Source organism: Chionomys nivalis, chromosome 18 (genome assembly GCF_950005125.1).
Source record: "Chionomys nivalis chromosome 18, mChiNiv1.1, whole genome shotgun sequence".
Lineage (NCBI taxonomy): Eukaryota > Metazoa > Chordata > Mammalia > Rodentia > Cricetidae > Chionomys > Chionomys nivalis.
Window position 1 is genome coordinate 42,381,905 of NC_080103.1, and position 288,358 is coordinate 42,670,262.

General features: G+C 40.5%; 4 protein-coding genes and 1 non-coding gene across 12 annotated transcripts in view; 3 read left to right on the forward strand and 2 right to left on the reverse strand.

The window, feature by feature from the left end:
* Gimd1 (GIMAP family P-loop NTPase domain containing 1) overlaps positions 1-2,014 on the forward strand; it is a 10,485-nt gene extending 8,471 nt beyond the window's left edge. Inside the window, exon 2 of the mRNA XM_057792862.1 lies at positions 1,754-2,014. Within this exon, the coding sequence (XP_057648845.1) occupies positions 1,754-2,014 (261 nt within the window). The remainder of the gene's footprint in view (positions 1-1,753) is intronic.
* Positions 2,015-14,178: 12,164 nt separating this feature from the next.
* On the reverse strand, positions 14,179-34,607 carry Aimp1 (aminoacyl tRNA synthetase complex interacting multifunctional protein 1). Of its 3 annotated transcripts, XM_057794146.1 has the most exons (8): positions 34,465-34,543; positions 28,570-28,689; positions 27,860-27,993; positions 24,109-24,222; positions 21,983-22,150; positions 19,865-20,076; positions 18,364-18,532; positions 14,179-14,439 (listed from the first exon to the last, which is right to left on the reverse strand). In XM_057794146.1, exons 3-8 carry the CDS (start codon positions 27,966-27,968, stop codon positions 14,273-14,275), a joined length of 939 nt encoding a protein of 312 aa, XP_057650129.1. In that variant the 5' UTR covers positions 27,969-27,993; positions 28,570-28,689; positions 34,465-34,543; the 3' UTR covers positions 14,179-14,272. The 3 variants fall into 3 exon arrangements, with proteins under 3 accessions (XP_057650129.1, XP_057650130.1, XP_057650128.1); XM_057794147.1 differs by lacking the exons at positions 28,570-28,689; positions 34,465-34,543 and adding an exon at positions 28,098-28,144; XM_057794145.1 differs by lacking the exon at positions 28,570-28,689 and having other exon boundaries at positions 14,180-14,439; positions 34,465-34,607.
* Positions 34,608-34,839: 232 nt separating this feature from the next.
* On the forward strand, positions 34,840-171,079 carry Tbck (TBC1 domain containing kinase). 3 transcript variants are annotated; one of them, XM_057793406.1, is made up of 26 exons: positions 34,840-35,068; positions 36,842-37,063; positions 43,388-43,460; positions 58,311-58,425; positions 58,660-58,733; positions 65,005-65,146; positions 70,399-70,459; positions 72,228-72,289; positions 73,480-73,541; positions 74,373-74,521; positions 79,290-79,431; positions 80,407-80,506; positions 81,300-81,349; positions 81,501-81,630; positions 84,766-84,864; positions 86,835-86,897; positions 87,192-87,318; positions 88,366-88,416; positions 89,812-89,895; positions 95,890-95,975; positions 107,285-107,321; positions 108,487-108,648; positions 124,044-124,219; positions 147,982-148,157; positions 155,298-155,457; positions 170,544-171,079. In XM_057793406.1, the coding sequence occupies exons 2-26, from the start codon at positions 36,871-36,873 to the stop codon at positions 170,652-170,654; spliced, it is 2,685 nt and encodes an 894-aa protein (XP_057649389.1). In that variant the 5' UTR covers positions 34,840-35,068; positions 36,842-36,870; the 3' UTR covers positions 170,655-171,079. The 3 variants fall into 3 exon arrangements, with proteins under 3 accessions (XP_057649389.1, XP_057649388.1, XP_057649390.1); XM_057793405.1 differs by having other exon boundaries at positions 34,840-35,064; XM_057793407.1 differs by lacking the exons at positions 147,982-148,157; positions 155,298-155,457; positions 170,544-171,079 and adding an exon at positions 125,126-125,195 and having other exon boundaries at positions 34,840-35,064.
* A 45,689-nt stretch (positions 171,080-216,768) lies between these two features.
* Npnt (nephronectin) lies at positions 216,769-283,429 on the reverse strand. 4 transcript variants are annotated; one of them, XM_057793755.1, is made up of 14 exons: positions 283,140-283,429; positions 281,130-281,230; positions 265,443-265,493; positions 251,454-251,546; positions 248,509-248,601; positions 244,362-244,481; positions 242,819-242,938; positions 242,034-242,168; positions 241,638-241,760; positions 240,067-240,465; positions 227,056-227,142; positions 226,484-226,582; positions 220,978-221,234; positions 216,769-219,432 (listed from the first exon to the last, which is right to left on the reverse strand). In XM_057793755.1, exons 1-14 carry the CDS (start codon positions 283,208-283,210, stop codon positions 219,349-219,351), a joined length of 1,833 nt encoding a protein of 610 aa, XP_057649738.1. In that variant the 5' UTR covers positions 283,211-283,429; the 3' UTR covers positions 216,769-219,348. The 4 variants fall into 4 exon arrangements, with proteins under 4 accessions (XP_057649738.1, XP_057649739.1, XP_057649740.1 ...); XM_057793756.1 differs by lacking the exon at positions 265,443-265,493; XM_057793757.1 differs by lacking the exon at positions 248,509-248,601.
* Positions 281,968-282,074, forward strand: LOC130890288 (U6 spliceosomal RNA). Its single transcript, XR_009058725.1, has one exon. It is a non-coding gene; the product is annotated as a U6 spliceosomal RNA (small nuclear RNA).
* Positions 283,430-288,358: the final 4,929 nt, after the last annotated feature.

The following is a 288,358-nucleotide window of genomic DNA, read 5'->3' on the forward strand; positions in this document are numbered from 1 at the left end:
AATTAAGAACTGAGCCCTCAAAACTAAACAACTAAGCCTGCTGTTTGACTCAACCAAGAGGATCCAAATTCCAAAATATTAAGCAGATATTGCTAAGAGTTCACAGTGTGCCGGACCCTGGGATGACAACGCAGACACAGAATGAGCCTTCATAGAGGCCACTACTAAGTTCCTGTAACATATGTATAAATAAATGGCTCTGATAACAGCCAGACTGTTTCCAGGAGTTGGAATTAATATCCATAGTCATAAATATCTCTAAAATCCTTGCCTCAGAATTTTCATACATATTTTCCAATTAGACTTACTTGTTCCAATTCCTTCCTTCACTGTCTCTTTTCTTTACTCCTTCCCTTCATTTTACCACACCATAAACACAACCACATATTTGTTATATACATTGCGACCTAGCTTTCCAGACTGTTTCAATGAAAACATTACTGATGTGTATGTAGCTCAGTGTGTCAATTTTCGATGCCACGACATGAATAGTAATAGTATTAGGGCAAAGATTTGTGTGGAATACCAAAAAGTTAGGCGTGTCCAAGCATGGTGGTTCCTGCCTCCAACCCAGCACAAGGGAGGCAAACACCAGGTTAGTATATTTGAGGTCAGCCTTGGGGACCGAGTAAGAGTCTGTCTCACAAAACACAAAATGAGAGAGAAAGGGAGGGGAGGGAGAGAGGCGGCAGGAGACTAAAAGAGATTGCCCAGTTTAAAAGCATAGCATAATCTGCCACAAATTTTTCATTTATTTCTGTTTGCTTTCGTTTAAATAGAAGTCCTTGCTACCTCTTATCCTATTTTTCATAGACATTTTACATTTTTTAAAAAGGTGTTATAAACTGGAAATATTTCAGACATAGGAGCATACAGAAGGAAGAGAATGTTACTTTACTGTCACTTGGCTATGATTTCATATAAGTTTGGAAACATTCAAAAGCTAAATGGTTACTCTTAGATGCCTTGAGCATTGGATGAGCAATACGCCACATGCCATGGTTTCTGCTTCATATCAGCTAATTTTCACTAATCAAGGAAGAATTTATTGCACAACCCACTTGTACATATCACTAAACAAAGGGACAACACACTTCAGTGCTTCTCAGGCACATTAGAAGCGGCCATTTGATCAATTGCCTTTGATTCCAGGCATGTGGCAAGAGGAACATGAGGGTTGCAGTAATCTTGTGTAGCTGTTCCAACTCACCAAATGGATTTTAATCTTAGCTTTTCCGTTACTTGTCATCTAGTTAATCAATTGAGCATAACCAGATTATGTCATTTTAATCCCTTAGTAGATACTTTCGTGGTGATAACATGACATAAAAAAAAAAAAAGAAAAAATAGATGTTGTAACAATTGCCTTGCTCAAAGTACCACAAATTAAAGGAACTGAGTGCTTCTCACAGGATCTGGTTGTGGAGTAAGTATAAGCGACCACTGAGTGCTGGCCATACTACATGCAGTGTGGCCAGATTCTCTGCAGCATTAAGTCTTTGCATATCAATTATAACAGCAAGCAAGACAGTCAAATAAAGCCGTTTGTTGTTGTTCAGAAACCCCATCCATCTTCCTCAATGTGCTAACAACACTTGAGCTCACAGCCACTTCCCATTACATAGATCAGATTTCACAAATATCATGACACAGGGCTCTGTTGGCTAATGACACTGGACTTTAATATCAGCTTTGTTCACTTTTGAGGAATAGAGTCCAAGGCAAACAGTCATTTAACTTCTCTCTCTTTCAGGAACTTCTGGGAGATTCTTGGAAGAATTACACTGCTGTTCTTTTCAGCCATGCAGAAAAAATAGAAGAGGCAGGGATCAGTGAAGACGAGTATTTGAGTGAGGCTCCTGACGCGCTGTTGACTCTACTACGCTCTGTTCAGCAGAGGTATACTTTCCTGTATGAAAGAGAAAACTCATGCAATGAACAGAGAATTAAAATCTTAGAAACAATCTTGGAATTTATCAAAGAAAATCATTATCAAGTTCTCAGTTTTACATAAAACTTAAGCAAAAAAGAAAAGTGTGCTAGGTATCTATTAGGGTCAGGAATTTGATTTTAAAATCTGCCTTTGTTCACATGAATAGTGGAGATGAGAATTCCCTGCACGGCTGTATAGCTATTTTGGAAAATTCTAAATAAAAAGTTATGATAAGGATTCAAGATTTCTATTGCAAATCTCACGATGTCAGAATTATATTCATAAGTATTTATCCGACAGAAAGTGAACTTTTGTGCATTAAGATGCATCTATAAGAATGTTCATGCTGGCACCATTCATAATAGTTAAAAGCTGAAAACTATCCACATGTTCCTGAATAGAATGATGTGTAAACTGTAGTATATGCACACAGTGAGGTGCTACAGTAATGAAAGTGAGCAAAATTAATCATCTTTAACAGTAGAGTCAACTACAGTGTCAATAGAAAGAAGCCAGACATGAAGTGTGCTTTATGACTTCATTTATACAAAGGTCAGAAACAGTATAAATGAATGCTACCTAACTACTCTGGAGGTATAAGTTCTGTAGATCAGAAGAGCAAAAGGATGCTGTGGGGTAGCCTTCAGAGATTTTAATAATGCTATTTCATGGTTTGGATGCTGTTTCATAGGGCATGTACCTCGTGAAAATGAAGCAAAATTTCTTGTAGTTTATAAGCTCCTCACTATATTTGAATACAAGCTAAAATGAATAAATTTTCCTCATTTTTAAGAAATTAATCTCACTACTTACTTGATACAAGAGATGGAAAATTGTACTACCTTGCCAGGGTATGTTTCTTTTCTTGGAACACATACTCCATAGTTACTGCAATGAATACATGAATTGGCATGTGACAGAGACTCAGTGCTGGGTTTCCTTTCTGCTTTAGGGAGACCTCCTGGCTCTGTTTAGGGTTAGAAATATTAAGGAAAACTCAGAGCATGCTCTTTAGCAAATCCCTATACTAGCTACCATAGCTGACTATAAGTGCCTCTCTAGTCATTTGTTTGCTTTGCTATCAGGTATCAAGGTGGTTTGACCATGTAAGAGTGATCTTCAGGGTGGTTTGAATACACCAGTGATAAGGAAAGGAAAGCGATTCTAGTTATCAAGAGACAAGTCTGTCACCAAGGCAGAATCATATCACCTCCACATGTGATCAGATAAGAATCTTCCCAGAATGCCACTAATTTATAAACTTTTTTCATAAAGTTAAATTACATTTTTATTTTTCTCACTGTGGTAGCCTGTAGTAATTTTCATCAGAGACAGGATTATAACTGATGGGTTTTCTCCAAAAGCGGTTCTCAAAGGCTACTTTTATAAAGGCTACTTTTATAAAGGCTACTTTTATAAAGGCTACTTTTATAAAGGCTACTTTTATAAAGGCTACTTTTATAAAGGCTACTTTTATAAAGGCTACTTTTATAAAGGCTACTTTTATAAAGGCTACTTTTATGCTATCATTTGAACTCCAGCACAGATGGTGATTATTAAATAAGCCATCAACTGCCTACTTGTTAGGTAGACAGCTAAAGAGTGTCAGAGATTGAGCCTTAATTCTCTCCCATTATTTTATTATATCTTTGCCTTTATTACAAGGCACTGGAATAGTTCAATGATAATGGGTGCTTAATTGATACATAACATTTGTACATCTTTATAGTGTATTATGGGAATTCAATGCATGCTATATACTATGTAATAAAATCAGGATAATAGCATTTGATCTTTTAAATTATCAGTCATTTTTAATGGTTGGGAATTTTGTACTTCTCTAGTCAATTTTAAATATACCATAGACAAACTAGGCATGTAACCTAGTAGTGTGGTGCTTGCCCAGCTTGTGAAGCCCCTTGGTCTAATCCTGTCAAGGCAAACTCAGAACAACAAAATGAATGATATTTGTGGGAAGAGGTGGGGTGATAGTGATGGGCATGCATTTCATGTCTGTGTGACATGTAACAGCTTTAATAAAGAACAAAAAGGAAAAGTCTAGTAACTTACAATATTGTTATCTTGCGCTACATGAAAAACACAAGGGATTTCCTGAACTCTGAAATTTGTTACATTTCTTCATATCCAGAAGTTCAAGTTTTTTTGGATTATTTTTCGTTTTTTACAAGATTTCCTGATATTATCAGATTGATTTTTCTAACACTTCCCTCAAATTATTTTGTAGTCTGGGTACACAAGTGTTTTGTCAAATAAAATTGTTACTATATCATCTTTCTTAAAGCACACAGGATGATTCCCCTCATTTGCCCTTGTTATTTGTTTTATGGTCCTGTTATTTCTTAGATTTTCTCACTCTTTCCTATCATTTTGCTAATTTGATAATGTTACTATATCTGTGATGCTTTGGAAGTTCTACTGGAATTCATATGCATAACAGGAATCAGGTACATATTTCCTACCATTGTTTGATAACAGAGTCACAACTATTTGTTCAACCAAATACCCCACTAGTCATCCCTTCAACTAAGGGCGACTCCATCCCCATGGAACTAGCACCTGCAGGATACCGTCATCCCCCACATAAGACAGCTTAGGAATCTTTTTTCCCCATATAACTGAATTCTGTGGAGGCAACTAAGACTTTCTCTTGTGCACAAGGGTCAGCTTATACCACTTAACCTGCACATCCCTGGTAGTTTATCATTATCTTTTTAAAAAAATTATTTAGCAGTATATACAATACTAGATTTTGTTATGCATTTTCAAATATAACTTGATTTTGTTGATTTGACTCTTCCCCTTTTCCCTCTACATGACGCCTCAATACTAGAAACTCAAATCTTTACCTTGTCTTCATATTCCTCAATGTCTCTATTAAGTGTTTTCTCCAACATACCCTGCATGCCTGCATATTCAATGCTAAATATCAAGCATATCTTTGCATGAGCAGTGTGTTTCAGCAGTCCTGGGTCTTCATAATAATCAGCATAAGGAATGTAGGAAAAGAATGTGTCCATGGGAATAGGGTAGCTGACTCTTACAAGTCACTGAAGTGAACCCTTCCCGCTGTACTCTCCCTGAGGCTGAGCTGTGAAGCTCTTTCTGGGTGATAGTTCATATATTTATCCATGAACTTAATCATTTCTGGAAATAACTGCAACTCACAAGAGACTCATGTGAAAAGAATTAGCTCTAGGCAAAAGAAATGACACTGTTATGGCTGTCCTTGGGTGTCCTGGCACCTTTTTGATTATTGCCTTTTATTTGCAATTTTTGTGTTCTTCAAAAAAAAAAAATTGTGTTCTTCAGATGTCCAATCTGCATGGTAGCCTCCTCTGCACAACAACAAATTTTTGCTGAATTTTAGATTGGAAAGGTTTTGAACATTTTGAAGCTCATAGGATAGTGTACTTGAATTTCTGAGTTCATAGAATGGTGCTTTTAAGAAGCTGGGGCCAGAGCGTGATCAGTGCATGCCCTTTTGGGGACCTCAGTGATCACCTCCCAAAACCAACCAGCTCTAAAACTTACTGGGTTAGTTTTTCTAGATATAAAACCTCAATGAACGATTTCTGATGTGATTCCTGTTTTGACCTTCTTTCCTTTTTAAGTTATTGTAGATGCAAAAGAATCACAACTTCTACCTCAAAGTAAATCCCTTAGAGATATTCAATTATGGAGCCAATTAGAAGGGACTATGGCCCAGGACAGATTTCATACCTCAAATGCTATGTTTAAAGGTGATAATGGTTTTATGTTGTATTTATGGTAATAGAAAATGACTCCAACAGATAAGAGAGTGGAAGCAACAAGGAGGTGGTTACAGAAAGGCATGGAGATCTCTTCTGTGGGCCTCAGATCTATCCGACAACAACCTTAGCCCACTGGTGGGTTACAAAGGAGGAACCTGCTCGCTTATTGGTTAATGAATAAAGCTGTTTTGACCAATGACTTAGCAGAGTAAAGTCAGGTGGAAATCTGAACGGAGATATAGAGAGGGTGTAAGCAGAGCCAAAGAGATACCATGTAGCTGTTGAAGGACAAAGACGCCAGAAAACTTTACCAGTAGGTCACAGCCTCGTGGTGATACACTGATTAATAGAAAGGAGTTAATTTAAGAGATAAGAGTTAGCTAGGAATACACTTGAACCATTCGCCAAGCAGTGTTGCAATTAATAGTTTTTGTGTGATTATTCGGGTCTGGACAGCGGGGAAACAAACAAGCAATCTCCTATTACAGTTTTGTTTTGAGATGTTATTTCTATTTTATGTGTGCGGATGATCTGTTTGAATGTATGTTTGTACATGACATGTATGTAGTGCCCTCAGAGGTCAGAAGCCTGGAGTTACAGAAGGTTGTGAGCTGCCATGTAGGTGGTAGGAATTGAAGAGCAGACCTCTGGAAGAGCAGCCAAGTGTCTTAAGTGCTGAGCCATCTGTGCAGCTCGTTTGTGGCTACCCCGCCTTTTGACTTAAAGAACACCTCCTTTTACTAGTCCACTAGCTTTTAGGTAGATGATATTCTGCTTTCACATAAGGCTAAGCTTTTCAAGCATTCCTATAAGAGAACAAACTAAAAATGAGAGGGAAAAATAAAAATAAATTAATAAAGGAGAAGGGCCTTATTAGGAAACAATAGTTGTCCTTAGCTGAGATAGATACCGGAAGTAAACAAAGCCCTAGAAGTCACATCAGTCGCCATTACTCACTTACACACTAACCCTCCACACTAGACCTTCTCACTTAACTAGATCAGCCTTCCTGTACCTTTTAGTATGTTAACGGCCATGAGGGGTGTGCATCCTGGGACACTGGCAGAAGGATCAGACCATCTCTGCCTTTCAAGGGACTTTCACTGGAGAACAGAGACCATTAAGCAGGAATTTCCCATCCATGGCAACATAAAGACTCCCTGGCCACCTCCCCGTTTAAAAATGGGGATTCCTTTTCTACGAAGCATATGGTCTCCATTCCATTTTCTCAAGGCTGAGCTTGAGTGACAGTATCTCTTCTAGCAATTGTTGTTTCCTCCCTGGTTTGTTTCAATAGATGCAGCTGGTAGTAGGACTGCCAAGCACTGATAAAAGGATCACTACTTCCAAATTTATTTTAAAAATAAGGTTCCTCCCACAAGCTTTTTTTTTTTTTTTTTTTTTTGGTTTTTAATATGTGCTTCTTCGGAGAGAAAATGTTATCTTTTAATATAACAAATGAAGGTTATGGAAGGAAGCTATTTCAACTACAATTATTCTTTTGTTAACTTATTAAAAGTGGCTTTTAGTTTGCATTTTCATCAGTCTTTGAAAAGAGAAATTTAGTTGTAATGTTGATTTTGGATGACTCTTCTCTGCTATTTCCAAATTTCCCAGGTGTGAAAATCTGAGAGGGTTTTAATGAACTAGTATCAGCCAAATATGTAATCTCAGGGCTAAAGGATGTATATATCAAAAGCATTCTCTATGGGGATGTATAATATTCTAATGAGGCAATTTACAAAAACAAATGCAATACTTCGTCCAGAGTGGCCTTGCCAGAAAGACCCTAGAGGCAGATGAGCACACATTAACTGATATTTTCACAGCTCTGTGGGCACTGTACACCAAGGGAGAGCAAGAAGAATAGCCGCCCTCATCAAAGAGGATTATTCATTTTCCTTGCGATTCCTGAGCCTCCGGCTTGTTTTGCTCTTGTTGCTAACGACAACGGCTCACCAGATAGGAAATGATGACGGTGAAGGCGGAAAAGAACACTTCACATGAGAGCTAGAGGACTGGGAAGAGAGTGTGTCAGGAGCAGGGGGAGTAGAAACTGGGGATGAAAGGAGAAAATGCAAGCAAGGGAATACATTAGGGTGAAAAATACAATATTCCTAATTAGCTCACACTCTGAAAATCCAGATGGCTTCCTTTCAAATCAGTAATTATTTCACTGTTCCAGGTTTTTCTTCCAAATACTTTTGGAGTTAACTCCTATGAATCATGCCTGCCAAGACTTACTCAGAAGAAAATCCACAACCCTACAGTACAAGAAACAAGTGTGAGCAAGCTGTTCCATCCCGTTCCAAATAAAATGGTACCTGATAATGCAGCTCTACATAGAGACTTTTCTGTCTCACTGTTGAAAAACTTAAGGTTGCCACCTAAGTATTAGTTATGATTGGGCACACCCCAAAGGAGCTATTCCTATTTTAAAGACATCTCTCCATCCATTCATCCATCCATCCATCCATCCATCCATCCATCCATCCATCCATCCATCCATCTATCTTAAATCTAGTGACTCTGTCACTTTGGGCCATAACCCACTCTCTTGCTTTTCAAAAGAAACTGGAAAACAATATTCCAAAACAAACTAGTAAACAGAAATTTTAAGTTTGATCAAACTAGGGAGAGATGTCCTACATCAATCATTAATAGATAAACACCCTACAGATTTGCCTATAGGCAATAAGATGGACACATTTTTTCGAGGTCCCCTTTCCCTAGAGCGTGTGAAAAATTGACATACAAATGAACAAGCTAATTGACCATTTGTCAACTTGACACACCAATACATTACCATTAAACTATAACCCTTTGTCTTGGTTATTGTTCTGTTGCTGTGAAGAGATACCATAACCAAGGCAACTTATAAAGGAAGGCATTTAATTGCACACTTCCTTATAGTTTCAGAGAGTCAGTCTATGACCATTGTGGCAGGAAGCAGGCAGGCATGGTGCAGGAGCTTTATATCCTCATCAGAACAGAGAGGGGAGAGACAGAGAGAGAGAGAGAGACAGAGAGAGAGAGACAGAGAGAGAGAGAGAGAGAGAGAGAGAGAGAGAGAGAGAGAGAGAGAGAGAGTAGGCATGGCATGATTTTGAATCCTCGAAACCCACCCCCAACAATACAATGCCACACCTCATCCAATAAGGCCATACCTCCTAACCCTTCTCAAGTAGTTCCACTGAGGGCCAAGCATTAAATAATGAACCTATGGGGATCGTTCTCATTCAAGCTACCACAGTCCATTCCCTAGTCCCCACTGGCTTGTAGTTATATGATAATGCAAAATGCACTCAGTCCAACTTCAAACGTCCCAGAATCTATCACATCTTAAGATAGTTTAAAAGCCAGAGTCTCCTCTGAGAGTAATGCCATCTCTTAACTGTAACCCCATATAAAAGCAAAAGCAAAGAGCAGACAAATACTTCCAACATACAATGGCACAGAATATACATTACCATTCCAAAATGGAGGAAAGGGAGAAAATTAAGACAATAGGGACCAAAACAAGACTCTAACCCAGCAGGGAAAACTCCAAAGTCTACTTTGCTGACTGCAATGCACCTCTTTCTCTTGGACTGCTCCACACCCATTAGTAGCTCTCCTTGGCAGGTATCCCATGGCACTGCCATATTCAACATCTTGGGGTGTCCTAAGCAAACCAGGCTTTATCTTCACAGTTTGATACAATGGCCATCTATTCCCCTGCCATATGTCTGGACTCGGCAGCTTTCTGTAACCTCGGAAGAAGATTCTATAACCTCTTTCCTAGAGCCCTCTTAACTGTACAGCCAGAACTACATGGCCAGCCAAAGCTGACAATTTCTTCTACTTTCAGAAGATGGAACCTGGCCAATTTCTTGAAATATATTTGCATATACTTTCTGTTGTTGATTTCCTTTGCTGCTTAAGTTTTCCTTTAATACCTTTTCATAAATTGGAAGCTTAACTGGTGGGGTCTTGCCCTGAGGGCACTACTCCTTTTATTCCATTTTGAATCAGGTCTCTTTTAAAACCCTTTATTTCCTTGAGCACAGGACTTGGCTCCAATATTACATTTCCTAGTGTTCCTTTTCTTTTCAAACTGTAGGTGTACTATTTCTCTTTGCCCTGCTTGCTTCTTTGCATCTCTTTAAGATCTAATAGCCATACTATAATCAATACTAGGCTGTCTTGGAATCTTCTTTACTATTAACCTTAACCCAAAGCATTTCAATTTAGGTCAAGGCACATTTTTATGACAGGGGCAACATGCAGTCACATTCTTCGTCCAAATATCACAAGAATGGTCTGTAGCCCAGCTGCTAATATTAATATTGCTCCCCTTTGAAGCTTTTTGAGCTGGACTTGTTTACCCAAAGGATGATCCATTAAGTCCCACTTAAAGCTTTCAGTGGTTTTTCTAGTTCAAAGTCCTAAAGTCCTCCAAACAGCAGCATGGTCATGCCTGTCACAGTGAAGTGCAACTCCAGGTGCCAACTTCTGTCTTAATCACTGTTCTAGCAATATGAAGAGATCCCATGACCAAGGAAACTTAGAAAGGAAGGCATTTAACGTAGGGTTAGTCCATGACCATTATTAGGAAGATGACCGGTATAATTCTGGAGCAGTAGCTAAGAGCTTTACCAACTGGTCTGCTGGTAATAGGAGGAGAGAGAGAGACACTGGGCCTGGCATGGGCTTTTGAAACATCAAAACCTACCTGCATGGGGCTGGAGAGATGGCTCAGTGGTTAAGAGCATTGCCTGCTCTTCCAAAGGTCCTGAGTTCAATTCCCAGCAACCACATGGTGGCTCACAACCATCTGTAAAGAGGTCTGGAGCCCTCTTCTGGCCTGCAGACATGCATGCACACAGAATATTGTATATATAATAAATAAATATTAAAAAAAAAACCTACCTGCAGCATGAATTCTAATTGGTCTTAATAATAAAAACCAGGAGTCAGATATTAGGGGATGAGAGCTGAGAGGTCAGAGAAACGGTGCAGCCAGCCACCAGAGAAACCTTTTACCTCTACCGAATCCTCAGACTAAAGGATCCTGTTTCTACTAATCCTCAGACTGCATGCTCAGACTTCATCCTCAGATTGACTGCATCCTAAGACTGACTTATAGTGGTTATTATTCGGGCTCTAATAAAGCAAGCATGTCTGAAGAACAGAACACAAAACAGCCACACAGGGCAGCCATACAGGCCAAGGAGTGGTGGCACAGACCTTTAATCCCGGGACTCGGGACAAAGAGGCAGACGTCTAAAATTTAAAAAGACTCTAACTAATTTAAGAAAAACTATAAACAATGTCTATATATAATATACACAGGCAAAAAATACATCAACACTGTTTAATCCATTTGCATTTGACAAATCCAGAGAAAATACTCCACTCTCCATCCTATCTTGGTGAGTTCAAAGTCTTGTAGATAACTTACTTTCTATCAGCATTACCATGCAAAACTATCTTTTGATGTCTCTCAACCTTGTACACTTTACACTTCTTTAATGAGTTTATTTTCTGCATCTGGTAGACAAGGAAAATTATAACTATCTAGTCTTATTCCCTCAAAGACCCAAGAAGGACATAATATTAACTAAATAATCAGGAAGTGTGAAGCACAATTAATAAAAGCTCAGGGTCAGAACCTGAAGAACTGAAAAGCAAAACAGCCAGCCACTGGCTTTTACTTCAAACTCCATCTGAAATAGCGATCCTGTGTCCTGAAATCTCAGAATGAGACTGTGTCTGAGAGCTGTCTCCCCCCATTTTATAATCCTTTCTAGGACTGGGATTAAAGGCGTGCACCACTACCACCCGATTTCTATGGCAACTAGTGTGGCTACTGGGATTAAAGGTGCATGTCATTGTGGATACCGGGATTAAAGGTGTGTGTTACCATAACCTGGTCTATAAGGCTAACCAGTGGGACTGTTTTAGTGTCAGATCTTCAGGCAGTCTTTATTTATTAAAATACAATTTAAATGTCATTACAGCAGTGTCAGCAGGAACTTCCAAAAAAAAAAATATGAGTAAACGACTCAACCTTATTTCCCACTTCTTCAGTTCTGTTCCAAGCATTCAAAGCTGCTTCATGGCATTAAGCCAGGATGTGGCTATCATATATGGATTGTCTTCCTAAATTAGCATAATTTTCTTCTCCAAGAAGTTGATCTTGGGAGATTTGCATACCTCTAGCTCTACTCTGTTGTTCAATGGTCTTAGCCTCTTCCTTCCTCCAGGCCCTCCATTTCAAATGAGAATCAGGCTCTTTCAAAAAGCATGAAAATAACAGAAACTGCACACATGAGCCAACTTCCAATTGCAGTGACAAAAATTCTTAAGCCATGAGCGTTGCTCACAAAGCTAAGGCTTAATGACACAAAAATTGCAACTTTGAGTGGCCTCAGGAGTGGCCTCTGCACTGATACTGTCAGCAATGGGACTACAGAGATTGGTCACTGTGTGACTCTGGCTCCCTCCACCTTTTAGACGGCTGCTAAGTTCACACATGCCCACGTGTCAGTGCCATCCTCCCATCCTGAAACAGCAGACACCAACCTCACCAGTGAAGGTTCCCAATGGAAGCCTGCAATATTACCTGTCCATCCCTGTAGTGCCTGCGCTATGGGACAGTTCATGAGTGGGGCAAGGATCTGGAGATTAAAGAACACAAGGGACATTCATGAAGAGAGAATGCAGAATGTTGTTTATTCAAGCTTAGAGAAAGCCTTATATACCTAACTGCTGCACAGTGGAAATCTGCCCCACCCCCCACCACCCCCAAGGCAGAAGAGAATTACCAGGCTCAAGATGGAGCAAACAACTCCCCTGTAGCTAACCATCAGGGTGGACAGAGCGAGCACAGGAACAAACGTCTTGCCAGAAAATGCAAGCTATCCTCAATATAAACCCTGGGAGGAGGGGTAGACCTGTGGGCCCTACACATCCCCAGTTGGTGCCATGTCTGTTTACAGGAGACTACTGTAATCTTTGTAACAGTGCAATATTATAAGGCGTGTTTGTGTGACTAAACCTGGCATATTTGAAAGGCAAATCTCATATGGACTTCATAACTGAGGGAGGCAGAGCTCACCAGGTCTGTCCCTCCAGGGTGCATAGGATAGGTGTAAACACCATTGTGCTTGTACAGCTTCTCCAGCTGCAGCCAACAGGGTTGCTCTCGAGCTGCCTCCATGATTCCTCAATGAACATTCCACAATTCTGTCACCTCTAACATCCTGGGTCTCCACCATATATTTCACTTCACTGACCTCTTTGGGATGCGCACTGTGAGAACATGGCCCTGCTACATAGTACCTCTTCTCACAAGCCTTTTACAATCACCACTCTAAGGCTTCTGTGGTCTTACCATCCTTGAATTCTGCATGTGTGCAAAATTAGCATCAAAGGGACAATGGGACCTCTTGTATGGCTGCAATGGCCTCAAAGTACTTTGATAGCTCAACAGGATAAAAGAAATTGTGAGGATAACAACTGCTTAGGTCAGTAGTTTTCAACCTTCCTAATGCTGCGACCCTTTAATAAAGTCCCTCATGTGGTGACGCCCAACCATAAAATTATTTCAAGGCTACTTCATAGCTGTAATTTTGCTATCGTTAAGAATCATAACATAAAAATCTGATATGCAAGATATCTGATATTTGACTCAAAGGGGTCGAGATCCACAGGTTGAGAAGTACTGGCCTAGGTGGTTCTGCAGAGGAAAGCTCCTAGAGGCTCTATTCTCAAAAGGGTTTAATGTTTGACATCCTCCCACCTGCAATGAATGGGTGGCCTCCAAGTAGCTTCAGAGATGTCCTCAAGGGACCTTTCCTACTTCTCAGCATCTTTCAATAGCCTGAATCTCTTCAGTAACCACATCTTCCATGGCACCAACTTTCTTTTCTGTTCAACCTGAAAATATTAAAATCCTTCTACTTTTAGCAGCTGAACTCTATTTATGATTTTTGCTGTAAACCTAGGCAAACCCAGCCAACTATCCCCAGGCCTCATCCAGAATGCTATGTTGACCTGAACATTTCTTCACATTAGTCTCTCACTGTTAAACTCAGCTTCACACAAAATCTCAGGGCCTGAACAGAATGGAAACAAATTCTTTGTCTGATATAACAGGAATAGCCTCTAGTCCTCCAAAGTTCCTGCTCCTGTCTGAAACCAGGCTAGCAATCTTTACTGTTTGCATTCTGATTATGGTCTTCTAAGGTTCCAACAGGAGAACCTTTCTTTTTTTCCTTTTTCATTTTAGGCTTTCTCTAAGTGGCATAACCACATCTTTCAAACTCTCAGACAAACCAGTTCCAAAGGCTTCAAACCACATGGTCAGACACAATCATAGCAATGACCCTAGTTCTGGGTACCAAGTTTCTGCTAATCAGTTTTCTGTTGTTGTGACAAAATATTGAGAAAACAAACTTAAAGCAAGATTTGAAAAAAAAAAAGTCCACAAAAAGAGCAACTCATATTCTATGTGTAAGTGACAAATATACTCCTCTTTATTGTCATCAAGGTTTCTCAATGTCTTTCAGTAACAGAACACTTATTTAATTCCACTATTGGCCATGGTTTGGGCTCTGCAAACGCCCTTTCCCTTCACCTCGAAGGGAGCCCCTTTGTATGTGGCCACACACTCAGCATTGGTGTGCAGGTCAGGCTGGATCTGCTCCCAGATCTTCTTCTTAGGGTTCAGCTCCTTGTCAGGCTCTCCTGTTCAGAGAAAAACCAGCAAGTTACATAAGCAACACCCAGAAAAGTCAGATACCCTGGGGATTCAAGGTTTTAAGACTGTTAGGCAAGCATGATTCCATTTAGGCTAAATCCCCAGTCCCAAATCAAAGAAAATTGTAAGCTATTCATTTAATCACGCAAAGAAGGTCTGGGAAGAAAGGAGCCCATTCAGATGGCTTAGACTTTTACAGCTGGCAGGGGCAGTTTCTGAGGAGCAGTAAGAATACGGGGGGAGTACTTTCTAAATGCTAGGAACACAGGTTATTGCCTGAAATACATACAACAATCTTGATTCCAATATACAACACAGGCAGAAACTGAAGGAGAGAGAAGGTGCAGTCACACCAGCAGTAGGCATAGGCAGGATATGACATCAGAGCCTACTACCCCTGGGACAGCACCAGGCCTCCTGATACGTCATGTTGTGGCTTACAAAGGAAACAAACTGCCCTGGAGTAAGTGGCCATCACTCCTAATGCCTCCTAATCCCTCTATTTGCAATAAGTGACAATGTGTGCATCATAACCAACAGAGACAAATAAGGACTGAAGTACCTCTGGTCAGTGACAAGTAGCAGATCAAATAACTTCTTACCGACAGGGAAGCAGGCTATCTTACTACTGTTAACAGTTTCTGCTCCTTCTCTCCTTCCCTCCCTCCCCACATATTTCATATGTATGCAAATAACAAAATGGAGGACATTTTTTGACTATTTAGCAAAGCTTCTGTGCTGGCTGAGATTCACCCCTTCACCAAGATATTGCCAACATGACAATGTGTTCATCAAGCAGTGACCCAGATTTACACACCAGTGTCCACTTTAAGATGAAACTACAAAAACTGATGCATAAGTCACAGCAAGCAATCTAGGAGGTCTAGTTAATGTTGTACTTAGGAGCAGATTTTCAGTGTAGGTCAAATATCACATCAGAATAAGTCATTTACTGCTTTCATAGCTACATCAACACTGACTTCAAAGCTTCTAAAGACAGGCTGACTCTCTTTGTGGGGGCTAATGTAGCTAGTGATTTTAAGCTACAGGCAATGTTCATCTACCACTCCAAAACTAGAGCAATAGTTGACAGAATTCACTGAATATTTTCCATCTCTACTCTACAAATGGAATGATGCCTAGACAATAGCATGTTTGTCTGAGGTACTCTGTGAGAATTCAGAGTAGAACAGCTAGCAATGGATAGAAGAACCGCCAGTAGAGGAAAAGGACTAAGAGAGTATGCTGTCTGGAGCCGAGTGAGTTAAGAAGGAGCCTGCAAAACAACCATGGTGTTCCACGGAGTAGTGGGGGATCTCCTTAACCCTAGCAATACTGGAAGATTAAAGGTGAAGGAAACTGGAGTCAAATGAATTTTAGAGAAGAGGAACTGAGCACAGATAACTGATTTTTAAAAATAAATAATTCTGAAAGTTAAATGTATGCTTTGTATTATTTTTACTGCAAAGGCTCATTATTAATGTTCATAAGCACGACCTTGGAGTAAATTTTTATTTGTTATTAGACCATGAATAGTGCAGTCTCAGAAAAGTAAAAATCCAAGCCAATCTAAAACCAAAACAAACCTATCATGACCTTTGTCTCCTGGTTACAAAACTGACTTAAAATTATTTCTACATGGGGCCTCAGGGACCAATTAGTATATCTAAATACTAAAATTTATAGCTGTCCTCAATTAGATTTTAATGAGTGTTGGGTGGAAGGGAAGTGTTTTAGTTGTTACTACACATATTATTTGGCATCCTCTAACTTCTATGGGAGTTTCTAGCTTTGTATTAGGGGATGGGGTGCTTTCTAAGAATGGATATTGACAGTGTGTGCAGAAAATATCCACAGAGGCTTTCTCCTCCAGGATGTTTATGGCATGAAGGCTGCTCCCCTAGGACCATTCCTACTGAGATGAGAAGTCATCTCAATAGTCTCCCCTTTTTATAAAGTTTTTTACATTTGGCAGGCATTCTTGTCCTTAGCCTAGGCTGGCCTCAAATTCATGGTCTGCCTTCCAAGACCTGGGATCACACAGTATGTCATATCCCATCCAGCTTAATTCCTAAGTGTTCAAATAATAAATAATCCTGATTGACCTTGAATGTATTGGAAAAGTTACCAACTTCTGCTTCCAAAGTGGTTAGGAAAGCAGTAATTGGTATGGAAGCATATGTAAGGTGAGTTCTCAGACCAAGCCTGCTCAGCTATTTGATAGTGCTCAGTTTGATTAAGCATATTCTAAGTGATAAAACCATTAAACTTTAGTTTTCTCTTCATAAATATGAACCTTTCCAGAACATTCAAGTGCCTCATGAACAAAGAGAGAATTGGGGAAAAAATACCAGGCTGAGTAACATGAAGCATGCAGCTAAATCAAAACAGAGATCCAGAGAACATGGTGAAAGCAAGAAATCCAGCTGGGCTGTTAGCACTCCAAATGCTAGGTCAGTGAGAATCTCAGTAACAGACAGATGACAAAAACGGATTTGAAAGCTGAAATGATTCACCTGGTAACTCCGAGATAAGGATATGAAAAAAAGTTACCATGGTAACAAGAGAGTCGTAAGCATTCATAAATTAGCCACTACATTTTACTGGTCCCCAGTTTTCAAATTTGTAAAAAGGAGGGTTAAAGTACATTTCTTCTGCTTTTAATTATTTGACTGCATAATGTGAAGAAGTAAAATAAGCCTTAATAATTTCCTTTCTTTCTTTCTTTCTTTCTTTCTTTCTTTCTTTCTTTCTTTCTTTCTTTCTTTCTTTCTTTCTTTTCCTCTTCTAGTCCTTAGCCTAGGTTGGCTTCAAATTCACAGTGTGACTTCCAAGTCCTGGGATTACACCACATACCATATCCCATCCAGTTTAATTCTTAAATGTCAAATAATAAATAAGGATACTGTTAATATGAAAGGTCAATAAGGATTATTTATGTTTTTCTTAATGAATTCTAAATCTTAAAAGAAAAAATTATTTTGATGTTTTATTCAAATTTATTTAACTCCTAAACATATATATAATATGACAGCTTACTCCAAAGTAGGTGATTTTTAGGAGTGCTCCAATATTGTGGGACTGAAGGGGGTGACAATTATGCTCTCAGAATTTAAAACAATGTTTCCTCAATTAAACATTTAGAATGGAATTTTCTCAAAAAAAATTCATAAAGCATAGATCATCACAGTTTCTCATTTACTAAGCTCAAGACAAATCCTTGAGTAAAGGATTTGTAGATGAGTAGAGGAAGCTTTGAGTAAACAAGGTCCATGCTAATAAAGGTACCACCATATGGCAGAGCATAAATAAAGGAATAACTTTAAACTGTAAGTGCTAGTTAGTAATAAGTCGGAGCTATTGGCTGACCATTTATGATTAATATAAGACTTTATGTGGTAATTTGGGATGTGGTTGCTGGGTATTGGGAATTGGTGGGCCAGAGAGAAACATTCAATTACAAAGGGGGCCCCATAAGATACTATCTCAAAATGTACTAAAACAAGACAAGAAATCCTTTCTACTTTTCCAGTATTATTACACTACAGCTGTCTCAGGAACATTTATACTAAAGAAAACAAACAAATTTAAATGAAACTTCACTTTCTATCACTAGTCTTTGTGTTATCTGTAATTTAAGTGATTTTAGAGCACATTAACTTGATTCACATCCATGTCATATTATTCTGTAGGTATGACTATGAGCAATTACACAGGACAGAATCTTTGTAGCATGTCATGTAATGTGTGATTTTATGGACAGCAAGATAGTTATGCTCACCGTGCTATCGTAAGCAAATTTCCTGAAAAACCTTCTGATACACACATAGGACTGGTTTTAACCTCTAAGCTTTATAAACATCATTTTACAAACTTATTCCCAATCTATTTAAATAATTATTAATACTTACCAGGGAAAGCATCAAAAGTAATTCTGTCTCCAGGAACAGACCCATTGGGAGGTGCCAGAATTTCCACTTTCTCCGGTGAACTAGCACACATTACCATTGCTTGAGACAGTACTCCCCGCATTTTTGCAGGCTTCAGATTACAAAGTAAAACCACCATCCGATTTTGCATCTGTACAGAACAAAAGAGATGACTAAAGATATGTAGAGATTTAGAATAATCATGTTTAGGATACTCCAGACACACTGACACTCTACTTACTAAATGTGTTATCTTCGTGAATATAACTTTGTCTTTGTGTAGTTAAAATATTTTTTAACTATGAAATCGTGTATAAAAAAATGAAGACTGATATCTTGCATAAACATGAAAAGAAAATCCCTCAAATTGTTGAAATTTCAAAATATGACCTCCTCCTCATAACTAAATTTCTTTCAATGAAGTAATCAGTATTCAGTCTTTACTGTCTCAGATAATTAGGCATTAAAATTCTAAAGGAATTGAAGTGAAGATTAAGTCCTTCTGTTGTACATGAGCGGTTAGAATTATACCATGTTTTGGTAGTGCTATAAAAAGTAGTTCACAACAATCCAGATTAGAGATAAAACCTCACAGTACCAGCAGAATAGATAAAAGAAATAATATGCTAGGCAGAAATAGCATCTTTCTTGTTTTACTAGGACATAATCCACTGTCATCTGAACCATCCAACACTACAAGCACTGCAATGATAAATCCCAGCTACAGCTGACCGCCTACTCAGCTCTGACCCCCACCTCAGTTACACCAAGGTTGACAGTACACAGCGAGTAACTGCTTTGTAGAGTAGATACTAACAATCACTGATTCTGCCTCAAGAAAGCAAGGAATGATGGAAAACTCTTCCACATAATCACTGTAAACACCGTGAAAGATAACTAAACTGTGCTGGCACCGTCCTTCCATGTGTATGCAGTGGCAAACGAGAATCTATCTCAAAAATGGTGGAAGGCAAGGGCTCACAGCCACAACTGTCCTCTGACCTCCACGCTCATTCTAAGGCACACACAAGACTGCCCTGACATACATTAACACAGAACACACAAGAGGGAAATGATGTGTATTTTCTGTCCTACTGAATTATCTTTCAGGCCTCTAAGTCTGGGGTAATTTCATATACCTTTTTTTGAAATTCACCTTAAAAATCCATCTTTTTCATATTTATTTTTGTGAGTGTTTTGTTGCATGCATGTATGTTCATAATGAATGTACTTGGTCAGAATGAATGTCTAGAGAGGGTACAGAAGAGCCTGGAAATGGAGTTACAGATTGTGAGCTGCTATGTGGGTCCTGGAAAGCCAACTCTGGTCCTCTCTAAGGGCAGTTAAGTGCTCCCAACCAGAGCTCTCACTCCCAACTATAAACATCCTGAAATTCACGTATTAATCATTTACAGCAACACATATGAATAAATCACTTAAGATGACGTATGTAAGCAGTAGTCACTTTAACAGGACAGATCACCTGCTCCAGAGGAACGTGATTCACCAGTCCACTGACGACAGTCCTTGGGGCTGCTTCCCCCACATCTACTTCTTCTACATACAGCGAGTCTGCATCTGGATGCTTTTTGGCAGTAACAATACAACCAATGCGAAGATCCAGACGAGAAACATCTATTGGCTTTGAGTCAGTACTTGCTGCTGCTGACTGCTGCTTCTTCTCCTTTTTCTCTCCTAAGGATTGAGACTATGTAAGCATCAGACATAAGACAAACAAGTAACACCAGGAGAAGCCTCTGGTACCAGTGCTGATGAGTTCAGAAAAAAAAAAAAAATCACTTCTATCACAAAGGATACTCAAGTTATAAAACCTACATAACTTTAGCTATTTCTCTAAATACAGTATTTCTAAAAAAAAAAAAAAAAGAGAGAGAGAGAGAGAGATAAATTAGCATATTATTTGACCTATTTGACCTATTTTACCATCATCATTATCATCACTGTTGACCTCTTACGGTGCCAATCTGTGCATAAAGGGTACTACTGTATAACAACTCTCTCTGTACAGCTGGGTTAATTGGTTGTTTGTGACCCATCTTCCCATTCACTTTGCCTGGTGTGCCTCTCCTGTTTCAGTTGAATGTTGGCCATTAACAAGTTGGTGATCTGATCCTAAGTCAGCACTAGGAAACGATCAGCTGTTTTAGACGCTAGGTAAGAGTTTCCTGCTGCACAGAAAGTAGTCAATTTGGCTGTATGTGCGTTTGTCAGGAATCGGGCTGCTTGAATCTTGTGTTGGGAAGGCACAGATCATCCGCACAGCAGTCACGCAGTTGTCCCCCACTGTCCCTTTGTCTACTGCACACGTTCCCAGGGCACTGTGGTCCATTCTTTCTCCAGATCCACTTTTGCACTGAAGTCACCCTAACAATTAACATGTCATTCGTATGCGCCCTGCTGACCTCGTTCTGCAGATCTGTGTACAAACTATTGATGACATACTCTTCTGCTTCTGCTGTTGGCACGTATACCTGAATGATAGTCACTGGACATGTCAGGTCTGTCCCCAAGTATGCATTTTTGGGCCAAATTGGATAGCACTAAAGCTACACCTGCTGCGTGCTTTCCCTCTCCACCTGAGTTGCATCCATTTACCACACATTCTTGTGTTCCTGTCCAATGAGTTTCTGCCAATCCAATGACATCCAGCCTGAAGCAACTGAGCTCACACACGAGCAAGTCCATTCCCCGGACTGTGTTTAGAGTTCTCACGTTCCAGGTCCCCTTGTGGTGACTCTTTTCGTTGTTATGTCTCTGTGCTTTCATGGGCCCAACACACTTCTAATAAAGTCTGGTATTTACACAAGGATCTGAAAAGTATTGGATGCTAAAATGCTTTATGTCAATTCATAAAGCCCTTAGCATTTTGTATTTTCCAAAAAACTGCCAAATGAGTGCAAGAATAATGGGAGGCAAATATAAGAATAAACTATAAAAGCAGATTTACAGACAAATCTAATGAATGAATAAACGTTTACTAGAAAAGTTGCTTCAATAACAGGGTAAGGGTGAAAGAAGGAACCTTAAGAACTTGAACAAATGTGGCATCTTACAAGTCAAGAGTACAGTTGAAGCTTAGATATACTTGGGGACAGGAATTACAGAATTTGCTGGTTAAGTAGATCTGAAGACAAAAGGGGACCAGTGTGGCTGCCTAGGAGACTGTGAGACTTCTTTGCCATGCTATTTTATCAGTTAACATCCACACCCCAGTTCAGATGTTCTGCCGACTAGATGTCACTGTCTGCTTCTCCCAAATGGCTATAAGCCAACTTTAACAGCTGACTTCTTTGGAACAAAGCTCCAAATATACATCCAAGTTTAGTCTTACATCTTATCTTTGATGCTTTTATTTATGCTGATCCCTCTACAAAACATAACTTATTTTATGCTGTCAAAGTTGTCAACATTCACATATTCCTCAGAATTCAATTTCTATATTCTAACAACAGACTGTTCTTAATTTTATTTTAGCTCCTAAAAGTTTGGACTTTCTTTTCAATACCTTTATTATCACCATAAATATTAATATTGCCTGATAGAACAGTCAAAGGTCAACAAGATTAATAATGAAAAGTACCTTTCTTTTCAGCTTTCTCTTTTACCTTCTTTTCTTCTCCTCCCCCTCCTTTAGTCTGTTCTTTTACACTAGAAGAGGTGGTTGATACCGAGGTAGACTGTACCATAGTAGCAGAAACTGCAGGTTTAGCTTGCTGCAGAGTGTCAGATGGGACTGGAATTTGCTTCACTGACAGAGAAAATGAACACGGTCACTCATGCTATGCTCATAAACAAGGTAGAACAATAGGTTTGCAAATCACAAATGCAAACCCTTTTTAAGAGAAAAATCTAATACATACGGACATCAAGTACCCATTATCTGAAGCTATAGAAATGGCATCAAAAATTAAGTATATTTTAACAATTACTAAGGCCACCATTTTTTTTTTATTTCCGTTTACTCATTAGTAACTAAAGAAGAGTGCAGGTAACATTAGTATCTAACATTTACCATGGACATACTATGGGTTAAAAACTATTCAAAGCTCCAGCGATTCTCCTAAACTTCCTAAATAGATTCTGCTTTATTCCATGTCACTGTACTATATTATGAATGATAAATCTGAGCCATCAAGAAGTTAACAATCTGGCCCGCTGACAGGGAAAAGAGATGCAGCATTGCCTGTCTAAACACTTCTATGTTAAAAAACACAACTGTTTATGAAGAGGGTTAGAGAGATTGCTTCACAGTTAAGAGCACTAGTTGCTTTCAGAAGATTGGAGTTCTGTACCTGGCTCCCATGCCAGACAGCTCACTACTACCCATAACTTCAGCACTATGCATCACACATCTTCTGGCCTCTGCAATACCGTGTATCAAGATATGGCCCAGCATGGTACACAGTCACTTCTGCTGCTTGTGGATCAAGATGTAGACTCTCAGCTCCTTCTATCCTGTCATGATGATAATGAACTAAACCTCTGCACTATAAGCTAGCCAAGTAAGTGTTTTCCTTTATAAGAGTTGCCATGGTAATGGTGTCTCTTTACAGCAACAGACACCCTAACACAGTTCGTACATGTCACTCATTTTCCCCTTATTTTATTTCATTAAGGGAAGAATTTATACAGCATTCAAAATATCATGCTGATAGCTTATCAAAAAAAGCCAGAAACAGAGAAAGGCATCACTGGGCTGGTGAGAGGGCTTAGTCATTAACATGTCTTCCACACAAGTATGAGGACTGGAGTTCAGATTCTCAGAACCCACATAAATGCCAAATGCTGGTGCATGGTGGACAGCCTGTAACTCCAGACTGGGGAGGCAGAGACAGGAGCTCACTAGAGCAAGCTACTTAGTGAGACTAGCCACATCAGCAAGTTCTTTGATGAGAGATCCTGCTCAAAGAACAAATTAGAAAGCCATCATAGGTAATTCCCAATATAACCTCAGGCCTCCACATGCATGTGAAAACCTGTGCCCCATACATGCAAATATGTATACATAGAGCACCCACTGTCCGTGCCCCCCAACTCTAACACACACACAAGAAAATGGAATGAGCTTTTCAAATGGGCCAATAAAATTTTAACTTTATTTGCAATTTTTAGTCAAACTGATAATTATTTGATAGTTTGAATAAGAAATGTTCTTTGATTTTTTTTTTTAGGCAAGTGACTCTCATCTCTAAGTTTTATTGTCTTAGTTTATAAAATAAAGTTATTTTGAGAACAATTTTTTCTTTTACTTTTTGAGATAGTGTTTATCTGAAGCCCAGGCTGGGCTGAAAATCATCATGTAGCTCAGGATGGCTTCAAATTTATAGTACACATCCTTCCCTAGCCTCCTTAGTCCTTGGGTTACAGATCTGAGCACACCTGCTAACAAAAGGATCTGAATATATAAAAAGTTTGTCACTTGACACAAACGCTCCTGAAAAAGTTTAGTAACTGTAAATTAATTACTATGGCTATTTTTCAGTAGGTATCAAACAGCAGCAACAATGCTGGTCAAGTTCAAGTACACAGCACAAAACTGAGATGCGCAAGCTTTGAATACCAGCTTTACCACCTTCTATGACCTCAGAGGAGATCAACTGCCTTTCTGCAGTCTACATCATTTCTTCCTATAGGGAGTGACAGAGGGTAGGAAGATGAAATCACACGATCATCGTAGACTGAGCACCCTAGCGTTGTCATCCTCACCCCCATTCTGAATCTCCGCCTGAATCAGCTCCTGCTTTAGCTCTTCTATTTCTTTCTTCAGTTTAGCATTTTCAACTCGAAGTTTCTTTTCTTCTCTCAAAGTTGCCTGCAAAACTAGAATCAAGAAAATTCACTTAAAAACTATTTTCAAATGTTTTATTTGAACATTATTGGGAAAGAGTATAGTAAATACAATTGTAGCTGTTATAACAACAGGAACTAGTATCTGGGCAGTTGCTTTATGACAGTTTACTATTTATTAATATCAACAATATCTCACTAGTCATTGGGACACTGGGTGTAAGACTCCCACCAAAACAAATCTGAGGACATAAATGCTGTAAATAGTGATTTGTAGATTAAAAAACAAGGAAATAGATCTATACATTTGGTGTATACTTTCTCCCCCATGCATACATCTGTTCCACAGTCAATTTGAGAGAAAATAAATCTATAAAATAGTGGGACAGAAAAAGTTACCCGTGTGTGTGTGTGTGTGTGCATCTGAGTGTGTATGTGTGTATGTGTGTGTATGATGTAGAGTCCAGAGGTCCAAAGGAGTGTCTTCCTCACTGAGTGTAAACCATGTAAATAGTTATTTTAGCCTGGACATTAGAGCTATTACACATACAAACGTAATGTATTTTAAAGCATTTTTATTATATTTGAAATTTAAGACTCAAGTACCACAAAATGTAGCTTGCGCTGTCTTTCATTGAGGGCCTCATTCATTCATCGTTTTCTTCTTCTGTGCTGGGATCAAACCAAAGGCCCCAAACATGTATTATACAGGCTCCCACCAAGTCACGCCCTAGCCCATATTTATTCTTACAGTAAATCAAATACAAAAGCAAAACCTACATTTGGCACGAGAGGCTTCGGTGAATACAGACTAAATATACATCTGGAATTAGTCAACATCATGCTGGAAATAACATGCATGAGTCATTTAGCATATGATTTGTCACTTCTGCTAGTACTTGATGTAATGCTGTAGTACTGTTCATTGAAATATACATTATTACTATTACTTAGAAATTATTTTTTATATATAAGGGTTGCTATGACTTACATTTTTAAGTTAGGGGTAATTTAAACCATGGAGACCTGGCTCGTGACGTTTCAGAAGCATTTTAGTATGTGGCCTAGAAACTGGTCCTTTTGATATTCTGGGGGGAAAAGAAGTGGCTGCTTTTGTCCTTGTCCTCAATGTCTGCCTGAGACTGAAGTGAAGATTTTTGGATTAATCGCATTGTCAAAGAAAAATCTCAAAATAGCCTCACATAGACTGTCTTGCAGTTAGGTTACTAGTGTTCACTCTCATGAAGATTTATAATGAAAAGGAGCAGCTGAGCAAGTAAAAATACAAAATAGGTACAGACTGAGGAGAAAAGGGGAACCAAGAAAATGGAGTTGTCTTATATTCAAGGAGATAAACATTAAAAAGTCAGGTGTTAAATGGAATAAAAGGAGTGGTAACTTCAGGGTAATACCTCACTTGTGAAAAGGAATTAAAAATATTTAGAGCAAGGTGTGGTGGTGGACACCTTTAATCCAAGCACTCAGGAGGCTGGAGAATCTCTAACTTCAAGGCCAGCCTGGTCTACAGAGCAAGTTGCAGAATTGCTAAATTTAGGCAATGAAGGAAAGCACGGAAAATAGAAGTTACTGAAGATGTAGTTGAATGAGGGCACCACTTTCCATTCCTAGAAAGCAGCAGAACTTGGCTGTTAAAGCCAAGAGGTTCTGGCTTTAGAGTCAAGGGAAGGAAGGGGTTATGGACTCATCTTCCATGACTAAGAAAAGCTGCTGAGTCCAGGCATGTGCCAGGGGTATCCCTGTGTGGAGGGCCAGAGAGATCATGTATAAAGTTGTGAAGGTGAAACCTGGCTTGCCCTGGAGACCACAAAAGGTTGGAGATGCCAGAGCCGTGGGATGCCTGCCCAGGAAAGCAGCTAACAGGGAGTGGAACTAGCACAAGAGAAGTATGCTGCAGTCAACAAAACTGATAGGAGTTGGAGACCTGAAGAGCATTCTGACATTAGACATGGAGATGCAGAGTTTGGAGTTGCTTAGCTGGTTTTCAGTCTTACTTTGGTCCAGTACTTTCTCACTATGCTCCTTTATGGAAAGGCAATTTTCTGTGCCATTGTATGCTGGAAGTAGGTGATTTGCGTTTTTGTTTTTACAGGGGATTACAGTTAAGAGATTGCATGGATCTCAGAAGAGACTTTGGATTTAGGACTTGTAAGCACGTCTGAGATCACTGTAGAATATGGGGACTTTTAAAGTTGGGCTGAATGCTTTTCTGCATAGTGCTATGGACACAATCCTATGGGACCAGGGATTGGAATGCGGTGGTTTGAAAAGGAAAGGTCCCCGTAATGCTTGGTTTACAGGGAGTGGCACTATTAGGAGATAAGGCTTTACAGGAGGAAGTACGTCACTGTGGGGGCGGGCTTTGCGGTCTCTTAAGCTCAAGTTAAACACAGAGTGACAGTCTCTTTCTGCTGTCTTTGTGATCAGGATATAGAACTCTCAACTCCTTCTCCAGCACCACATTTGCCTGCATGCCACCATGTTCCTCACCATGATGAAAAGGAAATAAACCTTTGAGCTGTAAGCTAGCACCAATTAAATGTTTTCCTTTATAAGAGTTGCCATCATCATGATATCTTCTCACAGCAAGAGAGCAGCACTAAGATGGCCATGAAGAAAATGCTATTTACAGTATTTACTATTTCACAGATAATCTTCCGTTTCTTTACCTTACTAATGGAAAGATCATTAAGGACCACAAGGGAAATACCAGGAAACATAAGGAAGAAAGGATTAAACAAGGTTTTACAATCCTTACAATGTTTTTGTAAGACATTTTTTAAAGGAGAAAAAGCATTTATTTAAATTACTGACATTTTGGGATTTCAATTATAGTACCAACAATAATGGTTATTGAGAAATACATACTGAAATCAATCAAATCAAATCCTTAAGAAAGAAATTTGGTAGAAGTTTTGTATACACTACAGCAATTTCTCAAAAACGTCAAAGAACAAAGAATATGAAAAACACATCTTGACCCATAAAATTTCAAAGTAACTATTAATATTTGATTTCATTATATTTCCCCCAATTATAATCATTAACCACTAATAACATAGCAACTAATTTTAAACAACAGACTCTTCTTTTCTCTGTCCCAAAATACCATATTATTTTCTCTAATTATTTATTTACTGCCATGGTTAGTTCATTTTTAAAAAATAAACTTCAACTGAGAAAAGTCTTCTCAGACTGGACTGTGGGCACATTGTAGGGCATTTTGTTAACTGATGATTAACATGGGAGAGCCTGACCTGGGGTGGTGCCTTCCCTGGGGAGGTGGTCCTGTTTGTGTAAGAAAGCAATTTAAGCAAGTCATAGAAAGCAAGTTAGTAAACAGTGTTCCTCCATGGCCTCTTCTTTGGTTCCTGCCTTGACTTCCCTTCATGACAGACTCTAAGCTGCCAGTTGAAATAAACTCTTTCCTCTTCAACACACTTTTGGTGCTTTATCATAACAGAAAACAAATTAGGTCTTTTAGTATATACCAATTCTAATTTATCATAATCCTAGAACATTTTTAATATTTTTATACTCAAAGGAATCTAAAAGCCATAATTAAAATTATCAAGTTATAATTTACATAGTAAACATTTAACTGTCATTATTAGAATTTAGATAATTCCTTAGACTATTAAAATGGTCTTACCTGCCTTCTCCTTGAGAAGGGCAACCTGCTGCTTGAGATATTCAATGATCTGGTCTGCCTCTGCACCTTTCTGCTCTAGCCTCTTTAGAACAGCATCACTGGTTGCCATCTTTGTCCAGAATCGGCAGAAAATCCTAAATGAAAAATGAAAGTCATAAATATACTGTAGAAGTAAAGAATATACTTATTTTATAGGAATTGCCATATGACTGAGGAAACTCAAAAGATCTGAACTTACTGAGCAAACTACTGGAGAAAGGAAACTAGGTAAAATCAAACAGAATAGATTGTGGTCTGAACCTGTGAAGAAGCAAGTGGTGCTCTCCCTGGGCAGGTGGTCTGAGTTATGTAATAAAGCCAGCTCAGTGAAGAGCAGGAGAGCTAGCCTGAAACATTATCCCTCCACGCATCTGCTTCAGGTTCCTGCCTGGAGTTTCTGCTGACTTCACTGTGACCTAAAAGGGTAAGCAGAAATAAAACTGTTCCTTGCCCAAGTTGCTTTTGGTATGTGTTTTTTCATAGCAACAGCTATTTAAGTTTTTGTTAGTGTTTTCTAGCAATATGCAGCATTGAAAAGAAAGAATACAATGCTTACAAAAGGTAGTTCCAGTCAACCAACCTTAAGTGAAAAACACACTTAACAGGCCATGTGACTATGTGACCAACTTCTCCATGTTTCACTTTGTTAGTTTATATTAGGATCCTCTCACCTGCTTTCTTGCTCTCCACGGGGCCTTTTCTTCACCTGTTGCCTGAACACTGTTGTTCAGGGTTTGGAATAGATATCTTCTGGGAATCACAAATCATCACCAGGCAGTTTATGGTTACCACTGTCACCCAGGGTTAATATGAGAGAACAGGATGGACAAAATGGGGGAAGGACAGAGACGAAGAACAAGAAAAGAGATATTTTGATTGAGGGAGTCATTATAGGGCTAGCAAGAAATCTGGCACTAGAGAAGTTCCTAGGAATCCACGAGGATGACCCCAGCTAAGAACTTAATAGCAGACACGGTGCCTGCACTGGCTCTGCCCTGTAGTTAGATTGATGGCTACTTTAAATGCCACCACAGAACCTTTATCCAGCAACTGATGGAAACAGAGACAGAGATACACAGCAGCAAAGCACTGGGTTGAGCTCTCAAAGTCCAGTAGACGAGTGGGAGGAGTGAGAATATGAGCAAAGAGGTCAAGACCATGATGGGGCTTCTCACTGAAATAGCTTCCTGAACTAATGGGAGCTCACTAACTCTGTCCTGACAGTGAGGGAACCAGCAAAGGAAAAAACTAGGCCCTCCGAATGTGGGTGAGTGTTGTATGGCTGGGGCAGACTGCGGAGCCACTGGCAGTGAGACCAGGATTTATCCCTACTGCGTGCACTGGCTTTTTGGAACCCATTCTCTTTGGAGGGACACCTTGCTCAGCCTAGATATAGTGGGGACAGCCTTGGTTCTGCCTTAAAGCAATATGGTAGACTTTTTTGACTCCCCATGGGAAGTCTTGCCCTCTCTGAGGAGTGGATGGGGGAGGAAGGTGGAGGTAACAGGAGGAGGGGAGGAAGTAGGAACTGGGATTGGTATGTAAAATGAGAAAAATAAATAAATAATAAAAGGACTGAAGGCCAAAATCTTTAAGCAAGGAATATGCAAACTTTCACACAGTTATTTACCATTTGCTGGCTGCCAGGTCCCTAAAAGTAATCTGCATCCATGTTCATTGTCTCAACCTTACTTACAATCCCCCATTTTGTCTCATGCTAGGTTTACAGTAGAGAGAAAATGAGCACTCGCCGAGCTTTCAAACAAAAGAGGAAAACACAGTAGACAGAAGAGAGCAAGATAAATGTAATTACACGTAGGGAGATGTGCCAGTTTAACAACACTGGAAGCTTAAACTTTCTACTGTTCAATGCAGTGCTCATTGTACTATTTTATGTTAATTATTCTATAATGATTTTTACCATAGTACAAAGTACAAAATATCAAGTCTCCTTGGGGCAGTGTAAGATCGCCTCTATTTTATTATTATTATTATTATTATTATTATTTTATTATTATTATTATTATTATTTGTGGATAGAAACCACATTTAATTCCCAGCTACTTGGAAACTCACCACCTGTAACCCTAGTTCCAGAGCTTCTGAACCCCTCTTCTGGCCTCTGCAGGCTTCAGGAATGAACATAATGGTGCATATACACACATGTAGGTACATACCCATGCACGCATGTGCGCGCACACACACACAATTAAGTCTTTTTTTAAAAAGTCTCCTTACTGTGTTTATAGCTTTTAATATGTTCGTATGCACAACGTCTCTCACAGATGATAACAGGAATAACGTGACACTGTGGAATAGTTAGCACTTGCTGGCTAAGTACATGGATCATTTATGAACACACAGAAGACAACTGGAATTAAATTCATTTGCCCAGGTAGTACAGTCATTTAGCAAACAAGGACTGACATTCAAGTCTGCTTGATGCTGGAGCTACCTCTTTTAATAAGCATGCTGTGATTTCTTCAAACATAATTATTAAACATTTTTCACTCTAATGATGGAACCTGAAGCAAGCAGCATCCATTAGTATTTATTGGTACTTGTATTGTCTAGATGGTTTGAGAGATGTTTCCCTGCTCTCCATGGTAATTTGTTAAAAATATAAGATTAAAATAGATTTAACACTTAATTTTATGTACAATACATGCACGCATAGAAATTTATGGAGAGACAAACAGGGCAGAGAAGGCAATACATCAGCTATATTCTTGCACTTTACAGATGAAAATAAAGACCTTTTTTTCTTTACTAAGTAATACTCAAAAAATGGAAAGGCACTATCTAAATTGTTTCATGACATTAATTTTGTCTCAACTTGTGATAATTCATGAAACACAGAGAACAATTAAATATGACGCTCCTTTCACACAATACCAAATGCATGAATTCAGAGTACACGTAAAAGTGAAATACAACATAAGACTTTTAGAGACTCCTATCTTTATTGTATTTTTCATCACCTCAGCAATCTTAGCTGAAATTCCTACTGCATCTAAGTTGCCTGTGATTTCTTTTAACTACCAACCAACGACTCTGGCACCAGGTTCTAAAAGTTAGAAAACCAATATTTCCGTTAACTAAAAGTTAACGGAAATCAAAGTTTTATGTTTAGACTGCTAATTTTACTTTATAGCACAAGAACTCTAGAAAAATGTGTAAATACCCTCATTCTCTGAATCCCAAATTTCATTACTCCAGAATCACAATTATGTGATATATTTCTTAGATATAGTATTTCTCAGAGCTCAACTTCATCAAATCTACAACACCATCAAGTATAAGACAGCTTCATAAGATGCTCTAATGTTCTAATTTATATATACAGAAACAGCATATATAATTGAAATTCCTTTACACATGGATTATAAATTCAACTGTTCCTATGCTCTTTATCCCTTAGACATATTTTGATGGCTCTTTTTGGTTGTCAACCTGACTACATCTGGAATTAACAAAAACTTAAGCGTCTGGGTACACCTGTAAAGGATTTTTTAAATTAAATCATCTGAAGTGCAAAGATCCTCCTTTAATCTGGGCCACAGCCTTACTTTTCAGTATTACTTAGTAAAGAAAAAAAGGTTTTTATTTTCATCTGTAAAGTGCAAGAATATAGCTGATGTATTGCCTTCTCTGCCCTGTTTGTCTCTCCATAAATTTCTATGCGTGCATGTATTGTACATGAAGGACACGGGAGAAGGAAGCTTGCTCTCTTTGCCTGATCACTTTCACTCCATTCCTTGGCAAATCCACTCTGTCACTGGCATCAGAGCCTATTTCTCTGGAATTCTGTTGCATATTTAATACCAGCTGAGCCATGCACCCTCACGAACTAAACGACGACTAGATTCTTGGACCTTACACTGGTAGGTAGCCACGGATGGACCACAGTCTGTAAGCCATTCTGATAAGTCTTATATGTATTGATATATTATATTTACTGAAAAACTTTGAATTTAGCCCTAGACTCTTGTTTTAGATTACTACTTTGTCTTCCTATATTACTGAATACACAGTAACTTCATTTTAACTCTAAATCATAATCACTAAAAGTATACATAAAATAGAAATTATACTTAATAGCTATATACCAACATGACACACAACAGAACTAATATCAACATTAACATTTATGGTGAATTATTTGCAAATAACACAATGAAAACTTTGTCAACAGCTGGCACTCTACTGTGATCTTAAGATGACAATAATTTTAAAACACACTTCAATTAAAGATATGTAAACGCGTTTCAAAATTAATAGTAATCACAGAACCACAGCAGTATGTTTTTTCTCTTCTTCTCTTCAGCCCTAATCTTACCTGCCGAACATCCCCCCATTGCTTAAGTGTAATTGTCAAGTTATTGTGCTCTGACAAGAACATGGTACCACTTTAAAATCCCCACTGGTACTTAACACAATGTACCAAAAGTCAGAATTTAGGTATATATTACAATTAAATAAAATGTGAAAATTCAAACTATAGCGCAGCAACCAGCACAAGTCCTAAAGGTAATTTTTTAAACCAAGCTTTGCTAAAGCCCACCAAAGTCCTAAAGCTGTTTTTTATGAAAGTTTCTATTTATTTTTGTCCCCTTACAAGAGAGCCTGTTTCCTCTTTACTGATGAGGAAGCCATAGAGATATTAAATGATGACAATGAGGTGAGAAGGTGGCTATAAGATTGACTACTATAAAAGGATAATCCAAATATTTTATAATGTTTTGGCTAATTAATTCAAACCCCTTTTTCCCAGTAAAACGTACATTAAAAAGAAACAAAACAAAAAACGTGGCCAGGCTTCCAGTGATTTTCTCTTACTGCACAACTGATAATGTTCAGAGGGTTCTTTTTGTAACTACTTTTGTGTTTTGTTTTTTAAGAATTGGCTTTTCTGTATAACAACTCTGGCTGCCCAGGACCTCACTTTGTAGACGAGGGTGGCCTCAAACTCACAGAGATCTGCCTGCCTCTCCCTTTTGAGTGCAAGGATCATAAGGGGTGCACAAACATACCCAGATTCAACTCGGCTTTAAAATAACTAATCTTCTCAACCACGCTATCTCCACCTCTAATTCAAGAACACTGGTAAGAAAAGATATTACTTTAATGGAAGACATCATCTCCTTTGACATTCAATCTTTCCCTTGTAAGATACCATCTTCATTTTACGGACTTGGATAAATCACCTGGCATGTCTCGAGTCATTCAAGTATTAAAAAGCAAAACCACAATATTACTTATGTTCATCATTCTGAAACTTACACAATTTACTTAAAGTTTTTCCCAAAGTCTACCTAATGAAAATAAACTGCAATTCATAGTTTCCTTGTGCATGTTCATTGAGTACCCCAAGAATATGACTGGACACATCTTAGTACCTGTATTAAAGTGTCTATTACGTTTCCTTTGGGGAAAAACAAAAGGCTCCTGATTTCCTTTCTCACTTCTGTCCTCAGCCTACCGAGTGACCCTCTTCAAAAAAAGTTGGATAACATTACATGGCTACTGAAATCCTTACAGTGGCATTCACTCCCACCCACCCCCATGATCAGCCTGCTCACTAGCATACTGTCTCCATCTTTAATTCCTTCTCTCAATTCTGAGCCACAGGCTGCCCTGATATTTTGCTAAGTTTTTGTTTCATGGTCTTTGATATGACTGGGCCTTCTGACTGACAGCACCTGCTGACAGTTACCTGTGCAGTTAAGTACATTTATGTCACATCCTTCCTAGAAAGCCATCTTTTCCTTGAGAACCTTCTCCTTTGGCCACATTACAGTGCCAAATAATATATACCTTTCTTTATTGTTAATACTCTTAGTGATCGGAATTTATAATCTAAAATATGGTATGGGGGCTGGAATGAGCGCTCAGCAGTTAAAAGCGCTTACTGCTGTTGCATGGAACCCAGGTTTGGTTCCTAGCACTCACATCGGGGGCTCACAAGCACTGGTTGGTCCCAGGGGATCTGATGTTTTTTATCCTTCATGGTCACTTGCATACAAGATTTGCACAGAAACTCAATCGGGCGTGTATGCATACCCATAAATAAATCAATATTAACATCGTACTTTTTGGGCTGTACTTCAACAATAAAACGTACGCTGAGAAAAAATTACTGGGAATTTTGTCCGTTTTGTTGGTTTTTCCTTCTACTTTGCTTACGGATCTTTACCTAGTAACTAAAACGGTGCCCCGAGTATAGTGATAGCTGGCGTTTCTAAATTCTGCTGATTCAATACCTTTCTCTCTTGAATCCCTCCCCATGTACAAACACTGGAAATCCTTTACACACTCACTTAAAGTAAACAAGCTTTACTTTATGAATCCATCCCCTGCATGCTTTCCCTCGGCCAAGTATTCATTTCCAAAACTTAGGTGAATCAAAGGGCCAAGCTTTTCCTGTTTTCTCGTGGCACAGGGGTGGGGGTGTGACCACGCTTCCTACAAGGACTTGGATGGCCAGGTTCTCTTTTCCTGGTGAGAAAGGGTAGAAGAACTTTGGATCGCTTCCAATCGACCCTAGACCCTCTCGTGACACTCACATGAAGCGGCGAACCGCAGCTCTCGAGCAGCCTCAGCCGGGAGCAGGAAAGGCCAGCCTCCCGCAGCCCGTGGCAGGGGGAAGAGGACCCAAGGGCTGTCCCTGATACATGCCTGAGAGTTTCCCAGATTCACCCCTTAGCAGTCGTCCGCTTCCTGCACTCGCTCTCTCCTCGTGCCACACCACGGTCTCATTTCCCCTTTCCTCCTCCCTCCCTTCCTCCAATCCTTCCTCTCCTCTTTCTCTCTCGCTGCACTTTGCTGTCTGTTTGGGCGAGGGACAGGCGGCCGGAAGTTAGGGGGTCTTCCCTCGGATTTGCGTCGCCAGGCCGTGACGTCACGAGCAGTGACCGACCTGAGGCGGCCGAGGCGGAGGGGATGCTGGGAGCTGTCAGTGGAGCGAGGCGCGAGCTTCCAGCCAAGTTCTGAGCTGGGAACCCGGGCAGCCCTCGCGGGCGAAGGCTGGTCGCCCCGCTGTCACCTTCCCTAAGCCGCCTCTCGTAGACGCGCCTGCAATGCAGAACACCGCCCACTAAGTAGCAGCACCAGGCACAGCGTTTAGGAGCTCATCCCCTCCCTAATCTCTGCGCCCCCAGATTCAGGCAGGTATTCTGGTGTCCGAGCGTTCGTTCTGTGTGGCAGTGGGTGGGGCTTGTGGGACACAGGACAATCAGGTGCAGAGAGTGACCCCGCCAGTCTGCAGCCAGCAGTAGAACCAACCTGCGGAGCTACTTGCTGCTGCCTCTTCCCCTCGAAGCTGGAGCTCATCGAGCTTCGAAATGCAAATACGGTTTTACTCTAGATAAATCAACGTGTTCCCCCTCCCCGCCCCAATTTTTGACATTTTCCCTCCATTTGAGTCATTCATCTCCAAGGCCTTTCTGAGTTTATATTGTGTCTTGTTCATTGAAAAAGTGTGTCTTGTCTGAGGTCCTTAGTAGTCAAGCAGCTACAAAAAAAAAAAAAAAAAAAAAAAAAAAAAAATCGGGCATAGAAGTTTCAAAGGATTCCCTGCGTAAATTTTACAAGCCAGCTACTTCCACGGCTTTTGTCTTGTAATCTTCCACCCCATCATTTTAGTTTTTTGATTTTCTTCTAGTCACCTAGTGTGAGCACACACATGTATGTCTGCTTTCTGTTTGTGAGTTTTGTGTGCACCTGAGAAGTAGAGGAATAATTAAATGTCTTCATGCTTGCTAGTGCTTTATCTTTATTCAGTTGTATGTGCTTAAAATCTATAACTGAAACCCCAGTATTTTGTTGTAAAATTGAATATTAAAGTGCCGCAGCTAATCTCATCTTTCCTATAACATCAAGCCTGATATTTAGATATAATTTGGGATCTATTTATTGAATAAGAAATTAAAATTCCGGGCAGTGGTGGTTCACAACTTTAATCCCAGCACTCCAGAGTCAGAGTCAGGCAATCTCTTTGAGTTCAAGGCCAGCCTGGTCTACAGAGCGAGTTCTACAACATCCAAGGCTGCACAGCGAAACCCTGTCCAAAAATAAAACCTGAAAAAAAAAGAAGAAATTAAAATTCTAGTCATTGCCCTTTGAAGGAGAAGTCTAGGGAAAACAAGAGGAAGAGCAAGAAAAGGACAAAGAGAGGAGGAGAACTCCCAGGGCCAGCCACCCAGCCACACAACTAACTGTCCATGGAGTAAGAAGGGAAGAAAAACATGTAGAATTAAAATAGGTAAAAAAGCCCAAAAGCAAAATAGAGAAGGAGGAAAACAGGTTAAGTTAGAAAAGCTGGCTAAAAACAAGCCAAACTAAGACTGGGCATTCATAAGTAAGAATAAGTCGCTGTGTATTTATTTGGGAGCTGGGTGATGGGACCCACAAAGAATTATAAAAATCCAACTACACATGGGTCTCAAGTCATTGGAAGGTCACTGCCACAAGATCTGTGCCTCTTTTACCCTAGCACATCTTGTAGGCAGGACAAAATTGTAGATTGAAGGTTTTGTGACAGGATTGGTGTCCCAGTCCCTCCACTGAAAGCTGTGCCTGGTTACAGGAGATGGCTGGTTCCGGCTCCAGGTCCCCCATTACTAGCAGTCTTCACTACAGTCACCTTCGTGAATTCCGGGAGTTTCCATTGCACTAAGTTTCTACCTTGCCACCAAAATACTCCCCATATCCAGTTACTTCTCCCAGTGTTGAAAATCTTTGAAGTTCATTTTGAACTGCAGTATAGACTTAAGCTCGGGTGATTTCTTTGCTTTAATATATTGTCTTGAAATTTTTAAACTTTGGCTTTTTTATAGTTTAGTTTCATGATATTTTTTCCAAGTTGTATATTAGTTTTCAAGTGAGAAAATACTGGATTAATATTGGGTCAGTCTATCATTAAAAAATTGTCTCCTTTTCTAGATCATCTTAGCGGACCCAGAGCTCCAGAAATGTTTCCTTTGAAGGATGCAGACATGGGTGCCTTTACGTTCTTTGCCTCAGCTCTTCCCCATGATGTTTGTGGAAGCAACGGACTTCCTCTCACACCAAATTCCATCAAAATTTTGGGTCGCTTTCAAATTCTTAAGACCATCACCCATCCCAGACTATGCCAATATGTGGATATTTCTAGGGGAAAGCATGGTAAGCTTTATGTTTTGCTTTGTTTGTTTGTTGGTTTTTTTTGGATTTTCTTTTGTATTTTATGTTCACTGACTCAAATCATGATGCAATTTTAAATACAGAATATGTATTGACATGCAGTCATGAACTTATTTTTATGGTTCGAAGTAAATTTGGCTACCTTTTAAAATGAAAATGGAGTTTTTATTTTCTTGTTGTTGCAGTTGATTTTTATAATAGGACAAAAGTACTTGGTTGAGATCCATGTTCTGTGACAGCAGTGTGTGCCGCTGCTGTGATCATGTAGTGAGTTTCCTCCATAGCTCAAGTTGCTGAGGAAGACAATGCTTATTGTACTGGAATTCTTTAGGAATCTTAATGGCAGGCTGAAGTTCTATGTCTTAAGATTACTTAATGAGCCTGATTTTCTGACATAAAATAATTTGGAGATACAAAATACATCAAAGTCAAACCATTATACCTTCTGACATTCAGCCATTTTTCCCCTAGGAAATATCTATTTCATTTGTTTCTATCTAATGGTGAAGAACTTCATAAACACCTTTTTTGTCTTTCTGATGAGCATGCAAAACTGTATTTGAAATTGGCTAGTTCATTTCTTTTAAAATTATTTTCTCTGAGAACATTTGTTTTTGTTGGCTATGAGCAGAGTATTCTTTTTGCAATGATAGCTCTCATTATGAGTTCTTATTATATACTAGGCGATAATCTAGGTGTTTACTCATAGCAATTAATAAACTTCATCATACTACTATGCAAAAAGAACAATTACAGCAAAAGGAAATCCAAGCAGAGAACATGATTGCGTAGAAGAAAATAAGAAAAGATTGTTGGGCGATAGTGGCACATGCCTTTTGTGAGGATCACTCTTTAACCTCGCCTGTGACCCTCATTTGAATATCAGTGTCAGACAGAAGAGGATCCCCTTAAGTACCACCCTGGTGTTTGAAGCCAGACAACAGTCAGCTTAGTCTCCTGCCCTCACCACCATGATCAGTATTGCTCTGCTCTTCCTGAATTCCCAGCTCTAGTATCTCAGGAGTTCATTCAATGAGGAGATGAATATGCTAAAGACTCCTCTATCATAAGCCTGTCTGCCAGGTCTACAATATCAATGACTGTCAAATTAGGGAGTTTGATTTCTTGTTTATATTGGCAGTGTTCAGTGCTCGAAAAATTTGTGTGCGTAAGTAGTAAATAACTGAATTGCAGTAAAAGCTTATTTAAAAATCCACTTATTCTAAAGAACTTCAGTTGTTTTGGTTGCATCTAACCGGAGAATTGAAGTTTGTTTTATAGACGCCTTAGTGAGCACCACATACTTCTCAATGATGTAATGTCATATGACTTTGGTTTAACAGCATTTCATTGTCTCTTGAAGAATTTTGATTTTGGATCTATGCTTTTCTTTTTTCCATTATTGCTAGGCACACATTTTATTTGTGGCTTTTTCATGACCACTCCCTTTCTTTGTACATGGAGTTGTGACATGTACATGGAGTTGTGACATGTGGTTTGTTTTTTTACGTTGTGCTTTCACCCAATGTTAGGTTCGTGTAGAAGTCAGACCTTCCGTGTTTTCTGGAATTCATTCCAAGTTGTTTGGAGATGCTAATTCTTGATAAATCAGCAAGATGATATATTTATTCTCAAGAATATAGGCATCTTTTTTGAACTTGAAAGCATGATTTATTTTATAAAACCCAATGAAATATATTTAAATGAAGCCAATAAAGCTTGAATATACAGATTTTATCAAGTTTAACCTCTTTTGAGTTGAAATATCAGCAGAAATTAGAAGTACAGTGAAAATTTTAAGTGGTAGTGTGGCCATTTGTCATTAGTATTGATTATTTAGAAATGTTTCTTTGGTTGCTAGTGAGATGAAATGAAGGAAAATTATTTTACTACATAGGTTTGAAACTTAAGTTGAAGTAAATAACATTATTAAGGCCATACTATAGTTTATTCTGTACCTATAGCCTATAAATTTCAACCTAAATGTGTGAATTGGTCAGGATTATATCACAGAAAAGAACTTGTAGGGCTTGTATGTATGAAAAGATTCTGTGCTAGGAACTAGAATGCAAGATTCTTGTTAGTCCAGCCCAAAACACAGGGCATGTCAACAAGGAGACACTGAAGTTTGGCAGGAGCTAAGGCTGCAGCTTTTTCAGGGACTCTTCAGTATGTCTCAAGGTCATTCAACTTGTGAAATAGTTTGATTATTTAGGATATTTAGATAAGCTTTCATAAAGATCCTGGTTAAAAAATTGTATAATTTCTTCATAGGTTTATCTAGACTAGAATTTGCTTGAATACCTGAAGATGATAGTTGACTTTTAAAGCTGTTTGTTGCAGCATCCTAGTACCAACAGTGTTTGTGAATCAGTTCTTCTTTGTTGGCATTACTGTTAAACATTTACTTAAATATCACATTTTTTACTTTGAATAACAGAAATGATGCAAGAACTATATGTTGATAACACCATATTACAAGGCATTCTAAGTCATCTTTATCAAAAATTTAATGCTTTCTGTTTTGAATTGTTTATTTTTCTGTGACTTTACATATGTGTGTATGATTTACATGTATGAGTAGAGATGCACACTTGTCAGGGCACATGTATTGAGACATGCATGTGGAACGGTGGGCGGTCAGATGACAATGTTGTGGAGTTGTTTATCTGTTTCCACAGTTACATGGGTTCCAGAGATCAAACTCAATTCATTAAGCTTGCATAATGAACATCTCTATTCTCAGAGCCATCACTCTGGACTCCATGTCTCTCTTTTACTGCCTTTTTCTTATTTAACCTCTCTGTTATCTTTCCTGACTAATCTTCAGTTTCTCTTCCTTGATTGAAAACAAGTTCTAGATAGACATGCCATGTGAATTTTCACATTTTGTTAGGGGAAAAGATTATTTCATACTTTACAGACATTCCTTATTGTCACATTTATTTTTATTTTTAATATTTTATTATTTTTAATTATATGTGTGGGGGTATGTGCACGATAGTGCAGGTGCCTTCAGACCTTCTGTAGCTGGAGTAATGGGCAGCTGCGCAATGTTGGATGTGGGTGGCTGGGACCTGACTCAAATCCTCTCGAAGGGTGGTGTGCACTCTTAACTGCTGAGCCATGTCTCCAAACTTGCATATTTGTATTTATAAATAATGCCACTGTACTGTTGATTCTTATCTGGCACATTATGGTTCCCAAACCAACAGTTTATTCTGTTCAGCCAGACTGTTTTTATAACAAACAGAAACTATTTTCAAACAAATCTAGAAATTTTTGGAATGAGTACTTCGATTGAGTTCTTGTTTAAAAAAAAAAAGAGGTTCATAATGGAAATACTCCTTCAGTGTATACACCATTACCTTTGGGAGAAATGCTGATTTTCTGCCAAGAGTCATGGCTCTGTATTACTAAAACTGTGTTTAAAATTTTATAGAATCTTAAAGCCATGACAGACACTGAATGCGTTCCCAGGAAACCTGAAAAATTTCAGCCTAATGCCCCATGGTATACAAGTTTCTTACAGATAGAAAAACATATGCATATCTACTTGTACATGGCTGATTAATTAAATATGTGTATTTTAATGAATTCCAATGTTTGGGATATTAATTTCAGTATTACTAAAGTATTATATCTAGTAAGTGTGTACTATTCAACACAGAACAGATCTCTTTAGATGACTGCCATCATTTCTGACATCCCCATTATGCCTTTGTTCTAATTGATTTGTTTTCTTTTTTTTGTTGTTGTTTTTTTGTTTTTCGAGACAGGGTTTCTCTGTAGCTTTGGTGCCCGTCCCAGAACTAGCTCTTGTAGACCAGATTGGCCTCCAACTCCCAGAGATCCGCCTGCCTCTGCTTCCCGAGTGCTGGGATTAAAGGCGTGCGCCACCACCGCCCAGCTTGATTTGTTTTCTTATGGGAATCCCACAACAGATGACTACTAAGACACAGTTTATAGTCATTCAAAGTCTCTATTACAGCCTCCTGGAACTATACCCAGGTATTCAGGGACCCAGTTGTAGCCTTGAGAAAACCATGCCCATCCTGACATTTATTTGGCAGCTTCGGAGTGGAGGAGAGGGTACAGGTGGTGGGGGTTCATATAAGCAAGCAATTTGACAGAAGCTAAAATAAGCTGACTGAAGGAGGAGGTTTGCACAAGCAGTTTAATGGAAACAAAGCTAAGTTAGCTGGGACATCTTGACCTTGCATTCCTACAATAGAGTTGGTTAATTTCCAAGGCATTCTCCATCAGAAAGATCGAATTGTAGTTAAACCTGAAATGGCCTCAGCAGGAATGCAGGATGGAGGAAACTTTGTGCTGTCTTTCTCTGTCATAGTTTAACATATATAGTTTTAGTTCATGTCCATATGTTTCAGGTGAATTGTATACAATAGTATTGCAGTTCCAAACAAGACTAATATGGTTCCCACTACCACTAAACGTTTTATATAAGTAGAGAAGAATGGCATTAAGTAAAACTGAATGCAAAGTTTTAGAGTTAAATAAGCAGTATAAAAGAAAAGTACTGTCTAGATTACATTATAAGACTAGCAAATCAATTCTAGGGAATCAAAGCCTTGAGGAAGTCATATTTACTGAGGCCTTGTTTACTTGAATAATAGTGAAAGCTATCAGTGCTGGCTCTGTTCCAGGAACTATTCTCTGTCCTGTTTATATAAATAAATTTCACCCTCATCACAATTTGTGATATAGGCATGACTGTTTTCACCTTCTTCTCAGTCCTAATTATATGTGAATTCATTCCACCATTATCACTGTGCTATAATGTGGACATTATTGTTTTCTTCCTCTTTAGAAGAAACTGGCATAGAGAGATTAGTAAATTTCCGAAGGTCATGTGCTAATAAATAGTAAAATTAGCATTCGAGTCTCAGAACAATAGTCTGTTTTTCGGCATCATGTAACACGACAGGAGATAAAGGTGTAAAATGAAGGAGGGTGGGAAAATGGCTGAGTGGAAAGGGGTGACAACCTGAGTTTGGTCCCTGGAATGCACATAATGGAAGGGAGAGAACCGCTTTCCACAGGTTGTTCTGTGACCTCCAGAACATGTGACCTCTGGCATGCCCACTGAGCCACACTTGTACATGAACTGCTTATACACAGAATACATAAAACATATTCCTTTTTAAAAAGGGGGGTTATCAAGATGACTCAACAGATAAAGCATTTGCCACCAAACTTGACATCCTAAATTTGATCCTTAGAAGCTATGTGATGAAAGGAAAAACTGATCCCCGCGAGTTCCTCTGACCTCTCTGTGTACACAGTGGAATGAGCATGTACACGCACATCACTAAATAAATGTAATACAGACATTATTTTAAAGGTGAAGATCATTTCAGACATGGGAACCCAAGTGTAATTCACCAAAGGATGAGAATGCTCAAAAGCTGATGAGATAAGTATTTAGTGGACACTAGAGAAGGAATTCTGTATTCAGATTTGTTGTCCTACCACTTGGGCTTTAGTGTGAAAGCATGCAGGAGGAGGATCTTAATTCAGCTGAAAAGAACTGGTAAGTGATTGCCATGGAGACCTAAAGAGGTAGTGCTGGCTTAGACCCCGATTTCAGCAGGGGGAATAAACTGCAAGCTCTGGAAGCAACTGGGAGATGCAGGACTCTGTGTGTGGGTTTGGGAAAGGGAAATATTATAACTTGTTTTGTTCCTCTTGAGCTGCTAGTGACACCTTCAGGTTGTTTTCTTGGACAAGGGTCCTGTATATCCCAGGCTGGCCTCTAACTAGCTGTAGCACTAAGGATGGCCTCGGAGTCCTGGTTTCCCTTCAACCTTTCAGTGCTGGAATTCCAGACATGTGTCACTACCCTGTTTTATAAAGTGCTGGTGGATTCAATGCAGGGCTCTGTGCATTCCAGGAAAGCTCTCTAGCAACGGAGCTGCAAATCCAGCTAAACAGTGAGTTTTACACTGAAGCCCAAGGTGGGCTCTAAGTGTCTGCAGTTCAAGAGAGTTCCAAGGTTGGAATAAAATGTAGTCATTTTTCAGTAAGTCGTAGATGAGGAGAAGCACAGTGAAAAGACTAGTGGGTAGAAGATAGGTAGACTTCAGTTTGGATCGATGGAGTGCTGATAGAGGAGGTTGAGAGGAGCAAGCCAGGTAGAAGTAAGGAAGACTGACCACACACCTACACAGTGAAAAATACATAATAATTTTAAATACTGTTATTTGTGTTATATGTTAACTTTAGAAGGCTATATGATCTTTTGTTAAAATGTATTAATTATAAACTGGATTTGCTTTTTCTCAGAACGACTGGTGGTTGTGGCTGAGCACTGTGAGAGGAGTTTGGAAGACCTGCTCCGGGAAAGGAAGCCTGTGAGGTACTGTAGAATATGGAACAAATGAGTGAAGGGTGGAAACTGGCAAACAAAGGAGGATTCTACCTAGAAACTGAAGGGCATTGACTTCTTTCATTCTTGTGTAATGATAAAATTCAATGTAGGTTTTTACTTTAAGAACTTTAATTCACTTGCTGCATAGAAATTCATTGTTTACATTCTAGAAAGTACTTGAAAAACTTCCTCAGTGGAGTGTACATATGTGAAAAATTTGACATCTTAGTTCTAAGAATTTGTTCCACTAGCCAAGATTATTTTCCTGAAAGGAGCCATGGTAGCTTCTTGCTGTACACCAACAGTCCCTGGTGAACAGTGAACTTTCTTAGTGAAGGCCAGGTTGAGAAAGAAGCGGAAGTAGTAATCATGACTTTGGTAGAACTTAATGATAGAATTTAGTTCAATCATTTCAGTGACTCAAGAAATTTATGTTTTCTTAGTCAGAATAGTGTGTTATCTAACTTTCTTATTACAAGTGCACTATTAAACAATTTTTCACTAATTTACTCAAAATTATTTTTTTAATCATAAAAGATTTAATTGTATAAATAAAGTTATATTAAATTAACAAAACTTGCTTACCACAAATCCTTATGACGTTACAATTATCTACTTTATCCCCTGAACCTGTGGCTGGAGTTTCCATACATGACAGCAAGGGACGCAAGGAAAAGCTCCAAACTATCCTGAGGTCAACGCCACTTAGAATTTCAAAGAAAGAAGCACCAAATACCAAGGTGGTCAACCTAGAACATCTTTTGGGAACCCATTTTCAGAGTGTTGCAGCAAGATACAGAGAGGTTGTAGGTACTCAGTATCTGACTGCTGGCAGCCTGTCACTCACCAAGGCTCTAAACAGCAGCAACAGGAACCACCTGCTCTCCTTGGAGTGCTGGCTGGCCTCATATATTAGACTCTGAAGTTCTTCTCATGGATAGTGTTAAAACTCTTGGGCCTAGGGTATAAGGATTCTTGGTATCTGACAGAGGCTAGTTGCAGATCTCCAGTGGCTAGTGAGGCTTGGCTACAATCTGGGGGTAGTTCTACCAGCTGTGGAGTAGCTCTTGTTCGTGGCCCTTCACAGCCTTCTCCATATTCCGTATCTGTCACCTTTGTTCCCTGCTGTCTCTGCCCTCAGCGACCCTCTAGATCTCTTCAGTCTTCCCAGCTCACCTGGCTTGCAACAATTGAAAGTAGGCAAATTAATAAACAAAAGCAATCAAAATTGAGATAAGCCTTTTATTGGATTTAATGTTACAGTTACAGGGGCAAGTGGGAAGTATCTGCTGACTGACTACAGAGGTGAGGCAGGCAGACTGTGACCAGAATGGGATGTGATTTGGCAATGGTGTTTGTACAGTCCTTTTCACAAAGACTGTGCTTCCAGCAATTGTCGGCCTTTCATGGGGCCAGGAAAACTGCTCTCCTTGGACTGGGTGAAAGCAGCTGTAGTTCACTGAAACTTGTCTTCTCTAGGCTTCCACTTTCCGTGGCTCATGACTGCCTGAAGTGGTCCTGTGTGGAGCTTGAATTCAGCCATGGTTGTAGGGATCCTTTGTAGCATCCTGCTGAGATGTCCTGAGAATAATTGCAAAATGTTCAAAATAGGGTTGCCATGAGAGCTGTCCAGCCTTTGCGTGAATATGGGCTGCTTGGCTGATATTACCCCAAAGCTTCCACCAAAAGACAAGAGTGTCACACAGGCTTGTATCTGTATTTGACTGGTCTAAACATTCACAGAAAGCATTAATACTTAAGGAAAACAACATGAAAGTAATAATTCTAATAGCATATAGCAGTATATGATAGTATTTAACAATACCTAGTAGTGCTTATCTCCTGCCTTAGTCCTCCAGGGAGAGGTGTGTTCCTCTAATTATTGGTTACTCTTGTGTTAGCCATTAACTCTATCTCTTCTGGGATGGCTCTACTAAGATGGGCGACCGTAGACGTCACAGAGAATGGACAAAAACTCAAAATGACAGCAAACAGTGACAGTGTGGTAATACATGCATGCCTGCAAGCTTAAAACTCAGAAGGCTGATGCAGGATTAATGCCATGAGGTCAAGGCCAGCCTGCACTACATAATAACACAAAACAAGGTGTACTAAGATAGTGCTAACACCAACTAAGAATATCTGAAGTTCTGGGGGATCCTATGTCTTCTTTTCTCCTTAGAAACCAACAAGTACGCACATGGTGCACATACATACAGGCAAAATACTCAAATACATAAAATAAATAAATCTTAAAAATATTTAAGAAAAACTGAGATAAAAGAAGTTTGTGACTAAAAATTTCCAAATGTATCCTTCCACAAGGATCCTCCCCTTTTTTCTTTTCAGTATTTTATAAACATTGAATTGTGCGATATGAGGATGCACTCTGTGATGCTTTGCTATGAGATCATATCTACTATCTCATGAAAAGTTTTAGCTTTCCATCCATGTTTTAGACATGATGAATCTCACAACAGGAACATCAGCAGGTCTGAGTGAAGAAGTCACATTTCTTCAATAAGTCACATTTTTGTCTATATTTGATCAAAGTGTTAGTGACAGAAACACAGAGTAAGATTACAAACAAAATTTTCCTTGATTTTTACGTCCTTTACATTTTGTAGTGTTTTTTTAAATTTTATTTTATAAAGAAGACACTGACTTTTATGGGTTTTTGCAATTTCTTCCTGAGAAATGTGTTTAAATGTCAGTGTAAATAAAGTCTTGTTTTTATTCATTCTGGTAACAAGCTTGTGGTGGTTTCAATGTGCATGCCCCCCAGAGACTCATATGTCTGAATACTTGGTCCCAGTTGGTGGAACTTTTGGGAAGGATTAGAATATGTGGCCTTGTTGGAGGAGATGTGTTGCTAGTGCTGCTGGACTTGGAGGCTTTAAAAGTCCACACTTCCCAGTTAACTCACTCTGCCTCATGGCTGTTGTCTCAGGATGTAAACTCTCAGCTATTGCTCCAGTGCCATGCCTACCTGCTGCGATACTGCCTTCCATGATGGTCATAGACACACCCTCTGAAACGTGAGCCCAACAGACTCTTTCTTCTGCAAGTTACCTTGTTCATGATGCTTAGAATAATAACTAAAGCAAGGCTAGAATTTAATATTTTCCATGGAAATTTGAATATAGCATTACTTCTACCTTCCAGTAAAAGTCATCTAGCCAGCCTCAATTCCAAGTTGTTGCTGATTGTTGTAAATTTATTTTGTTAAGAACTGCTTGTCTTTTCCTTATTGGGCTTGCAATGATCAGAGGGCGCTTCGTGTGCTGCAGAGTTAATCACTCTGTAGCTTGTTTATGAAACAAGCAAGTGCCATCATTTTTTTAAGGCTTATAAACTAGTTCTTACCACCAGAAGTCAGTGATCTGGACCTGTAAGAAAGAGAGCTCTTCAGAGGTTTCATATGTGAGTTATCTTCACTTATCTGTTGTATATAACCTGCCTCCATAAGCTGCTGCTTCTCTGGCTGTCATTTATAGTTCACTTTCTACAGATAATCACATCATTCAAAACATAACTAATTTGATAGAGATGTTGAGGAAAATTTAAATTCAGTTAAAATTTATCTGACAGAGAGTAAGGGAATTAAAACTAGAAACTGAGAGATGAGTCTTGCACATTACCAATAAAAATGTTAAAGCATTAGATCTTATTGGATCTGTGGTGTGTCTTCATTTGTATTTGTATATGCTGCTCAGGGCAGTTTTTATCATATAGATAGTTGTTTCAACTATATTTAAAAGACTTTGTTTGTGTTGCTTTGTTGCTTTTATTGAAAAGCAAATGGCCATTTAAATGTGTAGGTCTACTTTGGGGATTTATATTTTGCTTCATTTACCTATTTTTCCATGTATATGATGAGGGTATGCTATATAGATTACTATAGCTTCACAGTACATTTTAAAAGCTGCCAATGCAAGTTTCCATCATCAGCATCTTTCAAGATTACTTTTGCTATAATTGGTTCCTTGAATTCTATTCACATAAATTTTGTAATAAGCTTCATACTTTTCAAAAGTGTCTGATGTTGTATTGAGGTGTGATTATACTGATAGACCAGTTTGGGAGGCGATGACATCTTTACCGTCTCTAGTTATCCAGTAGACTAACACACTGTCTCTCTCTAGATTTATAAAGCTTTATTCCTCCCTGTTTTGTAGGGTTTTTTTGTTTTGTTTTGTTTTGTTTTGTTTTGGATTTTTGACACAGGGTTTCTTCGTAGTTTTTTGGTTCCGTCCTGGAACTAGCTCTTGTAGACCAGGCTGGCCTCGATCGGTTTTGTAGTTTTTAATATATGGTTTTTCCTGTTGCTAAATGCAATACTAAATATTTTGTTTTGATGAGTATGTAAGAAATTATATTTTATTTCCATTTTTGTTGTTAATATATAACAATATAAGTGATTTTTTCAAATTCAGTTTTCTTTCCTATGACTCTATTGAACTAAATTTTGTGTTAGTTCAAATAGTTCTTTTGCAGATTTCTTAAGAGTTTCTGTGTAAGCAGCCATACTATCAATGCTAAAATATGTTTACACTCCTTTCTAAAAAATCATATGGCTTCTTATTATCTTGATCTATTTCACAAAATTGAACTTTTGCTGGATAATTTAATGAACATACTGATGGTCATATTTCCTTGGTTTCAAATATTAGAGAAGAATATTCAACATTTTACAATTATGTATGATATTTGCAATAAAATTTTCATAGGTGCCTTTTTATAAGATTAAAAATTTTAAAGCAGAATAAAAGATTGAGTGTGTCTGTGTTGTGATAATAAAGTTATTTTAAAGATAAAACCTTTATTACAAAAATACTCAAACTTATTGAATGGTGACTTTATTCTCACAGATATATTAGGATTCTATTTTGCTGGTTATTTTGCAGCAGGAAAATTGGGGAATACAGGCATAGTTGTTAATTTATAAAATGCTCCCACTTAATGGAAAGCATAGTGTCACGTTGTTTTTAAAGACGCTGTGGTGTTTAGAGGAGGAAAGGGTCGTGTGGATCATGTGTTTTGCTTTATCCTTAAAATAATGAGTTTTACAATCTGCGAGTAGATCACTGATCTTGGCTGCTATTTAGTGCATATTCCTCACCTTGTAAACTTACAGAGTGAAGCTAGATTTGAAACAGTCTCAAGTGTAGCGAATCAATTCCGGAGTTTCCTGTTATCAAATCAGACCATGTTTTCCTTGTGTATTTTGATCTTAGCAAATTGTTTGTTGAGAAGAAAACATACCCAGAGTTCGGATTGAAAGTTGATTTTCCATTGTTTGTATCTTATTGTCAATAGATAGCATTCCAGACGTGCAACATCCAACAACTTCACTTGTGTTAAAATAAATGCTGAGCTGTAAAATGTTGGGAGCAGTGAGACCCCAGATCCTGAATTTCTTGTAAACAACTTGTTTTCCCCTGCTCTGAGTGCCTACAGCTGCTCTGAGCAGGAGATCTTCAGGAGTTCCTGATGGCAGGAGAGTGGTTTCTGGTGGGTTTGGCTGGGGCGTGGCCATCTCTATATAATCTGCCCCAGAACACAATAAAGGGGGCATTCTTGGGGAATTCAAGGATGACCTGTGTCGCTGTCTCTCTGTCTGTGTGTGTCTGTGTATTTTAACCTCCAGCCCCCTTGCCCGAAGCTCGTGAACTGGATAATAGCGCACGGAGCGCAGACACGGGGGCGCGGCAGTGAAATATGCCCAACCTAACAACTTAAGACATACTGCAAGTATTTTTATACCTTCTTTGAATATTCTTTGGTAATTAATTTGTGAAAGTCCCATTGCAAAGCATGTGAATCTGAGGGAAAATGAGTTATTTAATTTAGCATAAAATACATAAACTCAATAGTAAAAGGTTTTCTCTTTCAATTTTTAAACTATTTCCCCTGGGGCTGGAGAGGTGGCTGAATGATTAAAAACAGATACTGTTCTTGCAGAGGACACAAGATCAGTTCCTAGTACTTCATTGGTGGCTCACAACTACCTGTAACTCCAGTTCCAGATCACCCTCCTCTGGATACCATGGGTACCTGTGTTCATCTGTGTACATACCCCAAACAAATACACATATATTCCATAATTTAAAGGAATTAAATATTAAAATAATTTCTTTTCTAAAATGCTGCTGAATAAGTGATATGTTTCAATTAAAATTTCCAAATGTATTAGCATATCATTGAAAAACACCATGTCCTCTGATTTTGAACTTATAAGATAATAAATATTGAAAAATTATATATTTAAGATTTTTTTAATCATGAGAGTATAGGAGAGATTCTTTAGAATAAATAGAATTATATGCTTGCAATATCATTTGAGTATTAATCAACAGTGGTTTTTTTTTCTCTTATTTTTTATATCATACAGTAGCTAACTATACTTCATCTGTTTTCTCTTCCTTAACTTTTTACCTCAGGCTGATAAGAAAATTTAACCAAAGGAAAATGTATATGGAAAGGATTAGGATTTTTATAAGGTGGAAAAACATGTTGAACTTATATAGTCTAGAATTGTTCCCTTTTTGGTTTGCTGACAGTATGTGTGTTTTGGCTTATGCAGTGGCCTTTAGAAATATCACGGATCATTGATTTGAGGAAATAGCATGTGTGGTTTTAGTTAACACTTCTATATGAATGATTTCCAAGTCTATCTCAGCAGCCCTATATGAATGATTTCCAAGTCTATCTCCGCAGCCCTGACCTCTGGTTTGCTTCCCTGGTTTCCATTTCTTGCAATCTGATAGAATCTCTTCTTGGAAACATTGCAGATACCCGAGGGAATTGGTGGTTTATTTGTCAAGTTAACAGAATCTAAAATCACCTGGGACAAGAGCCTCTGAGAGTGTCTGTGTGGGATAATCTTAATTATGATCATTGATGTAGAAGAACACACTCACTGTGGGTAACACCATTCCCTGGGTTTGGAGTCCTGGACTGCTTAAGAGAGGTGAAAGCAAGCTAAGTTCTAGCATGCATGCATTAGTTCACTGCTCTCTGCTTTTGATTTTGGATGTAACACAGCCAGTTCTCTCAGGCTCTGTCACTGTGACTTTCCTTCCATGATGGACTGGGAGTGGGAGTCAGATAAACTTCCTCCTTGGAGTTGACTTTTGTCATGATTTATCACAGCATCTGGAAAGGAAACTAAGGTTCTCTTTGAAAACAAATTTACAATTTACCCAAGTATTATAGAATTTTATACTAGTCCTTATACCACTAACTATTCCTACAGCCTCCAAAAAATAGTTATACCAGCTAATTACCAAATGTTTAAACCAATGGGTGTCTTCTAATGTAGAATGCATTTATTCCAACCTCAAAAATACCAAAGTTTTATTGTTCAAACAAAGTGTCTGAGACTCCAGAGTGTGAACCCTATCCAAAAGATATTTTTAAGTTAATTGCTTCCATAGAATGGCACAGAGTAAACCCATTCCAAAGAGAAGGGGTAAGAAAATAATAAGAAAACCATAGCCTAAATCAGGACTGAAGCACAGCAGGACAAATGGTATACCCTGTAGCACCATCTGGCACTGAGGGCTCCCTGTAATAGTAATCAGAGGCCAATAGATGTGGTTGCTGAGCTCCATGGTCCTCCCACTAGCAGCAGCATGCATTCACTTTCTCTTGGATTGGCTTTAGTTGATACCTGAACTTTCCTTTGACTATGTACCAGATTACTGTCATCTTTACCCTCTTGCTGAGGTCTACATAGCAACACAAGCCTGGCCTTCATAGCTTCGCATAGTAGCCTTTCAGAGCCTACTCAGAAATATGGCCCAGCCACACATTACCTTGTATCACCAGCTTTTTTTCTGGAACCTTAGAACAAGCCCTCATAACTCCCTTTCTCAAGTTGCATCATAGGATGATGGTAAATTCTGCTGCTGCTGCTGCTGCTGCTGCTGCTGTTGCTTAAGATGCAGTCTGGCTGCTTTAGACCATTGCTGCAGTGTCACCTCTGTGCCTTCGTGGCTGGATCTCAGGAAATATTCCCAAGGCAATTGTTTTCCACTCGTACACCATGGAAGTCCTACGTTTTTGGACACTGTCCTTTCAAATAAGTGTTCTATAAGTAGGTGCTCTGTTTTATGTCTGTACATGAGTGAGGAATTATTTACAATTTTCCCCATGCAAAGTGTAAAGAAAGTACATGAATTCTCATTTATGGGGCTTTAACAATTACAGCTGCTTTGTCCATGTTCACCTTGTCTGTGACTTTAACTTGGTTCATGTTTTCTTCTTTACCAAACTTTACATGTTTGGCATCTTTTGGTTCCTCTTTCTACTCTTCTTTCTAAACTTGCTGTGACTGTAAATCTGGCTAAATAGGCACACTACAGCCTGAATGATACCTAGTCTAGAAATTTCCTCTTCCAAGCAAGAAGTCCACTGCTTTTTAATTCAGCCACACTCAGTCCTCAGCACAGACAAGCTTGTGTCCAGATGACTTGCCAGATTGTAACATGGATGGCCTCTAGGCTGATTCCCATAGAATGCTTGTTCCCTTTGAGACTTGATGAGAGACCGTTTATGGTCTCTTTTCTATTAGCATCCTGGTCTTTCACACTCCCGTCAGAATCATTTACTAAGCTTTCCATAAAGCATTTTCAGACATCACTAACCTGTGACTCCAAAGTTCTAAATTCTTCCTATAAACAAATTCCAGAGGCCTAGGAACATATGGTCAGGCTTATCATGGGTACTCCTTGGTCCTGATGTTCAATTTCAGTTATTTTTTTGTTACCATAACAGAATGTCTGGCAGATAACTTAAGTAAAGAAGGGTATATTCTGACTGATGGTCAGTAGATACAATCCACTATAGGGAAGATTTGTTATTGGGAGCTTTTGTGTGCTTGCCTGCATCTGGGCAAAATGGGAAATAATCGAGTCCCTATCTTAATCCCCTCGAATGGCCTTGTGTGTCCCATTGACACACAATATCCAAAAGGTCCTTGAACAGTGTTACCAACTGAGTGAATCAATGACTCAAGCATGAGTCCAGATGAGACACACTACTTCAAACTATACCATAGAAACTAAAATTTACTGACTTAAACTGATGCTCAGTGCTAATTATTTATGTTTCAACTTTGGAGTTGTCTGATTTAGATAAAGCCTTAGACTGTGTTGCGGGGAGGGGATTCACGTGCAACTGCACATAAGTGAACTGTTACATGTTAACTATTAGGTATTTTTATGTTGTTATTATATTATAATTACATTGCTTAAAAAAGATTTAATTCTCAAACTTGTTGACCAATTAAGAAAAACAGGTTTAAAATAAATAAATAAGTCTGAGATATGTTTTTAGTCCCAGCACTTAGAAGGCAGAGGAAGGTAGGTCTGAGTTCAGTACCAGCAAGTTCTAAGACATCAAGGGCCTTGTAGTGAGACCCTGTCCCAGAAATAAACACTGTCTCCCCACAAAATCCCTCAAAACCAAACAAGTGTACCAAATTCCAAAGGTGCCATTCACCATTGTCTTCGGTATTTAAAACAATAATATTTTCCTTCTCCTTTTATTTTGTGTTTCAAAATAAATTTTAAAAATTAAACCCTAAGTATATAAAAAGACAGAAAAGTAAGTCTGATTTACTGTTTGATTCAAACTGAAAATGCTGAGCCTTTAACTGTGATTCCTATATCGTCTCAAACAGTAGCAAAGAATGTAGCTAATTAATTTCATAAACTTTACTTTTTAAAATTTTATGAATAAAATTTATTTTGATACACACACCCCTTCATTTTAACATAAATGTAATTTTGACATACACATCTAATATTAATTGATAAAAACACTCTTAGGAAGTAGAATGAGTTTTCTGTATTCAGTGTTTAAAAATTGGTTTAATGAAAACAATCACTGTAAAGATTTGATTCCAATTCCATAAGAAATCTGTGTTGAAATACAATGCAGCTGAGGACCTCTAGTGTCACTGCTGAATATGGCATTAATTTATAAGCTATTGTGAAGTGTGTGTGTGTGTGTGTGTGTGTGTGTGTGTGTGTTGTGAGAGAAGGAGAGGAAGGAGTGGGTGTAGGGACAGAGAGGGAAAGAACAGGAGTAATAAGAGAAGCTAAAGTTAACAGATAGAGGCAAATGAGATGCTTAAACTATGTTTTCATCATTTAAAACATTTTCTTTTTCTTTTTCTTTTTTTTTTGTTTTTCTAGACAGGGTTTCTCTGTGGCTTTGGAGCCTGTCCTGGAACTAGCTTAGGCTGGTCTCGAACTCACAGAGATCCGCCTGCCTCTGCCTCCTGAGTGCTGGGATTAAAGGCGTGCACCACCATCGCCCGGCTTAAAACATTTTCTTAACATTTTAATTAAAATATATTTACATAACTTCCCCTTTTCTTCCTTCCCTTCAGCTCCTCTTATATCCCCCATTTTCAAATAATAGCCTCTTTGTTAATTATTACTGTTACATATAAATATATGCACAAGTATGTAAATACAGCCTGTTGAGTACATTTTTTGTTATTTGTGTGTATATGACTTCAGGGCTAACTAAGTTATATTAGATAACTAATAAGGGTAGTCATCTCCAAGGAAGGCTAAATCTCCCCTCAGCAGTCACCTGTAGTTCTCGGTCGAGGGAGATTTTACCCCTTCCTCATTGGCATATCTATTGATACTGTCATTTTTCAGGACTTGTTTATGAGGCCCCTTCTAAGTCAGTCTCACTGACATTGTCACTAAAAACCTTCCCATCCCCATCTTTAGTGGCCGTCCCTGAGCCATCTACGTGCAGCAGCTGTGCTGCAGGTATGTCCGCTGGGGCTGCCTCCCCCATCTGTTGATCTCTGCATCGTCTCCACTTTCTCTGCAGTTCTTCTGATGAGGAATGAGAGCTATACTTTTCTCTTGGAAGGAGGATAACTTTTAGCAAGTAGTTAAGGAATTGTGCTGGTCTACTAAAGTGTAGAGGTAGATTCTCTCCTAAGATCCGTGACCTCTCAGTCTGCATATTTGGCTAAGTTTTCTGTACTAGACGCTATTCTCCTCCTGCTAAGTGCTCCTTATGTCCACTTAGACAGCTGTTGATTACCATCAAGATTTGCACTTTTATGTATATCTTGCAATGCTGGTCATTGTGGTTCATGGGTATCACAGCTGGGTAGAGCTAATGTTGCGTTCCTCCCTTGGCAGCATACACAGTACTTTCTGGTAGCTGAACACAAGACCACAGGAAGGAGACTTCCATGTTAGATCTGGCTTGAATGAACCGAGTCCTATGTTCTAAGTGTGCTGTTTCTTCAGCAATAAGCACTGACCTTCAACTGCTGAGAAGTATTCAAGGGAAACAATAGCTTTTGTTGTTTTGGGAGTTGGACTGCCCTCACCAACAGCTTAGAAGGCTTCTCATGGCTATGTAGGTTTTGTTAGTCAGCTGAAATGACCTAAGAGAAGAGACTATCTCAACTTTTTTTTTTTTTTTTTTTTTTTTTGGTTTTTTTTGAGACAGGGTTTCTCTGTAGCTTTGGTGTCCGTCCCGGAACTAGCTCTTGTAGACCAGGCTGGCCTCGAACTCACAGAGATCCACCTGCCTCTGCCTCCCGAGTGCTGGGATTAAAGGCGTGCGCCACCACCGCCCGGCACTATCTCAACTTTTAAACCCTCATTCCTTCTTGTTCTTTTAATTTAAGAAAGGGGGTCAAGTTTTAGTAATTATTTTTAAAGAAAATTTATTCATCTTACTATTTTTAAGTATGTTTCATTGAGGCCTAACTCTCATAGTTTAGGATTTAACCTGTTAATGTACAGTTAAACAATTTGATAAAGAATGTCTTATCAACTATAAGTTGAACAATTCCAATAGCCTCAACCTTTCCTATGGTCCTTTTTAGTCCCCAAAGCCCATGGGAACCACTGATGTATTATCACTCTTTTTCCTATAACCTATGTATTTTTTTACTGTTTTCTCCAGCCAAGTATACTTGAATCTCAGTTCTTATCAGATGTAACATTTTATTGTTTAGTTGGCTAAGTAGCACCATTAGCATTTAACATAATAATGATATGTGTACATCATCATCAGGTACTTGCTATTTGCATTTTAAAAGTTTCTTATGTTTCCTACTTAAAAATTCTTAATGATTTTGAAGGCCTTTATTTTTTTTTAAATTAAATTTAAAACTTTAATTTAAAAAAGGGATACATCCAGTAACTGAGGACATACCTCAATAACAGGAGAGTATAGAAAGAAAATAAATGATGCTAAATCCAATGGAAGACAAAATAGGAAAAAATAATACAAAGTACAAAAAAAGACAGCAATGAACACACTTTTCCAGCAGTAGCTTTAAATATAAATGACCTTGACTCCCCAATCAAAAGACACAGGCTGTTTGAATAAGAAAGAAAATCCATCTTTGAGTTGTTTACAAGAAACTCCATTCATCTTCACAAATGGGCACCAGCTTAGAGGGAAAGGAGAGAAAAAGTATCACAAGAAAATAGGAACAGGCATTAAGCAAGTGTTGCTGTCCCAACATCTAACAAAACAGATTTCAAACTAATATTCAGAAGATAAAAAGAAGGTGATACCATTCTGATCAAGAGAACAATTAACCAAGAAGACTTTACAGTCCTACACATATACACACCAAATTCCTAGGCACTCAATTGTATTGAAAACAAAACAAAAATGAAAGTACTACTGAATTTCAAAACACAGTAATGATAATATGTGACTGATTTCAGTAGCTCACCTCCAATAGAAAGGTAATTTGGACAAAAATCACAGAGAAACATTGGAATTATATGACGTCAGACATCAAATGGACCCAGCAGGCATCTATCAATTATCCTACCCAAACACTGAAGAGTATATATTCTACTCAGTAGCCCATGGAACTCTCTCTAAAACAGGTCACATGCCAGTATACAAAACAAGTCTCAACAAATACTAAAATGATTGAAATAATTCTGGACATTCTATGTGGCCACAATGCAATAAAGCTTAAAATCAACAACAAAAGAAACTCAAAAAAAAATAATAATAAAAATTAGATAGCACAATACTAGGTCAAAGTAGACATTAATAAAGAAGGTTTTTTTGTTCTCCTGAAACTAAACAAAAATAACAAAACTCTGAGGAATATTAAAAGTAGTACTAAGGGAGACATTTATTCTTGTAGGCACACACGTGTACACATAATAAATAAATAAACAAATACACAAATAAATTGAGTCAAAGAGTGGCTCCTGCCTTTGACCAAGGACCTATTGCACAGCATTTTTCAATTTATGGCTTTTCATGGTGAGAAGGTATTTCAGAATGCATAGTTTAGGACCTCATATGTTACATCACATAAGGAGGACCTTGTGGGGAGACTCACAGAAACTTAGATGTGGGCAAGGGTCTGAGTAGATAGTAGCAGAGAGGCACAAAGAAGGGGAATATGAAGAGAAATTTAAAAGGCATAACCAAGAATCAACTAACTGGATTTGGGGTCCACAGCAAAGAGTCAAGGACAATATCACATTTTAATATCCAAGTGAGTGAATACTGGTGCCATAAATGGAGGCAAAGAAAAGTTCCTTAGCAGATGTCTTTAAAGAGGGCCCTATTGACAGATTTGGCAGATATCACTTAGTGAATACTCAAAAACATCTACAGAGTAAATGAAAGAACAAATTAGAATTTAAAGAAACAGAATTCTGAGCACAACAAGAACAGAGTGAAAAATTAAGAACTGAACATCAAGAATCAGGCCTTCTTAATTCCAACACTCAGGAGGCGGAGACAGTCAGTCTCTGTGAGTTCAAGGCCAGCCTGGTCTACAGAGCTTCAGGGCAACCAAGGCCATAACACACAGAAACCCTGTTTGAAAAAAGAAATTATTTCCCTTCATCTTTACTACTGCCTCAGTAGCTATAGCTCTTTCAAAGTTTACCTTTCGTTGTTGCATTCAGATATTAATTTTTAAAAGTAAAGCCTTCTATTAAAAATATTAGTAGTTGGAATTGAATTGAATAATTTCTCTGTGCCTTTCTTTACATATTAAAGAAACTTAGGGAAGAACAATGGAAGAAAGACAGGAAAAACAATAAAGAAAATGGGTATCTCTATGAGATTGGATTAGAGAAGATAGGTCAAGAATTAAAGCCAGTGTTTGATATTGATAAATCCTAAATTACTGGAAGTAGTTTTATGAGTTCATATGGAAATATGTAGTGTCTATATAGTATATAAAATATATTTTATTTTCATGGACTTAGATTCAATGGTTTTCATTGATTTGGTCCAGATATTTTAAATATTACTGATAATTTGGTAAGATACCAGGCTGGTGAGTGACAAAAGCACCCTATTCTGCTATAAGTACTGTGTACCACTCAAATTAAAACCTTCCCTTGGAAAAAGAAAGATGGTTTTTATTGTAGCCCAAACTGTAAGATTCTATAGCACAACAAAACGTTATGATTAGGAAGTCTAAAATATGTAGAATTAGATATGTGTGTATACATATGTCACATATACTTACATAAATGTATGTAACACATGTTTGGTTTTTTTGAGATGGGATTTCTCTGTGCCTGTCCTAAAACTCAGTCTGTAGACCAGGCTGGCCTTGAACCCACAGAGATCCCCCTGCCTCTGACTACCAAGTGCTGGGATAAAGGTGTGTGCCACCACCACCCAGGGAAGTAGCTATTTTGAAGATATATGTGCTCCACTTTCTCTGCATGGAAGAGGGACAACAAAGCATCACTGAATGCTTTTAGTACATCTCATTTCCCTTGAAACGGACTTTATTTACCTTGTAATTCATCTCTGATTTTTTTGTTTTCTTTGTAGCTATACGAAGGTTTTGTGCATAGCATTTGAGGTACTTCAGGGCTTACAATACTTGAACAAGCATGGCATAGTACACCGGGCGCTGTCTCCTCATAACATTCTGTTGGATCGAAAGGTAATTTTCAGCTAATAATAGATAGTTTTATGTTGCTTGAGAATGAAAGCTACTGAAATCCTGCATTAATCAGAGAAATAAGACTAATAATATGTTTCAGAATATTTGTAATAACTGTATGAAAGTGATGTATTTGTGACAAACAAAAAACTTTTAAAATTTATTTTTTGCCAAATTAAAATTTGTCATTTGTATTAAGATATTTCATAGTGATTTTCTCTTTTTTCATTATAGGGTCATATTAAACTGGCTAAATTTGGACTTTATCACATGACAGCTCATGGTGATGATGTCGATTTCCCAATAGGGTAAGGATTGTTTTCCTCTATTTTGAATTCTATCTTAACCTTGATGAACTTTGATAGTATATATTTGGTTAGTGGTTCTTGACATGAAAACAGTTTTCTTTATTTACTACATTTTATTTTTCTATATACTTCATTAACAAGTAGACAATGAGTATTTCCCCAGTATCTCAAAGATTCCTGAGTTGATCTTTTGCAGAACAGAAACAGAGTCACAAATCATTGGCTGTGTTTACCTTATGATATTCCTTAATTAATTACACTTCATTAAGAATTAAGTGGTGTAAGGTAAGAAAACAGACCAGATTCTTAATGATAGTAGTGTGTTCATTTATAGGCTGGAAAATGTCAGTTGTTTTACTTTCAGTTTAATGTTTTATGTTTATTTAGTTCCTGGTTCCCAAAGATAGAAGTGTAATTTTAAATTCAAGTTGATTCATTGTGGGTATTGGAAGTAATGAGATAAATTACAAGTGTAGTAAAGAAGTCTATTTAATTGTTTCTGGTGTGAAATTCCAGATCTATGCTGCCTTCCGAGAAATGAGTGGAAATTTATTTCATGGTGTATTTAGATATATGTTTCTGATAGAGACGGCTGTATTGTTGCATGATTCCTCTGAAACATTTTCATGATATAATCCTTTCCCTTAAATCTCCATTATTTTTAACAAAAATAAGAAAAGGATTTCTGATGTCCTTCAGCTTCTCCACTTTAACATTTCACTGTATTGATTGTCTCTCATCTCCTGTGCTTGAGTTTGTGTATGTCTGATATTTTTGTGGCAGCCTGAGTAGACACTGGCTTTTTATCCCTAAAACTTACACTTATATTCCACAATAGGGACTTCTACATAGCTTCAGAATAATGATGAAAACGACCAAACCAACTTATCTAACCTAGAAATCGTAATCATATTTATTCCCATGCAGTGTGGCAGTTTTTAACAGTATTTTTTTTTGTGTTTGCTCCATTGGCTCTCAAGATTCCGTCCTCCACACAGTACCAGGAGTCTCATGGAGAAAATTTCCAAAGTAGAATGTTGCTTAAATTTTTAGAATTTTTGGAAAATTTTCCCTTTATTCTAAAAACTTAGACTGTAGGTTTATTTTTTCCTTTTTTCTCTACATATCCCCGACTGTCCTAGAACTTATTGTGTAGACCACACTAGCCTCAAACTCACAGAGATCCACCTGCTTCTGCCTCCAGAGTGCTGGATGAAGGTGTGTTCCACCATGCCTGGCCTGGAGGATTTTTTTTTTTTTTAGACACTAGTGTATTTATTTGAATATAATAGTTTGAATTCTGGGCTATATGATAACATTACAAAATGTTTACCAATTTAATTATATTTGAAAATTGTGATAATGACAATATGTAATTTTAAAGAAATAAATCCTTGATGAGTGTGATGAGACAGTTGTGCAATTTTTTTCTCTCGAATATGTGCAGATCATGATGGGATATCTATCCCTTAAAAATAAATTAACACCAGTTGTATAAAAAATTCTTCCAACCTTACACAACAAAAAAATCCCTTTATTTATAATATTGTGAAGGATTTTTTAAAAAGTTAATAATCTTCATTTAATTCTAGATTCAAGTTTTTTTCTGCTTAACTCTACAAGATCTATTTTGTTTTTATTTAAAAAGATAGACAGCATAAATTTGAAACAAAAGAATACTTAGTAAGTTAAGCTATATAGAATTTAATTGGTCATGTATGGATTATGTACACAGACAGATGACACCTAATATTTTATCTCTGCTTTGTTTTCTCTCTAAGCTTAAAAAAAAATTAAATTCCAAAAATAAGAATGTGGTGATGAAACACATGGAAGAGAAATAAAACCTGCATGATATTTAAACTGAAACATTATCTACTCTAAACACAACACTGACATTTGTAAATAATTTCTCAGAGAACATTTGGTATATGCTAAGTGCATCAATAGTTATTATATAAATCTGAAACAGATAACATTAATGATGGAGAAAAGGTTAGTTAAGAGATAAAAGATGCGCAAGCTATAATGAAGTAACTTAATTACTTAAATTTTTTATTTATTTTTATTATTTTTTAATTAAAATTTCCACCTGCTCCCCGTTTCCCATTTCCCTCCCCCTCCTCCCACATATTGCCCCCTCCCCCCGCTCCCCTCCCCCATCCCCACTCCTCTTCTCCTCCCCCCACTCCATTCCCCCTCCCTCTCGATACTGAAGAGCAGTCCAAATTCCCTGCCCTGTGGGAAGACCAAGGTCCTCCCACTTCTATCTAGGTCTAGGAGGATTTTGGTTTTTGTTTAGTTTGTTGGTTTGTATCATTATCTCATGCTGGTCTGGAACTCACTGTATAATCCAGGCTTTTGAGACTTCAGTCAGTAAGGAAACATTTATTGAGCACTTTCTGTTCTTTATTTATTTTATGCATAAAGCTAATATTAGTTCTTGACCTCAAATAACTTACTCTTCAATTGGCAAATTTTCTGTACTGAGGGCTTATTTATTAAGATACAAATTCATAAACTTAATATTTCACATACATTCAATGGTAGAGAATAATTTTATTCAGAAACATAAAAATGATATAGTAATAATTAACAACTGCCAGGCAGTGATGGTCAATGCCTTTGATCCCAGGAGTCAGAGACAGGCGGATCTCTGTGAGTTCAAGGCCAGCCTGGTCTATAAAGCAAGTTCCAGGATTTCCTCTAAAGCTATACAGAGAAACCCTGTCTTGAAAAATAAACAGGAAAAAAAATAGTTAACAAGTTCTTATGGAAGAAAACATCTTTTTTATTATAAGTTCATAGTTAAGTTCAAGCTTCTTCATTGAGTTATCATTACCATTTGCCATAAAGATCTATAGTAAACATGGCTACTATTACATCTGCATTTTGTCTAAATCAATTTCTATCAAAGAAAACTAAAAAATAACACAAAAGTTACTTTAAGTTTCTGACTTACATTTAAGATTACATTAGGTTTTGGTGATAAATAGAAGTGAATTTTTATAGTGTATCAATCATTTGGTTTTATATGCTTTTGTAGACCTGGTCTTGTGTTAGCATTCAGCACAACTTGCTTTGAAGTCTGAGTTTCAAAGAATCTTACTGGAAGCTATAAAGCACAAAGTGTGAAACCTTAGCCAGGAAAAATAAAATGAGTGATCAAACAGCGAGGCCAGAAAGAGCCTTTACATCAGAGAAGGCTCACAGTCGATGCCAGTGACAGATATTAAGGCACGTAAGTGTTACCATCTGCTTAGAAATATTGGAAGGAGTTAGAAATTGGGCACTAATTTTGATTGGACAGTAGCTTAATACCCTGTTAAAACTGCAAATGATAAAAGCCACTTTTTTTACCTTACCAGCCATGTTCAAAGTGAAGTTCTGGTAATTTTCGTTGAGTGTTAGAATACGACACTTAGAAGAAAGTTGCTGAAAGACAATGCCCTCCATTAAAGAGCCATTTTTAGGGTCTTTATGAATTTCTGTCTGGTTAAAGGGGACCCAGAATTTTTAGAACAAGGGTTACTTCTATGCTTATGTCCAAAGTTTTTGGTGTACCAGTTTAATTATAGCTTTGCTTGGCTTTTCATTAACTGTACTATGATTTTCAATTCATATATTGGAAGTCAGGAATAAAAGTGAATAATTTACCTTTTACAACATCGGGTTTGTGCCACATGTTCTATTTCTGTAGAGCTTTTTTGTCTATCAATATTTACAACAATTTTATGAGGTGGGCATTATCATTCCTTTCTACAGAAGAAAGACAAGACAAATTTTACTGAAATTAAAGCACAGGTTTTGTTGGGGAAGAAATTCAGGGATAGAGCAATTGCAGAGCATGTATAAGGCTGTCTCTGGGGCTTCAAGACAAAAAAGCACTGTTCAAAGAGTGGAACACATGCTAGACCATTACACCTGGTGCTTTTTCATTAGACTTTTGATGTGGGATTTCCCTCTGTATGCTGTGAATATGGTTTTCCCCCCATCAGTTAATAAAGAAGCTGCTTTGGCCAATGGCTTAGAGAATAAAGCCATGTAGGAAATCCTAACAGAGATATGTAGAGACAGTAGGCAGAGTCAGGGAGACACCATGTAGCTGCTGAAGGAGAATGATGCTGCAACGCTGGAATCTTATTAGTAGGCCACACTCTCGTGGCGATACACAGATTAATAAAAATATGTAAATATAAGATAAAAGAGTTAGCCAGGAATATGCCTAAGCTATTAGCCAAGCAGTGTTGTAATTAATACAGTTTCTGTGTGATTATTTTGGGTCTGGGTGCCTGGGAAACAGACAAGCAGCCTCCACCTACAGACTTTAGTACTTTTACAGACACCACACGTTCACTTAGAAAAGCAGTATTATCATTGAAGGCAAAATGGCATCGACATATTTCTATATAAGAGGAATACATGAGTACATTAAAAGAATATTAAGGTAATTCTGATAATGGTTTAACAATTTAATAAACTAGTTTTATTCAAGTTACCTATCCAGAATTAAATGAGTTATATTTTATATATAAATAAGAAATCTGGATGATATTATGAGAAAGGGACATCACATATATTTGCATGTATTTTTCATAGAGTTATTGTTATAAAATAATGTAAATTAAGTGAAAAATCCAAATTATGGTACTCATGACTAAATTTGAGAAAGACACACCCACACGATACTAAAATAGAAAATATCTACATTCTGTGCCTAATAACTCAATTCTAGGTTCATAGTAGTCTTGGATATTGAGATATTTATTATGTTAAATATTGGTTTTGTTTGGATCTTATTATCACTATATGTTGGTTCTTCCCCCTTGGAATAAGACTATAACTTAATTATTATTTTGTAGAAACCCATGGTTGAGAGACTTTGAACTTTAAGTTGATGTTGGATTTTTAAGAGACTGAACTTTTAAAGTGTTTGAATTTTTTTCCAATTATATGATTTTATCATTTTCCCCTTTTCTTTTCTCCCTCCAAACCCAACATGAACCACCCACCCATGTTTTCAAAGTCATGGCCTCTTGTTCTTTAATTTTTGCTGCATATTTTTGTGTATGTGTTTATGTATGTGTGCCTTCCTAAATATATAAATATAGCTTGTACAGTCTGTATACTGTACCCATGAAGTCTCACCAACAGGGCTGTCTAAACATGACTTGAACAAGGATAACACCAATAGACATGTTGACATGGAAGGAGGAAAACTCATGAGGTTTCTACCCTAGACACAGAACTAGAAACAGTAAGATATTCTGGAATCAGAAGAAGTAGTCTTCCTGAGGGAAGAGAACACCAATTGGTTATCCAACACTAAGTGCACATCCCTGGAAAATATGTACATACAAGTATTTGAATGTTTTAAAGTCTGTGGAACTTTTATTAAAGTTATACTGTTTTATATTACATTATTAACATCAGATTTGGGGGGATAAACAAGAAAGGAAATTATTATATTATCATAATTTAATAATGATGTTTTTGCGTATCAAGTTGATAAGATATCACTTGTGCTGGTTATATTTTTATCAACTGACACAAGCTAAAGACATCTGAGAAAAGAGAATCTTAACTGAAGATTGCCTCCATCAGATTGCCTTTAGGCAAGTTTGTAAGTCACTTTCTTGATTAACAGGTAATGTGAGAAGGCCAAGCTCACAATGGGTGGCAGCACTCCTGAGGCGGTGGTCTTGTATAAAAAAAAGCAAGTAGAGCAAATCAGTAGGCCGCATTATTCCATGAACTCTGTTTTAGTTCATGCTTGAACTTCTTACCCCTCAAGGATGGAGTATAATTGTAAAATGGCACAAGCCTTTTCCTGTCGAAGTTGCTTTTGCCAGTGTTTTATCACAGCAACAGTAAAGCAGACTAGGACCTGTTGAAAATAATTACTTTCCTATTTCAAAGGTTAAATGATGAAACAATTCACCATTAACAGAAGATCAAGTGGTCAGAGGAATGAAAAGAACTAGAGGCCTGCTGTAATGCCGATATGATACAATCATAGAGAAGAGCAAGAAACTAAACACGTGCCACAGAGAGATACGATGTTTTTTAAATGATTTAGAACTCCTGTCTGTTTCAATTCCTAGGCACAAAGGCCCATATTTCTATGATTAGTTCAAGATTCTTTCTAGTAATCTCTGTGGATTTATTTGTGTAGTATTTTTACATCTCATGCACTAATTATAAGAATGTGCTACTGTTTCTATCACCATTGTAGCTCATTATAATTATTTGTTATTCACTTGTGTTATAGGTATCCTTCATATTTGGCACCAGAGGTAATTGCACAAGGAATTTTCAAAAGTACTGATCATGTGCCAAGTGAAAAACCATTGCCCTCTGGCCCCAAATCAGATGTGTGGTCTCTTGGGATAATTTTATTTGAGCTTTGTGTGGTACGTATAAAGAAGTATTAAATTAATAAAAAGATTGTGTGTTCATTAGAATTTACTTTTTAGAGAAAAAGTTTATATAATAATGAAATAGTTTTCTGTGCAAATTGACTCTAAATAAATAGAAAAGGCTTGTCTCAATTTGGCATCATTTCTATTTTATCAGATAGAGAGAGGGAGACAGAGACAGGGCTAGAAAGACAGAGTGTATGAGTATACATATATGACATACTATGTGTGCCTGGTGCCTAGAGAGGCCAGAATGGTGCATTGAATCCTCTGGAAGAAGAGTTACAGAGGGTGATGAGCTTTTATGTGAGTGCTAGAACCAAACCTGGGTCCTCTGCAGGAGCATCAGTGCTTTCACTGTTGAGCCATGTCTCCAGTCCCCCTTCCCAGTTCCTTTCTTCATTTTTATCTTGATATTTCTCAATATGTTCAGGTTTTTACTACTTGTAGAAACTAGTTACTGGTTGCAGGCCTTTCAAGGGAATCTTACCCCTGTTTCTCCTCCCACCCCACACCCCCGTTTCTTCCTGACTGCCATGAGGTGAGCATACTCCTCTATTGCATGTTCCTACGGCCGTGATATTCTGCCTTACCTCGGGCCCAAAGTCTTGAAACAGGCCAAGCATGAACTGAGATCTCAGAAATTATGAGCAAAATTAAATCTTTTCTACTTCTGTGTTGCTATCAAACATAATTTTGACATAACCCTGAGAAACTCACAAAACACCAATCTGTTGTTTCTGTTATCTACAGAATTTTCCAAATATTTTGAGAGAGAGTAATCCTCTCCATTTATCCTTATCATTGCTAAGAATGACTTTTTTTCATTTTGTGCTTTTGAGATCTAATTTGATAACAATAAGCAAATGTGAAAATCTGAGTTAAGTTTCATGTTACAAGACATAGCTATTTTTTAGAAAGGGTTTCATTGTAGCCCAGGTTAGCCAAAAACATTTTTCATTTTTCATGACTGAAGCTAGTCTTGAATTCCAGGCCCTTTTCTTTCTCTCCCAGGTGCCAGAACTGGAGTTATACACCACTATTCACAATTAAAACCCAGGGCTTCATTCATGCTAGGTAGGCCTCAATCTACCTGAGCTAAATTTCCAGCCCTATTATCTTTCTGTTCCTACAAGCAAACAAACTTTACAAGACTTAATTTGGATTCATAATTACAGATATTTGAGTCCATAATTACTTGCTTGTTGCTGCTCCTGAGTTGAGGCAGCATATGACAGTAGAGATGTCTACTAAAAAGGGTGAAAGAGAGTGCTACAAAGATGTCTTAGTAGTTAAGAGCATTTACTGCTCCTGAAGAAGACCCAGATTTGGTTTCCAGAACCCATGTCTGACAGCTCACAACCATCTGTAGTTACAGCCACATGGGCTCCAATACCTCTGACCTCTGTGGGCACCAGCATTCATATGCACACACCCACACATAGCCAGAGAGAGAGCAAGAGTGAAAGCAAAAGAGAACAAGAGAGAGACAGAGAGAGGGGAATATTTAAGAGTGTGTACATACAAAAATAATGGTTCCACTGTCCCATTTAGGAGCATACCCTCAATGATGAAGCAATTTCCCAATAAGTCCTGCCTCTTAACTTTTTATCACATCTCAATAGCAGTGGACTTGGGACTAAGTCTTCAACATACAGGATTTTGAGATACATTCCAGATTCAAACTCTAGTACATACTTAAACTTTAGTACATGTTAAACTCAAGGACCTCTGAAGTAATAGAAAATTCCTATTGAAGAATTAAATCTCAAGACATGGATTCCATTTCTCCAAATAATATTATCTGTTTTTATAAAGTTATTGGGAAATATATGAAATAGTGCAAATATATTATGCTGTACTATAATTTGTTGTATGACAGACTATAAATATTAGATTTTACTATTAATAATATTAAAATGCAACATGATAGTTTATATATTGCTATTTCATTCTCTAAAGAAAATCTCATATATCCTGATTCTCTGTTACCCTTTGTCTAATCATTCCAATGTTTTAATATTAAAAAAAGACAGTGAATATAATTTTGCTGAAAATCACAGATGAAATGGAAATTTTGTTGGAATCGGAAGTGTGCAGTGTTTCTTTTCTGCCACTGCCACAGATAGCCAAACTCTTATGATATAGGTGTTTCTTCTTTCTCCTCCCCTGACACAGGTATTTCTTATCTAAATAATTCGACTCAACAAATATTGCTGAATATTTACTGTGTGCAAAGTTTGTTTCTATGGATTGCATTGACAGAATTTTGTACATTGAACCATCCCTACACCTCTGAGATGGATCATGCTCAGTGTTCTTTTTGATGTGCTCTTGGATATGCGTTGCCAGTATTTTATTGAGTATTTTTGCATCAGTGTTCATGAGGGAAATTGGTTTGCAATTCTCTCTTTTGAGTCTTTATGTAGTTTGGGTATCAGGGTAACTGTGGCCTCATAAAAAGATTTGGCAATGTTCCTTCTGTTTCTATTTTGTGGAATAATTTGGTATTATCTCTTCTTTGAAAGTCAGGTAGAATTCTGGCCCCGGGTTTTTGTTTGTTTTTGGTTGGGAGACTTTTAATGATTGTTTCTATTTTCTTAGGGGTTATAGGTCTATTTAAATTGTTTATCTGTTCTTGATTTAAATTTGGTACAAGGTATCTACAAGAAATTTATTAACCTCTGTAGCACAATTAATAAAAACTCAGAGACAGCTATTTGGGTTCAACCTGAAGGTCAGAAAAGTAAAACAGCCGGCCACTGGCTCTTACCTCTACCTCGGTCTGAAATGGCGATCCTGCCTGCATAAAACTCAGAATGAGACTGTGTCTGAGAGCTGTCTTCTATTCCTCTCTAGGGCTGGGGTTAAAGCATGCACTTCCCAGTTTCTATGGCAAACTAGTGTGGCTACTGGAATTAAAGGTGTGTGTCACCACTGCATGGTCTGTAAGGCTGACCAGTGGGGATATTTTACTCTCTGATCTTCAGGCAGGCTTTCTTTATTAAAATACAAATGAAATACCACTACAGGGTAGTTTAGAAGAGACTATAGAATAAAGAACAAAAATGAATATTCCTATTATTCTTAGGTTCAATCTTTTCATTGTGTCTTAGATTTCATGGATGTAATGTGTTAGGAATTTTTTAGCCTTGACATTTTCATTGACCTATGGATCTTTTTTCTCTATTGTATCTTCAGTGCCTGAGATTCTCTTTTCTCTTATATTCTGTTGGTGATGCTTGGATCTGTAGTTCCTATTCCCTTACCCAGATTTGTCATTTCCAGAATTCCCTCCGTTTGTGTTTTTTCCCTCAGTTTTCTTTATTGCTTCTATTTCCACTTTCAGGTCTTAAACAATTCTTTCACCTGTTTGGTTTTTTTTCTAGTTTTTTCTTGACATTCTTTGAGGGATTTATTGATTTCCTCCTATTTTCCTTTGTGTTTTTCTCAATTTCTTTAACGGATTTTTTTTTTGGACCTCTATCATCTTCATAAAGTTATTTTTAAGGTCATTTTAAGGTCATGGCTGGGATCTGGGGTGAGATATTGCCCTTTCTGTTATTGTTTTAAAAGATTTATTTATTATGTGTAGTGTTCTGCCTGCATGTATGCCTGCAGGCTAGAAGAGGGCACCAGATCTCATTACAGATGATCATGAATCACTAGGTGATTGCTAGGACCTCTCAAAGAGCAGCCAGTGTTCTTCACCACTGAGCTATCTCTCCAACCCGCCCTTTTTGTTATTGTATTCTTACACTGGCCTTTAGGCATCTGAATTTGGGGTGAATATAGGTCTAGGTGTTGATTCTTGTGTTTGTCTTATTTGGATGGGTGTTTTGTTCCTTGGTTTCTGTTTCCTCTCTGTTCTCCTGGCTTAAGTGGCCAAGGGTTCTGGTGACTGGTGAGTCTTCAAGTCCTGTAGGGTATCTCCTCTGAGATTTTGGGGGCCTTCGGCTCCATGATCTGGTTTGACCTCTGGTAAAGCTGAAGTCTACTTTATTCTGTATATCTGGCCTGGCCTCTGGTAAAGCCTGAGTCGTCTTCTGGAATACATAGAATGATCCTGGCGTTTGGTAGAACTTCTGTGACTGTGGTTCCATCTGGTGTGGATTGTACCTGGGCCTGTGGTGTCTGTTCTTCCAACTGGTGTGGACTATGTCTGGGTCTGTGGAGTCTGCTGGAGTTCTGGGGAAGGGCTGGACATGGGGAGGATGAAGAGGTAGAAGGGGTTGGCAGCACTGTGGGTCTTTGAGGAGCCGAATCCAGAGCATGGTGGCAGTCTATCTGGCAGGCTTGTCACTCACAGCCTGGTCAGCTGCTGCACCAGGGCAGGGGATGCCTCTGGAGTTGGGGCAGGGCCCAGCAGTGGTACTGGTGCTGAGATGGGAGTGGCAGGCTACAGAACAGAAGGGTCACTAACTGGTTGTGGGTGACTCTTTCTCGGTGCCCAGAAGTGGGGTGGGGAATAACTGGGAAGGCAAGAGCCTGGGGAAGGGTTGTGAGGGAAGCCTGGAATCCTGGGTGGGGTGCAGTTCCACTGGCAGGCGGGTCACTCGCCTGTTCTGGCTGGTATGGTCTGCTGTAATGTGTATCTTCAAACAGCCTGTAATACCAGCTATTCTGGAGGCTGAGCTAAGAAGAACCAAGCTTGAGGCCAGACTGGAAAGACTGTCTTAAAGTAAGAGTATAAAAGGGCTAGGGACGGAACTTAGTGATACCGTGCTGTTCTAGCAACTGTGCCGGTCTAGCATACATGAGTCCTGGGCTGGCCCCAGCTCCAAAAGCAACAAAGACGGCATAAAAACTCAGGCACTATTGGAACACACAGAATGCCAGTCTGAAGTAGCTTGAGAGAAAGAGGAACTGCTGTGGGTTGTTATCAGTGTGAACAATAGAGTACTTCAACATGATACATAACTAAGGATTCCAGGGGTAGACTTCAGGTGATCTGGAAAAACTAACCATCAAGAAAGAATGTGTGGTTCTCAGAAGTGATCAGTGCCTGGGATACCATTTAGATCTAATGATTGTTAGGTATAGGTGGCTTAAATAATAAATATTATACAACTCTTAAAAATGTTATTTAACTATAGCTCTTTGTGGTCAAGCTTAATTTATATAATCAACAAAACTCTGGTGATAAATGGAAGTGACAATAAAATCACCTTCAGTTATGATACAGAAAGATTCCTAGGGAAAGAAAATTCTAAATATTAATACTATTGTATTTTCCCATTATTTAGGGAAGAAAATTGTTTCAGAGCTTGGATATTTCTGAAAGACTAAAATTTTTGCTTACTTTAGGTAAGTTTCATGTATTTGATTGTGTTTCAACCATAAACATAATCTATAGAAACAGTTGTTGTCTGCATTGGAGTGTTCTCCTAACACAGTGAAATGTGTGTCTTCAGGCTGATGGTGAGGTCAGCATCACAAGGCATCATGAAAAGTGTCCTTTAAAATGTGTGCTTTTCTTTATTCATGAAGGAACTTGAACCTGCATGGAAAGAAATCTTAGTTTCGTGATTTAGTCAAGTAAACTATCTTATATAATCAAACTAATAGAATTTAAAACTACTTCCATCCACCATGTCTAAATTTTGAGCTACCTTTCTATGTGACTAGTTGTATGTATGAAGAACTGTCTATGAATAGTGTCCACTTTTCTTTATAATTGGCTTATATATATTATGTTTGAAATTTATAGTAACAAATGTGATCTAATTTAGAGTGGAATAAGGTAAATATGTGGTCATAAGAAAGAAAACCTGATAGACTATTTTATATAAAGCTTTGACACATCGACATTCCAGCAACAGAGTTTACAAATAATAAAACTTGTGGGAATAGTTAAGTATTTGGAAGTAATGAATTTTAACTAAATTGCTTAAAACTTCATCTGATTCATAAATTTTTTACCAAAAATAGATACTACATTTGTCAAGTAATTTGGTGTAGCCTGGTTAATAAAAAACCCAGAGACAGATTGGGGTTCAACCTGAAGGTCAGAAAAGCAAAACAGCCCGCCACTTGCTGTTACCTCAAATTTAATCTGAATTGGCAATCCTGCCTCCAAGAATCTCAGAATGAGACTGTGCCTGAGAGCTGTCTCCTCTCACTTTATATTTCTCTCTAGTGCTGCGATTAAAGGCCTTCACTAATACCACCTGGTTTCTATGGCAAACTAGTGTGGCTACTGGGATTAAAGGTGTGTGTCACCACTGCCTGGTCTGTAAGGCTGACCAGGGTGGCTGTTTTATTTTGTGATCTTCAGGCAAGTTTTATTTATTAAAATACAAATGAAATATCACTACAGTTTGGAGCATTATTAAGTTAAATGTTTACTTTATATCCCCAGAGATACACGAGTGCAGTCTTCAAACCTCATATGATAAAAATAAACTATTCTTGTAATCAGGAAAAAACAACTATAACAAGCTTTCTTATCGGACTATCTTTGGATCACCAGCCTACAAATAATGACCCAGAGAACTACTATTAATTATGAAAGCTTGGCCTTAGCTTAGTCTTGCACCCAGCTACCTCATATCACTCAAATTAACTTGTTTCTATTAATCCACTTTCTGCCACATGGCTCGATTACCTCTTTTTAGTAGGGCACACCTGACTTGCTCTGTGTCTGCTGGAGAAATAGCACACCTCAATTCCTGCGCTCAGTTCCCTTCTCTCTGTCTGAAAGTCACGCCTTTCCTCTCCTGCCTAGCTATTGACCATTCAGCTTTTTATTACGCCAATCACAGCAACATATCTTCATATAGTGTGCAGCTATTCCACAACAAACAATAGTGCCTTTAAAAATTTCTTGAAATTTCTTCCATATCTCTATTTAAGTTCCTATATTTTAGTACCTGTGCTTAACTAAATTGAGTGGGTAAGCCTCTGTTTTTAGCAAAATATGTAAGGAAAGTTAATTTAAAAATGTTTTAGTAGTTTAAGCACCAAAACTACATTATGATATTTGGAAATGTTGTATCATAGTATAATAACATACCTGGTTATTGTGATAGATTCAAAAAGCAGTGCACACTCATCTGGCTTTCTTGTTTCTTAGGCTGTGTAGATGACACTATAGTAGTTCTGGCTGAAGAACATGGTTGTCTGGACATTATCAAGGTTCGTTGTGCATCTGTTTGGGCTGTTCTAACAGACTATCTGAGAGTGGGTCATAAATGATAGATAGATAGATAGATAGATAGATAGATAGATAGATAGATAGATAGATAGATAGATAGATAGATAGATAAGAGATGAATAAAACATACCATCTCACAGTATTTTAGACTGGAAATGTCAGGTAAATGTTCCCCCAGGTTTAGTTTTCTGATGAGGATGGACACTGTCCTCACAGAGCAGAAAAGCAAGCTGGTAGAGGATGTTGTGGATGTGTGAATGTGTTTGATAAAATCCTATTCCCAAGATGAGAGCCATTGTGCCCTAATCATCTTTTACAGGCCCACCTCTTTTATTGCTATGTTTGTTTTTATTTTTATAATTTCTTGAGCATTTCTTATAAGGTTTTTATCATATTCACCCCCAATTTCTTTCCTAACTCCTCTCAGATCAACTCTTATCTCCCTACACCTACAAATTCATGCCCCCCTTTTCATACCCATCAACTCCATTTGTGGAGCCCATATACTCCTGGGTATGAGGCTGTCCACTAGAGTATGGTCTATCTACCAGGAGCCAAACCCTTACAAGTAACTGGCTCTCTCCTCACTAGGAGCCATTAATAGTCATTAGCTCCTTAACCTCTGGTTTTGAAAGTCTTTCCACCTGCTCTTCCACAATAGTCATTGAGCCTTGCAGAGGGGTTATGACATAGGGCTTATTCTGCACTTTAACAGTCAATTTCTGCCCAAACCACCATTTGCTACGCAAAGAAACTTCTCCGATATCATCTGAGAACTGAACTAATCTATGAGTAGAGCGGTAAGAATTTAGAAGGCACTATGAAACTATGTCTATTTAGCAGAATGAAAATAACAGGTTCATTCACTCTGCAACTCATCTCTTAATGTCATCTATGTGATATCAAGTTTCAAGACCTGATTTTAGGAAGGGACACAGTTATACCAGAACAGTCTGTTTTCACATCAGGATACAATAACTAGCTATTAAAGCTATACTTATTTCTCTGCAGATGCTGGTTTTTTTTTTTAATCAGAATGACAAATGGCTATAAATTTAAATAAAGTCCAAATAAAGACTTTTTTTTTAAATCAAAGCTTAGGAGATTTAAATATTTCAGTAAAATATATTTCTAGAATTGATCATTTATCTATTTTTTCTTTATTTGCTAGGACCTTCCTGAAAATGTGACAAATATTTTGAAGAAGTGTCTCACCTTCCATCCTTCTAAAAGGTGATTCCTTAAGACTTTAGGCTTATCCTGAGAACCTTTTCGTGTGGAGTTGATTTGATTAGGAGAGTGATGGACTAGGGGATGACCGCAGATGCATGTGTTGTATTTGGTAGGAGTCTGATGGACCAGGGGATGATAACTGTATATACAGTAGTACATAAATGATACTAGTATTATAAATGTGAGTCAAAGATTATTTTTTTGCTATAAAAGAAGTCAAATCATGGTCATAAAACTGACATATATGAAAAAAGTTTCTAATTCATCTCCTTGCCTCAAGAAGAAAATCAACTAAACAGGAGTGTCGGTACTCATAGCTCTAATGACATTTGAATAATAACAAAAGCTTGATGTCATTATGAATTATATACTGAGTTTGACACAATGTTAAGTTTATAGTTACTGATCAAAATTGAGAAAGATTTCCTTGACATTTTGTTTTCATTTCATGGTGTCACTTTTAATTACCTAGCTATTGCTAAGCCTCCTAAATATAATGCTAGAAAAGAATATATTCTAATTGTCATTAGAAAAGGCACTTTATCAAGCCATGCATGGTGGGGAAAGCGATAGTATTACAACAGAATTTAGGGTGTTTATAAAATGATTTTTGTTAAAAGATAAGGCACAAACTGTTAACACACATAAGTAATTCAGCACTGAGTTATTTAGTCGCAACAGCCGGACTCTACTGAAGGGAGCACCTTTGCTCTTTTCTGTGCCAAGGATTTATCTAAGACTTTACCACCCACTTTCAATGTCTATTACATTTTGTATGAAAGTTTTTATGACTTTTATCCATGCTAAGTATTTTAAATCGTTTATTTCAAGGCCAACCCCAGATGAATTAATGAGGGACCAGGTCTTCAGTGAAGTGTCACCTTTATACACTCCGTTTCTCAAACCTGCCAGTCTGTTTTCATCTTCTCTGCGATGCGCCAACTTAACTCTGCCTGAGAATATTGATGACTTGTGTAAAGGTAAAGAGGAATAAAACATGTGATAATATGAGTCTTGTTTCCAAAAGAAGCCCCTTAACATGTTTACTTTTGAGTTCATTAGAAACAGGTATTACATTACTGGGGTTCTGTGGTTAATAGTCAGAGCACTGAGAGGTGATGCTTGTAGTTAGTTGGCTTTTTATTTCTACTCTTTGTTCTTTGGGAGCGTACCACCCAGCTCTCAAATAAATACATGGAGACTTATTCCTATTTATGAATGCTTGGTCTTGGCTTGGCTTGTTTCTAGCCAGCTTTTCTAATTTAAATTATCACAACTACCTTTTGCCTCTGGGCTTTTGCCTTTCTTTATTCTATATTTCTTTCTTTCCTTTCTACTCCATGGCTGACTGTGTTGCTGGGTAGCTGGTCCCTGGCACCTTCCTCTCCTTCTTTTTCTCCTTCCTCTTCTCTTTTTCTCTTCATATTTATTCTGTCTGCCTGGCAGTCCCACCTATCTTTTCTCCTGCCTTGCTCTTGGCTGTCAAGCTCTTTTTTTAGACCAATCAGATGTTTCAGACAGGCAAAGTAACATAACTTTAAAGAGTTAAACAAACGCAACATAAAAGAATGCAACATATCCTTGCATCATTCAACAAATACTTGACAGCAAAAACAAATGTAACATATCTTAAACTAATATTCCATAACATTTCCCCCTTTGTCTAAATAAAAATGAAATGATTTAATTTTAAGATAATAAAACAATATACAACAAAAACAGTTTTCAAGTAAGAATTACATTTACAATATTCATTCTATTTGTATTTAGCAAATTCAGAGAAAACACTCCATTATCTAACTTATCTTAGTGATTCCAAAGTTTCATACCTAATTTGCTTTCCATAATAACTAAGGAGAACTATAACATTAAATATTTAGTCTTTTACACCATCAAAGACACCAAAAGGATGTAATATTACCTAATAGCAGAAACATCTGACTGCCTGGACAGTCACCCCACGTTCCTCTGCAACACTTCAGCCAAAAAGCCTAGAATATCTGGCATATTTTTCAGTGAAACAGGAAATTTGAAGGACTGTTCAACTCTGTATTAGCAAAGTTTAACAGTCTTTTTTTGTGTGTGTCCTTTTCAAATTGAAAGTAAATTCCATATAGTTTCTTTGCTAACCATCATCTTTTTATGAAGTAAATTGGTGCTTTCAGGCACGTGTATCATGAAAAGTTTAGGTTAGTATACATCTTAAATGCCATATTCTATAGGTCTTTAACGTGTTTGAAAATCATTTATCTGTCTAAAATATACTTATTTAACCTTGAAAACATACCTAATGTAACTACAAGCTTGATTATTATAGATTAAGTACCTACCTCATTTATTAATTATGCATTGCATTTTTAAGTGAGCTGCATAAGCACAAAACCCCAAATAAGAGTAGAAACACATATACAGTATAGGAAAAATAACTCTAAATTTGTAGCAATATACCAAAATCCATGCCAATACAAAATATCTGAGATTAATAGTTGTCTTTTTATCCTATATTCTCCTAAATGGTAACAAGCATCCATAAACCACCAAAAAACCAACAACCACTCACATCCCGACTCTTGGGAATATGGCCACCATTTTCTCTAGACTGCTTCCTTTTGTCTCTGGACAAAGTCATCTTTAGGGGTCCCTGAGAAAATTGAGATAAGAGCTAAGTCCTGGGAAGACCAGCTGTAACTTTGTTGATATATGTCACCTGTTCAGATTCAGAAGGTCTTCCCCGACCAAACCTGATCCATATAAACCCTGAAGAACTCTTAACCTCTCATTTTCTATGGAAATAAATGGAAAACCTCTTCTCCAAAGCAATTCATGTTTTGATTTCCATTTTGAAGTGAAGGCATTCTTATATAGACTAATTTATTTTAGCAGTCCACTTAACAATCCCATGTCTGTCAGCAGCTGTCCTTTCCTTATCAGCAATCAAAAACTTCACAGTCAACACAGCAACATACAGGATCCAGACTCACATGGTATTCCCCATCTCTACATGGCTCATTCTTTTTTCATATTACTTTGCTTCTCTCTCTTTAAAGACTTTATTATTTTTAAACTCTTCTTTATTTCTTATGACTGTCATTACCCCTTTTTCTTTTCTTAAGCCTGTGCACATTGTTAAGTACTCTAGAACCTGTTTATAGTTTTTTCTGTCTAGATCTGTGTTTACTGCATATCTTTAATCTTTTTGTCTGCATGAGCAAAACAAAAACCAAAACAACCCCGCTAAAGAGCGCCGCTTACAGCTTTAGCAACTGTCTCCATCTGCTGCTCAGATCCTGAAAGCCAAGCCTACAGCTCACAGCCTGGTCGGAGCTGCATGGCTGGGAACTATGTTCAACCTCCCAGCTATGGCAAGCTGGTGGCCTGCACTGTGGCAGGTGCTTTTTTACTTAGTTTATTTTTTCTACTTAGCATGAAAAAGACTTAAACAGTGCTGTGCTGTATGGCAGAACTTGTTGAAGGAGCCATGTCCTTTTGTTTGTTTGTGTTTTGTTTTTTGGCCTTTCTCAGGCTCTAGGTGGATATTTGAACCTCACATTTGGTACACCAAAATGTTGTTGGTTGATTTTTACTCTTAATTCTTTGGGGACCCGCCAAACATAGAGACTTATTCTTACTTATGAATGCTGGGCCTTGCTTGGCTTGTTTCTAGCCAGCTTTTCTTAAATTATCTCATCTCCCTTTTGCCTCTGGGCTTTTACCTTTCGTTATTCTATATATCTTTTTTTCCTCCTTACTGTGCTGCTGGGTGACTGGTCCCTGCGTTGTGCCCAGATTACGACCCCCCAGAGAGGCCCAGACTGTAATAAGCAAGGTTTATTCAGCATAATACAAACATGTTTAGAACCCCTGTCTACAGACCCCGTTATAGCGAGGTAGAGAGAGGAGTTGTATCTCCTTTGTGGGGTTGGCTTTTAAAGGCATTACTACAAAGAGGCTTTTTGAAGCTGCTTTTGCACATGTGCAAGGACTTTTGCTCACTCCCATTCTGCTAAGTCAGCTTTTTCCTTGTTCTTAGAGCAAGGCCACTGTTCTTGAGTTAGGCCATCTTTATCAGCCTGTACCAGGTGGCTGGCTGGGCTGAACTAAGTGACCTTGTGCTTAGACCCCCCGGGTAGGAGAGGCGAAGGCCACTATCTTCCTGGGGAACATTCTGCTAGGGAATTTCTTCTCGCCCCTTTGAGAATAAGGGGTGAGGGTCCCACACCTGGAGTCCTCCTCCTCTTGTCCTTTTTCTCCCTCCTCTTTTCTTTTTTTTCCTGTTTATTTTCTCTGCCTGGCTACACTGCCTATTTTTCTTTTCTTTCCTGCCTACCTATTGGCTAGTCAGCTCTTTATTAGACCAATCAGGTGTTTTAGACAGGCAAAATAACACAGCTTTACAGAGTTAAACAAAAAGAATGCAACATATGTTTGCATCATTAAACAAATATTCTACAGCATAAATAAATGTAAAACATCTTAAACTAATAATCCACAAAAGATTCTTGAATATTTAAAATATAAGTCAATTGTAAATTACTAATATTCCATATAATTTATTTTAAGTAATCTTAAAACTATATTATCAGTAGGAAGTCCATGTTATCATATTTTAACTTGAAACATGAAAAGGAACACTTCATTGATATGTAGGTTTTTCTGCCCATACTTCTTTCTTGCTATAAAATATAAAAATTCCTGTTCTGTACCTCTAACATGGGAAATAAACTTTCCAAATTTTTCCTTTTCTAGCTTCTCTTGATATAAGAAGCAGGCTTGTAACTAAACTTGACTAATAGGATCACAGTGGATGTCTGTTTGGCATGTGAGTTTCTCCTAGTGGAAAATGCTTTCTCGACAAGAAAAGGACCACAGTAGCATTTCTCCTTCCATTCTGACTATAGGAAGTTATCTAGATTTTTGTCAAGCTCAGGCCTCTTGACTGTCTTCATGCATAAGTCACTTTTAGGAGGCAACCTATTACAAAGAAGAATCAAAACCTGACAGTCATGACGCACCTGCTGAGAATTAAAGCACCCAGCTCCAGCTTACCCTCGCCTTTCAGTTTCACTATGGGGGATGATTGTGTGGCCAGCACTGTCCAGACGCACAGCTCATTAAATTACTTGACCTGCTTGTAGGACTGCAGGATGCTTTCCTTCCTCCTTGCCACACCATGTCATAGCAGGTATTCCCTCGCTGAGATCAGTTAGGTGCTAACTTCTGAGGACAAGCCGTGTAAGGAAGAAAGGTGTCCTCTTGTCGTATTTAAAATCGGTTCTGTTGCCATAGCAGAGGCCAGTCTTCTCCAATAATACTGTGAGGAACTTGTCAGGCTTCTAGTGATAAAACCCACAGAAGTGCCAGTGTCCCCTATGGCTGCATCCCCTGGAATGTTAACTCTCAGACTTGTCCACATTCAACCTGCAGCAACTTATCAATTGTAGTCCAGCTTGCTGTTCCAGTTCTGGTCCCTGAGACTTTTCTGTTGTGTGGCTCCCTGCATATCCCGTCTGCTTCTCCAATCTTGAGGGTAGTAATTTACTTTCATACCATTACTTTCTCATGGGTCTTACAGGAACTCCTGATTTTCAGCCTCTTCTGTTATATTACTAGGTGGAGTAGCAACTTGGAGAGTCCTTACAGAAGTGATAGCCTTTTCAGTTACTTTTATTGGAATTCCAGCTCTTATTGCTATCAACTCTTACTACAGATGGAAACTGTAATGTTAATTTTGAATGTTTTTACCATTAGTTGATACAGACAGTGATCACCTGGCAGAGAGATCTATAGAAGAGGTTTACTACCTGTGGTGTTTGGCTGGAGGTGACCTGGAGAAGGAGCTTACAAACAAGGAAATTATTCGATCCAAACCACCTATCTGCACACTCCCAAAGTAAGTAAAAACTGTTTCTGGTAATATGAATTAATATTTTTGCTGCTTTTTAAATTTTATTTAATTTTATTTTTTTAATAAATTTTTGGTAGCTGTTCTAATTAAGTGAAATTGGAAACGAAACTCTACAACTTGTTGGATAGTCTAGAATTGTTAATTGCAGAGTTTCTATCAATATTTATTCTTATGAATATTGTTTTTAAGAAATAATTTGCTTTGTTATCTATTTGAAAATCATGTAATATTAATAAAAAGTATATATATATATATAAGTTATTTTTCAAACACCACAGTTCATGTAGAAATATGAATAAATGTGTATTTCTTGATCTCTAAAATTTTAGTTTCACAGTCTAGGACAGATTTGACTGTAGGTGTATTAGTTACTTTGGGGCTTACAGGTCCAGAGGGAGAGTCACTAATGACTGCAAGTCATGGTTCCAGGAAACAGAGAGGCCACATTCTCATTTGCACATAGGAAGCAGACAGAGTAAGAGAGGGAAAGAGAGGGGGAGGAGAAAGGAGAGACAGAGACAGAGAAAGAGAAAGAGAAAAAAAAAAGCCAGGATAGCAAATACCAGACTTACAGCTAATCACAGACGTATATATTTAAAAGTCTGCTTTGTTTGAAGAAACTTCAGCTGGCAATTACAGTTTTGAAACATTTGCTTTTTTTTTTTTTTTTTAAAGTCAAGGTCTCATGATGCCCATTCTAGAATTGAACTCACTGTGTACCTCTCTGACCCCAATTCTTGATGCCTCAGCCTTCACCTTTCAAGCACAGGGGTCCAGGCATATGCACCATGTTGGGCTTTGTTTCCAAAATTAACTGTCTAGTCTGAATTTTACTTCTTAATGATGGGATTGTGATAGAAAAATTTTATTTCTAGAAGAAATAAAATAGACTTTCTGTGATCATTATAACAACTTTTGTCTTCCTTCCTTCCTTCCTTCTTTTCTTTCTTCCAATCTTAGTTTTCTCTTTGAAGATGGAGAAAGTTTTGGGCAAGGTCGAGACAGAAGCTCACTCTTAGACGATACCACCGTGACACTGTCCTTATGCCAGCTAAGAAACGTGAGTATAAAATTACCAAATGTGCTTTTATAATTGATAAAACATTGAAACCTTAAAGATAACACAAGACACTTTGCATTCATGCCTGGTTTTCTGATACCCAAGAAGCTTCTGTAGTGAGTAGCGCTCTGAGAAAATGGCATCTGTGTGACTCCAGCCTTCACACGCGGTTTGGTTGCTCACAACAGTGTTGATCTTAAATGTTAGATAATTCTAGGTGCTCAGATTCTGATGTTTTAGAATGCATATGTTAATCGCAGTTGCCTGATTTTAGTGCAGCCCTGAGTTTCAGCTATTTCCTCACCTGTTCTGTGCATTACAGCTTTGTCCATTTCTGAACGAGTTCGTGTAAGAGCTTTAAAAAATGTATTCAAGATACTATGATACACTGCCTATAATTCATCCAAATATCTTTAAAGAATATATGGAAAAGTACCTCTTTTAAAATAATATTTAATAAATGAATATATAATAATCTTTTAAATAATCATTCTTATTTTAAAATATCTTATACATTTACATTTTATATTATGTTAGTAATCTGGTGTTGCATGTGAGGAAATGTTGGGAATGATGCCTGTAAAGGGGAAAAGGAAGATCTTGCTTGTGTTTAACCCTTGCCAGAAGTGTGATGTGTTTGCATATCCATGGAAAAAAATAATTTTTGGATTCTATTTTTTGCTTCTTTGGACTGTTGTGAATTCATAATTTTTGCATTACGATTCTTTTAAGCAATTATTACTCTTGGCACCTAATATAATGATTTATGGATATTTTATTTTTAAATTGACAGAGATTAAAAGATGTTGGAGGAGAAGCTTTTTATCCATTACTTGAAGATGAGTGAGTATATGTTGCTTTACTTGACTTGTTCCCTGTTTCTATTAGATTAATAAGAAGTTTGTAGATTTTAAATTGAACATATAGGAAGTAGTGCTTTAATTTATTAGAATATTGTCTTTGTCAGTATTTTTCCTTTTTTGTTCCTTTACAGCCAGTCGAACTTACCTCATTCAAACAGTAATAATGAGTTATCTGCAGCCGCTACCCTGCCTTTAATCATCAGAGAGAGGGATACGGAATATCAACTAAACAGAATTATTCTCTTTGACAGGCTGCTGAAGGTAGGAATTATAGCATAGCAAGTGTTAATGATAGTCCATGAGTTGTCCTTTAATGCTGTTAATCCTTACAGCTTGAAATTATGAGAAAAAATTCTTATGATCTCTTTTCTAATTAAGTTTTCTAATTTATAGATTGATACAAGTTCCAAAGGTGACAATATGTGAAAGATCATCCTAAATAAAGAATTAACATAATTTTTAAATAAGGCACAAAAGTCTATAGGAAAAAGTATCAATTTTTGATAGAGAGAAATAGAGTACAAAATATAAATACAATTAGGCAACAAAATACTAAACTCACCTTTACAAGAAATGATAATGCAGTTACAATGGGATATTCTTCCACATCATTAACAAGGCCAGCATGGGCTTGGAAAACTAGGCTTCTTTTTTTAAAGGAGATTGGAAACATTTAACAAAGCAGTTTTAAGGTGTTTGTTGAGTACTCTGTGTGCTCTAATAATTACCTTCTTGAAATCCCTTCAAAATACAGATTTATAGGAGGACAAATGTGCCAAATATACAAGAAGTCACAGTAGCTTATGCTCAGTGCATACCTTTTATACCACAAGGAATGTACAAGGTTCTTGTGCCCATTATCTTCTTAACACTAGAACTCTCATTTTCAGTCACTTACAATCTGCCCAGAGCACAAAACAGATAGGGATGATTACAAACAGGTAGAATTAGCTCCTGCTTTTAATTTTGTTACTCAGCTTTTGGAGATGGTTAGGGGTCAATTTATATATTGATCTGTATAGATAAAGCCAGACCTAGTGGTTATTAATCTTAGAAATGTATTAAAGGACACTTCAAATCTATCACCAGTGTATATTACAAAGTGTCCAGACTAGAAGGTGGCACCTGGAAATTTGAAACATTTTCTATTTTTTGTATTGATGCTATTTTCCTTTTAATTACTATTTTAAAATTATTTATTTATTGTTGCATGTATATGATGTATGTTATCTATTTATTATTGTGTGAGTATGTTATATATTTGGGCACCTGTGCCAGAGTATGCATGTAGAAACCAACTTTGTGAAGCCCATTCTCTCTTTTTGTTTTTTGATTTTCGAGACAGAGTTTCTCCATAGCTTTTGGTTCCTGTCCTGAAACTAGCTCTTGTAGACCAGGCTGGCCTCGAACTTGCAGAGATCCACCTGCCTCTGCCTCCCGAGTGCTGGGATTAAAGGCGTGCGCCACCACCGCCCGGCCCATTCTCTCCTTTTGCCTTTACATGGATCCCATGCATTAAACGCCGATCATTAGGCCAGTGCCTTTACCCCCTGGGCATTTCTCCATTTAGTCATTTGTGTCCGTTAAATAGCTGACCCATATAGCTTACATATTTACAAGGAGCCAGTGTGCAAATACAACTCTCAAGTCAAAATAAGCTCATCTGTTTCTTCAAACATTGACCATTTATTTATTATTTATTGCATACAAATCCAAGTTTCCCCTTCCTCCTCTCCTCCTGCTCCTCCCCCTTACCCCCACCTGATCCTCAGAAAGGTTAAGGCCTTTTCTGGGAAGTCAACTACAGTTATCATTCCTTTGTGGCAAAATAGTTATCAATTTTGTGGCTTTATTATAAGATATATTGTACTATTATTATTTATAGTAGTCCCTCCTCTGTGCAATAGAACACTAGTATTTATTTCATTGCCCTAACTGCACACACTGAGCCTCTTCCTTCCTTCACCACTCTCCTCTGCAGCTTCTACTACCTACACTGAACATCTCAACTTTGAACTTTAAGGGACCACTCTTCCTTTTTCTCTTCTTCTAATTTACATATGAGTGAGACCATATGTATTTGTCTTCTGTGTTTGGATTATTTCATTTAATGTAATGTCTTCCTGTTTTATTGATGCTCTCGCAAATTATAGTATTTCATGTTTGGGAGCTGAATAATATTCCATTTTTAATGCCATTTTATTTATCTTTGTACTATTTTCATGAACTCAGTCTTATTCTTTTTCTAATGTTTGTTATTTAATTTTTCTTCTAACTTTGATTTTGTGTGTTGTCTTCTAGTTCCTTTATATAGATTGTTGATGTGAAATGTTTCTGCTTGTGTGATATGGTTACTGATTTCTATGAACTTTATCATAGAGCTGATTTTACTGTATACCATAGGTTTTTTGGTATGTTGTTTCTATTACTATTTGTTTCAAGAAATGTTTTAATTTCTTTCATAATGTTGCCATTAGATCCATTGATAACTCAGAAGTATACTGTTTAATTCCTATGTGTCTGTGTTTTTTCAAACTTTTTCCTGGTGATTTATTTCTAATTTTATTTTATTGTGGTTGGTTAAATATATATGATATGATTTTACTTTTGACTATTTTTTAAATTTAACTTCCCTATTGATTCTTTGGGGGTTTCACATCATACACCCCAATTCCCCTCACCTCCTGGTCCCACCATATCCTTCCTCAACCCTGCAGCCCCCCCCCAAAGAAAACAAAGTAAGCAAACAAGCAAAAACAAGAACAGAATAAAACAAAGCAAACAACAACAACAAAACCTCTTTGCTTCTCCTTCTTACCTGTCTCTCCAAACCTCGTCATTCCTCCAGTGGCATTGGGGGCCTAAGTGTGTCATAATGTATACCTTTTTGTCCGATTAGCTTTACTAGCAAATGTTCATTGCAATGAGTGACTGGTCTAGTTCAAGGCCTCAGGTTTCGGGTACACTATCATCACTGGATCTTCACTGGAACTCCTCTGAATGTCCTGTGGCCACCCCAAGTCTCAGAGGTCCTTTGAACAATACCCACAGTCCTTTCACAAGCTCCAGGGGGTCCTATGAAATAGATGTTAGGGTGGGCCAACCCAAGGCCCATGTCACCTCAGGGAGCCTTGGGTATCATAGAGGTGAAATCACAGGGTCATGCTAGTTGGCCCTGCCCTTCACTGGCCCTGGGAAAGCTGACCTTGCCTCTAGCTGAACACTACAGCAAGGGAGCTAACCCCCCCCCCCGCCCTCACAGGGAGATGGCCCCTGAATTCAGGAGCGATGGCCCTACCCCTAACCACAGGAGAGAGTGAACTGACTCTGAGGGCATGGACTGACCAGCTCAGCTACCACCCAGGCCCTTTTGTGACTATTTTTATCTTTTCATAGGCTTATCCCTATAAAAAGAATCAAATCTGGAAAGAAGCAAGGATTGACATCCCTCCACTTATGAGGGGTTTAACGTGGGCTGCTCTTCTGGGAGTAGAGGTAAGAAAGCAAAAGGTTATAAACTGATGAGTAGTATATAAAAAGAATAAGAAGGTAAAAGAATGCTGCTGGTGTAGGGACTCATATTTCCCTTCCAAGTGCTTGGGGTGCCATGACAGCATATTGCAAGTTCAAGACCAGCATGGAATCCATGTAGAAACCCTGTCTCCGAAAACTGTACTTCCCATTGAATTTTACAGTATTAATAGGAAAGTATGTATTGAAATATGGACATCAGAATATTTGACAATTTTAAATAGAAAATACATGAAGAAAATAGAATATAAAATACAACTATTAATGTGCCCTAATATTTTATTAATCCATGATAAATATCATTATTATTTTGAGCAGATTATCTAATGAATATGTGTCAGTTAGAAGTTTGCCAAAGTTTGCCATCCTGCTTATGAAGTATGCCTTTTTTTCAATATAACTGCAACTTACAAGGTGTTCCAAGTTGATAATTCTTTTATGCCAATTGTTATTAATGATAATAACAAAACAAGGGTTCAAAAAAACATAGAGTCCATTGTGTTTGTCTACTGCTCCTGGGTGTGGGAACTCAACTATTTTTAATCTTTATAGACTTCTATTGGCAGAATTTCTTTTTCTTTATTCTTGCTTTTCCTTACCTCATATTAATGATTGGTACTGTAGTCCAGAAAGACTTATGATGTCATGTTTTCCAAAACTGTTATTAATAGATATCCCAAAGAAATTGATCCAACAACTAATTTTACTAAATTCTTGGCATTCCCTACCACTATAGTAAGTCATAAAAATAAAAACTTTTTCATGTGTGATCCTATAGAACATGAATAAAATTTATTGTATTTAGATAATTTTTGTGTAATGCTGTAATTAAGAAATGTTAATGAGGCTAATATTTCCATAATTACAGGGTGTCCACCCTACCCCAAATGTTCCTAGTACTATCATTCTTCTGAAAAAATATATTATTTGCCTTTCCAATGTTAACAGGAAGATTCTGTTAAGATTAACCTCTCTCTAAAATAATTTTTGTGAAAATATTGATTTATGAGTTAGTAATGCATAGAAAACAACATTTTGGTATGCTCTCTAGCTATGTGACTTGTGTCATTTACCTTTTGATGTATATAATTCAAAGGGGCTCTTCTGCTTCTTCTTATTTCTTTTTGAAGTAAAGTTTCACTCTGTTGCCATGGTGTCTACCTGCTTCTACCTCTTGAGTGTTGGGATTAAACGTGTGCAGTAGCACACCAGGTAAAGGTCTACCTCACCAAAATGGCGAATGTCACTTACAATAGACCTCCATCATACATGGTCAAAGATGTGAAGAATTTTTTTGTTGTTGCTTTTTTAGTTGTTGTTTTGTTTTTTGAGATGGGGTTTCTCTGTACCTTTGTAGCCTGTCCTGGAACTCATTCTGTAGACCAGGCTGACCTCAAACTTACAAGATCCACCTGTCTCTCCATCCTGAGTGCTGGGATTAAAGACGTGGATCCCCACTGCCCAGCTAACACTTACTATAATTGGGTAGGTTTTAAAAAATAGGTATTTAGCCAGGCGGTGGTGGCGCACGCCTATAATCCCAGCACTCGGGAGGCAGAGGCAGGCAGATCTCTGTGAGTTCGAGACCAGCCTGGTCTACAAGAGCTAGTTCCAGGACAGGCTCCAAAAACCACAGAGAAACCCTGTCTCGAAAAACCAAAATTTAAAAAAAAAAATAGGTATTTATATGAAACAGGTTTCTCCTACTAAGCATCACTAATCCAAAAGTTTGAAATTTAAAAGCTTTGAATATGACGTCTTGCTGAATAACAGATTTTTCAACTTTTATATTAGAGATACTGTACCAGTAAGTTTTATGCAAATATTCCAAAAGTAGAAAAAATTATAAAGTTGAAATACTTAAGATCTCAGCATATTAATGTGCAATGTCATTTTATTACGGATATAATAAATTAATGTCTTATTTTTTGCAGGGAGCTATTCATGCCAAGTATGAAGCAATTGACAAAGACACTCCAATTCCCACAGATAGACAAGTAAGGCAATTCTGGTAATTCTTTCAATGTGAAAAGGAGTGAGAAAGATCCTCTTCCTTTCATTATTACTGCTCTGTCACTGCCCGATGTATATGGTGTTAGAAAAGGAGTTAATATGTTCAGAAACTAATGTGTGATATTTCCGAAGATTTGTTGAAAAACTCGAAAACTTTTATCAACAGATTATAAAGGTGAAATAGTCTGTAAAATATCTCTTCTCTCATTTATTGAAGAAGCAAGGGCTTCTGTAGGATCATCCATTACAGTTGTATCTCAATGCTTTGCTGGTTACAGATTGAAGTGGATATACCTCGCTGTCATCAGTATGATGAACTGTTATCATCCCCAGAAGGTCATGCAAAGTTCCGGCGTGTACTGAAAGCTTGGGTAGTTTCTCATCCTGATCTTGTGTACTGGCAAGGTTAGTTACTAGCACTTTTCTTCAAGTCTTTTTCATTTTGAGGGGGAATAAAACACTAAAATTCCAGTGCATTTTGAAGATGTTAACTCTACATAAATTATCAAACAAACTTGTTCTAAATGCTTTAAAGAAAATATTTTACATGATATTTAAGAATAGGCAGCTTGAGGTGGCATTGGGAAAGCAGAGTCTAATCTTGTGGAAACAATTTTAATCTTATCAAAGTAGTGAAATAACTTTTACCATAAAAGACATCAGGCTATTTGAGAATGTTACTATTTAAGCATTCCTAATATATAATTACTGTAATTATTAGGAAAAAACTATCACCTTAAAATTGCTCATTTTAGTTGTTTCCTTTTTCTCCCTAGTATCTTTATGTCTCTAATCCTGAATTTTTAGCATTTACCATTATTATCTTTATGATCACTAGTTTATGAATGAGGAACCTGTTAAATCCAACCCTATTTTTGAGTGTTTTGTTGTAAGCAGTGGTTTTTGATTTTGAGTTTCATATTGATTACTTACTACTCCTAAAGGTTTGATTATTTGTTGCCCAGCACATTTCAGAGATGTTCTATATCCTCTGAACCCATTGCAGATGTATTTTGTGTGTTCGTTTAGAATGATAATAAGTGAATAGCATTATTATCAATAAAACAAATCTGTATTTGTATATTTTTTCAATAATTGTAAAGATTTTTCATAAAATAGAAAAAAAGCGCTTGTGGCAAAGATCCATCTCTTAAATGAGAAAGCATACCTGGAGGGGCCAAATAATTATCAAGTTCACATACAGTTTGAGTCAGAATTGTGACGTAAAGTCCTCTAACATATTCATGTGTCACTATTGCTTTGTTGCTCTTTTCCTCATAATCATATGTATGATTAATAATAACTGACTTATTTTGGATACTGATGATATGGAAGATGCAGAACAGGCATCTGTGTAGATGTACTTACAATGCTTAACATTTGGAAGGGATGCAAGACTAGAGTAAATGGAATGTATTCATTTTACTGTTTGCCTCAATTCATCTACATCAGGTCTTGACTCACTGTGTGCTCCATTCCTGTATCTAAATTTCAACAACGAAGGTAAGCTTTTTTATCATTGAGAGATCATTATGCATATTATTCTTAAATATAGGGCTCAAAAATAGAAGTTCTTGTCTTAAAATTTTTATATTTTACCTTATATGTATCATAAAATACAGTGAAATAAAATTAATTTCTCTGAGAGAGAGTAAAAGTAATTAGTATTGAAGGGTATTCCTTGTCACCAGTTTATGTCTAAAAGTTTGGCGGAAATTAGGCTAATTCTTCTAAATTAATTTACCCACTTTGATAACTTATAATTTGATAATTTTTATAGATTTTGGGAGAAGATTCTGACTTCTCTAGAAATTGCTGTTAAGTATGTTTTCCAAATAATCTATAAACCAATCAATATCATCAAGGTCTCTCCCTTATCAGGTATCCTGTCCATGTTATATCAATTGTACTTCTTTGATAAAGACCTCTTAGTTCTTTTTCTGCACTACGTCAACACTTTATGGATCAGGTGATTGATGCTCTGTCTGCTTTGTTCTCACAGACTGGTACCCAAACTAGTGCTGCCAATCTTTGTTCTCAAAACTCATACCCACGTGCTAGTGGTACCAGCTTTGTTCTCATAGACTAGTACCCATGTGTTAGTTCTGCCAAACTTTGTTTGACAGTCTATTAATTAATGGCAGGATTTTTTCTGTCCCTCCATTTTAGGACCTTTTATAATGGATTTTTAAAACAGTATTTGGTAGATTCAATAGAATCAAATTTTGAATTCTGAATTACATCACACTTGGAGTATTCTATCCTATATTACTTTAATATATAAGTATCTCACCTTAGACTACCCATTTTTCATATGTTATCATAAGAAACAAAAGCTTCCAGAATTGAGTAGAGATGGCATAATCTCCAAAAACTTCTATTTCTCTCTCTGAATGATTTTATAGTGCACTATTCTGATATCCTCACTCATTAGTCTGCACTTGAGCTTTTGCTGTGTGTACTTTGGTATATCCAATTATGGAACACCGATCCAAGAATAATAAAATATCTGTATTTGAAAGTACAGGTTATGACTAGTATTCCTAACTCTGGAAATCGTGCCTGGATCAGTAGTAATTAAGGATTGTGAGGCTTAATTGTGAGTACCTCATTAGTAATTTGTGTTTAGAAATTAAAATAAAGTTCAGGCAATAAAGATTTTACTATTGTGGCACAATGATTGCCACAGTAGTTTGAAATTGAAGTTACTGGAATGTTTATCTTTTATTGTCTCAATTTTTTTTAAATAGCAGAAGCTTTTCTTCCTATACTTTTCTGTTTCTAGCACTTATTACCATATTTATTGTTTAATAGTAGACTCAAAAATATTGTGCAGAGTGAATGACAACTGGTCATTACCCTATTAACTGATTTTGTATTTGCTTTATTCTTTCTTAGCCTTAGCTTATGCATGTATGTCTGCTTTTATTCCCAAATACCTGTATAACTTCTTCTTGAAAGACAACTCACATGTAATTCAAGGTAAGCAAATGACTTTTTCTGTCTTTATATAGGACAAATTTCTATCAAAAATAACCAATCTTATCTTCATCTGGTACTGTTTTTTCTTAGCAAAAATAACTTATCTTCAGGATAATAGTCTTGACCCAGTAGCATGTTGATGGTTCATCACCAAGACCCAGGAAGAAGTATAAAGAATTTATTCCTACAAATTCACAAGGAATTATAGTCCTTTTCTGTGACAGTCTTAATGACTAATATCTGCTCTCAACTCAGTTCAGATGCAGACGTATTAGTTTAATAATGTGAAGTTTATTCTTTGTCTTTACCAACTAAAATGAAAACGAACTATTTTGGAGGAGTGTTTGATAGCTTACAGTATAGGCATATGGTAGCCAATGAATGTTGGCACAGCATTTAGCATGTTTGAATTGTTTTATAAGATTGTGGTGTATTCACACCTTAAAGATACATCTGCTAAAGATCAGAATGGAAAAGATACATACCATCTAAGTTTAGGGTATAAAATTTCTCCAACTTTCTGTTTAGATGTATATTTTTCTAAGTCCTTTAAGGGAAGGGACAGCATCTTTTTCATAGTGATGTTCTGTCATTTATAGCATTACCATGTTGTTTAGGTTAGAATATGGGTAAAAATATGAGTAAATCCAGGTATTTTTGAAAACTAAATGTGGCAGTAACTACGCCAAATGCTGTGTGCCAAACCATGCAAACTAGGATGTATGATCCCACCACACAGACTTCAGCAAGGCGTTGGCGTAGAGAAAGAGAAGGAGAAAAACTGTAGCTGCCAAACGTGATGTGTGCAAGTAAGTCTCCTTTCTCCACACACACACTAGGTGTGCGGGGGAGGGCCAAAGTCACTTTCACTGTTGTGATTTATAGAAGGCAGTTTAATGACCATTCATGATATTTTGCTTTAATGGTAGGCTATATAGAGAAAGCAAGGAATAAGTATTGAGTCTGGCAAGAATTTCTTGTTATCATATGACTAATCTTTTCTTTTCCAGTATAGAAATTGTTCTAAATGGAAAGGTTACTAGATAATCCTGCTTGCTATTTTTAAAAAGATTGTTTGCAGCCGGGTGGTGGTGGCACACGCCTTTAATCCCAGCACTCGGGAGGCAGAGGCAGGTGGATCTCTGTGAGTTCGAGGCCAGCCTGGTCTACAAGAGCTAGTTCCAGGACAGGAACCAAAAACTACGGAGAAACCTTTCTCGAAAAATCAAAAAAAAAAAAAAAAAAAAAAAAAAAAAAAGATTGTTTGCATATATAACCCTAAATAAAGATTACTTTTCTTGGACTGAGGAGATAATTTAATGGTAGAATGCTTGCTTAGCATGTGTGAGGCCCTGGTTCTATCCCCAACACCACCACATTTTTAAAACAAATCATTTTTCTCTTTCTATTTTTTTGAGCCCTCTCTTCCCATGTAGTTATAAAAATTTGTGCTGCTTTTTTGGCTTCTAATAAGTAGTTCAAGCCTTTATTGCCACATTGTTAGTGGAAATAACTTCATTGCTTCCTGAATGCTGGGATCTGTATACCTTGTATGTATTTTGTTTGGTTGATTTGTGTTTTGTCTCTGTAGACTGGCTAGTCTGAAACTTGGTATGTAGCTCAAGCAGGCTTTGTTCCTGCTGCCTCTGGTAGATGGAATTGGAAGCATACATGACCACTGGCAGCATGTTTCTGCCTGCTTATGCAGCCATCATCTTTAGGATGAACTAACAGCATTATGATAATGGATGGCAAATTAAGAGTTCATTCTGAATGGTGAGCAGACACAATCACTTGCCTTGAATCCATGTCCTTCATCTCTGCTTTCCCCAGCTAAGAGAGTCAATGCTGAGAAGCTGGTCAGAGAGGAAACCAATATGGATACTTTAGTGGAGATTTGGAAAGTTCCTCTCTCATATACACCATTCAATGTTTTAAGTAAACAGAATGGCTTATTTATAAACAGCCAAAAAATATGATATTATTAGGTGAAATTCGAACATCAGTTTCATTTGGGGTTGTAATTGAATAGTGTATAGTAAGTAAAAGAGAACAATAAATTTTAGTAAACAGAAATTAGAAGGCACAATTCATTATCATTGTATACCTCATTTCAAAAACTGAAACTACAAGATTTCTTTAAAACATAGGAAGTTTATATGTCGTTTTATGGTGTAGTTTAGAAACTACCCTTGAGATTTTAGGGATGATTGTAAAATATGTTCATTTTAAAAACTGGGTAATATTCACCTTTAGAAAATACTACCTTTGATACTGTTTTAAGAATCATGATTCATATTTTTATCATTTTTGCAACTCATAATTATATTATTTTATCATTTTAATATTCCTTTAAAATGATTAGTCAGGGCTGAAGGATGGCTCAATAGTTAAGAGCATTGTTCTTCTAGAAGACCTGGGTTCAACTCGCAGCACCCACATGACAGCTCACATGTTTAACTCCAGCTCCAGATGAATCAGTGCCCTCTTCTTGCCTCCTTGAACACAAGGTGTGAGCGTGTTATACAGACATGCATGTAGACAAAATACCCATACACATTAATATATATATATATATATATATAAACTATCAGTAGTGTTAAATGTGTAGAATATTCTGTTTTAATCTAACCACTGTTATGTTTTGTTGTAACTACCTTTAGTTTCCTTCTCAAATCAAATCTAAGGATATGTACAATTGGGTTTTTTGTTACTTTATGGAACTTTAAATTCTATTACGGGAGAACTTGTAATATGGGTTTATGTATATTTTTATACATAATAATATATAATATGTATATACATATATTCTCTCATATTCTCCCTGAAATAAAGAGCTCACACTGAGCTTCATTTGAAAGCTTGTTCTCCACAGCCCAAACTTTGCCAGCTTTATAGATTATATTGATCAATGTGAAGTTATATTCAATACAATAAGACATAAATTGTGTACTTGTATATATCTGTGTATTTGAGTGTGTGAATGCTAGTATAAATCCAATCATTGGTGTTTGGCAGAACATAAGGAAAATATGGGTGAGGTTTCTTCAGTAAATCCTTAATTAGCTGTATAAATCCCATAGTAATTAAGTTTATCAGACTTGAGTAGGAATGATGTTTAATAAACCCAAGCATAGCTGTGGAGAATTGCCTGAGGCATGAATTTCTGCTTTAAATTGGAACATGCTTTTTGGAAGTTGAAAGTTAATAACTATAGTTTATCAATATACAATTGAGTACTTATGGTGGCTGATGTTGCATACATCTGATTTCTTGTAGATTGAAATCATAAATATATCATAAGGGAGGATGGGAAAGCAGTTATAAAAAACTTAAATATCAACATTTCCTAGCCCATTCAAATATGTCCTAGATCTTCAGTTTGATTTGTTTCTCTCAAAGCTAATTGAAATTATACCATATTGTTCTGGGACAGGAAAAAAGTGGGGTAGTGGATAAATTGGAATCTGTTGTATAAGAATGAAGAGTAACTCAAGAAATGTGTTAATTAAGCATCCAATTCTTTATCTAGAATGTGTAGACAACATTTACATTAGGTCAGTGATAGGATTCAGTTATATCATTGAATAGAGTACAACACTGACATTTATTTCCATTGTATGACTTGATGATGCCTATTAAAAGCATGCACGGTATTTATAAGCAAGAATTTGGAAGTTTTAGTTGAGAAAAAATAAGTTACTTTTACTTATTACTGTTTCTTGAAATATCACAAGTGCTTGTATAAACTGATAAAGTGGAGTAACATTATTTTTATAGATTATTTCATCAAATAATTCAGTTTTAAAAATCAATTATGTTATTGAAGAAAATTGAGATTTTTTTCATTTTTATTAAGTTATTTTGATTTCAATTTCAAAAACGAAATTGAGCTCATTTGTCATGCTGTGTTTTCTTTCTTTGCCTTGCAATGCAGGATGTCTTAGATTTCACAGTCTTCTCCCTCTATTCCCAAGGTTTTGCGATTACAGGCTTTAATTTTTTAATAAGCAAAAGGAAGTTACTGATTTGGAGCACATGCTACTACAATCTTATTTAGGTCCATCAGAATGTCATTAACAAATTGGTAAAATTAGTAACCTGTTAAATCAATGGGGAAAGTATGAATGTATTCTTACATGTCTGAACCAGATAATTTGTGTGAATAAAATTAAAATAAATAAAGTGTGGGGGGGGGTGTGCACATGGAACTGACTTAACTATTATCATAAAACTTTTTTGCTGTGCTTCAACTTGGCAAAGGTTAAGACATGTTTACACTGGAACTCATTCCAAAGTACATATGGCTTCTTCCATAAAGATGGTTTCTATGGACTCAGAAACAGTGTTCAGGACAGGGTCTAGAGAGAATGAGTGAGGTAAACAAAATGCCTGTGGGAGTCGGAATTGGCCTGGTCTGTGATGACACAGAAGTCACTTAGGCTGTTGTAAAGTACATGTGACATCTCTCATAAGGATGGTTTTATGGATGCAGAAGAATGCTCAAGATTTAGGGTGCAAAGTCTTGGATAAACAAACATAATATTCTGGGGGATTTAGGCAAAGCCTGACCTACCAATAGCAAAGAATCACCAAGTTGTAAACTACCTTTCCCAGTGTTCAGAGAAGACAGATAAATATCTCCTTCCTTTTAAGAGATAAGCCAGCGTTTTAACTTTTCCTGGCTTCTCCAGTACTTACCTGTATGCACAAAGACATTTTACCGGGGCTGGAGAGATGGCTCAGCGGTTGGGAGCATTGCCTGCTCTTCCAAAGGTACTGAGTTCAGTTCCCGGCAGCCACATGGTGGCTCACAACCATCTGTGGTGAGGTCTGGTGCCCTCTTCTGGCCTTCAGGGATACATGCAGACAGACTATTGTATACATAATAAATATTAAAAAAAAGACATTTTACCATCTACAGCGTATGTGTGTATGTGTACATGCGTGCGTACGTGCATGTGTGTGTGTGTGGTGTGTGCACATATACATGTACACATGTCCATGCATGTGAATACTGGAAGGTGAAGTCTCCAATTATCTTTTGAGACAATATATCTCACTGAACCTCCTTTTTTTTCCCACCAAGACTCTGCCTGACACAACAAAAAAAATATTTTCAATTGCCTACTGTTGGGAGCAGTGAGACCCCAAATCCTGAATTTCTTGTAAACAACTTGTTTTCCCCTGATCAGAGTGCCTACAGCTGCACTGAGCACGAGACCTTCAGGAGTTCCTGATGGCAGGAGAGTGGTTTCTGGTGGGTTTGGCTGGGGCGTGGCTATCTCTATATAATCTGCCCCTGAACACAATAAAGAGAGCATTCTTGGGGCTTTGGTATCAGTGTTAAAAGGTCTGTCTTGGCCTCTGCGTCTGTCTGTATTCTCAACCTCCAGCCCCTTGCCCGAAGCTTGCCAACTGGGTTTTAGTGCACAGAGCGCAGACATGGGGGTGCGGTGAGTGGCAGCCTACTGTTTACCTACTTTCCATTAGTTATAGTTAATGAAGTTGATATTTCTATATATGCTAAACATAGACTTATAGGTAGGAAAAACCTTACAAGTAGAAAAGATGCTGAAATTTGATATGGAAATTAATCTGGGGGCACAGTCACTCTCCTGTGCCTGCTTGTCTTTCACTGTTCCTTAGTTGTGGGTCTTTCCCACCTTTAGGACTTTCAGTCAAAGAGAAACTGATTTGCTGTCGCCAGAGGAAATGTATTTGTATTGTTTGGAAAGCGTCAATCATCCTGTGTTTAATTTGTGAGTCGAGAAATAACAGATAGCTCTGAAAGTAAACTGTGGCATAGTTTATTTGTGTTTGTTTAATATTTAGCATTGCAATTGAAGTAACAGAATGGAAACTATTTGTTAAAGTACCCTTGCTTTGTAGAGCAGTTAGCTTCTCAGTCAGCACGAGCTATGCTTCACTCACTTTAGTTTTTGAGGTAGTTGATGAAGATGGCGATGGTCTTCAGCATTGTTGTCTTTTCAGAGTACCTGACCGTGTTCTCTCAGATGATTGCGTTCCACGATCCAGAGCTAAGTAATCATCTCAACGAGATTGGCTTCATTCCTGATGTAAGTACACCTGGTGCGTTAGGAAAGCAGGGCGTGAAAAGTGAAAGGACAAAATACAAGATGGCATTCTTAAATTGTTGGTGGTCATAAATTGTTGTAAATGTCGTCTGCACAAATTACTGAAGCTGACTACAGCTTTGTGTTTGTGCAGTTACTTTCCATGTCCTCATGTGAAAGAAGATAGAGTTTCATTTTCCTTGGCATACTTATTAACAATTTGTTGTTTAAAGCCCATTGAAGGGGCTGGAGAGATGGCTCAGCGGTGAAGAGTACTGCTTACTCTTCTAAAGGTCCTGAGTTCAATTCCTGGCAGCCACATGATGGCTCCCAACCATCTATAATGAGAACTGCTACCCTCTTCTGGCCTGCAGGCAGAATACTGTACACAGAATAAATAAAAATATTTTTTAAAAAAAACCATTGATGAGTGGATTAAAAATAGTATTTCTATGAATTTATTACAAATTTCATGCAATGTATTTTAGCCATATTAACCCTCTCTCCCATCTCCTATCAAATACCTCTCTCTCTTTCTCACCCTCCCTCCTTTCCCTCCCCACCTATCCAACTTTGTGTGTGCACTGCTAGTCACTTCCTCTCCCTCCTCTCTAAATTCCTCAAGTTCAGTTTGTGATTTCCAAATAACTTCAGTGTGAGCCATGGTCAACTTAGAGAAAAGTGTTTTAATAAATTGTGCCATGAAGGGATTTCACCTTGACTCATGGCACAGAAAATTGAGAATCCTTAATGTGTATGTGTGTCTGTGTGTGTGTGTGTCTGTCTGTCTGTATCTGTGTGTCTGTGTAGCTGAAACAAATTTACCAAGCAGTATTTCATACTTCCTGCACATTTTCTTCTATTTTTAAATGTTTATAACCAGTTGAAGTTTTAACTTCAACCTCAAAATGCTTGTATGAAGAATTTATGAAAAATAAACTGATTATAATACATATACAACAACCTGTGGGATAGAGATTTCTTTGTATATCTTAACAGATATATGATCAGTCTTTTCTCTGAAAACCTTATACCCTGAAACTGACTTTTTGAAAAGTTTGGTGAAAATATTTATCTTAATACTCCACACATTTCAAAGTGCTAACAATAGCAGTGATTAAGTAAATGTGTAGAAAGTGTTTGAAAGTGTAAAAATAACTAATTAGTTCTTAAACTTTAATTCTAACTCTTTTCCTTGGTCCTACCCCTTGGCATCCAGTCCGGTAACAATCTACCTTCTTCAGTTCTATTGCTCTTTGTATTGGCTTCAGGAAACCTACCATATCATCCCCATTGTCAGTGTCACGTGCCACTAGATTTGGAGAGAAACAGCTTTTGAGTGTGAATCCTTTTTTGTTGTTGTTGTTGTTTTGTTTTTTCTAGACAGGGATTCTCTGTAGCTTTTGGCCTGTCCTGGAACTAGTTCTTGTAGACCAGGCTGGCCTTGAACTCACAGAGATCCACCTACCTCTGCCTCCTGAATGCTGGGATTAAAGGTATGCACCACCACGGGCCAGCTTGAGTGTGAATCTTAGTAAGGACTAAGAAAAATACACTGGATCCAAAGAGTACAAAGCTATAATCACTGAGCTAAAAAACAAAAACAAAACAACAGCAACAACAAAAAACTCTGTGAAGCAAACTGTATCCATTTTATTAAATTTCACTTAATATAAATTTTATATGAATGTCTTACCTTACAGTATAAATTTGAGAGATGATACTAGATTGAGTTTTATGGTTGGAACTGTAGCATTATAAAGGAAACGACTGCTACATTAAGTGGTGGTCTTCTGCTTCAGAGAGGACAGAGGATAATAGTGACTAAAAGTTCAGATTGAAACGAGGACTAATTATTTTCAGAAAACTTAAATTAGCTAGAATATACTCACAATTCAAAGTAAAATTACATTATTTCAAAGTCAGACTGATATAAAATATGTAGACTAATATGAATGAAACTATACATGTAGTTTGATCAAAATCCTTAATCATATTCATGAATATAGGTGTTACTAGGAAAATATCGAAGGAAAAATATTTAGCTTTTAGTAAAATAAAAAATTGAATTCTAAATGATTTAAGTGGAAAACAAAACTAATAAACAAAATACTGTTAAAACAAAATGTGAGTAGAGCATGCATTTCCTGTGTACTAGTACTGCTCTCCCCTCTTTAAATATGACTTATCAAATACTCCAAGTTTATAAGCAATAACTGTTAAGTATTTATTCATTATGCCAATTTGGGAAGGATAAGAAACCTGGAAATAAAACTTGAGGTAGTAACAGGAAGATTTTATGAAAAATTAAGTGGAAAATCCACTTTTAAACATTTTAGTAGTGTTTTATATAATTTTAAGGGGAAGCTAAAATATGCATTGATTGAGTCAGGAATCCTTTCATATTTGAAACTTGGTTTGATCCTACTTCAAGTTTATAAATTAGCCTATTACTGTTTCCTGGACACTACCGGAAAACTCAGGACTCAGATGAAGGGTTTTCCCACTCCTAGCAGCTTGGACCTCAAACTATGTGTTTATTTTCCCTTGCTGACAAAGCAGATCCTAAAGGGAACTCCACTGAGGGCCCCGGGACACTACATGATCAATGGACGGTAGTGCAAGACAGGCACCATGGTTTTAGTGAGTACCCATGTTTCCTGGGCAGTGGGCCTGTCTTCCTGTAGTTCCTGGAGGGGGCTTCTGCAGGTTTTATCTATTTTGTAAGGGGGGGGGGGGGTTGAAATGCAAAAGCAAGGTTTATCATCATGCACAAGTACAAACTGATAGGGATCTTGTTAGCTCAGCAGTGAGAGGAGGTACCCCACCCTTCTAGAGAGCATTATTTAAAGTCCAAAACCAGGAAAGTTCCCTTAGCAGGGCTTGGGGTAATCCTGATTGCCTTGTGCCTAGGGACTTTTCACGATTTTTTTTAAATCTCACCTTCACCTGTTGCTTGTCAAGTTTTCCTATCAGCTGACACGGGTGGGGACATTCTACAGTTATCTGTACTTTCCAGGTGGCTACCCTGTTACTATTGCCCCTATTAAACTAGGTTTTAAACCAACCCTGGCTGGCCTCGCCTTCTCTTTTCCGCTTTGCCAGTTCTCTAACTTTAGCCATGTTGTCTTTGATTATTCCCGAGTGATCTGTGAAGAAACAACATTCTTCCCCTAGCACTGCACAGAGCCCACCCTGCTGTAAGAAGAGAAGATCTAGTCCCGTCCTGTTCGGCAAGACTACCTCCACCAGGGAAGATAAGGGCTCCTTTAGGGGAGATGGATTTTTCTATGTGCTCTGTATCCACATCTTTTTTTTTTCTTTTTCTGTTTTTTGTTTGTTTTGTTTTTGCCCTCACCCTTAGCCTACTTTTAGGCGCTAGCTTAGGGGGATTGGGTATGAGAATCTCAGCACTAGTAACCCAGAATCAATAATTCATATGTGTGTATTTAGCAATAATAATTGAAAAAAGTCATGAATTTGAGAGAGGGTGGGTAGATGTATAAGAGTAGGGACGGAAAAAATACTGTAAATAGACTGTAGATGAAAGTTAAAATTTTAAAAATAAGTTAGCTTTTTTAAGGAACAAAATTTAACCTTGTAACCATATTTGAAGTTTTAAATGTAGGGCTCTTGGACACTGAGTAGTTGTGGGTGGTGTGTGATGAGGTGGGGAATTTTTCTAACATTTCTAATCATATCTAACTTGCATTTCAGGAGCATGTATATATATGCAGCATTCTTTTTTCTCTTCAATTATTCTACTTAGTATTTTTCCTTTAAAATTACTTTTGAGAAAATTGGGACTATGCCTCTAGGAATATTGTGAGCTAGGATTCATCCACATGAAGAGTGGGTTCAGTAATAATGAGATCCAAAACTGAGTTCCCACTCAAGAACTAATCCTATCAAAGCAAGCCTTCATTAATCCCGCACCGCTGAAATGCAGCTCCTCTTGCAGGAGAGATTGTGATTTCTGGCTCCCTTCCATTTGCTGTGAGTCACAGAACTGTAAGCACAGAGCAGTGCTGAAGCTTAAGTAGCTTGGGATATTGTGCACCGATGTGATGCTTAGATTATCCAAGCCATGGCAGTTATGTGATTTACATATAAATAGAGTAGGTAATATGTATTTTGAGAAGTTGAGGCCAGAGTGATTTTTATCATTCTTTCTTGATGCATTTCTGCTTCTATAAATATACTGGGTCCTTAAAAATGAAAATAGGAAAGCGTGCTTCCTCATTCTTAAGGGAACAGTTTTTTTTCCCTACAATGTTCAGAATAGCATTCAGCTTACCGCTTATGAACAACTGTAAGGTGGCCATTAAGAGAAGTGACACTGGCTATTTCTCGGTAGCTTGTGTCCTTTGATCATCCTGTCTCCGTTGAAGATAACACTAACAAATTCGTTGATACAGTGGTTAAGCATCTTCACTTAACTGCAGGTAATAAAAAGATGCTCATACTACTACTAATTTTCTCCCTCTTTAAAAGCTGTCCCATTTATATATGTCAACAGAAAGCACAGAATATTTTTAGTTTCTTCATTTTTTCCTCCCTGGCATTTAATAAGTTTTAGCTTTTAGTCCAAAGAGACTACTGACAATGAGCTTTTGTTTGTTTATTTTTATCAAAACACATGGCAGGAAATATAATACTTTGTTTATAATTATATATGATTATATATTATATATTATATATTAAACAAATTATAATTATAGTTAAATAAATATAATTAATAGGAAAATAATGCTTTGTTTAGAATATCACAAGGTAAGATTTCCATTGTAGAATATCTGCAGCCTTAAAGGATGTTTTTTTGTATAGCTGCTGTGATGAGACTGTTTATGGCATTTGAATGCAAATAACTTACTAGGCTATATTTCATAGTAAAGCTTGATTGCTACCTTGTAGAAAAGGCCCAAACCTTAGATGCCAAAGGCTTATATTCCTACCAGGGAAAACAAAATATTAGTTTAGTAACTTTTTGTTTCAAGAATTACTTGTAATTTAAATATCTAACAAGTGCTGTTCAGTGAATCCTCAATTGAATACCAGATCTGCAGTGTTTCTGATCCAGTGTATGCTCATACTGTTGAAGGACAAGTAAAGGAAAACAGAATACGATTTTTCACAGCTATTCACAACTCAGGGTCACTGTGTGTTCTCAAAATTCATGATAAGTTCCAGGAGTTTAGTATATGTATTTTATTGATCAGATACTTTGGAGCCACGTAGACTGATAACAACTAGCTAGGCGTCGTGGTATAAGCTCCTTGGGGTCTCAGGAGTTCAGGTCAAGATCTGGGCTCTATCAAGACAATGTCACAAAAAATCAACAAAACATTAATAATAACTTGTTAATTAATGTTGTATATTTAAAAATTTGTTTCTCACAAAATAGAAACATTTCATTATTCAAAATCCATAATAATCATATTTGTTTAATGGCATCACTGATCATATAACAAGTCATTAAATGCTTAGGGAGGTAGCTCAGAGGGCACAGTGTTTGGTGTGCAACCAAGAAGTTCAGAATTTGGATATCAAACACTTAACTGACAGTTGGGCATGGCGACCCATCTGTAATTTCAGTGTATAGAAAGCAGAGACAAGGCATTCTACACTAACCAAACCAGCAAGCTCTGGATTCAAGTGGAAAAGCCTGCATCAGGATACTAGTATCAGCCAGGCAGTGATGGATTTTGCCTCTAATCCTAGAACTTGAGAGGCAGAGGCAGGTGGAGCTCTCTAAGTTTAGGTCAGCTTGGTCTACAGAGTGAGTTCCAGGACAGCCAGGGCTACTTGGTGAAACCCTGCCACAAAAACAAAAAGGTACCAGTGTCAGCCTCTAACTTCCACTTGCATATGCATCACAAACATAAACACACACACACACACATTCATATAAGTACTAGAAAGCAGTCTTGTAATATTCATTTAAATTTTATTTTTGAGTATGTTTCTCTGTGGAGAGATATGTGCATGTGTGTATGGGGGTTATTTTTGGTTTCTTGAGATAGGGTTTCGTTGTATGTCCTTGACTGTTCTAAAATTAGCTCAGTAGATTAGACTGGCCTCAGACTCATAGAGATCCACCCATCTCTGCCTCCTGAGTGCTGAGATTTTAATCTGTAGGCTTGGACCACCACCAACTAGTATGTGCAGGTTCTTATGGAGGCCAGAGGTGTTGGTTCCTCTGGAACTTCTGTTACAAGTGGTTTTGAGCTGCCTAACATGATGCTGGGAACCAAATTCACATGCCCCCTGAAAGACAACATACTCTTAATTGTTAACCCATCTTTCCAGCCCATTTTTTAGTATTATTATCCTTCTCAGTTCAAATGTTTCTTGAGGTAAAGGGCTTATTTTACTCATTTTTTTGAGAAATATTGACCAAATAGCCAAGCATTAAAGCATTATTTCTTTGTCATTATTTCAAGTAAAAACAATGTCTCTTGAATAAAACACCCTATGGTCCTTTATGTCAGGTGATTGCCCAGCTCCTCCTCACACTTCAGTGCAGAGCATCTCATGAGACATTAGTGAAGAACTTTAAAGAGTCATAACTTTACCCCTTTACAAACATAACTATTACACTTTGGGGCCATTGTCTTGATTTCTGCTGTTTTATCCACTTGAACCCTTGCACTGTTAGCATAAATGTCAACCCAGTATAAACAGTGACCAGAACAAGGATGCTACCCTCATTTTTTGAGAATTATATATCACAAAGGTGAGGCAGACCTCACGGACTATTTTACTGTTATAAATCAATCCTGACACTCTTCTTTCTCTCCCACACTTACTGCTCGCCACTCTCACCAGTGTTTCTACCAGGTGTCCTGGCACAAGAAAAGTTCCTAGCCAGATGCACCCGATTCTCACCCTTGCTGGTCCTAAGATGTGAGTCAGACAAAACTCTCACCACTTACCTAGTCTGGGGAATTATATCATGGGAATGCAAAATGGACCAAGATAATTTTAGAGTAACAAAGACATTCCATTGTTTTTCTGTTTTCTTGTCACTCTTGTATTTTTAAACACAATTACACATAACTTATTGGTGATAATAAAATAATTCCTATGTGACTAAAATAAAATTTCACAACATAATTTAAATGAGATCATAGATACTTTAAGAAAACATTTATAGATTTGTAGAAGGTGACATATCTATAATTGCAAGAACTATATTCTATTTTTCAAATAATATATAACACAGAAAAGTATTTATGAGCCCACTGGCTTCTGGTTTTGCCAATGTTACACAGTACAGAGAACACTGACTAAATGTTGTCAGTTCCTGCTGACTGTTGCTAGGGGGCAGCATTTACTTAGCTACAGACAAGTCCTTTGCCAAGTCAGGCTTGCATCTGATCCGGAGAATACTCTGAACATAGACAACATTTTATTGATTTTTTTTTTGCTTCTAACTTGAATAATCATGTATTTTTGTATTTATAATGAAATATTTCAATACTTAGAGCCATTAAAAATAAAATCTGTTATTCAAAAGTATATTATTCCAATATCTTTATGCATATCAGACTCTAAACTATACTAATAGTTTGAAAAAATGCTTAAGACAAAGGATATGAATTAAGCTGGGGCCTCATAGAAACAATTCTATCATCCCAGCTACTTGGGAGGTTGAGGCAAAAGATTCAAAAGCTAAATGACTTACCTTTGTTACAGAGAGTCTTGGGTTTAGAAGCAGCCTAGACAACTTAGATGAGTCTGAAAATAGAATGTTAAAAGAAGGCTAAGGATATATTTATGTCACAATGCTTTACTGACTTTGAACTCAATATCCAAGTCCAAAACACCCCCTCAAAAAATGAATTAAAAAATATTTTAAAATGAAAAATAATGGAAAAACAATAGAATTATGTTTCACATGGTATCATTATTTTTCCCTGGTCTTAATTTTATTGGTAAGAAATATCTGGTGCAGCCGGGCAGTGGTGGCGCACGCCTTTAATCCCAGCACTCAGGAGGCAGAGGCAGGCGGATCTCTGGGAGTTCGAGGCCAGCCTGGTCTACAAGAGCTAGTTTCAGGACAGGAACCAAAAGGTACAGAAAAACCCTGTCTCGAAAAACCAAAAAAAAAAAAAAAAAAAAAAAAAAGTATCTGGTGCTAGTAACCTTACCTCAGGGTCACTGAGTTATCTTAAATATGTTAATTGAATCTTTGAATCTGGATTATCACTGTTCTAATAACACTGGAATAAGTTTCACTCTCCTAATTGTAAACACTTCAAAAGTAAGTGTTATTGAAGTGTGTGTCTTATAAAGTTGATTTGATGATGCTTCCAATGAGGGCTCAAGTTCTTTGTTCAGCACCATATGGTGGCTCACAATCCTCTGTAACTCCAGTTCAGGGGATCTGACTCTCTCCTCTGGCCTCCAGGTACTTGGACAATATACATACTGAGAAAATTCTTAAACATAAAAAATTTTAATATATACCAGAGATGGTGAAGGAATATCCACTGTAAATGGAGCCCGATGAGCAAATATGAGGTCACATGGCAGAAAATGGAGGGAAGAGGACTTCTAGTGTTATGGATACATCATCACCACTGGCTTTATTTTAGCACCAAAAAAAAAAAGGATTTTCAATAGAATAGTAACTGCCATTGTTACATCGCAACAAGATCATTCTGACATCTTACTGGATGAAATCCAAGAACAGGGAAGGACAGAATATCGTAGGTTTGTTATAGCTATGGAACAAGAAGGGCATAAGATATGCTGGCTTTGATCTGGATATTAGCAATAGTGGTAATGAGGACTGCCGGGCGGTGGTGGCGCGCGCCTTTAATCCCAGCACTCGGGAGGCAGAGGCAGGCGGATCTCTGGGAGTTCGAGGCCAGCCTGGTCTACAAGAGCTAGTTCCAGGACAGGCACCAAAGCTACAGAGAAACCCTGTCTCAAAAAACCAAAAAAAAACAAAACAAAAACAACAACAACAAAAAAAGTGGTAATGAGGAATTTTCACTAGTCACAGATAAGTATTTTGAAAGTAGGACAGCAAGACTGCTGGTAGCAGATACACAGTGTTTAAGAAGAGAGGAGTTATGAACAATTGCAAAATTGTTTTTGTCTTAGCAAGCAGAAGGAAAAGGTGTTCTTAATCGGATGTAGAAATATATGTTTGGAGTACAGAGTTTGGAGGAAGTCTCAAGAGTTCAAGTGAAGATAGATAGATGACAGATAAATGGCAGATAGATAGATAGATGGATAGATAATGGATGGATAGATAGATAGATAGATAGATAGATAGATAGATGGATAGATAGATAGATGGATAGATAGATAGATGGATAGATAGATAGATGATGGATAGATAGATAGATGATGGATAGATAGATGATAGATAGACGATAGATGGATAGATAGATGATAAATGTTTGACATATACGCTGAGATATAAATAGGCATTTTGAAATGTATGTTTAGAATTTATGGGAGAGAGCTTGGGCTAGAGTTGAAAATATGCCAGCGTTCATACTACAATTAGTATTTGAAGAAAAATAGAAAAAATAAAGTTTCTAGAACCCAAACTGTAACAGTCCTGCATTTCAAAACCAGAAGAATGAAAAAAATTAAGGGGAGGGGGCAAGCAAACAAACAAAATGGATAAGAAGCAGAAAAATAAAAAGTTAGAAGAAAAGAAGATGCATATGTTGTCTTGAAGCCAAATAAGAAGAAAATGTGTTCTCATAAAGTGGGAGGGGTCAACAATGTCTGACCTTACTGAATGGTTTTAAAAAAAGATTAACAGAAAGATTTAATAGCATGAAAGCCATCAATGTCTAGGACACAGTTTCTTTGGTGGGTACCGTCAAAAGCCCAGTTGGAATGAAATGAAAAACTATGAAATAAGTAAATGTTGCTCTTTACTCTTCGCTCCATAGGTCTTAGAACTATGACTAACCTAGTCACTACCCTATCCTGTATGTCTGCCAACAGTCTTGGCATGTGTTAAGTGTTCAGTCCATGTTTGTTGAATGAATGAATGAATGAATGAATGAATGAAGAGTGAAGTAACCTTTACCCACAAGTTACCATCAGCTTTTGAAGCTTTGCCATTAATGCCCTAGCCACTACCTTGCTGTTATACCACATAACTACAAAGTATTTCAGTCTCTTTAACACATCTGGTTCCTTTGCATGCAGAACAAACATTTTGTGTTGGATGATGAACAGAAGTGCTCAGAATGAATTATGCAAAGTGTAGTAGTAGCACTAATAAAATTTATCCAATGATTCTTAGTGACAAACAATTGACTCTCATCAAAATGGTCAGTGGTAATATAATTGATGCTTTGTCCTTAAAATAAAGGTCAAATAATGTGATTAAATCACCCCACGTCTTTAAATAAAGATACAGAATTTATACTTTCCTAGATCATATTTTGTATACTATACACTAATTGCTTTGAAGCCACATATCATTCTGAACTCCCTTTGTTACATTTGTAACATCTCTGGAAAGAATTCTCAGCCTGTCAGCTCAAGCCCGTGATGATGTGGAAATCAGTGTTCATTGTTTTGTTATAGTATTTATATTATAATGAACTGGCCTTTTGATAGCATACGCACTCTTGTGTATACAATGCCCAGATGGCAGGCTACTCCCTCATAAATGTCTAATTGATAGGTGCAGGTAGGGTGTTGACCTAAGTAGGTAGTCTAAGGCTTTGTTTAATTGTAGCCTGCATTCACTCACAAATTATTTTTAAGACTTGCTATCAACAGCCCAGTCCAAGAACAGGTACAGATGAAATGAAATGTCCAATTCAAGCAGAGAGGCAGAACAAAGAGGGCAGGTTTATTCTTCCTCCACTCCTTCTCTACAGGGTCCTCAGTGGACTGGGTGATACCTACTCATACTGAGAGAACAGTCCGCTTAGCACTTTTCAAAAGTTAGTTCCACCTGAAAACATACTCAGAGGCATCCCAAAATAATGTGTATTCATTTATCTGAGTATCCTAATATTCTGTCAGCTTAGCAGCAAAAATTAACTATCGTAAGGAACTTTAAAATCTGAGAAATATTTTTTCTGTAGCTAAAAATTATGCACTATGTACTATTATTGCATTTGATTTGGCCATGGTCATAAGCATACTCATTGAAAAATGTAATAATGTATTTGTGATAATAACTTTAGTTACCTGTATTCTTTCATGTTTTTTAGTGGAATATAACAAAACTTTTAAGCCATTAAGCTTGGTGATGATCATTCTAATTATGCCTTTTCTGTTCTCTTTGTCCATGTCCTGTGCTCCTGGTCTGCTCCCAGCTCTATGCCATCCCTTGGTTTCTTACCATGTTCACTCGTAAGTACCATTTCTTACCATTTCCCTTTTAGTGTTACCTAAAGCGCCTCATTCTTCCTCAGAATTTAATAGTTACGAGAATATTAAGTAAATGTAATGTGCATCTTTATAAAATTCTAACATGATGTAATTTATAGACAATGATTTCAAGTGTTCTGGCTTTAAAAAGAACATTGGGAAGGAATAAACTCTTCGCATGTCATACACAGCTTTATTTCTTCTTAAGAGAATTTAGCATCAACTCTAGTATTTACAGCAAGCCTTTGAGGCCAGTTTTCAACTGAATTGGCTTGCTTTCTAGATGTTCTTTATTAACTCATGGTTTTACTTCCTATCTGGGAATCCTCTAGAGATTAATCATATGACTATGTAGTGCTTTAATCACTTACAGTGTGGCTATAATGGAAGGGGGGACATCCATGCTTAAACGCAGTGCACATACGTGAACTAACATTTTGAAACAGTTTCCTGCATGGGCATAGAAAGATATTCACAGTACTATTAAGTGAAAAAGAAGTTACTTTTTTATTAGAATTTTGGTAGGAATTTAATAAAGCAGTTGTTATATGATGCACAATGGAAATGTTATAGGTTCTTTTACAGATATAAACTTGTGTGGATAATGTTATTGAAAGTTCTGGGAGAAATTCTGAAATATATATAAATTGTTAATGGGAGTCAGAAAATATAATGTCTGACCAATCTGCTAACAGTTTACTATAGGGCCTTAGGAAGCTGTAAAATTAATAGAGTCAGGGGCTAGAGAATTGGCTGAGTCATTAAGAGAACTTGCTGCTCTTGCCGAGCACCAGTTTGGTTCCCAGTACCATTACTGGGTGCCTCACAGCTCCCTGTAATTCAAGCTTGAGGAGGTCTCATGTTCTCCATAGACTGACCCATAGACACTTGCATGTATGTGCATGTGCATATGCACCCAAACACACACACACACACACACACACATACACACACAAACACGCATGCACAAATAAAAATATTTGAAAAATTTATAGTCATGCATTTTATCAACACAGTTTAACACATTTGCTCTTAAACAACAGCCTTGACCTTGAAGTAATAATAGTCATATATCTAACAGTGCAGCTATTTTATTTTTGAGAAATTTGGTTTTTGTTTAGATACATTTTTAAAACTCTTTCTACAGATGTATTTCCACTGCACAAAATTTTCCACCTCTGGGATACATTGCTACTTGGAAATTCCTCTTTCCCGTTCTGTATTGGAGTAGCCATCCTCCAGCAGCTGCGGGACCGGCTCTTGGCTAATGGCTTCAATGAATGCATCCTTCTCTTTTCTGACTTACCAGGTATGTGACTGAATGAAGCAATCACTAAATGCAATTTTGACTGTAAAATAATGTGTTATCTTAGCCATTTGAGAAAATCATTCAGCCTTCAGAATCTCTTCTGCCTGGACCCTATTTTCAGTGGCAGGACAATCAGTGCTGTTTGCTAGCCCAGGAATGCAGAAACTAATGTGGGTCATACTAAGCCACTGTGGATTATTTCCATCACAGTATTGCCACTAAAAGGGTAAAAGGTCATGGCTGTGGGGGAGTAACATATTTACCCTTTGCTTTGGACTCAGCCATTTATCTTCAGCTGATGGAGAGTAAATAAAGGGCACTCAGGAAGGTGTTTGAGAATGTGTTTATATAAGGATGGTATTCACATGGAACTTTGCTCCCGCCTAGACACAGCTGCTTGGTAACAACTTGACAGTTTAAGAACAGGAAGCACTGTCCTTTTAGGAAAACAAGTCAAACACTATAGAAATACATTATGTAATAGAAGATAGTGACTAAGCTGTGTGAGGTATTCACAAGGGGAAGTTCCAAACCCTTGTGCAGAATGTTTCGATGCCAAACTACAGAAGACAGCTATGATTTGATTCTTGATGCTGAAAAGATAAAGTTTATATGACTACATATCTATAAAGTTGGGGAAACTTCTTTATGAATAAACTAAATGTTTTTAAGATACAAAATTTGAGCTAAAGACTCAGCAGTTAAGACAACTTGTTGATCTTGCAGAGGACCCAGATTTGGTTTCCAGCACTCACAGGGGGACTAACAACCATCTGTAATTCCAGCTCTAAAGGATCCCATGCCCTCCTCCTGCCTCTGTGGGCACCAGCACACATGTGGTGCACATGCAGGCATGCAAACAAACACTCATAAAAAATAGAATACAAATAAATACAAAATTTTTACTTTTTCACAGAAAATTTCAGGTACCATGATTTTTTGCTGGTTCTACTGCTGCCCTCTATATTTTCAGTCAGGCACAAGAGTGTAATAACAAGAACAGTTAAAATTGTCCAAGATAAAGTACCTGAACACCAAACAAAAGACTAATGATCACAGGCTTTGAGGTTATATATTTATCAGGCACTTTTAAGAGAAATAAGGGCCAGGTAGTGGTGGTGCATGCCTTTAATCCCAGCACTTGGGAGGCAGAGGCAGGTGGATCTCCGTGAGTTTGAGGCCAGCCTGGTCTACAAGAGTTGGTTCCAGGAAAGACTCCAAAGCCACAGAGAAACCCTGTCTCAAAAAACAAAAACAAAACAAGAGAAATAAGGAGTCTACCTTTGCTTTTATTTAGTGGATACTTCCTACTTATCACCTTTCTGTTAAAATAGTCTTTATCCTTTAAGAGCAAAAATAATCAAATGCCTTGGAATAATTTAAAATTTTCCCCCTTCTTTTTCCAAATTAAAATGTTTTCTAATTCATCAAATTTAATTAAAATAAGCTATTTCTTATATTAACAAATAATAGTTTTATATTAATAAATAATAGGGTTTTATTTTTCAATTGTTTTCTTGGAGATGGTGAAAAATCAAGGTCCTGTGGCTTGGGAGTTGGTCTAAATAGGAACAAAGAAACAAATTTCACAAACTTAGAAGCTATGCCCCACAGATGTTTTCTTGTCATCCCCAGCTTGCCAAAGTAAACAGGGGATGATTAATTAGGATTAAAAGAATTTCTTGGTCAGTTATAAAAATAAGTATTGGAGGGCTGGAGAGATGGCTCAGAGTTTAAGAGCATTGCCTGCTCTTCCAAAGGTCCTGAGTTCAATTCCCAGCAACCACATGGTGGCTCACAACCACCTGTAATGGGGTCTGGTACCCTCTTCTGGCCTGCAGGCATACACACAGACAGAATATTGTATACATAATAAATAAATAAATATTTTTTAAAAAAGTATTGGAAATGCTGATTGTGCATTTTCAAATCAAGTAGACTGAGTTGCTTTCCTTCCAAGCATAAGTGTTCCCATAAATGCTGGTGAAAGTATCTGTGATAGTGTCTTGTGTGTAAATTAGTGACCACTGCTAACACAACTCCTACAGTTTTTAAAAACCTCTGAATTGGAAGGTTAGAATTCACACTTGTTAGAACCAAATAGTTGAGAAGGTAAACTTCCCTTGATCTTGAAAACAGGATGCTTCCTAATGACCTGAACTGCCCTGGTCCACTGCTGTTTTTCTTGCTCATCACTATTTATTGTCACTGTATATGATTCTTGTTCCAGAGAAAGCTAGTAAGAAATACATGACCTTCCTAAAGTAGCATAAAAGGTTTTGATATAAACTTTACCCTTAAGTAATCCATGTATTTTATCATATTGTACTAGAGTGTAATGTTTTTCTCACATAGATTTAAAGAGATTTCATTTTTCAGCATATTTTGTTCCCCAACTATGATTGAAGGACTTTGGAAGTAGCCATGGGCAGCCCTAAATTTGAATGCAGATACACACACACACACACAAACTAACACATTCAAAGTGTTAGATGACATAAATGTTGAGCACTTTTTGAAACAAATTGTTTTTCTCATCTACCTACAAAGGATAGATGGGCTAACTATATTGTACTTCTAATTTAGGGCTGGATCTACATTGAATTTAGCTCACTGAGTATGTTATGTTGCAGGGAAATCTCAAAGAATTTTTAAAAGTAATCAGAATGAATTAACTACAGACTGGGATGAATCAAATTCACTATTCTAGATCTTATTCATAATAGTAGAGAACTCTTCAGTGGTAAGTTGTAAACAGAAAAGTCATCAGTTTTAGCTCCTTCTACAAAGAATGTCCCAATAGCCAAGTGGTTAAAAGTGTGGAACATGCAGCCAGGTCACCTGGTTTGTTCATGTCACAACATATTAGTTATGTGTACTGGCAAGTTTTATGTAACTTGGCACACACAAGCATAATCAGAGAGATTGGAGCTTCAATGGAGAAGATGCCTCCATAAGACCATGTCATAGGCAAACCTGTAGGGCATTTTAATAAATGATTTAAGTGGGAAGGCCCAGCCCATGTGGTTGAGAACACTCTGTTCAACTTAATTTCTCTTGAAATAGGCTCATTACCCACTCTCTTGTTAGGGTTTCTGTTGCTGTGAAGAGACACCATGACCACGGCAACTCTTGTAAAAAAAAAAATTTAAATGAGTGGCATACAGTTTCAGAGGTTTAGTCTATTATCTTGGCAGGACATGGCAGCATGCAGGCAGACATAGTGCTGGGGAAGGAGGTGAGAGTTCTACATATTGATCTGGAAGCAAAAGGAAGTGGACTGAGACACTGGGCGTAGCTTCAGCATATGTGAGAACTTAAAGACCAGGCCCACAGTGACACACTTCCTCCAAGAAGGCTACACCTACTCCAACAAAACCACACCTCCTAATAGTGCCTCTCCCTGTGAGGTTATTGGGGCCAATTACATTCCCACCACCACATTCCACTCTTGTCACCATGAGCTTGTAACAGTGTCATGATGCAAAATGCATTTAGTCCAACTTTAAAAGTCCCCATAGTTTATCAGGGTCTCAATAATGTTTAAAAGTTCAAAGTCCTTTTTGAGATTCATGTAATCTCTTGCCTATAATCCTCTATAACATCAAAAAACAGATCACATATTCTAACATATAACGGCACAGGATATACATTACCATTCCAAAACATAGGAACAGAGCACAGTGAGGACATACTGAACCAAAGCAAGACCAAAAACCAGCTGGGCAAACTCCAAATTCTGTATCTTCGTACCTGGTGTCAAAATGTTCTTCAGATTTCCAATTCCTTTCAGCTTTGTTAACTGCAATACATTTTTTCCTCTTGGGCTGGTTCCACTCCCTGTTAGCAGCTTTCCTTGGCAGGAATCCCATGGCTTTGGCATCTTCATCACTGGTGTCTCCAAGGCAAACCAGGCTTCAATTTCAGATTCACACAGCGGCCTCTCTAGGCTTCCATTTAGGTATACCGCTGACACATGCCTGTCCTCAATGGCTTTCCTTAGTCATGAAGACAAATTCCATAGCCCTTTTCTTGTACCCTTAACTCTAGAACCCCTTGACCAGAGCTGCCAAATTCTCTGCTTACTGAGGCTGGAACATGACCCCCACATTGAATTATATCTTTTCCAGTTTTTGATTTTCAGTGGTTTCCTTCACTGCCTATGTTTGGCTGTCCTGAAACTAGAGCTGTAGACCAGGTTGGCCTCAAACTCAGAGATTCACCAGCCTCTGCCATCCAAGTGCTGGGATTAAAGGTGTTGCCACCACACTACACCCAGCTCTAAGCTTTTCTTTAGTTCCTTTTCACAGAAACTTAGAAACTTAGCTAGGTGAGATCTTGTCCTGAGGTCACCATTACCTCATTCTATTTCTTTATCTGTTTGCCTCCCTGAATACAGGACTTAGATCCATTCCCGTTCCTGGTGCCCCTTTTCTCCTCAGATTATACATTTTTTATTTTCCATGCTCAACCTACTCCTTTTCATCATAAATCTATATAAGAATGACCAGTTTAATAACCACACAACAGTGTCAATACTAGGCTGTTTTGAGATTTCCCCTGCCAACATAATTAGTCTGAATCTCTTCACTTTAGCCTTAGGCATACTCTTCGGACAAGGGCAAAAGGCAGCTACTTCCTTCACCAAAATAACTACAAGAACAATCTCTGGGGAACATACTAAAATTCTTTTCATCTGAAACCTCTTGAGGCAGCCCCTCGTATTTCAAATGTTCCACGCTCCTACTAGTATTTCCCATTTAGCAGTCCTTAAAGCATTCCACTGCTTATCTAGTCCAAAGTATCAAAGTCCAAATTCCTCCTATCATAAACATGGTTAGGCCTATCACAGTGATACCCCAGTTGTTACCCTGGAACCAACTTGTCTTTGTTAAGGTTTCTATTGCTGTGAAGAGACACCATGACCACGGTAACTCTTATGAAGGAAGACATCTAATTGTTGACTTACAGTTTCAGAGGGTTAGTCATTATCATCATTGTGAGACATGGCAGCATGCAGGTAGACATGATGCTGGAGAAAGAGCTTAGAATGAAGAAGGAGCTACATCTTGATCTGCAGGCAACAGGAAGTGGTCTGAGATACATTGTGAGGCTTGAGCATAGATGAAATCTCAAAGCCCACCTCACAGTCATACGCTTCTTCCAAAAGGCCATACCATCAATAAAGCCACACCTTCTAATAGTGCCACTCTCTATGAACTTATTAGGGCCAGTTACATTCAAACCACCACACCCACTCAGATAAATTTTTTTATTATTTAAAAGGTTAGGTTATCTGTAAAAAATAAAATAATTCTGTCTTCTAAGTCAAAAGTCCAAGCACAGTACTCTGTTCCTACATGACAGTGTGTGGACAGTAGGCACCATTAGACTTGAATAGCTAGCAGAAACCATATTTCTACATACTTTAGAGTGCTCTACCTTTTCTGTGTTCTCTTTATCCCTCTTAATGTTGCCACCTCTCTCCTGAACTGATATTATACAAACTTCAAATCAATAAGCTCATATTTCAGAGTAGGTACAAATTTAACATTTTATCTGAGTGATATTTTAGCTATTAAATGTGTTTTTGAAGTACTGGGTATGTCACTCAGAGATAGAACTTTTGCCTGGTATACACAGGCTCAGGATCCATTCTATGCCATTGTGGGGTCAAGTATGTATGTATACTACTACAGTCTCCATTTTGTTCATTTTAGAAGAAGAAATACAGTAGATTGGGAATAGAAAGCAATAATATGCATGTTAATAGTAATTTGTTCATTTAGCCGGATTCTTTTCTGTGTGTTTTTAGATATGTAAGATATCTGAATTTTCAGTTTTACATTTCATCACTCTATCTGATGCAGAATTTGAGGGAATTTATGAGAGCATAAGGCTTTGTATTAGAAGACAAACATGCATTTGGTCAAAAGCATAGATCAATTTAATGTTTTACCAAAAATATATTTTCATTTATTAATTCAAAATATCAGAAATATAAAATATTTAACCCATGAGAAGAAGACATGGTATTTGTGCTGTGACTTAGGACAGTTATCAGTGAATGGACAGTCAAAATATTATCTGATAATTTATATCAATGTTAACATACTTTATTCATCACACCACTAATAAAATTAGTTTTATTGGTCTTATTTTTGATTATTTATATGCATCTTGATTTTCAAGTCACTCAAAATTTATAAAATATATATTAAAACTACTCATAAATTAAAAATGAGAAACTAGGGCTAGAGAGATGACTTAGCTATTGAGAGCACAGTGCTGGTTCCTAGCACCTATGTGGTACATAACCCCTTTTAACTCCAATTCCAAGGGGTCCAGCACCCTTCTCTGACCTCTGAAGGCACCAGACATGCAGATGGTACACAGATGTACATGCAGGAAAAATACTCATATACATAAAGTAAAATGAATCTTTTTTAAAAATCAAACTATTTTTTAAATTTCTTGCATTCACTGGTGATACCACAAGGAAGAATTTAAAGACCAAACTGTTTTTACATTTTTAAACTGGTGTTTATCATGTATTTTCTGAATGTGATTTGTAGCTTTAGTAAAATAATATCACTTGTGGGTCTTGTTCCATCTCTCCTGTCCATCTACTCTGAAAGGACTCTGATATGCTGCCTGTTTAAACTGTGGCCTTCATCAGAATGGAAAATAACTTCTTGACCACCATGTGGCCCTCAGAATACCGTGAATCTGTTGAGTCAATGCTAAGTAAATGCAATTTTAAAAGCAAGCAGCCAGACCAGACTGGGTGAAGAGGGCTAGAATGCCAGTGTCTGTAGCAGTTTACTTCTAAAAATGGAAGCGAGAAGGGGGTGACTAAAACATTCTTCATATAAAACATGTTTAATATAAGAAACTATATGTAGTGGCGCACGCCTTTAATCCTAGCACTTGGGAGGCAGAGGCAGGCGGATCTCTGTGAGTTGGAGGCCAGCCTGGTCTACAAGAGCTAGTTCCAGGACAGGAACCAAAGCTACAGAGAAACTCTGTCTCAAAAAAAAAAAAAAAAAAAGAAAGAAAGAAATACTTTGAGAAATTAAAACCATTTAACTTCTCACCAGTTGCCTAGAAAGTGCTTATCAAATTTGAACACAGGTTCAAATTTGCCCTAGTTGCCACAAAAATCAAAAGCTCCTGTTTTGTTTCTGATTCACCTAGAAGTGTTAAAGAGAGGGGAAATACCTGTACCTGCCCCTGTGCTGTCTTCCCTGCTGCCTCTTAGTTCTTTCTGAGGTGTGATACTTGCCGTTCAGCAGCACCTGCTGCTTTGTGCTGTGTGTCTCTCTGCTCCTCCACAACTGATAAAGACACATGAAGAGTAGAAAACCTGCCTAAGTGCCCATGCATCGGAACTGTTTATCGCATTTTTTGTTATATATCGCTTCATTACAGGCAGTAAGCAGCAGGAATGGTAGGTGCATTGGGAACTGTGCCAGTAATTATATGTACGCAGACTATTTGAAAAGGGAGTGAATTAGAGCAGAATCCCAAAACATTATACCTTCTTTCATCTTAGGCATTTCCAAAATTGCATATAAATATATAACCATCCATTCATTCCATACATACTGCAGACTTCCTACAAAGAGTGTGTGCATACCTGATAGCATATGTGTATATATGTGTATAACTAGTTTGTTGCTGGTTTCTATTCCTTGCTATTTGGCTCATAGCATTATTGAATAAATCATTTAAAGGTGACTGACCCTTTTGAGTTATCTTAATTACATGAATTATAATTGCATTGTTTGAGCAGGTTACTTAACTACTGATGGTTTTGATTCTCTAATCTTTTCAATTAGGGAGTTCAATTTCCCTCAAAGATTTGCTCTGTGGAATCGGCAGGATTTGAAATCTGGCAGAATGTTAAGTGTTTGGGTGGATTCCTCTACATTAACAGAAGCTGAGAGTGGAAACCAAGTTTAGGGTATTGATGGGTATGGTGTTAGGCAAGGTAGTGGATTAAGCTGTAAATGTGTGTAGGGCAGATAGCTGAGGAACTGGAATGCTAGTGAAGGTTTTTGAGTGATAAAATTATCAGCGTAATTTGAAAATTAGAGTGCAAAATGGCCTATAATTGGTTAAGCTTAGGTAAAACAGTTTCCATTGAAAACACCCTAGTTAAAGAGAATATAATGCTGTAAATATCAAGTAGTTCTTTCTTCGCTCATCTCAAATATGAAGGGGTGTTTTTCCCTTCAGGTTGTTCAACATAGACATGATCTATGTACGTGAAGAAAAGTATATAAAAGGGACACACAGTTAAAAAAAATCTTATTTGAATCAGTAATAGTGTCAGCAAGGCTAAACTCCAATAGATAATGAGTATAAAAAGTGCCACATGTAGAACAAAATGACAAGGCAAGAGTCTAACCGTGATTGGAAAACATGCACTAATGCTTAGCTCTGAGAAAACTCACCAGGTTTGCCTCGGTATTTTCAAGCTGGGATATATCCAAAGTACATGAACTGGCTGAAAAAAATCCTTGCTCACTGTCTATGATACCTAAACTTGCCATTTGCACTGTGCACTTGGGGCATAGAAATAAATAAGATATCTTACACCTTTTACAGGATTGGGATAAAATACTAGGAACTGAGAAAATAGCACAAAGACAATACAGATGTGAAACTGTACATTACCCTAATGCAGGTAGGAGGCAAATAAAGTGATGAGGGGTTGGGGTGAAAGGTAGAGACAGCTGAGCTAGATGTGCTGAGGTAGTGATGGTGACAAAAACTGGTGGCACTGGCAGAGAGCTCCTTAGGGGCATCACTTGACATTCTGAATGACCTGACCATTACTCTGTGCGTCATCTGAAAGTGATGAGAAGGAGAAGTTAGGATATCATGTTCATTTTAGAAAATTATTCCCACTGTGGTATGGAAGACGTGGTGGGTACCTTCACAATACTGTGCACTAAGAATCAGGAAGAGAGATATCCAGGAGTACATTCAAGAATATGATGAAAGAGTTCTCATTGAATTGCAGTCTTTACCAAAATGAACTTCATGACAAAATCCTGAGTGATGCGCAGTGCCTCTCTGTCCATGATGCGGAGTTCTGCTCTTGCTCGTACTCATCGCACAGAGACCGTGCTCCTTACAAGCCGTCCTTAAACGTGGGCTTCTGGGTTCCTGGAGGTTATTGTGTCTTTCTTTGAATCTCTATCATAACTATTCATTTAGTTCCTCTCCATCTGAAGACATAATGGGTGGTAAAGGTGTTGTCAACCTCAGAGTATCATGCCCTTTTCTGTGTAGAGGGTTTTATTCTGTCCATTGTGTTCTCTGCTAGTCAGATAAGCCTGTTATCGCCTCTTGCTGTATGTAGTTTAGAGTCCTGCTATAGTATTTTTGGAAGGTTTTCATGTCATAAGATATCAGTACTTAGAGTTTATACTATCTTCTTTTTACAAATTCTATGTGGAGGAACTGATGCCCATATGAACATACAGAGACTGTGACAATATGCATAAAACCTGTACAAGTTAAAGCCAGATGAAATCCCAATAAAGAGAAGGGGAAGTGCACATAAAGTCCCACCTCTAGACAACAAGGGATTTGCAATGTTGAGCATGCCAGGAGAGGGAAAATCAGTTTTCTTCAGTGGGGTGATACCAGGTATAATACCAACCATACTCAGTGCCTGGTCACATGCTCAGGAGGAGCTGGTCAACACAGAATCAACTCCATGTGCTTTTGTGCTTGCTTTGTTACAGTTTTTTGTTTTTTTCTAAGAAAGAACATGAAGTTGGCATGTAGTCAGGGTAGATCTAGAAAGAGTTTGAGGAGGGGAAAGAATATGATCAAAATATATTGTGTGAAATTCTCAAAGATAAAAATATTAAAAATAAAAAACAGTAGGTTATTGCCCTGACAACCATCCCTATACTAACATATTTGTAGTATAAAAAATGAAGCTGTGGCACCAGAAATGGCTCAGAGTGCACTACCATTGCAGAGGACCCGGGTTCAGTTCCCTTCACCTTCATGGTGGCTCACAACCATCTGTAACTGTTTTCAAGGAATCCGATGCCTTCTTCTGACTTCTAAAGCATGCTCGTGGCTCACATATATACATGTAGGCAAAACATTTTCTCATACAAAAAATTGTCTTTTTGAAAACTGAAGCTGTGTACAGTTATTTGTACAATTAATATACAACTCTAAATTGAGTGTCTTCATTGTAATCTGTAAATATCACACATAAAGAAATTTAAAGGAAAGGAGTATAGAATTGTTTTTATTTCTTCTATTTAGACATATGTTAGTGAGATATATAGAGCTGAATTATATAATTCAATGCATTTTACGGTTATCAGCAGATATGCAAATCCCACTCTAGTGAGGATACAGAATAATCAGCCCAGAAAACCTCTTCATTGTACCTTCTAATAAATGTGCAGCCCTCCCTAGCAACTAGTGTCCTCCTGTCCTCATTTATCAACATAGAAGAGCTTTACAGGCAGTGGGTTTTGTTTCCTGCGTTGTTTGTTTTGACAATCAGACTTTTTAAGTTTTAATAAGATGAAGTAAAATAAGGGAACTGAAGAGCTGGAATTGAATTGTAAAGTATGGTAAGACTGCTAACTGAAAGTTATAGTCAACTTTAAATTGTTTACTGAAATAACATTAGAAAGGAGGGAACCTGGAGAAAGGTCCATCTCACCCATGGCCAAGAAAGTCAGCTGGATCAGCAGAGTCATAGGGCTCATTCGCTGTCAAGAACTATTAGTTAGCAAGAAGCCCCTCTAATGTATGGACTTGAAGGGATTTGTGGGGCTAGAAGTGGGAAAGCACTTAGAGTGGAAGGAGGTCTCTCGTTCTACATAGGTGACCTCAGACATCCCTTTAAAAGATCTGCTCAGTAAAAAGACCCCCAGTAAAGGGGCCTGCACCGAGAATGCAGATATGTATGAGATGGGGCTAATACAGAAAATGGTAAACTAATAACATTTTTTTAATTTATCTTAATACCTTTATTGGCTTATAGTTTGTGTTTATATACCAGTCATTTCTCTAGAGATTGTGGTGTCTGGCTGACTGCAGTTTACGCAGAGTTGATACAGTACGACTTGGTGGGAAATGTACGACTTTTGTAGGAGTGCTCATTTCGCTGACCTTCTGTGGCTTGCAATGTTGTTAATATTTTCCAACTACACTTGCAATAGCCCCGCAATGTATGTGATGTTAGTGTTCACAGCTGTCTAGTGAACATACTAGAGAGCCGCAGCGAGTCTTCTCAGTGTTGGCCGCGGCTGCTGCTCTTGGCTGTGTCTGATAATTCAGGGCTGCCTTGTCGTGGCCCATGGCAGTTTGCCTGTTGTCGCTCACTGTGGTTCTCTGGTTTTCCTTCAAGTCCTTTCGGTTACTTCAGTGAGTGTTCTCATGTGCAGCGTTTTAAGTTGCTCTTTATTTTGTTTTATCTATTTACCTTGAGTATTTTCCTTTTAAGCCCTTGAGATGATTGTAATTACATTAGTACCCTTATCGGTCAAGTTCAATATCTAGATAATTTTTGTTCTGTTTCTTTTTATTTGTTTCTCAATCATGAAAAACAAATACTGAATTTTCTGCTTTAGGTATCATTGTTGATTGTATACTTGGCATTGATAGACATAAATTATAGTCTTGCTTTTATTATTTTTCTTTAAAGAGCTTGGCCTTTATTCCAGAGCCATAAATACCTAATGGGTCTTCTTTCTGTCTTTTTTTGATTTTATTCTTTATTAATGTGTATCTGGTTTAAAGGTTTTTGTTTTGTTTTGAGTTTTTTCAAGACAGGGTCTCTCTGTGTAACTTTGAAGCCTGTCCTGCAACTCACTTTGTAGACCTGGCTGCCCTTGAACTCACAGAGTGCTGGGATTAAAGGCTTACACCACCACCCAGCATGGTTTAAATTTTTTAAAACTTAGTCCAAGAACATAGCTTTGTAGATCTAACTAACTACAAATCTGGAACAAACTCCCAAGTTTCTGAGCCATCGGTCCTCTTTGTAAGGACTAGTAATACACTTTGGGTGCTGTATGAACTCACTAAATGAGCAGTAGAGTAACCTTTTCCTGTTTGCGTGGAGAAATAGTGTTTAGACTTAGACTCAAACTTTTACAATGTTACTGTTTCTTTCTTTGAAAACCATGGTGTGAATAGAAACTCTTGGCAATGTATTCTCTACTTTACCAACTTTAAATCATTTTTAAAGTTTATGCACTTTCTAAACTTTTCTAACATAAAAACCCCTACTCTGGGAAGTAGGTTTTTTTAAAATTATTATGAAATTTGAGGATGCAGAGATCGTGAAAGCACACAAAAGGAATAATCACATGAAAATTTTCTCAAATTCAAGTCTCACCTACTTCTTAGAGAAGACAGGAGAGTCTGTCGTGGCTCAAAAGGAAGAGGACCCAACCCTGAAGTTCCTTAGCTAGGAAAGCTATTATCAGAGGCAAAGTCAAGATACAGAGGTGTGTTACCTTCTGTGTATCCTCATCGAGACTTCTAGAAAGTGACATATGTCAGGATGAAGTGAATCAAGAAAATGAATACCTTATCTCTGTTCATAAAAAGAAAAAGGAAGGAAGGAAGGAAGAAAGAGAAGGAGGAAGGAAGAAAGGAAGGAAGGAAGGAAGGAAGGAAGGAAGGAAGGAAGGAAGGAAGGAAGGAAGGAAGGAAGGAAGGAAGGAAGGGGAGAACCAAAATCACTTAGATAATAGTGAAGAGTATCGGGGAAGCAGGGTTCTAAGGAGCTCTTCAGACAAAGGAAGTGAGGACTTAAAGAGAGATAGCTTTTTAACGTGACTTTGCTGATGTAGAAAACAAGAAATGTAAAAAAGAAATAATAAGGCAAAAAAAATCAATAAAAAGAAACACATGAAAATGTGCTTTTTATCATATTAAAAAAATCTCAGTTTTTCTGGGAGATATAAGGATTCATACTTAATTTACAAACGTAAGGTTTAAAAAATATACCAGTGCTGTAGGCAAGAGCTTGCTCTATAGAAATGATTACATGTCGTACAGTTATAAGATACATTTGCATTTTGTTTTAATTCTGGGGAAACACACTGGGCATATTTAAAGATGGACACGTTAGGTGATGGAGACAGGGATATCTGCCAGTACTGACAGGCAGAGTCAAACTGGGCAGCCCTCCGCACATTTTCAGGGTTCACTGTACACCTCATGCAGAGCTAGGAGCATCCTTTGAAATCAGATACAGACTGGCATTTTCCTTTGCCAGTGACGGGTGGAACTGTGCTGCTGATATGGATCACTGGCTCAATCTGAAGCTCTTGCTGGATGACAGATGTGTCAACCTAATTTGAAGAGTCGAACTGCAAAATCTGTAGACTGAAATGCTTTTTCTTTGTGGACTACATAGTATTAAATAGAATTTATATAAATGGTCATATCTTCTCTTTAGCTAATAAGTGTTTAATCTCAATTATTTTAGTTATAAGTTTTTTTAATGTTCATCTTTCTTTGTAAACATGGAGACAACTCTTAAATTTTTATTTTTTGTTAGTTGGTGTTTGACTTCAGGATGGTAATGGTAGAAATTTTTTAAAAATACATTTCACTGTATTAACATCAGATTCAAATAAACTCATGTTTCAAATCTTTCTTAACTCTTTATAGAATTTTGTGGTAGGAATAAGGAGGAATGATGAAATCTAAAATCTGATCTCTTCACATAGCCATGGAAGTAACCATCTGTGAAGTTGACAAAAATTTCTAAGAGCAGATAAAGTTTAATTGAGTAGCTGGTCTTTCCAGAACTGCTGTTTATATTCCAAATCTAAATGAATCAGGATGCCCAAAATCCTTTAGTAGCTCAGACATTCTGCCCAAGCAACACACTTAACAATCACTTTGCTTCCTAATGTTTTAGCTCATTCTCCCAACAGAAGTGGCTGGAGTGGAACAGCCTGACTTCAGCTTCATTGTGAAAATTAAATGGACCAAGAACTTATAATATAAAGGCATGTTAGGTAGTAGGAACCCAATAAGTGCTATTTTTCCTTCTCCAGAGATTCTCTTCTTCATGATGAGAAACAGTTCTAAATTCATGAAGCATGCACTGTTAGCTTTCTGTCTCTATAGCAAAATACTTGAGAGAAACAACTTTCAAAGAGATAAGATTGGTTTTGGTTCATAGATTTGGAACTTTCGGTCTGTGGTTACTTGATTCTGCTGCCTTTGGGCCTGTGATGGGGTTGAACATCAATGGCAGAAAACATGCAGCAGAGGAAATAGCAAAAGAGAACGAGAAGGACAGGAATTAAATATTCTGCCAGCCCACTTACTGCCAGCTAGCCCCAATCAGAAGTGTGCCTTATCAGACAAGGCGTTTCTCCGTGCAATCAGGCTGGTAAGCCACACACCATCCACCAAATCTATTTCATGCCTGCTTCCTCTTCTCCTTAAAGAGAAGTGAAAAACTTATCTGTTTGAATTTTAAATATATATTTTTATCCATTGCTTATCTGAAGCAACACAATTGGACTTCTGCGGACAAAGTGAGAATAGTTCTATTTCCTGCTTTAGGAAAGAAGAAGAGGCAAAAGTAGCAGTGCTAGGCTCCATCTCAGTCACCTGGAATTTCTACTGCCTTGCTCCACCTTCATGTAGAAATGGTTAATTGTTCATCAAAATTGTTGGCTTCCTGGTTACAGTCCAGTCAAAACAATGGTTTATAGTAGTGATGACCACACATATGCATTGCCTCTGCATCAAAGCTGAGAAAAAATTCTAAGAAAATTTTCTTTTTAAAATCATTTTAATTGAGTTCATTTGATTTCTACCTAAAACCTCATTTAACCCAAGAAATTATAAATGATGGAAAAATGCCTACATTGGGGTTTTGATCAATTTTTTTTCTGAATGTATTATGTTTTATTTACTAAACAGCTTTGAAACTTTGAGTATATTTTACAAGCCGCGGTGAATCAGCATCTGAGTCTCTTGTTTACCTATTCCTACATCCAAGCCTCTACTTTGCTTTGCAAAGAAGAAATATTTATTTGAGTAAATGTCTAAGATTATTAAATAAATCATATTTTATGATATTTAGATGATATCCTGAAATACACAAAACCATTCATGCATACATAAAAATGTCAAATAAATCATACATAATAACATGTATATATGTTTAAATACAGATGTGTATATAATAAAAAATATCTCCTAGCCTTCCAGTCATTAATATACTCATTAATATCTACTTTGTTTTGTTGGATTCTTTTCTACTTAGCTTTCATCTTATTCATATACATATACAAACAGGAATTTTTATTTTAACAATGCAGTCCAAATTCTATAGATTTTCCATTTCCTCATTTTCTCTCTAGAAATCGACATTGAACGCTGTGTACGAGAGTCAGTCAATCTGTTTTGTTGGACTCCTAAAAGTGCTACGTACAGACAGCATGCTCAGCCTCCAAAACCAGCTTCTGAGAGCAGCGGCGTCCGGAGCTCAGCACCTTACTTCTCTGTGGATTGTACAGATCCTCCAAAGACAGACCTGGTATGTACTAGCAGATATCAGTTATAAATCCTAAAGGGTGGGTTGTTGGTGTGTCCTGGTATCATTAGTGTTCATAATAGTGCCACTTATGTTCTTTAAGGTGGCTATTTCCTCATGTATGACTGTGTCCACATGGTTATTTCAGAAGACCTCTGTCTCCTTTCATGTTACAGTGAGGAAGGTTTGGGCATAGTCCTCTAATGACAAGCTTTATTTTATTTTCCACATAAGCATACTAACTAGTAACACACCAACTTGTCATATGATATCACAGAAGCAAAGGGAAAATATTTAATACAGCATTGTTAAGGGTTGTTGCTGTAATAGGAACTTATTTGTACATAACAAAGGAAACAAGGTTTGGAACACTATCCCATTATACTTTTCAGTATTGGCCTTCTTATTAAATACACTTACAATTCATTCAAGCTAGCTATTTACAACTTATATGTTCCAAATATTCCAGTCTTACATTATCTTAATTTATTTTCATGCAATTAAATTTTAGGTAATACATATGCATTGTTTTAGTTAATTTAATGGGATAGACTTTAAAATATGAAAAAGGGGTGTTTTCACGTTTCCAGTTGCAGCCAAACTGTATTTATTAATAAGGAACCTGGGTGATAAAGAGTTGACAGCTTCATGGGTATATGTGAAAAAGGTTGTAAGAAGTTACTAAATGATCTTGAGAAATAAGAATAAGAACCTGTATGAGGAAATAAATATTTTCACTCATCTTTCAAAAGTGGAATAGTCCTCCCAAGGGGAGGATTGGTATTAATTCAGATAAACGGGAAATATTTAAGATGTTATCTTAAAATTACTCTTCAAATTTTATTTATATATATTAATGTTTTGCATGCTTATATGTATGTATGTCACATATGTGCCTCATGCCCTCAGAGGTCAGAAGAGTGTGTCTGATCCTATGGAACTGGAATTATAGATGTCTTTGAGCCACCATGTAGGTGCTGAGAAGTGAACCCCAGTCATTTGGAAAAACAGCAAGCACTCCACACTGCTGAGCCAGCCCTACAGCCCCTATATAAAATGTTTTTAATATGAAATTTTGTGCACTTTCCCATGTTTTTGAGGGTTCAAATTTAAATGCTAATATAAAGGAAAGTAGGTAGAAAATGGGTGTGTGCTGCAGCATACTCAATAAAATTAGGGGTAATCACAATTTAGATTCATGTAATGCTATACTGTTGTGTTAGTCTTTTTCCTCTCTTTCATTTTTGTTGTTGTTGCTGCTGTTGTTGTTGAGATAAGATCTTCCTGTGTGTCCCCAGTTGGCCTGGAACTATTATGTAGAACAGGCTGGTCTTAAACTCACAGAAGTTCTCCTACGTCCACCTCCCACATACTAGGATTAAAGTCTACAGCTCCATGGCCAGCTTATGTTAGATTCTTAAAAAATCTTCTATGGTAGAAAAAACATGTTTACTGTTTCATAGAGTTGGCTTCAATTTTGACCCCATTTATTTTTTGTCATATAACATTGAATAATCCAGTCTCTCCACTTACAAGTGCCTACCTATGTATTACATACCTTATTTTCATGACTAAATACAGAGACACTCAAGAATGAAGATGGATTTTGGCTTGCAGTTTCAAAGGTGTCAGTCTGTTATATCAGGAGCTGTGTAGTGGAACAGAGTAGTTGATGATGAGCCGGAAAGCAGGGATAGGAGATATAGAAAGAGGTCAGGCAAAGCACAGCCCGGGGACAGAGCCATAGTGACTTACTTTCTCCACTTTGACCCTGCCTGCTGCTCTCACCACCTCCCAATAATGGCAGCATGTTAGGAACACACCAGTGGTTTCATTCATTCATTAATTCAGGAAGCTCTTGATCTGCTCATCTCTGAAAATGTCACAAACACACAAAGCAGTGTGTTCACTGTCTTTTATGCATTTCTTAGTCCTGTCAAATTGGCAAGATTATTCTATGTTATTATCCTATAATAACCTATGCTTAGCAAAGTCATTTTACAAATAATGTACAAAGTATCTACTCAGTGCGGGATGTATAGCAAGAATCAAAGCTAGAAACAATTATTTTTACATGCTTGATAACTAAGGAGTAAAAATTTCAATACTATAAACTATATAGAACTTTGTGACAATAATCTTCTGAATCTAACTCACTTGTGTGGTGGGTAGTGTTCCAGCATTCCATCCCCTTCGCTGTGTCAGCAGCAGCACAGTCATGTGACATTCCAGATGCACAAGGAGTAAGGCAGGGCACGAGTTGGAGGCTGGCTTTCAAGAGAAGGAATCTTTCTGGCAGTTTTACCCTAGTAATTTCAGTTTAAAATTTCACTTTGACCTTTACTTCTTAGTAATACCGTTTTGATTTTCAAGCCACTAAAGAATTGCCAAAATAATTATTTCATCTCCTGCCAAGATCTCTCCCATCAGTTTTTTCCTTAAATAGCAAAAAATTAAAAAAAAATGGTTCACTGGAGAATTTGGGTCATAGTTTACTAGTTGAAGAAAGAAGACAGTGAGTAAAAATACAGACTTTTGATGAATAGGATGAAAGATTTTCGTTTTGGGGTGGGGAGGGTGAGAATACAGAAATCAGAGATCAACTTCGGGTGTTGTTCCATCTTATTTTTGAGACACTATCTTTTAGTAGGGCCTGAAGTTTGCCAATTTTAGCCCAAGCTATCTGGGCAGATGCCCTCCTGAGTCCACATCCCCAGTGGTGCAGAGCCCAGGCCCAGTTCGTGAGGTGCCAGGATGGAGCCGTCCTTTGGTATGCAGAGCCTAAGCATTTGCCAGCTGTGCTCTCCTAGCCGCAAGGTCAAATGGATTTTTTTTAACTGAATGTGCTTTTTAGGAAAGATGGTGGTTAACTTTAGATATTTTTTGTATCTCTTTGGCAAATTTGATCAGCATTTGGGTTTATGGACAGTATAACTTAATTATATGCAATATGTGAAAAAGCAAGAATTATTGTTCTTTTTCACAGTAACCTGATTAAGAACACATATAGTAGCCCAAGATCTAAAAAACTAAGTTTTATTTCCTTTTCATAATGATAACTATTTGCACGTAGTATTGTCAAATGAGTCAAATAGAATGTTCACTGAATGGACTTGAATTTTATAACAAATGCTTTACGTGTTAATTAAATGAGTTTAGTGTCTTTCAAACATTTTTATACTTTATGATGGGATAGCTCCTAAAAGTCAAATATAAGTACTAGTGTGTAAAATTTAATCTCAATAATAAATTTTATGTAATTTTAACAGTTAAAAAAGCAGTCTCACAGGGCTTCATAGTTTGCAGGTATTTGGGTATATTCTCTTCCCCTAGACTAATCTCTAAAGTGGTTTTATCCCCTGCTTGAGAGTTGAAGCAAGCTAATTAATCTATCTCACGTAGAACTCTAAAGTCATAGTTTCTCAAGATTTCACTGTTTCTTTCCAGTGTCACTAGGTATACATTGACATGTGCAGTCACTTGTGTGCTTTTAAATAAGATGGACTGTTCACAGTAAAGTGCACAGAAACACACACACACACACACATAAACTTGCTAACATAATATTAAGAGTAAAATATTGACTTAAAGTCTAACTAAACATTATTTGATTATTCTGTTCAAATTAGTAGGTGGACAACAGAGCATTTAGCTTTTCATGTATCCTCTTTACTGTATGTGTTCTCTGTATATTTTAGCCATCAGCCCTTTGTCAGGTAGAAAGTGAGAAATGTTTCCTTCTGTTCTATAGGCTATTCTTTACCCTGCTTCTCAGAAGAGAGGTGTAACTCACCATGTCTTCACAGTGATTTGATCCTTGATCATTGGATGGTGCACTTTTTGTCTCAATATTAACTTTTTTTATCCTAAAGTCTGTTGTGCCTAGCACGAGTATAGCTATTCCTGCTTGCTTCAGCGTTCCATTGCTTGGAATATCATTTTCCATCTGTTTGTCTGTAGAGGTGATGTAAACTGAATATGTGTTGTTTGGTTTAAGTTTTATTTTTAAATATATTCAACTAGTCTGTGTCTTTTAATTGAAGAATTCAGTCCATTTTCACTCATTATTATTGGTAGAAAAGGACTAACTACTTTCTGTTATTATCTTTGTTTGAAATACTTTTTTTTGTTCCTTTCCTGTTCTTCTTTGTGGTTTGATAGTGCCTGCTTCTTTTTATTCTCTTTGTGTATCTGTTCTACTGATGTATTCTTCCATGATGAAAGCTGTTTTACACACACCTTAGCCAAAGGCCAAGATGCCATTGTACCGTTTATAGGCTTAAGTGTCTTTTGTAAGACTGATCAGGATATCATAAATCTGTTTCATTTTTCTTAGAAAGGCTCTATTTCTCCTTCAGTTCTGAAAGGTACCCTGTTAGGGTTAGTGTTCTTAATGACAATGTCTTCTTTTTCAGAATTAGAAATATGCTTTGCCATTTCCTTCTAGAAAAGTTTTTTTTTTTGTGGGATTTTTTTGGTTTTACTGGAAAATAAAGCTGTGTAATATAGAAACCTTGGATATGTTTTGGTGCCTTTCTCTTATAAGATTTGGAGATCTTTTTTTACTCTGAACTTTTGACGGTTTGACTATAACAAGACATGTAGAGTCTGATCTTGTCTATCTGTTGTTCTGTATGCCTCCTAAGTGTGGCTATTATGTCTTGCCCATAGTTGGGAGAATATTCTACTCTGACTTCATTAAACAGTTTTTGTCATTAACTTCTTTCTTTTTGCCTTTCTTTCGAATATCCAAAAATGTGGATATTTGTTTGTTTAATGTTCTCCTAAAGGTCTTGAATGCATACTTCATTGTTTGAGGGTGTGATGTATCTGGGCTATTTCAGAAGACCTGGCTTCAGTGCAGATGTTCTTTTTCTACATAACCTAGTCTATTACAGAGGCTTTAAACAATATTTTAGTTGACATATTTATCTCTTCATTTCCACAAATTTAAAAATCTGTCTCTGCAGAATTTCTAGTTCATATCTCAATTATCTTTCTAATTTCATTTAATAGTTTGTTTTCTCTTGGGTTTCATTGAGCTTTTAAATAACCATTTAAAATATTCTTTGTGGTGTATTGTATTTCATCTGTGCAGGTGTGAAATCTGGTACTAGAGAGTTTTTGCTGTATACTTTTAGAGGCATGTTGCCGTGAGTTTTCATATTTCTTGTACTCCTGCAATAACGTTTTTTTTCTATCAGATTGGTCAGTCTGAATACAATTCTGGCTGTATTTCTAAACTGACACCATGTGTAGTTTCCCTGTAACTTGGACACAATGCAGACTGAGATTGAGACAGAAACTCATTTTCCTATGAGCCACACAAAAATGGGGACACTCGTCATCCTAGCAGGTATGTTGTTGATAGTCATGGGCTGTGTGATACTCACTGTATGTTTTCTCTTGCAGTGGGAATAGTGGGCCCTTTCAGGTAACCAGAATTCATCAAGTCATGTTAGTTCTAACTGCTTCCGGCAAGGCCCTCTGATTCGGGCAGCCCCAGCAGTGGTGATTCTGGAAGCACTTGCTCTTCAATCAGACAGTTGTTGTATGGAGGCAAGTTGTACATTTCCCAGCCGCCCAGACTCCCAAAATAATCACACACAAACAATATTATTTGCCATACTGTTTGTCCAATAGTTTAAACATATTTCTGGCTAACTCATATCTTAACCCATCTGCATTAATCTGTGTATCACCATGAGGCTGTGGCTTACTGGATAAAGTTCCTATGTCTGTCTCCAGCGGGGCTACATGGCTTCTCCTGACTCTGCCTTCTATCTCCTAGCATCCAATTTAGTTTTCCCCTCCTACTTCTATTCTGCCCTGCACAGGCCTAAGACAGTTTCTTTATTAACCAATGGTATTCACAACATACAGAGGGGAATCCCACATCAGACAGTAGCTTGAGTCCAGAGGTTGCAGCTAAAGCCATAGCACTACCTCTGTGGTGCTCACACCCAGTCCTAACTTGAGTGGATTGTTAGATCAAGTATAATGATGGGAGCTGTATAGATGAGAAGGCAAATGGAAACCTTAGTGTTACTCTTGGCTGGCACCAGCACTTGTCAAGGATCTTGTCTTAAATGATATGAGCAAGTTTCCAGGATTGTGTACCCAGGGTTGACATGACAACTGGATCTGGGGTCTTTGGTTTTGTTTTTTGTTTTTTTCTTCTCTTAGTAGCAGTGTTTGCTGCTGTGGAGTAATGGTTGGATCTAGAGTTGCTCAAGGCCCTGCAAACCAGGTATCAGTACAAATTACAGGATTACCTCCACCTTTTCTATAACAACCACTGTAGCATGGTACAGTGAGAAAAAGACAACAGGAAACAACTGGGTGCTTGACTTTGGTCCTTCCACTGCCATGGGTTCGTAGGGAGCTAGCCAGAACCTTGGACTCAGAACCAGAGTACACTAATCTGCTGTTTCTCAACAGTCATGCCTTTCATCGCCCCCTGTATCACTGTAGTTGTCCCTACAGTGCAGCTCACCCCTTGGCCTGGGTCAGAGTCCCTCAGCTGGGCCAGAGTGGTTTCACAGGGTATCTATGCATTTCCTATAAGACAGTGCAGCAAAATGTCTAAGGAATCCCAAAGATGGGAATATTTAGGGGTTTATAACCTCTAGATGAGTTCAGAGTCAGACATTTCTTCATGTCTCAAGTGGCTCCAGGCTGTAGCACCTTAGGTGTTGAATGTATGATATTTGAAATCCTTTTCCAAAGCCAAGATACTACACAGATTTCATGTTTTTGCTATTTTTATTATAGAATATAATATTTAATTTATACTGTGAAAAAGGGAATATCAAAATTTTAAAAAGCTAATATTGTCAGAACATGTATTATTGATATGTAGTTATTGCTTAAGAGTTCTAAGCTTCATTTAAACAACAACAAAATAACCCAGTGGCAGTATTGGAGATTCAAGTACGGCATTTGTTACCAAGTCCCTAACATAGAAAGGCTACCATTTTAATATAAAAATATTTACATTCTGAATGTGTGGTCCTAACATTAGGCCAGGCTCTATATATCTCAGAACCTACAAGGCTCTCTTTCTAAGCAATGAATGATTTATAAATTTTGTATATTATCCTGTTGAAAAGGGAAAGCAGTAAAACAAAAATAAGACAATTTAACTCTTAGAAATAATAAAAAATATTTTAAAAGTAAAAATGGAAAAGCCTGCTTCATTTTATGAAAACAAAAAACAATCTAGCATCTGATAAGCCTATGAATGTGATACATACATATTTAGGACTGTGATGTCTTCTTGATGGATGGTTTTCTTGATCAGTATCAGCTGAACATCTTTATTTTTTGACAAGAATTATTAGCTTGAATTATTTTTGTCAGATATTAGAATAACAGTGTCGTCTTGTTTCTTTACTTGGAATACCTGTTTTCATCATTTCACTAAGATGTGTTTCTCAGAGGCAGCCAAAAGTAGTCTGCATCTTTTTGTGGGTAAAGAAGACTATTGATATTCAGAGTAATTACTGACATGTGTGTATTGCTCCCCTATTTTTTTCAGTGAGTGCCATAGCATCATTTACTTTTTTCTCTTGTATTCCATAGTCTCTTGGATGTGTTTATCTTTCTCTCCGACTGAAGTATCCTCTACAGGACTACCTTGGTGGTCATAAATTCCTATAGTCTGCTTTTACATCAATTATGACTGTTTTGCTGGATATATTAGAGTGGATTGGCAATTTTGATCTTTTAAAGTTTGAAATACATCAGTTCAAGCTCTTGCTTTCATGGATCATATCAAAAAGTCTGCTGTTATTCTGTTGGGCTTGTCTTGGTCTGCAGCTTGACTTTTCTATAGTTTTCAGTGTATTCTATTTCTTTTTAGTGTAGTGTTGGGTCAGTGCTTTAACTATAATGATGCAAGGAGTTTCTTTTCTGCTCCTGCCTGTCTGATGTATTGTGTGTCTCCTGTATATGGTGGGGCTCTGTCCCCTAGGATTTAGGGAATTTTCTTCTATGATTTACTAAAAATACTTTCTATGGCTTTTTTCATGAAAATCTCCTTCTTGTATGCCTGTACTATATAGGTTTTGTCTCTTTCTGGAATTTCAGGATGCTTGTGTATTATATCCCTACAGTTTTAAATGTTTGACTGTCTTTGACTGAATGATCTATTCTTCTATGTTGTCTTCATAGCCTGATACTCTATCTTCCACATGACCCTTCCAGTGGGAAGACTTTCCACTGAATGTTTTAGTTGCTCTATTGTGTTTTTTTCATTTCCACCATCATTTTAGCTTGAAATTTCTTCAATATTTCTATTTATTAAATTATATTTTAATGCCAGGGTGGTTGTGGCACATGCCTTTAATCCCAGCACTCAGGAGGCAGGGTAGGTGGTCTGGTCTACAACGTGCATTCCAGGACAGCTAGGACAGTTACATAGAGAAACCCTGTCTCTAAACCCCCAATTATATTATATTGTAGAATGACTTCGTTACTTCATTCAGCTGTTTATTTTCTCTTGTAAAATATTGTTTTCTGAACTGTCTTACCATATTTATAATTATTCTTTTGAGTTCATCTAGAATTTTGTGAAAGTTATTTTGATCAGTGTTCATAAGGATGCAGTTGATAACTTTGGAGGAGACAGGTATTCTTGGTTTTTTATGTTACTTTTGTTTTTGCTCTGGGATCTAGGTTATATCATTGCTTAAGATTTTCACCATTTTTGTTCTTAATTCAAGTTGTTTGTCTTCTTTCAATGGATGTGATTATAGCGCTCAGAAGAGAGTAAATGATCAATCCTCTATGTTGTCTTCATAGTCTGATAGACTATCTTCCACATGATCCATTCTATTGGGGAGATTTCCCCTTAATGTTTTATTTGCTCTATTGAGGTTTTCATGCCCATCATCATTTTAGCTTGAGCTAAATGTGTTATAGTCACACAGTTGTGGTGATGTTTTCGTCTGGTAGACTGGTGTTCCGCAGGCTCTGTCTCCAGTCTGCCCCTGTGGGGTGAGCGCTTTCTCGGCAGTGGTCACTACCCAGTGGTTAGCCCACTCTGACTGACCAGAAGAGCAGACTGGGGAGCAGGCACTTGCTAAGTACAGGTTCGTTTGGTGAGCAAAGCCCCTCCTGGTACAGCCTGTGCTGAGACATTAGTATGAGGGAAAGGAAGGGTGAGCGATCCCAGCAAGTCTGGTGATAGGAGTGGGCTTGTAGATGAGAAGTAGAGATGCATTCGTAGGTGTGGCAGTAATTGAGGCCTAAGAAAAAGTGCGTGGATGTGTGGGAGCTTTGGTTAGCAGCAGACTTTTAAAGGGAGGTAGAGATTTGTGCCCAGATGTTGTAAACCGGGTCAGCCTCTGGGCTTTGAGAGATGTGACAGCGAGAGGAATGGGTAAGAAAAAGGAAAAAAGGAGAGAGAGAAGAGAATCATTAGGAGAACAGTAGGGAATAGCGTTGGCCTCCTGTGCCCCACTGTACTGTCTGGATTAGACTTAGCTGCGGGGAGAGGGGCAGCTGAGTTGTGACAGAAGATAACGGACTCCAGGCAGATGGAGCATGCTGTCGTGGGGAAGGAGAGCTGGACAGAGACGTTAAGGAAATGCAATCTGAGTTGAATGCAGTTTTGTCTCTTCATGATCTACTGCCTTTCCTCTGTGCTCCTGGTCTAGCTGTGCTCTATATGCTTTTAAAGGGAGTCTTCTCCTGGGCCTCCCAGCTTTCTTTGCCTTTGGTGTTTTCTTGACTCTGTTCTATGGACTGTGCATAACCAAGGCAAACTCTACCTCACTGTGGTTGGTGAGGCCCACATGGTCAGAAGTGGTTGGCCCTGTGGTGCCTGTAGCACACTGATTGATTAGTGTTTGTGTTGCATTAGTGTTTGTGTTTCATCCCCACTTTTCCTATTGGGTCACTGATAGAGGTCCTAGCTGCAGTTGCTAGGAAGCCTTCTTTGAAGTCCCCACCAGCACCAGTTTTGTAAACTTCCTGGTAAGTTTGGTCTCTTAGTCTAGTTTGTCTGGAGAGAAAGTACATGTTCAGTTATAGAACAGGTTTGTTGATCAGTAGAGGTTGGACCTGGAGAAACAGCTGATTGATTTAGAAAATATTCTTTTTCTGTTTAAGTGTTATCCACTGCTCCTTCCAACGTGGCTCCTAGCCCACCATCTTCTGATAACTTTTGTTTCGTTTTAAGCGAGGAATGTTTTTTTTTCTTTTCTCCCTCTCATTATTAGGGAAAATTTTGTTTAGCAAATATTTATTTAGCACATGCTAGGTCCTTGATTCATTTCACATTGATGTGGACTATATCTGTTCCAAGTACCTTAGTGAATACATGGGCATGAAGGAAGGTGGTTTGAAACATAGTATCAATGTAGACACACGTAGACACAGAGAAGAAAACGTGCAGTGCCTGCATGTCTCATGTACAACTGTGTTCTTCATTTCCTGAACCCAGTTGTTACTTAAAACAGCTTCTCAAGTCGAGAGTTAGCAAGATTTTTATCATTTTTTATAAACTTCCTTTTTTGAGTATCAGTTCCAGATTTGGGATATCACTTAATTCAGTACACCAGAAAACTATTTTGGCAGATGGAAATAATGTATCTGAAAGGGGTAAAAATAAAAACGTGTATTAGGTTGTAAGTTGAACTAAAGTTATCGCAAATCCTTTGTGAAATGAGACAAGTTTAAGTAAATATTGTAACCAGATAACTTGAGAATGGGCCTCTCTTTCCAGGTCAAGGAACTGCAAGTTAGTGGTGTTTATTATTGCTTTTCCCTTTGGACCTTCATATTTTTCTCATTTCAATAGAGCTAATGGTTTCCCTGAATCCATCTAAAATTTAAAAATTATAGATGGTATTTTGTTATGGTCTTTTTTAAACATTTACTTTTATTTTGTGAAATTATATTGGACAAATCAGAATTTGTAATGGCATACATACCAACTGTTTCCTCTCTTGGTTAGAGGAATCCTAGAGTCTTGTAATTCTAACTCATCACATTGTAAATACCACCCCTCTGCTTTCACCTTAAGCAAGAATATTCTGAATAGAGATGTGCCCTGTAAATGCATCAAGTGAAATGAGCATAGAAAATATGCCCACGGTCAGGGTCAGACAAAAACTGTACCAGGAGAATTATAGAATAAATTGTGATGATGAAGACTGGCTGGGGGTGATAGGTGCAAAGTTAGGATAGAGATCTTAAAAGATGAATTATTTTCTTTCTGGTGAAAGTAACAATTGACACAATATAAGGGTAGAGTCTTCAAAGTAGGGTTGGTCAGACTGGCAGCTGAGCTGATGAAGACAGCGGCACATTTCTCCATGGCAGCAGGGCTGCTCTCACAGAGCGTAGTTAGCGTATCCACGTGATGTTGCTGGCAAGGCTGCCGTGGTGACAGTTTCTGTGCAGCCTGGTTTAATTCAGTATCGATTTGACACAGATCCTCTAGCAGTGTTTTCCAGCAGTGAGTCTACAGAATGCATTTCTTCATGGAGAGTGACGGGTACAGCAGCCTGACTCCTGCTAGCTAATGAATATCTGGGGTCTTGCACAGACATGTTCCTTACACAGCCTCAATGTTCAGGGATGTCATTTCATGAATCACTGGCATTCTGTGACATTTAAATAGAAATGGATCCTGGCACAATTCTACACAGTGTGGCAACAAGAGACACAGTTATACCCAGGATCCAGGAAGTTTAATGATTTGCCAATTTCAAGCCATAAGTGTCCCATTTATTCAGGTCTGCTCAGCACTTCCTATGAGATATGCAAAGCAAAGAAACAAGTTCTGTGATGTGAGTTCAAAGGTCACATTTATGTGTAAAATTTTAAATTTGATATTTTTTAGCCTGTTTTGTCCACATACTAACACAGACTAACAGGCTATAATGAGAAGTAAAACCAGACCTTCATTTGCAGCTGTCCCTCACACCTGTGAGAGAATTCCTGCAGAAGGGCTTGCTGTTCTTTCAAGCTCAAATAAATAAAATTCACCTCTCTCTCTCCCTGCCCCCCTTCTCTCTGTGTATGTGTGTGGTATATGAGTTATGGTGCAGAATTCCTACAGGAAGAAACAAAATAAGCACTTAGCAAGGGACAACCAAGTAGAGCTAACAGTCTTAAGTACTCTACTTTATTTCTCAAATACATAGTTTAATATGAAGATGTTCATTTTCTTGGACAAACTAAATTACTCTTGTTGATTCTAAATATCCCTTTATGGCAAACTAGATTTGTACACATATTTTTGTTATTTTTCAATTACATCTTTTATAGTTCTTTTCCCATACCAAGAAGTTATTAAAATCACAATTATGCTGTGCATGTGATACCTCAACTGAAATAAATTTTTAGATAGGAAAATAAAGTATGTCTTTTTTAGCATTCTTTTTAAGTTAATTACAACTTTTTTGTTTCATGTATTTATTTTGTGTCTGTGTGAGTGTATACGTGTGAACACATACATGCCACAGTGCACAGTTGAGATTAAAGCATAACTTGAAAGAGCTGATTATGGGCCCCAGGTATCATGGGTGGCCAGGCTTGGCAACAACAACCTTTACACTAAATCATCTCACCAGCCTGCCTATGCCTGTATCTTGAGATGTTTACAGCAGTATTTCAGATTATAACTTTACATCTACGTGTTCATGTGCAGTCTTCCCAGCATAATTTGTTGAAGAGGCTTTTCTGCAACATGCATTTTTAGCTTTTTTTGTCAAAAACCAGGTGACTGCAGTTAGGTGGACTTATATCTCAGGTCTCTATTCTGTTTTGGGAGTAGAAGGAAAGGGTTTATTTTTTCTACAATTCCACATCACATTTCATCACAAAACACACTCGAGGCAAGAGCTGATGCAGAAGCTAGGGAGAAGTGCTGCTTACTGGCTTGCTCCCATTACTGGCTCTGCTCGCTTTCTTATAGAACCCAGGTTTGTAATATATGGCCTTTCTTACGTTGAGTATGTTCTCTTAATCCCTAGTTTCTCCAGGGCCCTCAAAAGGAATGTTGGATTTTGTTAAATGATCTTTCTGCATTTGTGATTTCTCTCCTGCCTTGTGTATTTTAACCAATGAATTACTGCCTGCTTTTAAAAATATAGTAGCTATTTTACTTCTATAAATAAAATATGAACACACTTAAACATCTCATAATTTGACAAAATTAATTTTTTAATTAATGGAACGTATGTATCAAAATGTATGTTTATATTTTATAGACTATATTATCTTAAATATTTGCATCCTTACAAAAAATTATTACCTATAACTTTTAGCAAATATTTTCTTGGATTGTATGTTATTACATTTCAAGTTGTATTAAACCAAAGGGGATATGAAGATTCTTTGTTTACCAGCTTTAAAACTGACTATCTTGCCGGGCGGTGGTGGCGCACGCCTTTAATCCCAGCACTTGGGAGGCAGAGGTAGGCGGATCTCTGTGAGTTCGAGACCAGCCTGGTCTACAAGAGCTAGTTCCAGGACAGGCTCCAAAGCCACAGAGAAACCCTGTCTCGAAAAAACCAAAAAAAAAAAAAAAAAAAAAAAAAAAACTGACTATCTTAACTGGGTACTGATTTAATTCACTCATTACATTATAGCTGATAATTTTAATTAGTTAGAATTTCTGTTCTGTTTGGTAGACTTGCTTTTGAAATAGGTTATTGAGTTTTCCCTTTATTGGGGCAGTGTTTGTAGTATGTTTATGCAGTACATTTTAGTAATTAAATACGTGTATATAATATATAGTAATGCATTCAGTAATAAGAATTTCCATTCCTTCAAGCACTAATCATCTTCATATGTTGGAATTTTGAAATAGATCATTGTTTGAACCTATACTCACCCTTCTGTGTAACGGAAAACCCAGAACTAATCTTCCTCCCTAGCTGTGGTTTAGTTCTCCTTAGAGAACTTCTTTTGATTCACTTTCTCTAATGTCCTTCCAAGTGACCACAGTTCCATTCCATTTTTCTATGACACTGACTCACCAGTTTGCATAACAAGAATGAGTGATGTCTGACTCGGTCTGACTTTCTTCACTTAGTATATAGTAGGGCCATCTGTCCATGTTACCGCAAATGGCAGTTTCATTCTTTAGGGCTCAATAAACAATAATTTATAGTGTTTATGTACACACTTTCTTTATGGACTCGTCTACTCAGAACATTTAGATAGATTGCATATCTTAGCTATTATGAACAACACTATAGTGAATATAGTAAATGAACGTGTCTTTTGGCACAAAGATTTTATCTCCTTTGACTATATTCCCAGTGGGAAAATAGCTGTATCATTATAGGACATCTGTTTTCAGATTTCTGAGGAGTACTATACTGTACTCCATAATATCTATATGAATTTATGTAACATGAGGGCCTAATTGTTGGGGTTTCTGTCCTGCCTAGTTTCCACAGCCGGTAAGCCCCAAAGAAAATCACAGAGAATCTGCATTAGTTATAAACTGATTGGCCTATTAGCTCAGGCTCCTTGTTAACTCTTATAACTTATATTAACCCATCATTATCTATGTTAGTCACATGGCTCAGTACCTTTTTCAACAGGGTCGGTCACATCTTCCTTCTGTGTCTGGGCAGGACTGGGAAGGAATGGGCTTTCTCCTTCCCAGAATTCTCCTGTTCTCATTGACTCACCTCTACTTCCTGTCTGGTTGCCCTGACTATACTTCCTGCCTAGCTACTGACCAATCAGCGTTTATTTATAACGTAATTGACAGAATACAGAATTGTCCCACACCAAATTTACATTTCCACTGTCCTTTCTCCACATCTGTATTGTCGTTTGCTATTTTTGCTTTCTTGACAACAGCTTTTCTAATTGGAATTGAATGACACATTAGTGCTTTGTGTCACTGCTGTCTAACTCAAGGTACCTACCTAAACTTCACCAATGCTGAAACACAGGCATGTTTCACCACTTTCTTGGCTTTTGATTTGCTTTTCCCTGGTCATTTTGAGACTGAGAATTTATTGTATAGACAATTTTTACTCTGCTAGATATTCTTGGTGTCTTTGTTAAAAATTATTTGACTATAGGACTATAAATTAATTTTAAATTTTTCTGTTTTCTCCATTTATATGTGTATATCACATAATAGTAACATATGGTTTTGTTGCAATAGTTTTATAATATGTTTTGAGGTTGAATATAATGATGCCTCATTTTCCCACCTCCTAGATTTTTATAGCTTGTCTTGATCCTTTCTGTTTCCATGTAAATATTAGGGCTATTTTCTATTTCTGTGGGGAAAGTCACCAGTATTTTGATGAGAACTGCATTGAGCAAAAAGAGTAGAATAGTCATCTCAGCAACATAAGTTTTCCAATCTATAAACATGGAACAACATGAACACCGGATGCCTTTTAAATTTTATCCTTTTCAGTGCCTCTCATTGGTGCTTTCTAATTTTCATTTTATAGCTTTTTCAGTTTCACACTTACTTGAAAATGTTTTACTTTGTAACTGCCATACATGGGATTGTATTCCTGATATCTTTTTCAAAAATTCTTTTTCAAAAATGCATTGTTCATATATTTTAAAATTACTGTTTTTGAAAAAACAATTTTTCTGTCCAACTTCAGTAAATTAATTCCAATAACTTTTTGACCTAGGATTTTATTTATAGCATTATATCATCTTCAAACATGAATAAATTAACTTTATGCTTGGGGCTGCTTCCACTGAGGTTGCTGCCTTAGGCCTGCTCCAGCAGAGGTAGCTGGGTCAGGCCTGTTTCTGTAGATGTCCCTGGCCTGGGCCTGCTTCCATGGAGGTCCCTATTTGCAGAGTTCTCTAGCTCAGGCCTGCTCCCCCAGGAGGTTCCTTACTGGCACCTGGACCCACAGAGGTCTCTGGCTCAGGCCTGCTCCCCAGGAGGTTCCTTACTGGCACCTAGACCCACAGAGGTCTCTGGCTTGGGCCTGCTCCCTCAGCTGTTGCTCCCTTGTACCTGCTCCTGTGGGGGTCACTGCTTCAGTCTATTTCTTTCTTTAAAAGTTCAATTATCAAAAGACAGTTCTATCTTTTTAAAAAAATGAAAATTAATGTCTTTTGGGATCTTACAGGAATAGCTGTAGAATTTATTTTAATCTTTAACCTTTAATGTTTTGAGGTATATTCTTTTTAATCCCAATTTCTTGACAGTGTAATGCTTTTTGTTTTTGTAAATACAGTTTCAATATGTTGACCTGAAACTCAATTTGAAGATCAGGCTGATGCTGAATTCTGAGATCTACCTTCTTCTGCCTCTTGTGTGCTGGGACTAAAGGTGTCACCACCAGCCTCACTGACAATTCTTATTATAAAACAATACTAAATCTTATTGAGTGCCTTTTCTATATCTATTGAGATGACCCTCCATTCTGAAGGTGTTGTATCATTAGTTGATTTGTGTATTAGAACCTTTAATCCATCCCTGTGATGAGTCACTCTTGAGCTTGCTGTTTGATGTTTGTAAGGTGCTGCTAAATTTGGTTTGCTACTATTTTGTGGAAGACGTTTGCATTTACAGTCTTTAGGGGTGTCTACTTTTAGTTTTCCTTTTTGTGGGACCTTTGTATGGTCCTGATACTCAGGTAATGCTGGCTCCATAAGAATAGTTTGGCAGCATTCTTCCCAGTTCAATTAGAGGACTTTAAGAGGAATTAGAATAAGTCACTTCAATATTTTGTGTAATTCATCAACAAAGCTGTCATGTTCTTGAGGCTTCTTGAGATGGAAGATTTTAATTATTATTTCAGTGTTGTGTAGCTCATTATTTATATATTTAGATTTCTACTTAATTTCAGTCACTTTTGATAGCATATATTCAGAAGTCTATTTTTTCTAAGCATTCCACATTTTTACTAATAATTTCTAATAGTGATTTCTCATGGTTCTTTGCATTTTTGTGCTGTGCACAAAAAACCCATGTCTTCACCTCTAATTTTGAGTCTTGCCTGTCTTTCCTGTTAATCTAAGAGAATGTTTAGTCACCTCATTTACCTCTTCAAAAGCTACAGCTCTCCCACTCAGCATGGTGGTTACTTGGTGTGATACTCACTTGGCATGGTAGTCACTTGGCATGTTGGTCACTTGGCATGGTGGTCACTCAGCTCGGAGGTCACTCAGCACGGTAGTAACTTGGCATGGTGGCCACTCGGCATAGTGGTCACTCAGCATGGTAGTCACTTGGCATGGTGGTCACTCATCATGGTGGGTACTCGACATAATGGCACATGTGTGTCATCTCCCCACTTTGGAGACAGACAAGTCTTTCTGTATTAGCTTTAATCTTCAGACTGTAGAGTAGGGCAGAAATCTACTGTATTCCCCATTGAGTGGGTTTTGATGGTGCCAAGGATTGACTGGGTTTCTGGCAGCCAAATTACTACAACTGCAGAATGTAACCATACCTTTCCCAGCTCTTAAAATGCAGTTGTAGATGAAGCTGGGACTTTGTGTTAGGAGCTCCAGTCTTGAGAGGTGGAAGAGACTTCCCTAAAACCTGCAGGTCCATCTCATATTGGACCTAGATATGTAGCAGAGGCATCCTGTGCTGAAACTGCAAGATGCTGAGAGGGTCCAGTGATCCATCCACTGGTCAAAAGCTGCAGGTAAGGCCCGGCAAGGTGATATCAGACAGTACTATTGTAGAAGATACCGTCTTTGGAACAGAGCAGCCACTCAGACAAGCCAGCTCCCAGACTGAGAGCTTTGTATACTCCTATGCTGGGACTGCAGGTCTGACACTTGAGTGTGAAGGCCACAGTTTCCTACGTACCCTTCCTTAGCAGCAAAGGGTCTCCACCAGGGAGGCGGTGGGGGTTGCAGCTGCCTTTCTGACACAATGCTGTGTAGAACTGTGCTGCTTCCTAGCTGGTTTCCAGTTCTCCCCCTCTCCTCAAAACACAGATTTTCCTTTGTTCCATACCAAGCCCTCTGTTTTACCATCCTAGCTATACTTTGCCTAGCTTTTCTTCTAAAAATATTATATTTGTTTATTCTTAATTTGTTATTCAGAGATTAAATGAATTGGAAAATTAGTTTACCTTTTAGACTCTTTTATCCTCAATGAGAATATGAAACATAAGGGCCAATTTAGCTTTATTGAAAGGAAGCCTTAAGATTTGTCAGCTCATATTCTATAATATGCCTTATTATGTTACAAACTCAAGGTACATCTCCATGTTTTCTGGTTTTAGGGTTGGGTGTGATATGTGTAGCCTTGCTGAGCTCATTAAAATCAAAATGCCTTCACGTAGTTGAAAATTAAAAATATGGTTAAATACATCATGGACTTTGATGCTTCAGTACCCAGTGTCCTCTTGAGAATTGTCTGACTTTTTTATGGTGCATTCAAATAAGCAATTAGTTATTTAAAAATACAGCAGAGTGTTTTGTTTGCTTTCTATGCTGTCTGCTGAAACCTTGAGTTCTTTTCATTTGAGACTGACATGATATTAATAAACATTGTGTTCTACTTCACTTTCCATTGATGAAGTAAACACTATGACCTAAAGTGACGTGAGGAAGACACGGTTTATTTCAGCTTATAGTTCATCACCAAGGGAACTCAGCACAAGGACTGGAGGCAGGAACTAAAGCAGAGGCTATGAAGGAATGCTGCTTACCTGCTTGCTCCCCCTGACTTACTCAGTCTGCTTTCTTATACACCCAAGGACTACCAACCCAGGGCTAACACCATCCTCAATGGGATGAGCCCTCACACATCTGTCTTCGGTCAAGAGAATGTCCACAGACTTGCCTAGAGACCAATCTGACAGAAGCATTCTAACTGAAGTTCCCTCTTCCCAGATGACAAAAAAACTGGTCAGCAAATGTTTCATCAGAAATTAGTCATGATAATAATAATGCAAGCCCTTTATTGACCTGACAGACCACCTTATTCTTGGTGAGGTCTTAAGAACAAATAGGGAGAACACAACTTTCCTCTCAAGCATATACCAAAGCTTCTAATCAGAGACTGTTTGACCATTTATCTGGTACTCCTTGGTTACATACTGAGCAAAGTGATGAACAAACTACTGAGTAGCAAGGAACAGTCTAACAAATGTGCTGTTTTGCTAAACACTTTGACATGTACGAAAAGAGTGAGAGAGACAACCAATGAGATCAGAGCCAGACCTCAGTAATTGACCGCACCTTTGGGGGGTTAGCATCTGAGATGAAATTACAGATTTAATTCAGGTACTTAGCCCCAAAGTCACCTTCTGGCCCTTTGCTCAGGCTGCTGTGTGGAGCAGCAGTAGCCGGGAGCTCCGCCTCTAGGGATTAAATAGTGATGCCTCTCCACCCTTTTCTTCCTTTTCATTTCAGATCAGGAATAGGATGAGTTTTGGTTTTATTTGAAAATCATTTCCAGAAACTTTTACCCAAGTAAGCAAGTAGAAACAGCACCCCACCCCCACCCACACTGTCACCTTACCCTTGCCTTTCCCCAAGAAATCACTAACACTGAAGTGTTCACTTAAACCTCCATCTCTCCAGACCTCACTGAGAACAACTTTAACTGGGTCGGGGCTGACCCAGAAGCTTGATTTTGCATACTAAATTTTCACTGGTCTGTCTTTTTAAGCAAAGCATCAAATAACAGTACTAAACAAGTTTCTCACTTTTGTTCAAGGAAGGAAGCAGGAATTTGGGAGTGTATTCCTTATCAGAAATGAAGTCAAAGAACACTGAAGTTAAAGTAAATAACAGTGTCATTTAATCTCTTTCTTCAATTATTCATGATAAAAACTGAGGTCCAATGGATGAAATATCCCCAAGCTGATAGTGTAAATCAAAGGGAAAATTACTGACTTTGAAGAAATTTAGCTCACACTCAGCTTTTATAGAGCACATCTGTGACATTTTTAGCATAAAATCCTCAATCACTGAAAGAAATCCTGTCTCTCCTCAATCACTGAAAGAAATCCTGTCTTTCCTCTCTGTATTTCATACTCACATACATTATCTCTCTTCTGTTTAGGGGAACAAAACCTCTCCACTGTGAAAAACGCATTATGCAGCCTCCAGAGCAGAACAGCTATTTCAAACCCTGTTGCAGATGCTGTTTCTGAATCTTAGAAACAGTAACCTCTATTCCTCTAAAAATAAGGAAGATAAAAAGTGCTACTGGAGTAATATATTCTTTTAAATGTACAGAAAAAAAAAAACATTGCAGATGGTAGAGCTTTTTAGAGTAATGTCTTTAAAGTGACCTTTCTCTGAAAACCTGAAAATGATAAAAGCTTCATGTCTGTAGCTTTTGCAAAAGGCTATCCTTCATGCATGCACTTGAAATACATGTCCTTCATGCATGCACTTGAAATATTGAACACTTCAGAGGCTACTTAGTAATTACATAGAGAAAAATAATAAATTTTTTCTAAAAACAGTTCAACTCTGTTTTCTCCTAATACTACAACATTTAAGGTTGTCTTATCAGTTTAAAGCTGTGATTGCCAAAATCAATTTTTTGCCAATTTTTCTTTGGTTTTTATTGGTTCACCTTTTCTTATAAATTTAACTATAGTTTTATGCCGATTCCTGGTATGACCCTCCAGCTGCGACATCTCACGAACATCTGTTTCCATCTCTAGCTGTATTCATCTTTTCAGTGTGGTATACTCTGTGAAGCCCGGTTTACATGTCTAAATCTAAATTCACCTTGCTGTCTGTAACTATCTTTTCCCAAGCCTCATGTTTAAAACTGTAGGCCCAAGATGTGTTCATCATATTTTCTCCTGACCTGTTTTCCTATGTTTCTCATATGCTTTTCTTTACTTTTTCATTAATTCACCCAGTTTTCCTTAGTAGCTACTGTGTCTCAACTTTCTTGTAGTTTGAGATGCAAAGACCAAGTGTACAGACTCATTTGAGAAAGCTGCTTCTATATTCTGAGACCTCTGTGTCAGTGAGTCACTGATCAGGGGATTTGAGCCCAAAACAGTGATTAGATACTTGGGAATTAAACTTGGGAGGGGGTAATATTTCAAATAAGATCCTTACTAAAATTCCTGTTTCTACTGCCCCACTTCAAGGCTGGTATGAATGAAAGCTTTTTCTTTAGAAAGATTGCTTTTATAAAATAATTTTTATTTTTGAAATTATAATTACATCCTTCACCCTCTTTCTTTTCCTCCCTCCAACCCTTCCCATAAACTCACTTTGATCTCTATCAAATCCATGGCCTCTGTTCTTTAATCACTGTTACACGTGTATATAAATGCACTCAGCAGTAGAGCTCCTAAGGGTAGAACTAATGCATGAGAAGTAGAAGCCAGGCCTTTCCCCAGGTGTCAGAATGCTGTACTTACAATCAGCAAAATGTGTCGTGTGCATGTCTTGTTACCTGATTTCGATGTTTGACACTTGGTGAGAATCACTATGAATCCATGCAGGGAGCCATTTCAAAGGTCTGGACTACTATAGGATTTTCACCAGTGATCTACCAAGTAAATTCTGACTCTAGGTAAACAAAATAATATGATTTGTTAAATTCTCAGATGTACATACTGAATTTTTACTATCTGGGCTTGCTGTCTCCTGAATATGAAGGTATGCCCCCTGATCTCAGTATTTAAAAGGCAGAGGCAGAAGGATCACAAGTTCAAGGTCAGTCTGAGCAGTGTAGCAATACCATATCACAAAATGAAGAAAGGGGTTGAGAAGATACCCTGGGTCCACAGAGTGGCTGTTGTGCAAGCATGAGGACCTGAACTCAATCCTCAGGATGCAAGTTACAGAACCAAGCCCAGTAGTGTGCCTTGGAGCCTCAGCTCTGAGGAGGCAGAAAAAGATGGCTTGCCTGGAGCTCACAAGCCAGCCAGCCTGGCAATCTTGCCTCTTTCCAGAGCAATGAGAGACCATTTCAGAAAAAAACACAGTGAGTGACCCTGTGGAATGACACCTGAAGTTGGCCTCTGGATGCCACACTCACACACGTGAACCCTCACACACAGACACACACACCTACACACAAACATGAACCCACATACCCATGTACATCCACATATTCATATACCCAGAAAGCTTAAATACAAATTAAACAAAGAGAAGTTTTCATTGTTAAGAATTCAAATCTAAAAATACCAAATGATGAATAGTTGTGTGTTCTTAAGGCTCATGTACTGTTAGACAGAACTTTCTTGGGATAAAACCTGAGCTTGATATGAGTATTTATAAAAAGGTTCTTGGACTGAAATTATAGTCAGCATGCAGACCTGTTCTGTAGTTGTTCTAAATTCCTGTCCACTGTCTATAACAAAGCCCATGAGCTAGAAACTGACGTATGTGCTGTTGGTGCAGAGGTGGTGCAGGGGGATCTTTGTTATGCCTCTGGGTATAAATTTTAAAATAATAAAATTTCTTAGGAAACTAAAAACTACTAGAAAATGTATTTTATAATAACATGACTGTCCTCTTCTTGGAGTACTGTAATTTATCTTAAGGACTTAGTTTATTAGCTCTAAAATTAGTCTGCAGAGGCAGTTGTGAGTATCATTAAAATTCTTTTTGTACATCCAGAGAAGGCTAGAAAGACATGACTGGTCAGTGATTTCTCTCCTGCTCCTGAAACTGAAGCACAAAAGCTCTTTGCTTCATCTCCTAAGATGTACATAGCTTTATATGGAGACCATGAGAAACACCTGCAAAGACTACTGTCTAAAAAAGGGATAGGGAAGTTCTGGTGTGTGACTGCTTATCAGTCATTTCAAAATGTTTAAGTAGCTTCAATTCTTAATATTAAAAAAAATGATGTTCGGGCCTGGCGGTGATGGCACACACCTTTAATCCCAGCATTCGGAGGCAGAGACAGGCAGATCTAGTTCCAGAACAGGCTCCAAAACTACAGAGAAACCCTGTCTCAAAAGAAAAAAAAATAATGTTCTTAATGCCTATTTTTATTAATCGTCATAAACCCATAAAGCTTATCAGTTTTTATTTCTGTTTAAAGTTAATAAAGGAAGTAAACAAGTGTTTACCACTAAAGAGTTGTGCACAGAGTCAGAGGAACCCCAGAGATGAAAACTGATATCAAACTCCAACTGAACACAATTTTTTTCGAAATAAATTTGTCTGGTGATTTACTTATTTGGTGTACTTCTTTTCCTAGAAATACTAAATTGCAGATTCCAAGTAGAACAAAAGAATGAAACTCTGAAAATGAGATAATAATTAGGCTCAATTTTGATAATAATTAAGCATATAAATAATTTCTCTTTGGATTGCCATACTTTCCAGTAAATTCTGAAAGCTATTGGTTTTGTTGCTGGTGTTGCTTGTCTGTTGTTTTCCTGGGAATGAAGCCTAGGGCCTCATGCATGCAGGGCAAATGCTTTTCCACTGGGCTACATCCTTAGCCCATGAAAGCTCTTATATTCTCAAGTTACATCACATACATTTTCAAAAGCAACAGTCATACTCAGTTAATATTTTGTCAGGTTGAATTTATTGCATTGTCTATTGTGGGGGCAAGGAAGAATTAATTCTTCTCTTTACAAAGTAACACAGAGAATGACTGTTAATATCCTTGGTGTCAAATAGCCATGTACCATGTGACAGGTGCAAAGATGAAGCCAGTGTCCTAGTTTAGTGGTCTGAGGTCTACTTAGTAAGGAGCACAGTTACACCATAGAGTGCCAAAATGAGTTCGAGTCCTCTTCTCCTTGGGCTATGCTGATGCTATTAAATGCCTGTAGTTTGTCTTTATAAAATTGTCAATATTTTTGTTCCTTGTGCTTTATTTTCAGTCAAGAGAATCCATCACTTTAAATGACCTAAAATCAGAAGTATCACCCCGGATTTCAGCAGAGGACTTGATTGATTTGTGTGAGCTCTCAGTGACTGGCCACTTCAAGACCCCCACCAAGAAAACAAAGTCTAGTAAGCCAAAGCTTCTGGTGGTCGACATCCGAAACAGTGAAGAGTATCCTTGCCGAGTGGTCTGAAAAGGTGGATTTGCCCTACTCCTATTTCTTCCTTTCCTTACACAGGCTGTGTGGTGAGAGCAGTGGGCATTTCTGGAATGCCTCTGCACTAGAATAGCTAAGTAGCTCTGAAATTGCATGCAGTGCACAAAGTTATAAAAATGTTTTCCAAACATTAGGATCTCTGTGTGTGTGTCTGTCTCTCTGATATGCATCATAGTTCCAGATATCATTTGACTTCTACAAATCAGTGCTGGGGACCAAAGTCAGGGCACTGATTGTCTTAGGAAGCTCTCTACCCCTGATCTGTGTATGAAACCCTCATACTTTTATTTTTAATATTTATATTCAACTTGTGTACAGATAGCACCAACCTCAAGCTGCCAATCTTTGGTTTTTTGCCAGGTTTATATTAGTCTCAGCATAGACTGTTAAGCATATTCACAATTGAGATGACTCAGTTAATATAAATTAATGGCCACTGTTATTTGTATTGATTCTCAAGCTCTATATTCATTCCAAAGCTGTCCACGTTCCTTCAAACCCTAGCTGCTACCTTCAGTACCCATTCGTATACATAGCCTAGTTACCAGCAGAGCAACTCTGCCTGTGTGGATCCCATTAAACAAATACAGCCACAAAAATCTAAGAAAACTATTTTAAATGTTGGAATATAATGATATACTTTGAAAAAAGAGGAGTATTACTACAAAAAATCCTTTCTTTTTATGACTTAATTTGTCAGGCTTAACCCATTCATTCAAACATCTAATTTTCCTTAAAGCTGTAATAATGGTGTGCTTTTTTGTTCTAAATCTTTACTACATTTTTATGTATTTGTGAATGTACACATGCTATAGTGTGCATGTGGAGGTCAGAGGACATCCTGTAGAGCTGGCTTTCTTCTTCCTCCATGTGAGTCCTGGGAATCGAACTCTGGTCCTCTGGTGGCAGGCAGTTTTGCTCACTGAACCATCTCAGTAGCCCAGTGATGATGGTTTTAGAATTTAAAGCCATGGGCTAGAATCTGATACCACTTCTGACCTCCTTGAGCACCATGCAAGCATGGAGTATACATACATACTACAAGCAAAACATAAATACACTTAAGCAATAAAAACAACATACAGCTATTGAAACCCTGACAGTACCTATGAAGTATTATGGCAGGTGACTCAGTAGTTTTACCTTTCATCAAGGTAAAACTTTACAATTATTTAGGTCTCGTATCACTCTACCAATCGTTTTGAGACATGACTAAATGTCTAATTAGTGTACCTTTAAAATAATTCCATTTCTTTCTTGCTACAAAACATAGAAAAAAAGAACACTGTAGTAATTTTCCTTCTCTAAAGAAAGGTAGTTTTGTTCTGCCCTCTGCTTCTGGTTAGTTCGGGAGACAAGCTCTCCTATGCTAGCCTCTGACTGGCTATGAACAAATGAACGATATGCCAGTATGTTTAAGGAGCTGCCTTCACGGATGGCTTACAGCTGCTGTCTGGGGGTCCATGGATGCAGCAGTCACTTAGCTGTTGTCTATGTTTTGGTTTTGCGTAAAGAGAAGTAAATTAGCAAAGCAGGATCAACTGCCACCTGCCTGTTTCTGAGGACTGCAAAGAAAGCTGAGGGCTGGACAGCACTGCCAGACTCCAGAGGTGAAGTGTTTCTAGGTAAAGCTTTTTTCAGTATATCCATGGGAATTTTTGGAGAAAGGCAATAGAAAATGTTTCTTGTGTAGTGGCATAAACTTTATGAGTAATGTTAATGGTTTCAAAGGTAATGCCCAGCCCAGCTGTTGATTTGGTAGCTATAAATATTTAGAGTTTCAGATTTCCTGGAGTTCATAGTAAAGGTGGCCTTAGTCATGCAAATGTGGCTCCAGCTGATGCTATCTATAAACAGAACCGCTCTGAGGGAATGTTAATCTCCTGTGCTTCAAGTAAAGGCTGAGTTTACAGCTTTGTTTCTAAGCTCTTAGGAAAGGGGGGGAGGAAGGAGGAAGGGAAAGATGGAAGAAAAAAGGGGGGAAGAAAAACAGGAAATACAGCTGAAGACTTCACTTAATCTGAAAGCGGCCCCAACTGTTCCATCATTACACCATACTCAGTGAGTGCTAATATTATTTTCACTACTCACAAAGAATTTATTTCTAAAAATATTTTCAAAGTACTGTGGAGATACCTGTGGTCAGAGGAAGACAGGCGATAAGGAGGTTCAGCAAGAGTTTGCTCGCCCTGTGTAAGTTTGTATTCAGTCTATCTAAACATTCCATCCATGTCTGAATGGATCTTCCCTAATGTGGGCTGAACGGTAGCTACTGCTGGGAATTTCTCCACTGCTTGGATTAATAGTTGTTAGGGTTACATTAGCAGTCGGTGTCATTTGCTGTTTTAGCACTAGATCCAAACCAGTTGGTCCTGTTTAAAGACATTTGCTAGACAACAGGGATATAAAGTTAAATCAGAGTCCCTGTTCTCCGGTCATAGAATTAGAGTGGACTTTTTAATAGATAATTGCATCACACTGTGATGTGAGTCATACCCAAAATATCATAGAAATACAAGGATGGGTACAAGATGATAGCTGCTTAGGTCCAAGTGGATTCAGTGAGCAACAGGATAGAAGACGTTTGGGAATGAGAACACAGTCCTCTGAGGATCAAGTCCAGAGAGGCGAAGAACATATTTAAGAGATTACAGAAAAGTACAATGGAGCCAGCAGCTCAAGTCTGTAACCTTAGCACGTGCTTGGGAAGCTGGCACAGGAGGACACGGGTGTAGAGGTCCTGTCTAAATAAATAAAGTGTTTAGGCAGAGAAAAGTTACATGAACCATTTGCAGAAAGGCAGCCCAATGATTCCATTTCAAATGGTGGTTATTAGGTCCTGGTTCAGGAGAGCTGAACTGAGAGATCTGGGCCATGGGACATTTCTCAGCAGAAATGTCATCTGGCCACTTTGTTTATAAAGTTTTAAGTTGAAAAGATTGTGAATAAAATAGATTTCAGGGAAAAAATCAAAAGCTTTAGACAGCTGCTTCTGCAACTCTAAGCTCAAGGTAAGTGCTGTCTTACGTTGCCAGACCGTTGCTGGGATAGAGATGGGGGATGAGAGTCACCCAAGTGAAGTTGTAGTGGGAGCCACTGATGAGGTGTTAAAAGTGAGATTTTTAAATGTGGATAATAGGGTGCTGCTAGCTAATACCAACTCCAGTATGTGAGAAAATGATGTCTGAACATTTTTTATTTCAGTTCATGCTACTCAGTTATACATATGGAGAAACCACGGGCTTAGTTCTGTTCCCCTTTTAGCCTAAAAGTAAAGGTCCAGTCTTCAAATGCGTGTAAAGAGATATTGTTAAATTATTTAAACCAGTCAACACAAAGCAGGCCAGCACAGAGACATGTAGGATTTCATAATTGGCGAGGTTGGTGGGGTCTGATAAAGGTTAGTACCACTGGCCATAATAATCAACAAAATACTCTGTTCTGCAGGATTCAGAAATATGAGATTGCTTCTGAGTTGAATTTTGACCATGCATTTTAAAGGAATTAATTTTTGTGAAGTAAAGACATACGATATGAATACTCCCACTTAATTTACCTATATAAGTACGTTATGCTCAGGACTCATTTTTAAAATTTCTATCCACTTTAACTACTTAGTATATTGTTGTGTAAGCTGTTTGAACTGGGATTTTTGCTGTTCTATTCCTGTATCCTTTCATAGTATCCCAGCTTTCCTGAATGTTTTGTATCAGGAATTTTTTAGGTTTAACATTTTCTTTGACCTGTATATATATTTCTTTTATTATAACTTCAGTACCTGAGATTCTCTCTCCCATCTCTTGTATTCTGTTGGTGAAGCTTGCCTCTGTAGTTCCTTGCCTCTGTAGTTCCTGTTCACTTACCTAGATTTTTCATTTCTAGTTTGTGCTTTCTTTAGTGTGTCTATTCCTATTTTTAGATCTTGAACAGCTTTATTCATTTCCTTCAACTGTTCATTTTTTTTCATGGCTTTAAGTAATTTACTCATTTCATTCCCTCCAAATTTTTCTTTGTCTTTTCCTTGATTTTTTTTAAGGGACTTACTTCTTCTTTAAGACCTCTACCATCTTTATAAAGTTGGTTAAGGTCTTTGTCTTGTGATTCACCTGTGTGGACTATTCAGGGCTTACTGTAGTACAATAGCTGGGCACTGGTGGTACAATATTGCCCTGGCCATTGTTGATTGTGTTCTTACTCTGGCATCTAGGCATCCGCATTTGGGGTGATTGTATGTCTGTGCTGATTTCTGAGTTTGTCTTTGTCAGATGGGTGTTTTGTCCCTTAGTTTCTGTTTCCTCTCTGGCCTGTGTGGCCTATGGTTGAGCAGGGGTTCTATACCTGAGTTGGGGGCTAGAATACAGCAACTAAGAGGGAAGACTGGGAATAATGTGAGGTGGGAGGGGGCACAGAGATTGGAGGAGGTCTGTGGGTAGGTAGACTACCTGGAGTTCTGGTGGCCTGCATGGTCCCTAATCCAGCAGGGAGACTCCACCTGAATTAGCAGCTGAGACATAGGGACAAGATGGGAAGAAAGACTTGGGAATAGAGTCAAGGCTGTGGGGCATCAGAGAGTGAAGGAGGTCTGAGAGCAGGTGGCTTACCTGAAGTTCTGGCTGCAGGTGTGGCCTCTGGTCCAGGAGGGAGTCACCACCAGAGCTGAAGATTCAAACACAGTAAGAAAGGAGGGGAGTTTGGGGATCATTTGGGGGTCATCAAGTAGAGGAGGTCCACAGGTAGGCAGCCCACCTGGTCTCTGGCAGGTGTGGCTTGTAATTAGGAGGTGAGCGTCTGCCTGAGGGAATGGAGAGACTCCTACTTCATCCTAATGTCAGCCCTATATGGATTTGTGCTGTAAGCAATGAAGCATAGTCACCAAGGACAAAAGGTCCTTAAGTAACTAATTGTTTTCTTCCATGTCAAGTATACTAAAAGACTGCTTGTTGTCAATGCACTGATCTCTAGCTAAGCCAGGCTCTTCTCCTGTGTTGTTTGCCAGCAATGCAGTTATGGATAGAAAATGTAGAGGCTGCCAGCCTTGTGTGTCCAAGCATCTGTGCTTACTCAGTCTCCGCTTCTTGACAAAGAGTGTTCTGGGAAGGGTGTGCTTAGACAGTTTCCAGGACTGCACTGCTGGGGCAGCTGTGGTCTAAGGCTCTGCTTCTGGATGCTTTTGCTTCCAAGTACAATGGGAGACTTGAAGTGTGTGGGGCTTTAGACAGAACTTTCCTCCTCTCCAAAACTCTTATTTTTATCATTTTGTCAAGCATTTTGACATTTAATCTCCCATTTTAAAAAAATTAAACCATAACGCATAACAGAAAATTCTGGAAAAATAGCAAGTTAGTAACATGCTTTTACTGATAAAAAGCAGTATAGACAAATCTACTTTAAAAGTACATACTAAGTAGCATATAGAAATTCCCCAGATGTATCTGTAATTTCAGATTAATTAATCTGTAATTTATAAATATAAATTGATATTTATATTCAAGTGGCTTACTTTTTCAAACCAGGTATTCACATAATGTAACTTTAAGCAGTTTTACTCCTAGAGCAGGGGATTATGATTTTTTGTTATGTGGTTTATATAGACTCATTCAAATTAGATTTTATGTTCAAGAATAAATGTAAACATCGTTTTTGTTGTTTCTCATTTTCGAGAAAATAAGATTGACCCAATGTGTATCAAGTACCTAGATCTTCCTTCCATATCCTCCTCTCCGCCAGACATGACACAGTGTGGTAGGATTATCTAACATAAACACCGTGGCCAATGGTCACGCTTTCACCGGGGGCAGTGTGTCAGGCTGTGCAGACAAGAAGGGAGGAGCAGGTCGGCTGGATGGGCGTGTCCATCCCAGCACCTGACTAGGATAGATCTGCAGTGCTCCTGCTGCTGTAAATCCACTAAAAGTAAAGCTGTTCACAGTCCAGAGGTGCTCTCTGAGAAACAAAACCTCTTTCTGGCGACTGGTTCAGGCCAGCTGAGAAGAGAGGAGCGGTATGAGCTAGATGATCGTCACTTTCCTCTGCGCTTTTCCCACAGTGGTACCTAAATCCAAACCCAGTATGCTGTTTTTCTGCTTATAATACTTCAACTTTCCTTACTAGCCGAATAAAGATCATTACCATAAACAACACCCGGCAAGTTGAGCCTCCACCTCCCTTTTCATCTCATGTCCTAAGTTGTCCACAGCATTGTCCTTCCTTGCCCTTAACTGGGCATACGCTTCCCCTCCTCCATTCTATTTCTTTGTTTTAACTTTAATTCTTCAGAATTTGACCTTGCCATCACTTCATCGGTGAAAACCGTTCCCTGTCCTCCCAAGTGGATGCGGTCTGCTACAGCAACTCATACATCTCTTTTACGGTTGAGCCATATCTTAATTTCCAAAGTTCTATTTTTACTAGTCCACTTGTACTTTTAATTACTTAGGAAAGCATATATGGATGTTTCAGATCTTATGTCTTTTCTAAATATTGTAGGTTAGTGGGTGGCTTTACTTTCTAAACAATAATAGTCAATTAGGCCATCAGACTTCTTCTAAAGTATAAGAACCATCAGACATGGCCCCCTTAGGAGGTTATAAAGTCAGAATAGTGGGTATGTTGGCTCAGTTCACTGGACACATTAACCTGCAGCAAAACAGTTTCCAGCTGGGGCTGATGACCTCTAACAGTTCCCAGTGGAGTTTGACTTAGCATCAACTATTTTTGCTATCAGATTTGCCCTGAGACAGTTCACTTGCCAGTGCATTTACTTTATAAACAACACCATACCCTGGTTGTGGTTTTTAACTGGATGATACACTGACTGTAGCCAGTCAGTGACTGTGGCTTCATTGGGTCAGGGTCACTTTCAGTTTCCACTGATAATTACAGCTCAAGCTGCTTTTCCTTTCTCTCTTCATCTTCAAGTTTAATTTTCTTCCTCCTTAGAGGATCTTACTTTGCTTAGATAAAATACTTGGGTGAACATGGAAATGTTTAGTACTGTTGTCTAGGACTGAGTTACCTCTGTTTCTCTCAATCAAGACTCAAAAAAAAAAAAGAAAGTAAAAGAAAAAAGTGGCTTTCCCTAACTCCCTTGTCAGCTTTCTTCGAGGTCACATTGCAGGCAGCATCAACATCCCGTTCAGCGCTGCTTTCACAGCGGAGGGAGAGCTCAGCCAGGGCCCTTACACCGCGATGCTTCAGAACTTCAAGGGGAAGGTCATTGTGATCGTGGGGCACGTGGCAAAGCACACAGCCGAGGTAAGTGTACTCAGAGCTGTCCTGTCCCCCACCTCCAGGTCAGGATAAATAGCAGAAGGCTTAGGAAAACCCAGGTGGTAACTGCCGATGTCGTTTGTCAAAAGTCACGAGCTTAGTCTTAAGTTTGGTGATATTGAATGGTGTGGCCTTTAAGAGGCAGGTCCTAGCGGGAAGTCCTGTGGTCAGTGGAGGTTTGCCCCTGTAAGGGACCTGTAGGACTGAGTCACTGACTTCGGACTGCAGGCCTTTGGGCTCCTCGCTTTGCAACTGTGAGCTAAGTAAGCCTCCTTCTTTATAAAGTTAGATACCTCCATTATTTTGTTATAATGAAAGTTAATATGACAGCATAGGTTTCCAGGGATTTTTTTTCTATCTGCTTTCTAAAATTTCAAAAATATAAACTGAATTTCTCCTGTCAAAGAATCGTACCAGACATAGGCTCTGCCAACTGCTGGGTGGCATTTGTTGGACTTTGGAAAGATTTGTTTACCAAGAAACTCGAGGATTGGATGTCTCAAAAACTTGGACTCCCTCTTCAGATTGAGAGAGGATATTCTAAGCAAAATAAAAAATAAAAGTAGATATGACTGCTAAAAATTACTACCATGGAAGGGAGGAAAGGAGGGAGGGAAATAAAGAGAAAAATGGGGCCTGGTATGGCATCACACACCTTTAATGTCAACACTCAGGAGTTCAAGGCCAGCCTGGTCTGCATAGCTAGTGTAGCAAGTGCCAGGGCTATGTAGAGATATCCTCTCTCAAAGAAAAGAAAAGTATCAGAGAGCAGCATGAGATCCAAGCAGAGTTACAGACGACATCCCCAGAAAGAGTAGAGATCATTCCTGTGTTGAGCAAATGCAGAACCCATCCCATCCAAGCCCTTTCCCCAAAATGGGGACGAATCATTCCTAGGAAAGTGGCAGTTACCAGTTCCCTGGGGGAACGCAGGCGGAGCTATACCAATCAGATGAACCCTATGGCACCTAGGGCAGAATGAAAAGGAAGACCAAAGGTCAGCAAAGTTTCCTCATTGAGAAAAATAGGAATGGAGGTTAAAGTATTGTCATCCAGTTGACTTTATGTCTCTGTAAAAGGGACAAACCATAAGAACCATTTTAATATAGTTATCCAAAATGTAGTCATATGAGAACATGAGAAATTTTGGTCATAGGCTATTTCAAGTTTCAAAAACTTGGTGGGCAAGATGACTCAGTGGGTAAAGGCACTTTCTCCTGACAAGCTGAGTTCAGTCCCTGGCATCCACATAGTGGACAGAGAAACCCTACTTCCACAAGTAGTTCTCCAACCTGCATATGTATGTTCACACTCCCCCCCACACACAATGAATGAATGAATGAATATTCACAAAAATATTTAAAATATCTAAAAGTTGTTTTAGTAGGACAGGGCTAATGATAGTACTTACTTTGACATTGACTGAAGGCCAGCCTTGATTTTGAATCTTTACTAATTATGCCATAATCACACCTTTCATACAAATTATGGCAATATATATTATGATATATACATATATATATAATGTCTAAATGTACCCTTTCAAGAAAGTTAGTATATAGTAAGTAGCTGGTCACTTAAAATTTAAATCCATATCCCAAATCAGTGGCAACATATATAATTACAACCATGGTAACTGTATTATCTTGATGTAAGATGTCATTCTATGACTGCTGCTACATTAGTCATTATGCCATATCATTCCATACCACTATGGAGAATCACACCCTTCTAGGCTCCAGGTAACATACACCTTAGGAAAGAGTCCCAACAGTGACAGTCCAAACTATGAACTAGTCTTTCTATGATTGGTGCTGTGGTAAGTACATTCCATGTATTATCTCCTTTTGTCTGTAAGGGAGAGTGATAGTTAGAATTAATTGTCAACCTGGCAGAATCTAGATTCATCTGGAAGATAGGCCTTTAGACATGACTGTGGCAGGTGGGGTATCTTGTCTGCATTGAGGTGGGAAGGCCCACCCACTGCGTGTGCCACTCCTGAGTTCTGTAAGTGAGAAAGGAAGCTGAGCGTGCTGCATGAACTGCTGTCTGTTTTGACACGTGACCGGCTGCCTCCTTGGCATGATAGACTCTACACCCTGGAACTGCAGTGAGACAAAATCCAAACCTTTTCTTCATTCCTTCACTTCTTCCTTTGTTGCTTCTGTCAAGGCTTTTATCACAGCAGCAGGAAAAGCAGCTGAAGCAGGGGAGTATCTGCCCATTTCAAACATGAGGAAACTGGATCCAGTTTACCTAATGTGCCTACCCATGGCCATAATAGGAACATACGCTGGGTGACTCTGTAAGCTTTACCATAAATTAGCTTAGCTCTGGGGGCTTTGGAGTCTGAATACTGCCTTGTGTCCTGGCTTTAAAATGGGCTTCTTCTGACTTCACATACCACACAGTGCATGAAACCAAAACCTGAAATAAACTTTACCAGGTTATGGCTCTATTTTCATAAAACTTTCAGTACTTAAAGTTTCTAATAAGTAGACCTTAGAGATTAAAACTCTTTAAACTGCCAACTGCTTCCAAACATCCTAATCATATTAATATGTCATTTATCTAATTTTACCATGCAGGTAAAACATATCTGTAAATACATAGATTATTTATTTCATTAAGTCATTAACTTAAAAATCTATTATGTACAAGCCAATAAATGTAAGTTCAAAATGTGAAAGAAATAAAATGAATGCTCACATGCAGTATAGGATTTAACAGTACTCAGCCATCGTGTTCTAAATTAGTGTCATGCTTATTAGAAGTCAGGCACTGTCAATTACTTTTTTCTTTACATCCTACTTGCTGACTCATTTATAGACAATGACTGAACAGATTATATGCCTAGCTACTAATGCTTCAATAACAGTAACTCATTTGTGTTAGATTTAGATTAAGATAAAGATCTATCTTTAACAATGTTTCTTATCAAAGGTCAAAGACAATTTCAGATACTTATTCGTAGACTTTCATATTTCCCTCTGCTGCCCAGATCTGTAATGCTTCCCCCATATGCACTGAATTAAACGCCTACGGAATTGGAATTCCACTGTGAGTCTGTGCTTGTGCTGAAATGTTTTCTTCATTCCACTGCCCAGTGCAGATCAGTCCTCTACCCTTCCTCACACTTTTGAGTTCTAAATCCTAGCTGTTCATCAAGTGGGGAGCTCTGATAAGCTATGGGTTAGAAAGCAAGCAGGTGTTTGTCCTCCTAGATCCTTCTCGACAATGGTCTCAGGCCAGCCGTGTCACTGTTCTGAAAACAGCGATTCTCTGGATGGCCTCTCCCCACAGCGCACATGAACTCCTGGCTCCATCTCCAGGAGTGCTAACAAATCTGCTTTGCTGGCCTTGGTAAGCCCTGCCTGTTATCCTTCTCCTGCATCCCCTACTCCTCTATAATTAATCACCACCTTAGTTCATGCTAAGGTCAGGTTAGGATGCCAGCTGTCAGAGGATAGTATGCAAAACATGTGAGTTTTGTAAGCCTAGCTTCAGTGCTATACTGGGTTTCTTACAGCTGAGTTAATTTGGGCACATATTTTGCCTCTTCAAGTCGCCATTTGTTCAATTATAGAATGAAAACAGCATTTCAACCTCAGCGTTAATTTAAAGCTTATAGACAAGATATGTAAAGTTTTTTAAGGAACCCAATAATAGTGCTCACTATACTACATTTATATATGAGTATTGTAAAAAGTTCTGGAGCTTGAGTTTAGGGGCATAGCAGCAAAACAGGTACTGACTAGCTCACCCTGCCCTGCTTCAGAGCTCAGACAAGATCCACGGTGCTCAGGGTGGTGTGGCCGCAGACTGATGGCGACCCTAGCTCATTCCTCCACATACTCAGATCAGTCTGAGAAATAAGCGCAGTCAGTAGATGATAAAGGAGTCAACTCAAAAACAAAACGACAGTCATATGTATGTATGATCCCCAATAGCAGAGCACCAAATAATGTTAAGAAATGAACAATAGAATTAAAATTACTGAAAATGTTGAATTAATGCCAGACAATTGTACATCTGTACAGCAGTAGTTAATACAGTCTACCATGTCTCTCATGCTGTAAATGACCAAGTATTTTAAAAGGAAGGTCTTACATCCTTGACCCAAATTGCTCAAAGAAATTTATTTTTAATACTAAACATTCCTAAAAGGAAATTTGTTTTTCAGTACCCATAACAACCATTTATTCATTCTACCCTACTCTCAACCTAAGTCTCAAACTTTTAACAAGCCCCCTAGTGAATACATCTCTCCTAGAAGCTGTCGCTCTGTGAGAATGACAGCTTAGTTTAATACTGTGGACTTTGTTTTGGGTTCTTCTCCCCGTGTGAGAACAATGCTGTGGGCAGTAACTCCAGAGATAGGAATGGGCCTCAGACTGGAAAACTGACTGGCAACATGGATTCTACTCAACTGTAGTATGTCCTTAAGAAAACACATAAGCGTAATATTACTGTCTAGCTATGAACAAAATTCTTTAAGGAAATATCAGAAAACAGTCCAAAAATTGAGTCCTGTGAGAATTCTGAATGTTTTCTGAGAAAACTCCAAGAAAACAAGACAAGAGTTTTGTGACCTCACTTTCTTCAAAACCTGGAATTGTTCTTGAAATGTGCTCTGGACTCTCCCTAGGTGAGCAGAGAGGAGAGAGTGCTGCAGCTTTGTTATTCATGTGTCTCTGTGGAAACACGTGTTTCTGCCACGCGCAGCTTGTCCTTCTGACTGTATACTTTGCTCAGGTGACTGAGGTAAACCCTCAGAGTATAACTTGTTTAATGCTCTGAATAAAGTTGGCTATTGCATGAGACTTTAGTCCACCTCATTTTCAGGCCCCGCTTTCCCAGATAGACACCACCAACTAGAGCAGTAAACAAGGATAAGTCACATAAGTGTACCCAGTCTATTCTAACAAAATAGTAGGTAGGAAGGCTTTACAAATAGAGATTTACACTGGGCAGTGGGGGGTGCATGCCTTCAATCCCAGAACTTGGGAGGCAGAAGCAGGCAGATCTCCAATTTTGAGGCCAGCATGGTCTACAGAGTAAGTTCTAGGACAGCCAGGGCTATATAGAGATACTGTCTGGGGAGAGACACACACACACACACACATATATGCATGTATATGTTATATATGTATATACATACATACACTATATATGTGTGTGTATGTGTATGTATGTGTATATATATATATATATACAGAGAGAGAGAGAGAGAGAGAGAGAGAACGAACTTTCTCAGTTCTGGTTTTGTTTATCAAATTAAAGTTCCCAAAGCTGAAAATCCAAGACCCTGCAGATCCAGTGTCTACTGAAGGCCTGTTTACTAGTCATAGATGGCTCTCTTTTCACTTTGTAAAAAGTAGTAAGGAAACTCTTAGAGCCTGTTTCATAAGAGCACCAAGGCTGGGTGTGTAGCTTGATGGTAGAGTCCTTGCCTAGTGTACACGAGACCCTGGCTTCATTTCCTAGAATGGGGTGCAGGGGGAGATGATAGATACATGGAAGGATGGATGGATGGGCAGGCAGTTGATTCTAAGGGTTCTACCCTAGGCTCTTATCACCTACCCTAAGCCTTTTCTCATAATGGTTTCACTACGGTTATCAAAATGTGAACAAGACCATGATGGGGATACCCACAGAAACAGCTGGCTCGATCTAGTGGGAGCTCACTGACCCCAGACTGACAGCTGGGGAACCCGCATAAGCCTGAACCCGGCTCCTTGTCTGTGGGTGACAGTTGTGTGGCATGGGCAGTTTGTAGGGCCACTAGCAGTAGAACCAGTATCTATCCCTAGTGCGTGAGCTGACTTTCTGGAGCCCATTCCCTATGGAGAGATACATTGCTAAGCCTAGATATAGGGAGGAGGGCCTCGTTCCTGCCTCAAGTGATACGACAGACTTTGTTGACTGTCCTCACCCTCTGGAGTGGATGGGGGGTGGGGTGGGGGAGAGTGAGAGAGGGAGAACAGGACAGGAGGGGAGGGAACTGCGATTGCTATCTAAGCTTGTTTTAAAAATAAAGATAAAATTTGAAGTTAAGAATGTAGACCCAGACTGTTACACCTTTATTAGCACCATCTCCCTTCTCTGCTCAAGCTCTTCCTCCTAGTCTTTAACAGATTATCCTATTACACCTGTGTGCTCGAAAGACTAAATGATTCTGAAAACGCTTCAAGCCAATTGAGCATACAGATTGTAATTCCAGATAAGTAGTTCTTCAAATTCATATATTTTAACATAATTTCTATGGGGCCTTTTATATTTTTAGAATATGTTATATATGTCTTTATAGTTGTTCTCAAACCTCTAGATAAAGAGTGGGAAGCAAATCTCCTTTGTCATTTCCAGGTTCCTTCCCACTTCATCAACTTACCTAACTTTCTGTGGTTAGCTTTGAACTTCTCCCTGACTTTTCCATGCCATGCTTGTCACTGAAAATGTCAGCCTGTGGGTTTATATCAGATAAGAAGGAAAGTTTTAAATATTCACGCAGCATGAACATGTTGAGCATTGTATAAAAGTTAACAGTGGAAACGGTTTGACATGATTCTGGTTCTCTGAATGATGGGCAGTAACTTACGTCAGTAGACCTGTGAACTAAAAGCTAGTCAGAGCTACTTCCTCATAGCTTTCCAGAAGCCTCATGGAGTAAAGCATCATCATCCACATAGGGATGTAGGTAAAGGAAACCATTACCTCCGGTCCAGACTTTAACCATTTTACTTACCCTGTTTACTAGGAGTATTTGGTCTAAGGTGTGGTCAACCACTAGAGCCAACTTATTTCCATTTTTATTTCCATTTTCCAGAACAACTGCCAAGTCATCTTCTGGGCACTTACTTCTGTGCCCTGCTAAAGAAGAAAAGTTATCTTGTCCCAGTGTGTGTTATCCTACCCACCCTGCCCTCCCACCACTTAATTACCAGCCACAGGAATGTGCGGCTGAACAGAAAGCTAAGCACGAGAGCCCTCTTCCCTGACCTGCAGAGTTGGAACTTGGCTGTGAGCCATCACAGCCCTAAATGTTTTGAATCTTAGTTTTTATCGTATACATTCTTTACACAGCACAGTCAACATCATGTAATATGAGCAGGGGCTAGCACACAGTGTGGGCTTACGGAGCTCAGTTGTCTAGTGTAAACAATAGATGATAAATGATCACTGCTGAAACTCACTTCCCAAACATACAGCTCAGAAAGAACTATAGCAGGGAACTCTGTAGGTCTCCCGACACATGTGTTACTAGATGATGGAATTTTATCAGAAATGCTGTTCTCTGACATGAGCCAGTGTACATCTTCTTAGGAATAAAACTATTTTAAATAACATTGCTATCATATTTACTTTTTAAATTTTTTCTCTATAGACAAGACTGATTGGAGTTCTTTGTCTGTATAAACAATTTTTAAGCAATAACAGGGTTCTATAGAGGACCATCATACAAAAAGTCCTAAGTATTAAGCATATTAAATTTTGAATAAAATTAATAGAAAATTTTTTACCTAGAGTGCATTGTGCATTTGGGGAGGTCTTTGAACCTGTTCAAAAAAATCTATAAATGTATAGATGTATGCTATTTTGGAGGGAAAAAGAGTTATCCTATGATTGGCAAAGGGATATATGACCTAGTATGTAAAATGAGACTGCGCTTTCATTTCCCAACCTCCCAGACCTGAATTCACACAGAAACTATATTAATTACAACATTGTTTTACTGATCACTCAGGCATATTTCTAGCTAGTGCTTACGCCTTAAATTAACCCATTTCTATTAGCCTTTGTATTGCCACGTGGCCATGGCATTTGCTCATTTTCTACATCTCTTGTTTCCTCAGCAGCTGGCTAATGTCTCACCTGACTCCAACTTCTTTTTCTCTGTATCTCTGTTCAGATTTCCCACCTTGCTTTACTCTGCTAAGCTATCGACTGAAACAGCTTTATTCATTAGCTAATAAAAACAGCACATATACAGAAGGGCATCCCACATCACTAGTAGTAACTATTAAGACTCACTGAGCGTGGGCCTGCATCATGGGAGCATCCAAGTGTTCACCACGTGCTACCTTATATCGCATTTGTCTGCTTTTTAAATCTGAAGGTGTGGTATTGCTGAATGTTGTAACTGTAAATTCTTCTAGTTAGCAAAGTAAATAGGAATGGGAAAAGGAAGGAAACGTTTTGGTTCTGGAGTTTCTATAGACCACAGCGATGACAATCTAGGGAGAAAAGCCTTACTTCCTCTATATAGGAATTTGACTATGGGAAGCAGGAATAGAAGAGAGAAAATCAGTTAAGAGTTGAATGACTGTAATCCAGGAATCAAATAGGTCACTTGGGCTACTCCAGGATAGTAGGTGACAAGGAACATTCTGAATATGTTTTGGGGTTTAAAAACTATATGGGAGACACAGGGGAGAGAATATCAGCTTTATTGCCTAACTGACTAGAGGAATTAGTTTCCATTTCCTGAGATGAAGGCGGTTAAGGTAGAAGTGACTAGAAACCAATGGTTCTCTTTTGAGACCTGTATGTTTGAGTGGACAGCAAGCCTAGGACGGACAGACTAATGAACTTATAGTTTAGGGAAGAGACAATTCACTCACCAGTGTATAGATGAGAGTTAAGCCACAAAACTAAATGAAACCACATAGCTGATGACTGCATATGAGAAAGACAAAGCAAGGGGGCAGAGAAGATGGACAGAAACCCACAAGAGCCGAGCAGAAGAGTACAGCTGGTGAGTTAGAGAATCGGGTGAGGCTGGAAGACTAAAGACTGATGGAAGAAAGTTTTGGGAAAGGCAGGAGGGATAGTCAAATGTGTCAGTAAACCTGATGGTCAAGTGGGATTCCAACCAGAGTCACCCTGATGCTGGATGTGACACTGTCTGCCACGTTGATCGTCTTGGTAGGAGGGGGAGCGATGGGGACAAAAGTTTGAGAGGACAGGCTGCGTGAAAAGAAGTGAAGAGACAGAAGAAACCTAGAGGGAAAGCAAGTCAAGAGGTGTCTGTCGCATTGTGTGGACCCCAGTTCAAATTACTCAAGAAAGTGAATATTGAAGAAAGATGAATGTGTAGAGGCAGATGGGGGGCATTCTTTTTTAAAGATAACCTGTCTCTGTAGCCCAAGCTGGCCTCAAACTTGTAGCAGTCTCTAGCTGCAGCCTCCACTGTACACCTCCAGACCTGGCTATCATTATTTTTGAAATGCAACACCACTGATATTATATATATTTAAGTCTTTTAATTTTAAATAACTTATTAAGTGTTATAGCTTCCAGAATTTGCATCAAGGAAATAAAACAGTAACAAGATTACATAGGAGTAATAATGAAATAAATTCACTGCAAATTATGATCATTGAACTGAGCTATGGGTTCAATATACCATTCTGGTCTGTTTTTATATGTTTGAGAATGTTTCTTAAAGGAAAAGAGAAATAATGGGAAGAAATGAAGTTAAGGTAGGAACTACAGACAACTGAAAGTTAAAACACAGAAAGATTTCATTCAATATAGTTAGTCATGTAACTATGGAACACAAACTGTAAAAAAAAAAAAAAACTAAGGCAGACAGTTATACTATCAAATTTCCTAATCCCAAAATAGGTTCTTAAAAGTAATGTTTAAAAGCTTGTTGTAACCTGAATATATACCATATTGTGGATTTCAAGTCATATAGGTTCTATTAGAATAGTTGTCATTATTACAAATGTGTCTCAAAATCCTGGATTTTGTACTTTTTTGTGTAAACTCTCTCACCTTTTTATTGAAGAATTAGCATTTTCTATTTGTTGTGGTTTCAATATCCTTATCAAAATTCATGTTGAAACTCACTTGTTACTAACATTAAGGTATGTATATGTATTATACAACCTTTAAGATGAGATGAGCATACCACCCTTATAAAGAAGATGGGCCAGGAATGAGTTGGTTACCATGACAGCAGGCTCCTGAAAGGAGGGAAGTTGGACCTTCTTCCTGTGTGCTCACTTGAACTTCTGCCATGTGCAAGATATGCAAAGAGGCCCTCACCTGATGTGACCCCTCAGTACTGAACTTCCCCTGTCCCAGAACTGTTTAAAATAAGCTTTCACCATAAGTTACCTAGTCCGTGATATTCTGTTATACCAGAAAAAAAAAATGCTGAAGTGCCAGTGGGTACCATTCCTGCAGTGACCTGGTAGTCCTGTACTTTCCACAGCTGCCCAGGGCAGGTAGAGGGTGATTGAGGACCATGGCCTCCCTGTCAGGCTTCGCAGTGCTGCTGTTTGCATCTTTGAGAGAAATTACAAAGGAGGAAAAAGGAGCCACTTGTTTGTCACTGCATACTAAAACTCACTCCATATTTTATGAAATACAAATAAACTCCAGTAAGTAAAATGAAATACATGAATATGAAAAATAACAGGGATAAAACACTTATCTCCGCTATGGGAAGAACACAGTAAGAATGGGAGCAAAAGGCAGCATTCAGAGTTAGACCTGACCAGGTAATGATGGGAAGAGACCAGTGCAGTGTTGGGTGCACCAGCCAGTCTCTTGCTCGGATCACCATCAGATCTCGCATGATCCCACTGCTGTTAGTCCAGCTGACCAAGACCTTCAGGAGCAGTCTCAGAAATGTCTCCAGTAATCCAGGAAAGACAACACTGAACTAGTCAAATTAGCTTGCTGTGACGAAGACTTGAGAAAAGGAATGTCAAAGGGTGAACTCCTTATCTGGACTCAGACTTAGAGGTGTGTGATGAGGGCATTGACTGAGCAGAGCCACTGCCAGCACAGAGCCCGGGAGCAGAGAGAATGCATGTCCATTTTCTCTTTTACTTCTGGGCCCTGGAGGATAGTGCTGGCTACTTTCAGGCCAGGTTCACCCTTCTTGGTCATCTATGGAAGTATCCTCGTAGCCACACCTAGAATGTGTTTAACCTAGGCATTTCTCAGTCTCGTCAGGATCCTAGGATTCGTGAGCACAGCATGTTGTTTTAAGTCAACATAGAGAAATCTTTTTCTTATCTCAAACTTGTATGACTCATGGTCTTGACAAATTCTTGCAAACTGGTTAAACAATTCACAAGCATTGCCAATGCACCATGACCTTTTGTTGTAATACTGATTGTGGCCCCCGTTTCCAGCATTCCAGAATGGCAAGAGGGCTCGTAAGTCTAACACAGCACAGGCCTCAACTCAAACAAGTGCATGACTCCAGTTACTCATTACAGTATCTTTCCAGTTCCCTCAGTCAGTGCCGTACCCACCCGGAAATGGCACTGTCATCCCCAAATGTACCATTATTGGGGAGTTAGGAAGACAAGCCTTCTCTGGATTTGATCAGTATGTTCATTAGGTGTCGTTTCTCCGGTATGAATGTCAAACTCATAAAGCCAAAGGTTAAATCAGGCAGCTTACTTGTCCTGTAGCTTGAAGGAGAATGGCCCCTCTGTTCCTCCTCTAAGTCTTGCTGTTTGCTTGTTCTGTGTGTTTGCTATCGTTTCTTTTCTGCATGATCCTGTTCAGTGCTTCTCTTCCTCATTTATCCTCAGCTTATCACATCCTGGCCTTAGTTAACCTCGAGTACCCTGAGGCTGCCCAAAAATTCCACTTCACTCACTTGCCTGCTACACAGAACTTGATTTCCCTTGGACAAACATACCTATCTCTTAGCCCAAGCTAAAATACAGGATAGGGCAAACAAAATGCAATGGCACCTCCAGAACCCTGCCATGTGCTGTGGTTTGAAGTTTGCTTACCCAGCTCTTGACATGCACACCAGCACCAGAGAGTACTGACCTGAACTGTGATAAACACTCCATCCTCTTTGCATGGGCACACTGCCCACATGTCTAAACGTCCCTATACCTCCCATGTCCAGATCTATAGAGTTTTTTTTTTTTTTTTTTTTTTTTTTTTTTTTTTTTTTTTTTTTTTTTTGCTATAGGCCTTGGCTGTACAGCCCCATTCTTCCCCTATCAGACTACACTCTAAGAATTGTAGCTTAGGGTCTCAGACTAACTGACCTGCAGTGAGTCCCATTCTTCAATATTGGCCGAGTAGTCAGCTAGGGTGGGCTCTAAGCAAAAAACTGGTGTTGGAGCACGACTTCAGAAACTCATGACTAGCCTGGAATGGACTTTGATATTGCAGCTTACTGAAAGCACCCTGACAGTTCTGATGACTTTATCCCCCAGCCCACTGGAGCTCTCTAAACTTCTACCATGGGTACTGCTCTGTATGTCCAGGTGTGTGGTTTCCCTGTGGGGTCTACAGTCTCTAGACCTTTCCTCCTATGCCCAGTTCCTCCAGCATTTGCCGAGGCGGCTGAAGGTCTGCCCCCGAAGAGGGAAGGGTGGAACCAACAATGCCTGCATGTGCGGTTCTCCCTGGGCCACTACTGACCTCCACACGTGACCTGACTTTTTTATCACACTGAAAGCCTCACCCAGCATATTCAAAGCCGTTTCTTTCTAACCCTTCAATCTCTCACCAAAATTCTGTCTCATCAGTGTAGCAACTTTCGTCAGCAAATCTGAATTCCTGTTCACTTCAGGAGTCAGTAACCAGAGGGTAATGGAATAGAAAAGGAGGCAACAGCGTCCTCAACACTGGGAAAGTCAGAAACGCTATAGTGCCTTAACAACTGCTTCTATAACCCGTATTTCTGTGTTAATTGTTTGATTACCATCTCCTCCATTCTTAAATACCTCAAAACCTGGAACTGTGTCTCATGCTGACTAGACACTTGGGGAAATGAGCAACTGGAAAAGAAGGCTGGAGTGGGAAAGATGAAAAGATGCAGCCGTGGCTCTGCAGCAGGACCAGTGTTTAACACGGATCCACAAGGAATCAGCGCAGAACTCCCAGTCTTGTGTGGAAATCCAACCGTTCCTTTTTTTCTTCTTTACTGAAATGAAACTTGGATCCTCTCAAGGCAATCTGAACATTTTCTATCTCCTTGTCCTCCTGTTCTGTCTCCCTTTCCAGACCACCCATGTAGCAGCAACCTGGTTGTTTCCGATTGCTTCCCTCTGCCTATTTTGCCATTCCAAGTTTCCAGCCTTACAGCAACCTAATTGTTATGTCCATCTATAATAGGAACTCTTTACAGCTTTACAACATCAGTTAAGAGATTAGTTCAATGTGCAATAGCCCTTCTCTACTCATTTTCTTACTCCTAAGGTGTTTTTTTTAAAGTGCTGAGAGCTAAGTGCTTCCCCAGAAGGCCCTTTTGGTAATGCTATGTTTATCTAGGATTTCCAGCCTCCGTGGTAATTGCACGGCTGCGTGTGGGAATGTGCAGCTGTGCCAGTAATCATATGGTGTGGGACAGCGCTGCCTGTGCAGCCGAGTGGATGGATCTGCTGCCACTGCTCTTGGGCACTAGGCTTCGAAGACAAGGGAGCCAGAAGGGCAGGGAGAAGATGAGCTCGCTGTGCCTGTATGCCGCCTTCCAACACTCGGTAGTCCAACTTCTCCAGCATTATTTATGACTGAGGATTCCCAGCTGGTACCTTAAACGAGTGCAGGATTTGAAATGTAAATGACCACGTGAGTCTCAAGGGGGCTACAGAGAACGATGGAGAAAGAGGCATGCTCAGCAGTATGGGCATCCATTTATGTGGTCTGTGGTGAGGAACGCTGCAGTCACGGCCCAGCAATGTGTACTCTGCCTACGCCGACTGTGTCTTTTTGTCTTAGGACAGTATCTTGTACAATTGTCCCTGAAATCATTTAAGGAGGTTTGTGGGTTTTTATATAGCTTTTATATTCATCTGTATATGTTGTGTGTCACTGTGGGCTCATAGGGGAGACATCTTTTAAAGTGTACATTCTTGAGTCCCCGATCAATAAAACAGTCTCTGGTACTGAGGCTTTGAACATATCCTGACCAAACTATTCAGCTGGTTCCTTTGTTCCCTAAATTTAGACCATGTGCTGAAACTTATTAAACCTCAAATATCGGATGGAAGTAATAGCCCTACGAGCAGACACCAGTCAGCTTTGTTGAAGTACCTGAGGTCAGGATTTTGTGGAGTCATGAGAAAGAAGTGCAGGCTGCCAAGGAGAAGGAAGGGATCCTCCCAGGAGGAAGGAACAAAGACAGAACAGCCGAGGAGCCAAAGGAAAACCTCCCTCCACAATTTCCCCAGGTTTAAGAGTCATCATTTGTTCAGTTTAGCAAATGTATGTTGACCTCTTGTCGTGTAGCAGACACCAGGGGTAAAAAGAAGTAGAACTAAGCCACTTCCCTCAAGCAGGTTTTGGTTTGGTAAAGGACGCTCTTAAAAGAAGTCATTTGGATGAATTTGGTAAGATCAAAGACTGAAGATCAAGTAAGAATAAAGAGAGCCTACCAGAGAGAAGGAAATGCTACACGGGAGGACCAGTCTAAGATGGTGACAGGAAAACAGGCCCGCACTTCCTTAGTCAGGAGTACAGCGAATGGGAAAGGCAGCCGGGCATCCTGGAGAGGCTAAGTCTGCAGAGATCTATGTCTGTGTGTCTTTTATAGAGTTCTGTGGCCAGGCATCTAGGGCTCCTGGATGAGACCTTATGGATTTCAAGTCGATAATCTCAAAACGTTCATTTGGTTGCTTCAAAAACATTGTACTCCAAAGTGTGGCCCTCTCTGAAACATTCCATACAGAACTGTTGTGATAATTTTACCATGATATCACACTTGTTCAAACTAGATTTGGGGCTCTTTAGCTATTGTGGAAGTTTACAGAATAACAATAGAAAGGAGTAGGGATAAGTCCCTGGGCAGGAGGCTAACAGACTAGGAGGAGTGTACTCTCTCTACGGCCTTTATGCTGCATTCAGTTGAAGTTACTTGTTAAAGCACATAAAAATAGAGACAGGTTTACCCCATAGCATAAAGGGTTTTTTTTTTTTTTAGCAATAGATGATTGAGTGTATCCTGAAAAACAAATGACTTGTGCCAAAGTGACAATAGCAACTATTGCTCTAAAAATGCCCTTGTCTCTCACAGTCTGATAAAAACCAGGAACTGAAGAAATCCTGAAATGATTTCTGTAACACTCCTCTTTTTTCAGTTCGCAGCTCACCTTGTGAAGATGAAATATCCAAGAGTCTGCATTCTAGATGGTGGCATCAATAAGATTAAGCCAACAGGACTCCTCACTGTCCCTTCTCCTCAGATATGAAGACCGTGTGCATGGCTGACAAGGAGAGGGTGGCGTCGCCCCTAGGCACAGCTCTTCACAGGCTGTCCCCCTGAGACACAAGTGGACATCCAGACCACTGCAGTGCTACAACGTTTTGTCATGAATCACTGTGTAAATCTTTTGAGCCCAATGTTCACCTGTCTAGGCAGGAAACTTGACTGTACATGTATTACTGAAGGAATTTTCTTAATAGTGAAATCTGATCATGTATTTTTACCCCGCTGCCACATAAAGCCAGAGGAATTCAGCTGACAGGGCAAATTTAACGTTATCAAGACTCCAAGATGCACTGAAAAAGCTGCACCCACAGCTCTGAGCAGACTGTCCTCACAACGGGGTTCCTCTTCATTACAGCAGCCATTAGAAAGCTATTCATAATAAATGTGGCATTGGTAACTCACAAACAAGAGGTATGTAGGTGGGTGTGTGTGTGTGTGTGTGTGTAGTCCATTGTGAAAAGTGGCAGCAGCACTCTCAGAGAATGGGATTTCAAAAACCAGCCATATTGCTAACTTGTTTGCCACTTCCTATAGCAGGAACGCAGAGTGATTCATACAGCTTCTCTGCTCTAACACATACAAGTCTGCACAGGCAGAGGCTGTAATCTTGTCTTCACGTGATGCAGAGCCGACAGCGTCTCCTACTGCTTTACCATGCAACAGTTTTCCTTCTGTGAGTAACTGAAGCTCTGCAGACTGTGGCAGCATGCACAGGTCTAAGGCAGGAGGGTCCCAGAGCCAGGGAAATGCACACAGGCCCTGTCCCTAACCAAGAAGGCATCCAGGTTAATAACCACTCACAAAGGAACATTAGTTCTCCAAAGGAGTCTCACTGTGGAATAACAAACCACGTGTAAGGGCAGGCCCCAGGCCCATCAGTAGATGGTCAACACAGCATGAACTCAATTATATTTTTGGAGTTTGTTTTTTGTGGTGGGGGGTTGTTTGGTTTGGTTTGCTTTGGTTTTGTCTGATGTTGCTTTGTTTGGGCATGTTTTACCTGATTTTTTTCTTACATATCATTGTTTCTGATTTTGTTTTTTATCATTTTCATTTGTGTGTGTATTCATATATGTGTGTTTGTTGTTTTTATTTGCCCTTTTCTAAATAGAGAAAAAGGCATGAAGTTGGAAGGGTAGGGAGGATCTGGGAGGGGATAAGGTAGGGGAAACCATGATGGGAATATAGTATATGAAGAAAAAAGAGGGAGTTTCCTTCCTCTCACAGACACAGACTGGACGCTCACATCCCTTCTACTGGTATAGCAGTGGCCAGACTGCAGACAGATGGCTGTGACCAGGGATTGACAAGGAAAGCTGAGATGACAGCCTCTGGCTGGGAGCCATCTCCCCAGTTCAGAGACCCCGAGTACACTGTGGGAAGAGAAAATACGTACTGAGAGCCAGCCAAGAGCCTCTGCCTCGGCCACATTATTTTAAAAAATTAAATCCTGGGCTTTACTGAATCTGAGAGACCAGAATTGTATAGACCACAAATATGTAAATCAGAAAAACTAAGACATTTCATTATTTCAGTGAGATACGTCCTTTAGTTTCAATTTTGTTTCAAAAGTATTCACTTTTCATAACTTCTCTTCCTCTTCAGTGTGAAGACTGCTCTGAACATTTGTTCAGGCACCTCAAGTTTCTGGGCCATGATGTCATTCTTACTGTCTTTATTCTATTTGCATCTAATTTGAATTCTGTGTGCATACGTGTGTGGGTGCTGGTACCTGCGCATATAGTGTCATCTTATTCACCCTTCTGAGTATTTTTGTTTGCTTTGTTTTGATGATGAGATTGCTGGCTGAACCTAGAGCTCACTGATTGTCTAGATTGACTGGCCAGCAAGCTCCTGGTCCTTCTTCACCCTGCAGCCTAGAATTGCAGACAAACACAGCCACCATGCTCCACTGTTTAGATGGGTGCTGGAGATCCGAACTCAGGTCTTCATACTTGAAAGACAAGCACTCCTCCACTGAACCATCTCCTCACTCTGCATCTATTTTTAAGTAAAGCATACTTTGCAAACCATAAAATTTACCCTTTTATGGTGTGGAAGTCAGTGGTTTCTTCATTATATTCACGAAGTTGTGCTGTGGTTACTACTAGGGTCTAACTCAAGAACATTTACATCACCCCAACCAAAATATTATATTTATTTGCAGTCATTTTCCCATTAACCTCTACTTTGTCTTTGATTTAATTTTTGTACATAGAGAAGACAGGGATCTAACGTCACTTTTGCATAAGGATATCCAGGTCAATTAGATTTTAGTTGGTGGGCTGCAGAGATGACTCAGTCTCATAAAGGCTAGGCGCCCAACCAAAATTATACTTGGCTATTCGCCAAATATCTTTTGAATATCTACTATGGAAGATGATAATGTGACCAATAACTATCATTTTGTAACCCTTACATATTTCCTAAAGAAAAATAGGCTTAGAAAAACTAACCAATATTGTCTAATACTGTTTTTAGACCAACATCTACCGTGTCAATTGCTACTGGTTTTCTTCAATCTTTGGTGGTTTAACTGTCTTCACAGTAAGAGTGCAGCACTGGCAATCAACTCAGAAGAGTTGTTCCAGGTCTGAGCTTTGTCTTACGAATAAGGCAGAGAAGTGGGGAATAGAGTGGCCTCGGGGTGAGCTGCATACAGTGGCTCAAGGAATTTGATGGAAAGATCCTGGCCTTGGTGACTATGGAGGATCTGGAACTACAGAGGATGAGGAAGAGAAGAGAATGAAGAGACCAAGTCAAAGTTTGAGAATCTCTGCATTCTCATGAAGGAGATCTTGGATAGGAGGATTGAGAAGGTGACAATCTCCAACAGGGTTGTGTCATCATCCTGCTGTATTGTGACAAGCACCTATGGCTGGACAGTCAACATGGATCAGATCATGAAGTCCCAGACACTTTAGACAGTTCTACAATGGGCTACATGATGGTCAGAAAGCACCTAGAGATCAGTCCTGACCATCCATTGTGGAGATCCATTGGCAAAAGGCTAAGATGAACAAAAGTGACAAGGCTGCCGAGGACCTGGTGGTGCTGCTGTTTGAAACTGCTCTGCTCTCCTGTGGTCTCATTGGAGGATCTCAAAGCCACTCTAACTGTATCACCTGCATGAGTAAACTAGGCATGTGCATTGATGAAGATGAGGGACAGCAGAGGAGCCCAAAGCTGCTATTCCTCCCTGCCCTTGAGAGTGATGAGGATGCCTTTTCATGGAAGAAGTAGATTAGAGACCCCCTGGGAAGCCCATGTCCATTGTATAGTTCCCTGTAGCTCCCCCAACAGCCTTAGCTGGCCCTGACCATCTGGCTCTGTCACGTCTAAAAGATCTCTTCTGTCCTGTCCTTGTGCCTTAGACAGGGCAATCTGCTCCCTTAGAATAGCGGGGTTTGGTATTGTGTATTGTGCATTGTTTGTTTTATCATGAAATTAAAAGTGTGCACAATAAAGCAGATGCAGTTTCATACAGAAAAAAAGAGGAATGAAATGAAAAAGAACCAGGGGAAGAGCTAAGAGATCCCTGGCATAGCAGCCATGAGCAAAAATCACAGGAACTGAGTTATGACACACACAGGGACACAGACATAACCTTGATCCCCTGGAAAGGGAGTCCGTGTTAAGACTTTATAAAGTGATAATCTCACAGATTTCTGCCCTGATCAGAAGAACTGTCTGCCAAAGGGAAAAGCTGCAGAAGACATTGACATTAAAATTCTCAGTGTAGGGAGATAAACCCATTGTAGACAGATGGATTTAGAAGAGGCATGGGGGGGGGGGTTATTGACTATTTAAAACTAAAAATTATATAAAACTTAGAAAATACAGTTCCAGACCTTTGTATGACCCATCTTTTCTCCTCTTCCAAATAGTGATACAATGATACCTCTTTAGAGATTTGTACTGAGTGTTCTCGCACATCCCAGAGGAGCTTCTACCATTGTCTTCTACACTGGAACTCTCTAAGGCAAGAAGACGAGTTCATTGCCACCACAAGGCTGGCTGTGTGCTTCAGTCTGTCGAGCAGCAATCCCACGGCTGTGTATGCTGCCTCTAAACATGCCTATCATATCACACCCTGCCATTTTTCTTAATATTTATTAGTGTAAAGGCGAGAAACAAGATGATGCTTATTATATATTTCTGTTTGGGTATTCAACCTGAAGACCAAAAACCCTTTGCAGATCCTTGAGTTTCGTGTGGAAGAATTGCAAGCCTTCCTGTCTCGTGGTTGACATTTCACAGCACATGCAGTTGGTCACCTACCATCTTTCAATTGCCTAGAATGCAGATTTATCTCATATATTACAAATACAACACAGGAACTGGAAAAATTGAATATTTTTGTGTTCCTGAGTATTTTCCCTGCTGAAGCCTTAAGATAGGTATTTGTCACATGAAGGATGAACTTCGACCTTGGCAAATGCTGGTTTCTATCAGTAGACCATGGCATGCATAGCCCCTACTATAGCAGTTAGGCAGTGCTCCTGGATCAACTGCTTAATTTTGTATCCCTTTCAGACAGTATATTTTTAGCTGGCACTGTCTACAGCATTTCAATAATTCTCTTCTGTTCTAACGCTCACTGTAGTCAACGAACAGCATGGATGGGTACCAGGCACTGTGCTGCCAACTTTCCAGGACATACACATTAATCCTCTCAGTGGTGGAGTAAAACACTGCCCTATCTTGGCTGAAAGCCAGTGCTGGAACTACAACAAAAGCATTACGACAGATTCTAAATATTGCTTCTGGAGTCAACCTGTGAAAATATTACTATATGATACAGCTTTCTGAAAAAGACAACGTGCGGACTACCAGCCTTTCAAATAGCAAATTAGAATGAGCACAGTATGAAATCCTCAGAAATGATGCAAAAATGACAGTTCCCTTGTTAAGTCTGAAAACTTTTTTGACTACTAAATTTTTCTCAACATACATCTCAGTCCTTTGGGAAAGAATAACTTAGTAACTTAGGTTTCTTACTGTGCTGGAACTGCTAACTAGCAGCTGAACATACTGTGCCAATCTCTTCCAAACTCCCTTGCTACTGATCCTACATTATGGTAGGCCATAATCAGCTATTTCATGAGTATTTACATCACAGAAATGGACAGTTGTCACAATTTGGGGCTTTTTTTTTTTTTTTGAGTTAGCCAGTAACATTTATCAGCACATCACTGAATTCAACCATCCTGGGGTCATATTTTCTATAAATTCTAAATCATGAGAGTAAAACTAAAAGGGAATATTAAAGATCATGTGATCCCAAATATCATTGTTCAAAACAATAAAAGCTAAAGAGTCATGAACAGAGATCATGGAAGTGATGGGAGCAGAGTCAAAGTTATTGCTCCATCCTCCCGAATCCTAGCCTAATTTGTGTTCATTACATACAAATAGAAGAAGGAAATAACACCAGTTTCAATTCATTATATTCTTTCAGGTCAGCTTAGGTCTAATATCAATGTTATAAACTATGTTGGATATAAAATTGAAGCACTGGAAATTGATCTGACTCCCCACTCTATGACGTGGAAATGCCATTTATTATCACCATGGAGAAGAGTACCCGTGTCTCTCCCCCTCCGTACGTGATTAAAGTGGAGATATAAAACAAAACTTATGTGTTGAGTGTAACTGATATGCCAGTCTAAGAAGAGATTCACCGTTCTTGGGGTCTCTTGCTTCAACTTGATGACAGCATTGCCCAGAAACTGAGAACAGTAAAATCCTTGATGTCCAGGACCAAAGTTGGCCCTCAGTCATCTTTTTCTGTCTTACCCATGGACCCAGCTCAAGGGATTGGAAAGTCCCCAGTCAGATATGAAAGGAAATGGGAGGTAGGGAGGACTAGTTTCTGGGTCTGTTAATCATAAGAGAAGAAACAGACATAGTTTAAGTCATTTGATAGTTAAAGATGTTTTTGTACTCAGAGATGAACTATCTTGATAATTTATTACTTGTCAGATTTCTTCTGAAGTTAATTTAAGATCATTAAGAAACCATATGTTCATGCCATGCTATCAATTTAGAGTCATTGATTATTGGAAAGAAATATATATGGGCCTGTCTCGAGGCCAATGGCCAAAAGGATGGTTTGTAGGGTGATGCACAAGAAAATCTCCTTCCCATGTGTGCTGGTTCCTGTTCCTTCGTGATAGAACACCATGACAGACAGCAACTTAGGAAAAAAAGAGTTCATTTAGGCTTATGGTTCCAGAGGGAGAGAGTCAACAATGGTGAGGAAGGCATGGGAGTAGGTGGCCAAATCAAGATGCCAAGAGATTATGGCTGTAACCACAAACAGAGAGAAAGGGAGTGCAATGAGGGCTAGGCTGTGAACTCTCGGAGACCCCTACAGTGACATTCTTCCTCCAGCGATTCTCGTCCGCCTAAAGGCTCCAAAATCTCCCCAAAATAGTGCCTCCAAGCAAGGACAAGCTTTCAAACATGTGAAACCAAGGGGGGCATTTCTCATTCAAACCGCTCTAAATGTGTAGCAGGGTTTCATTGGTTTATTTTTAAAATTCTTTGTACTCATGAGTTATTCTGAAGTATGACAACATGACAGGATAAAGACTGTTTATTAGTCAAGCCACTATGAAAGTCAGCATGAAGAGGCCTCAAAAAACTAAAATAGAACTACCATGTGGTCCAACTATGCCACTCCTGTGTATATACCCCCAGGGTTCTAAGCATCTTTGTAATACCTTGATTCCTGTGCTTATTATGGCATTATTCACAATAATGACATTATGGGATGAGCCTAGGTGCCTATCAACAGATGAGGATAAAGAAAATATGGTCAGCTACAAAAAGGAATGAAATTATATCATTTGCATGAAAGTCAATGGAAATGGAAATAGCTACATTAAGCAAAATAAGTCAACTTTGAACACATTTCATGTTTTTCCCTTATATGAAAGATTTAGGAGAAAAACTATGAAAGTAAAAGAGGAACAGAGAGAAAAGGAAGAATGCAGTGGAATATTCCTTTACACTGTGATTGGTTTGATAAAAAGCTGACTGATCAATAGCTGAACAGGATAAAGTTAGGCAGGAAAGCCAAACTGAGAATGACGAGGTGAAGAAGGGCCAGTTCAGAGAAGTTGTCAGCCAGATGGAGGGAGAGTAGGAGGTGAATGTGCCATGCTAATAAAGGCACCACTACATAGCAGAGCGTAAATAGAAACATAGGTTAATTTTATGTAAGATTTAATTAGTAATAAGCCTGAGCATTTATAATTTATATTAAGCCTCCCAGTCTATTATTTGGGAAGTTACTGCCGGGTATTTGGGGACAGGCAGGTAGGAAAGAAACTTTTTAAGAAGGCTACCAGGCAGCAAGAGGGAGAGTTCAAGAAGAATAAAGGTAAGACATCAATCAACGATGAGAGGAGTGCTTTCATAGTAACCAGGAAAATATCAGTGTGCCCCTCCCTGTGTTTCATTAAAGTGATTATTAACAAGCAGATGAGACTCCACAGCATCCCAGGTGGAGGGACAGACCAAATTCAGATTTAAATGTACATGGAGATATTTGTTATTATCTTAAAAGACAAAAAAAAAAAAAAAAAAAAAAAAAACGAAGTTCTTATTTGGCAGAATACTTTCCAAAATTATCGGGTAGATACAAAAATATTTTCTTATAAAAACTCATGTATCTGCAAATGAAATACAAAGGAGGTGGTTTTGGTAAATCAGAGCACTCAGTCTGATCACAATCTGGGCGTGTCCTTTAAACCTGTATTTTTTTACAGTAGTAGTGACTCGAGCATTTCAGTCCCACTCAAGGGACTCAGTGAGCAATCTCCATACTGAAGCCATCTTATAACAGCGGTGGTGCAATGCAGAAGCTACTTTCTATAAATAACCAACCTATGACTTTTTGAAACAGATTAAATTTGTCCCCCCTTTGATTAACTGAAACAATATCAAAATACATATTAAAGTTAATTGCCAGCCAAATTCTGTTAAACCAAAAGGAATGAATTAATGAGGATATTAACTACTGTAATTATTTAGCCCCTTTAAGAACTGCATTTTTTCATTGCATGGCAGTGAACGTGTCACCGTGGGCATGTGGATGTCAGAGGGCAACCTGGAGGAGTCAGGTCTCTCGTCCCACCATGTGGGTCCCGGAGATTCAATTCAAGTTGTCAGGTGTGGCAGTAAGCATCTTTGCCCACTGCGCTATCTTGCCAGCCCCTATTTATCACTCTTATTAGCTCAACCTTTACGAAAAACAGTGAAAATGGAGGCAGGTGGCCATTATTGTGAACCTGGCTAAGCTTTTCTGAGCATCCAACACTGGGTGTATACTTTATCACCTCCTAATTTTTTTAAAAGATCTAAACAAAAGACTGAATTAAATATATCTGCTACACATTATTTGGGCAGCATGAAAATAAGACAATGTAAAAGCGACCTGCCTCCTGACCAGTCTTGGCTCTAGGTCATGACACAGTGCTCTGTGGGATCAGCCACAATGAGGTTCTTAAGGCAGGGAGTGATTTCTCTCCTGAGACCACAGCCCTTAGATGGCATGTGCGACCCTTGTTAACCCAGATCTGTGCAGTCTAGAATGAGGATGGACACTAATCTGGGGTTTCAGGTTGTCTGGCATTTGTTGAACTCTCATGCCTGAGAGAGGGGCTGAACTTTCTCAAGGATCTTTCATTTCAGGTCACTAAGCACCAAGAAGCCCTCAGGAACTGTGGCAGACCTCTCCTTATGCTACAGTCTTCAATGCCGAGCCAGGGCTCCGGGCTGCCAGCTCGCAATGAACTTCTAAGCACCCTGCGAATAAGGAATATGCTTATTTAGTCTGATCCGAATACGATTAGACTAAAGTGAAAAGCGCCACCCTCACTGAAACAATGCCTGCTTCAGGAAAGAGGAAGGACAGCAGCTGAGGGGTTCCTGCAGGGAAAAGAGGACATCCACAGTGAGCCTGGGTTCCTCCACTTCCCCGGTGCTGCTCTGCTCAGTGTTCCTGGGCAGTTTGCAGGGGGTCCTCATGGCCCAGAAGTGGGTGACAGCATTTGTCCAACCCATCTCCTGGTGTGTGTGGAAACTCAGAGATAGCATTCTGTAAATAGAAAAGTACTGTTCACACATGCTTATACTTTCTGCAAATGTGATTGCTGTTCTGTCAAACCAGAAAGTCAAACTGTCTGGCCAGCTCTATAAGTTCTAAACAAGAAACACAGGCACCCCAGATAATTACTCTTACAGGGCATGTACTTGGTGGTATTCTGCATCATAAACCCAAGGGAAGATTTCCTGTGGAGCTGAGGCTGCTCCATGTGATTGCCACAACATCCGTGCTAAAAGGATGCTTCATCTGAGATCCCTCTACACTAACACCGCCACCGCAAACCCAAGCTTTCCACCTTAAAACATGCAGTCTCTACAATATCTGATTCTCTGATAAAATCTGGCCTTTTTAGTTTCTCCAGTAAACACCCTGATGGCAGAGACGAAGGGTTCCAAGCCCACTCTTCCCTCCTGCTTTTCTCCCCCTTCCCTGGAAGCTCCCTCCACACTTCAAAGCAGCTTGGTTGCTCCCCTTGGAGAAATCCACTGTGGGAGATGAACAGCAGCCCCCTTCTTCTCCACCTGCTGAAGGTCACCGGGCTCACTGTGCAGAGCAGCAGAGCAGGCGGGGGAGGTGCGGCAGCAGGAGGGAGGTGAGTTAGAAGGGCAGGTTGGGGGGTGGAGGGCTAGAGAAGGGGTGGGCTAGAGCTAAGGATCAGAGCAGGGGGGTGAGTTAGAGGGTGGCCTAGAGCAGATGGGGAGTGAGGTAGACTGGGGGTGTAAGAGTGGGGTGGGAGCAGGAAGGGGTGGGTTAGAGCAAGAGTAGGGGGTGAGTTGGAACAGGGCAGGGTCAGTTAGAATAGAACAGGAAGTGACTTAGAACCAGAGCGAGACAGAGGATCAATTATGTACACAGAACGCATAATCCAGAAACAGGGGTATCTATTTTAAAGGGTAAAACACATCAGGATACAAAAATATTTATCACCAGCTTACCAAAGTACTAAAATTTGATGTATAAAGTAAAAATGCTATTAAATGTTAATCACTTTTTAAAACAATAACAAAACCAGACCTCCCTCTGCACTGGTCATAACTGACAGATGTGCATGTTGAGAACACTGTCTAACAGGCCCTGAGTTATCTGAATTTGAATTTAGGAGACTTTAGCTGGACGGCTGAGAAGGGTGAAGACGAATGAGGATGATACTTCAGTCTACACAGACGAACAGAAGCTGAGGGCCAAGGCTGTTGCTAAGGGGACCACTTCTCAAGGGAGCAGGCAAGTTGCTCTGCATCCTTCAGCCTCGGTTTTCCTACCTCTTCAAGGGGTTTGATTAATGCCTGCTTTGTGAGCTTGGCATGAGGTCTAAGGGAGAAAATAGTTGGGAGGCAAACCATGCAACCCACAGTGAGTAACAGAAAAGAGAGACCTATTTTCGTGCTGTGTCTAACTAGCCTCCCAGAGGAGAGCTTTTCACCTAATTATTAGCTCACCTTAAAAGCACAGTAAATCTCCTAACTTCTCCATGCTTCAGGTCTTTTTCCACCCATTAAGTAGTTAACCAACGAAAGCAGAAGGCCCAGGCTCACAGCAGGCATGTGACAAGCCAGAAAGAAGGAAACTGGGCCCTTCCTTTCCAACATTGGCTCCAAATCCAGGCCGCGGGGCACGGGAAACACGAGCAGGGTGGGCACTGTGCAATCCTGTGTGATTCTTGCTGAACACTTAGGAAATAGCACCTCATTGCTGAGGTTATTTGCCAGATATCCTGACAGCTGCTGGGCTCTGGCCAGCTGCTGCAGCTCGGCCACTGTCCGTAGGAAACACTCTCCCTGCTCTCCCCGACTTCTGCAGAGAGTCCTGTGATTCGGTGAGCGCTGGCCTTCACCACTTTCTTTTCAAAGGTCTGATTTTGAGTTCACTTTGTGGCACTGCCAGCTGAAAGAGCTTTCAGTATCTGCCTATTGTCAGCCCCTTCCTTTGCACTGTCTCAAAGGGCATTTTGTCCTTTATGTGCATCTGTTTCCCAAGCCACAGCCACCCCTGCTACCGATGGTGGCCATGGCGCGTCTTCCAGGACCCTCAGTCTCAGCAACAGTTCCATCTTAGTGCAAAAATTAGAAAATGATTTTAGTACCACTGAGCACAAATAAGTCTTCCCCTTGCTACCTAATTGTTGCTACCAGCAATGAGTTAGTTATTCTATCGGAGGATTCGTGAGCGTAAGAGATTTTTATATCCTCCTCTTTCTCCTCCTCCTCCTCCTCCTTCTTCTTCTTCTTTTCCAGCCCTGCTGGCTTGAAGCTCCTAGAGATACACCCACTTCTGCTTCCCAGAGCTAAGGTTAAAAATGTGTACCACCATGCCTGGCCATCTTGAGTCTTAGTCTGTTTGTCTGTGCCTTGTAATAGCTGGAAAGAGGATCGAGTATACAATGGAGTCACACAATAGGTGACTCTTCTATAGCAGGCAGCTGAAAACACTAGATGCCATCGGGGACTATGGCTGTTTCCTTTCTGATTATATGACCTGAGGCATGAACTTTAACCTAGCTGAGCCTCAGTGTCCACGCCTGTGATGTTGAATTAATGGTTTTACCTCACAGGTTACAGTGAAGATCACAGTAACTGTCACGGAGGGAAGAATTAGTAGGCAACTTTGGTCATGCCTGGGCTGAGTGGCTTCTAGATTCTCCTGCCATCAGGGTGTAAGCCACACCACAGTGAAAGCGGGAAGAAGATGCATATGTTGGCTTGTAGAGGTGACTTCCTTTAGTTGGTGTCTAAATGGTAGCATGGGCTAGGAAAGTCAAGGAAAATGGAGAGGGTGCCAGCCGATGCCCACGAAGGGTTAGGAAACATGCTACGTGAGTCAGAGCAGCCAGAGCAGAGAGCATGCCTGGGCTGCTACAACCAGATGGGAGACTTTCGCTGAGACCTACTTAGGATTAGGAGCTTTGCTCTGATCTATACAAGAGGAGGATACTGCAGATAAGAGCCAAAACCCCAGCAGCTATGGATAAGAGGTCATGAAGAAATATACCAAGGAGCTACCCACTCCTGACTGTTCAAGAACATCGTAGCCCTTCTGTCTGTGAGCACAGGACAGGAATCTAAGCTTACACATGCCTGGATTTGGGTACAGGTGGGGGCAAAGGCTCAGGCTGGGCACACCCTTCTGTCCCAAGTCATGGCCAAGAGAAGACCGGGTAAGTGGCAAGGGCAGATCTGAGCAGGACCTACACGGGAGGCATTAGAGAATTCTGAGCAGCAGCACAATAAAACTATGACCTCTGTCGGTCTGACAGTGGTAGAGAGAGCTGGCAGAGGAGGGAGGAGTGGGGCTAAGGAGGCAATGGAACTAGAAGTGAAAGCCGAAGAGCCAAAATCTTTAGAACATAGAATCCACCACTTTCAACAGTATCCTAATATGCGTGTGCATGGATGAGGACCCGGGCTAGAGGAGAGTAGAATGTGGTTGGCCCCTTGTTCTAAGACAGGAGCTTCACCAACTGTGGTGTGGAGTAGGAAGAGGCAGACAGACTCTGATACACTCTGACTTCATCTGCCCAGAAAGCAGCTGAATAAAGGCAGAGGGCTTGTGGGAGTCACCTGGGAAGGATGCCCAAATGTGAGGGAACCCTCAGCACCTGGGGAGAGCCTAAATCTATGGATGTCTTGAGATAGGTCAGAGAGGACATGAGTGAGACAAAGGGCTAAGAGCAGTCACAAGCAGCACCGAGAAAAGACACCAGTGAGTTGGAGACGATGAACCAAGAAACAGAGTAACAAGACCCCCAGTGTTTAGTGCAAGGGGGTTGAAGTAGCCAACTGCAGAAAGTCTAAGCCATATAAGGGACTATGAAGTGGTTATTTTATCAACTTGAACATCACCTCCTCTTAGAGAGGCTCCTTGTCTGGGGCCAGTTAGAGTCAACATCTCTTTTTCCATCCCTTTTCAAAACAGCTTCATTTATAACTGTTTATCTGTCTCCAAGTTAATTTGTTTCAGAACTGCCTCTCCAAATAGACCGTAAGCTACAAGGGTGCTGGGATGGCCATGGTTCCCCCACATTCTACGTGCTTGGCTCGGTGTGTGGCCCTGGCACAGAAGGAGGTACCCAGACTTTCACGGTTGTGAGTTCACTGGAGGGGAAGACAGGTTGCAGCGGATTGAGGTGTAAGTTGGAAGTTAGAGAGCACAATCCAGAAGCTTGACTGTGAAGGTCGAAAGAGGACTTAGAGAGAGGATGTATGAGCAAAGAGGGCTCGTGTGGCTTGCTAGCTTATGGAAATGAAGAGATGTGCACATGTCTACAGCAGAAAAAGTGAAGCTGATAGAGCAGGGTGGGAGGAAGGGCAGGAACCAAGACCTGGCCAATGGCAGGAAGACAAGGGTGGGTTCTGTGGGAGGTGGCATGGGGGCCATGGCATGTACTTGGCAACATGGTACGGTAAGGAGTAAACACTAGTCTCTGGTTTCTCTGTAACTTGAGAGGGAGGGAAGCTGAGGCTACCTTAAAAGGAACAATGAAGTTTTGGCAGAAACGGGAAGAGGGCTGACTAGAAGGCAGAACGTGAGGGAGGGGCTGTTTCTCTTTGGAATCCTCGGCCCCGGCATAGCAAAAGCCTCATCATGAACGTAGAAAGGAATGGAATGTTCTGTGCCGCATAACGGTGGACCCCAGCATAAAAAATGTCAGTGGAAGGAGAGGAGGAAACATGGTTTAAAACAAACAAATATAGTGATTGTCGCTATATCTGTGTGTGACCAGATAGCTCTTAGTAGATAGACAGACAGACAGACAGACCGACCAGGTAGTTTTCAAAGTAGAAGCTGGGATGCTAGAACACTCTGGAAGGTGAGGCTAAAATCCCAACTATGCTTGAGAACTCATCTGAGGCTGTTGGCTGCATCCCTGAGTTTTTCCAGCAAGACCTCTTCATGCAGCCAGTTGGCCTCCCCAGTCTGGAACCTGACTTCGGGAATGGAGTGACTGGGATTGTGGAAGCCATGGTTCTGTCAACCTTTATCTCTCCATCCCGTGCAGACCTAGGCCTGACTAGCATGACCAATGACGGGGAAGCCAGCAGAACTCATGGCTTTTAGACTAGCCAAGGAAAACAGTGCGCCCGAGTCAGCGTTTCTATTTCTACCAAACACATCTTGTAAAATGTTTGTAACATGTATCTGATTCTCCAAAGCTGAAATTTGCAGACATTTTCTATTAACATTAATAATTAAACATACGTATTATCTTAGCAATCGTGAAGGTGATGAGCTAAAAGAAATCACATAGTAAAGCCATGTTTCATGGCAGACTTGATTAGTGGGTGACATTACAGACTTGCTTTAGGCTGTTCCCATATACAAAGAACATGTTTGCATTGGGGGGACTATGATGATAATATATGAAAATACAGGCGAGAACCCCCAAAAAGGTGGAGTGGAGACCTGTGAACTGGCTCACATCTAAAGTCCATTAAAGCGAGAGTAAAACTGCTCAGTGGTCATCACAACTAGAATTGGCCTGTGGTTTTGCAAAGCGGAGGCAGCAGCCTCTCCTTTGGATTTTACACTTTTTTTTCTGAACATAGGATATATTTTATGTACTTCTTCACTACCAAAAACAAAAAATTCATGACAGAATTAGAACTAGAAAACAATTACTTTATATCCTCTTTCGTAATTTGTATTCATTGTCTGAATTCAGTGAGAATGTTTTAATGTTCAGAAGATTGCATGAGTTCTAATTTATATTAAAAATTATTTGTTGCTTACCTAATATTTGAATTTGACTGGGCATCCTGGATGTTACCTGTGAATCTTATTTGAAATACCAGTCAATCCCCCCCCCCCAAAAAAAGAGAGACAATGTTCGACAAATGGTCATTCTTCAGCATTTGAGGAAAACACCCCTCATGCCCATAATGTTTTTTGTCAAGAATTCATATATAAAACTTAGTTTGTAAGCCAGGCGGTGGTGGCGCATGCCTTTAATCCCAGCACTTGGGAGGCAGAAGCAGGCGGATCTCTGTGAGTTCGAGACCAGCCTGGTCTACAAGAGCTAGTTCCAGGACAGGCTCCAAAACCACAGAGAAACCCTGTCTCAAAAAACCAAAAAAAAAAAAAACTTAGTTTGTAGTTCATGAGTTAAAGTCTCCATTGTCTTAATGCTGGGAAGAAATGTCTGCTTTGGAAGTCAAGCCCAGGGATACCAATATGATCATAAAAGCAGTGATTGAGGCACTATCCCACACACAACCCGGGCCCTTTGCTAAACTCTGGATACACCTAGTTATATCTGTCCAATCAGTGGGCAAAAGCACCTAGCCAATAGGACAGACAGACATCATGGGGCAGCATGGTACAAGTTCATAACTCTAGTTCTGAGAATGTGGTTCCCAGAACAGTAGCTGTAGCAGATTTTGTAAGTATAAAATCTTGATTGCTACCCAACTTCCTAAATCAGGAGGTTTAACAGTGGTACCCCAAACTTCTGTGTTTGCCATGATGTATGAAATGACAGATTGATAAACACTGTGGTAGACTACGGACCTGCTGCCTGGCCTGGAATTTTATCTGGATGTCACAGAAAGAGGGGCAGGATGGAGAGGGGGCGTGTTATCACAGACTGCTCATAACTGGCAACATGGCTGTGGCTGTGGGGCAGAGGTGACACCATGGAGGAGATGGTGTGGCTTCATTCCAGTGAGAGTCCAGAAAGAACAGCAGCTTTCTGGCACCTTCTGTGCTGCTGGTCTAGACAACTGCAAATGCCCCCTGGGACCTAGACATTCAGACTGCCACAGAGACCAGGAGCCTTAAAGGAGAGAAGGTGCCATCGCACTCCGATAACCTTTTGGTCACTAGGAATCCTAAAAAGGAATAGCAAAAAAAAAAAAAGAAAAGAAAGAGAAATTCTTCCGATCACACAAGAGTTCACTGAGGAAGTAGCCAACCCTGGATGAGACGCTGATAGAACTGACCAAGCTGCCAGCAATGGGGCAGGATTTGGGAACGTTTAGGCTGCTGCCATTTGTGTAATTCTGTTGATCTGAGGAAGCCTGAGTTCTGGGAGAAAAAGAAATGTGTATTAGTGTGGGCTCAGCACAGAAAATGTCGGTGCATGCCCTCATGTTCTTGACGATTCTGTGGTATCCACACCACACAGAGAATGGTTTGGCCTGTACTTAAAAGCAAGAGAGCTGTAGTCCCCTACACACACACACACACACACACACACACACACACACGGTCCTCCTTGGCGCACTGTAGTGGGCAATGCTGAAGGCTTCCTGGCTGACAATGAAAGCCTGCTAACCAAGCATCAATCAAACCCATAGCCACCCCACCCAATTATCCCATCAACTTCAGCCCCAGGAAAATAAACAAGCCACACAAAAGCTTCTAGAAGTAGTCGTCCTAGCCAGGACCACCTCATCTACAGTGCTCTGGCAATTTGGGGTTTCCCTGTGCTATCACCACAAGAGCTCACATTTCTGACCACCCTTCCTGTGGTTGGGCTAGTCCCTCTCTTTGAGGATGGAAATTTCTGAACACTGGCACCTCCATTTTCTTTCCTCCTTCTTTAGCCCTGGGAAAACTTAAAGGCTCTTAGGTCCAAGTCATTGCCCTCTTGAGCTTCTGAACAAAGAGTTGGGCTGGGCTCTTGTGAGGGCTTCCAGGAAGCAGGTTTTAGGCTGACTTGGCTGGTGTGGCTGGGCCCACACTCGACATTTGCTCCTCTGTGAAGCTGTCTCCTTGGATTGACAGGTCAACCCTCATGTGATAGCTGTTTAAGCTGCTGGGTATCTGGGCATTTTCTCAAATGTGTTTCTAAAACTAACTTTTGATAGGTTATTGTTCTGGTGAAAGCTCCATCTCATCCCCTGGCCTCCATATATCCAAAGAGTCTGGAATGTTCTGATGGAAGCTTCACCCCAAGCACCCTCCCCCATCACTCTCTCTCTCCAAACCCTGCCTCATCTCAGAAAGCCCACCAAACACGGCTCCACCTCAGAGATGCTTGAGACCACTCCCACAGGGTATTTATACTGCCCCCCCCCCAGAAAACAGACATGTGGTTTTTCCGTCTCTCTTCCCCGTCTCCTATCTGGTGGGGGTGGAAAACCAGCCAGGAGCGTTTTACTCATGAAACCTGGGCTTTTTCTAATTTGGCTTGATTTGGTCTGATTTGGATTGCGGTATCAGTGGAGAGGCTTATTGGGGTGCAGAAACTTCAGTTATATTAAAATGAACACCATTATCCAAATGTACTCTGGATGGTCTTATACTAATTCACCTCTGGCACCATTAGGAAGAAACCACTCATTGGCACAGGTCCTGGAAAGTGTCACTTCCCCAGGGCATCAAGAGATCAGTCCTTGTGAGACAAGGTTGCCACAGTGCTTGTCAGTGGCTTGGTGCCTGCTCTTCTGTGTCCATTGTGGCTTTGTGCCACCGGGTCCTGTAAGACAAACCTTGTCTTGCTTGCTATCTTTTGTAGCTGAGTTTCCTGTGACAAGGAGGAAGAAAGTCAAAGGATAAAAATGTTTTACAGGGTCAGGATCTGCCTGGAGAACCGTCCCACAGGTCTGCAGCCTGAAAGGCTGATCTCACTCCAGGAAGCCCTGTCCTAGCAGTGGTGCGGGAAAGGGACTCCAGGCAGAAGAGCCAGCGGGGAGAAGGGGCCTGGTCCTCACCAAATGCAATGAACCGAATCGGAACTGCAGTGTGCAGAGGAGGCCCCTGGCAGACAGCCTTCTGCACTTACACACACAGCCCTGTCCATCCCCCACCCCGCTCCTGTGGGCTGGCAAAATGTGTGTGCCATTCAGGTCCTTCCACCTAGGGACAGCCTGCTTTAGTTCTCCAGCCTTGAAACTAGGATCAGGTGTTTCCTGTCTAGGCCAAAATCCAGGGTAACAAAGGCTTCTTTGGTGTTCTGGAAAGGGAGAGCTGTTGGCATGGCTCGCCCATCTCTCTGCTGAGGGAGCCCGCTCCGTCTTGTCTCTCCTTCCTTCCTTTCCTTGTACTGTGTGATAAGCAGACCACGCAGTATCTTCCGCTTCACCTCGAATGAGCTCTCCTATCCCCCATATCCATGTCACCGACATTCAATTCTGAACTGTGCAACAGTCATTTTAAGATACACACAAACACAGAGAAAGAGGGGCGGGGTGGGCGAGAACTTTCCTTGGGAGAAAAGATAATGAAAATACAGTCATTGTTGGCAGTGCCCATCTGTGGGTGCCTCCCAGAAAGGTGACCCGGCATCATGATGTTTTTCATTGCCTACAGGAAAGGAACACAGGATAGAGGTGGGGTAAGCCGAGTCCTTCATTCTGGGACATTGGCTAATACGATACTCCTTAACTGCCTACCTTTGGCCTGATACCAATGATGATAATCTGAGATAATCATCTGGGCTCCCTGTCCGCGTTTCCCTCATTAACGGGAACCATATTTGGCTCATCTGTCATCTCAGGTAAGCTGGTGCTGAGATACATAGCATCCTCTGCTTTAGCTTAGTGGAATAATTCCCAAGGGACTGGCATTTCCCACTCCAGGCTCCACTTTATAGAAACTAGTCTAGACTAGTTCTTGGGTGTGAAGCTTGTTTGTAAATAAAGGAGTGAACTCCCATTCCAGAACTTTCTACGATGGCTGTCCCCTTAGGCTGCTGCTTGGCAGACGCCACCTGGGCTCTGGGGTCACACAGATCTGGCTTCCAGGCCTGGTGGCACAGCTCGCTGACTGGGTGTGGAAAGTCACTAACCTCTTTGGAAGTCACTTTCCTGTCCCTAAACTAGAGCCAGTAATAGTCATCTTGTGAGCATTTGATCGCCCAGTTTGCATTCAATCCCAGCCATTCCGCAGTCATTGACTTTCTCGGGTTTTATTCAGGTCTGTTTATCTCCTCTGTGCCCTCTGATTCTCTGCTCTCTTCTGTTCACTCCAACTTTGCCCATGAACAATGAATAGGGAGGACCCTGGGTGATTAGGAGGAGTTTCCACATAACCCCTCAGGTTAAGAGAGGGTTGGACTCCTTCCTGAATCTGATAGTAGTTATGCATCTTTCCAACTCTGGCAGCTGGCTCCTGACTCTACTTCCAAGCCAGACCTCTCCCCTCAACACCAAATCCAATGTACCACGTGATCCTAGTGGCGTCTCAGCTCGATGTCTAGCTGGCATCTCAAGCTACTGTGTCACAGAAGAAGGTCCTGATCTTCCCATAACAGACCCCTCCCTTCCCATCTACATCAGCAGCAATGGGGAGTTCTCGCCACTGCTCAGGCCTGACCTTAGACATGTTCTGGGTGCTTCTCATGTCACCATGCAATCCACCAGCGCATCCTGCTGCCTCAACCCTCATCAGCAGTCACAAAGCGTGCACATCTGCAGGCCGTTGTCTGACGCCATCAAGGTCATTTCCCTGGCCCATCACCGTTGCTCCCGGTAAAATCTCTCATTTTCCCATGCCAGCTTCCCATGCCTCAGAAACACAGGCAAAGGATCTCAATGGCCTGAAGTACATTTCCAGCTGACTCACAGTAAAAATCAATGATAACAGTCCTCATTTGTTCTGGTCCTCTTGACAAGTAGCTGGGTTCCAACTGACACTGGAGGCCTGGCCATGTCTCAAAGTTATCGAGTATATTCAGGGCCTTCCTGTTATGCTAGGGAATCCTTTTGCAGGCATCTCCATAGCTCTTGGCCTCCTCTCTGCAGGTCCACACACAACTCACTGAGTGTTCGATCAGACCTTCTGAGCCAGCTGCTTCGTCACAGCCCTGTTTCATCGGTAAAGACCCTGCTTAATTATTTTTCACATGCCCTCATCACCTTGTAGACACCATTTGCCTCGTGTTTATTGAGTGTTAGCACCCTAGGGCCAGGGTTATTTTGATGGACGATACAAGGGAGTCCACTGGTTCTATAGAACCCAGCAGTGTGAGGAACTGCACATAGGCTCCTAAAAGTCCTCCCGTGAGGATACATCGCAACTGCCTTCTAAGATGGAAAGGTAGACAACAGAACAACCTCTCTATTGACTGAACTCATTGTGCGGTGGCTGTAACTGTCATTCTCTGTTTTTTGCCCTTGGCAATGTTAAACGTGTACATCAACAATTCAACTTTAAAGTATAATATATTAAATGATATATGTTTAAAGATGATTCTTTCTGCTCCATGGCCTTATATTTAATGAAACAATCCAGGTAGCCGATACCATATGCCTCAAAATTTCTGTTCATTTACAATAACCGGGCTGTGCAGTACACAAGCACCTTCATGCGTAGAGGCCGAAAGACACTGGCTACCCTCCTCCATCACTCTCTGTCTTATTCCCTTGAGACAGGGCCTCACGCCATTTTTTTTTTTTTTAATTTAGGCTGGCTAACCAGCCTGCCTAGCAATCCTCCTGTTTCAGTGTCCCTACAACACTGGAGTTATAGATACGCATGGAGATGCCCAGCTTTTTACACCAGCGCTAGGGGTCTGAACTCAGGTCCTCTTGATTGCACAGCAGGCACCTTTGCCCCTGAGCCATCTCCATCGCCTTCAGTATTTCTCCCCCAAGTCCTAATAGGAGCAAGGCCCATCTGTATTGCACACTGCTAGAGGCAACGACATGAGCATGTCTACTTCAGCTTCTAACTTGACTCCATCTTGCACGTTTCTGAACGAGAGAAGAGAGTGAACAGCTTCAGGCACGTCGCAGAGTTCTCCCGAATGTGTACAAAGTGTAAAGCCTCGATCAGGAAGCCCATTCCTGAGAAGTCTGGTTAATGTTTCTGGTTTCTCTAGAAATAAGTACCTTGATTCCAGAGACCTGGTGGCTTTCTCAACCATACCAGATCACCCCAGTTATCTGTGCACAAGCAATAGACTTTCCTAGAGGGAAAACCTTTCTTTCAGGGCCCTGTCATGTGTTCTAGGGAGCAGAGCTAATTTATTTGGAAGAAGTCTTCCCTGGTTATAGCAAAACCAGCAGGGGCCAGAGGGCTTGAAACAGGGATTAGTTACGCCACTGCCAGAGAGACACTAAGAAACATTCTCTCCCTGAAAGTCCACGAGACAGTAATCTTATTAATGATCTGCTCTACCAGACACTGTTGGTCCAAAGATTTACATCTTTTATAACATATACTTTTCCTATAAAATCATATACTAAAAACATGAAGAAATGAACAAATAATAAATTACGAAACGCACAGGTAACGTCTCAAAGGTCAAGCCATAGAAGTGCACTAGACTCCAGGAGTGTCTGCGGTTCCCTTCCCGGTGTCCTGACTCACAGTACCTGCGCACACATCTCTAAAAATTTTCCTTGATTTTGAACTTTGTACGAGTTAAACTACACTCTGTAGGTCTCCTTGAACTTGGCCCACTTTGTGGAGTACAGTGAGAAGCCCCCAACATTGGCTGTAGCGTAACGGAATGTCCTCATTACTGTCTAGCATCAGGATGAGCTATGCAGGTGAACAGAGCGCAGTTGGTCCACTGTCTGGTAGAGGACTGCGGGCTGCTTCAGGCACTGGTGACTGGGAGCAGTACCACAGTGAACATCCACACACGTCTGTCGTTCTGGGTCTTTACACCTTTGTCACCCTCTCACTTGTGGTTCCTAGGAGGGGGACTGCTGGGGTGCACAGGCATGTGTATGCGACCCTCCCTAAGGCAGCGCATTCTCCAGAGTTATTCCAGCAAGTTCTACCTTCCAGCAGCAATGGAGAAGCTCATTGCTGTCTATCTTCCTTAGCAGTGTTTAGCAAGCTATGCCGCTTCTGCACAACGAGTTCCGTGTGCGCTCCACTTTGCTTGTGTTTCTCGAAAAGTACTGCTCTGAGAACCAAGTACTGTTTTCCCAAGAGTCGGTGGGTGCAGAGAAGCAGACTTGCTTAGAAACTGTTGAATTATCATACATGCATATCGAGATGCCCACTTCCACCAAGAAAGCTGTGCAGAAGGCTGGGACGGCACCATGCACCTTTGTCTGCAAGGTAACTGTGGACTGAACACTCAGCTGTTAGATTTCTGCTTTCCTCTTCCTCATGTCATGTGATCTAAAAGGTCATGAGACCCCGGGAAGGATCCATGAACGTTCACTAAGGATGAGAAAATCAGCAGCCTTCATTGATTCCCTCAGGAAAGCAGTGTGCCACCTGCCACTGGCCGTCTATAGTGACACGAGACTGCTGGCGTTTCTACCACAGCGCCAAAGAGCATGACCAAATGTGATGGTGGCTCTTTAGATGATTATGAAAAAAGCTGGGGACATTCAGGAGACCTCAGGAGTTCACAGACTGCACTGACCATGAAGTTGAATGAGCAAGTACTATGCTTCAAATATCCTAAAGTAAGGACAGCACTGTCATTGAGGGACCTGGTATTAAGCAATTCCTGAACAGATTGCACTTTGCCGATTGACTTGGGCCTTCGCCACTCCTCCATTTTCCCCTGCTGGTTTCATCCGGCTCACTTACACTCACGGTCTGAGGTTTACCTTGGAAGTTTCTTTAACACCCGCCCTGCATGCAGAGTCCACGCAGGGGTGGGGTGGGGTAATTCTGTATGGTTCCCTCAAACCCCTGCTTGCTGTGTCTTCAAACTTAGCACATTACACATTGTCCTTTTCTGTTTCTGTAGCAGATCGCAGTTTTCAAGGAGACCATTGTGCATTTGCAAGTGTAAGTCAGCTTTCCCAAGCAAATCGACGGCAGATTAGGTTGGACAGAGGGTAGATGGGTATTAATAGATAGAAGATGGAGTGATACATAAATAAAGAGCAGGTGAATGAATGCCATCATTAGAGGGAAAGTGGGGAATTAAGGTGAGCTAGGAACCCTGGTCAGCCTGAACCCCAGGCTAATGCTGCTGGCCAGGGCTGTACTGTGCAGACCATTGGTAGCCTTCCTCTGCTCCCTGTGAGTGAAAGTCACCATGCTTTGTGCTAGGAACCCCTTCAGTCTGCACTAGCTCTGTAAGACACCCCCCCCCCATCCCATGCCCCTTTCACACGGGAGGGATGCTCAGCCAGTAGAGTGCCCCACCCATGTCTCACACCAGACAGTCCAGACTTTCCAGGAGCAGAGTGTTCATGGCTGTCCTCCTCATGCCCTACCCTCTGGCTGTGCTGTAATCCGCACCCCACAGTTTGTCTTCTGCAAAGACCAGTGTGAGCGGAGCATGGCATGGATTTCAGAATCACAGGTGGAATTACCATCAGATTCTTTATGGCCATCTATTAATAATTCTAGGACAAACGTATCATCCAAGCAATCATACAGGTTACCTGATATTACACTGAAAACATGTCAGGAGCTGCCCTGGAGCCAGGAGGTCTACCTTCATACCAACTCTCACTGGGTTTTCACAGCGCGAGTGTAACCTGGGCGGGGTTTTCCACCTTCCCTGGCCTCTGGGCCTCATTTTGCAATCAGGTGTGACAATGGCATGTCTGTCCGGGGTTGTGTGAGGACTGTGTGAGGAAACATGCCCAGAGTGGCAGGCTCTGGTGCACGTGTAAGCTCATTAAATGTGGGTGGATTTTCCACGATGCTTTTGTTGCCAGTGGTGGAAAATCGTGGTTCAACGCCAACGCACTTCACTGCCGCAAGTCCCGTGTGGGTCAGGGAGATGGTGCTCAGGGACTGCACAGGGAATTCAGTGTTAGATGGAACTTCGGCTCCACCTTGACACCTCCCACATCCAAGATCTCCCCTCCACGCACCCCCCTCCATCTTGACACCTCCCACATTCAAGATCTCCTCCCCCACGCACCCTCGAGTTTAGTTTTCTCCTGACATCCTCTAAATGCTCATAGACTTTAATCCAAAATCTGATGGCACCAGAAGCCAGAAAAGATGTTTTTACATATCCTAGCCACTGCCATTTACAGTGGAACACTCGGAGCTGATCTGAGAGTGGCTGAGGCTCTGCAAGACCCTTTGAAGCCACCATGCTGCCTGTCCAGTTTCCTCCCTCCAGGCTCGGAGCCAGACTTAGAAATGTCAGAAACCCTCTCTTGAGCCTGCCTACTTTTGCCCGCTCCTCAGATCCCCTGGCTCTCAGATCTCACCTGGGACAACCGGTCCTGGCCAGCTCCTGACCCCATCTGTAGTCCCAACCATTTTCTGGCTGGATATCATTTTGTGGTCTTGAGGTGGGAGCCAGATAGTCTGAGTTTCTAAGCTGCAGGGATGTGGGTTAACATCTTTTAAAGTAGTTTTTGCATGAAAAATTGAAATAAGAAGGTGAACCCAAAGAAAAACTATATATATAGACATCCTCCTGAATATTAACCTTCATCAGGCGATGAAAGGAGACAGAGACCCACATTGGAGCACCAGACTACAACCCCAAGGTCCAAACCAGGAGCAGAAGGAGAGAGAGCACGAGCAAGGAACTCAGGGCCATGAGGGGTGCACCCACATACTGAGACAATGGGGATGTCCTTTCGGGAACTCACCAAGGCCAGCTGGACTGGGTCTGAAAAAGCATGGGATAATACTCACTGAACATAGCGGACAATAAGGATTGCTGAGAAGTCAAGAACAATGGCACTGGGTTTTGATCCTACTGCACGTACTGGCTTTGTGGGAGCCTAGGCTGTTTGGATGTTCACCTTAATAGACCTGGAAGGAGGTGGGAGGTCCTTGGACTCCCCACAGGGCAGGGAACCCTGACTGCTCTTAGGGCTGATGAGAGAGGGGGAGTTGATTGGGGGACGGGGAGGAATATGGGAGGCGGTGGCAGGGAAGAGACAGAAATCTTTAATAAATAAATTAAAAAAATAAAAAATAAAATAAACTCATTAACTTTAAAAAAAATTTGGTGAGACAACTCAGGGAGATTAGCAACATTTTACCAAAAATAACTGATTTCATAAAGTTTGTTTTCTCTTGTATGCTTTCGTTTTTCTCTTAGCTCTTCAAACACAAAATCTCAAATGGGAAAAATTGGAAGACCCCAAAGTATAATAAAAACAGGAAAGTAAAAAACAGCCTTCAAAGGCTGGGTGTGGTGGTGCATGCCTTTAATCCGCACTGGGGAGGCAGAGGCAGGAGGATCTCTGTGAGTTTGAGGCCAGGCTGGTCTACAAAGTGAGTTCCTGTCTTGAAAAATCATTTATAACAAAACAAAACAAACAAAAAACCAAAACCCAACAAAAACAGCCTCCATCCTACACTAATGAAGGAGTTCTAGAATTCTCAGCTAGGGAACTACTTTCCCACCAAAGGAATACAACATGGATTTCGTATGTCCACAGATACATTTCCTTATAGATTCTAATCTTATAGATCATTCCATTCTGTGACTTCCCATGATGCACTTCAGAAAGCCCCAGGAACAGGAAGCATTTAGTCATGACAGTGTCTTGCTGATGGCTGTGCAGATGTGTGCTCAGGTCTGTTCTTCCATCTCACTGAGCGGATAGGGATGTGTACATTCACATATGTATGACAGCATAAAGAACATTGCTCTGAACATTTGTTTTGTGCATCTTGAAAGGAAACAGGGCACACAAACACACACACACACTGCCTCTGGTACCACAGACTTGATATCCATGAGGCATCCTAGAAATGGATCTGGCTTATGGTGTTGTTTGTTAGAGCAGTTACCCAGAATGCATGTCTGTGTGATCTCCTCCTCCCCGTGTTCACGGAAGACCAAGATGGATTGAGTCTCACTTCATCTTGGTGAGCAGATTGCTGGGACTTCCAAGCATCTTTATCGTTTTGTTTCTTCCCACAATTTCTAGTTTCAGGTCTAAGAGTCCTTCTAGGACCTCAGGCTGCCTACAGCCCATGCTCATGGCTGGTGCCCTTTTCCTTTAGGCATTCCAACGAGCAAGCTAACTGGGTACCCTGGGTAATTTTTAACCTTGCAGTACAAGCCATAAGTTTTTGTCAGAGGCCAGATGGATTGATCTGGAATGTAAGGGTTTATTTATTTACGCGTTCCCTAATGGACAGGGTTATGTTACCAGTGGTGATGATGTCTGGCCATGCAAGAAATGCACACTTTCTTGAAGCTGAGGTTTAAGTTGGGGCTTTGATACTGGCATTGTATTGAGTGGTGATTTTCCATAGCAGCAAAAGGCTTTGAAGTTACAACGTTGGCAGGATCCCTAAATGGTCTGCCATCAGGGGAGGCAGGGCGAAGCCTCCGACGCAAGGGTCCACCTTCTCTACCCTCTCACATATTCTTTCCTGAAGCCACCTTTTAGAAGCTACCTCATGTCCTCCATCTTTTGCAAATCTCCCTTATCTGTGGGGAGTAGACGAAGTGCTGAGCGCCTGTGTATAACATGAGCACAGCCGTGTTAAAGGCCCTCAGACCCATGGGAATGACAAAGACTTCCTCAGGGTACCGAGGCTGACACTGTGCAGAGAGTATCAGTCACAGCCTTCTCTTCCCTGATGACTACAGCCTGAGACTGTCCCCTACAAAGACCTCCCACCAATTAGCTAGCCTGTCTCCTAGTTCTACTGTATACCATAGACCCACATCAGCCCACTTAACCCCCAATGCCTGGCATTGCTTCATTTCCCCATCGCCCCAGTCAGGGCCGTTCCAAAGCTGGGAAATCATGGCGTTTGACCTCTCCTTTTCCCATCTCCATGTTCATGGCAGATTGTTGTAGCAGAAACTTTGACACTTAGCTGTACCCTGCTTTGTCTGCTGCCTTGTATGCATGTAGTTAGCAGCTCTGCAGAGGTGAGCTTTCTGAGGTGAGGACATGCACACGTCTGCCTCCAGAAAATTCAGTTCAAGTACAGATCAACTGGATCTCTGGGAAATTTCAAAACAGGACTGAATTGCCCCTTCTCATGCTCCATGCTGCAGACAAATCACTCTGTGGGTGCGATTCTGTTGGGTCACCCCTGAGGCCACTGAATGGGGAATGGTCTAACACATACGCCATGTGTCACTCTGCCATACTTGTCATCTCCACAGGTGCTTAGTAGTGCCCTCCCACCGAGTAGATGTAAAATACCACGTGAAGCATAATTGATAGAAGATGGGCCTGGAGAACCCCGGCCTGAGCACTTGTTTTTTTTTTTTTTAATTAATGTATTTATTAAAGATTTCTGCCTCCTCCCCGCCACGACCTCCCATTTCCCTCCCCCTCCCCCAATCAAGTCCCCCTCCATCGTCAGCCCTAAGAGCAATCAGGGTTCCCTGCACTGTGGGAAGTCCAAGGACCACCCACCTCCATTCCGGTCTAGTAAGGTGAGCATCCAAACTGCCTAGGCTCCCACAAAGCCAGTACGTGCAGTAGGATCAAAAACCCATTGCCATTGTTCTTGAGTTCTCAGTAGTCCTCATTGTCCACTACTATGTTCAGCGAGTCCGGTTTTATCCCATGCTTTTTCATGGCCTGAGCACTTGTGAAAGTCGCCGAGCATAGTGGGTTGTTTGTGGTGGGATAAAAAAAGAAGGAAATGGTTGCTGTTATGGTAGAGTTAAGTAGACATGACTCATCTAGGCCTTGATGTACATATGCCGGTGACTGTGACCACGGATACCACCCTGGCTGTTGGGTCTACTGCATGGTGCCCAGGAGGAAGGGTTACTGTCTTCCCATAGAGTCTATGTCCAGCTTCCCAAACACTGTATACTGTTCACCCACCAGGTAGAAAAGAAATGGATCTTTAGAGTAGCGTTAAATCTGCCCTCTGTTGTATATATAGTTTCTGACTACACAGTCACTGGTGCTGATCCCTGGACTCTTGGCAGGCACCTCTGTGAACCCTGACTGAATGATGGATACACAAAGGAAACTGCTCCAGACGACAAAGAAGATGCTAAAGTCAGAGCTCTTGCCTTCTGTATTCTTTGAGTGCTTCTCAGTGAATGCCACAAATTACAAGTCCCAAAAATCTCAAGCTAGGACTAGATTCATATCAGAATCTTCATAATATCAATGATTATGATGAAGACTGTTAGGTGGATTTGGGGACTAACTATCCATCTTAGAGAAGTTCTGGCCCAGAAATGCTGTGTGCCGTTCAAGGTCACAAAGATTTCCTACGCATCCAAGTTTCAGCTTTTATATAAAAAGCTACGAGTATTCCTCAGTGACAGATCCCACATAAACTGCATTGTTCAGTAAAATCAGATGTCAAGACTCATCACAGCACTAGACTCTAAGCATTTAATTCATCAAATTATATGAAAACCTTAAGAATTTCCCAGGGGTCCTTTTTAATGAGACAACACCCAAAAAGGAAAAGAATCTACAAGCTAAAAATTTAAAACCACGTAATACCTCCTCTGAATGGTCCTTGAAGTGCTTTCTGGAAGAACCACAATAGTTCCTTTTGGGGACAACATGATGCAGGTAGCGAATCTCCCGTATATGGTGCAGCCTCTACCTGCTGCATTTAAAGCTCACTAGAAAACGGCAAGCATCCCAGCTTCAGGCGGGCAGGCTACCGTCATGTGCCTAGGCACGAAAACATTTTGTGTGCACCAAGGGAAATTATCTGAGCAACATCAACACAGGATGATTTCACAGCTGCACTGAGTTAATTAAATGTTATTTCTTTATTTTGCAGACTGTGTTTGGGTTATTCATTCAAAACACATTCACTGAGCCTTGCTGAGAGCAAAACACAGGATTGGTGGATGTGGAAGTGGCCAGCAAGCTGAGGCTCTCAGTCTTGCAGGAAAGAAAAATGGGCTCAGAACTCAAACACAACTGGCTGGTGGTGTGTGATATTTTGCATTCTGGTAATAAAGTTTGTTTTGAATAAAGTGGCAGAGCTAGCCACTAGCTGACCAAAATTAACTTTAGTGGTTTTGGAGGACAGATAGAGAGATGGGAAGCAGTAAGACGGGGCTTAGAGAGGTCCACGGCCTTTTTGGATGGAGGAACGGAAGAGGCAGATCACTCGGGGCTTCTTCACAGCTTCTCTGATCATTAGGTTCTTACCCCGATACCTGGCTTTCTATTTTTTATTGATAAAGAACAAGTAACTAAATGCTTCAGACTGGCATAAGGAAAAGGAAAGGGAAGACAGACTGTAAGTGAGGCTTGATCAAAAGGTCAGCCACATTACCAAATTCTCTCTCTCTCTGCAACAGATCCAAGCATTTTTCCTTCAGATGTTGCCACCCGTATAAGAGTCACCTTCATCCCACACAGTCCAGGAAAGGGGAGTCACTGCGCTGTCTCAGTAAGTGGGAACTTTCCTTGGTTGGAAGCAGCATGAGTAAATGCTCACATCTCTACCAGAGAGCTGGAGTCTCCTAAGCCAAGTAAAATGGGGATAGCTCCGCCCAAAGCAACCAGCAAATGTCCCTGTAGCAAGTGCCAAAAGGGGAGCTTCTTCAAGGATGATCTTTTGACTGGACAGCCTGTAATGGCAGGTGGCACAATGCAGGCATTGACTTTGACAGAGCCCTGGTGTCCATTTGGAGCATTCATTCTGCAGGGGGGTCACTGTGTGACTCAGATCGGGTTTCATTATAAGCCAGTGGTTCTCAACCTTCCTAATGCTGGGACCCTTTAATAGAGTTAATATAGTTGTGGTGACCTCAACCATAAAATTATTTCATTGCTACTTCATACCTGCAATTTTGCTACTGTTACAAAGTGTAATGTAAATATCTGATATGCAGAATGTCTGACATGTGACTCCAAAGGGGTCGCGATCCATAGATTGAAAAGGACTGCTCTAAGAAAACGGATAGAGTCAAGGAACTGAGAAGCAAGCTGGCTTGGTGAAATCCAGGAAAATCAAATTTGGAGGCTGTGGCCTCACCCAGAATCCATCAATCACAGTCCTGGAGCACCTGCGCTGGCTCCAGGCCCTTCTTTACACACTGTAGCGTATCTGTAGTGTCAGCACCAAGATTAGGAGGTGAGGGGAGGTCTCTAAAGGGAAGGACCGACTGCAGCATGGCTGGAGGTGGGAGTCGCCCTCTAATCCTCTTAGATATTATTGTAAGCGATGCTAACATCCAGGTGTTTCACACATTGCTAAGCCAGTGAGTTTGGGTGACCTGGGCTAACATCTGTGGCCTCAGTTTCTCTTCTCTATAATCATAGCACTCCTTATCGTTAATGTGTAGGGAAGAATCGAAGGCCACTCCACCCCCAACTCCCTTTACACATGACCTCGTAGCTCTGCTGTTCCCTGGAGGCTGGCTGGCCACCATTCAGGACTGGCAATAGTATGCTGATGGTATCTACTATGGTTTACCGGTTTCCTGCTTCCTGGATAGCCCCTGGTTCTAAAGTGTAAAAGGCAGAAGCCTTTGTGCGGAGCAAGAGCAGTCAGGAAAATTTCAAACAACGAGCAGGAAAAATCTCCCGGGACTCCAGGCCTGCTTCTCTCACGGGGGTCCCTGTTCCCAGGTATGAGTGCACCTGCCACTGGCACACAGTCCTTTAGTGTGCCAGGCTGCAGGACCTCTGGGTTGAATTTGACCTCTGCTTGCAACACATACACCCCTATGCAATTTCATATCAGTTAGCTTCTTTACCCATGGGAGATATGAGGGTAATGATAGGGTGTCAGGTGAGCACGGGACTATGTTTAATGATAAGCAGTTCATTCTTAGCGTGTCAGAATAGTGGATGATAACTTCATTTGCTGGCGCCATCTTCATTATTCTATTTTGAAGGTTTGGCCTGAAAAATGATACTCTTTTAAAACATGAAATGTCGAATAAAATGAAAAATCTTTAGTGCTGATGCTTTTCAAAGTCAGCTAGTTGAGAGGCCCAGGGTTTGCTTTGAAATACGGGTGATGGGTCGCCGGTTCAATTGCAGGATTTCCCTAGGGCAAGACTTGTCAGGAGAATCTGTCCACAGGCCTCCTTGCAACCCTGCCTCTGGCTGCTGAGCTTCTACATGGGGTTGCCCACACTGCTCAGAGCCATCCAGAAGTGGGTAGGATGAAGAAGCAGCCAGCATGTGCTGCTCTGGAAAGAGTGGACGCCAGAGCCCATCTGTGTGGTTTGGTCAGTGCTTTAGGGCTCCATTCCCTCAGCTATAGAATAAGGGAAATAATGTTTCTTCCTAAATTGAGACATTTGAAAGAAATAATATGGGCCAGCAGTTTGGCTCATTGTGACCTCTCAAGTGAGTAGTTACTCATACTTTCTGAACCTGTGTGGTTTTCGTATTTTTTTCCTGGCTCTTAGCAAGTGGTAGGTGCATTGGCTTTGTGCCATGTCACCCTTTCCAGGATTAAGCAGGAGAAATAGCTAACTCATTTAAAAAACTAGGCCTTGCCCTGTTGGTTAGCCAACCATTTACCTAGTTTAAATGCCAAAGGTTTGTGCTCTTCAGGAATCTGAGTCCCATAACCTAGATGGGCTTTGGATTCCCCATGCCTTTTGACGCGCAGCTATTTCAAGGTCCTCTTAGTTCAAAGGTGAGTGAGCACTCATGGTCTCATGACCACCAGTTAATTTCCTTGCCATGTATCTGTTTCCTAAATTGGCGTCTTTGCCACAAATGTGCCATACAATGCTCTTTCCATCCAACATTCTGTCCCCTGCCCGAGAGACTCTCCAGAGTCCTACCAGACTCATCTGTAGCCCGGTGAGGGAAGGCAGAGTGGTCCCATTCACCTTACTCCTCAGACAGCTGTGCTGTGGAAGCAGATGATTTATGCACAGAGCCGTAGGGGCTACTAGTCACTGTATAATGCCCTTGCTGTGAAAGTGACAGGCACATCCTAGTCATCGTGTAGGTGGGTGCTCTTTGCTTCCCAGTGTCAGTCATTTAAAGATTTAGGTGTTTTGAGTCAGAAACTTAACTGTAAACATGTACATATAGAGACATATACATGTGTATTTACTACAAATACGTTAACATTTGGACAATCTAAATAAGCGACTGATGAACTCAGCTTTAATAAAAATTAGAGGAATGACTTCCTAATACTGTGCTAAGCGCCACACACACATTAATTCTCAATCCGATCTGCATGGAAACCCTGCAGAGAAGTACAGCAAGTAGGGAGCTAAGCACAGAGACCGAATCAGCTGCCCAGGTCCTACGGCTGGGGATTTCTGGGCTGTAAAGACTGGTAAGAACAGGCCTCCTGGGTTCCTCATCTAGTCAGACAGGATTGACAAGAGAAATGAAGCACCAGATGTGGGAAGCCATACTCAACTTCCCAGACACTACCCCTGCAGCTTACAGACATATAAGAGAAGGGGCAGGACCCATAGAGAGCCACAATGGAGGTTCAACTCATTTACAGCTGTTACGGTGTTGACATTACTATGGCCACAAACTCTACCATTGCTGAGAATTAGTAGATGCTTCCCTGAAGCCTTGTTCCCCTAGACTGTGAGGAACAATGAACACTTGCTTTCTCCCCTTCTGAATGCCCTCAAACCTTAAATGTACTAGTCCAACCCACCACTGAATGGAACTAGAGATTGCAGGGACACTCTTCTGTTGGAGGGTGCTGTTTGTTCGTCCCAGCTGCCCAGAACCAAAATAACCACACAGAAACCATATTAATTAAATCACTGCTTGGCCCATTAGCTCTAACTTCTTATTGGCTGACTCTTACATATTAATTTAGCCCATTTCTATTAATCTGTGTACTGCCACATGGCTGTGGCTTACCGGCTAAAGTTCTGTCTGGCTCCGGTGGGGCTACATTGCTTCTCCCTGACTCTGCCTCCTTTCTCCCAGCATCCAGTCTAGTTTTCTCCACCTAGCTCTGTTTCCCTATAGCTCTGCTATAGGCCCAAAGCAGTTCTTTATTCACAGCATAAAGATGGGAATCCCACATCATTCTGCTCATTTTGGGTGGCACATGATGCTTCAGACTCTGTAGGGATGCCAGGTCTCAATATTAGCCCATTACCCACATCACTCTCCTCACCAAACAGGCTACTCCCTTCCCTTTAGGAGATTATCCAAGCTCTAGTATAAAAGAATGAAGTTACCTCAAGGGAATCTATTGGTTAGAGTAGTGATTTTTTTCTTTTCTTTCTTTTTTTTTTTTCAAGACAGAGTCTCACTGTGTAGCTCTGGTTCTCCTAGAACTCAACATGTAGACCAGCCTGGCTTTGAACTCACAGAGGTCTGCCTGCTTCTGCCTCCGGAGTGCTGGGATTAAAGGCGTGCACCAATGTTCCCAGCTCAAAGTTGTGATTCTTGACTTCACTCCCAGGGATCAAGGTTCTCTCCTTGGATCCTCCACCTAGACCCTGGAGCCTACAGCACTGTGGCTGAGTCAGCTCAGCTTCTCTCAGGTTGACCTTTTCTTGCCAGCATGAGTCACTGAAAGTGTCAGCCTTAGGTCATTTTCTGTGCCCTGGGCACTCACCAGCCACGGTTTTAGTCCACTTCTCAGGCTTGGCTTCATGCCCAAAGCTCCTTTGGTCTGGGTTTTATGCGATTTGGCTGGAAGCAGGAAGAACTAATCTTGGCTTGGTGGCCCACATCCCAAGTGCCCTCATTTCACAGGACATCCGGCTTTTTGTCTGCCTTCCTGACCAGGTCCTATGAAGTCACAAGTGCTGCTGCCCTGCAAAACTCCTAGTCCATTCCATCAGGTCCCCTTGGAGGGAAAGAAGATGGCAGAACCGGCTACACTGCACTAATGGACATTCGGGGAACTCAGTTAATAGGTACTCCATTTCCTCTGTATAAGGAATAAACTGAAAAAGACCAAATCAGAGCCCAACTCACTAGTTACATCAGTGATTTAAGAATGCAACTTGGATCTGCAACCACAATGGCTTGCTCCTCAGAGATCTTCTTGGCCAGAACAGCTAGGCAATTATAGACACCAAGACTGTCCTCTTCCCTGGGTAGTCGTCACTGGGGCCTTAAGGGTTTGGAAGAAAAACAAAACCCTGTGGAGACTTGAGGGAGGCACGGGGAGACAGAAGAGGCCTCATTTGTCTCACTCGGCAGGGAATGAGGGACCACGACTGTGGGCAGAGACACTAACACTCTCTAGTCTATCCTTATAGGGGCAGAGGGAAGGAGGACATGAATGCAGCCAGATCCCTAGAAAAGACAGAACTTGCTAAATTCACAGGCTGATGGAAAGCCAGGCAAGGGGAATAACCAGTCACAATTACTGCCATTTCTACACATGTAAAGACTTACATGAAGAGGAAGCGTCTAGAGCCAAGCGAGAATGGGTAGGGAGAGAAGGTGGGGAGTCGGGGGTGGGGTGTAAGGATAGTAGGGAACACTGTTTCCTGCCATGGTGACATATGCTTATAACCCAGTACCAGGAAACAGGCAGATAGATCCCTGAGGTTCTCAGACCAGCCATCCTAGCCTACTTTGTGATTTCTAGGTCAGTGAGATAACCTGTTTCAAAGGCAAGGTGGACAGTGCCTGAGGAGGGAACGCCTGAGATTGTCTTCTGGCTTCCACACAGGCACACACAAGGGCGAGGACACCACGGCACCACAAACAGGTTTCCAGAAATCCTAACAGAGAGAAGGACAGTTTCGAGAACCAAGTGCGCACTGTCTCGTCAGGATTTTAAGGGAACAAACATAGAGAACCAAGTACGCACTGTCTCGTCAGGTTTTTAAATGAACAAACATATGCACTGGAACCAAAACATACTCAGTCTGAAAGGGAAGAAGCAGGAGAAGAGTGGCTGGTATTCCTAAACAAGAAAGGGTTGCTCAAAACATCTTTCAGAAGCGCTGCTGAGATGGTAACATTGAAAGAAATCGCTAAGACTGTTTATTGAAGCAGTGAAGAGCCACATGGACTATAAACTAAGAGCCGTGTCTGCATTATTTACTTATGTCTGAGTTTTAAATATAACTAGATTGACCCCAGTTTCAACAGGGGAAGTTTTAGTCTCCTTTGAGTATGCCGGAGTTCAGAATGGCATTGCTGGGTCGATGGGAAGTCTTATACTTGGAAAAAAATAGCCACTGACCTCACATCAGGAGCTGCCAACCACTCCCTTCAATGTGAGGATATCCTTCATGCCCAGGAAACCACGGGGTTTCTATAGTAGGTGAACAGAAGGGTAGGATCAAGCCAGGACTCAGCACTGTGTCCTCCTCCCAAAGGGTGTTCTGATGAGGTCACCCAAACTGGGAAGCAAAAATGGAACTTGTTTAGAACAGCTGGCTAATCTTCCTGGATTAGTTGGGTTCGAGTCAACGTGACAAGACACAGTCTTGTTGAGAAGAGTAGACCACCGTGGACAGAATTCAAGATTAGTAGCCGCTTTTAAAAATATCCAGAGATACGCCTTTAATCCCAGCACTCGGGAGGCAGAGGCAGGCGGATCTCTGTGAGTTCGAGACCAGCCTGGTCTACAAGAGCTAGTTCCAGGACAGGCTCCAAAGCCACAGAGAAACCCTGTCTCGAAAAACCAAAAAAAAAAAAAAAATCCAGAGATTTAATTTTTTTGAAAGAAAAGAACTTGGTACTCCTTGCATACAGTGTGACCCATTTAAGGAGACATTTATGACAGCGCATTCCCTTAGCGGTTTCATAAAAGCATGAATGAGAGACAGTCGCCTTTGAATGTAAGTGAAAGCTAGCCTATCAAAGTGGAACCAGTCTCTTGCAGTTTTCCTCCCAAGATTACCAGCGCCCTTTGAAAATTCACTGCACACAAAGTTACCCCTGATCTTGAAGGGAATGGAGGAGTCACAGTTGAGGGACTGATCCCCTTGAGCTTGTTTAGGGAAGACTGGGTGTGAGGGGGGGAGGTCTTTGTGTTGCAAATCAGGCCTATTTAAAGACCAATTAGATGGTTATAGATGTGTAGAGGTGTGCCAAAAGATTTTAATGCCCATCTTCCTGGGTCTTTGCTTCTTTGACTGACTAAGGAAGCAAACAGGGAACCCCAAGGCAGCTTCCAACCAGAAAAAGAAAATACAGGGAAGCACAAACTGAATCCTGTCAACCCTGTGAGCTTACGAGTGGTTCTTCTGTGAGGCCACATCCCTGTCTGGGCCTATTGATGGCCTTGTAGGATCTTACAAAGATAACAAAAAGACCCTGAATTGGAGAAACCAATTTCACCATGCTTTGGAAAACTAAGATAATAAACATATGTTGTGTGAAGCTGACATTCGTGGAAATATTGTTCATCTTTAATCCCAGCACTCAGGAGGCAAAGGCAGGTGGATCTGAGCTTGGAGCTATCCTGGTCTACATAGTGAGTTCAAGGCCAAGGTTTCATAGTGAGACTGTCTTAAAAAAACAAAACCAAAACAAAATGCTAAGAAGTATTTACTTTATGCTGAGTGTGGTGGTGTCTGCCTTTCACACTGGTACTCAGGAGGTGAAGGCAGGTGGATTTCCTTGAGTTTGAGGTCAGAGCCAAGGATACAGAGTGAGACTTTGTCTCAAAAACAAAAAGTTAACCATGATGCTAGTTTCTGACACAGCCTCAGCCTGCCTCTGCTGCCAGATTAGTCCTCACCTGTTGCCAAGTGCCTTTTCAAGGTCAGCTACGCGTGCCACCCCTAAAAGTGTCTGCCAGAGCACAGCTCGCTCCCTTGTCCTTTGTTTCTCTTGCCTCTTACTCCTCTCTCTCTTCTCTCTTGCCTCTACTCTCCTCTCCTGTCTCTCTCAAGTCCCCACTCCCACATGGCCTTTCCACACTTTCGCTCCCCCCCCCCCCCCAATAAACCTCTTGTACTAACTCGGTTGTGTGTGGCGTGTTTGCTAGTGGCATACCTTGGCAGGGCCTGCCAAAAGGTACCTGTCATGGTTTAAGTAAAATGCTGTGGATCCCCGGAGTGGCTGCAGCAGGCAGCAGGTCCTGAGACCATGACACAGGTCCCCGAAGTGGCTGCAGGCAGCAGGTTGTGGGTCCCAAGAGCAGCCAGTCCCAGGCAGGGATGGTGCAGTTTCCCAAGTGGCTGCAGTGAGCTACGAAGGGGCAGCAAGTTCTGGGCAGGGAGCCGCATGGTGGGCAAGAGACCTCAACAGGGCAGCCAGTCCCACGAAGAGAGACAGACGGATGGACATGCCACAAGATTATGCTGCAGGTCTCTGAAGGCAGCTGGTCCCAGGCAGGGAGCAACTAGGCAGGTGAGAGACAGATTAGGCACACCATGCGGAGTGAGGTTGGATATTTATTAAGTTATGGAGAAAAAGGGAAGAAGGGGAGAAAAGCAGAGAGAGGGAAAGGGAGGGAGAGAGAGAAACAGAAGGGGGCAGGGGAGAAGTGGGGAGACAGAAGCTGCCTCTTCAAGAGGGAGAAGGGAAAAAAAGGGATTCAGGTTGGAAGCTGAAGATCAGCTTGCCTTGGCCAACTGGGGGAGGGAGTGGGCATAGCTTGTCACTAAAGGGACAGAGCAGACCAGTACAGTCCCACACCAACTTTTTTAATCCTTTCACATGGCCTGCGAGATAGCTCAATGGGTAGAGGCATCTGCGGACAAGCCAAAAGACCCGAGCTCTATCCTAGGAACTCACATTGCAGAAAGAGAGCAAACTCCAGCAAGTTGTTCTCGGACCTCCACAAGCTGGCTATGGCACATTGGCCCAAACACACGTGCACACACACACACGACCTGTGTGTCAAAAAATATGAAGCATAAAACGAACACAAAAGCAGTGTCTATATGGTTCTCATTTCCTAAAACAGAGCACATGCTTCTTTCTGCCAGTGTTCAAAAGCCATTGCCCTTCTTCCTTTGCAGCAGCTTATCTGATTAATTGCACACGGTCTGCTTTCTCTCTCCCTGGTGTCAAATCGCCCAGTGGCAATGCTACAGAGCACAGAGCGCTCTGCCTGGCCCCGAACCATGAAAAAGGCGTGCAGAGGAACAAGAGAACTGTTGTCGGAGTCTCTAGAGACCCAATGCTCTCACTGCTCTGTGGAAAAGATAGCTAAGCTATTCCCCAACCTCTGAGAAAGCTGATAGTGTTCACCCAAACATGTAGAGCAGTGGTTCTCAACTGTGGGTCGCAACCCCTGTAGCAACCCTCTATCTCAAAAAATACTTACGGTATGATTCAGAACAGTAGTAAAGTTACAGTTATGAAGCAGCAATGAAAATAATTTATGGCTGGGGAGTGTCATCACACCACGAGGAATGCATGTTCCAACGCGTTAAAGGATCGCAACATTCGCAAGGGTGAGACCCGCTGCTTTAGAGCATGTTTAGAGGCTAAAGTACTAACTCCTCCTGCTTGTATGGCTATGGGTGTTAGTTAATCCTGCTGGTGCGCTTCCTGCAGACTGCACAGAAACACCTTGGGAAGGGGCCCAGCTGCCTCCCGAGCCCCTCTAACTCCCAGTGTAAACATCTTCAGCTTGTAACCAGTCCATGTCTAGGAAAAAGACAAGGATTGGTTTGTCTTTGTCGGATATTTATCCCTGAAACTACTGTCCATTATCCTGATGCTTTTCTTTTTTTTAAAGAATTCTTTCAGCATCTGATTTATTTTTGTCTTTTTGATATCCAGTAACTTAAGCCCTTGTCGGAATACAATGCTTTTTTTTTTTTTTTTTTTTTTTTTTGGTTTTTCGAGACAGGGTTTCTCTGTGGTTTTTGGAGCCTGTCCTGGAACTAGTTCTTGTAGACCAGGCTGGTCTCGAACTCACAGAGATCCGCCTGCCTCTGCCTCCCAAGTGCTGGGATTAAAGGCGTGCGCCACCACCGCCCGGCTTACAATGCTATTTTCAAGCAAATTTAGTCGGCTGTATTTTGGCTGTGGGAGGGTGCCGTGCCGGGGTGCTGAGACACAGCAGGAGTCATTTTCTAAGACTGGGATGGGTCACCAAGGCAGCTCATTTCCCGCCTCACAGGTATCCTGCCTTCAGTCTTCCAGAACAAAGCTTTGTTAAGAGCAAGGGCATCTAAACATTGACTTTAGCTCAATGCTGGATGTGTTAATTAGCACCAGCTTAGAGAATAGGGCAGGGAGCTTACCCTGGAGCCAGGAAACCCACTCCCTAGCCACCCTGCGCCAACTCCCCTCTATGGATCACTGAGCAGATGGGAGGCAGTGCCCCGTGCTGTTGTATCTTGTGTGGGGGAGGGGAAGGTAACGAAATGCTTTTGGATGGAAAAGGGGAGATTGTCATTAGACAGCTGTCCCTTCTCAGTTCTGTTCAGGTCTGGCTTTCCTACCTACTGTGCTACATCCCAGAGCCTCCAGGGAATGTCGCGCTGGGTCACTGGAGCCAGACCGGGAAAGAAAAGAGGCCAGCAATTACAAAGAGGCTGTGAACCATGTCCCAAAGCATCATTAGGTTTCTGGAATTCAACAGGGCTTGTCTACAGAGACAGGCCAAAGTCCCCGAGAAAAGACGTCATGTTATGTTGTGTCCTTTCCAGAGATTTCCATGCTGCCATTAGCATGAACTAGTAGACCCAAGGTTTGACGTCAAGGAGATGGTTCCTGTGAGTGTACCATGTGGGCTTAGATAGCATAGGAACTAAGGGAAGAAAAAGTCTCAGATGGGTGTGCACCCAGGTGCCAGCCAAGATTTCTAGGCTGGAGGTATAAGTTCCCCTTCTTCCTTCTTTCTGAATTGCTCATCGTTCCATAATAAATATTTATCAATTTTGTGCATTTGCTAAGATAGATACTAAGTTTCCCGAGTATAAACATGTGGATATTCAGCCCCCGAGGCCTCTTTCTGCCTCTGCTCCACATTCCCAGGGTTCTGAGGACTCGCCCTGCTGGCCCGGAAACGGGAGAAACTGGAGAACTGGGTCTCGATATAAATCACGGTTTACTAGTCCTCACTACCCACTTGACCTTTGTGGATTTGGTTAGCACCATGACACTGATTTCTCATCTATGATGTAAAGGGCTTACGTCTATCTACATCCAAGCACTGCAGTCAAATGAAGTATTATGTGTAGTTTTAATGAGGTCAAATAAGGTGTCACTGAAAAGCATTCGCAAACTCTGAAATAATTTCTTACTGCTAGCTCCCACTTTCCTTGTAATCCTCACAGGACAAGTCAAGGGCTGAAGCCCAGCATGGAGGGATGGCATCTGACAAGCGGGCTAGGGGCATGTGGGGCAGAATTGTTCATTCTTGCCTGAGATGCTAGCTAGTGTCCAAATTGTATTTCCCGAGTGGCCTCACGAATGTTCTTTCTAGCTCTCCCCCACCACACACTGTTTAACCAAAGCATTAGCGATGAAATATGAGGAAAGTGGTATACAAGATGAAGGAACAGTTTACAAAATGCCGAGCTGTAGCCAAATGTGGTCACTGGTCACAGTGCTTGAGAATTACAGCTGAGTACAGCCGCAAATGAAAGCCAGACTCTCTGCAAGCCCCAGGATTGCTCTGAAGACCGGTGGTACGAGGGCATATTAACGAAAACAGAAACTCATAGCTGCCCTTCTGACCATGAACTTTGTGAGGAACATTAGCATAAATGATGTCAAGGCCAAAGGGACGCGTGTTTGTGTGTGTTTGTCACATTGCAGGTGTAGGTGTTTTTTTTTAAATTTACAAGTTGCTGCCTGACAGTGGTGGCACGTGCCTTTAATCCCAGCACTCAGGAGGCAGAGGCAGGCAGAAATCTGTGAGTTCAAGGCCAGCTTGAGCTACAAAGAGTTCTAGGACTGGTTCTAAAGCTACTGAGAAACACTGTCTTGAAAATCAAAAAACAAACAAAAAAACAAAAAAAAAATTTACAAGTTGCCACACCAAAGACTTAGAAACATACAGGAAGATACAGAAAAGGCATAGTATCTAATCTAATCACTTTGGGTACACAGATAAATGCTGATAATTTAGATTTTTGTTTTCCAAAGTAAAGTTGTTGGCATTGTGCAATGAAACTCCTAAATACTTATTTGTGACTGCTCCCCTCGTTGGTGTTAACACGCAGCCCACAAAGTGGTGGATTATAATTTTCTCGAGTACTAATATGTCTCCAGTTAATTCACTCAAAGATCTGAAAACAACCTGCTGTCAGAAACATCGTCTATACTTACCTTTGAAGCATCTAGCAGAACGTGGAATGACTGTCCCTTGGGGTCTAAGAAGCAACTTGGAGCTTCATATCACTGTTCTTTAGCAAGTCACTCCATCTCAAGTCTGTTACGGGAAGCAATAGTTTCTATGTCCTTGATCACAGTCAGCACCAAATGAAACACTATAGAAACCACCGGGTAAGTTTTCAGAATATGAGCAAAATTCTGTGAGTCACACCGATGGCAAAACAATCCAGGTTCTCCTCATTCAGAGGTGGCCCGGACACAGTGATGAAACTCACGCTTCATGGGTGTAGCGCTGACTTGGGGAGGTGATCCACAAACCGAGACAGGTCATAGGGTGCACTTGCACCTCCGTTATCTAGAGCAGCCATCTTCAAAGTGCGCTTCTCAAGCCTTAGGTGATGTGGTCACGAGCCTCAGCATTACCAATAGGCCGTTCAAGCCAGAATGTTGCTTTGCCCCAGGGTTTGGCTCCACGGGTTTGGGCTGAGCTTGAGGATCTTCTAACACATTCCCAGGTGCGGCTGAGGTTCCAGAAATAGGCATCGGCTTGGAAAGCATGGTTGTGTTTGTTCCACGGGGGCCTTCCATGTGGGAGAGGGAGGGCAGAGCTCCGGCCAACAGCCTTATATGCTAATGAGTCTTTTAAAGACCTCCGTGGGCATGGACATCTTCTGGGGAGCCTCATTATGGAAATTTCAATTAGCCCGAGGTGGGCTGCACATCACAGGTGGGGCTTGTGCTGCTGACTGCAGTAACGGGGGGGGGGGGGGGGGGGGCAGAAGCACGCCATTGCTCCCGACACCTGTGAAACCCCAAGCTTCCTAAGTCCTCACAGTCTTTTCTCCAGCTCTTTAAATGATTCAGCAACTTCAACTCCACAAGAACTAAGGTGAACAAAAATCCCTCCAAACTATCTTATTTAACAACAGGTTTGAAACCTTGTACCCAAATACACTCTTTATAGAAGATAACAGAAAAACTGTGGTCTGTATGAACATGATAGATGGCTCTTGCTCCTTTGTGTAAAATAGCATATTAATTAAAATTAAATCATCATGGAAGAGTTCATTCTTTTTTTTTTAACTCCAAAAGGAAAATCATGTCAAACACAATATTATGCACTTTCATTCAGGGGAGGCAACACTTGCAGGAAGACTCAAGCAGATTAAAAATTAAAAAAGTTGAAAATAGGCAGATTTTAAGGATCAATGAAATTAATAAAATAGCCTTTTCATACAGAGAAGGAAGGAATCAGGAGAAGAGAGGAGGCTTGGGAAAGATGATTAATAGCTGACTGTGGCCAATACAGCTGGAGTTACATTGACTTCACAACCAGTTGCTGGGCCTATGGAACGGAAATCTGGCTCATCAAGGCTATGGGAGAAGAGGCTTCAAGGATTATGAAGTGAGTGATCATAACTACCAATGCCCCTGTGGTCCTACTAGGTGTAGGTGGAGACTGTATTCACAGTCATGCTGTGGTAGGCCAGGGGTTAGGGGTAGAGATAATGCCGCCATGGGCGTCACCTCCATGGGTGGTAGAAATAGAGATAGCAGCAAACTTAATCTCAAGCTAGCCTGTGTCAGGAGTACCTACAGAACTTAGTGCTGGGCCCACCTGAAGCTCTGCCTCCTGTACACCTAATATAGGGGCAGAGAAATGACATTTCTAACACTTTCCTGTACTGGTGTTGGTAAGAGAGTACACTATCTGTGCCAATCAGTACTTCAGACAAATAACTTAATTCACCTAAAATGCGAAAACACATCTGGGCTCAAATTTCAGGACATGGTTCTGTCAGTGGGTTTGCCTGGAGCCTGCAAAGGGCCAGGGGGTCAGCCGTGAGGAAAGCCTAACACTTCATGACAGAGGGGATGCTAAAGGTGGGAGACAGGCAGGGCTGGGATTCCCATCAACCCCTTGAAGACACACCCCAAATGATCTTTTTCTGGCCCCACCTCTTAGTTTCTCCAACACCTACAACACCAAGGAGAACAGAGCCCCTCACACCCCAGTCGCTGGGTCTAAATTCACACCCTAGGGCTTTGTAAAGCAGTGCTTTAGATTAGGTTTGCTCAACTTTGTCATTGTTCCTGTGTGGGACTGTCCTTCCCTTTGTAGGATATTTATAACAGACCAGATTTCTATCCACTAGACACCAGTAGTCCCCAAGGATGTGATAATCACAAATGTTCTCCAGCATCACCAAATGCCTCTTGAGGGTCAGTGTGACACACTGTTGTAGGTTAGTATAATATATGAGGGGAAACACTGCAAGATGCTGTAGGGGTGTGATCTGGAGATGTGGGAGAAACTGAACTGCAGCCTAAAAGGTAGGAATCTATATGCTTAAAACTCAAATGGCCTATTCATGCTATGGCTTCATACTTTAGTTTTTAATGAACTGACTGTGGTGGGATAGTTAACTGTGTAAAGGTGTGCTACACTTGTTTATGCTGTGGGATATTACTTTAACTGTGTAAAGGTGTGCTACACTTGTTTATGCTGTGGGATATTACTTTAACTGTGTAAAGGTGTGCTACACTTGTTTATGCTGTGGGATATTACTTTAACTGTGTAAAGGTGTGTTACACTTGTTTATGCTGTGGGATATTACTTTAACTGTGTAAAGGTGTGTTACACTTGTTTATGCTTGGGACATTTAATTGTGTAAAGGTGTGCTACACTTGTTTATGCTGTGGGATATTTAGCTGTGTAAAGGTGTGTTACAATTGTTTCTGCTGAATTTGTTGAATTATGAAAAGATGTGTGGCTGTTGCACCTTGCCTGTCTAAGGCACCTGATTGGTCTAATAAAAAGCTGAATGGTCAATAACTAGGCAGAGGAGGAATGAGCAGGGTTGGTGGGCAGAGAGTGTAAGTCGGATAAGAAATCCAGGCTCAAGAGGAGAGGAGAATGATGGAGGCGAGGGGCACAGCTGGGGCTAAAAGCCAGCCAGCTACCAGCCAGACAGATCCAGGGATAACAGTATGATATTCAGAAAGAAAGGAAAGAAAGGAAGCTAAAAAGCCCTCAGGCTAAACATAAAGAGAAACATATTAAGGATAAGGTCAAGGATTCCTAACTAATAAGTCTCTGTTATGAGCTGGTTGGTGGCTCAAAAACTTGGAACAACTGACACCAGAAAAATCAAGTCAGAGCTGTAATTTCCAGTTTCTTTCAGATTTCTGCATCCTGGAATTCTGAAACAGTTAAGAGTTCTCTCCTGCATATTAATGATTTCCAGATCATTCCTCTCTCTAGAATGTACAGTTTCTGGATTATCTTGTGTCTGTCTCTGGGGTGTTTGTGGGTATACAGGTTGTTTTAAGTTTTTGAGATGGGGTCTTTCATCACATAATCTAAGCGGCCTTGAACTCATCCTCCTGCCTTAGCACACCCCACTCCCCCCACACTGGTCTCACAGATCTGCAATGCCAGCCTGGCTTATTTACATTTATGTTTTCAATTATGATTTCCATATTCTGAAGTCCTGCTATTTGTCAAGGCAATGTTCTGTACCAGGTAGGCATGTTTAAATATTCTATGCTCAAAAATACTTTTTCAGAAAAATAGTACTATTACTATAACTTAGTAAAGTTTTATTAATGTAGATCTTGTAACCATTTGACCTTCAGCCTGTTCAACACCAAACACTAACAATAATAAAGGCCCTGCCCAGTTCACTATCACGATCTAAAGTCTTATCCTTAACAGCGAAGATATCTCTTGGAGACTGGTTAGAAATGAACACTCTTGAGACGCCCCCGCGCCCATCCCTGCCAGGTGGAACTGAGAGTTCAAACATAGCTGCAGGTGGTTCCCAAGTGGTGAGGCTCAGAAAGTCCCATGAAGGCCTTGAAGTTCCCTCAGCCTTAGAACCCCCAATATACATGCTCCTCAGAATACCAATTCTGCATTTGTAATTTTGATAAATGTCCCTTTCCCCCTCTAGACTGAGACGTCTTATAGGCAAGTCTGCTCAGGGATGGTCCCCAGAGCCACACACACATTGCTCAAAGATCTGCTACACAAACAAGAAAGCACACCCCGGACCCCTCTCGTATCTGCTTCCCCAACCTCTGCATGCTCAGTGGAGCTTCAACTGGGTTTTCTCAGATCTCCAAGGGATTAGGAAGAATCCCAGGGCAGGAAAGCATACTGGAGTTATGGAAGATTTATGTCCCCAGCAGTTAAGCGTTCTCTGCATACTGGGAGGAAAGAAGGCATTCAGTTCTGTCAGAACATGGTCCAAATGGAGTTGTGTGAGGAGACTCCTGAGTGCTTGTGACAACGCTCCAAGGTAACAAGTCTTGTGACCTCAGCTTCTTCAAAGCATGAACTGTTTTTGGAATGTACTTTTGTTTTTTCCCAGGTGAGGCGAACAGGAGTGAGTTTACTTCAGATTAGTCATGATTGCTTGTTGTCTTTATTCAATTAAATGTTTACATGCCTCTATGGAAAAATCATGTTTCTGCCATATGCCACTTGTCCTTGTGACTGCATATATCTTGAATTCATGAGATTGGTACTCGTGTGACCCTCTCTTACACTCAGACTATAAATTGTCTGGCGTTCCGAGTAAAGCTGGTTATTCCATGAGGCTTTAGTTGCCTTATTTATTGGCTCAATTCTCTCAGGTCCCATGGTCTCTAGAGGAGGAATAAGTGTGTTCTCCCTAATTCTATGCAAGGACTTTTATTCTTATAATGTTTTCATTGTGTTCCTTCCGTTGTTTTTCTTCCGACTAGGAAGTTATTGGAGTGAGAAATATTATAAATTTACATAATTACTAATACATATATATTTGACTGTTTACTTACAGCTTATCTTGGAATAAAAAGCAACGTTTTCCGTAAATTATAAAAGGTAACTAATTGACTGAGGCAGGCTTGTGTCCCAGTGTCCCATCCGCTCCTGTCTGTGAATGTGATGAAACGGGCCCCATGTCTATAACCCCAGAAAGCATAACAATATCTGTGTTCCCACTCTCCCAGGTAGTAAAAAAAAATTGAACATGGCTGTAATAGATTGGCGTATTGTTCTGGGACCCCAGGCACAAAAATCAGAAGCCAAAAAACAAGCAAGAGACAATCAGTATTATTAACAGTGTTTTTATTTACAAAGATTGCTTTTATTTGGCCAAAAACCACAAACATTTTTCACTTTAGAAAACATTAAATAATAAACAAGATGTTATACAGTACTTTGGATAACTTCTTCAGTGTAGTGCAATGTCTTATCGGCACCTCAAAGTGAAATTCTCCTTTCCCCTTTCGCCTCCAGCTGTGTAGTACATGACCAAAAAGGAACTGAACCATGAAAAATGGAACTAAGAACATATTATCAGCCTTTACGGACTCAGGTCAGAAGTCCCAACTCTGCCTCTGTAAGCTAAATGACAAAGTCACTTGGGCCTGTTCAAAAACATAATACCAGCTTGAGGGATAGAAGGCTCCTACCGAGTGTGTGAAGGAAGCATGGGAGGAGTCTGGAGGGCAAGGGCTAACAGTGCCGTGGTTGACATGTTCAGTAGCCATGTTAACTTGTCACATGCAAAGCAGAGACAATGCACCAGACAAAAGTCTCTCGGACCTGTGTTTCTTGATAGGGTCTCTCTGAAAAACAAGTCTAAACAAGCAACAGGGTCATACTCTTGCCCAGGAATAAAACAGTAACATCGCCACATTAGGACATTATTAAGCTATAGAAATATAGCTTTGTTTGTTTGTTTGTTTGTTATAACCTCTCCAAAGATAAATAGTTTGGGGGGGTTAACTGTTTAGATACTGCTGCTGGCTGCTGAGTGAGAGGCATTTTAGGGAGTTCAACATCTCCTCTTGTGCTTTTTCCAACAGGTCAAGAGAAGACTGCCTGGCTCAGAGCTTAGTCCAAATCGCTTATTTCCGGACTCATTGGTATATACTAGTGTGGGGATCAGGGTATCATCTAGTGTTCATAATCTGGTACTTCACCTTGAAGTAAGGGTACCTTAAATAGGTAAAAATTTAATGTATTTTTAAGTGGTGGGGAGCAAAAGAGGAGATAGAGAGGAAGGGAGGAGCTGAACAGGAAAGGGGGAGAGATGTGGAGGTAGAGGGAGAGAGATTATGATTTTCGCATTTCTTCTGTAAAGGATTTGGCTTAGCAACTGTCCCTGCCAGGAAGTGCCCCCTCACACTCTAGCCTAAGCCTGCTTCCTCTTGTTCTATTCTCAGTGCACATGGAGAACAGCTGGTCCCCAAGCTCTTGGTGCCAACCCTTCACATACTGGAAAACCAGCAATGGTTTGCCCCTCAGTCTTCTCTTCTCCGGGCTGAATAATCCCAGTGCCTTTACTTTTTCATCATAGATCTTTTTTTCCAACCCTTTAATCCTCTCTGTGTTTCCTGGCAAAAACAGCAGAAAATATTTTGATTACTTAGTCAGAAGTGATGGAGAGGTAAGGAGAAAGTTGACTTTTTAAAGTTATGAGATTTTAATTTAGCAAAGGGATGATAGGGAGGCGCTAGGGTTGGGGCTTTGCGGATATAATTCCAATCCCTTGCTTCTGTATTGAGTGTGTCTCATTCCACTGCTTGCAGCGCCTCAGTGGGCATGCCTGCTTCCCATCCCAGCCCTGGGTGACATGGAAGCCATGAGCTACACTCGTGGGCACCCCATGCTGTCAACTTAAAGCTCACCGTGAATGCCTGTCCCATGCCTACCCTACACCCCGGCTCCCCACACATCTTTACCAAGTTCCTCATCGGTGGAGCCATGTTACAATGGTGAAAGCTGTTGGCTGAAGGTATAACTCAAAACCTAAGAGTTTAGATATTAACTGCAGGTCCTTGCTTCCCTTAATAGCGATCTTCTGTAAAGACCAAACTCGAAGACATTGAAATAAAGTAATTCCACTACCCCAGCAGGACACCAGCTGTCTTGCTGCCAGGATAAGGTCAAGGCATGGATGACACTTCACCATGTATTTTTTAACTCAAGCTATCATAAGCTGCCTTTGACCTTGCAACTAGAGTCTGTGAATATTCAGAACACGTAAATTACTTATACTAATAGCACATTTACACAAACACAGTACAACTAACAAGGAATTCCATGCCCACCCTACATAACTCTCTTTAAAAGAAAAACACAGTTTACAAGAGTAAATGCATCTTAATACATTATACGCCCTTCCGTTATAAAGTGTATGGCAGTAAAAGTCAGAGTGAGGTCAGGCCAGAACAAGGGAAAAGGATCAACTAGCTTCACAAGCACGCTGTACATCATACCGTAAGCAAAGTCAACACTACTCATGGCACAACACTGGACAGATCACAGAATACCTTTAGCACAGAATGGAAACTCCTCCCATAATTGGCTCTCGGGCCCACTCTGTAACCAGGATGAAGGATGGCATGGGTCACATATGCCAAAGACCTTCATAAAGGAGATACAGGGTAGAAGGTGCCACCCCAGAAGGGCCTGGATGTGTCTCCAGATGCTCCTGTACTTCAAGGAGGGGGTCACTGTTCACTGGGATTGCACAAAAGCAGGCCACCAAGACCTGAGTCACCAACCAGCCTTCCTCCTGACCCACTCTTGCCCTAGGCCTGATAAGGGGGAGATGAGAAGGCAAGGATTGGAGAAAAAGGGAGAACGACACAGTTCACTGCTAGCTCTGGAGCTGCTAGTGTTCTTCTTAGCAGCGACCTTTTTTCAAGCTCACATCATCCAATCCAATCTCCCCTGTGTGACCACGCCTTTTTTCACCTTTGAAGATGACCTAGGGAGAGAATGCACACACTGGTCAGGCCTCCTCTGCCCTTTCCCAGGGCTCACTCATGGAGCATAACAGGGCAACCCTTCCCCCAAACCAAACATTAGACTTCTATAGCAAATGGAAACACCAGGATGCAGGTGCCAGTGTTATTCCAGGCCCCGTTGCCTTATGGTACACGTGGACCAGTAAGCTGGTCACCAGATTGCAGTACTCAGAACCAGCAACTCTTCAAATTGGCATTCTCCCGCACACTAGTTTCCTGCAGGCATGCTGGCAGAGTGAACACTGGTCAAAGACTACCAGGGTTTAGAAGGAAGAAGAGCGCGCAGGGACATAAAGCTGAGAAAGCAGGGGCTGAAGAGCTGCAAGATTCAGGCCTTGCAGCCTGCCTTGGTTTTCCCTCACTAACACCCCTCACCACCCACACTGGGACAGAAGCATACACCACAGTCCAAGGACACTGCTGCTTTAGCTGTGTAGTGCCCAACATCTGCTCTCTCACGTTTTACCCTCTGTAGGGTAGCCCTGCTCCCTTAAAACAGGACAAAACTTTCAGTACTATGACTTGATGCAATTCCTCTTTTACTTCTCTAATATAAATATTAAGAAATCAGAGGCAAAAGGTACATAAAATCTCAGAACCCCCATAAAAAATGCAATAGGAAACGGAAGTAGAGTCTTCATGACAAAGCGGTGGAAGAATCTACATAACGATGAAATTTTCCAAAATTCACCCATTATTTTGGGAGGATGTGACAGATCATTTTGTTACTATCCACAACTTGGTTATTTAAAATAAAATTTAAAATTGAAATACAGTTTTCATCACCACTCAAAGCCTCCCCCTTAACCCATCCTGAACAGCGCCTTTCAATCCTGGATCTGAGATCCCATCTGGAATTGCTTAACTCTGATCTCTGGGCCAAAGGGGAAAATGAATTTCAGAGGAGCACTTAAGAATAGAAAGAAGAAACACCTCCACAGAGGTTATCAGAGGAAGAGTTGGACGCGTAAGGAATTGAAGGTAAAGAAAAAGAAGGCACTGTTAATCACAACACCCCAAACCCTGGATGCTTCTATCAACTTTTTTTTTTTTAATTCTTTTTCAATTGCCAATTTTCTCTTTGAAAAGGGTTTGTCATCACAAGGGCGTGAGGGTGTGCTGGTCAAGGTTGCAGCAAAGAAGGATGAAGAAGCAGAAAAGAAGCCGGGCGATGGTGGCGCACGCCTTTAATCCCAGCACTCGGGAGGCAGAGGCAGGCAGATCTCTGTGAGTTCGAGACCAGCCTGGTCTATAAGAGTTAGTTCCAGGACAGGCTCCAAAACCACAGAGAAACCCTGTCTCGAAAAACAAAACAAAACAAAACAACAAAAAAAAAAGAAGCAGAAAAAAAGCAGAAAAGAATTTCAGAAAGAAGCAACGGATGGGGGGCCCTTGTGCCCAGAAAAAGCCACAAAGCAACAGACCTGAACCAGAGCAAGGTTTCTTCAAGGCCTATTCCCAGGCTCTCCTCTGAAGGCAGAGCCTCCATTTGGGGATCTACTTACGCTCTTGACGTCAGCCCCTCGCAAGGTGATCTGGGTTTGCCTCCAGCCATGGCCACCATTTCTTCCCCACAGGGCTGCTCCAGGGGCACCGTGTTTTCTCACAAACACCTGCAGTGTGCCGGAGTGCAGCCCAGTTACCTTGTGCCTGAAGGACAGGCACAGGTCCCCTGAATGCATGAGGTGGCCGAGAGGTAGCACCAAGCGAGCAGCTTTTCCCCCTGGGGCTTTGGCTGCAGACACTGTGAGATACTGTCCACCTGCAATGGGAAAAGCAGGGCCTCTTTCCAGCACAAAACTGCATGGACAGGAGGTTCTTAATAAACTTCCGACTGTAACATGCATCAATAAAGAATCCCAGATCTTTCTGAAGAAGATCTGTTATAATGCCATGGTCTTAACAAATAACACCCACTATTTTGCCCACAGAGAACAAAGTCAACAGATTAGATTAGACCCAAACACTGACTGTCTCCTTGGATATGATCAGACATCCCTTAGGCACCTGGAAGAACTGCCTTCCGATTCCCCATCAACTCGCTGCTGCCAGGCAACCTACACCGGTTGAGCAGAAATGACTCAAAATTTCCCTGGTAAAATTTATGTGTAGACAATTAATCTCTGGATGATAAAACACAAAGTAATAGAAACTGCATTATTTCTGATTATTCTGTCCTCTCTCCACGTACAAAACATGGTCCCGAAGAGCAGAAGGATGTTTTAAAACAGTTTGTTATCTTTCTCACATGGGCACAGCAAACCCAGGAAGACAAACAGGTAGCCAGGACACTCTCCACATCTTTCCAGGGTATCGATTTCATTTGGAGGCTAGTGATTTAAAAGATTTATGTACAGTAAAGCAAATCTATAACTGTGTATTTCTGTCTGTTTATGTGTCTGTCTTGTTATATCTAAGTGAACACAAAGCTTAATAAAGGCCTCCACTTTTGACACATCACCTTGGCTGTCCTCAGACCCATGTCTATAGATTTCCCACTTTTTTTTTGTTAAAGAATTGCAATTAGGAAAATAAAAAGATCAAGCTCTAGTAACGAGGGTCGGTCTGCTACTTCTCAAAAGAAAGCTGTGAGTGGAAAGTCAGGGCGTGCACAGATGACGATCCCTGTGGGCGGTTTTGTCGCAGCCAGCTGCAAACAAACTGAGGGTTTCAACACTAATCTGTATGCAGAAAGAATGTGGCTGGAACGCTGAACACATGTATCTGTTGTGGGAGAAACCTCATTTCCCTTTCAGTTCAAAGACAGACCATCGTCATAGCCTTACACTTTATTTATACAAGACACGGCAAGAGACTTGGAATGGTGTCTTATTCAAGTGTGGTTTTCTCTACCAAGTTCACGTTGGTATACTGCTAGGTAACAGTGGCTTTTGAGTAACTACGACATATCCATGTTTTGGGCTAAGTGCTCCTGGCAGGCTGCCAACAACGGAAGCCAGTCCGACCTGCACCTCGAACCTCCCCATTAACAAGGATAGACAGGACACTTTGGTTATTTGTTAGATAAACGACTGCTGTTCCAAAAACACTGCAAAAACCTGCCAGAAGATTGGTTCTTGTCTCTCAATGTATCCAATTCACTCAATGTATCCAACTCAATGTATCCAACTCTCTCAATGTATCCAACTCACTCAATGTATCCAACTCAATGTATCCAACTCACTCAATGTATCCAACTCAATGTATCCAATTCAATGTATCCAACTCACTCAATGTATCCAACTCAATGTATCCAACTTACTCAATGTATCCAACTCAATGTATCCAATTCAATGTATCCAACTCACTCAATGTATCCAACTCACTCAATGTATCCAACTCAATGTATCCAATTCAATGTATCCAACTCACTCAATGTATCCAACTCAATGTATCCAACTCACTCAATGTATCCAACTCAATGTATCCAACTTACTCAATGTATCCAACTCAATGTATCCAACTTACTCAATGTATCCAAATCAATGTATCCAACTCAATGTATCCAACTCAATAAAAACACACAGATGTTGGCTTCTTCCCTCCCGTTCCCTCAGATATTGACACCCCCAAAATACTGGGCCAAAAATTTTATGTGTACATTAAACATCTGTCTCCAAGGTAAGATTATTACAGCAAACCTGCAGCTTTTAAGAAAACAGGGATTATCTTAAATCTCTGTGGAATGCATGCTAATACATTCTGCGAGACACTGCACGCAAACAGAGCTCCTAAGATTTAAACAGCCCTTTCTACAAATACTCAAAACTCTAAAATTGTGATAATGATGTAAACAGTTGCTACTATTCCTCCTCCATATATCTGCCCTGACTTAGGTTTAATTTTTTAAAAAATTTTATTTATTGATTGACTAACTGTTCAAAATGGTAGTGATGCCCACACGCCACAGCACACATTTAGAGGTCAGATGTGTATGGTCAGAATCCTCTGCATACTCTGTGGGACAGTTCTGAATGGCATCCCGACATGCTGTGCACGCCTCCCATCCTCCAACTCCCTGCCACCTTCTTGTCTCCCCACCCTTTTCTCCAAGCTGAAAACGTGCTTGCTGGTTCTCTTGGGGAATTCTCCCGAGAATCTCCTGAGACATTTTCCACATGAACGCAGACCCTCACAGCTGGATTAAGAGGTCAACTCATGCGAAGCTTTAGCCCTTTAACGACATCTTGCCAGAGGACACCCCACCCTCTGAGAAGCTCATCTTCTCCACACCAGCCTGCTCTGTCCAGGAGCTTCACTGAAAGCTTTTTTTCAGAGGAAACTAAAACCCACCTGGGTTTTCTGCCATGGGTCCTGCTTCCCATCCCTTTTAAATCACAAAGAACGATTCTAACCTTGGGTCAACTGGCTCAAAGCAGTATAATTCTAACCTTGGGTCTATTGCTGCTACAGGTTAAACATTCTGGCCTTCACCCACTCTTCAGAGGTAAAGCAAGATACACCTCCCCATCCAGGTCACTCTCTTCTGAGTGATGTGTAACTAAGTCTCAGATGAGGAAGGCTCCTCAGAAGTGGAACAACCACCTCACCAGACGATGTTTTGCCTTCTGGAAAAGGATCCGCTCTATAGAAATAGCCTCCTTCTGAAATAACTGTCATGAGATTCACTCATAAGGACTTCATTACACACTGACTCTGAAGTTCTTTACATTTAATGCTTGCTTACATCTTTCCATAGCTGTGGTTGGTTTCTAGACCCTGAGACATACTCAGCATGAGTTTTTCCCTGTAGAATGGCCCACTAACCTAACCTCTTGAATGATGGTTCTGTCGGCACGCAATCACTTTTCTTTCCAGCTTGGAGTCACGGTTAAGCAGAGCTTTCTTCCATATCTAAATTTGATGTCCATTTAACCCAAGTGTTTGGTAAAAACTAGAAAAGCATCATACAGGAACCAGATCTAATCACCAGGGGTTAGTCTGTCACCTAAGTTGCTGCCACATCCTTTCCATTGCTCGATTCTAACGCAGTCCAATGACCACATAAAACACCCACCCACCCCATTCCAAATTTCATGTATCTTCTACCACAGGACAAGAAAGGTTTGTCCCAATCAAAACGTCTACAAATGAGGTAACAATGAACAGTAGTACCTGGCTCTGAAAAACTGTTCTAAAAACCAATTAGACTATTTTACAGGACCTATTGCAAACAGCCTCTTTCTACAAAGCCATTGGATTCTTTCAAACTTAGAATGAATTCCTCTTCATGGTGTGGCCATGACCACTACTGACAGGCTCATCACCCATGCTTGTAGAAGATCTTTCTGTTGTAAACAGGGCAGCAGTCTGACCCAGTCCCACTTAGAGGCCTGATGTACTAACTACATCAGGTACAGAACCACATGGTCTAAAGCTGCAAGCACTGAGCTGTGTCTACAATACACGAAATTTCATCTCTTGAGCTTTGCAGCCTGAGCAGGCCTACATTGCCTCTCTGGACATCAATGATTCTCCTGTGAAAGGATCACCTGATTCACTGGATGGATATGAGAGTTAAATCAAATTAATGAGGTGAGGAATGTTCTGGAGTGATAACAGATGTTAACATCTGTTGAGTCTGTTATTTACAGGCACATGACGATAACAATATTATGCTCAGAGTTTACCTTACATGAGTACAAGTAACTCAAGATGGAGTTGAACTGTATGAAGTATTACATGTGTCTTTTTTTTCATAACAAAAACCAGTTTTGTTTTGTTTTCTTTTTGTTTTTTTCAAAACAGGGTTTCTCTGTATAGCCCTGGCTATTCTGGAACTCACCCTATAGACCAGGCTGGCCCTGAACTCAGCCGCCTGCCTCTGCCTCCTGAGTGCTTGGATTAAATAAAGGCATAAGCTACCACCACCCGGCTATAAAAACAAATCTTAAAAACTCTATCTATTTATTGAATATTCATATTTTTAAAGATTTACCTTAATATCGATTCTAAAGTATCTATTTCAATTCAATATTCTTTCACTTGCATTTAATTCAATTTCAGAAGTTTCTGATGAAAGCAGTCTGGCATGATGATTTGAAGCCTTGTTGCCAAGACTGCACACTGAAGAAGAACCTTGTAAAGTAAGCACTGTTGGTCTCCCCAGGGGGCCACGCTGCCCCACCGACCTGTGTACCACAGCTGCTATCTCAGAGTGCACATGCTCACAAGATGGCTTCTCTGTGTTGCCTTCTAAAGACAGGATGGCATTTGAAAACTGGGCTTCAGAAGGACAAAACACAGCATGTTTTCCCTTAATATCTTGTGTTTTACTCTTAGAAGCTAGAATCAAAACCAAAAGGAAAAAAGAAACTAGGTTTCTCACCCTTCCATTAAGCTGGCTTCACTTGAAAGCAACAACAATGAAACAAAACAAAATTTCAAGAAAAAAAAAACACCAACAAACATTTAATTACTGACGGGAGAAAAAGACTCCAATGTGTAGCTTTACTTCTTGAAACAAGGCAAAATACAAAGCCCTGAATGTTTACATCAGTGAGCATTGTACATTTACACTTGGACTAATTTCCCAAGAGCCCACATCTAAGTCGAGCTTTTGAACAAGCTTCTCTCGGGAGCAGCGGTGGTGATGTGTACTCTGTCCTCCAGGACCTGACTTACAGTCAGTCATTTCCAGAGGCACTGTGTTGTGTAAATTCCAACTGTCTCCATTCATCTACTGCTCAAATCATTGCTAACCAATCAAACTGACAAAAAATACCCAGGACTGTTACCACAGGGCGCAGAACACTGTGTTACTGTTTTTACTCACAGGAATTGGGTGCTATAAGCTCCTTGAAAACGTGTGCTAGGGTGAATCTAAATGCTCATTTACCCAGCTTTTTCTACCTGTGTCCCATAATATGAGTCTAACAGATGGCTACCAAACCTCCTCCCCTAAGGAAGATGGAATACACACCATAGGGATGCACTGTGTTTTTGTTTTGTTTTGTTTTATGGTCAAAAGGATCAAACAGTGCCAGAAGGCACTATATGATGTGCCGTTACCTGCTGGGTCCCTGATGGGCTCCCAGTGCAAGTCACTGTCTTTTTCTCTGATCCATCCACAGAGTCCATGATCAAAGTTACAGCTGTGTATGAGAACACCTGCAAGGAGGTGGCCAGAAAGATAAGAACACAAACCCCACAGACAGCAGCCAGTGATTTGTAAACCAGAAGTAGCACATAGCAGGAGTTTTCTCCGAAACACACTTAAGGTCCCATCAGAACACCTTGCCCTGAGCTCAAAAGGAAATGGCATGCATCCTTTGGGTAGACACTCCGCTGCAAAAACAGAACCAAGCGTGTTCCCAATTCATGGCCCCATTGGGTCACCACTGTTAAAATATGACTTCCATCTCATGATCCAAACACCACTTTATTGTGATGTCAAAAGAAAATGGTGACTCGTAATTATTTTTGCGCAAGTGATTGAATTAACTGAGTTGCATAAAAAGAAAAGAAGAAATTACCTAACTTGCCCGATTGTGGTCTACAATTTTATTTTCTCCTATTAATGAAACCCACTGTTTTATATCCCAACTGAGAAGAAAATAAGACTGGAACGGAAGAGCCGCTACCTGGGTCGTCCTTCGCTTCGTCATCTGCGCTGACTCCTCTTTCGATTTCAAAGATTTCAAACAGGTCATTCGAAGGCTGCCGGGGAACTATAAGAGAGAAGCCGATGGTTTGGTACCCTCCTTTAAACGACATGCTGTCTTTAAGAAGGATGAAGGAAAGCCTATGCATTTCTGCTCATCATACATAAGGAGGGATATAATCCCTTGTGCAGGGATCGATACTCTCATATTTACCTGGATACAAATTAAAGCATGATTTTCAAAGTTTCTATAATTCTAAATAAGAGAAACTTTTTAAAAACTATTTATTCATTTATTTTTTGTTTGCATTGGTGTTTTGCCTGCATGTATGTCTATGTGAGGGTGTCAGATCTTGCAGTTACAGACAGTTGTGGGCTACTATGTAGCTGTTGGGAATTGAACGCGGGTCCTCTGCAAGAACTGTCAGTGCGCTTAACCACTGAGCCAGGGAGATTGCTTGGGTGCTAAAGTACCTACTGCATATGACTGAGTCCTGAGTTTTGGATCCCCAGACCCCACATGAAAAACTGGTGTAGCAGTACACAACTCTAACTCCAATGCTGTGGAGTCAGGGACAGGAGGATCCCTGAAAGTATCTGGCCAGCCCACCTAGCCAAAGGGATGCTTCTGGTTTGGTGAGAGGCCCTGACCCTATCTAAACGACAAAGCAGGAGGCTGTGGCTTGCAGATCTTCACTGCTCAGGCCACCTGGTATTGGAGTTCTAACCCAGGGGTGTAACTCTGCCTTCCGTCTTTTTCAGATCTAACCTGACTTAGAAGGCAGAGCAACTTCATCTTCTCCTCCCTGCTCCCTCCTCCCAACAGCTGTGGAAATGTACTGCCTGCCACCAATAAAACTGTTCCTGAGCTTCAGAAATGAATGAATGAATAAAAACAAGGTGGAGAGTAGCAAAAAAAGATATCAGAGGTTGACCTCTGGCCTTTAGCACACATACACATGTGCTCACATATATGCACACACATGAACATACATATACCACACACACACAGTGCTATGATATAAAACAACTTCTGATTTCTAGCAAAAAAATTGTCAAATTCATCTCCGTGGAAGATGCATTCTGAACTTTAATGAAAATGCCTACTCACAGCACCCACCTCCCTCAACAGAGCTCTGCACACTGTTGTAAACTAGTACACGCCTATTAGCACTGTGTTCCCATCTAAGCAGGTTCCTCAATCCTATAAGAGCAAGTACGGGAGCTTTCCTGGTACGGCATTAGCAATTCACCCCAAGAAAACACACAGAACTGTCTAAGCATGCCATTTGTTTCCACGTCCCTGACACTGGGGCTCTTTTCCTACTAATTAACCTGAACAAACATCTCCTCTTCCTCTCAGGTCCAGCATAAACATCAGAGAAAGCTCTGAAAACATTCACACCCCTAGCAGAATTAAACTCTTCCCTGTTCGTCAATAGCCCCGTATGCCTGTTACTTTCATATGCTTTTGTAAGGAACTGTAGTTTCTCTCTCTCTCTCTCTCTCTCTCTCTCTCTCTCTCTCTCTCTCTCTCTCTCTCTCTCTCACACACACACACACACACACACACGTCTGTCTCTCTGCTAGTCCCTGAGGTCCTCGATGGCATCAATCACATTCTACTCATATGGCATCTCCAGGGCTTGACCTGGTGACCGGCACGTGGAGATGACTGAGCAAATGCAAAGATCCTGTCTTGAAACCATGTTCTTGTCAACACCCCGAATCAACTGTCACAAGTGGGACAGAGCCTAAGAATACACTTGAAGAGAACTGATTCATTAAGTCCGTATTTATGCATTCATTCCATCTATGTTTGATTTCCAAACAAACGCCAAGCTGGGGTGGGCACTGAGGAGACGGTGTGAAGAGAGGGAACAAGACCAACAAGGGCGCAGATCATACGAAGCTTGAATTCTAATGGCAGACACCAACATCAAACATGGAGATAAATGGACATCTTAAGGTTTGAAAAAGGGTAGGAAGAAAAAACACTGCCTGAAGATGAATAGCTGGGTCGGAGAGTACGGAAACTTGTGGGAAAGATGTTGATGGGATTCTTGACCAGAGGCCAGGGAATACTCCCTTCTCTTTGCCAGAAATTTAATTAATACTTTATTTTTATAAGAGACACAGACTACTGTAGAACTGATGACATTCCCAAGGTTCTCTTTCTCTGTTATTATTGCTAGTGAGGACTTTTAAACTGACATTCTTATCCTATTTGTAACTGTTCTCAGTCTACTCCATCTGGATTCTTCCCCCACTTTTATTTCAAAAGTCAAAACAGGGAAGCACCTTCCTCTTCTACAGCACATGTGCACACACACACATCCACACACACCACGTGCACACACATATACAAACAAAACACACACACCATGTACACACGCACAAACACAAGATACACATAAACACATACATGCACGCACGCGCACACACACACACACACAGATGGACAGAGATGACAAAGTCCAAGCTAAGACAGATGAGCCCTGTGGACAGGCTGCTCACTGGTCCTGGGGAGTAATGAACGACAGTCAGCAATGACATCCAATGACAGCTTACCTTTTCTCATTTTTAGACTCTTAGAGAAAACCTTTCTTATTTATTAGGAGTCCAAAGTTGGAGGTAAATCGGCTACACTTCTCATGGCATACGTTATAAAAACATTAGCACACAATTGTGCTTTTGTTCCATTCTCTAGTAGCAGAATAGAACAAGGACCTTGGAAGTAGAGAAGCTTGACTCTTGCAGTGTAGAGCCTATGGGATTATGACAAAGGATGCCCGTTGGGTTTTGTCTGCGTTCATGGGTCTGGGTACTCTGTACCTGGCTCTGTGTTATCAAGGAAGATTGGGAGGTTTCCTCCGGAAAGAACAATTTAAATTGAATGGGAAAGAGGCAGAACCTTCCACGCACAAAGCGCAAACCTGGGGTGAGGAAGATGGTGCCCTGCGCAGCAAGCGTAAAGACTGCACAGATCAGTCACATGCAGAGTACACAGTGGTGACAAGAGCCCACACGACATGGTAAAGAGAAAGGAAGGGACAAGATAGTTTCTTAGACTTAGAATGGCATAGTTATAAAGATTAAAAAGCATAAAGCATACTAACATGTCCCTGTGCATTTATTTTTTCCTTCACCATCCCCACTTACTAAGGGATCAAAGTGTAGAGCATCAGTGTGGCACCCAGCACTGGGCTGAGCACCTGTGAAGCAAGGGACACATTTCGCTCTCACTTTCTTTTGACCTACATTCTTTGAGGTGAATATGGACATCATGGGTGCTTTAATGGAAGAGCAGAAATTGGATACTGTAAAGGGTTTTTCAGTAGTGACAAGGTAAGGTTTGCCCGATAAAATTATCACTCTGCTGCACTTGGAGAATGGCAAGGAGGAAGGTGAGCAGAGGAAGCACTTATGGTACAATCGCTGTAAAAAGAATTCCCCAACGTTTTCCTGACATGATTCAAAACTGCACCAATAAAAACATTCTCTTGGTGTGACGGCACATGGCTTTAACCCCAGCACTTGGGAAGCAGAAGCAAGCAAATCTGTATGAGTTCAAGGCCACCATGGCCTATATAGCGAGTCACAGGCTAGTCAAGGCTACATAGTGAGACTCTGTCTCAAAAAAACAAAAACAAAAATCCAAAAACAAAAATCTTGCTTTTGTTGCTTCTAAATAAACTCCCAAAGATGGAGATGGTGGACACAGAGGGTATAATTCCCAAGGATGAAGACTGTGGGATACAGAGGGTAGGGATCCCCAAAGACGGAGACTTGGGAGACAGGGGGTACTAACCCTCAAGGATAAAGACTGTGGGATACAGAGGGTACTAATCCACAAAGATGGAGACTGTGGGATATCAGAAGGTGCTAACACCTAAAGAAGGAGGCTGTATGACTTCAGTGGGCTAAGGACACAGGACTGTCTCTTAAAGGCTGCAGAGTCCTGGTTCCCAAGGGGGAAAGCATCTATGAAAAGAAACAATGCCTTTTGCAAAAGATGCCACCTTGTCTGGTGGTGGTATCGCACACCTTTAATCCCAGCACTCAGGGAGGCAGAGGCAGGCAGATCTCTGTGAGTTCAAGGTCAGCCTGGTCTACAGAGTGAGTTCCAGGACAGCCAAAGCTACACAAAGAAACCCTGTCTCTAAAAAAAAACAAACAAATGAACAAATGCCATCTTAGTAAATTCTTTTAAATCTCCAGGGATGTGATAATAGTAACATATAGTCTATATTCAAATATAAGATCTCTCGATCAGTCAGCTGCAGGTTTTACTCAATAAAACCTTAACAGTAAACACAGAGAAGAAGATGTAAATATTACTGCACAAATCCCCCACAGTCAAGCTGACTGCAAACCTGTAAGCGTTTATTTTTTAAAGGAAGGTTTACATATTCAGGTTCTGTCCAGAGTGGTTTGCATGACATCACCCCAGGCCAGATCTGGCATTAGTTGTTGGACTAAAGATTACAGACAACACTGTCCTCAATTCTTTCTATGCTTAGGTGTTTCTTCACTGAAGAGACAGTTGCAGCAGATGTATTGATTCCTACTCTACTCTAATGTCCTTGAAGTGGAAAAAAATCTAGACATTTTAAGAGACTACAGCATGGAGGATTGCAATAAGCAATAAGGGCTTTATGTGTTGTATCATCTCTCTCCTCCCCCTCCCACTCCAAACGCAGAACACACTCAGCAGAGAGAAGAAAATAAAGAGATTGGATATGCCGCTGCAATTTCCTTGCCCCCATTCAAGAAATGTCTTAGCCAAATGTTGGCTTCTTGAAACAAGAAAAGGGTTGCTGAGCCCCACAGAAAAAAGATCTTGCTTCCAACACTGCATCCGATAGGAAGGACCAACGTCCAAGGAGCTACAGAGGTCAGAAGACAGAGCCTCAGAGCAATGAACAGAGCTGGGAAGCAGTAAGTCCCTGGCGAGAGGAGAGGACAGGCCCTGTGCTCAGTAACAACCTGTGGGGGTGGCAGACCCCACCACCCTCCTCTGTATCCTCTATGTTCCTTTTATAAACTTTCAGAACAACTCAGAGGCATTACCCAGGGAACTCCTGCGAGGACCGAGACTCCGAATCACGGCTCTTCACTAAGAATGACTGTAAGCAAGGGAATATCCAGAGGCTTAGTTCTCCCGCCCTCTTCTAAGTCAAAGCAACCTGGGAGGGTGACACTCCCGTAGGCCAGTGTGTGCACCTCCACACAGGTGTGAATACCCCACGAAGATTACCTGAACTGGGTGCAGCACACCCGAGCACAGAGTCCACCCACTCGCCCAAATCATCTATTAAAAGCGGAAGGGAAGCTTTTGGTTTTACTACTCACAGGACCTTCATGAAAGCTTGCCACCTGGACAGATTCATAGCTGTGAGACAGCTGTCATCAGATTCACAGAGAGGACACTGAGGTGACAGTGTCTCTATTTTAATTATCCACTTAACTCTGTATGTGCTACGAGCACCTAAACACAAACTTCTAACTATGTGGTGATAAACAAAGGCTCCCCAGAGTAGCTCATTTCTGTCCTCAGTTTCTCTGCTCGCACTTGCAAATCAATTTATTTTGGAAAGACATTAGCCAAAAACAGCATTAAAACTGCAGCCAACCATAATAAAAAGCATCAGAAAAAAGGCCATCACTAGAGTATGTGGCTTCTTTTATGAATTAATCAGGAAACTCTGTTATTACTATAAGAACTAATTCAGCATCAGTGGGTGTAGAAACAGCTGATGTTCTTACTTAGCAATCGCTGTGGTAAGTTTTCTACACGGACCGTCCCAAGGAACTGACCCAGCTGCCCATTGAGGGGTAAACTGAAACTACCTCAATGTTCAGATGAGGAACCAGAGACACAAGAATCTGGTAACGTGCCCCAAATACGGTCTTTTTAATTTTAACTCCATAGGCAAATGTGCAGAGCTTTAAGAATATTCTGATCTCTAACCCAAGCCATGTTCACTCAGAACTCAATTTATACGTTCTGAAAAGAACCATTTTCTTTTCTTTCCAGTCACCACAGAATCCCATTAAAATACAAATACAAAATAATCTTAAAAACTTTCAGAATTCACAGCACCAGGCCCTGACCTATGAACAGCAGCTACTCGCCTCTCCAACGGTATTGGCAGAGACTTAATCTCTGGGCAGATGACAAAAATCACTTGGGGGCTTTGCAGGCCTATTGATTACTCGAGAACACACCGTTTGGAAGACCTTTTCACCCCTCAGCTGAAGCAATTGTTTACTCATCACCACACAGAATTAAGGAGACTATAAGATGTCTGTGACTGAAAACGATGGCATCTACAGACTATTAAAAGTCTCGAAGAGAAATAAAAACAACCCCAGGACAGCACGCTGCAGAGCTGCAGTCCAGAGAAGGGAACCAACTGCCCTCTCACTATTTGATGTCAAGGCTTTCAGCTCATTCTCGTGTTCTCCAGCAACAGCAACAGCAAGGCTGGTCCTCAGCCACTTGTAAATAATGTGGCAGAGATTAGTTACATTATATTCTATAATCCTGAGTCTATAACACCTTCACCTTTGTTTTATACGGTGCAGGTGGTAAATTTCCATTATGCAATTATTGTATTTTGAATCGGCCTACATCTGGCCAAATCTCTTTCTATGCGAGACATGATTTCCCTGGATGGAGGCTGTTGCTGAGGCTGAGACAACCCTGCCACACAATCTGGCCTGCACAGCAACAGCATACTTGTGAGTGTGCTCAAAATGCAGTCGGAGAGCCTATCCCGGCCCCACGGAAACAGAGTGCTCACTTTGATAAGACGTGCATGTAATTTGTACACATACTGATGCACTGAGGCAGTCTGCATGAATGAGTACCCTCCAGAAAAGACGAACCTTAGATAAGCACCATGAATGATTCTAGTTCAATGTGGATTCTGAAAACAGAAAAGAAAATGGGGTGGGGGGGTGGGGTGGGGTGGATATGTCCACTGGTTCAAGGGACAGTATATTCCTTCTAGTAATTGGAGTCTTTTGGCTGAAATTGTCCATTTATGGCACATTCAGTTCTAAAGAGATTTCTGAACAGTTAGAAGTTAATGATAAATTCTAAATGCTAAAAGCTACAAATGCTTCAAATGAAACTGCCATGATCAGAACCAGAACTCCCTGGGTCCTCTCTCAGAACGTACGCCGCCACTCTTCACTCTTCCAGGGGGAGACTGGGAGTCCATTCCCACTGCCCCCTCCTCAGGAGTCATCGTCACAATAAATCGTGGTTATCCTTGGCGATGACAGTGAAGAACTGGAAAACTGAGGATAACAAGCAAGCAATGGAAACCACCGAAAGCACCATGCATGGCATACGCCCATGGTCATTTCTGACTTTTTTTGGAGTCATATATTTTACATCTAATTGGGATAGGATGGTATATATTGCTTTATATTTAAATTTTTAGTTAACATATAGAAAATACAGCTATTTTTCTAAGCAATTTTTAAAATTAATGAGAGTTGCTTTTTTTTTTTCTTTCATTTATCATACTGCTATAAAGGGATGCATTCTCCCCCAATTTCCTCCGCGAAGACCTTTATTTCCTTTGCTCTTATATAGCTCTTACCTATTACCTTTCCTCTGTTGACAGCAGAGTCTTGTTTTTGTGTTTAGTCCCCCGTTTTCCAAAGATCTTCTGTATTCAGATAGACATGCCACCATTTAAACCTGATTATCTGCTTGTCTGCCCGACACCTTTCTTCCCCACCTGAACTGCTATGATCTCTACCCGACCATCTGAGAACAGCCTCATTAGTCTCTGCACGGCATAGGATGCAAGCTGCTCATCAGGACTCTTGGTGATCGTGATGAGAGGTCTCCGTACTTCCTAGTTCAACCAAGAACTAACCAGACACCAGTTTGTTGAGACTTCTAATCCAGTGAGTTAAACAGTCCCACGGTTAAATCTATCTGTAGATACATACACTGTACTACGCTTCTAGAGACTGACAGTGACCATTAGCACATTATAGTTTTGAGAAGCCTTACAGCTATCACACCTAGTTAACCTGGCTAAACCTCGGACTCCTTTATGTATTTGACCCCAGAACTCACGTAACATTTCAGGGAGCTAACGGCCTATGAAACACACTTGAAGAAATACTACTTTGTCCCAGTAATGAAAGAACAATGTCATACTTTGTCAGGGCATTAGTACAGTTCAAACTAGCCTATTGAGCTGGTTTACAGTTGGCTCTGAAAAATGCATCTGGTTAGTTTCTAGTCCCATTAACAAAAATCTTTAGAGCCCTTAGAGCAGTGGCTCTCAGTCTGTGGGATGGAACCCCTTTCACTAACCTCTATGTAAAATGTAAAAGATTTACATTACGATTCATAACAGTAGCAGCAATATAGTTATGAAGTGGCGATGAAAGTAATTTTATGGTTGGGGTCAGCACAACATAAGGAACCGTATGAATGGTTGCAGCATGAGGAGGGTTGAGGACCACTACCTCAGATTACTCTTATTTTGAAATAGATGCTGAATATTTCATATCCTACATGAAAGGTGACTTTTTTTTTTTTTTTTTTTTTTTTTTTTGGTTTTTCGAGACAGGATTTCTCTGTAGCTTTGGTGCCTTGTCCCGGAACTAGCTCTTGTAGGCCAGGCTGGCCTCGAACTCCCAGAGATCCGCCTGCCTCCTGAGTGCTGGGATTAAAGGCGTGCGCCACCACCGCCCGGCGAAAGGTGACTTTTTAATATATTTATTCTCCCCAGTATGGTTATAGTGAATCAATACGGTAAGTAATCTTTCCCAGTTCATAGCAGTTCATTATTCATACAATTTTTACTTGAATTTTCTCTGACCTTGAACCCACTCCGTGGAAAAGAAGGCCTGTTTTGCAAACTCATAAATATCAGAGGGATGAAGCAAACCCAGGCTTCCTGACTCAGCGCATCGTAAGAAGAGTCCTGGAGGGAATCCGTCTCGCATGCTTCAACCTATTTTCACACTCCCTTCCCACGACTTCTAGCTCTCAACATCAGGCTTAAATTTTAAAAGTATACTGGACATAAAATCTTCTAGAGAATGTTTACCGTCAGTGGCTATGTTACCCTCGGTCAGGGAATGAGTAAAACTGTAATCTGAAATAGCTGATCATTTATTTGAAAAGCCATCAGAATCAAAAGGGGGAATTTAGCTTCAACAAGAAATGCAATTCAAACTACTTAATCTGAAGAAGAGTAGATTCCTTTTCTGAAATACTTCTGGAAGTTCATGGGAAGTGAACCTTAACACAATGACCAAGAGTCATTGCCGCAGAGTAGGACAACATTATGGTTTCTTAAATTTACGTTAAACAAGGATGTCTCTGTTGCAATCTGGGCTATGGGGAAGGGAGCTGGATATAAAAGGAGTGATTTAAGAGTCCTCATAAAATCATGGGATATAAGAATAAGACTCTAGGACACTTAAGTAATGCAGCTTTAGTAATGCCCCTAGGCCCCAAATTAAAATACCAGAGATGATGGCAATTAGTACAGGGACCACTTATTTGCAGTTTAAAATGGAAGTTTGCAATTCTGCATCCTTTTCTTTCGTAGCAGTATCAAAGGAACAAAACGCTGCAGTCGACGGTGCTCTTTGCAAGCCCATATTGTGTTGTGGGATTGTTTCATAAATCTTTCTTGCATTAAAAATATTTGTGAGCCGGGTGGTGGTGGCGCACGCCTTTAATCCCAGCACTCGGGAGGCAGAGGCAGGCGGATCTCTGTGAGTTCGAGGCCAGCCTGGTCTACAAGAGCTAGTTCCAGGACAGGAACCAAAAAGCTACGGAGAAACCCTGTCTTGAAAATCCAATACATATATATATATTTGTGAGTCTTTAAACTAACTTTTCATAATACACTCATAAAGTAAACTGTATTTTAACTATCTTGAGGAGCTCAGAAGCAGATACGCTGAGATGACCGCTCTCCATGGTTGATGGGCCTCTTTTTGTTAATCAATACATCTCACCATGTAGAGTCCTTCAGCGTGTCTCATACGGCATTGGCACCTGATTATATTTCTAAAAATCTGGAAAATATTGTATTTCACAATCATTTAGATTATAGACATATGGTAAATTTTGAATCTATAAACTGAGAGAGAGAGAAGACTTGGTCGAAAGGTAAACAAGTTCTTGGCAAGAAATGGTGACACTTTAGGTATAATCTTTTTTAGAATAAAAAAATCAGGTGAACTAAAAATATGCTAAGGTTCCTTACTATTTTCACAGAGAATAATGTTTTCTTTTTCTGAATAAATACCTTGGTAACCTTTTGTTTTTCAGAATATATGCTATAACCACAAGAAACCAGTTTAGAAGTCACCACAATATTCTCCTACACGCTAAACTTAGGAGTAGCTATTGCTGAAGATGAAGGGAAAGTGGAGTTGAATTCCTGGCACTGTGTCTGGGTGGCAAGGTTATCTGTGCCATGTGATAGTCCTGCCACACGATCAAGAAGATCGCCCAAAGAATGTCCCAGGGATCACACTCGCTTACAAAAGGGCTCTGGACAATCTCTGCAGCTAGGATCTCCCCAGTCTGTCTTACACTGCAGCTAAGACCTCCCTAGTCTTACACTGCAGCTAGGCCCCTCCCTAGTCTTACACTGCAGCTAGGCCCCTCCCTAGTCTTACACTGCTAGGTTCACCTGGTAAATTTCCACACTATTTTTAATTCCTTGATGTGTATCTATGTGTGCAGAGAAGAAGATTCATGGGGGCTCTTTAACAAGAGAAACTATTACAAGGAATGCCTAGAAAGATGTTCTCTCCATCAGTGTGTGTGTTTATGTTATGCTGCCAATTTTTCATGATCAGTAAAGGCAGGAAAATAACATACATAGCATACTTGGCTGAGACATGAGTAAAAATCACATTATGTGATGATCACAAAAAGATAGGAAAAAAGAAAGGAGAGACAACACACACAGCAATCAATTTCAAAACCAAAGAGATATGCACATATTGAGATGGATATTTTGAGATCTACCATCGAATTCTCCTAGAACTTATGCAGATTGCCTAAACCATGCACAACCACAATAGAACGAATCTCAATTTCCCTTCAAATAAACGGCAGTGCCAAAGGAAAAGGAAACTGAAATCTCATGTGTCTTCTCTTGCCAAGAACTACAGTCATCATGGGGGCTGGGGAGATGGTTCAGTTAGTACAGTGCTTGTGTTTGACCCCCCAGAAATTAGGTTAGAAGTGTAGATCTGGACCTAGCGCACTTGTAACCAGCATGCTGGAGAGTCCCAGAGAGATGGATCCCTGTACCTCACCAGCTACCCAGACTAGCCTGTGGGCAATTCCAGATCAATGAGAGACCTGTCCCAAAAGAAAAAAAAAAAGTTGACTCCACCTGAGAAACAACATCCAGAGTTGTTAGGTGGTCTCCACATGTGCACACATACAAGTATATATATACCTGCACACATGAGTGTGCACACACATGCAAGTATATACACACCCACACACATGTCTGCACACATACAAGTATATACACATCCACACATGTGTATACACTCATCCACACACATACAAGCATATACATACCCCCACACGTGTATATACACACTCACACACATGTGTATGCACACACATACAAATAAAGACATACTCACATACTGTATATACACACACATACACAAGAATTACAAGCATCAATATTCTATTTAGCTCATAAAACATTAGTGACACTTAATTTAAATGGCACGCATTGGCTCCATCATGGGAAAAGCATAAATTGGTAATGACATAAAGGTACAGGGTTGGTAGACGTTATGAATGTACAAGAGGCTAAATGTACATGAAGTGAAACAGGCAAGTAAGGATACACAAATGAACAGCGCTAATATGCCAAGTTTAGTCTGGGAACAAGAGAGCAGCCTTTTCCCCATCGCCTTCCTTTTCTTCCCATAGCCTGTCTCCACTGGTGGTTTCCCCTCTGCTTAATACCTGTGAAGGGCTAGGACTCTTACCTGGGGCCCACCTCCATGCTCCACCAGCTAACAGCCAGCATGAGGGGCAAATGTTCAGTCTCATCTCTTTCCCTGACAGACCCCTCCAACCGGCAGTCTACACTGCTTCCTGCTCCTGTGCGCCCCCCATTGTTCTGCCTCCTCTTTAACTGTGAGGTCTCTTCCCTCATTTCCTCTGTCCAGTTCCACTCAGCAATCTGTAAATGTCCCATATAAAAAATCTGACCCCTTTCCTCCATTCCCAGAACAGTCTCCACAAATCCCATTCCGTTCTCTGACATGGTACAGCAGCTAACTACCAGGCCTCTCCTTCCCACTAGACTGTACCCTTTCCTGTTTTGTCGTTATGAGTCCAATATCAAACATGGTTTTGTCACCCCAAAGGATGCTCAAACTTAGACACTGAATGAATGAAGGTTAAATAGCATTGGGCATATTAAGTTTCCCACTTTTGAACACCACCAAGTAAAGCTGACTATGTTAAGAGAATTCCCACAGTGGATAAGATCTGTGATTTGCTGCCTGGCTTTTATGAGAGACAGGAGGCTGTCTCCACACATTCCTTCCTACTTGCCCAATCGCACTGATTCTTCACATAGCTTTCGATACTATACGGGAATCACCATGGATGGACCTGAATCAGTTAACTCTTTTTATCAGTTGGATTTCCTAAAAAGATGGCCCAGGGTGGTTGAATGTCACCTTGAAAGATAATAATTGAGGCTGGAAAGATGGTTCAGGGCTGGTAGCAGTGCTCTTGCGGAGGACCCAGGATTGAGTCCCAGTACAGACACGGTGACTCCCAACCAACTGCAATACCAGTTCTAGGGACTCCAGTGCTCTCTTCTGACCCAAGTGAGCAGGAACACAGTATATATTACATACACAAATGCAAAACACTCATGCACACAAAATAAAATGAATAAATCTTTAAAGAGACACAATAATTCATGTGACTTACTGAACACATCTCCCCTGGGTTTCTGAGGATCTGTCTGTATCCCATCATCAGCCGTCGTCACTTGAGGAGATGCGCTGGTGTCAGGAGCTACAGTTGTCAGTGTGGCGGATGGCCTTTCTGGGGTTGGTGGTGGTGGAGGGGTTGTTCTGACCTCTGTTGGCAGCGGGGGTGGGGGTGGTGGAGTAGGCTGTGGTGTTGGGTTTGGTGTAGGTCTTGTTGTTGGCTTATAAGTGGGCCAACTGGTGACGACAGGAGGAATATATGGTGTCCTCGGGGGCCACCTAGTGCTCCCCGCATCAGGAATCCTATTAGCATGTCCGCCATCACCCTTTAAGATTGTGCCGTTTCTCTCCGGCCCGTGAACTGGACCTGAAGGCTCAATCATGACTTTGGGGATATCTGAAAAAAAAAAAAAATCCAAAGATTAAATTAGTATGAAAATATTTCTCTCTTTAAAAAAGTGCAACGGGAAACACATGCACAGAAACACCTCATGCTAACGAGTCCTATTTTTCCATTCATGTTATCCTTTTCTATAAGAAGCCACAGGAGATTCTGATAACAAATGTGTGTGCTTTAGAACACATGAAAAAATATATTGGTGTTTCTGTAATGAATATGTATTACTGAAGCACAAAAATGTTTTCAACATCTACAAAGCAGTAGCAACAGAATGTTTCTCCCCAAATGTGGAAAGATTACATTTTTGTGAGAAACATCGTCTGTGCTGTGTTCCCCTCCTGCATGTGTGTTATGCAACTGTGTTTCAAACTCTACAAACTAGGCAGATACTGCCTAACCTACGCCTTAGATGTATTCAACTTGCACAAAAAAAAAATGAGTTTTATAACTGGCTTTTCCTCACATTTGCTAATTTATATTTGCTTTCTAAAAATAGATTTTCAAAATTAAAAAATCATCTGTCTATTTCCCATTGATAATCTTCACCAAAAAGAATCAATATTTAATCTGTCTGGAATGATAATATTCCAGAGTAGGAATCACTTCACAACACTTCAAAAGCCCTTTAATCCACAGAATTTTATGCCCTGTGGTTCTTCAGTAAATGTTCTACTCAGGAAAATTTTAAAAGTTATCTAGTGTTACATGAAATGTGCAGTACATTACGGCCTCCAGCTTGTTGGGCTTTCATCTTCAGGAGCTTGCATTTCGCATGTTTGTCTAGTAACCTACGACTCCAGAGACAACCTAAGAGCCAGGCGGTTTTAAATGTAGGGAAAATAAATACCGGAATTATTTCCAGTAGAAAACAAACATGCAGACTACATCCCAATTATCATAATGTAATGCTAACAGTGGATGTTTATTGCAGATTCAACAAACTCTAGTGCCTAGGGAGGGGCCCATCCTTTCTTTCTAGCTGAAAGGAAGCAACTCCCAGACTGTACTCGGGACAGTCTATGGCTTTGAATGCTAGTTATAGGATAGGTTGATATTCGTAGGTATGAAAACCATGTCTTCAATGACTGTTATCTTCCTCATCTTCTTCAGCAATGGCCTTCACCAACCCCATACTTCCTGAAGACGTGAGCAGAACAGGATTTACTCACACACACAGTGCCGTCCGTCACCCTCGTAACCATCTTTGCATTTACACTTGTAGGACCCGTGGACGTTGTAACATCGAGCAGAGCTGCTGCACTGGTGCTGCCCCAGGGCACACTCGTCGATGTCTGCATGGGGGCAGAAAAGCAAGTGGAGGGACACGTGACAACACGGAATGCACACCACGTGGGACAGAGGTCCACGTAAAACAGCGATGATGAACAGAAGAGACACGGTACAGCTGGCTTCAGAATGGCGGGTGGGGGAGGTAGACATTGCTCATTTAATTCCTGAACCCTCCCCCCCCCCGCCCCATCTCAGCAATCCAGTTATCACCACAGCTGCAGACTTCTCAATGCTACCAGCAGAAAGCTTACACAGGAATGGGACAGTTCCATTACCGTGACACTGGTATTTGCCTCCAATGTACATGAGGTCGAAACCAGCGTGGCACTTGCAGATGTAACTCCCAAATGTGTTGGCGCACTGCCTAAATCGAGGGCAGGAGACTCTTCCAGTAGCGCATTCATCAATATCTAGAAACGTAAGTCAATTGCATCTTAGGAAGGGCAAAGACAGACATGTCATCGTAATGGTATCTCCCAGCTACCGCAGGAACAAACAGGAATTCCGCATCTCCAGCTTTCAGCTCACCCCTGCCCACTGCAACACACACACCAAGCTCTTCTTCGCTCATACACAGCATCGGCAGATACTCTGCTGCGTCTACTTAGTTGCTTGAACTAGAAGCATGCATGCTAAACCTTTCGCCAAACAGGTCCGGTAAAACGTCCTGCTCTACCTACAGAAAACAACTGGAACCAGTCTGGCACCCCCCACCAGCCCATTCCTGCCCACCACCTCCTGCTCTGGACCGAGATAGGAAGTCATGGAACAGGACTTCTTGCGGCCACTCTTATCTCCTCCAAACCACTTCACCTCTCAGCAGGTTCTTTAATTTTTTTAAATTATTTTCTATTATGACTGTTCCGACTGCGTATAGATATGGGTACCATGTGCATCCCTGGTGCCTGAGGAGGTTAGAGGGAGTTGGGTCCCCCAGAACTGGAGTTACCGATGTTTGTGAGCTGTACTAAATCTACACTAGTACATGTGTTGGACTACAGGCTTAGCACTGTTCTAGAATACTGAGATGGCAGTACAGATGCTTGATGACTGAACTCACCCATACAGGTCCTCCCATCGGGAGCTAGCTGCAGGCCAGGGGAAGGACACTGGCACCGGATTTGTCCTTTGACCACATCACAGCCGTACTGACAGTTTGCCATGGAACATGAATGAGCACCTAAAAAAAGAATGACTGGCTGTCTCCGAGAGGCAGAAAGCACCTGTATCACAAGCACTTGTTTTCACGCGTCGTGCAATTGGGGACACCGATTCAACACTGGGGAGTCAATTAACCACCATTCTAAGAAGGGTGTAGCAGGGGTGAAGGATGACCTCCAAAGCAGGATGACTGACAAGTGGCCCTGCCCATCATCACCTGGAGAAGCCCTTTAATGTTTTAAAAGGATTGGAAGGCAGGGAGAGAGCTTTCTCTGACCTGTATCATTAAGGTAGAACTAAGGTCTTTCTCCAGATTACTCGAGTTAAATGAAAATCATAACCAAAATATATAATTAACTGTCTCAATTACACATTAAAATTCTTTGTGGGACAAAAGAAGATTTCCTAGTGAGCCCCACAATGTTAAGGGACTCTGGAATCATTGTCAAATGCAATTAGAGATATACTTTCTTCAAACAAAAGTTCCATTGATGTCTGTATAGCACTAAATAAAATTAGCTACTATTGTTTTTATGTAAAATTCATCTTAACTAATTGGTAATTAGGCAAAAATAAAAATCAGGTCGCTGCTTGTTGATTAGCACTGAAATTCAAGTTATTTGATTTTCAGCCAACAGAGAATTTTAGGGAAATGTCCATTTTAAAAACACAATCAAGTGATAACAGGACACATCATACAATTCTCTTATAAAGATACATACATGTAAGATTGACACTCTGAGGCCTGGGGATGCACTCAGTTGCTAGAATGCTTGTCTAGAATGCATGAAGAGTCTAACTCTAATACCTCATAAAGGCAATCGTGGCAGTGCTTGCCTGTAATCTCAGCACTCAGAGGTAGAGGAAGGAAGATTAGCCATTCACAGTCACTATCAGCTGTATAGCAAGTTGGAGGGTACCCTAGGATACGTGAGACCCTATTAAAAAAAAAAAAACTCAATTTTTCTGATGTTATATTCATTTTCACTTAAAGCAGTTTTTCTTCTTACATATTTCTTAAATTATCCCACGATTTATTGTCAAGAATTATAAAAACAAACTTGGAGGTATTTATGAACAGAGACGGTGGATTCTCTCTAAGCTATGTCTCAGTCATCATTAATCGTCTTTGACCTGGAATGGTTCTTCTATACCCAGGGAGAACGCTGGGATAAACATACTGAGAAAAGCATTAGAAAATGTGGTTCTTGCTCTAGACCCACTTATAAGCCCACCGATGGTGGCCTGTGCAGTAAGAGAATGTCGTGTCTATAAACATACACCTCTCCTTTTGATCCTCAGCTCCTGAGGCATGCATACAAACACAGGCACACATCCTGTCCAGTGGAGATGAAGAGGCGGCTTTCCCAAAGGCAGGCTACCAAAGCATGTCAGAAATCAAGCCTAGGGCACTTAGAAAACAGCTAGGATTCTTGACATACTTGAGCAGGACCCATCTGGCATAAGCATGTATCCGTTGAGACAATAGCACTTGTAGCTGCCGAACGTGTTCATGCACCTGTGCTTGCAGGGCCTCGGCTTCAGGCCGCACTCGTTTAAATCTGCAAAGAATGGGGATCAAAACAGAAAAATCACAAAACTCAGCAATGATGGGAAATGTTGAAAATGCTTCTCAATGTGGAAGATAAGAGGGGGGAAAAGGGTCATGACAGTGAAATCATCCCTTCCACGACAGATAAAGCCTGTGTGTACCATCTTAACACGAGCATCACACTAGGAGCAGCCAGATGTTGCTGGGACCATTATGGATCTCTGATTCTCTGTGCCTGTCTATAACCTCCACAAAGAGCAGCACCCTCGACCCAAGGGTGGCGGTGCTCTATTCTCTGGCTGCCATTAAGTTTCAACTACCTGTGGTTCTGCTATTAGACACTTGTGATAATGGATTCTACTCAAGAGGATACACATGACACTTTACACTCCATAGACTGCATAGAATCATAGAATGATTCAAACTTCTCAAGGACAGCTATGTTTCAGAGGGGAAAAACACTGCATGGATCCAACAGATCATTACTGTGACTTTTCTTATTCAGTTTGATAGGTTCTGTACTGACCTTGGATTAGAAGAAAATTCAGCTTCCTATTTTACTAATCCATTCAAATCACAAAACAAGTTTTAAAGTCTCCCAATAAATTTTCATCCATTTGGCAGTTAAGAGGAGCCCGTGGAAAACACTAAGGGACAAAACATCATTATGTATTTTATGTTTACTGCTTTAAATATCAATGTGAAATTAATGAATTCCACGATATAAAAGTTTTCCAGCACAAATTGAAAACTGCCTCAAGTCAACATAAAATTCAAAATGACTTAAAACACTGAAATCGCAATGCCCATAACATAGACCTTATTAAAAAGAAATGTGAGTACATATTTATTTTGTCTGGAAACAACAGCAGAAATGCCTTATTAGCATAATTTAATTATCAATTCATCTGTTACTGAATAAAAATACAGATAATATGTCTAGCTTTAAAGTTGTTTCCAAATCTAACCAAAATTACATCTGACCTGCTCATTTACAGGAGGTATGTAGTATTTCACTGAGGCATCCAGTTGCATTACACTTTAAAGTCACCAAATAAATAAAACATAAGAATATTTTCACATCTTACTGATTTACCAACTTGCTCTTTTTTTCTCCCCTTACCACAAGGTAAGCACATCGCCAGCTGGGTAAAGTCTGGAGAGGTCAGATAAACATAGCAAATACCTTTGTCATTTCCTGTGTTTTCTGCAATTCTTTGCTTTATTGTCTTTTGCCCAAAGGTTTTCAAAACAGAATCACATTAAGCATTTTTTTAAAAAAAATAATCTCTCTGTGCTCATAGAAGATAGATACTTCGTAGATTATCCTATCAAAAAAGTTGACACCCCCCCCTCCCCCGTTGAGTGAAGCAAGAATGCGTATGCTGGCCTGAGGTCAAATTCTAATCCCTGTTCATACTCTTCTAGTTTGTATTTGAAATTTTAATACACATTTGAGTCAGGAAATCTTTCTTATCTTCCAGAAGTTTGCCAGCATCCTTAACATCACTCCCATGGAGTTACATGGGCCTTGATGAATCCCGGGAGGACGGTATTTAAATTTGAGTATTCTGTAAGAGAGAATCTTTTCTTTTCCTGTGCTCAAAGCAGGTAACAAATCAGTGCTTCAAACTAAGTGTCGGATTTTATTCTGCATTTCAAGAGAGGGCTTCTTAAAGTATCAATTAAGACTCCCTAGTTTATTTTTAGAAAGCAACAGAAACTTCTGAAGGTTCCTTACCGGAACCAGCAGCTGTTCATAAGGCCAGGCAGCTCCCAAGCAAGGAGTGTTGGATGCCAGTGGGAACCTCTCCAGATATCGTGTTCCTGGTTAAAGCTGATGCCCAGTGGAGGCAGCGCTTCCACAAGCTGGCTCCAAGGCTGATCCATGAGGCTCCTTAGGATGCCTTTGGGGACCCAGGCTAGATTGCTATGGGTTGCCAGGGATCTTAAAGACCAACTTTATCCAGATTTATCTTTTCCTTGTCATGGGGAAAGTGCTTTGTGGTTAGGAATCTTAAAACTGAACTAACAAACTGTCATAGTTGTTAAAAATCTGAAAATCACTCCATGAAAAAAATAGGGAAAAGAAAACAGAGCATCCACCAGGTAAAAAGTGAAGGGACGCAGGTTATATTACTGACTATTAGATACTATGTAACAATCTAAGTATGTGGAAAGCAACTTGAGAAGCTGCCCTAGCAGCTGCTAACGGGCTGGATGAGGCTGCCTTGACAGGTGGCTGCTGTTAAGTCAAGCGTCCCTGATGACTGCCTGGCCCCATTTCCAACAAGCTTCACAGTAGCCCTTCCCGGAGCCACTTCAGGGAAAGAGAGCAGGGTTCCAGCCACTGTTCATCAACACTGACCCCTTAACAGATCCTGATGAGTAGGGAATACCAAAGCTCCCGGCATCATGTTGAAGAATTGCTTCCCTTCCATTTTCTTGAAAGTTTCTAGTCTATAGTTATCCTACCTGAGTTTTCTTTGTTGATCCAAAGCCTTACACAATTGAGTTATTCTGTGTTGCTTCTGATAAACGCGGTACTCGCATTTGTATTTTATCAAATTAAGCCAGAAATTTTTAAATGACACTTTCAAACTGTTGTAAATGTCCTTTAAAATGCACGAAAGACTCCTCCTGACTCTCACTGTCTCAAAGAAATTTAGAAGTTGACAGGCAAGTCTAGTAAATAAATGCTAGTGTCTTTTTAAGTTCACTTTAATCTTGCCCTGGAAGCATAATAGAGATCTGCAATAAAATAACAATGAACTTAATCATGCACACGTCTTCCTCTAAAGGATGCACTTGTATCTCTTACATTCAAACATTTTAAATCTTATGCATATAAAAAGCATTGTCATTATAGGGGCACATTTAAGCAGGTTGGTGGGTTTGGGAGCTTGGAGGGGGAAGGTAGAGACAAGGAGGGGAGCTGGCCCAGAACACAAATGCAAGCTGCATAGCATCGTTATTAGACTTCAGGGCAAAGAGAGTCAGAACCTGTATTAACATGCAGACACAGAAAGACAGTCATAATAAGATAGCCACCAAGTTTGACAGGAAAGCATCGTCCGTTCACTTCAGGGTATTTGGACCGCTTTCTTTCTGATGCTTAAGTCATATGATGTTTCAAAAACCTAACCTTTAAAACTTTATCTCACTAAATTAAGGCCATAGATGAATGCGGTCAAAACAGCAACCTCCACAACTTTCTCCTAATGATGAGCAACTCTAAAGCGAAGCCATTGTCCTGGTCCCTAGTACAGAACACACACAGGTTTAACACATTCCCCATTTGCAAAGCCAGTAGGAGCTCTCAGACTTTTTCAGTCGTCCTAAGTCCTCACGTCTGTGCATGTGAGAAATAAAAATCTAGAACTAGGAAAGTCTACCACCTTGCTCACCTTCAGCTTTTCCCGTCACCATGAAGATGACAGCAGTTTGGTGAGTGAGTCTCACTCCAGCCCCACAGATAACAGGGCAGGAATTCCTTTACTGTCCCCTACTACTGAGTGTTGCCAAGGCCAGGACACTTCAAATGGGTTTCCAATAAACAACTAATTAGAACCAGACCCGAAGCCTTTTGACATTAAACAGTGTGTGCACTGAATGAAAGAAGCCGACGTGTGGTGCGATTTCTAAACAAGCCTAAAATCCCATATCCCTGACAGTGAGAGAAGAAGGGTACTAAATTACATTTAAAATCTACCTGGAAAACGTCATTCAAACTTATAGCTTAGCAGAGGCGTTTCTGATATCGCCTACATACGAAAACACCAACTATCTATCTGATTTTCGGGAAAGGTTTCCAAACTCAGAGAAGAGGAGAAAGAGCAATGATACGCAATACAGTAAGAGAAGAGAGGGCGCCACGCTTTCCAAGGTACAGAGACTCAGCAATAGGTGACAATTCCCACGGCTTGCTCCACAGGCTCAGGCTGAAGGCTCGGCACTTCTGCACTGGCGTTTGCAAGAGTAAGTGCAGAAAGCCGTGCGGGTGGGCGGAGCGACCACCTGAGACAATGTACGCTCACCCCTTGAAGGTACACTTGTGGCTTGATGATCCGGGAATTGGAAAAGAGGCTGTTCACTGCCTTGGTCAAGAGGAGTTGGGTAGGAGGGCTCATCTTCACAGCAGGGAGAAGGTAATAAGAGTCAGCTTTGAACTGATGTCATTGTTAGCCCTAAAAATCTTCACAAGTATATATTAAACAGTTACCAAGTGTTGATGGAGCTTAAAAGGACTTTGGCTACTTCACAAATAATTTCTAACTCTGTTTTTCCCTCTTTTTTAAAAAAAATTCTCTTTCTGAAAACTTATGATAATCATCTTCCTTTCCAAAGAAAAATTACAAATTAATAATCTATCATTTTCATACCATTAAAAACCAAAATAAGACTAATGTGTGACTTTCATCAACAACAGAAGACAACAAAACCAATCAAGCAAATAACCCTGTTTAGGATATTAAAGTTTAAACGACCAATTTTAGACTTACCTTACATTGTTACATTGCTAATAATAGTTTAAAATACACCCAATTAATGCACACATGCATTTGCATACAGATTTGACCTACATCTTAGCATGGCCGATCATCATACTTTCATTCAGAAGTAAAAACTTATGCCCTATTTGGCTCTCATCTAATTAGAGCGCGCATTAGAAGCTTTATGAAAAGCCATAAAGATGAAGATAATCCATGCAGAACTGTGGTCATTGCTATTTAACAAAATGTCATGAGATGACTGGGCCCAAAGGGGAATGTCAAAAGGGCAGCCTCTCTGCTTCTGTTTTACAACACATTCTGTTTATCAGCCACTTAACTTTCTAAATCAAAGGCACATTTGTTTCTGGGGTTGGAACTTTTAAAAAGCGAAGTTGTTGATAACACCACAGTTAGGGGGAAAACTCTTACAATTGTGCTCAGCCAGGCAACTGACGTTCTGCCGTGAGTAGTAGGCCCAGATGGATGTCTGGCTCTGTATCCTTCTATACTGTTCTTTCCTTGGGCTCAGGAACTCAATATACGGAACAAAAACCAAGCCAAAGCACTAGTAATCGATATTTATAAATTGTTTCTTCCGAAATTAGTCTGAAACATACATTCAAATGTGTATTAATTTCTACAAAGTATATGATGGCATAATATCTTTACATGCTAAAAGGAATTCCCCAGTAGGGCATCTGTAAAAAGTTTATATATAATGGTATTCTCTCTTGGATGGGGGTGGATTTGTTCGGGTAGAGATACTTAAGGAGAAGGAAATGGGCATGGATAACCTTACTGGAGAATAACAAGGGAGAGCAAATGATTAAATACAATCTACCCAAAATTTGAGGTAGAATTCCATCTGCTGTGAAAGGCAGCATCTTAGAGAGAGAGCTAGTGATTTCAAAATCACAACTTTATACCTGACATTAGAGCAACAAATCCAGAAAGGACTCAGAAGGAAGAACAAGCCACTAAGGACAGCCGGAGTGTGGAGGGGTCACTGAATCCAGCCAGTTGGAGGCACAGCTTGCCCTGAATTCAGGCTATCCCCGGCATTTCCCAAGCCCTGGGTCAATGTCTGTTACTCATTCAAGCTGTTATTCTCTTGAGCAGCTGCTTCTGAAGCAGGTGAGACTTGTGGCAAGAATGTCTTACCCCAGTGCCCGACTTCAATCACGTGCTGATTTCCAGTTATGTGGAACTATTTCAAATTTGCTGCTTTTTGGCATTTCTTTCCTTGAGAAAAAAAAATGATTTCCTGTGTCTCTGAGGCACAATTACTACTTCTGAAAATGTGTGGGCCTCAATGAGAACAGTCAGTTAGTTTATTGTATGGTAATTCTGCACCATCTGTTCTAGGGAGGACTATAGGGACTCCAGGCTGAGCTCACACTTATCCAGGCCATTCCTCCCAGATTACAAGGGGCAGGGCTCAGTGAATGGATTCAGACTGTGTGAGATGTGATCTTCATGGAACTCTCTTATGACCAAGAGTCACTGTATGAATCGGTCATTCAGCCTGTGCTAACGGGAATCCAGAAGTCAGTGAGACAGCAAGAGGTCCTGGCTAGACAAGAGTGAGGCTTTCCAGCTGGGTGTGCCGGTTTTGCAGGGACAGTGAAGTCTTGAAGACACATGAGCTCCGTTTTTTATTTTCAAGAAAATGTGACTCTGATCTTTTGTTTTAAAATAAAAATTAACATTTTATTTCTAGCTTTTTAACTATAGTAGTCGAAATCTGTAGGAACAATTAAGAAGCTGAACTTGTGTAGCTTGTGCAAAAGAGTGAAATAATCATGTCTCCGTTACAATTTTTCGTTGAAAACTGGCATATCAAAGTGAGTATGGATTACGTAAGCCATAGCTCTAAGTCTTTTCTCTACGAGTTCTTGAGCTCAAGCAAGACAACTAATACCTCTGACCTTCAGTCTCTCTGAGTGGAAGCTGCACAGTTTCAGTATTTCCTATATCCCTATAACACACGGAACTCCACTTCATACAAGGCTGACCAACTCAACATTGGGAAAACAAGAAATCCTAGAATTTAAGACTTTTAAAACTTTACTTACATACTTAATGTGTGTGTGTGTGGAGTATTATGGCACATTGTGGAGGTCAGAGGACAACTTTATAAATTTGGTTATTTCCTTCCTCCTGTATGTGGGTTCTAGAAACCAAACTTGGGTTACCTGCCTTGTCCGGGAAGTGCTGCTATCTGCTGATCTCTCTCAGGGCCCCGGAATATAACTTTTATTATAGATAAAACAGTTTTCTTCATCACAAACACATTTTAATGAGTATCCATGAATACAAGTAAGAGAACATCCTTTAAGAAAAAATATTTTTCTAAGATTTACCATTCCTATTTCTAATTCTTTCATAATTGGGAGAAACAGCTATGAAAATGGCTGGAAAATGGTTGGGGTGCGAATCTTTTTATTTGTCATGACAGAGATGCCATGGCTTCCACACTGTATTCCTACCTTGGTTGCAGGTTTTCCCAGCAAATCCAGGATGACACTTGCACTTGTTTGGCCCGATGCACTCCCCATGTTTGCACTGTGGCTGACACACAGCTGCGGAAAGAGGAGAGTGGGTGTCAATCTCAGGTCAGCACTGCATCCCCCCCAGTAAAGCACCAAAGTCACGGACCACTGTGATGACATGAAAACTAAAAACTCACAATAAAGTAGCAATATTTATAAAAGCCCTGTTCCCTTCCACTGTCTACGCTACAAACAAACATGCATGCCATGATAGTCTGACTAAGAATGGTCCCCATAGACTCATGTGTGTGAATACTTGACCCAGAGGGAGTGACATTGTTAGAAGGTGTGGCCTTGTTGAAGGAGGCGTGGCCTTGTTGAAGGAGGCGTGGCCTTGTTGGAGGAGGGGTGGCCTTGTTGGAAGAAGTGTGTCACTGCACAGGCAGGATTTTAGGTCTTGTATGCTCAAGATATGCCCAGTGTGGCACATAGTGTCTTTCTGCCGCCTACAGACCAAGATGTAGAACTCTCAGCTACTTCTTCAACACCATGTCTGCCATGGTGCCCACCACAATGATAATGGACTAAACCTCCAAACTGTAAGCCAGCCCCAATGAGATGTTTTCCTCTATGAAAGTTGCATGGTCATAGTGTCTCTTCACAGCAATAGAAACCCAAACTAAGACAGAAGTTCATACCAGGGACTGAGGTATTACTGTGATAGACCTGGCCATTATTTTGTTTGAAGGAATGTAGACTTTGGGGCTTTGCATTAGAAAAGCAATTAAATGTTTGATGTGGGGCTTAATGGAACATGGAAAACAGTGGTGTTGATGGTGATTTGAAATGTGAGGGCACAGCTCAAGAGGTTTCAGAGGAAAAGAATGTTAGCTTGTGGCCTAGAGACTGTTCTTGTGATATTTTGGTGAAGTATGCGGCTGCTATTTGCCCTTGTTTGAAAACTCTGCCTGAGACTAACTTGAAGAGTTTTGGATTAATTGCCTTGGCAGAGGAGATGTTAAAACAGCCCAGTATGACACTGTCTTGTGGTTATTAATGTTCACGCTTAGGAAGGTCTATAAAGCAAGTTGAGTAAGGAAAGTTACAAAATGTACAATTTGAAGAGAAACATGACACCAGGAAATGGAATGGAGCTAAGTATTACATTCAAGGAGATAAACAGATTAAAGAAAATGCTGATATTAGATGGAATAAAGGGAGTGGGGACCTCAGGGCAAGATCCTACCCAGCTAAGCTCCCAACTTGTGAAAAGGAATTAAAGAAAAGTTTAGGGCTAGGTGTGGTAGTACACACCTTTAGTCCAAGTTCTCCAGAGGCAGAGGCTAATAGATCTCCGAGTTTGAGGTCAGCCTGATTTACAGAATGAATTCAGGACAGCCAAGCTTAAGCTATGAAGGAAACCATTAAAAACAGAAAGCTGATAAAGATGTAAATGAACAAGGGGGCTGAACAAGCAGAACTTGGCAGCTTTGGTCACGTGGTTCTAGCTTTAGAGTTAAAGACACAAGTAAAAGGTCATAAATTCTTCCTACGAGACTAAGGAGAGCCACTGAAGCCAGGTGTGTGGCAGGGGTGTCCTTGTGTGGAGGCCTAGAGAGACCACTGTATAAAACAATGGAGGTGAAGCCTAGATTTCCTTGGAGACCTCAAAACGTTGGAGATGTCAGAACCATGAGATACCTGCTGATGAAATCTGCTGACAGGGAGTGGAACCAACTCAAGAGAAAGAAGTGGGTTGCAATCAACAAAGACAAAAGGAGTTGAAGATCTGAAGAGGATTATGACATCAGAAATCGAGATATTTGGAATTTGCCCAGCCAGACTTTGGTCTTGCATTGGCCCAGTATTTCCTCACCATGCTCCCATGCCTCCCTTTCAGAACAGTAATGTATACCCATACCATTATATGTTGGAAGTATATGATCTGCTCTTTAGTTTTATAGGAGACTACAGCATGAATCTCAGAAGATACTTTGAACTTTGGGCTTTTAAACAAGTTTGAGACTGTTATAGACAAGGGAATTTTTAAATTGGAATGAATGCATTTCTGCATTATGTTATGGCTACAATCTTATGGGCTCCAGGGAGTGGAATGTGGTTGTCTCCCCTCCCCCAAATAGACTTATGTTTCAATGCTTGACCCATAGAGATTAGCATTATTAGGGGATATGGCCTTGTTTTATTAAATTTGACCATTTTGGAGGAAGTGTGTCCTGTGGAGGTGGACTTTGAGGTCTTAAATGCTCAAGCTATACTCAGTGTGGCACACAGTGTCCTTCTGCTTCCATGTTTCCCATCATGATAATGGAATAAATGGACTAAACTTTTGAACTGTAAGCTAGCTCCAAATATATGTTTTCCTCTATGAGATTTGCTGTGGTCACGATGTCTCTTCACAGCAATAGAAACCCAAACTAAGACATGCACATTTATCATATATGTACATATGTTTATATGTATCACTTGGGATTTAAAAAATGGTGTCTACTGAGGATACTACTCAAATAATTATTAGAGGGAACACATAGCTTCATGAAATAACGTTCACAGACAATTTCAAAACTTATTCTCTCAAATACACGTCAACAACAAAACTTAGTCTGAAGTTACTGGCTTTATAAGAAATCAATATACCTTTCCAGAACAGGATGTGACTTAGTGGTAAAGCCCTTTCCTAGAATGTGGGAAACCCTGGTATGGTCAGAAAACCAAGAAGACATAAATTTCTTATTAAGTAACAAAATATTTATTCTATGGGCAATGATAGTCTGATAAAATGATTAAAAATGAAGAAAGCTAAAATGAAGTTTCTCACTACTGTGAAGTACTCACAAGTATTTTAATCATCTTACTCTTTCTTAACCCTGGCCTACAGTAAAGTTTCTCTTCAACGTATAGTAGCTTCCTGTAGATACAGCTAGTTTGAAAGTTTCCAGTTTAACCTTATTCTTCTCTAACAAACATATCCACTTCTCTCAGGAACTCAAGTATCTTTTTCAATTTGGATAACAAACTGGATAAACAAATAAGTCTACCCTGTTTGTCTTGGGTCAATGGTTTTTCATAGGTATTCTTTGCATGCTCGGGGGACATCTGACAATGTCTGGAGATACTTTGAATTCTGCTGGCATACAGGGCAGAGAGGACATCTACAGTGTTCAGACATCTCACCCACGAACTATCCAAAAGACACCAGACTATCATGGAGCCAAGGCTGGGAAACACTATCCTACTGTTCCCAATATGTTCATGATGGTCAATATTATAATAGATGAGAAACAACAGTCAGCATGATTTCTGACTTCAAAAATCTCACAATCTATTTAAGGAGGCAAAACCTTTTCATGTTCATTTTTAGGATTTATTTTTAAGTCTCTCTCTCTCATCTGTATGTGTGTATATGTGTGTGTCTAAGTATGTACACGTTTGAATGCAGATGCCTGAAGAGTCCAGAAAAAAGGCATCAGATCCCTTAGAGCTGGAGTTATGGGCTGAGTCACCAAACATTGATGTTGTGAACACAGTTGGGTAGTCTGCCAGAGTAGTCCACACTCTTAAAACACTGAGCCATCACCACTCCACATCATTACACATTTTCAGTTCAAGAGAATGACTGTGCATGAGCACAAAGGTTAGCAAATATGGGTTCGAACAGAAAGCCTTCTAAAAACAGAAGTGCTACATCTTGAAACATGGGAACAGAGATGGAGAAAGATTACCCCATGGAGGAGAAAAACATGTAGCAAAGTGGACCATAGGCTAGTGAAAGGTGACTCAGGAGGCCTGGGTAGCTACAAGATGAGTAAATGTGCATGAAAGAGAAAGACGCAATTATTCATAATTGGTATGGGATGGTGGTGTTCCTGAACTTTCAAACTGAGGAATGTCACATGGGAAGTCTCTGATCAGGAGAATCGCTGCCTAAGTATTAAAGCTCTGAGTATATTCAAGTGGTGAATGCAGAACGAACCGGAAATGATTCAGAGGCAAAGGGAGCAATTGAATCAGAGAAGCTAGAACCAGTCCACCATGACTTGTGCTCATGACAGGTGAACTCGGGTAACCATCAAGTGAAAAGCAGAGAGGCCTTGGTCTGGGGCAATGCAGTCAGCATGCCTCTGCCTTCCAAAGCCTTGGAAGCCTGTTCCTTCCCATACCAGCCCATCTTTGCTCCATTCTGGAATGTGCTTCTGGTTTCCTCTGGCAATTCGCCAACATTTCCTTTGCGACTCCTGCAAATCGGCGTACACTCTATGTTGCTTTCTACATCCCCTCACTGGGCACGCCCTGGTATTCCACCTGGTGCTGCCAATGTTACTGTCAGTTACTGTTACGGCAATCAGGTCTGCTGAGTACTAATCCTTAGTGTGCATTCAAAGCCTACAGACAGAGGATGGGCGAACACACAGAAAAGTACTTGGAGACTTCGGAAACTCTAATTCCAGACACCGCATGTCTTCCAAGGGAAAGAACTGTGTTCACTTCTCTGGGAAGTAATGAACTTTCTAGAAAGCCTTCCAACATCACTCAATGAATGGTAAATAGTTTATACTGAATGCAGTTTTAAAAAGAAAGTCCTCCAAACAAGGTTCCCTGTCATATCCAGGCCTCATCATCAAGAAAAACTTTGAAAAAAAAAACATTTTAAAAAGAAACTATCAAACTATTTCAGGGCTGGTAAGATGGCTCAGCTGGTAAAGGTGCCTGAGCCAAATCTGATGACCTGAGCTCGACCTCAAGGATCATGGTAGAAGGAGAGAATCAACCACTTCCACAGCTGACTGACCTCTGATCTCCACACACACCATGGCACATGTGCATGCACACAGTACATGGATAAACACCTTCAAAGTTATTCCATTGATTGTAACATTTTTATATGTGGATGTAACCTAAAAAAAGTCTCCTGAGGTACCAAGAATGTTAATATTTTCTTTAAGAAGTAACATTACATATCTGTTACATGTATGTCAAAGCGACAACTGGAATTTGAAAATATCTGTGAAAATATGAAACAGTGACATTAAATATGAGGTTCATTCAGAGGAGGGCACTTTCTGCTACAAACTTGCGACCTCCAGGCTGTCCTGACCTTGGCCTCCGACCAGCTGATGGCCAACCATTCCTGGTCTTCAGGGCTTTCTGCTCACAAAGGGTTTTTTGTCCTCTCTCCTTTTTCATTTGTTCTCAGCAGGATGCCCTAATCTTTGGTGCATCTAATGAACACATCCCAAGAGGTCAGAACTGTTCATGGTTCTGCTAAGCTTGGGGACCAAGTATTTTAAAGAAAACTGTTGATTGCATTTCTACCTGAAGTAACCAGTAATTACAGATTACCCAGCAGCTATTTAAAAGTGTATTTTTTTAAAAAGCTATTAAAAAGTATTTAAAAATGCACATAGAGTTGATATAATCACTTTCTTCACAGAAAATTAAAACTCTTTACACAATTTTTCATAAAAGGACATTCCCCTCTTGATCTTGGTTTTAGATCTGGGATAGAGGTCAGTAAAAACGTATCAAATAATATTTATTACACTCAATGTATTCTACTACACAGTATGAATGGATAGGGAAGTGATAGAAGATTAACCGTATGACTAAGTTTTTTAAGCCATGATGGGGGCTAGGATGAGAAAACTGAAAAGGGGATGTGGTGTCGGACCATGGTCTGTATTATATTTTAAATAAACGCTGATTGGCCAGTAACCAGGCAGTAAGTATAGGTGGGACAACCAGGCAGGAAGTAGAGGAAGGGCGACAAGAACAGGAGAATTCTGGGAAGAGGAAGCTTGGTCTGCAGTCCTGTCCAAGCCACAGAAGAAGATGTGACCGCCTTGCTGAATAAGGTACCAAGCCACGTGGCTAGCGTAGACAAGAATAATGGGCTAATATAAGTTATAAGAGTTAATAAGAAGTCTGAGCTACTAGGCCAATCAGTTTATAACTAATGTAGATCTCTGTGTGATTTCTTTGGGAATTAATGACTGCAGGAACAGAGCAGGACAGAAACCCCAACAACAGGGATGGAGTGTGGATAATGACGATAGCTACAGAGCCTCAAGGCTGAACTCCAATCATGGAGGGCAGCTGTTAAAGGCAGGCAGTGGAGGCTGCAGGCAAAGACTGGAACATGAACAGGTGGGTGGGGTAAGGCAGTGAGGGGCGATCTCAGTGAGGGAAGGGGTTCTTGTAGGCTATCCTGTGACAGCAGGTGAGGTCAAAGGAAGCCCAAGGTAGATCAGAAAAGGCTGGTGGGGCTCTTTGGATTCCTATCTCCATTTCCTTTTTGCCTTAACACAGAAATGTTGGTTTTTGTTTCACAGGGTAGGGGAAGTTTACAATGCCATTTCTTATCCTCCCTGGCAGACAGGAGGAACCAAAGAACCAAATTCTGGCTAGTTTATATAGAAATGGAGGTAACGGAGTGGAGCCGTTAGGATGCTACTTAAGGGAGCCTGTGAAATAGGCCCATGTCTGTATTATCGCTGGGAATGGAATCACAGCTCCTTTGGGACCAGCGGTCTTCAGAATGGAAAGAAAGGTAGAGCAAGAAGCCCTAGTGCTAGCCCCATTCCCTGTGTTGCTGCTGCACCCAGCCAAACACAACTCCTAAATACAACTGACTGATCTTGAATGCTCGGCTATGGAATATGAACTGAAAATGTTTTTATTAAGTCAGCCAAGGGTATCTTGCTTTGCTTTCTGGATACACACTTGGAAGTCCTATTAGTGCCATCTAGTACAGAAATAAAATGTGTCACGTTTTTTATGTCTACAATATCAACTATTCATGCAGGCGTGCAACAGGATCATTTATAAGTAACCAGAAAGCATGTCAATTTTTAAAAGCTGTATGAAATTTGTTCCCCATATTAGTGTAAACTGGCCTGCCTAGTAATAACTAATTCCCTGCGCTGTGGCTTTCAGGAGTCAGTAGAAACAACATACATAATCTGTATTATTCAAGAGAAAGGACAGACGACCTGTTTTCATTTAGTAGCAATCTTCTAAGCCACCGAAAGGAGATGATGCACTGAGCCTGTGTCTGTAGATACTACAGGATGGATAGGGTGAGATGGTGTCTCTGACCTGCGTATACCGGAAACAAGAGAAATGGACCACATCGGATGCTGTACAGGAAATGGACCTCATTGGATGCTGTACTAGAAATGGACCACATCAGATGCTGTACTAGAAATGGACCACATAGATGCTGTACTGGAAATGGACCACATAGATGCTGTACTGGAAATGGACCACAACAGATGCTGTACTGGAAATGGACCACATCAGATGCTATACTCTCACTGCTACTCTCATGGTTTCAGCTCAGCAAAGAAAAGTCGCATAAGAATCACAGATCTGATAGTTGTTTCTTTCTTCAAAATCAGCCTCAAGGGTGAAGCCCACATAGGTAAACCACACTTGAAACTTACTCCAACATTCCTGTCACGTATCATGGGGCTTGGAATAACTGCTAAGTCACTGTTTTGACTAGAAAACGAAACAAGTCTCCACAGTCAAAGCAAACACAGCTCTCTGATGACCCAGTCCTGTTTTCTGTTTAACTGCATGCTAGAGTTTCACTCAGAACCATGCTGGCTTTTGCAATTGGTATTCTGAGAGCTCAAGGGTGCTAATCTAGTTCTGACAAAAAAAATTAAGTTATTCAAAGCTAGGGGACAATTAATCTCACACATCAATTTTATAATGCTTCACATGTGACTGAATCACACTGGGAGTCTGGAAATAAGGACATGTTGGAGGCCGAGAGGATAACTTTTCTGGAAGGTGATGAGGACAAAGCCAACCTAAGCTCTATCCCTGGCAGGGATTTTCTTAACGTCAGAGGCCTTTGAGACTTAAGCGTCATGGGCTACCTTTGCCATCATGTTGTACTCTCTCTTCCAGGGCATCTTACTTAGAACCAAGGTAACAGAAGGCATTCAAGAGCTGAGCAGAAGAAGGAACAGCTGTAAAACCAAGAGATTTTTCGAGAGCACCCATTACTAACTCCCAGGCACTTCATGGAGCTGATTTGGGTAGATCTGGGGAGGCAGGGGAATGCAAATATGAAGAGAATATCCTTTTCAGAGCCCACAGTTGACCTTGAAAGAGAAAACATTGCTAAAAGCAACACGAAATACCTCACTGCTTATTAATAGAAGCAATGGAGGCAGAGTTTTATAAAGAACTATCGGAAAGGGCCCTGAGCCATCAATGTGCAAAACAAAACCTACCAGGCAAGCAGGATCTCCAGAGAAAACAACTCTCAGCTTGCCGCAAACACTATATTGTTGTGTCAATTATTCAACGAGTTAAAAAACATTCAGTTCCTGCTGTAATTAAAAACAGTGTAAAGTACCTCTGATTCTCATTTAAAAGGTTATCTAGCAAATGTTCTCTTGCACATTAAACTAAAAACACCACATTTCATGTAGCTGGATTTCTTGCTGTAGTAGCCATATAAGGCAGGAAAGCAGCGGACACTGACATTGTATCAGCACAGGTTAAGAGAGTTGACCCACTTCAGCAAAAAGCTTCTTAGTGCAGTAAATGTTCAGTCTACCACTCCTATACTCACTCCCTGGCTCGCTTTCATTTGGTTGAGCACTTAGGCAGCATCCAAACCCCCCTATCTTATGACCGAGTTCTTCCCAGACCAAACCAGCTTCGTCTCCAACCACATGCAGTTAACTGCAGCTTCCACGAAGCAACACTCTAAAATCTCCATGTTGTCATACAGAATGCCACTCTCCCCTTGTCTGTTAGACTCACATCTAGATGGGCTTCACTGCTCAATTTAACCTTCACTATCACCAGAATTAGTTCTTGTACTAAGTACAGCCTTCCCCGGGACTTCTAAGCCTCTGTGTATATGTATATTATAAATCACAAATATATATATTTACATATACATAGTTCACAGTATATCTTAAGAGTTTTACAAATCTAGCTCCCAGACTTTGAGTTCTTTAAATATACAAAAGCTCCTTTGAAACGCAACAGTCTTCTGATGAAGACAGCCTTGACAAGTATACAAGGTGTTAAAAGAACACTGGAGAATTTCTCTGCTTGGATGTGGGAGTCAGAATTGTACCAGGGACTGCTTTCAGGACGGTGCACTGCATCTGAATCTCACATAGAAATTTATCGTGTGAACAGGGGCAGGGACTCAGAATGAGCAGCATAAGAAGGGCCAGAAAGGCACAGGAAGCAGAAAAGGCTCTGACCCTGAAGGGGCCGCACTACAAAGGAAAAAAAATCCTTAAAACAGAAGGCAACCTGAAGATTCAGGTCAGGATCCCATCCGGAGCAGCTGCTCATCACTGGATTATACCCAGTAGATCAAAAGCATGGAAACTGACCTCCTTTTTGAACCTTGAGAGTTAATGAAAAATAAAGTCACAAGAGAGGCAGAGTGAAGAAATTCATTTCATAGTCAATTGTCTTTCCTAAAAGTAATAACCTGTTTATTAAGATCAAATCTTCATACTTTGTTTATTTTATTAAGATAAAGTCTCCTCAAAGCCCTGCCTGGCCTGGAACTCTCTACATAGACCAGCCTCTGCCTCCCAAGTGTTGCGATTAAATGCACGTGCCACCAGGCCTGGCTCCTTCATAGTTTTTGATTCCTATAAAATAGAAATTCCAAGCCAAGGACAATGGCACTGGGTTTTGATTCTACTGTATGGACTGGCTTTGTGGGAGCCTGGTTTTTTTGGATGCTCACCTTACTAGACCTGGATGGAGGGGAGGACCTTGGACTTCCCATGGGGCAGGGAACAGGACTGGAGAGGGAGGGCGACTGGGAAGGAAATGGGAGGTGAGGAGGAGGTGGAAAATTTTAATAAATAAATAAAATAAAATAAAATAAAATCCTATCCATTACACATTTGGAAGTGTACTGAACTGACCAGATGGCATGCTGCAGGAACTGTTACTCTTTGCAGAAAGGTGTCTAAGACGCAGGCTTATTTTCATGGGCAAACACTCCAGCAGTACAAATGCTGGTTCACAAACCACCACAGTACCGTGGGGTAGCTTGAACCAGGTTCCATGCAAGTGCAATAACAAAACACAGAGAAGGGACAGAGGTCACTTGCGACAGTAAGGGCGGCGTACAGAGGAGAATGGCGTTTGAACTGGGGCTGTGACTCAGGAGGGCATACAAACTCGAAAAGTAACCCTGCTCATCCTTCCCAAGAACCATTCACTTCCAGCCAAACATCTGTCTATAATTAGAAGTGGTAGTGGCATAAACTAGAAAGGGTTAACCAGAGAGAGTGACAATCTGCTTATAGGGGATGACCTTTTCTCAGCCTTTTGATAGAAAGACATGCTAAATCATTAGATCCATTCAAGTGTGAGCTGAAAAGCATTTCTACAGAAACAGAAAACTTTTGGAAAACATTTCAGCAAATGTGACATGGTGGCGCTATTACACATTCTTCTACTTAAAGCTTATCCTCTATCAGGTACCTGTGGCAATTACCAAGTTTGCTGGAAGGGCCCAAGAGCAGGAAGATATGCGTATCAATGGTGGAGGATCAGAATCAACCTGGGCGAGCCAGACCCCATGCTGGAATACATTGTATCAAAGCTTCTCAAGAGCTCCACACTTAACACATCCCAAACTGGAGTCAACATATGCACGTTCCCCCGTGTTCTCTAGTTCACCAAATAACACACAGGCAACTTTGGAGTCCTCCTTGATTCCATCTTCTTCACTCTCCTCCACAACCGCCACTTTCTTGAGAGTGAGTAGCCGCTAGCACCTGTGCTGAGTGCTCTGTAAATATGTTCACATTTGATTCTTACTTAAAATTCCTATGAGCTAGGACTCCTCTCTGCCTCTCACCAAAATGAAGCTGTATCAGAAAAGATCTTCATGGAACACTGTCCCACAACAGCTTCCATGCTGTGACTCCCCATCCATTCCGGCTTACTCTCTTTTAGGACCTTACTATCCTCTTTGTTGCTCCCACTAATTAAAACCAAGTCTAACTTCACTGTGTGGACTGTAAAAACTCCAGCTATGAACCTCAAATAGTCATTCCTTACATCGCCAAAGAGGAAGTTCCTAAATTAGCCCCAAACCTCAAACGCCTGCATGTGCCAGGCATTTGCCCTGAAGGAAGTGAACTTGGATAAAATGGAACACATGCTTCTTCTGTCCGGGTTGCTTCTTAACAAACTATAGCCCACAAGTTCCCAGAAGCAAGACCAAGTGACTAATTTTCAGCACTGCCTGTGACATCCGTGTTTCCTGTGAAACACTGACAGTTTCAAAAACAAGCTCAAACACCCTGACCGCAAAGAAATCCACCTATATGTCAAATCATCAGCACCATCTGATATGCTCTAAAATAGCATGCAATTTCCTTGTTCACAATCTCTACCATGGTCATGTATTACCTTGTGGTCAAGGTTAACCTATTTAATGACATCAAAGGCTCCTGGAGACATCCCTACTTGCTTTTCTTATCAGACATCCTTCAACACGTATCCCACGGCTGAACTAGGATTCATCCGGTTCCTGGAATGTGCTCATGTTGGCTCCTGAGATCTCCGTGCAGTTTCCTGTCTTCCGGAAGTGCCCTTTGCTCACCTTATCCATTACAATTTAGCTAGGCATCACCGTACATCATTCCTGGCTGGACTTACAGTTTCCATCATCAAGATACACCACACTACAGTGCATCCCTCTCATCCAGTGCTAGGTGGACCTTAACCACCGATGCTGAGGAATGAAGGCCTGGCCCTTCATTTTACTGGGAAAATGTCTGCATTGGCACTCAAGACCAAGTGTGTAGTTCTACTCAATACATATCTGTTGAACAGATGAATTAGCCAAACACCATGGAGCCTAGGAATTTGCCATTGCTCTTACTCAGCAAAAAGATTCTTTCCCTGAACTTCCTCAACTCTTCTTAAGATTTTTATTTATTATTATTAGGGGAAGGGAGCTGCTACCCATGAGGGTGAGAGTGCCATGGTACGCATATGGAGCCAGTTCTTTCCTGTCTATCTTTATAAAGGTTCTGGGAGTTGAACTCAGGTCACCTGGTCATGTAGCATTTGCCAGCTGAACCATCTAGTCTGCCCAGCCTCTACATGTTATCTCTAGCTTTTGTCTATGCTACAATTATAGAAGGAAGAAAGACCAACCATCTTATCTAGATGAGTTCCTTGACAGCAGGGGTCCACTCTGTGCTCATCTTTGTGTATTCCTGGCTTTTAACTTTATCTCCTAGTAAATCACAGTAACCGCAAATGCTAAGGCTCTTAGTTCAATGCTATGTTCTTCTAGTTATTTTCCTAAGTGCAAGAACTGTGAGCTAACCAAAACTGTCGCACTGAGGGCTTTATGGAAAGACATTATTCACAACATGGGGAAGAAGCCGTGCCAGCTAAAGACAGCATCCTCACAATAGGTTCTATTTCAGCAACAAACAACTAGAAAAACTTCCTACTTCCAATTCACTCTGAGTTACAAAAGATGGACATGGGAAATGAAAGGCAATTGAAACATAGTAAGTATGCTCTTCATCCTACAATGCAGGGAAACACAGCTCCGAGCTCAGTTTGTGATCTTCACGTGGACCAACACATTCATCAAGAACTGTTTAAACATCAGTTGACATAACAATATGGACGGAGGAAATATCACAGGCACCACCCCTAGATGAAAAGCTGCAGGCACTTGAGGACTACTGAGAGAATTAGCCGTCCTCAGGAAGGAGTCCCCTAAATGACCATCTAATATAACCAGTCCCTAAGTGGTCAGTGTTAAAAACACATACCTACAAGCAATGCTATATGGACTCAGTAGGTTGCATTTATATACTTATTTTTATATACGTGTACTATAATTGAGGGAAAAAGACCATCCATATTAGAGAAGTGATGACAGAGGATGGAAGAAGGAGAGAATAATTTAATTATATTTTAATTAAGAATTTTTAAGGGGAATTATTTTAGAAAGTTGGATCTGATCATCTACACCTATAACCTCAGGACTTGGGAGGTCAAAGCAGGAAGATTCAGAATTTGATGTCAGTGAGTTTGTTTGAAGCTGTCCTGGGGGTACATAGATAACTGACAGACAGAGAGACAGAGAAAGACAGAGAGAGAGAGAGACACACAGAGAGAGACAGAGAGAGAGAGAGAGACAGAGAGAGAGAGAGATTATTCTATAGGCAGCATTCTACTTAGGGCCAGAAATCTACCCCCCAAAAGTATGACTATTTCAATTGACTTTTTTATCAAATGTTCTTGAAATCCTACCTGTAAAGGGTCTCCAGTGACATGGGATGTTGTCTTACAACAACCACCTTGTGTGACCTCCTTAGAGGCAACTGCACGCTATCATTGGGTATTATCTTACCCGAACTGCTCAGTAAAATGGTGAAAGTGTTGCAAATGACCTCACTCACTGCACAAACGTTTTAACTAAGAAATATTTTTGCACCAAAGCATCAGGTGGAAGGTATGGTCAATGTACAGATTGTTATTTGATAAAAGAAAAAGTATTTCTTACCTGAATTGCTCCATGGAGAACTAATGAACACCGAACACAATTCCCACAGGTTAGTGAGCGGCGCGCGTTAGTAATTTCATTTGGCGGACTTTGTTGTTCTACATTTGTGTCTTTCAGTATTAAAAATTTAAACCGTCCTTTAGGTTAGAATGGAGGTCAGTTTGTTAGATTTACAAAAGAAGAGGGAGGAAGAAAAACTGGGAGGGACGATTTAACCTAAGGACTTAGTTAAAGTTAGCTTAGAATAACTAAAAGCAGATAAAAATAAAAATCTTGGTGGACTAGTTCCCCCCAGATACAGTCACTCAAAACCAAGTAATGTCAAGCCTCACTTATAGCTTCACAGAGGATCATTTAGATGTTATGGCTTTCAAGACATATATTAGCCAGAATTATGTCAAGAAATATGTTCATCTAACCTTTGAGCTGGCACCTTATCCTTGCTAGTCTCTGCCTTAAGACGTAGAGAGCTGCAAAACAAATGGCCAAAAATAGAAATTCCAGATCTGTTCTCTGTAAGGAGGCAGGTCTTGGGTATGACCAAGTTGTTACATTCCCGGAGACTTACACACATTCAACTTTCAGGGCTTTTTCTGAAACAAACAAACAAAAATCTAGGACATGTTTAAAATAGTAGTATTTTAGTCATCGTCTTGTCATTAGAAAACATTTTGTAACAAAAATATTAAGCAATAATTGAAATTATGCTATTTGTCTACAGTCCAAATTCTTTTGAAACATTTTAAAACATTTTTAGTGTGTGTGTGTGTCTGTGGATGTGTGTGTGTGTGCGCGTGCATGTGTGAGTGTGTATAGGTGCACAGGTACCACAACGTATACATGGAGACCAGAAGACAGCTTAGCAGTGTTGGTTCTCTCCTTCAACCATATTGGTTCATGGAATCCCACTCAGGTTCTCAGGGCGAGCAGCAAGCATCTTTACCCATTGAGCCACCTTGACATCCATCTTGTCGGCTACCTATAGTTCAAATTCTAATGATTTTATTTCAGAGCTTCTTTGAGACTGTATCTTTTGATATTTCATTTTCAAAACATTAACTGTTGCTTCCTAGAGTCAGTATCCTTTTATTTAAATAAACGTTGGACAAAGCATCTGAAAAATTTTTATAGACTTTGACCCAGGGCTGATAGCACTTACATTGGTAGCTGTTCACTTACCTTTTTCTCTCCAGCTTTGGGAAGAACACATGAAAGTTTGTTTTCTTCCCTTGCACAGCACTGTCTTCTTGCATGGATGCTTTACTTGTCAATAGCAACAAGAATTAACTGTAAGACCTCAGCCATGTCTTTTGGAGATGCATAAATATCCCCGTTAATGAGAGAAAAGGGAAGAAACTCAAAGCACTACAAACAGTGGTCAGTGTTGGACCAGCTTAGAGTCCTAGGGGTGAGAGAAGAGATGGTTTATTACTTCTCCGTAGGATGAATGTCTTCCCTCTTTAAACTAGAAAACATCCACTTTAGGTATGACTATTTTGTGTATTTGTGTAATTTAATGGGGTCTTTTAATGGAGTAACAGAATAAATTTTTTTAGGACTGATTTGACTCAATCAAAGCAATAATTGTAACTATTCATCCAGAATGATTCCACGGTTTAATTAGAAGCAAGCATTACATTTGCTTGCCAGACTTTTTATTTGTTTATATGTGATATGATTTGTGTGCAAGCATGTATGCATGTGTGTGTCTGTGTATTTGTGTGTGTTGCATGCGAGTGTGGGGATGCGTATGCCAGCGCGAGCACATGCAGAGGGCACAGGGTGTCTTTCTCTATTGCTCTTTGTCTTATTGCCTGGAGCCAGGGTCTCTTTCTTACTGAACTAAAGGCTGGTCCATTAGGCGAGGCTGGCTGTGAGCAAGCTCCCTCCTGGGATCTGTTTGCTTCCCCCTCCTAATGCTGGAGTTAGAGCAAAGTGCATAACGCTTAGTTTTTAATATGGGTGCTGGGGATTCAAACTCAGGTCCTCATGGCCCACTAATCTATCTCCTTGGCCTTTGTTTGCTAGATATTTTTACTTATGTTGGTTATGTTTCTAATTTGCACTTTGTTTTATTGCCTTTCGTTTAAAATAATTCATCATATCTTGATAGTGACCCATTTATTTAAATAAAATAATGAAATGCATTATAAGTATCATCTAAAAAAACACTGAAAATAAATCAAAGTATAAAGAACATTCTAGATGGCACATTTACAAGATGTGTGTATGGCCATGATTATGCATAAGAAATAAAATGTAAGAGAATATTATTTCTTTAATATATTCCATAACCAGTTTTGAACAATTTATCAGGAAAAATACTTTAAATTATGTTAAACAAAGAAAAAAGGAGTCATTGCAGGATAAAAAACATCATTATTTTCAATCTAGCTCTATTAGTACTGTAGAGTCCAACAGTTCTGTATAGTCTGCCTCCTTATAATATCTCAAGGTCAGGTCACTCTTTAGAAATTAAGATGAGCTGCCAAACATCCCAGATTTAGTAAATGTATTGGTGCAAGTATGCACACCTCTCAGGGCTTCTAGTTTAAGTCTCAACCAATACCCCATATTCTAACATTTATATTTTAAAACCATACAAAACTTCTTTTAAAAGAAATATTGAACATGGAATATGGCCAGGTAGTGGGGGCACACACTTTTAATCCCAGTGCTAGGGAGGCAGAGGCAGGCAGATCTCTGTGAGTTTGAGGCCAGCCTGGTCTATAGAGTGAGTTCTAGGACAGCCAAGGCTACACAGAGAAATCCTGTCTTAAAAAACCAAAAACCAAAACCAACCAACCAAACAAACAAAAAACTCAAAACAAAACAAAACAACAAAACAAAAAACATGGGTTAGATGACATCCAGGAAGTTTCTGGGGTCCATTCTCTGTTGATGGATAAGGACATTTTCATAGGTAACCTACAGCCCAATTCTTGACAATTTGCCAACAATACATTGCCTGCATGTGTCTTGCGTCTTAGTATAGTGCAAGAAGCCCCAGGATGAAGATCATTGGAAGCATTTAACACAGGAGAACTCTGTCCCCCTTTCTCCTGATAATTTGTTTCTCCACAGCTATTGTAAATGGTCATGGGAGTTAAGTCCACTGAACTCTGTCAGCAAAGGCATTGGCTCCTAGTTCAGGACTCCAGAGGAGCCACTTGTAACCAGTCCCAAAAGACTGTTTCAGCTCATCTAAGACTTCTCACTGATAATGCACCGAGTTCTGCTACATACCCTTACAATCAATAAGTACATTGACAAGTTTATGAAACTGTGACAAACCAAATCAAGTAAACCATTCAGTGACTAGATTTTCCTGCCTACTGAGCCCCGCTCTGTGGGTTAGGAGACAACCCTGAGCTTCAGACAATGCTAAAAATATACTTCCGTGGTACATGTGTGTGAATCCTGGGCTTGCTCTCCAGCAATGGAAAACAATCTCTATAGCCACCCGTGGTGGCATGCACTTGCAATACCAGCATTCAAGAGGCAGAGGCAGAAGGATCACAAGTTCGAGGGCAGCCTGGACTGTACTGTGGTTATTATAACGGGAAGGAGGAAAAAAACGAAGAGGAGGGAAGTCAGACAAGGGGTGAGAATACAATACCATGCATCAGGAACCATAAGTATCCACGGTACCTGACTTTTTGTTGGCAGTTTAATTTACTGCAGTTTAAGTTTGCAGTGAAGGGTTGTGAGATGCCCAGCTGTTAGGCCATTTAACATCTTTGGACAGGAAACAATGAAGTCCTACAAAGTTGGTGGCTAGTGCAATGACCCCATGAGGTAGACTGAGGCACAGAGCATCTTAAACATGTGATCCGGCAGGCCAGGTGCCAACCCCTCACTGGGACAGGTATGAGAGGGAAAGGAACAATGTTCAATCTGCCAGATCCTACCCATCAGCTACCAAAACTAGCAAGTCTAGAAAGTTCTCCATATCCCAATCTTAAGTTTAATAGTTTTCATTGCCAAAAACTTGGCATTCATCTGGGAAAATCTCTTCACAGTCAATTACCCAGCTTGGCACAGTTACACACAAACATCCGAGATGACAGACGGCAGAACACAGGCATTTAAGAACCGCGAAGAACCGAGTTTTCAGGCTGTTACTTCATGACTAGGAAAGGCAGAGAACTCACGGGCTCAGAGAACAGGGCACTTAGCAAACCTATACATTACTTCTCAGCAATTTGACATTCTCTTTGCTAATAAACTGTTTCAAACCCCAATTTTATTTATTAGTATTAGTATTAGTAGTATTAGTATTATTATTAGTAGTAGTAGTATTTACTTATTCATTTGGGGTTTTTGAGTCAGGGTTCCTCTGCTGCAATAGCCATAGCTGTCCTGGAGCTCATTCTGTAGAAGCAGCTGGCTGTCCTCAAACTTAACAGAGACCTACTTGCCTCTGCCTCCTGAGTTCTGGGATTAAAGACGTGTGCCACCATGCTGGCTTCAAAACACAATTTTAAATAAAAAAAATGAAACTATATATCAGAATTTTTAATCCCTAGCCATATGTAGATAGATCCCAAGATACAGTGAGTAGTTTAATACATTAACTAATTTTTACATATTATGAAAGAAAACTCTCAAAATACCATAGATCATGGAACATGCAATTATCCAGTAAAAATATTAACTAACGTAAGTATATATCAAAATAGGAGATACTAAAGACTATTGGGTTGTGGGAAGCTTATATTTAGAAACTCTAGGGGCTGGAGGAATGGCTTAGTGACTAAGAGCACAAACTTCTTTTGCAGAAGACCTGGTTAGTTCCCAACATTCACATGGAGTTCCTACCATGTGAATACATGTTACATACAGTTACAACCACCTGCAACTGTAGCTCCAGGGAATTCAATGCCTTCTTCTAACCAGTGCAGGAGCTATGCTCATGTGTATGGACCTACGCCCCTGCCCCTGCTCCCTACACGTACAATTTTAAAAATTAAAAAAGGAGGCTGGAGAGATGGCTCAGCAATTAAGAGCAGTGGGGGCTCTTCTAGAGGACCTAGGCTTAATTCTCAGCACTCACGTGGCAGCTCACAATCATTTGTAACCCCATTTCCAGGGGATCTGCACTCTCTCTCTTCCAGCTTCCACTGACACCAGGCATGGACATGTTGCCCAGATATAAAAGCAGGCAAAATATATAATAAAAACAAGTCTTATTTTTAAAAAAAGAAAAAAGAAAATCTATAAAAGAACATAAAGTTGGGTGGATGGGTAGAAAGGATCAGAGAGGAATAGGGAAGGAAAACATTTGATTGAAATATATTGTATGGGGGGCTGGAGAGATGGCTCGGTGGTTAAGAGCATCGGCTGCTCTTCCTGAGGTCCTGAGTTCAATTCCCAGCAACCATATGGTGGCTCACAACCATCTGTAATGAGATCTGGTGCCCTCTTCCGGCGCGTGGGCATACACAGAGGCAGAATGTTGTATACATAATAAATAAATAAATCTTTTAAAAAAAAGAAATATATTGTATGAAAAAAATAAAAAATAAAACAGAAATAAATAAATAAATAAAAAGTAAAACAGAAAAAGAAAATCTACGCACAGAGTGGTTGCTGTCTGCTTCGCAATGCATACCTCTAACTAGCACTTAGAGAAGGCATTGACTTTGAATTTAACATTTATAAAATAAGACTAAAGGTTGCTGGTCTTGCGGTTTGTTTTGTTTTTGTTTTGACAGGGGTCTCACTGTGTAGCCCTGGCAGTCCTGGATCTCACTCTGTAGACCAGGATGGCCTTGAACTCATGGAAATCTGCCTGCCTCTGCCTCTAGAAAATTGGGATCAAAGACAGGTACCACTATGGCTGGAACAAACGACACTGATTTCACAAAGGATGTCTTCGTCTAAGCAGTGTGAGTGGTTTTCTCCTCCCCTTTGTGGACTAGCCCAATTTTAAATGTGATGAAAAGCTGCTTAGGTTTCAGAGTCCATGGACAACACCTGTGGAAGGCAACCCTGGCCAACCACAGGTCTGGTCATGTTTCTACAGGAAAACAGCCAGTTCTGCAGAATTGACATCATTACTCCATAGAATGCTTAGAGAAACACTGACCAAATTAACTATCTAACTTTAAACTCTACCAACAAAAATCATCTACGTAAAATCCATAGTCAAAAGTATAGTACCTACCAAGACTAGTCCTGACTTTTAGTATAACCAACTACATTGGAAAGCAAGAGCTTCTGATAAAACAGAAATATCTATTTGTTTCCCAAAATCATCTACCATATTCTAAAGCTAAAAATAAGTCTGATCATATTTGTATCTATCTTCCTCCCCTGGAATTGCAATGATTTAGTAGTTTTATCAGGCTAAATTAAAACTGAAATCCTTTATAAAGACTGTGAAATAATATGGAAATGAACAAACAGATGATTTTTATGAGTTTTTTTTCCACACACCATAATAACTCATCTGGGCCTACGTTGGTTTCAATGGGAACTTTATAATGACCGTAATTGTCTCTTTAATTATGTATTAGTAACGGTAAGTATAGAAATAAAAAAACTATAATGATACTGTAATACATTAAAGTAGAAAATTATATTTGGTATTACTTAACCAAATGCTATACCTCATAACATGCAACTTTTTAGTAAGTACAATTATTTTGCTTCTTGTCCCAACATGTCCCTAGAGAAGCACTAACAACCACTGTAGACCAATGCAACTGATTTTCTCCCCAAGCTAACCTGTCTTGGCTAGCTACTATTGCTTGAAGAGAGATCTTTCATTTGTTTTCATTAAGTAGAAAATGCTAACTCCTCAGTTCTCCTCCAGGGCTGTTCAAGGTGAGAATCCTGGCACATTAGACCACTGCTTTGTGTAGGTGTCTGGGGAATAGGTATCTCTGCTTCTCCTAAGGAGACAGGGTCTTTACTGAATTGGAGCCTTTCAGAACACACACCATCCTCTTGTTACTATTTGGACTTTTGTGATTATTTGTTTTCGGGGCGGGGGCGGCAAAGAAGGCAGAGATGGAGAAACAGAGGAAGGGAGGGACTAAGAGAAATCTTATAGGCTATCCGTGCACCAGGATTCCATGTCCCATTGCTAAAGGAGCTTGGTCCATGAGATCCAGCCCTTCCTCACACTGTAGTGGAGAGTGCAGACTGAAGTTTGGGTTCCAGACCATCCTATGCACAGTACTTTTTTCAGGCTGTTCCGGTCTACCCAGGCCCAAGTGGCTTACATAGAAAAGCCCTCTGTGAAGTCCAGATAGATCAGGAGGAGATCACGTACTCTATCCACAATGCTTGCCTCCTGTTCTGTCTCTCATTGTTTACTTAAACATTCGTTTCTTACTTTTTAAAAAGTAAGATGAAGCCAGGCAGTGGTGGTGCAAACCTTTAATCCCAGCACTCGGGAGGAAAAGGCAGGTGGATCTCTGTGAGTTCGAGGCCAGCCTGGTCCATAAGAGCTACCTCCAGGACAGGCTCCAAAGCTACAGAGAAACCCTGTCTCAAACAAACAAACATACGATGAAAATGATTTTGAGGGGCTGGAGAGATGGCTCAGAGGTTAAGAGCACTGGCTGCTCTTCCAGAAGTCCTGAGTTCAATTCCCAGCAACCACATGGTGGCTCACAACCATCTGTACTGAGATCTGGCACCCTCCTCTGGCGTGTGGGCATGCATTGAGGCAGAATGTTGTATACATAATAAATAAATCTTTAAAAAAAAAAGAAAATGATTTTGAAAAAGCACCAGTTTCCAAACAAGATAGAACAAAAACGAATAGGATTAAGGAGATCAGGTCTGCATGTCTTTTAAGGCATCTTCAAAGGGACCAAAAGTAGAAAGTGATTGAGCAGAAAATGTCACTTTATAAAATCAATCAAGATTTATTCTCCTTTTATTTACCTCTCTCCCCCTACCCTCTCTCTCTCAGAACAGGATGTCACTGTAGAGTTCCCCCACACTCTGCTGTATGGAATAGTAATGATAACACACGGTCAGACAGTTACTGTAGCTAGTATATCTTGTAAGAACACAACATTGAAAACTACCTTGCTACAGATGAGTAGGGGATTCTTATTGAGTATCTTCGTGACAGCAAACTGCAAAGCCGTTTAAAGGACTGAGTCACGTTTACATGAACCTGTAAGGACTGGTCTTCAAACACTTTTGTTAAGGTGCAGGAGAGTTTTAATTTTTGCTGATCTTAAGTGAAAAATCTTAAAAATATTACGGCATTTCTGCAAAGACTAGGAAGGAACAATGAATGTCTACTGGAGATGAGAACTTAGGGTCAACAAAACAAGAAGGAAACAAACACTTACCGTGACTGCAGCTCCAGCAGGCTCTCTCTCCCTTCCTCCTGCCCTCCACCCTCCTTTTCATTTTCTTACTTAAATGTGCACTTCTTACCTTAATTTTTTTTTTTTTTACAAAGGATGAGTTACGTAAATAACTTAACCGAAATAGACAATAGAAAATGTAAATCCAGCCGGGCGGTGGTGGCACACGCCTTTAATCCCAGCACTTGGGAGGCAGAGGCAGGCGGATCTCTGTGAGTTCGAGGCCAGCCTGGTCTACAAGAGCTAGTTCCAGGACAGGCTCCAAAACCACAGAGAAACCCTGTCTCGAAAAACCAAAAAAAAAAAAAAAATGTAAATCATTAGCCCCCGCAGTGTTAAAAGCATTTATTTTCATAAGTGCTTTTGGTCTTTTTGTTACAGTGTGTCACCAGATAGCATTCCACTCTTACTTCTACTCCTCCTTCAGAGATCATGGATCCAGGAACACAGCACACACCACGTGCACAGGGACACTGCATTAGAGCTGAAGTTGAAAGATAATAGACGCTAGAAAGTGTGATTCTTTCTAACAAGTAAAAAAGACTCTACCTTAATGAAAAATAGACAACCTGATAGCTACAAGCCAGGGGGAGATATTGGCAAAGGGACAAATTTCAGCCCATCATACCAACATCAGTCAAATGTCACCAATCTAAGGAGAAACAGGACAGTAGGACCAGACTAACCAGAGGCTTCCTTGGAAGAGAGGTGGACGGAGAGCATCCTAAAATCAAGCAAGGAGCAATGGACCAGTCTCTTGATTCGGCATCACCGAGTGAGAAACCACTCTCCAACTGACCAGAGCTAAGAATATGTACGCCATTCAGAAACACACAAGCATTTGTCTCTCCTATATATTAGAACTCTGTAACTCAGCAGATTTCAACATTACGTTCAAAGTTATTTTAGAAGCAGTGCACAGACCCAGCAGGAAAGGACTGCTTAATTAATTACAGGGCAGCTACACAATGAATCCACACACAGGGACTTTTCACATACAGATAATAAGGAAATGACTTTGAGATGTTCTGCAGTGAAGGCACAGAGCCGGTTACCTACTATCTTCTATTTGTGTAGAGCAGGTAGGTGGTAAGAGAGACAGAGAAGAGACCCAGAGTATGAAAAATATCTCTGAAAGGCATACGGGATCACTGATGGCGATTATTTCTGAGGAGTGGTTATCACAGAAAATGAATACATTTTCCTTTCTAAATAAATCAAGACTCTAAAAAAAGTTTTGGGAAAATTTAAAAACCTACGAACAACTGAAAGAAAAAGATCCTGCTCTCTCCAGGAACACATATACTAAAATTGCAATGATACTGAGATCAACATGGCCCATGGGCAAGGATGGATTCTTAAGTTGGGAGCATAGCCCTCAGCCCCTGGCATCCATCCCAGCCCCTATGTCTGGGAGTTTTATTGGTCTGGACTCCAAATCCCAGCATGCCACGCGGGGGGTCAGGACCACTCCCACAGGGTATTTAAGTGAGCTCCCAGAGGAGAAACAGGCAGTTTTCGGGTCTGCATGTGCTCCCTGCTGTCCTGTCTCCCCGCCATGTGGTAGGCCACCAGAGAGCGTCATTCTTAATAAAACGATTTGGTTTGATTTGACCTAATTGGATTTCTTGCGCCAGTGGAGCTGCCCTTTTCTTACTAATTTTTACTTATCATGGATGACTTGCAAACTGTCAAGTGCTCTGTAGTTTTTGCATAGATTTCTGTATTTGTAAACTCACAGTAAGTTTTGAATGAGGAAAAAAAAGAAGAGAGGAAAAGGCAAAGCTACCTCTGCATTGTGGAGGAGACAGTAAAGTCCAATCTCTGCACTGAATACCATCTTTATTCGCTGTGGGATCCCCATGGAGTGGGTCAACATCACTAACCATCATCTCAAAAGCAGTTGGTCTGACATGACGTGTACAGAGCATGAACCCTGCAGACAGAGTACATTGTGCGGGATACCGCAAGAAGCACACCTGCTGTGTGCTGCAGGACCTGGTATCTGAATAGCAGCATTCTGCTCCCAGGACCCTATGTGCAGGGCTTTGTTTTCCTGTGCCAGGGGTGTGAGGAGAGACCTGGCCACTACCTCTCAAGAGTCTACCATGCTTCCTCTTGACTTGCCCAGCCCTTCAGTTTGAGAAGCACTCCGTAAAGGTTAAGAGCTGCCCGAATTAACTGGAGGAAGGAGCTTGGGAAATCAGGGTCTCTTAATAGCATTGTTGCAAAGATCAGTTCTAACCGTGGAAAGAAAGGAAAGAGCAAAGTCGTTTCTTTACAACTTCACTTTGAAGACCACACACACTCAAAAACTACCTGCTTCAAAAGGTCAAGATTCTTCAACACTGCTTTGGGCTTGGAATCTGCATTCCTAGACCACTCGAGGTCACTCAGGGAACTCCGTGTTCTTAAACAGTCTTTCCAGGGAAGGGGTGGCTGAATTCCCTTTGTTAGAAAACAACAACAACAACAAACCCAACCTCACTTCCTAAGGATTTGGGGATTCAGGTTTGGTGAGAAAATTAATTCTAAAATTATCCACAGTCTTGCTTTTATTCCTACCTTAAAAACAAACAAAAGAGAGTCTCTGTTCTAATCCCATAATGAGGAGAGGAAGCCGATGAACTTAGGACAATGGGGTATGTTCACCTCCTTTAAGCTGTCTCCAATATGGCTCCAGATAGAACAGCTACCCCAGATTCCCAGTTATTCTTGGGACATACACAATTGTACAGTTATAAATAAGCTGTTAATATAAGACAGACTCTATGCGTAACAAAAGTGGTTTTACTTGTCGGCTATGGACGGAAAGATGTTTGCTAGAGGAGACCTCTGTGAGGGGAATAACACATGTGACTTTCCAAGATGGCTTCACCTGAGGGCTAGGTGGAGCTGCTCTCTGGCAGAGCACTTGCCCAGCAGGTTCAAGCCCCAGGGTTTGATCCTCAGGGCCAAAAAGAAGAATTTCTAATTTACTCGTAATCATTTAAAGAGGGTATTCAAAACCTAACTTACCAAAGACACACTTCATGAAATGGTATGAATCAAAAAAGAAATCATCTCTTTCTACAAGACTCAGTTTCTGAGAGATGACACAAGAGAACAGCCATAAAATTTAAGCGTCTCGTTTGCTGCAGTGAAGCTCTGGGCCTCTTACTTGAAATACAGAAACAATTCAATAATGTGCTGATCAATCCTATGTCCACACCCACCCAGCAAACAGCGTACAGTCTAACGCCAACAATCAGGTGACTGCAAAAACGGTTTCAGGATGATTTGCTATTCTCAGTCCCTTCTTTATTAACCTTAAGAGTTAATAAAGAGTTTAGAGTTGATAAGTCCGAAATCTTCAGGTGGGCTTTGTCCGGCTGCAGCCTCTACTAACTTAAAAGACATGACAAGAGGAACTAGCCCAGGACTAATGAATCCATCTGTCTGTGTTTGTAAGGGTTCAGTCTTTCCCTACCCTCCAGCCAAAACAACACAAATATCTGCAATGTTCCTGGTCATAAGGATAAAGACTACAAAACCATCTTAATCCTTATCATCTCCTTCAGTTCCCTGACAGCCAGAGACCTCTAAGCTTCAGAAAGTCCTCTCAACAAAAATACTACTGTCATTGAGCCGTATGTCCAGCCTGGTCTCCACAGCAAAGGGAGAAGTCATAGTGCTTACTGCCAGACACTCTGCAGTTGCTTCTCATCTCAGAAGTTCTCCATGACCTTTGCAGGCAGCCAGGTGACTAAGCAGCTACAAAAGTGGGGCCTCATCCCAAGCCCCCAAGTTATCCGGTCCTTTTACTTGTTCGTGAAATGAAACACAGAAACCTAAGAAATCTCAACTACAAGAGTCTCTAGTTGGCAGGGGGAGAGAGGATATTAAGATAATTCATATGAAATGTGCCATTCAGATGAGGGGAAACTTAAATAACAGAAAATCACATGCAAGAAGCAAACATGTTGTGACAATATTTGAGAGACCGAGGGACTGTGTGCTGTAAATATGTAGCCACCAATAGTGAACATAAGAGATTTTCATCTGATAATAAAGAACCCCATTAATATCCAACAACTTTAAAGCCCAAGACAACTAGAAAATCAAATGTGGAATTTTCAATGTGCAAGAGATGTATTTAGGAGCCAAGAACACAAAGCAAAGAGTCAGAGAACAGAAAGACACCAAGGGTCTGACCCAAAAAAGAACTATGAAAACACAGCTTGCCTATTTCTGGAAACTGTCACGCCTTTCCAGCATGGCAGGAATGCTGGGATTGGCTCTGGGTGACAGGCAGGAAATATGAGGACAGACCCTATGCCCACTGGGCTGCTCTACTCTGGCCTTCAGCAGTCCTGGAGAAAACAATGAACATTCCCGAGTTAAATTTGGCTTTGTAGTTAATGATGGCAAGCCAGAGGGGAGGTCAGACAATTCCATGACTCTGCAATGCTGGTCTCTCTAAACAAGTCCAGGAAAAGGAGAAGAAGCAGGGGTGAGATGGAGAGGGTTTGGTGTAGATATCTGACTCAGGTGACTGTTGGGTCAAGACATGTCATGAATGTTGAACCCAATGGAGTAGACACTCACTGAAGAATCTCTACCCAAAGGTCATAAGATCCAGTAGACAAAATAATATGTGTACCACTTTCCCCCACCAACACCTATGTTTAGAGATAAACTGTAACCACCTGTTACACAGAGTGGTTACAGTTAGCATTTGTTTTGCTGTGTTGTTTTGAAGGAAAATTCCAAAGTGAGTCAATCAGAGGACCATGGCACCTTGGATAAGGAAGCAAGCAGCATGGAAAAGAACACTCAGATTATTTTAAAAGTCAAAGAGCCAAAAATACTTTTCACGTTATACTTTTTAGAACCAGGCTAGAAATCACATAGACTTAATTCAAGATGTTTTCCTTGAATTGAATGCAAAACTTTCAGTTTCAAGAAGGCATAACCGTCAGGGGTGTTTAGAGAGACTTCATTCACCCCGCAAGCCACTTTTTGGTGCTGTTGCATCCCTTTAGCTGACCTCTTGTCCTCACCTTAGATCAAAACAAAGGAAGGCAGACTGAGCTGATAGGAGAGACATTTGGACCATCTAAGATTCTGCAGAAGGAAAGCAGACAGAAGACTAGTTCCACCCCTTAATTCATCTTTATGGTCTTGCCATCTTCGGTGTTAAAGGCCAAGGCCCCTTTTCAATTTGAAGAAACTTCGTTTCCTTGAGACAGGGAACCCCGGAAGTATTTTTAATTTAGCCAGCGGTAACACAAAGCTTGTATTTTTCCTGATTGAATAACTCAGAATTTGGTAGCACATATTTACTCTTCCTGCACTCAGCATGGACACTGAACATGACCAAGGACAGCTGTAATGTTTGCTCAGGCCAAGAAGAATTTCAGTGCTATACAAACGACAGCTATTTTCAGAGTTCTGCGCCGTTAAGGTGTGTAATATTTCAGATTGATTTTAGAGATGAAGATAACAGAAGAAGCACAGGAATGATGAATTATTCAACCAAAGTCACACAGCCAAGAAGGTCAAACCGGAATTTAAAACCGGGCTGTCTAGACCCGACGTCCACACCGCCCTCGGTTATGCTGGCTCCTGAACTTTCAGACATCGCAGATGAACAGCCATGTGGCAAAGACAATTTTACACCTCTGTAATGTTACCACTTTAATCTCCAGTTCCTACACAGCACTCAGGCTCAGGACTAACAAAGGGGAAAGGAGAAATGCCCAATGCCCCCACTTGGCATTCTTTTAGTAACAAAAGGAAGCTTTGAAAATGACAGCGTCTCCAATCTGGTAGGAAATGCACGGGAGAAAGAAAAAGTCTCAGAAATCTCTGGGATGATGTTTCATAATGCCACTGTAACTTTAAAAGGCCTTTGTACTTGTTCAGATTCAAATTTGCCAAGCTAGTGCATACTTGAGAAATCTTAATTACTTGGTATAGGAAAACAGGGCCAGCTCCTAGTGTGGCTTGGGGAATTCCACAGCAGGACTTCTCCAGAGAGCTCGGGAGTTTTCACCCTAGAATTCTTTCAACACACCTGGCATCGAACCTACATTCTCCTAATCCCTGCCTCTGGGGCAGGTGTGAAGGTGTGCCCACCGCCGCACAGGGCGTTCTGCCAGGGCATGGCTCCTTGACCTGGGAGGGGCCGGGCGACTGCATGGACCTCCAGGCCCTCCACTGTTCAATTTGCCAGTTTCCTGAGAGTTCCAGCAGGGAAGAAGGCAAGTGAGCTCCTTCCTGCAGAGTCTGGCCCTGTTCTCATGGAGGATGGGTTTGTTTCACGACTGGGTCTCTTTACTCTTTGGTAATCTAGTCTGGTAGCTCATCAACCTTAATACTGCCTCTGACTGCCAGAATTTCTAACACCATCATGTATCTGGCAGAAGGCTACAGGGGCCAGTCCTGTTCTGGATCATTTCCTCCTGAAACAACTTAATCGATTAATCTGAATTGATTAACCAGTGAAAGCAGGACAATGTTGTCTGGTCCTTTCATGGACTAGAAACCAGAAACTCCATCTCTCTTTTGCAGGAGGCATTGCAAGGGGCCAGTGCTTCTAAGTCATAGGAAGCCAAACATTAGTCCTCTTCACCTGCCTGTCCCCAACTGGAGACAACAGCCTGAATGTCCATTGATTAACCTGTGACAATCGTCCTCCTTCCTCAACAAAGTTGAACACCAGATTATTATTGATAATAGCTGATGGAACCCTTCATCTTCCCGAGTCCCCACACGGCCACTGCTCTCAAGTCCCCTCCATTGTCCTTCTCTATGATACCTCATGCCCAACAAGATGTCCCAATGTGCAGTTCAGCTCAGTTCCCTTCATTTTACAAGATGCTGTGCTCAAAAGATGCCCCAGAAAACGTCTTGATCATTTGGGGTGTCTCTTTGTGGAGGGGGGGGCAGAGAAAAACAGGAAGATCAGGGTAAATGTTTGAGATCCAGAACTAAGTAAAATCTGGAAAATGTGCTAAATGATTCACATTTTTGTTTCGGACGAGAAGGAACTTTATCATGCATGTGTCTATTTTGATCACGAATAAAACAGAAATCGGTGTTCTGATTTGGCACTGACTCTAAGGCTTTGATTTATTATGGAATTTACAAATGATGTTTTCCGTGACCCTATTGGTTGGCCCATGTAGATGTCAGCACAACTTCTCTCCCTAAAAAAACACTTGCCAATGGCAAGTGTGTCATTTTACACACTAGCTCCAATGAAGATTTTATAGGTACTCTTAAGTTCCAGGTTTATTTAGTGTAAATATCGTCTAGACACATTATCTCATTTTCATCTCAGAGCTTGGAGCAAAGGAAGAAAGAAGCCTGATAAGAACCCTGTAGTGGAAGAGGCTGAGGACAAAAGCTTAAATGGGCAGCACAGGGCTGGAGAGATGGCTCTGTAGTTAAGAGCACTAGCTGCTCTTCTAGAAGACCTAGGTTCAATCCCCAACACCCACATGGTGCATAGACATACGTACAAGAAAACATCCATATGCATAAAATAATAAAATAAACAAACAGCATGGTAGGTGGCTCTCTGTGAATGAATGGTAAAGCTGGCACCCCATAACACAGGTGTTTTGGGTTGGAAAAGAGCAGAATAAGGATTTGGGGCAGACCTGCACAGCCAAGACTTGCTTGGTAATAGCAAACCCTCCAAAGTGCAGAGTAAAGTCTAGAACCATGGTAGAAAGATATACACCCCAGGGAACTGGAGCTTCCAGACCTGATACTCACGTTGACACTGTCCCCAGGACTGGCGAGCCCAGCCCCAGCAGCAGTCAATCCTGCTGCCATAACGACACAGGCCAATCGAAGAGACTATTTGCCTGGGCCACCTACCAAACAAACAAACAAAAAAAATGTGAAATAAAGACATGTGAGATTTAAAATCATTCTCTCTTTGTTTTACACAGAAAAATCTACTTAAACCACACCCAGCACTTTGCTACAAACTCCTTACTGTCTGTAGGAATTTCAGGACAGGACACCTTTCTAACTGTAAAGTTAGACATACACACACTGGACACACAGGAGTAGGGAGAGAAGCAGTGCCAGCTGAAACCAAGACATCCCGGGCCACCACCATTCACGGGTTTCTGAAAGCTTGCTTGAAATAAAACAGATTTCCCAGACCCACAGCTGTTGAGGGGGAGGGGGTAGGCAGTTCCGACTAATACACCATATACTGATACACCCACCATACACTGAAAAGCGTTGAATAACAGATCTGGCAAAGCAGAAAGAATTTCTGCTGAGTATAAAGGGCAGATAAGGAAATGGGCAAGAAGAGGCTATTCAAAAATCAAATGCAACAAAACTCATTTCGATCCAACTATCCCCTCCCATCACTGCCATGCCGTAAGAGAGGTCTAAAACCAAGGAATTTAAACTGTGGGGAACGCATAAAGTTTCCTCGTGTTTTGCAAACTGTCTGCATCAGCAGTTCAGGGACTGCAAGTTTAAGGTGCAGATCCCATGTATCAGAGGGTGCTTAGCGTGCGATCCTTAGCAGTTCAGATTCACACCTACCAGACTGTCTTACTCCCGTACATCTAAATAGGCTGTTTTGGACGCCTTTTAAAAGGCAGCACATAAACTAAAATTGGAACGATACAGAGAAGATTAGCACGGCCCCTGCGCAGGGATGATACGCAAATTCGTGAAGCGTTCCATATTTTTAATAAACATGGTATACCTACCTATACATCAAAAAAAGCAGTAATACATTTAGAAGTGTGTGTGCCTCTTGTGAATGTGTGCCGCAAAGCAATGCACCACGAGTTCACGAGTGGGCAAAGAACTGATTTTAATAATAAAAGCCTTAGCCCCTGACTGCTTCCCACTTCTTAAACTCTTTATCTTTTCAATTCATCTTCTCTTTACCCTCAGGCCCAAGGTACAAAATAACCCCTAACTTTCTATTTTCCCCGACCAGGTGCTGAACAAGGAGCGCTGCCTTCACTCTTCCGCGCTCCGTGGCTTCCCCTCCGGGAAAGCCAATCAATTCTGCAATTGATTCGTTCCAAGATTGCAGGTAAAAAGGTGCGGCATCTTCAAAGCAGTTGAGGCACAGGCTCTAGGGGTGGGGGCGGGGTGGGTGGCGGGGTGAACCAGCGGGAAACCTGTCCAGCTGAGGCCTTCAGCAGGGACTGAGGGGAGCGACCCTCACGCAGGGCGAGGGATCTCAGAGGGAGAGAGCGCGCCGCGGTCTTGGGAGGACAAGCTCAGTGACAGCGGAGACCCAGCTCGAGATTGTTGGGACCTGTCAGAGCACGCATCAGTCAGGCCCGCCAGGTCTGAGTGGTGCCGCGTGGACACACACACACATACACACACACACACACACAGAGCGTCCCCTCTCAATCCTCATATTGAGCTTCTGTCCCTTCTAGAGGACACACACACAGACACACACGCACGGAGGGTCCCCTCAGTCTTCATGTTGAGCTCCCGTCCCCTCCAGAAATCAAGAGGGGAGCTCGCGGGTGCCCCTCGTTCCCGAGTCGCGTCCTCGCCGCCACCCTTTGTCGAGCCTCCCGGTCACCTGCAAGTTTCCCCTCAGGACACAGTCCACCCTGAGCACTGGCCGCGGGCTGCAGGGACGCCCCACTCGCCACCTGTGTCCCTGCGCCGGCTTTCGCTCAGCGCAAGCCGGGCACCAGCCTCTGGGCTCCCCAGTCTCGAAGGGGGCTGCGCAACCCGAGGTCCCTGAGGAAAGAAGAGGGCGCCGGGGACCCATCTCACCTCCCATCGAAGTCGGCGGCCGCCTGCAGGTAGAGCGAGGACGCGAGCACCGCCGCCAGGAGCACAGCCATGCCGGCCGGCCAGGACGTGGGGAGCCGTGCGTCTCGGGATCTCCGGGTCTCCTTCGGCGCGACACCCGCAGCTGCTGGGACGCACAGGGCGCGACGCTCAGCCGGGCAGGTCTGCGGCGGGCTGGCAGAGCCCCTCCGGCTCCCTCCTGGCGAGGGGAGGTGCTGCGGCCGGAGCCGCGCCGCCCGCCCGCGGGGAGGGGCGAGGCGGGAGGGACGAGCCGCGCAGCCCGCCGCCCTCCCTGCCCTGCCGCCCTCGTGCCCGGGGCGCGCGCCGGGGCTCGCCCCTCCCCGGGCCCCCGCGGTTGGGGAAGCTCAGGGGGCGGGGACGCCGCGCGCCACCAGCGTCTGCCACGAGTGGCGCTTGCCCCGGGCTGCAAGAAAAGTTGCGACCACAGCCTGGAAGAGGGAGAGCTGGGGGACCTGCCTAAAAGGGTGAGCCCGAGGAAAACTGCGGGAGGTTGGGGCGCGGGGGGGGAGGGGTACGCACTCTGCGGGGTCCCTCAGACAGGTGGGGGCTCCCCAGACAGGCGGGCTGCAGGGTAAGAACACAAGCTTTAGGCACCAACACCGCAGAGGTTCTTGAACTGATTAAGGCAGAGATTGCTTCAAGTGCAGGGCCCGCGTAGCCCTGTGCCTTTTCCCTGAAAAGGGTGTTTGCATCTCAGGTCGGGTTTGAAGAAGAAACGTGCAAACTGTTCCTGTCTCCCGCAGCTCTACTCCACCAAGTTGTCCCCCACCCCTACCCTCGCCGTGGAAGGGCTGTTACCACCTAGGCAGCTTGTGGTGGCTGGTCATGAGGGGACCTCTGTGGAACCGTTTGAAATAGTTATTAATTGCTGCAGAGTAAAAAGCATTAAACCGAAGGACTGCTCATGTGAAAATACACGCTTTTCCTAAAGTATCACTGAAACTTACTTAAATCAGTCCTCTCCTGAAACCATATCCCAGTGACTATCCTGTCCCCTCTCTTCTCATGGTCTCCTGTCCTTTTGGTACCCTCTAGGCATGCCCTTGCATTCAGGACATTGACTGTACAGCTGTCTCACTTCCTTTAGTTTGTTCAAAAATCACCCGAGGAGCCATACGAGTACTATTTAAAATTCTTATCTTACCCCTCTGGCATCACCACTGGTCTTTAGTCTCACTGTATAATTTGTTTATACATGGTCTTTCTGCTCTAAGGCAAACCCTAGAAGAATAGCTATGTTTGTTTAGTGCCTGCAACATTGTCTGGCACATAGTAGGTGCTTACAAATGTTGAAATTGTTTGCTCCATTACAAATGTCACGCCAAACTCATCTGTTTGAGGTCTCTGCTACTTGAATTGTTAGTGAAAAGTTCTGTGACAGGGTGGCTGCCCTATCCTGATTTATCAGTGTGTGTAAAACTAGGAATCTTCTGCAAGAAAAGGAAAATGTTTCCAGCTTGAACGTCTCTTTGATTTCCAAGTTGTTTTCTGTTAGCAAAACACGTTTCTATTTTAATCTCAGAACATATCCACGCCAGCTCAGGCTTGGGACATTGTTTTAGGCAAACAGCTTGCTGTCATCCATTTCAGATGCTTCTAACGGATTCCAAAAAATGTAAGTCAAAATATTGTTTTTTTCCTGCAGAAAATCAAGCTTTTGTAAATGTGATGTAGAGCCGGGCGGTGGTGGCGCACGCCTTTAATCCCAGCACTTGGGAGGCAGAGGCAGGCAGATCTCTGTGAGTTCGAGGCCAGCCTGGTCTACAAGAGCTAGTTCCAGGACAGGCTCCAAAGCCACAGAGAAACCCTATCTCGAAAAAACAAAAAAAAACAAAGACCTGTAAATGTGATGTAGGCTTGCTTCCAGGCCCCACTGGCCACTCCTCGGTTGCTTTGCTTTCATTGCTCATTGACTCTGTGCTGGGTTCCCGAATAAGCTCCATCACCATGGTGGGTATTTGAGTTAGCCTACAGGCCAGAAAACAAATCCAGAGGGGAAAGAGAAACAATGGGCGAAAATAGCATGGCTAGTTGCACACTCTCTTCACTTGGTCTCCAGTTACACTTTTGAGTCTATGCTTCACTGATAACCAAGCACGTATTTCTGATTTTTTTTTTTTTTTTGCTTGTCTGCTATGGTGTGGGCCTCTGTAATATTATGTCTCCAAGAATAGCTCTTGGTGAATTGTGTTGTAATTACCTCTCTGCCACATTCAGTCCCTCAGGCCAATAGGAAGCCACAGGTAATATTAATCATGCCACTACATCCTGGCTGCTCAGCACACCGATTGGCATGAGTCTTAAATAGGTTGGGTTGGATTGACAGACATCCTGCCTGGTGAACTTTAGCTTCTTCTGCCTTGAGTAAGTGATAATTACATCAGTCTGTTGAATTTTGGCTTTAGGATGTCCAAGGTGTATCAGGTCATTGTGTTAAAGTTAATGAACACCAGTGATTAAAAAAACGGAAATCTTCCAACTTGTCATCATCTCAATCACTTTTCTCTTCCCAGTGTTGAAGATTGTATCCCAGATTTCGTCCCTGCTAGGCAAGCAACTGCCATTGAGCTGCATCTTCTGCTCCTCTGTTTGAGCCTTAAAACACACAGCAAGAACGAGACCAAATGTCTTGCTTTTAGCGATAACTGCACTTGACCAGTAGGACAAACTGTAGGCTAACTTTCCTAACACACAATGACACCTTACAAGGCGTTATCCCAATTTTCTCACACACAAGTCAATACCTGCCATTGCTGACATGGTGGTAGAAATAACCAACTAGAATCAGGTATCTAACTTCCAACATTCAGAAATTACAAGCACCTAATTAATCCTTTCATTCCAACAAATAATCACCAAGAGGCTACAGTCATTTTTAGGTGCTGAGATTTCAGCCAGAGACAAGATCAAGCCCTGCCCTGAGGGAGTTTATATTCCAGTGAAGGAGCAGGGCAGGGGTGAGGTGTGGAGGAGAATGGAAGGCTTGCAGGGATTTGGGAACCACTAGAGAGGTGGGGTTTGAACTGAGACTCAGGGAGAGGGTAAGTGTGGGTGTCCAGACCAAGGGCAGAGCAAGATGACGCCTCTTTTCTCCAGTAAGGTGTGAAGTGACTTCGGATAGCCGGTGTCATAGAAACCACTGAACAAGTGACTGCGTCCCAACCCCAGCTGCAGTATGGTACCACAGGCACGGGATTTACTGCTATGTAAAGGTCTATGACGAGGAAACACACGGTTTACTGCTACACAGCCATCTTCACTCCTCATCAGTGAGAACTGAGTGGATGTTCTGGCAATGGGAGGGCAGTCTGGCCAGCTCGCTCCCCTTGGAGAATCCACTTTGCCCATAACCACTGCTGGCCACATCAGAGATTACTGTTGGTGTGTATCCCCCGCTAGCACACCCATCACTCATGATTCTTTCAACTGGCATGGGTTTGAAGGCTTGAATCTATGTTGCTTTAAGGAATTCAAAGAGACAGACATTTCCAAGCCAGACTCATGGTTTCTGTGGCAACCAGGCTTTTTTAAACCCGTAAGCTTGAGGCCTAGTTGCTCCCATTTCTTGTGTAGATAACCACAGCTAACATCTGTTCTAGGCCTAGCCCCTAAGCTTTAGTTCTTTGTTTCCTCCTATCTGTACCTTCCTCTCTCATCTTTACAAAGACCACCTTAAGGCCAGCAGAAATACAAAAGCTGTTTGCGAGGACAATACCCCTACTTTGACCATTCCTTTATCTCTATGAACATTTGAGGCAGCAAAGTAACTCTTCAATATCGCAGACCCTGAACATCTAGATAGTTCCATTTTCTCCTGTTTCTGCATATAAACTAAGCAGTTCTTAGAACTTTTTTTTTGAAACTTTACTAAAAGCTATAAGGAACAGAAAAATACACTAAAAACCTCATTTTTTTTACATCTGCGTTTGATACATCTGTACGTTGATCTGGTGGAAGAGAGAATCTGCTCCACAGAGTTGCCATTTGGCCCCCATACTTGTGCAGTGGCATGCATAAATACACATAAAATAGCGAAGTAGCTTAAAGACATCGATATCCAAACATGGCAGGAAAACTTTCTCCCATGTGCATCTAATCTCAGATATGAATATCAAAGCTAACGCTCTGAACAGTGATGATTAGCAAGTAAAATCCAGGTTATAGCTAAAGACTCCATTGTAAGCAAGTTAATATCAGTCTCCTGTAGGTCCCAGTTAGCAAACTTCTTTCTCCTTCTGCATGAGAATTTGACCTATGTTTTCCCTATCAGCCAGAAAAGGTAGCGACCTATATTGTTGGCCAAAATGGCTGCCACATAAATAAACTTGTCTTCAGGGAGAAGCAAATACACTGAGTAGTAAACCATACCATACCATTTACATGACTTTTCTGTGTTGCATCCCTTGGAGGGACCCTGGACACCTTGCCCATAATGTATGAGAGATGCTCTAGACAGGATAAAGTGATTATGTCCAGGCAGTTGCACTGAGCTCTGCTGCTGTGTAAGCTGTTTGCTGAAGAAGAGCCACTATGTGCCCCTCTGTGGGCAAAGTGTGGTCCCCACCCTTAATCCTTTAGAGGAGGCAGGTGCCAGTTGTGGTCATGAGAGTATCGTGGCTCAGGTGTTTACCTGCACCTAAGGAGGACTCATGAGCACACGATACAGCCTATGTCAGCACCATGGAGACCTTATGAAAAATAGTTTATTTGCAGAATAGATGTGGATTTGACCATAATGGAATCATATCTCAAACCAAAAACAAAAATACTATATAGTGGTGAAGTACTGGGAAAATTCTTATCAATGTTAAGAAAAAGATCTGTTTTAATTCTGGAGACATTTGATATGATTAGATAAAGAAAAAACCAATGTGTTTGAAGGCATGAAGCCATTTTCTTTTATTTAAAAACATGACATGATTAACTGAACAAAATGAGTTAGTTTCAGATATACTGTAGGGGCTGCAGAGAAGGTTCAGCAGTTAAGAGGACTTAATCTTCTTCCAGAGAACTAAGTTGCTGTGGGATAATGCTCTTGTACACTGTAAAGATTTGTCACTAGTATTGTTTTAATAAAATGCTGATTGGCCAGTAGCCAGGCAGGAAATAGAGGTGGGGCAACCAGACTAGGAGAATTCTGGGAAGAGAAAGGGCTCAGTCTGCAGTCACCAACCATATAT

Bases quoted from the DNA above. Each gene is read 5' to 3' on its own strand.
- Tbck (XM_057793406.1), top strand. From the start codon at position 36,871: ATGTTTCCTTTGAAGGATGCAGACATGGGTGCCTTTACGTTCTTTGCC. The intron at 79,432-80,406 runs GTAAGTAAAAAC...TTCCAATCTTAG, and splicing joins CCTATCTGCACACTCCCAAA to TTTTCTCTTTGAAGATGGAG. The intron at 155,458-170,543 runs GTAAGTGTACTC...CTCTTTTTTCAG, and splicing joins TGGCAAAGCACACAGCCGAG to TTCGCAGCTCACCTTGTGAA.
- Aimp1 (XM_057794145.1), bottom strand. The intron at 18,533-19,864 runs GTGATCTGTCCT...TGTTCTGTACAG, and splicing joins ATCACGTTCCTCTGGAGCAG to ATGCAAAATCGGATGGTGGT. The intron at 14,440-18,363 runs GTAAGTATTAAT...TTCTCTGAACAG, and splicing joins TACTTTTGATGCTTTCCCTG to GAGAGCCTGACAAGGAGCTG.
- Npnt (XM_057793755.1), bottom strand. From the start codon at position 283,210: ATGGCTGTGCTCCTGGCGGCGGTGCTCGCGTCCTCGCTCTACCTGCAG. The intron at 281,231-283,139 runs GTGAGATGGGTC...TTTGTTTGGTAG, and splicing joins GCCGCCGACTTCGATGGGAG to GTGGCCCAGGCAAATAGTCT. The intron at 226,583-227,055 runs GTAGCGGCTCTT...ACCTCCTTGCAG, and splicing joins CGAAGCGAAGGACGACCCAG to GTGTTCTCATACACAGCTGT.